The 279,612-nt window shown below is 44.1% G+C and overlaps 8 protein-coding genes and 1 long non-coding RNA gene across 21 annotated transcripts; 6 read left to right on the top strand and 3 right to left on the bottom strand.

Moving 5' to 3' along the window:
* The first annotated feature begins 2,889 nt into the window (after nt 1-2,889).
* LOC135504711 (peregrin-like) lies at nt 2,890-21,854 on the top strand. 9 transcript variants are annotated; one of them, XM_064923510.1, is made up of 16 exons: nt 2,893-3,299; nt 4,518-5,293; nt 13,250-13,439; nt 13,912-14,199; nt 15,132-15,649; nt 15,767-15,965; nt 16,205-16,336; nt 16,464-16,592; nt 16,677-17,076; nt 17,235-17,543; nt 17,743-18,000; nt 18,129-18,276; nt 18,407-18,540; nt 18,757-18,872; nt 19,484-19,638; nt 20,181-21,854. In XM_064923510.1, exons 2-16 carry the CDS (start codon nt 4,563-4,565, stop codon nt 20,362-20,364), a joined length of 3,891 nt encoding a protein of 1,296 aa, XP_064779582.1. In that variant the 5' UTR covers nt 2,893-3,299; nt 4,518-4,562; the 3' UTR covers nt 20,365-21,854. The 9 variants fall into 9 exon arrangements, with proteins under 9 accessions (XP_064779583.1, XP_064779582.1, XP_064779581.1 ...); XM_064923509.1 differs by having other exon boundaries at nt 15,767-16,007; nt 18,760-18,872; XM_064923506.1 differs by having other exon boundaries at nt 15,767-16,007.
* A 12,709-nt stretch (nt 21,855-34,563) lies between these two features.
* Nucleotides 34,564-44,700, top strand: LOC135504710 (uncharacterized). The gene is made up of 17 exons (XM_064923505.1): nt 34,564-35,014; nt 35,256-35,271; nt 35,426-35,542; nt 36,274-36,368; nt 36,726-36,806; nt 36,895-37,006; nt 37,139-37,308; nt 37,408-37,476; nt 37,605-37,671; nt 37,929-38,125; nt 38,203-38,250; nt 38,347-38,392; nt 39,891-40,042; nt 40,127-40,195; nt 40,294-40,345; nt 40,499-40,606; nt 40,899-44,700. The coding sequence occupies exons 1-17, from the start codon at nt 34,901-34,903 to the stop codon at nt 41,768-41,770; spliced, it is 2,385 nt and encodes a 794-aa protein (XP_064779577.1). The 5' UTR covers nt 34,564-34,900; the 3' UTR covers nt 41,771-44,700.
* Nucleotides 44,701-56,755: 12,055 nt separating this feature from the next.
* On the top strand, nt 56,756-69,514 carry LOC135504709 (protein disulfide isomerase Creld1-like). The gene is made up of 11 exons (XM_064923503.1): nt 56,756-56,923; nt 57,634-57,764; nt 57,944-58,026; nt 58,430-58,540; nt 64,988-65,079; nt 65,153-65,332; nt 65,457-65,552; nt 65,654-65,737; nt 65,852-65,947; nt 66,366-66,506; nt 66,615-69,514. The coding sequence occupies exons 2-11, from the start codon at nt 57,648-57,650 to the stop codon at nt 66,833-66,835; spliced, it is 1,221 nt and encodes a 406-aa protein (XP_064779575.1). The 5' UTR covers nt 56,756-56,923; nt 57,634-57,647; the 3' UTR covers nt 66,836-69,514.
* A 1,927-nt stretch (nt 69,515-71,441) lies between these two features.
* LOC135504708 (methyl-CpG-binding domain protein 4-like) lies at nt 71,442-77,116 on the bottom strand. Of its 3 annotated transcripts, XM_064923502.1 has the most exons (10): nt 76,961-77,116; nt 76,266-76,762; nt 75,284-76,128; nt 75,057-75,116; nt 74,808-74,942; nt 74,551-74,700; nt 72,893-72,996; nt 72,673-72,734; nt 71,649-71,785; nt 71,442-71,565 (listed from the first exon to the last, which is right to left on the bottom strand). In XM_064923502.1, exons 2-10 carry the CDS (start codon nt 76,646-76,648, stop codon nt 71,522-71,524), a joined length of 1,920 nt encoding a protein of 639 aa, XP_064779574.1. In that variant the 5' UTR covers nt 76,649-76,762; nt 76,961-77,116; the 3' UTR covers nt 71,442-71,521. The 3 variants fall into 3 exon arrangements, 1 of the variants encoding a protein (XP_064779574.1); XR_010450154.1 differs by lacking the exon at nt 71,442-71,565 and having other exon boundaries at nt 71,695-71,785; nt 71,926-72,734; XR_010450155.1 differs by lacking the exon at nt 71,442-71,565 and having other exon boundaries at nt 71,702-71,785; nt 72,193-72,734.
* Nucleotides 77,117-77,361: 245 nt separating this feature from the next.
* On the top strand, nt 77,362-86,582 carry LOC135559374 (intraflagellar transport protein 122 homolog). The gene is given in 9 exon segments (XM_064993534.1): nt 77,362-77,529; nt 80,630-80,789; nt 81,323-81,460; nt 81,720-81,916; nt 83,768-83,888; nt 84,023-84,530; nt 84,656-84,829; nt 85,171-85,224; nt 86,390-86,582. Coding segments are annotated over 6 exon segments (918 nt in total). The 3' UTR covers nt 84,157-84,530; nt 84,656-84,829; nt 85,171-85,224; nt 86,390-86,582.
* Nucleotides 86,583-86,686: 104 nt separating this feature from the next.
* On the top strand, nt 86,687-114,981 carry LOC135504705 (rhodopsin-like). 3 transcript variants are annotated; one of them, XM_064923500.1, is made up of 9 exons: nt 86,687-87,169; nt 109,030-109,141; nt 109,214-110,341; nt 110,721-110,819; nt 112,938-113,106; nt 113,729-113,897; nt 114,049-114,214; nt 114,319-114,558; nt 114,657-114,981. In XM_064923500.1, the coding sequence occupies exons 3-9, from the start codon at nt 110,321-110,323 to the stop codon at nt 114,780-114,782; spliced, it is 990 nt and encodes a 329-aa protein (XP_064779572.1). In that variant the 5' UTR covers nt 86,687-87,169; nt 109,030-109,141; nt 109,214-110,320; the 3' UTR covers nt 114,783-114,981. The 3 variants fall into 3 exon arrangements, with proteins under 3 accessions (XP_064779572.1, XP_064779573.1, XP_064779571.1); XM_064923501.1 differs by lacking the exon at nt 86,687-87,169 and having other exon boundaries at nt 108,585-109,141; XM_064923499.1 differs by lacking the exons at nt 86,687-87,169; nt 109,030-109,141; nt 109,214-110,341 and having other exon boundaries at nt 110,732-113,106.
* LOC135504704 (plexin-D1-like) lies at nt 114,971-224,652 on the bottom strand. Its single transcript, XM_064923498.1, has 36 exons — nt 223,268-224,652; nt 220,534-220,710; nt 216,021-216,152; nt 215,187-215,287; nt 194,657-194,786; nt 193,759-193,936; nt 193,539-193,647; nt 180,955-181,054; nt 179,634-179,732; nt 177,401-177,493; nt 177,143-177,236; nt 176,282-176,439; nt 153,127-153,272; nt 149,135-149,240; nt 145,482-145,621; nt 144,988-145,167; nt 144,283-144,367; nt 143,862-144,128; nt 142,245-142,394; nt 140,547-140,661; nt 139,880-139,987; nt 137,414-137,526; nt 136,459-136,563; nt 135,525-135,655; nt 129,957-130,155; nt 129,643-129,789; nt 129,301-129,457; nt 128,990-129,093; nt 127,954-128,017; nt 126,303-126,337; nt 125,416-125,520; nt 124,934-125,097; nt 124,684-124,831; nt 121,467-121,607; nt 119,735-119,809; nt 114,971-117,631 (listed from the first exon to the last, which is right to left on the bottom strand). The coding sequence occupies exons 1-36, from the start codon at nt 224,495-224,497 to the stop codon at nt 117,515-117,517; spliced, it is 5,703 nt and encodes a 1,900-aa protein (XP_064779570.1). The 5' UTR covers nt 224,498-224,652; the 3' UTR covers nt 114,971-117,514.
* LOC135504706 (uncharacterized) lies at nt 181,641-187,861 on the top strand. The gene is made up of 3 exons (XR_010450153.1): nt 181,641-181,895; nt 182,375-182,447; nt 186,223-187,861. It is a non-coding gene; the product is annotated as an uncharacterized LOC135504706 (long non-coding RNA).
* Nucleotides 224,653-233,387: 8,735 nt separating the features above from the next.
* On the bottom strand, nt 233,388-248,103 carry LOC135504703 (transmembrane and coiled-coil domains protein 1-like). The gene is made up of 5 exons (XM_064923497.1): nt 247,911-248,103; nt 246,788-247,045; nt 243,625-244,322; nt 241,895-242,030; nt 233,388-235,730 (listed from the first exon to the last, which is right to left on the bottom strand). Exons 1-5 carry the CDS (start codon nt 247,947-247,949, stop codon nt 235,413-235,415), a joined length of 1,449 nt encoding a protein of 482 aa, XP_064779569.1. The 5' UTR covers nt 247,950-248,103; the 3' UTR covers nt 233,388-235,412.
* Between the last annotated feature and the right edge of the window lie 31,509 nt (nt 248,104-279,612).

Raw genomic sequence — 279,612 nt, 5'->3', positions numbered from 1 at the left:
AGGCAGGTTTGCCGAGCAAGACTTCACCTAGTGCAATTTCACCTATCCACCGAGCTTTCGTAGCGGCCTTCCCACAAGCCTTACCCAGGAACCTGCAACAGGAGCTAGTTTCTTTTGTTGCCGTTTAGTTGAACCTAAGTTACAAATCACATTGAAAATGATAACAGCCGTTACAACTGCTAAACATTTTCTGTTGGGGCAAGAACATGGTTCTCCTTTTATTAGGCACATTATGGGATTTCTTTAGTGCAATCACCAGTTATTATTTACTTGTCTAAATTATTGCCATTATTTTATGTTTCTAAGCTTGATTTTGATGCTGCTAGTGTGTCTGAGGTGGATCTACTGTAAGTATGAAAGGGGAGTTGATGTGTGTTTTATCTGCACACATTATACAGTGGAGTCCCTCCAATAATAAAACCTTTGTCAGAGGGTGAGTTGTTTTCTCAATGAGATTATGTTCATGTCAAGCAGTGTTATTATATTGCCTTGTTGAAATGAATAAAGGATGTATCATTTCCTAGGTGGTTATTGATGATAGCCTTGCTTTTCTGTATTGTTTTGAGTGTTTGATTTCTCTGTTCAGAATGAAGCATGTAAACTCCAGATGGATACTTGATTTGCACAACATGCCCAGTGCTCTAACTATAGCCCATAATATCAGTTCCAACACACCTATACATAATGAGGTAAACCTTCCCGCACCTTATCCTCCTGACCACTGAAGAGCATGTCTGTTATTTTCCATACAGCTGTGATTATCATTACTATACAGCCATTTAGAAATGTCACAGCCCCAACCACACCAGTGAAAGTTTGCAGCACCCCAGTCCTGCCAAGCTGTGAATTGTACAGTTTTCCTGTCATTAATATATTTTGTTTAACTGTTTTGGGATTTCACGTCGGTGTATATTATTCCATCAATTCGGTTTGAATTGGACTTTTTATAGGATATAATGCAGAGTTGTCTGCTTTGGTGAAATACTTGCAGTAGTAAGAGATTTCTGTTCTCTGTTACTCGTTGTATCTGACATTACTGCTACACCTCCCTGTCTGTTACACTTAGTGAGCAGATTTGGAAATAACTCTGTTCGAATATTCACTGGGAGGCAAAATTCAGATCCATAGAAACTGATCGTATAGAGCAGACGTGGTCCTCTGAGGAATAGAGAATACTGCCTGTTCTGATCATTGCATTTGTATCAGTTCTGAGTAACATTGCCTCATTGAATATGCCTGTAATTGTGGAAGGCTTGCACTAAAGCTCTGTGTCGGATTGCTTCTGCCTGCTATGTATCACAAGATTACATTTACCAACCCAGTCAGCGCACTCATCACAGACTACATGTTTAAAGAGAAATAAACATTATTTTGTGCTTGATGTTGATGTCTCTCCTTTGTTCCTCAATAATCTAGATCTATTTAATATCTCATGCTATTTTTTTGTAAAGATTAAAGAATTAACCCATATTTCTGGACAGATGTGATCAATTATTGGGTTCCCTTCTTAACCTCCATTAACACTTTATTGGGGAAAGTGCACTATATTATGGACATTGTTTTTTTTCCCCAGGTTTGTCCAACTGACACAACCCTTTCTCTCTGCATCGTGGAAACCGTTCCTGATGTTAAATATTTCAATTCCTAAATATCTTTCCTCCAGAAAAGTCTGATTTTTAAATGGTCCTCCAGTGAAAATTCAGCCCACCTCCACTTTTTGACAGCCTGACTTATTATTATGGTATTAAGCGCCATGATAAAATTACAGTTATTACATTTGGCCTACATTACAACATTACTATTTTATAAGTGTCAAAGTACCGTAATGTATATATGATTGGCCATATTTTTATTTAATTAGGCAAGTCAGTTAAGAACAAAATGTACAATGACAGCCAAACCCAGACAACACTGGGCCAATTGTGCACCACCCTATGGGACTCCCAAACACGGCTGGTTATGATACAGCCTGGAATCAAACCAGGGTCTGTAGTGACACCTCTAGCACTGAGATGCAGTGCCTTAGACTGCTGTGCCACTCGGGAGCCTATAATAAACATATTTTCCAAAAGACATAGCCTATAGTGACCAAATCAAAATCACATTTTATTTGTCACATACACATGGTTAGCAGATGTTAATGTGAGTGTAGCGAAATGTGTGTGCTTCTAGTTCCGACAATGTAGTAATATCCAACGAGTAATCTAACCTAACAATGAAAATGAAAATGTATACTGAACAAAAAGCTGCTGAGTATTTCTGGTTGTGATATAACGCCCTTTTGTTGTGAAAAACTCATTCTGATTTGCTGGGCCTGGCTTCCCAGTGGGTGGACCTGGCTCCTAAGTGGGTGGGCCTATACCCTCCCGCCCCACCCATGGCTGTGCCCCTGCCCAGTCATGTTAAATACATAGATTAGGGCCAAATTCATTTATTTAATTTTTACTAATTTCCTTCAATGAACTGTAACTCAGTAAATTCTTTGAAATTGTTGCATGTTGCATTTATATTTTTGTTCAGTACCTATTTGACTGTAGCACTATTATATTTAATAAATAATGTCCCTTTGCCAGGCTAGACTGATCAAATAATACATTTCAAAACTATCAGGCACGTGTGAACGAACTGATCTATGATTTTTCATATTCAAATTTATGGCGCAAACCCTCCTTTTATGATTCACGTTTCCATATTGGCAGATTCGCAAATGGCACAAATAAATACGAACAAAAAAAAAAACATGATCTTAGACGTGTTAATAAAATGTAAGACAGCCTATTTTATCCCCATGTTTTTCGTCTTTGGACATTCTTTAAAGTGCATATATAATATCCAGATGTATATTAAAAGTTGCGAAACGGATCATTAGATTCGCCACATAGAAAAAGAACAACAAAAGGAAGCGAATTACCTTTTAATGGTGAAAATGTGACGCCACTTGACTAGGCGTCCATCGAGTTTCAAAATTGCATCTTCCTCAAACACAAAAGAATGGTACACATCGAAATTAGGCCCTTATTTCGACAAAAGCACCAAAGAACAAATACTCTATTTGACGAAAGTGCCCACACGCGCCTATGGCGTACAGCAGTGGCTGCCGCTTTTGTTCGTTGGAGTTCCTGAATTAATACCATCACAATGAAATAACTAGGATATTGTGTTGTTTTTAAACCATTTACCCCACATTTCTCATGATCAGATTGGGTTTTATAGGATTAATACATCGATCTGCAATCGTCCCATTTACCGAGCTGGAGTGAGACATTTTGCAGCACCCTAGCTTCCAGGAGCCCTGAGTAGTAAGTGTTTATTAATTCAGAGCTAGATTGGCTATGTATTCGTGGTGTCTATAGATAAATAGGCTTACATCCGTAAGGTATTTTATGAATTTTGTAAATTGTAATTATTTGTGCTTTGATTTTTGTTACAATTTGCTTTTCGAATCGTTTCAGATCCTTTAGCAAGATACCAAGACCCAGGATTCTGAGTGGCCACCTTATCATAATGATTGTCTATTTATCTTTCCCTAGTAGTGAATGTAGAACTGTAAGCTTTTATTTAGTTACATGAATAGGTAGCGATCAGGTGACCACAGAGTGTTATATTGTAGTGGCTGATCAGGGTGATGTCTAAACATTGTGGAGGGAAACATTGTAGCAAGCTGAATGTGTCCCATAACTGGAGCTGTCTGTTACAACGCATCACCTCGAGTTGTTGCAACCTATACGATTGGTTACAATGTTTCTCAGGCTTCTATGGATACAAAAGTATAATTTGGCTGAAAACTCCCAACAATAGTTGCAAGCTAGCTGCTACACATTCCTTGGATCTTTGAGCAAGTGAATGGAACATGTCATGAGATTGCGCTATCCAAATCATGGGCTAAACAAACAAAAAGAGATTACGTTGATTACTTTGCCATAGTTGAATATGGAACCTCAGGTAAATATTTTTATTCCCGTGAGAGTGGAGTCTATGTCCAGGTTTTTAGAAGTTTGCTTTTTGATTGATAGACAGCTTCTGGTTGAATCAACCTTGAAATGCATCTGCTATCTGTAATCCAACATTCCAAACGGCTGTCAAATCGAGCTGTCTAACCACCTTTCTTTTGTCTTCAGTTTAAGATTGGAATCTGTTTGATTTGAAAAGTAAGTTTGCAATATTGCAAGTAAAATGTAATTTGCAATAATTAAAACTAGCAAGAAAAATGGATGCAATTGTGTCATTGTAAAATTGACAGCTCTCCAGCCACGTGCCTGCTGTAGACGGCCTTGTTTCCTTGAAATCTGACATGGCATAGCTTTTAGGATTTCACAGGGCTGAAGGCAATGGACACATTCTGTATTGTTTCCAACATCGACTGATTACTTTATGGACATAATACTACCCACTGGCATGTCTGTGTTTCAATAATGTTGGAGTCAGAGATGGCAAAAAGAAATTGGTGAAAAATTTACAACAGGGTGCATCATCTCCCCTCCTCTCTCCCTCTGTCTATCTGTCTCTGTGTGTCTCAGATGTAAGCTTGAACAGCTCCTGTCCCAGCAGTGGCCATCTGCACAATGGGGCTGGACTTTGATGTGAAGACTTTCTGCCACAACCTCCGGGCCACCAAGCCCCCTTACGAGTGCCCCGTGAAGACCTGTCGCAAAGTCTACAAGAGCTACAGCGGCATCGAGTACCACCTCTACCACTACGACCATGACAACCCAACGCCTGCGCAGGCCATGCCCCAGAAAAAGAGGAAGGGGCGCCCCCCTCGAGTGTCCCTGGTTGGGGACGGAGAGGGAGGGGTGGGAAAGGGAGGTGGGCTGGGGCTGGGCGGTCAGGGAGCGAACACCCCGGGGAGTCCTAACCGGTCTGAGCGCTCCCACTCCCCAGGCAGGGAGACGATGACCTATGCCCAGGCCCAGCGCATGGTGGAGCTGGAGATCCATGGACGCATCCACCGCATCAGCATCTTTGAGAACATTGACGTGGTGTCGGAGGACGACAGCGGGGCCGAAGACCCTCCATCCTCAGGTGGGGGAGGGGCGTGTAATGGGGGAGAAAGCGGGGGAGGAGGGAGTGAGGCAGGTGGCAACAGCAAGGACAGGCATGACACCCCTGCTGCTAACGCAGGGAAGGCCACATCTAAGTCTGGGAAGCACAAGAGTAAAGAGAAGAAGAAGGAGGTATCATCGCACCACCAAAGTGCTTCCTGTGGCCCGGTGGTCAAACTGCCTGAGGTGGTATACAGAGAGCTGGACCAAGAGAGGCCTGATGCACCCACAAGACATTCCTCCTACTACAGGTCAGTCACAGTACCACACGACACTCATCCTTCTACAGGTCAGCCACAGTACCACACGACACTCATCCTTCTACAGGTCAGTCAGTCACAGTACCACACGACACTCATCCTACTACAGGTCAGTCAGTAACAGTACCACACGACACTCATCCTTCTACAGGTCAGTCACAGTACCACACAACACTCACGCTACTACAGGTCAATCAGTCACAGTAAAACATGACACTCATCCTCCTACAGGTCAGTCAGTCACAGTACCACACGACACTCATCCTTCTACAGGTCAGTCAGTCGCAGTACCACACGACACTCATCCTACTACAGGTCAGTCACAGTACCACACAACACTCATCCTACTACATGTCAGTCACAGTACCACACGACACTCATCCTACTACAGGTTTGTCGCAGGAACACACTACACTCATCCTACTACAGGTCAGTCACAGTACCACATGACACTCATTCTACTACAGGTCAGTCGCAGTACCACACGACACTCATCCTACTACAGGTCATTCACAGTACCACATGACACTCATCCTTCCTCAGGTCAGTCACAGTACCATACGACACTTATCCTTCTTCATGTCAGTCACAGTACCACACGACTCTCGTCCTTCTACAGGTCAGTCACAGTACCTCACGACACTCATCCTACGACAGGTCAGTCGCAGTACCGCACGACACTCATCCTGCTACAGGTCAGTCACAGTACTACACGACACTCATCCTACTACAGGTCAGTCACAGTACCACATGACCCTCGTCCTTCTACAGGTCAGTCACAGTACCTCACGACACTCATCCTACGACAGGTCAGTCGCAGTACCGCACAACACTCATCCTGCTACAGGTCAGGTACAGTACTACACGACACTCATCCTACTACAGGTCAGTCAGTCACAGTACCACATGACACTCATCCTATCTCAGGTCAGTCACAGTACCATACGACACTCATCCTACGACAGGTCAGTCGCAGTACCACACGACACTCATCCTGCTACAGGTTAGTCACAGTACCACACCACACTCATCCTACTACAGGTCAGTTACAGTACTACACAACACTCATCCTACTACAGGTCAGTCAGTCACAGTTCCACACGACACTCATCCTTCTACAGGTCAGTCACAGTACCACATGACACTCATCCTACTACAGGTCAGTCAGTCACAGTGCCACACAACACTCATCCTTCTACTGGTCAGTCAGTCACAGTACCACATGACACTCATCCTACTACAAGTCAGTCACAGTACCACACGACACTCATCCTACTACAGGTCAGTCAGGCACAGTGCCACACGACACTCATTCTACTACGGGTCAGTCACAGTACCACACGACACTCATCCTACTACAGGTGAGTCACAGTACCACATGACACTCATCCTACTACAAGTCAGTCACAGTACCACACGACACTCATCCTTCTACAGGTCAGTCACAGTACCTCACGACACTCATCCTACGACAGGTCAGTCGCAGTACCGCACAACACTCATCCTGCTACAGGTCAGGTACAGTACTACACGACACTCATCCTACTACAGGTCAGTCACAGTACCACACGACACTCATCCTACTACAGGTCAGTCACAGTACCACACGACACTCATCCTACTACAGGTCAGTCACAGTACCACATGACACTCATCCTATCTCAGGTCAGTCACAGTACCACACGACACTCATCCTACTACAGGTCATTCACAGTCCAACACGACACTCGTCCTACTTCAGGTCATTCACAGTTTCACACGACACTCATCCTACTACAGGTCAGTCAATCACAATACCACACGACACTCATCCTACTACAGGTCAGTCACAGTACCACATGACACTCATTCTTCTACAGGTCAGTCAGTCACAGTACCACACAACACTCATCCTTCTACTGGTCAGTCACCGTACCACATGACACTCATCCTACTACAGGTCAGTCACAGTACCACACGACACTCATCCTACTACAGGTCAGTCACAGTACCACACGACACTCATCCTACTACAGGTCAGTCACAGTACCACACGACACTCATACTACTACAGGTCAGTCAATCACAGTACCACACGACACTCATCCTACTACAGGTCAGTAACAGTACTACACGGCAATCATCCTACTACAGGCTGTTACAGTACTACACGACACTCATCCTACTACAGGTCAGTCAGTCACAGTGCCACACAACACTCATTCTATTACGGGTCAGTCACAGTACCACACGACACTCATCCTACTACAGGTCAGTCACAGTATCCAAAGAAACTGATCCTACTACAGGTCAGTCACAGTCCCACACGACACTCATTCTATTACGGGTCAGTCACAGTACCACACGACACTCATCCTACTACAGGTCAGTCACAGTATCCAACGAAACTGATCCTACTACAGGTCAGTCACAGTACTACACGACACTCATACTACTACAGGTCAGTCACAGTACCACATGACACTTATTCTTCTACAAGTCAGTCAGTCACAGTACCACACAACACTCATCCTTCAACTGGTCAGTCAGTCACAGTACCACATTTTTTTTTTTTCACCTTTATTTAACCAGGTAGGCAAGTTGAGAACAAGTTCTCATTTACAATTGCGACCTGGCCAGGATAAAGCATAGCAGTTTGACACATACAACGACACAGAGTTACACACGGAGTAAAACAAACATACAGTCAATAATACAGTATAAACAAGTCTATATACGATGTGAGCAAATGAGGTGAGATAAGGGAGGTAAAGGCAAAAAAAGGCCATGGTGGCAAAGTAAATACAATATAGCAAGTAAAACACTGGAATGGTAGATTTGCAGTGGAAGAATGTGCAAAGTATAAATAAAAATAATAGTGCAAAGGAGCAAAATTAATTAATTAAATACAGTAGGGAAAGAGGTAGTTGTTTGGGCTAATATATAGGTGGGCTATGTACAGGTGCAGTAATCTGTGAGCTGCTCTGACAGTTGGTGCTTAAAGCTAGTGCGGGAGATAAGTGTTTCCAGTTTCAGAGATTTTTGTAGTTCGTTCCAGTCATTGGCAGCAGAGAACTGGAAGGAGAGGCGGCCAAAGAAAGAATTGGTTTTGGGGGTGACTAGAGAGATATACATGCTGGAGCGTGTGCTACAGGTGGGAGATGCTATGGTGACCAGCGAGCTGGGCAAAGGGGGGACTTTACCTAGCAGGGTCTTGTAGATGACATGGAGCCAGTGGGTTTGGCGACGAGTATGAAGCGAGGGCCAGCCAACGAGAGCGTACAGGTCGCAATGGTGGGTAGTATATGGGGCTTTGGTGACAAAACGGATTGCACTGTGATAGACTGCATCCAATTTGTTGAGTAGGGTATTGGAGGCTATTTTGTAAATGACAGCGCCAAAGTCGAGGATTGGTAGGATGGTCAGTTTTACAAGGGTATGTTTGGCAGCATGAGTGAAGGATGCTTTGTTGTGAAATAGGAAGCCAATTCTAGATTTAACTTTGGATTGGAGATATTTGATATGGGTCTGGAAGGAGAGTTTACAGTCTAACCAGACACCTAAGTATTTGTAGTTGTCCACGTATTCTAAATCAGAGCCGTCCAGAGTAGTGATGTTGGACAGGCGGGCAGGTGCGGGTAGCGATCGGTTGAAGAGCATGCATTTAGTTTTACTTGTATTTAAGAGCAATTGGAGGCCACGGAAGGAGAGTTGTATGGCATTGAAGCTTGCCTGGAGGGTTGTTAACGTGTTCACGCTACACGTTCCCCAAGGACACCCACCCCCTCAACTCAAAAAGTGGCGCACAGAATGCAAAAATATTCTTAGAAATATTTAACCTCCACACATTAACAAGTCCAATAGCTCAAATGAAAGATAAACACCTTGTTCATCTACCCAGCAAGTCAGATTTCTAAAATGTTTTACCGCGAAAACATAGCACATATGTATGTCAAACCACCACAAAGACACAGACGATATGTAGCCATTTTGTCAAACAAAAGATGCAATCACAAACAATGGATTAAAAGAAAAATAATTCACTAACCTTTTGAAAATCTTCATCAGATGACAGTAATAGGACATGTTACACAGTACATTTATGTTTTCTTTCAATAATATGCAATTTATATCCATAAATCTCTGTTTACATTGACGCCATGTTCAGACAATTCTAAAAAATGTCCGGAGAAATTATAGATAGCTCCGCCAGATAACGCCAGATAACAGCAATACACATCATAAACTTTGACTAAATATACATGTTCCACATATAGTTAGAAAGATACACTGCTTCTTAATGCAATTGCTTTGTCACATTTCTTTTTAACGTTACAGAAATCGTTTACTATTCAATAATCTGAGACGGCGCTCAGACATAAGCAATATTACTCCGCTATGTTGGAGTCAACAGAAACACAAAATTACAACATAAATATTCCCTTAACTTTGATGGTCTTCGATCAGAATGTAGTGGAAGGAGTCATACTTACCCAAAACATCGTTTGGTTTCAAGTCGTGTGTCTTTGTATTAGCATATGCGACAAGTTCCAGCTGAAATGCATCCAAAATGACTTCTGGTCCCGAACAGTTGCGCATCAAAACTTCAAAATTACATATTATATGTCGACTAAACTGGTCAAACTAAGTGCAGAATCAAGCTTTAGGATGTTATTAACGTACAAAACAATTGGCGATTCAACCGGACAAGAGCAATTCCTCTCAGACAATCTGGAACGGAGGAATGACTGTTTACAATTCGCGCCAGAACGCGCATCTATTTTCTCGCGACACCCAGTATTTTGCCTGCCAAAGGGTCAAAGCTCACGGGATTTGCACAATTAAACCGCTCTATTGATAGAAGACATCTCACGAAAGACATAGAAACTGTTCCCAGTTCCATAGCTGGTTGGGAAGGGTGGGGGCGATGACATCAAAGTTGGTCCAACTTTCTGAATGAGAACTAGTTTGGGAGATTGGCTGCCCTGTGAGCTCTGCTATACATACAGACATAATTCAAACGGTTTTAGAAGCTTTAGAGTGTTTTCTATTCATTAATATATGCATATATTAGCAATTTTGGAGAGATTTTTTTTCAGTTTACTATGGGCACGCAATTCATCCAAAGGGGGCAGTAATTGTCCCGAGCCTTAACAGGTCACAGTGTCCAAAGAAGGGCCAGAAGTATACAGAATGGTGTCGTCCGCGTAGAGGTGGATCAGAGACTCACCAGCAGCAAGAGCGACCTCATTGATGTATACAGAGAAGAGAGTCGGTCCAAGAATTGAACCCTGTGGCACCCCCATAGAGACTGCCAGAGGCCCGGACAGCAGACCCTCCGATTTGACACACTGAACTCTATCAGAGAAGTAGTTGGTGAACCAGGCGAGGCAATCATTTGAGAAACCAAGGCTGTCGAGTCTGCCGATGAGGATGTGGTGATTGACAGAGTCGAAAGCCTTGGCCAGATCAATGAACACGGCACATGACACTCATCCTACTACAGGTCAGTCACAGTACCACACGACACTCATCCTACCACAGGTCAGTCAATCACAGTACCACACGATACTCATCCTACTACAGGTCAATCACAGTACCACACGACACTCATCTTACTACAGGTCATTCACAGTTCCACACGACACTCGTCCTACTTCAGGTCAGTTACAGTACTACACGGCACTCATCCTACTACAGGTCAGTCACAGTTCCACACGACACTCATCCTACTACAGGTCGGTTACAGTGCCACACGACACTCATTCTACTACGGGTCAGTCACAGTACCACATGACACTCATCATACCACAGCTCAGTCAGTCACAGTTCCACATGACATTCATTCTACTACAGGTCAGTCGCAGTATCACACGACACTCATCCTACTACAGGTCAGTCAGTCACAGTGCCACACGACACTCATCCTACTATGGGTCAGTCACAGTACCACACGACACTCATCCTACTACAGGTCAGTCACAGTATCCAACGCAACTGATCCTACTACAGGTCAGTCACAGTACCACACGACACTCGTCCTACTACAGGTCATTCACAGTCCCACACGACACTCATCCTACTACAGGTCATTTACAGTACTACACGGCGCTCATCCTACAACAGGTCGGTTACAGTACTACACGACACTCATCCTACTACAGGTCAGTCAGTCACAGTACCACATGACACTCATCCTTCTACCGGTCAGTCAGTCACAGTACCACACAACACTCATCCTTCTACTGGTCAGTCAGTCATAGTATCACACGACACTCATCCAACTACAGGTCAGTCAATCACATTACCACACGACACTCATCCTACTACTTTTCAGTCAGTCACAGTACCACATGACACTCATCCTACTCTACAGGTCAGTCAGTCACAGTACCACACAACGCTCATCCTACTACAGGTCAGTTACAGTACCACATGACACTCATCCTACTACAGGTCAGTCAGTCACAGTACCACACAACACTCATCCTACTACAGGTCAGTTACAGTACCACATGACACTCATCATACTACAGCTCAGTCAGTCACAGCACCACACGACACTCATCCTACTACAGGTCAGTCGCAGTACCACACGACACTCATCCTACTACAGGTCAGTCGCAGTATCACATGACACTCATCCTACTACAGCTCAGTCAGTCACAGTACCACATGACACTCATCATACTACAGCTCAGTCAATCACATTACCACACGACACTCATCCTACTACTTTTCAGTCAGTCACAGTACCACATGACACTCATCCTACTACAGGTCAGTCAGTCACAGTACCACACGACACTCATCCTTCTACAGGTCAGTCACAGTACCACACGACACTCATCCTACTCTACAGATCAGTCAGTCACAGTACCACACAACACTCATCCTACTACAGGTCAGTTACAGTACCACATGACACTCATCATTCTACAGCTCAGTCAGTCACAGCACCACACGACACTCATCCTACTACAGGTCAGTCGCAGTACCACACGACACTCATCCTACTACAGGTCAGTCGCAGTATCACATGACACTCATCCTACTACAGCTCAGTCAGTCACAGTACCACATGACACTCATCATACTACAGCTCAGTCAGTCACAGTTCCACATGACATTCACCCTACTACAGGTCAGTCACAGTACCACACGACACTCATCCTTCTACAGGTCAGTCAGTCACAGTACCACACGACACTCATCCTGCTACAGGTCAGTCACAGTACCACATGACACTCATCATTCTACAGCTCAGTCAGTCACAGTTCCACATGACATTCATTCTACTACAGGTCAGTCGCAGTACCACACGACACTCATCCTACTACAGGTCAGTCGCAGTATCACATGACACTCATCCTACTACAGCTCAGTCAGTCACAGTACCACATGACACTCATCCTACTACAGGTCAGTCACAGTACCACATGACACTCATCCTATTACAGGTCAGTCACAGTACCACATGACACTCATCCTACTACAGGTCAGTCACAGTAACACATGACACTCATCCTTCTACAGGTCAGCCACTGTACCACATGACACTCATCATTCTACAGCTCAGTCAGTCACAGTTCCACATGACATTCATTCTACTACAGGTCAGTCGCAGTACCACACGACACTCATCCTACTACAGGTCAGTCGCAGTATCACATGACACTCATCCTACTACAGCTCAGTCAGTCACAGTACCACATGACACTCATCCTACTACAGCTCAGTCAGTCACAGTACCACATGACACTCATCCTTCTACAGGTCAGTCAGTCAGTCACAATACCACATGACACTCATCCTACTTCAGGTTAGTCAGTCACAGTACCACATGACACTCATCCTACTACAGTTCAGTCACAGTACCCTGCCTCGGCTGGTGGTATTGAAGGTATCCATGTCCAAACTCTATCTCACTCTAAATCCTCTTTCCCCCCACACTTTTCCCTCCCTCAGGTACATAGATAAGTCGGTAGAGGAGCTGGATGAGGAGGTGGAGTATGACATCGATGAAGAGGACTACATCTGGCTGGACATCATGAATGACAAGCGACGTAGTGACGGGGTGACGCCCATCCCCCAGGAGGTGTTTGAGTACCTCATGGACCGGCTGGAGAAGGAGTCCTACTTCGAGAGCCACAACAAGGTGATAAACACTAGGTACACTCTGTCTCTCGCTCTGAGTGACAGCTTTTGTACCACAATATGATAGACTACCAGTGCAGCATGTGCCACTGGCTGCTGTTAAGCTTTCTTGACTTGGATATGCATGGCTAACCTTTGTCTAACCAGCTGCTCTTAGCGAAAATGTTTTTGGAATACCTTTTCAAGTTATTAGGTTATGTTTAGAGTTTACACTTCCTCTTCCAATTCTATTGTGGGGAGGTCAAAATAATGAAAACTATCTACCAAATATATTTATTTAAAAATGATGATTCATTCTCCTTGCCATTATCATTCACTTTATGATAAGACAAGACGTGAACACGTTTTTTTTCCTCAGGTATGACTGGGTCCCTCGGTTGCCGGTTTGCCTGGGCAAGAAAAGGTTGAAGACCTAAATGGTTATCCCCTTACCCTCTCCTCTTTTCTTCTCCCCCTTTTCCATTCTCTCCCAGATGGACCCTAGCGCCCTGATCGACGAAGATGCCGTCTGCTGCATCTGTAACGACGGCGAGTGTCAGAATAGCAACGTGATCCTGTTCTGTGACATGTGTAACCTGGCCGTACACCAGGAGTGTTACGGTGTGCCCTACATCCCTGAGGGCCAGTGGCTGTGTCGGCGCTGCCTCCAGTCCCCTAGCCGGGCCGTCGACTGTGCCCTATGCCCCAACAAGGGTGGAGCTTTCAAACAGACGGATGATGCACGCTGGGCCCATGTGGTGTGTGCCCTCTGGATCCCTGAGGTGAGAGTGTGTGCAAGGGTAATAGTGTTTGTGAGGGTAGGAGTGTGTGCAAGGTTGTTATTTGTTTTTTAAACAACTAATTGACCGACGTCTGTTCAATTATTTGAATTCCATTTCATTCAGTTTTGTGAGCTCAATGCGCAGTTTCTCTAGAGATAAATCAGCTCAAGCCCAAACTGTGCGATGTCATAGGGAGTTGTAGTTTCCAACAGGCCAGTATTCAACATAATTACCACATTTTCTGTACTAAACTAACTACAATGACCATAATCCGTTGCGCTCCGACTTGTCCGGTCTGTGTGGGGAGTACACAGAGACGGAGAGAAGAGACAGAAGAACACACAATCGAGAGGGATAGAGAGCACTTGCTTGGTGAGCTATCCTCACCTGAAAATACATGATCTATGTGACTGATGGTTGGTATTTAGCAGTCATAAAAGTTTGCCTTATTTACTTTGAAGAAAGACTACAAAAAAAAAATCGGACAGCATAAGCAGTGGCTTTATAATAATGAGATGACTTGGAATTAAATAATAAAGTAATCAAATAAAACAAATGTAATATACACAACTGAAATATTTTACTGAAGTACTATGAATGCATTATGGTTAAGTGGTAAGCTGTAATGGGCAGTCATGCCGTTATGGTACTTTTATTAATTGTTTTATTCTGTGTCACAGCATTCAGCCCACATAATGCATACATTTAATGTTTGTTTTTTTGGGGGGGGGGTCTAAATGACCTCAAAAGCACTAATTTCTGAGCACTAGTTCAAGAGTAGGAGTGTATGTGTGAACGCTGTGCTTGAGCTGTGAGCTGTGTATTGACAAACCGTATGATAGTTTTGATGCTGTGCATGTCTGCATCTAGTCTGTCCTGTTGACAATCCTGTTGCAATGACCCCTTTTCACCCCTTTTTCTCTCTCCCCAAGGTGTGTTTTGCCAACACTGTCTTCCTGGAGCCCATCGACAGCATCGAACACATCCCCCCGGCGCGATGGAAGCTCACTTGCTACATCTGCAAGCAGCGCGGCTCAGGTGCCTGCATCCAGTGCCACAAGGCCAACTGCTACACAGCCTTCCACGTCACCTGCGCCCAGCAGGCCGGCCTCTACATGAAGATGGAGCCTGTCAGGGAGACCGGTGCCAACGGCACCTCCTTCAGCGTTCGCAAGACCGCCTATTGCGACATCCACACCCCGCCCGGCTCTGCACGCCCCATCGGAGGGGCGGGAGGGACTAGCATGGGCTCCTCCCACAGCGAGGGCGAGCTGGAGGAGGACGATGACCCCATTATAGGTCACGATGACGACTCCAAGGGCTGGAGCTCAGAGCGGGCCAAGAGGGCCAAGGCCAAGTCCAGACTGAAGATGAAGAGAGCCAGGAAGATACTGGCTGAGAAGAGGAACGCTGCGCCTGTGGTGTCTGTGCCCTGTATACCCCCACACAGGTACACACAGTGTATGCACACACACTCACTGCAGATACAAAGGCATTACAGATTCAGACATAACATACTCTCCCAGTCTCTTCAGTCCTACCATCTCCCCTGTGTGTTCCTCCCCAGGCTCAGTAAGATCACCAGTAACCTGACAGTGCCCAGGAAAAGCCAGTTTATGCAGCGACTGCATAGCTACTGGACCCTGAAGAGGCAGAGCCGGAATGGTGTCCCTCTACTGCGACGGCTCCAGACCCACCTGCAGTCGCAACGCAACACAGAGCAGCTACATCCACAGCCGCAGGCGCCAGAGTTACAGGTTACCACGGTAACCACCACACCGTCTCTGTCTGGGGGTGTTATCTCAGCGGTAGGGAGAACACTACTGGAAGCTCTGCATGTGTTTGGACTGATGTGTGTGTGTGTGTGTGAGAGAGAGTTATGTAAATGAGAGAGTTGTTTGATTCTGCTGTAATGGTGTGAGTGTGCTGCTGTATCCTGATTAACTATGTTACACTGCCAAACAAACCAGTTTGTGTTGTGTGTGTGTGTGTGTTGGTGCCCCAGAGGGACAGTGAGGAGAATAACTTGGCTCTGAAGGAGCAGCTGAAAGCATGGCAGAGACTGAGACATGACCTGGAGAGAGCCAGACTACTGGTGGAGCTCATCCGCAAGAGAGAGAAACTTAAGAGGGAGACGGTGAGACACACAAATACACTCCTCACATCCACACTTCAAGCGCACATTTGTATATTGACGCACAAACTTGACATCTGGCAGTTTGCACAGTGAGCAGTTTTTTTTACAGTGTGTGTGGAATGTGTAGATCAAGGTACAGCAGATGGCACTAGAGATGCAGCTAACTCCCTTCCTGGTCCTACTGAGGAACACCCTGGAGCAACTACAGGAGAGAGACACCAGCAACTTCTTCACTGAGCCTGTCCCTCTGGCTGAGGTAACACACACGCATGCACACACAAACGTTATTTGCACACACAGTGGCTGGAGGGCTTTAACCCTGACCTCTTTTTCTCCTCAGGTGCCAGACTACCTGGACCACATCGAGAGGCCTATGGACTTCCAGACCATGTGGAATCTACTTGAGTCTCAATGCTACCTCAGTTTCGAGGCTTTCGAGGCAGACTTTGGCCTCATTGTCAACAATTGTCTCAAATACAACGCCAAGGACACCGTGTTCTACCGCGCCGCTCTGCGCCTCCGGGAGATGGGCGGGGCCGTGATCAGAACCGCCCGCAGACAGGCTGAGCGAATTGGCTTGGACTATGACACAGGCATGCACCTCCCCCGAGAGCCCAGCCCTGACAGCCAGCGTGACAGAGAGCGAGACCGAGAGAGGGAGCGGGAGAGAGAAAGGGACAGGGAGCGAGAACGAGAGAGGGACCGAGACGGAGACAGGCCGCTCTCTTCCAATGAGGAGGGTGAGTGGCTTGGAGTCCTGTTTTACCACCAGCTTTTCTACTTCCGCCTCTCCCCCTTTCTCCTTTTCCTTCAGTTGCACTCTTCCAATTAAGTTATTATGTTGCTGTATAGCCATTTGGGATTCTGTACTTGCGTTAAATCTCTCTCTGTCTCTTAGACCTGCTCTTATCAGAGAACCGGCGACGGCTGCCATTGGAGGAGCAGCTGTGTTTTTTGCAGGCGCGCTTTGATGAGGTCAGCTCGGGGAAGCACAGCATCGGTCGGTCGCGGCGGGCCAAAGCCCTGAGGAAAGAGATGACGGTCATCAAGAGGAAACTAGCCCACCAGAGAGAGGGGGGTTCGTGCATGGGGGGCAGGGACTCAGGGGGCGGAGGGGACAGGGGACCATCCCTCCCTCATCACCCCTCCTCCACGGGACGCCATGACGAGGGGGAGGAGAGCAGCAGTCAGGAGATCAGTAGCAAGGGTGAGACTGAGGGTATATCTAAACTAACTCACAGTAAATACACTCTATGCATTCATATGAATGCATGAATAACTGTTCATAACTATCTCACACTGGCCTACCCCTACCATACTGGTAATTAATTCCCAACTCTCCTTTTACGAAGGAGGGATATATGATATACTGTACTTCCATTTGCTCTTCCTCGTTCTCTCTGTAGATCTAAGTGCATCATCTTCGGCTCTAGCTCCAGAGGTGGGACGTCGTACCTCTGTCCTCTTCTCCAAGAAGAACCCCAAAACGGCCGGACCCCCAAAGAGGCCGGGCCGCCCCCCTAAGAACAGAGACGCGGGGGTAAGCCCTAGTCCGATTGGTCCCCCCCAACTGCCCCTCCTGTCCCCCCCTCGGCAGAGGAAGAGACCCCGCAGCCCTCACAGCAGCTCCAGCTCTGAGAGTGACAGTGACGACCTCCTTCCGAGTGAGTAACACACACACAATCACACACGCACAATCACACTTCTTACATTGTTATATTGTCATTACTTGTGTTTTTGAAGTTATGACAGTCAGTCTAGTAACTGTAATGGTTATGACTCTGTCTCCTAGGTCTGCCCACTAACGGTTTTGTTGGGGGCAACCAGGCGGTGACAGAGAGTTTTCGGGTGTACAGGAATGAGAGGAGCCTCCCTCGATCCAGCTCTGACTCTGAATCCACCACGAGCAGCAGCAGCAGCGCTGCCTCTGACAGAACCAGGTAATTATAATCCACACACAATGGCATTCATACACAGTCACATAGTCAAACACAACTGAACTTTCAACTTTCACATTTTGGTTTAGGATGAATAAATTACTATTTTATTCTCTTTTTCTCTCTCTCTCAGTACCACTCCGTCTAAGCAGGGCCGGGGGAAGCAGTCGTTCCCTCGTTCCGCCTTCCAGGAGGACAGCAGTGAGGAGACATCAGGGACAGAAAATGACTCCTACTCTGTGGGAGGGTCACGCAGTGTCTCACACTGTGAGTGACACACCACACACGCATATAGGCATGCACTTATCTCCATCTGTCGCTCTACCTCTCCTTTTCCCAAAGTGTGTGTGTGTGTGTGTGTGTTTAGGAGGTGAAAATAGTGTTTTGCGTGTTTCTGTGCTAAATAAATCACCTTTTTGGGCCCTCAAACAGGGATGAAAACTTGTATGTATGTGATTCTGATGTATCTTGTGTTTCTCTCAGTAGGGTGGGGCCGGGGCCGATCAGGTTGTAGGATGCCATCAGATGACTTCTCTTCCCTTGATGCTCTGGACCTGGTGTGGGCCAAGTGTAGAGGCTACCCTTCATACCCTGCTCTGGTAATCCTGCTATGGATGGACACACACACATTAGGATAAACCATGGTTTCAATTTCTGTTCGGCCACAAAGAGGCACAACATCATATTTCTCACACCATATTAATTTAACCCCCTTTTCGTGGTATCCAATTGGTAGTTACAGTCTTGTCTCAACTCTGCAACTCCCGTACGGACACGGGAGAGGCGAATGTCGAGAGCCGTGCTCCGAAACACAACCCAACCAAGCCGCACTGCTTCTTGACACAATGCCCGCTTAACCCGGAAGCCAGCCGCACCAATGTGTCGGAGGAAACACCGTACACCTGGTGACCGTGTCAGCGTGCATGCGCCCGGCCCGCCACAGGAGTCACTAGTGCGCGATGGGACAAGGTCATCCCTGCCTGCCAAACCCTCCCCTAACCCGGACGACACTTGGCCAATTGTGCACCGCCCAATGGGTATCCCGGTCGCGGCCGGCTGCGACAGAGCCTGGACTCGTACCCAGAATCTCAAATGGCACAGCTAGCACTGCGATGCAGTGTCTTAGACCAGTGCGCCATTCGGGAGGCCCCTTCGCACCATATTCATGAAACTATCATATATCTACCTCTAACCCTCTTCCCACCTTTAGATCATAGATCCTAAGATGCCCAGGGAGGGGGTATTCCACCGAGGGGTCCCCATCCCCGTGCCACCCCTGGAAGTCCTGAAGCTGGGGGAACAGATGACCCAGGAGGCCCGGGAACACCTCTTCCTGGTTCTCTTCTTCGACAACAAGAGAACCTGGTCAGTACACTGTTTCTTCTCTTGATACTGTCTCTCTTTCTGTTATCTGTGTTTGTTTTTTCTCTCTCTTTCTCTCTTTGTTCCTACTCATTTTCTGCTTTCTCACTCCACTCAAACCTCTATCCCTCTCACACTCTGGTAGAGAAGTGGTGATTTGGAGGCCTCCCCTTCTACAGCTCAGGTTCTTACTCAGTAGAGGCAGCGGAAAACCCAGAATCAGAGTGTATCAGCAAACCTCTGGCTGTAGTCAACAACGTGCAGCTCAGCAGCTTTTCACTAAAGCATGTCAAATGGCTGTCTTCAAGTAGTACAAGAACAAAGGGAACTTTTCTTGACATATAAATGCAAGAAAGCAAAAAAAGCCATCGCTTGTCAGCTGAAGTGGGTCAGGAGTGGTTGATGAGGATGCTTTGCATGAGAACAAAGAGAGAAAAAAAACATTGTTTTAGGTCACAGCTCACACAGTAGTTACTATTATGTCTGCAGAAGCTACTACCCTGTACTGTATGTACCTGTGTGTGTGTTTCTGACCATGTCTGTAGGCAGTGGCTGCCGCGCTCTAAGCTGGTTCCTCTGGGGGTGGACCAGGAGCTGGACAAGGAGAAGATGCTTGAGGGAAGGAAGTCCAACATCCGCAAGTCAGTGCAGGTGGCCTACCACCGTGCCATGCAGCACCGCAACAAGGTCCAGGGAGACCCCAGCAGTGACACCAGCGACAGCGACTGAGCACACACGTCTTTGCTGGCCACCCGTTGTATTGATAGGTTATTATTTTCAGGTCTGTGTGTTGATTGATATACCCTGTGGCCTTGGAAAGCCATACCCCAGCACACAGTAGAATCAGTGTGCCGGTGTAACCTATTGGAAAGCACATGCAACATTCTCTCGTTCGTACGTACTTTGTTGAGACACAGTGGTATTTAATCTGAGATGTAAAATACAAAAAGGGTATTAAGAGGATGGAAGACAATGCTATGCCCAGAATCATGATGGAAAATTGTCCTTGTATGTGGTTGATATGAGTGTTTACCAGCTCCTGAAAAACAGGATCTGCAAACAGAGGCTTGTATTACACAAATATGCGCATGCACACTTGTATACAGTAAGGTCCAAAGTGATTGCCACCCTTGATAAAGATTAGCAAAAAAGACTGTATAAAATAAATCATACAAATACTCTGCTTTATTGTATGCAAAAATATGCAATACAATTCCTAATACAATTCCTCACAGAAAGAGATTTTGATGGTGGGGGTAAAAAGTATTGGCACCCCTATTTTCAATTCCTGACCTTATGAGGATAATGGCACTGAGCCTTTAGAAGTGTTTTATGAGATTGAAGAACACATTGGGAGAGATCTTATTTTATGTTCAATTGACATTCTTTGTGGCTTTTGATGTGTGCTTGGGGTTATTGTCTTGCTGGAAGATTCACTTGCAGCCAAGTTTCAGCCTCCAGAGGCAACCAGGTTTTTGGCTAAAATGTCCTAGTACTGGGTAAATTTGACCGTAACAAGGGCCCCAGGACCAGTGGAAGCAAAATAGCCCCATACAGTCGAAGATCCACCACCATATTTGACAGTAGGTATGGGGTTCTTTTCTGCTCACGCATCCTTATTTTGATGTCAAACCCACCACTAGTGTGCGTGGTTAAAGACCTCTATTTTACTCATCTATATCAAGGGTGCCAATCATTTTGAACCTGACTACATTCAAACAGGGAAATGCATACACACTCACACAAAGCTCTTCTCATAGGAAAATATACACATCCACACACCCCATTGTGTGCACTTATGGTTTGACAGTACCACTGGTACAGCAACCCCTCTTACCCCATGTCCAATCACGGCCCAATGGAGCACGGGGTTGGATGGCCAATGAACTGGTGCAAAGCATCTTCCTGCTATTTATTCCGTCTCCCAAGGACCTCCAGTCTTCTCTCCACTAGTCTAACTGAGCGTCTTCACAACATTAGATTGTGCAGTCGTTTCCTCTACTCTTCCGTATATGATTTTTTTTGTCGCCTCTGTTTACATCTCTTTTTGTTCTTGTCTGTTGTACAATTCTGGCTGCTGGTGAATAATGAGGACTAATGTGGATATGATAAAACACGCCAGCTTCACTGTCTGTTCTAGTCTCAGGCCAATGGCTTTAGAACTTTTATATATACAGATTACATAAGATAGAAGTTTAATAAAATAATTGAGTTTTGTACACCCTTGTTCTGGTCTGCTCTCTTTTGCCTGTTAATGTGTATGTGTGTACAACATTGCCGCATTTCCCTGTTAAGTTCCAAAGTTCTCTCAATCAAAATATTTTAGCAGAAGGCAGAAATCACATCTAGTCACATTTAATTACACGAGTACATACTTGATATTATACAAACAGTGGTGAACAGCAGGACCAGAGGGGTGTACGACAAAGCAGGATCAATGTGTTAGCCAGCTAACTATGATAAACAACCAGAAATAACTAGATTTTCTGGTTCATTATTAAGAACGATAAAGTTATGTTTTTAGTTTTGAATCAATTAGACCAAGCCCCTTTTAAGCTTGTTATTTCATTATATATAGGCAAGTTAGCGGACTAACTCCTTGATCCTGATTGTAGTATACCCCTCTGGGCTCTTATCTTGCTCCTCAACCTTCCTTTCCCTGTTGTAAGCAGGAAGTTAGAACATGTGGAATACCCCTGTGTGTTCTTCAATAGCCCTGTTCTTCCCTTCAGTGATTCTCAACCAGGATCATTAATGAGTGAGTGTACTTACCGCCATGCTTGACCTCCATCTCTAAATCTGACTGCCTTGTCACTCTCACACACTGACAACAAAACAATCTTCCTGCGGCCACTTGTGGGGGTGTTGAGTGAGATGGTATGAACAGGGTGTGTCAGGTGTTGAAATTGGACACAGTCAATGCTCTGGTGGCTTATTTTTCATCATGACTGCTGTCTGCAGAAGGAGGGTGTAACTGCCAGGACACAAAGACAGCACTCCGGTTCTGCAGGTTCCTAATCATGAAACCTAGATCCATCATAGGCCTACAGGACATACACACTGACAAGGTCTCATTTCACAAACGCACTTAATACTCTTACACATAATTACTGATTTATGTTGTGACACTATCACCTCCTGGTTGAAAACAGTAGATCCTATGAGTTATGTGAGACAATGTGTTTTTTCACTGTGGGGAATGGCAATGTAGAAAAATATATATTGAGTAAACATGCAACAACATGGTGGGCCCTGATGGTGAGAATTTCATGAATAGCAATGCTGGGGTGAATTTGATAAGAGACTGCATCTGTGAAGACAGATGACCCACTCTTCTAAAGATCTTTGTTTTCTGCCATAAATCCCCCACCCCTGTTTACAGTCATAGGGAGGATGAGTGGGAGCTGGAAGAACTGATAGATATCACCCAGTGATTTGGTCAGAGAACAAATGAGATGAAAGAGCTGTGTCGACACTGATGTTTTTTTTTCAGTTGACAGTTCATGAGTTCTTTGATATCTCTCTATGATCTCTCTAAGCAAACCCTGCTACTGTTTCCACAACAGTTCTCTCTGTACTATACCTATTGGACACATTTGTTGAGGTGGATGTTGAGGTAGTTGTGCCTCCAGAAAGTATTCATACCCCTTGACTTATTCCACATTAAATTACTACACAATAATTCCACAACATTTTTGTTGTGCCTGAATTGCAAATGGATTCAATTGTTGTTGTTTTCTCTCACCCATACACATACAATAACCCATAATGACGAAGTGAAAACCTGGCTTTAGAAATGTTAGCAAATTTAGTGAAAAAGAAATACCGATATATCTCATTTACATACTGTAAGTATTCACACCCTTGATTGAGTCAATACATGTTAGAATCACCTTGGGAGCGATTACAGCTGTGAGTCTTTCTGGATAAGTCTAAGAGCTTCATACACCTGGATTGTGCAACATTTGTCCATTATTATTTTCAACATTCTTGAAGCTCTGTCAAATTGGTTGTTGCCATAGATTTTTAAGTAGATTTAAGTCAAAACTGTAACTTGGCCACTCAGGAACCTTCACTGTCTTCTCCAGTGTATATATGGCCTTGTGTTTTAGGTTTTCTTTTTATCCCCCCAGAAAACTCCCTAGTTCTTGCCGACTACAAGCATACCCATAACATGATGCAGCCACCAACATGCTTGAAAATATGAGGAGTGGCCTCCCAAGTGAAGAGTGGCCTCCCAGTCTAAGGCCCAGTCTATTTGCTCATTGCGCTCTAGCGACTCCTTGTGTCGGGCCGGGCCCTTCCGGGCTGCCCTCGGTTGTCAGGTGAACAGTGTTTCCTCCAACACATTAGTGCAGCTGGCTTCCGGGTTAAGCGGGTGGGTGTTAAGAAGCACAGTTTGGCGGGTCATGTTTCAGAGGTCGCATGACTTGACCTTCGCCTCCCAAGCCCCTATAAATATATATATTCTCACAAATATGAAGAGTGGTACTCTGTGATGCTTTGGATTTGCCCCAAACATATCTTTATATCATTTTATATTTATTTGTATTTTTAAAAAGTAGATCAGCTTTAATATTGCAACTTCCATTGATGGCAATGTAATTGTCTGCATCACTGTAACGATGTGCGCTGAGTGTCGGGAAGCAAGTTCAGGGAGTGAGTGATTTAATCAATAAATGAAACATAATACAAAACCAGAAACATGAAAAATGTACAGACATGAAACAGAAACAATAATGTCTGGGGAAGGAACCAAAGGGAGTGACATATATAGGGAAGGTAATCAAGGAGGTGATGGAGTCCAAGTTGACTGTCATGAGGCACTGGTGCGCTTGATGATGGTGACAGGTGTGTGGGATAATCAGCAGCCTGATGACCTAGAGGACTGAGAGGGAGCACACGTGACATTCACTTCCAATCCTCCATATATTTTCTGGCAAATATATATATACACATATAAATACATACATACAAATACATATATTTTAAATATATATATATATACATACATACATACATACACACACATATAAATACATACATATACACATCTTTTTTTATTAGATATTCCTTTTATTACCCTCCAACCCTCCCCCAATTGGAGCAAACTAGTGAACGCTTAGACCTTTATTTCCAGCTTAAACATAATATATGCATTTGATGGACACAGTCTATTTTACAATAGTTTGTTTTTAACCCTCTACCCTCAACCTATCCCATATATTTATGATGTACATCCGGTTTGATTTCTATTTGCCTTATCTTTCAAATTGTGCTCTTTCAAAAAAAGTTAACCTATATACAGGTACGTTTTATGGCATTAGTTATCTTGTTTTTAGTCCCAACCTTCAGCTCCATTAAACCCTTCCCATCTATCACTTAACACCATCCATATTGGATTTCTATTTGCCATATACTTTTCAACTGTGCTGTTTCACAAAAGTTCTGAACCTTTCTATTCTCATTGTTGCGACAGACTGCAAATTGAAATGAACAATTCTTGCTAAAAGTATAGTATTGATTGATTGACTATGACTTTTCAGATCACCCAGTAGTGCTATCTGCAGCGTTAGCTCCAGGTAAATATTGCAATTCTTCAGCCATTCATTGACCTGTGACCAAAAACAAGCTACGTATGGACAAGTATCAAAACAACTGCTCTTGTGAGGACAGATGCTGGGAGACGAGAAGCAAGTACAGGGAGTGAACATTTAATAAATAACAGACAGCGTCTGGACAGGGTGAACAAAACGGCATTAATGCAGACACGGGGAAGAAACTGAGGAAGTGACAGATATAGGGGAGGCAATCAATAAAGTAATAGTCCAGGTGAGTCCCATGAAGTTCTGGTGCGCATAACGATGGTGACAGGTGTGCGTAATGATGGGCCGCCTGGAGCACTCGAGCACCAGAGAGGGGGAGCGGGTGCAGGCGTGACAGATCTAATGATTCTGCCTCTTCGCAGCAAAATCTGCAGAGCTGGGAATGTTGTATTCCTCATATAAATAACATTATGTTGGTTGCAAGAATTCTGAAAAATAATTTAAATTGAACAATTTCAAGTTTTGAATCCGGTGTCGTTTTGCATATCAGTTCATAAACCATGTGCCATGGAATCGGTACGTCAAAAATCTCTATCCAACTATTTTGCATTATACATGGCATAGCTGTCAATATTTTGGTAGTTACATTTTTTGGGTTGTTAATTGGATAGAGCAGACATGTCCATATGTTTTAGTTCGCTGCATGTATGACATATCTCCACCAGTCGTATTTATGATATCATTTACGAATATTATACTTTTCTTATTTTTTTTTACATTTAAAAAAATTATGCTTTTTTAACAATTAGTATATTTGAGTTTAACCACAATATTCATGTATTTATTTTGGGATATGTATACCGAGTATATCAACATCACCATCAGATAATTTAATTGGTAAACCACATGGTAAAATAAAAGTTGTATTTTTTTGTAATCCAATACGTAATATAATACACTATAATTTGGTTGTAATCCAGAGAGGTTAGAATGTTTATCTAGATCCTCTATGAGGCTGTGGAGGGATCCAAGTTGTGGATTTAAAAGAACATGGATCGTCAGCGTACAATGACACCTTTGTTTTTAAGCCCTGTATTTCTAGTCTCTTGATATTATTGTTGGATCTGATTTTAATAGCTAACATTTCAATGGCCATAATAAATAGATATGCCAATAGTGGACAACCTTGTTTTACTCCTCTTGACAGTTTAAAACTTTCTGAGATGTAGCCATTATTTGCTATTTTACACCTAGGGTTACTGTACACGATTTTAATCTATTTTTATAAGAGATTCTCCAAAATTGAAATGTTCAAGGCATTTATATATAAACCCCAGTCGTACTTTATCAAAAGCCTTTTCAAAGTCCGCTATGAATAGCAGGCCTGGTTTACCAATAGTGTTCTATTGTTTCCAGTACTTGTCTTATATTATCTTTAATGTATCATCCATGTAAAAAATCTGTCTGATTAGAATTAACAATACCTTTTTAATTCTATGTGCTATACATTTTGCAAGAATTTTTGCATCACAACACTGAAGTGTAAGGAGCCTCCAATTTTTTAAATGGACTGGATCTTTATATTTCCCACTTGCATCCTGTTTCAGTAATAATGAAATCAGACCTTCTTGTTGAGAGTCTGATAATCTACCATTTACATAGGAGTGGTTAAACATGCTAATGACGGTCCTCTGAGTATATCAAAAAAAGGTTAGGTATACCTCAACTGATATGCCATCCAGCCCTGGAGTTTTCCCAGATTTAAAGGCTTGAATTGGATCAAAAAGTTCCTCCTCTCTAATTTCACCTTCAAATGAGTTTTTCTGTATGGCTGTTCATTTTACATTATTAATATAAAAAAAATCCATACTGTACAATTAGCTTCGGTTAGAGGAGATGGAGGAGACTGAAACAAAAACGTATGCTTAAAGTACTTTGCTTCCTTTTCAAAATATAATTTGGTGACTCATAGGTGACTCCATCATTTGTAACAAGTTTCAGTAAATTATTTTTGGTCGCATTTCGATGTTGAAGATAAAAAAAATATTCGGTGCATTTTTCCCCATATTCCATCCAGTTTGCTTTATTATTATAATATATTACACTGTTTAAAAAGTTCCTCTATTTCTTTTTGATTTCCTCTAACTTACTCTGAGCCTCTATGGTACAGTTTTATTGCTATCTACTGCATCTGTTCTGTTAGACCTTATTTTTCCCTTGTTAGTATGGACTCCTTTGACTTAAATTGCTTTTGTTTTATAGATGAGTACTGAATTGCATGTCCCATACAATAATCAGATTTGCTGTACCTAAGTTGTCATAAAAATGATGTTATAAATTCCTCTGTCCTAGTTAAAAACATGTTATCATCCAATAGGCTTTGATTAAATGTCCAATATCCTTGCCCACGTGGAAATCCAGTAACAGTCATGTATATGCCAATTATCTGATGGTCTGACCGCATTCTATCCCCTATCAGCACTTCTTTCACTTTTGGTGCCAAAGAGAATGACATAAGAAAGTAGTCAAGATGACTAACTTGATTGAGCCTCCACCATGTATATCTCACTAGGTCAGGAAATTAAACCTCCTCCATATATATCTCACTAGGTCAGGATATTAAACCTCCTCCATGTATATGTCACTAGGTCAGGTTATTAAACCTCTGCCATGTATATCTCACTAGGTCAGGATATTTAATCCTCCATATATCCACAACATTCATGATTTCCTGTATTATAATCTCCCACCATAATAATAGTCTTGTGTTGCTTGCAGGGTTGATAATTTATTATATATATTTTCAAAGAAGCGTGGCTCATCATTATTTGGTTCGTAAAGGTTAATGAGCCATATCTGTTTATGGTCCAATAACATATATTAAATCAACCTACCATGTGGATCTGTTTGGACAATCTGCACAATCAGATCAAAATGATTATTAATTAATATCGTCACCCCTTTTGAGTTTCTTTGCCCATGGGAGAAGTATATTTCATCCCCCCCAGTCCATTTTTCACTCACCTTCATCTAACATTGTTGTAAGAGTTTTCTGTAAACAGTACAATGCATGTTTTGGAATATTTGTATTCTGTACAGGCTTCTTTTCACTCTATCATTTAGGTTAGTATTGTGGAGTAACTACAATGTTGTTGATCCATCCTTAGTTTTGTCCTGTCACAGACATTAAACTCTCTAACTCTTTAAAGTCACCATTTGCTTCATGGTGAAATCCCTGAGCAGTTTCCATCCTCTCCGGTGACTGAGTTAGGAAGGACAATTGTATCTTTGTAGTGACTGGGTGTATTGATACACCATCTAAAGTGTAACTAATAACTTCACCATGCTCAAAGGGATATTCAATGTCTACTTTTTAATTTTTACCCATCTACCAATAGGTGGCCTTCTTTGTGAGGCATTGGAAAATCCCCCTGGTCTTTGTAGTTGAATCAGTGTTTGAAATTCACTGCTCGACTGAGGGACGTTGCAGATAATTGTATGTGTGGGGTACAAAGATAGTATAGTTTTTCAAATAATGTTAAACACTATTATTGAACACAGACTCCATGCAACTTATTATGCGACTTGTTAAGCAAATGTTTACTCCAGAACGTATTTCGACTTGCCATAACAAAGGGTTTGAATACTTAGACTCAAGAAATATCACCCTTTCATTTGTTATAAATTTGTAAAAAAATATATATATATACTTTGACATTATGGGTATTGTGTGTAAGCCAGTGACAATTTAATAAATGTTTAATTCAGCTTGTAACACCACGAAATGTGGAAAAAGTCAAGGGGTGTAAATACTTGCTGAAGGCACTGTACGTTTGTTGATCCCTCATAGTGTTAAGGAGATGTAAATGAGTCAGAGAGGGTACAGGACATCCTGTTACTTCTTACAGGCAGAATGTGTGTATGTGTGGACGTGTTTGACTATACTTGTGGGGACCAGAAATCTGTGTGTGTGTGTGTGTGTGTATACACTGACGTAGCGCAGATTGTAAAATTAATTTTCTACGTAACAGCATACTATTCAGTTAACCAATATATATTTTATATATACAGTATTTAACAGGTAGCCTATTTATATTAGGCTACACATTGGAACCCGGACTCACTATCTGGGGTATCCGTCTCATCATTCAGAGACTATTCACAGAAGGAGGAAAGTTACTCTCACTAGAGGAACAGTCACTACACTCTTAGAAAAAAAGGCTTCCAAAGGGATTCTTTGGCTTTTTATATCCAAGTAGAACTCTTTTGCATTCCATATAGAAACCTCTGTGTAAAAGATTCTACTCAAAAGGGCTTGACCTAGAACCAGAAAGTGTTCTTCAAAGATTTCTCCTATGGGAACAGCTGAAGAATCATTTTATGTTCTAAGAATGTATTCCCAAGGCCATTGCCAGGCCCAGGCAGTGCAGCCTTGTCTCATAGACGAGACGTAATATAGTAAATGTAAATCCGGGACACACAAATTAGTATGATATGGTTACATAAAACAAAAGATTTCCTGGTTGTCACAAGACAAGCAAGTATAGTGTAAAGAATTGTACCATCTAAACCGTTGTGAAATATATTTTCGATAACCAAAAATATTGTATTTTCATCTGTTTGAAGCTGGTGTGCAGAACTGAAAGTAAATTATGCAAAAACTAAACTTAAGAATGGGAAGCATAGAAATAGCACACATTGAACAGATCTACCGCTTCTTAGACTTGCGTTCAATGAGAATGAGAGATCTATAATGCACATTTCTATGTGAATTTGGTCAGGTCTCCTGTTGGGGAATAATCAGAATTAGTTGGTAACATAGGTAAGATGTTTTATATTCATTATATGTTTGTGAGTTACTTCTCATCAGAATGTCTATTTTTGTATAATACTGTGGGCAGGTTGCAGTTCTGTTCTCTGTCATGGGGCATGTTATTTGAGCCGCAGAGAGGGGAGGGGTCAAGATTGTCTTCATATGTAAACATATCTTTTAAATCAATTATCTCTTGGCTCCACAATGTCTGTGTGCCAGTCAATGTGTCTCTGTGATCTTGTCAAGGAGGGGGTATTTGATATATGCCTGTTGATAGGTTTTGTTTTATGGTTCTGAGAGTGAGAAAAGAACAAAGCTGAACGATAATTTATGGCCAATGCTGTCTGGCTATGTGTGTCTTTGCTATAAAGGATCTCAGTTGCAATGTGTAAAGGACTCTCAGAGAATTCATTGATAGACACTGAATTGATCTGAGAGTCACAGGGTTGTGATGGAGCTCATATAATTAAAGATGGACTTTATGATAACTCTGACTTGTGCGTGGTTTGCTCTCATGATTTGGTAAATACAGGAAATTTCCACGACACTCCTAAAAAGTAATATATTACAGTGTTAAAGCAAAAACGAAAGTAGGATGGTTGGTCAGGGTGGATGGGTACGTATATAAATGCTAATTAGGTTGCGTCTTCAAATCACATCACCAACAACTTTAGAATTGTAGCTAATTAGCAACGTTGCAACTACTTACTACTTTTTAGCTGCTTTGCAACTACTTAGCATGTTAGCTAACCCTTCCCATTAACAGTTTAACATAACTCCTAACCTTAACCCTTAACCCCTAACCTAGCTAAAGTTAGTGTTAGCCACCTAGCTAGCGTTAGCCACCTAGCTAACGTTAGTGACAACAAATTGAAATTCGTAACATATCATAGCATGGAGCCCCAGGCCGAGGAAGATTTACATTTCTTTTGTGTTTCTTCCATTTGCGAATAATCACACCAACTGTTGTCACCTTCTCACCAAGCTGCTTGGCGATGGTCTTGTAGCCCATTCCAGCCTTGTGTAGGTCTACAATCTTGTCCCTGACTTCCTTGGAGAGCTCTTTGGTCTTGGCCATGGTGGAGAGTTTGGAATCTGATTGATTGATTGCTTCTGTGGACAGGTGTCTTTTATACATGTAACAAACTGAGATAAGGAGCACTCCCTTTAAGAGTGTGCTCCTAATCTCAGTTCGTTACCTGTATAAAAGACACCTGGGAGCCAGAAATCTTTCTGATGGAGAGGGGGTCAAATACTTATTTCCCTCATTAAAATGCAAATCAATTTATAACATTTTTGACATGCGTTTTTCTGGATTTTTTTGTTGTTATTCTGTCTCTCACTGTTCAAATAAACCTACCATTAAAATTATAGACGGATCATTTCTTTGTCAGTAGGCAACGTACAAAATCAGCAGCAGATCAAATACTTTTTTCCCTCACTGTAATGTACGGATTGCAGTTCATAGCATATTGTAGGAATTGCAATTCGTAACATATCATATAAAATGGATGATGGAAACCACAAATGAATACATAACATACAAAACGTAACATATGATACTAATTGTGGTGTCCCAAATTTACATTTACTATGTTACGTGGGTGGCTGCTAGTGCTAGATGCTACATAAGTAGGTCGACTAGCTTTTTGCAGTGTTTTTGTGCATCACTTGGTCTTGCCTTTTGTTTCTCCATCTTGAACAACGCACTCACTCTCCATCCAAATCTGACCTGATTCACCTAACCTTTTTTTTTACTGCTGCCAGCGCCGCTCAGAAATAAAGTAATTAGATGCCACTCAGTGCCCAGTTTATTAGGTACACCACCCTATTCACAAAATGGCTCGCTCCTACACATACGTGGTCATGGCTTGCTATATAAAGCAGGCACACAGGCATCAAGGCATTCAGTTACTGTTCGATTGAATGTCGTATGATCGTTTGTGCTCAGAAATGTCTGGCCTCCAAGGCTTTTCACGCATGACAGTGTCTATGGTTCACAGAGAATGGTGTGACAAACAAAAAACATCCAGTCAGCGGCAGTCCTGTGGGTTTAAACAGCTCCTTGATGAGAAGTCTATGGAGAACGGCAAAATAATTGTGCAAGCTAACAGGCATACCATAAACGGGCAAATAATGGTGCAGTACAACAGTGGTGTGCAGAATGACATCTTGGAATGCACAACTGGTTGGTCTTTGTCACAGATGGGCTATTGCAGCAGATGACCACACCTGTTCCTTTCCTATCGAGCTAAAAACAAGAAGGAAGCGGCTCCAGTGGGCACGCAATCACCAACCGTGGACAATTTAGGAGTGAAAAACATTGCCTGGTTTGACATATCCCGGTTCCAGTTGCGTCATGGCAGAGTCCGTTTTTGGAGTAAACAGTATGGCCCCATCCTGCATTGTGTCAATGGTACAGGCTGGTGCCGGGGGTGTAATGGTGTGGGGAATGTTTTCCTGGTACACATTAAGTCCTTTGATACCAATTGAGCAACGTTTCCATGCCCTGAAGAATAAATACAGTCTGTTCCAGAGGCAAAGGGAGGTCCAACCCTCTACTAGATGGGTGTACCTAATAAACTATTGTCTGACTGACTTGCATACTACCCATGTAGATTGGACAATACAAACACTTTGCTTGCTACATGTGGAAATAATTTTCAAAAATTATTTGACATTTCAATGCTTTCTACAGTTGTGTCAAGTTGTCTGAATGTCCTTTGGGTGGTGAATCATTTTGATTCACACAGGAAACTGTTGAGCCTTAAAACCCCAGCAGCATTGCTGTTCTTGACACAAATCAGTTTGCCTTGCACCTACTTTTTTGTCATTTAGCAGACACTCTTTTCTGGAGCAACTTACAGTAGTGAATGCATTATTTTCCTACTGGTCTCTCATGGGAATTGAACCCACAACCCTGGCATTGCAAGTGCTATGCTCTACCAACTGAACCACACGAGACATGCACTTAAGTCTTTTGATCTTTTGTCTTGCCAACTCACCCTCTGAATTGCACACATACACAATGTCTTAATTGACACAAGGCTTAAAACTGTTTCTTTAACCTGTCCCCTCCCCTTCAACTACATTGATTGCAGTTAATTTAACAAGTGAAATCACTGTACGTGTGTGTGTGTGTGTGTGTGTGTGTGTGTGTGTGTGTGTGTGTGTGTGTGTGTGTGTGTGTGTGTGTGTGTGTGTGTGTGTGTGTGTGTGTGTGTGTGTGTGTGTGTGTGTGTGTGTGTGTGTGTGTGTGTGTGTGTGTGTGTGTGTGTGTGTGTGGTGTCCTCGAGGGCACAGAAGGGATGGAGGTAAAACGCATGAAGTCTCTTTAAGGAGGATGTATCTGTTCAGGGTTTTTACCCTCTGTAAAACACACACACAAAGACACATATTGTGAGAATTAGCACCTTGAACTCATAATGAAACCTTGACCCAGTTAGAGAGCCCACTTACCGTCAACTACATTCAACAATTTCTGAGCATTATAGTGTGTGTGTGTGTGTGTGTGTGTGTGTGTGTTTGAGAGAGATATTGCACAACTGACAAACTTTCCACCACGTCTGACACATGGATACACATATACAGACAGACTTACTGTATAATAACATGAATATTACCCTATCCAAATAACCAAGGCTGTTCAAAGTCCATAACTGAATTTACACATTTCAGAGGTCCTTCCCCTAGCTTTGTAGGATGTGAATAGAGACCGTTTTGAATAGAATCCAACAATAGCAATACAATAATCGTTTTGTGGTGAAGAGGAATAGATGTGACCTGATAATAGCCTATAAACATTACGGAATCAGATATCTCACTAATCTACCGCTGTTAACGCTATCTTTACACCACTGAGAAGTTTTTCAGATTCGTCCTGGGTTCAAATATATGCATACTCAGAGTATTTGAGTATTTTCAAATAATATGGTCCGAATCAACTACTTCTGTTGGAAGTATTTTACCATTTAAAAAAATGTATAGGCCTAGCATAGGCTACTATTTGAATTATTTTCAAATACTTATTTCCAAATACATTATTTCAAATACCAGGCAGACCTGGGTTAATACAATATTTGCATTTGAGTAAGTTCAAATACATGCCAATATTTGCTAAGTGTTATTTTAAAATACATTCTAATATTCAACTACTTGTATTTTCAAGTATTTCCAAATGTCTTCGAAAGTAATTGAAATACTAAAAATAGTAGGCCTCAACACTAACTGTGCAGCGGACTGCAATATTTATGCAGCAAACATTTCCGTCCTTCCCGCAGTTAAATAAACTGTTCTTTCTCAGTATACTCTGACTATTATTTCCTTACTGTTAGTTAAAGCAAACTTCACACTCTCGGCAATCCAAGACGTAGAGCAGCAACAGTACTAGCTTGAACATTTGGCTAGTTCGTTTTGCATGGCCCGATGCCCCGGGAGTGGAGATTTCTCTTAAGGACCAATGGAACGGTCCGCCTAACCGGGGCACCGGGCAATACAAAACGTATTCGCCCAATGGTATACTGTGGGAGGTAACTACTGATGTAACCTGTCTGTCTGGAGTAGGCGACTGGAGAGGTGGAGCTGTATGTTGTAAACTAGCCAGCGATTACGCACTCTCCCAAGACACAATTTAACTCGCAGGGAACTATTCGATCAGTTCTTAGGAACATACAAGAACAACATGGCACTGGAACATAACATGTTGGCCTACCTACTTTTCAGTTGTATTGAATTACATTTATTTGGTTTTGAAATGCACTCTGTAGTGTAAACATGTATGTATGTTTACATGTATGTTTACACTACATCCCACTGGATTTTGCGTTTGTCGGCTGCCTGAGCGTTGTTCTAGCAACGTCGGATACAATGTGACTTTTCCAAGTGTCTCTGGTGTCAGTACTGATCAATGTTCATGATGAGTTGCGGAAATGAACCAGCACGTGCTGTGCTCCTGTTGTGTTTGCTGCTGCTCCTGCACGCCGCGGAGGAGAAACCACGCGCTAAACTAACTGTCACCGAGGTAAAGGAATGAATCATACCATCTTTGATGTTAATCTTCATGGAGATAATGTAACTAATAAGCAATGGAGACATTATACTCAGACTGTAGCCTATCGATAATGGAAATTATGTATTGAAAATGCATTAGGCTATGTGAACCTGCATCAATATTCACTTCACATGTCAATAACAAACTCAACACAGCCATGCTCTGTTTCTTCTCCTTCTTCCTTTCCCTGTCTCCTCCACTTTATCCATAGATTCAACACCATAATGGTAAGTGTTAATTTAGTCCATGGTCCCCTTGGAGAGCTGATCTTATACACAATATGAAGAGGAACAGTTTATTTGGAATTGAGACTTCACGTGGACATTTTACTCCATATGTTGTACAGTTTTGAATGTTCTGTGGCATTTGTTTTTTCTATAGGTTCCACCTGGAACTTGGAGAGTCTTCCCCAGCTGAGTTTGTCCACCTTCCGGTTCTCTCCATCACAAGGCTCCTGTTCTGCTTGTGTCCATGTCCGTGTCAGAATGAAAGCTGCAGGTAAGGCCTTGAACTCTGTCTCCCATCCACAAACAATCACACTCTCCACATCATCCTCTTCCACGTCAGAACCTTCTTCCAGCTTACTTTTATCCAGTCTTCATCTCAGTCTCCCTTTCTCTGACCTTGTGTTTGTTGTCCCCCATGATGAAATTGGGTAGGGGACTATGGATTTGTCTCTGTATGTTAGTACATTAGTCACACACGATATCTCAGACACCAGTGGCCTGATGTTTGATAAAACTTGGGTGAATGATGCATCTTGTTATAGAGATCCAGCATTTACAAAATTACACTGATTGTCCAGATGGTGGCGGTATAACAAGAGATTGAAAATGCTAACTTTGTCAGGTCATGCCCCTCATCCTGTTTTGACCTAAAAGTCATGCAATTTGGTACATAGGTCCCTCTCCTCAGGGACCCCATAAGACTCAACATATGCAAGAACATTCATATCAACCACACAGTGGCTCTATAACGGGCACATGTTTATATCGCTTGATCTGTTTGAAATTTGGCACATATGCTCAGGAATATTAGTCTAGCCAACCCATGCAATATCTCAGACACCACTGGCCCGATTTAGACGAATGAATGATGCGTCTTGCCATTAGAGGTCCAGCATTTACAAAATCACATGTTATTGACCCAAAGGGTGGGCGCTATGACTTTCTCTTGTTCTACCTTTACTGCCACGATTCCTTAATCTGTCCTCTGTTTTTCCTCTCTAGACTTTACTGGGACACTGACTATTACCTACCTGGAGCTGTCAACTAGTACTCACAGAATCATCTCCATAGAAAATGTCAAAAATCGCACTTTACAGGTAACAACAACTCTTCATTCCACTGACCAGTGAATATTCCTTAGCTACCAAAGTTATCAGCTGGATAGGATAGATGGATACAATTAAGTTCACTTTCTTACCCTCTTATCTATTAATTGTCCCCCACGATGAAATCGTGGAGGGGACTGTGGATCTATCTCCATCAGTTAGTGCGTTCGTACGTTAGTCACACACGATATCTGTGACGGTACTGGTCTGAATTTGATTAAACTTGGGTGAATGATGCGTCTTGCCATAGAGATCTGTCATTTACAAAATTACACTGATTTCCCAAGGGGGGCCCTGCATCATTTGTGGGGAATAACATGTTGACTGTTGCCTTGTTTTTATTTTAAGTGGAGAGGCCCGCTTCCATTCAACGGAGGAAAGACCAAAATCAAACGTTTACGTCTCCATAATATTGGCCATCAAATTTTGGTAAGATCTGATATTTTCATGCGCGCACACATTAAAACAGGTGAACGTGTGTTTCTGATAATGGTGCTGTGTCTCTGCTGCCCGCCAGTGGGAGTTGGTGTATGACTGTTTCCCGGCCGATGCAGGGCGACAAGTGTATGTGTCTTTGTCCTCCAAACCAAAGAGAGAAGACAGGTACATCGTACAAGACATCTGTCCAGGTAATGAATCTCAAAACCTAACCTTCCACATCCATCACTTTTCCCCTTACCTCATGTGATCAAAATGACGTAATAATTTATTACATTTCTATAGTCATTTTGCATACTATGACTCTGTCTGTGGTGATTCAGATCCAGTGCCGGAGTTTGACCTGTTTGTTGATGAGCTGGCTCGATCCCTCACTGTAACTGTAGCCACTGGGGACCACATGTACCAGCCGGCTCTCTCACCTGAAGTGTACACCAGGCTGTGCTACAGACAGACAGACTCAGAATGCTCCAACCTTTCTCCTCTTACCACTGTAAGTCCATTGTGTGTGTGTGTAGACGTGTTTCAAAAGGTGAAAGTTGTGTACAAAGATGTATATAATTTGTTTATGGATAACGTATGTTTTCACCAGATTGACACCAATCAGGCATTGTCAGTGACTCTCAGGTTCCCCTACCTGCTTCGCTGTGTCTGTGTACAGGTAAGGTCTCACTCGACTACATATCAGATAATGTGCAATGGACAGTGACATTGCTGCATGGCTCAAACTATGTCCCATGTAAGTGTCCTTTTACTTGTCTTGTCTGTTTGTATGTCTGCCTGCTACAGGTATATTACACACACCTGGATGCAAGGCGAACCACAGTTTGCCCATTTGTGAACAGCTCATTAGGTGGTGAGTATTCGTGTTTTTTTTTAATGTCTCTTAGACTTGTGTGAGATGCAGTAGTTGATGATTAGCTTCAGTTACCTGTAAATTGCCCTGTGAATCTGATCTGGGAAACCAGGGGCTTTCTGCTGGATCTATTATTATTATTGTGAGTCACAGATAAACCAGCAGAGCATGCAGTTCTTAGAGACTGAAGTCATCTTGGTGCATTCACTCCTCACACTACTATCTGTAATAATGCACTGTCTGTGTGTTATTTGAAGAGGGCAGAGATGTGTGGCGCTCCAGTTTTGTGACTCTGTATGGTGAGTTGGGTTCCAACCTGGCATGGAGTTCCCCGTGTCCTGCTGCTTACCTGAAGCTCTCTGCCTCCCTCTGCTGGCAACACCAGAGAAACACATCCCACTGCACTCCCATCTTCAACTCCACACTGGAGGACATAGTGGAGAAGAGAGATCTGGTAAGGGTTGGTGATTACTATGATGATGAAGAGGAGGATAATAATGATGAATATTCCCTTCCCTCTCCCTTTGACAGAAATATAATGTTTCTGCTGTGGATAAACACCCTCAGATGTGTGTGCAGGTAAGACTGTGAGCCGATACATGTATAATATCAACAGTTAACTGTATAGTACATGTGGGTTTCAGTCGCTCATGTTCTCATGTCTCTCCTCTGTAGTTGTCCTTCAGAAGCAGTTTTGATGTCCACTGTCCATTCCTGCCAGGTGAGAGACCACAAGACCGCAGTGATATGAATACTGTGCTTGATATTGTTATTTTTTTAACCTTTTATTTAACTACACAAGTCAGTTAAGAACAAATTCTTATTTACAATGACGGCCTACCCCGGCCAAACCCAGACGACGCTGGGCCAATTATGCGCCACCCTATGGGACTCCCAGTCACGGCCAATTATGATACAGCCTGGATTCAAATCTGTAGTGACACCTCAAGCATTGAGATGCAGTGCCTTTAGACCGCTGCGCCACTCGGGAGCTCATAAACACATCTTCTGTGCCACTAAGAGCGGTAAAACTCCATACCACTTTTAGTCTACCCAAATGCATGCAAGACCCTCCCTTCGGCAAATCCGACCATGAGTCTATAAACCCTTCTTTCTGATTCCAAACAAACGCTCAAACAGGAAGTACCATCCGACCCGAGGCTACAATACTATTTTGCTAATACAGACTGGAATAAGTTCCGGGGATCAACCGATAGCATTGAGGAGTTTACCACATCAGTCACGGGCTTCATCAATAAGTGCATAGACGATGTCGTTCCCAGAGACTTGGCCGTGTGGTGCCAGGACAACAACCTCTACCTCAACGTCAGCAAAACCAAGAAGCTTATCGTGAACTACAGGAGAAGGGTTCCTTAAAATGTTATACAGCTGGGCCCCAGTCTTATGCTAAATAGCCATAAGACTGCTAAATGGTTAATTAAATGGTTCATCACTCCAGAGAACGTGTTTCCACTGCTCCAGAGTCCAATGGCGATGAGCTTTACACCACTCCAGCCAACGCTTGGCATTGCGCATGGTGATTTTAGGCTTGTGTGCTGCTGCTCGGCCATGGAAACCCATTTCATGAAACTCCTGACTAACAGTTCTTGTCCTGACATTGTTTCCAGAGGCAGTTTGGAACTCGATAGTGAGTGTTGCAACTGAAGACAGGCGATTTTTAAGCGCTATGCGCTTCAGCACTCAGCGGTACTGTTCTGTGAGCTTGTGTGTTCTATCACTTTGTGGCTGAGAAGTTGTTGCTCCTAGACGTTTCCACTTCACAATAACAGCATTTACAGTTGACCGGGGCAGCTCTAGCTGGGCAGAAATTTGATGAACTGACTTGTTGGCATCCTATGACAGTGCCATGTTTGAAAGTCACTGAGCTCTTCAGTAAGGCCATTCCACTGCCAATGATTGTCTATGGAGATTGCATGGTTGTGCTCGATTTAAAAATATATGTTTTATACACCTGTCAGCAAAGGGTGTGGCTGAAATAGCCTAATCCACTAATTTGAAGGGATGTCCACATACTTTTGAATATGTAGTTTATCTACCTCAAATTCCTGGTACTGTATATAGTTTAATTCCTCTTGTGTTACTATTTGTATGTATTTATTTATTTATATATATATTTCATTGTAACAGTAAAGTCTACATCCATTTCGCGCATATGACCGATAAAATGTGATTTGAACATCTCTCCTTCCTTCCCTCAGGTATGTCTAAGTGGGAGGCATATGTTGGTCCTGGTTCACAGAGTCTCCGTGTCTATCTCACTTCCACTATCACAGCATCCTTTGCTGCTCAACTCTGTGTATGGCAGGACAAGGGATGTGTGTCCAGAGGAGCTATCTACTTAGTAAACATGGTAAGGTAAGAAGACACTGTTACCGTATTCTAGAGCTGTAGACACTGGTCCATGCTGTTAAGAGTGCAGTTTTCTGTTGTACAGGGTGGGGGGACCAGAGAGACACAGCTGAACCTGCCCTTATCCTTCCTAACTGAGAGACTATGTGTGCAGGTATGACCTAACTATGAATGTTTTTTGTATTATGTGAAAGGATATCTTACCTTACTTTGACTTTCTTTTCATTTCACGCTCTCTTTAACTCTCTGAAGGTGTGGCGGTCAGATCCTCCACAGTATGGGAGGAGAATACTCTGTCCTGACTGTGAGTTCTCTCTCTCTCACACACACACACACATTCACACACACACACACACACACACACACACACACACACACACACACACACACACACACACACACACATTCACACACACCTTCCAGCACTTATAAGTAGTATCCTCATATGACTTCTCAGATTCCCACAGGAGATGGGGTCTCTATGCTGTTGCAGCCTTGACACTTCTGGTTACTGTGGCAATGCTGGGACGCCTCATCCACTATGTGACCAAGAATGGAGTCACAGGTCAGTTTTTTGTAGCCCCTTGTGTCCTCAGTCATATTATATTGCATTAACACTGTTTGCAATATTATGTACTGTTTTTGACCTACTTGTCTGCTCTTTGTATCACCTTATCCTTCAAACCTAATTTAATCCACATTTGATTTGATCCCAAAGGCTTAATGGCCATCAGTACAATAATAGAGAAATCAAGCAATAACTTACAATCATTTCCAATCATTTTTTTTGTCTCATCCCCGTAACCCTCTCCTTTGTGTGTGTGTGTCTGCCTCGCCCCTTCTCTCGCTCCCTGCAGGTTGGCTGTTCATCCAGAGGCCTGTGTTGTTGGTGCGTTCCTCAGAGCTGTCAACCCATGTGTCTCCCGTGTGTGCTTTGGCCTCCATTCTACAGGTAGAGCTGTGTGCTGACGTGCGCATGGCTCTGTGGGTCCAGATCTCCAATGGGGATGGTCCTGGGGCTATGGAGAGGTCTGGGGCTGGTGTGGCTGAGCTGGGCCCTGTGCCCTGGATGTATGGACAGTGGGAGGCAGTCAGAGAGGCAGGAGGCCGGGTGCTGATCATATGGAGCCCAGAGGCTAAGGAGTCCTACAAGAGCTGGAGAGAAGAGCGAGATGGAGGGAATAGGAGAGATGGGAAAAAGATAGGAGGGAGTAAAGGAGAGGAGATGCGACAAGGGGAGAGTGAAGGAGAGGAGCTGAAAGGACTTGAGTTAACAAGAGATAAACAGGAGCAAGCAGGAATGGAGAAAGGAGTGGAATGGAAAGAGGAAGGTTGGAGCGGAGAGGAGGAAAGGGAGCCCTCCTCAGTGACGGGGCCGGTGTTCAGGGCTGCCCTGTCCTGTCTGCAGGGGGCACTACAGGGGACAGGCAAGAGCCACGGCTTTGCCCTTGTCTACTTCCAGGACCTCTGTCACAGCCGAGACATCCCCAAAGACCTCAGAGGTGTCCCGCGCTACTGCCTGCCACGGGATTTTGGGGGACTGATAAGAGAGCTGGGCGGGATGGCTCGAGGAAGGAACAATGTGATTGGCAGCTGGCACTGCTGGCTCAGACTCCTCTCCAAAACATTGTCGCTTTGGTTGGCACGACGACTAACTCACAAGGTGAGTTGCCACGGACGCACCCACAGGAAGAAGAGGGTCCAAAACCGAAATTATCGCAGAAAGTGATGTCAGAGAGGACACTAAGCAGGCATGTGTCGCCACTGTCAACCAATTAAGAGAGGACAGAGCCAAGCACTTTGCAGGATGAGTCACTCAGCGGGCCACCGTGGTGATGAGGCAGGGCATCTCAGGTTTGACCTTTTATACAGGGCCAGTTTTTTTGTTGTCTTGACTGTAATATGAGGCATGGATGGTGTAGTGACCCAAACAGAGACACTGAACATTTATGCCTATCAAGTCAATAGGGGGTAACACTTCACCACTAAGATACCTTACCACTTGATTCGCTAAGCTAAGTAAATATGGTCGTCTGGGTACATCCCACGTAGGGCCACAGTTTGTTCTTTGTGTACTGAGTGCACTGTTTGAACCTGACCATGAAGCCACACACATCAGCCTTACCGTTGTGGGTTTGCCTGAACAAAGGAGACAACTTAATCTAGGGAATATCTCCTACAAAATCAACCACCCTCTGTTAATACAACAAGATTTAAATTCACTACATTACTCTGAACAATCTTGGCTAATTATTTTGTTTTGATTATATAAGTGATTTTTGACATAATATAGTGAAATCAGAACAAGTTGACATGGCAGAGTGCATGGGGGCTGCCACATCAAGCAGCATTAAGGGAAATGTTCAAGAAAAGGAGGCTTGAAGTACAGTTGCTGGGCACAACACACCAAAGGAAACGGTTCACCCTATCTTCATCTTGGAGAGAAAAATCCTTACAAGGGAGGAGGCCAGAGCTAACCCCCTGAAGGAAGAATAGCTCAACCATAGCATACAGGGAATCCACCCAAGCCACTTGAGGTTGGTACAGAGAGTGCACTCTGGCATATCTAAGTAAATAGGAGGCAAGGGCAAGTCCTTATTGGAGGAATATCTGTCTGTGGAAAGCATGTACTGTTCAAGGAAAACAAACCTGTCAGTCTGAAGTCACGCAGGCCAATCAGAACTCAGTTCAAGGTACAATCAAAGAGATGCCTGAATCAGCAGATGATAGAGTTTCTGACCAAAGCAGGCTGCAAGACTGGGGAAAGTTATGAAACGCATGATTCAATGCAAGAACCAACTCACTAACTGTTCCAATGGAGAGCGCTTTGTGTACATTGAAGCAGTGCCTCCCCCAAACCCAGACCGCGCTCTGCAAAGATGGGTCCACACTGGGTCAAAATATTATTCTATGGATCGTGCAATGGACAGCGTCAAGACGAGCCAGAACAAAAGCCTGCACTGAGCCCAAAATGCATTCCAGCCACCGAAGATAACTTTAATTACATAGAGGAGATGTACAGTATAGCTAGTCTGTGCTGGATGACAACGCCTGCCTGAAAGTGGAACAGAGCTATCAGAAACACCCGCAGAATCTGGAGAAATTCAGGCCACTTCTACACCAAAAAATAAGGGGGATGAGACTGGAGAAAACAGTGTGCCAGACCCAACTATACATTCTAATGAGCAGAGAAAGAAGAAATAATTAAGTAGCAAAAGAATGTGAAGAGAAAAAAATGGAAGTGACAAAAGCAGAGTAAAAAAAGAAGAAAGGCAAGACCTAAGATAGTAAGATGAACAGAAGGCAGTGCAACTCACTTGGGAGGGCAAAAGAAGGGAATCCATCCTTTAATTATCTTATTCCCTCTGTGCTCTGTTCCTCTGTTCTCTACAGGCAAGTAAGAGACCTAGGGAGACTCACAAAGTTAAGTCTGGAACAGAAGTCAAAGAAAGAAAATGATGATGAACAGGACCAAATCCCCAGATCACAAGTGAATAACACAAAAAGTCTACCCAGGAAGTATAAGGGTGATAGAACCATCATGGACAATGTGTGATGTAAATATTACCTGAGCTTGATGATCACTAACTCACTGGACACACCACGTAATTTCAACGTGGAAATGTGGGTAATATTTGGGTAAGACATTGATAGATTTCACTGTGCTTCATCTAATACCATAACCAAATTACCTGGATTGCAGTTCAGATTATATTAAAAGTACATAGTGTCAATGATCAATGTTGTTTGAGATTTTACACAGATTATTATAGCAATTGTGAAGATCTCCACAGACCTGTGATGACCTTTGCATGCTATCTTGAACATGCACACTTTCTATAATTACACAAGACATTTATAGTTCCAGTAGGCTAACCTCAGAATGTGGCCATGGATCTGTTACTTATTTTAAGGTAGAATAAGTACTGCTACATTAGCCTTATTGCTATATACTGTATTACAAAAGTAAATGGAACTGTCCAAGGTACATATTCTTCAAATGTTGATATTTGGTTGCCAAATGTATTTCAATATCCAGTTTGTCTACAAATTAATAATTTGTTGGATTCACATATCCATCTCAACCAAAAATCTAAGTTAAAGAATTGTCACTAGAGCCGTGCGCTGAAAATCCTGGACACATTCTGTACAATGTACTGAGCTTTGAACACATCTGATTTTTCAAATGTGAAGCTTGTCTTCAAGTGTCTCTCAATGGTCTTTCCCCTGAAACCCCTGCCCTAACAGATGCCGGAGCTGCAAAGGCCTGGAATGTCCACCAGGGAAAACTGCGGGGTCTTTCTACTGCATTGTTTCCCAACAGGCTGCTACTGCTTCAGCAGTGTAATCATGTATGAACTGCCGTGTGTTATCCAACAGACCCATTAAGACTGTATGTCCAAGTTGTAAATATTACTGCTATGAGATTTGCTTAGGTGCATCTAATTGAAGGCTGGCATTGTCGATATAATTATGATAAATGTACAGATGTGATATTTTTATTGATTACGTATTTCTTTTCATTAAAGTCTATTTTGGGACGGGTGTTGAAAATGAGCTTGAGCTAGACACACTAGTGCAATGCATCGGACGATTGTTTGTTCATTGTGTCGATGTGTTTGTCCCCATTCAAATAAACTGAACTATTATTGTATGAAACTGAATGTCCTTGATATGTACCCTCACCACAGGTGCTCACGTCATCACAGGTTACAGAAACTGTCTTGCTGTACAACATTAAAACCTATTCAGTCTGTCTACAAACAGGCTCTCAAAGTGCTTGATAGGAAGCCCAATAGCCATCATCATTGTCACATCCTTAGAAAGCATGAGCTCTTGAGTTGGGAAAATCTTGTGCAATACACCGACACATGTCTTGTATTCAAGATCCTTAATGGCCTGGCTCCCCCTCCACTCAATATTTTTATTAAACAGAAAACCCAGACATATGGCAGCAGATCCACAAGGTCTGCCATGAGAGGTGACTGTATAGTTCCCCTAAGGAAAAGCACCTTTAGTAAATCTGCATTCTCTGTGAGAGCTTCCCATGTCTGGAATACACTGCCATCAGACACACATAACTGCACCACATATCACACTTTCACAAAATGCTTGAAGACATGGCTAAAGGTCAATCAGATTTGTGAACATGGTCCCTAGCTGTGTGTTGCCGCTTTCCATGTTGTCTGTTGTCTGTAGCTTGTGAGGTGTGGAAACACTTTGTTGCTTTTATGAATTTTGTCTTGCTGCTTTTTGTTCTATGTTGCTCTGTCTGTATGCTAACGTCTTGCTTGTCCTATGTTGCTCTGTCTGTATGCTATGTCTTGCTTGTCCTATGTTGCTATGTCTTGCTTGTTCTATGTTGCTATTGTCTATATTGTAATTGTTTTTAATAACCTGCCCAGGGACTGCGGTTGAAAATTAGCCGGCTGGCTAAAACCGGAACTTTTACTGAAACGTTGATTAATGTGCACTGTCCCTGTAAAAATAAAAATAAACTCAAACTCAAACTCACTTCATCACTCTGATTAAAGTATGTGATATCTTTGGGCACTAACTATACATACAAAGTGTTGTTTTACCCAAGTCTCCACTTGACTGTCAGAACCTTTCTGGAATATGTAGTTCTACTGAAGTGCACAGCATCAACATGCCCCAACTTGAGCCAGCACATGTCCATCTCTAACTGGTTGGCAGTAGAACTGCCTGCTATGCACAATGCCATAGAGATGATATACAATGTCTGGGTATAGAGACTACTCCTACATTGTAATGAGCTCAACTGGACCGGGATAGGTCAGCTCCAATGAGCTTGTATGGACTGTACTGAAACCTAAGGTATATGAGAAATAGACACCTTAGTGACTCATTCTCTGGTCCAATGATGACATGGTCTTAGTTTAATATTGTAATTATTCAAGACTTTGTTTTCAGAATATTTCACTTTGCAGTATGTTGTTATCAACTATCACACCCTGATCTGTTTCACCTGTCTGTGTGCTTGTCTCTACCCCTCCACGTGTCGCCCATCTTGCCCATTATCCCTTGTGTATTTATACCTGTGTTCTCTGTCTGTTGCCAGTTTGTCATCCCGGCTCCCCGGTATTGTCACGGGCAGGAGGTATGGCTATCCACCCAAGATCTGTCCCCCCCCCCCCCCCAGGTGTAATCCCGCAAACTGTCCCCCTCTGGTTTATGGGCCCTTTCTCCATCTCCAAGGTTATTAGCCCCTCTGCTGATCATCTTTTGTTGCTCCGTACCCTTCGTAACTTCTAAAGGATCGGCGTCCCTTCAACAGGACAGTTGTAAATCATGCAGTCATGTCAAGATCGCAGATTTGAGAGAAACAACAAATATCAAGACTTCACTATATCATTAGGGGTGTAGTATATCCTATAGGACCATATTTGGTCAGAGCGATGCCTTCATGGCATGCCGACGACACGGGCAGTCATCTCTTGAACTTTGTCAACTAAGCACCAATCGGGGTCAAACAAAGCTAGCTAGATAGCCAATAAGCTGGGCTTTACAGGAGTATCCAGAAACCATTTATATGTCTTAAAATGTAGTTACTAACTTTGTACGACAGCATGCCTTTTCATTTTGGACAAATTATAAGGATATTCACAGTTATGAAAACTGGTTGTTTTGCAAATGTTGAACTTATATGGCCACTAATACTTGGAAAGCTAAATCAAAGTCCAAGTATACAGATTTGACAATATTCTTACATACAAATATAAAAATATAATATGAATGCAAATGGATGGCTCCTTCACGATTTTCCCAAATGTACCCGGGGACTTCAGGCTTGCAGTTCACTCATACTTCAAGTTATCCATCAAACTTTGCACATACACTGCTGCCATGTTGTGGACACTATCGGAATTACAACCAGAGTGATGGCTAGAACTGTGCCCTTTCTCTTGCATTTCAAAGATGGTGGTAGAAAAATACTTTTTTTTCTTATTTTCTTCTACAAGATCTATTGTGTTATTCTACTACATTCAATTCACATTTCCACAAACTTAAGTGTTCCCTTTCAAATGGTACCAAGAATATTAGATTTGGGTATGTCATTTGGGCAAAAATTGGGGGAAAAAAGGAAGTTATGCCTAAACATCCCACCTTTCATGTGTCCAGAGCCAAACCTATTTCTCACAGCCCTTTGTCTACTGTTTCCAGGCCCACCCCCTCTACACTGTCTCGGTGAGGCGTCTCCTGAAGGTTCGACCTCTGGGCAGGGGGTTCTAGTACCTGGTTGACTGGGAGGGTTATGGCCCGGAGGAGAGGTGCTGGGTCCCCGCCAGGGACATCCTGGACCCAGGCCTCATCAGGGTGTCGACGTTGAAAAACCGCGATCATCCAGGTATATACCCAGGTAGGACACCAGGTGACGCCCCGAGAGTGTGCTTGTCTCCACCCCCCTCCAGGTGTCGCCCATCTTCCCCATTATCCCCTGTGTATTTATACCTGTTCAGTTTGTGAAGTTTCGAATGGGGGGTCGTTTTGCCAAAATCCATTTTATGTTTTTAGTCATGAGTAATTAACTGATCTTTAGGTTGCCTTTGTGTGTGTGTGTGTGTGTGTGTGTGTGTGTGTGTGTGTGTGTGTGTGTGTGTGTGTGTGTGTGTGTGTGTGTGTGTGTGTATAACGTTTATAGATCTGACTTCCATTAGACTAAATTGCAATTGCAATTACCATAAGACAATTGTTCTACCCAGAGAAGTAAGTAATGTTTGCAATTATATGCAGTAAACAGAGGCGCATCTGTTGTCATTGAAGGTTTAAATGCATTCTGTGTTTAATGACTTCACCCTATGCATTGTGTGGACTTGAGTGCATGTTACATACACTTTGAAATGCTATTTTGTACATGAGTAAAAATGTGTGTTTCTAAATGTCCTTGATGTATATTTATCCTTTTTGCTTTCTACAGACACTTTGTGTGTATACTGTATTGGTAACAGAACAGATCTGAGAGCGCACGTGCCCTATGGGTATGACGCCTCTGTAAATCAGAACCACTTTGATTGTCATGGTTTACTAAAAAAGCGAAATTGCATTGATCATGGAAATCTAACTGGCAACTTCATGCAGCACAATTAAGCCACCTTTTCAGGTAAACATACCTCTGTCATCCTCCTGACTGTCACTCTCTATTCACACTTATTTCCAGTAGATTGGATTGAAGTGCCACAGAGCATCCGCGGGAATAGATAAGTAACTTTTGGTTTACCTGAAACAACAGGTGCATGTTGACACAATGTAAAATTGAAGTGAAATTGTAATATTAATTAATTGCAGTGCATCAATAGGCCTATATACACATATATTAGTTAGTCCTGTCCGTGATAAATGTCTTAAGTACAAAAATGTACCATGTTAAATGATTTGGTATCCTACTTCAGCTTGCAGTTTATTAGCTTACCTTTAATTGATGACAAAGAAGAAATCACTGAGAAACACTGTGCCTTCGGAGGACTGCCAGTAAACGTCGCGATGTAACGAATATATGATTTCTTGCTTCTAGATAATGATGTGGGAATCCGTGTGATCAGCGCAACCAGCTCCACTTTTCAAGACAGAAAAGGGCCGACCTGGAGGCAGACGCGCTCAGGGTCCTGTAGAGCCAATGACTTCGCCTGTTCCTTTGGGTTCACTTTGTCCTGGTCCTGCTGCTGCAGCGAAGGTCCCCGTCCGCAGGTACGCTGGAGATGATACACGGTGCACATCGTGCATTGACATTGGGCCTCTTAGGTTTCTTAAATTGTTTATCGAGTGTGTTTCAGATCATTTCAATTCTAAAGAAAACATCGCACGTCTTGTAATTAGGTTGTAAATACTGATAAGGTATGGATAGCTATTGCACACAAGTATGATTGTATAGATATATTATTTGTTTGTGTGCATGCTTTTGTGGCTTTCTTTACCACATGCAAATTCAAGGTGGCTGTGTGTGTGTGTGGGGAGGGCACATGCAAAAACCCAAACACACAGACAAGCTTTAGTTCACTTTATTTACCTAGGCAAGACAGTTAAGAACTCATTCTTATTTACAATGACAGCCTATCCCTGCCAAACCAGGACAGAGCTGGGCCAATTGTGCACCACCCACCCAATCACAGCTGGATGTGATTCAGCCTGGATTTTAACCAGAGACTGTAGTTACACCTCTAGCACTGAAATGCAGTGCCTTCATCCGCTGCACCACTCAGGAGCCCAGTCTGGTCTATGTGCATTAAGTCAACACTGGTAAGATGCTTGATCCGTTTGAGTGAACAGATTAATGTTTTTATTGACATGCTGTAGCTCAGTCTGTACTGTAGAACAGAGTTTAACAAACTCCATCCTGCCTGGTCTGCATGTTGAAGGAAATCAATCTCTCTGTGCTCTCTCCTTAGGGCCTGACAGACTGTAGTGTAAAAGGTGAGACCATTCAAAGAAAGTATAGTGCATTATAAGCCAAATTACACTGAACAAAAATATAAATGCAACATGTAAAGTGTTGGTCCCATGTTTTGTGAGCTGAAATACAAAATCCCAGAAATGTCCACATGTACAAAAAGCTTATTTCTCCAAAATTGGTTTACATCCCTGTAAATTTAGCATTTCTCCTTTGCCAAGATAATCCATCAACCTGACAGGTGCGGCATATCAACAGCATGATCATTACACAGGTGCACCTTGTGCCGGGGACAATAACAGGCCACTTTAAAATGCTGACTGCAGGAATGTCCTATCAGGCGTGGGGGTGCTAGGAGTATTTCTATCCATAATAAAACCCTTTTGTGGGGAATGCATTCTTATTGGCTGGGCCTGGCTCCCCAGTGGTTAGATTAGGTTCTAATAAATGTATTTCAATTGACTGATTTCTTTATATGAACTGTAACTCAGTAAAATATTTTAAATTGTGATAAGATATCTCTCTCAGATGTTGCCCTTCCTGCCATGAAAGGTCCTGTGAATGTTAGGTGGTTGGAGCTTAGAGTGTTTCTGTGTTGACACGACTGCAAACCCTGCCTACAAGTCCAGGTCTTATTCACAATCAAAGGTAACCCATTCAGCTGCAGAAAACTCTCTCTCGTCCTAGACACTTTGATTAGTCCAGGAAACCCTAGCCTTGATATATTGTGGGAGGCAATAAGCCTGCCCAGGGAGACTACACTGTGATGCATTGTACCGCAGTCCTTAACCATAACACTACCACTACATCTAACAGGACTAACGTTAACTCCAACAGGACGTCACTGTGCCTGGGACTTTTGTGTGTCTGCTGTTCTCAGCACATGACATGGTGTTGCTGTTTCTGCAGTCCCAGATCAGCATGAGGACCAGTAAAGTGTCTGCTGACCACAGTGACAAAGATTACAACTCTAAGCAGAAGTAAGTGGGTGAAAGGAGTGCCCTAGGGATGCCACCCAGCCGAACAGGTAAGAAGACATATTGTGCCAAAAGAGAACACACACACATTCATTGGGGGAACCGTATATGGTCAAGTAAAATAAATGATAGTCTCACTGTGTTTGCTAACTTCATATTAACTGAATGTCTTTCAACCTTTTGACTGTGTTTTGCACTTTCTCATGGTGAAATACAATTCTTGCTCTGCTGTCTCCTACTGTATGTGTTCCAGAAGTTTCAGTAATATTGTGTTACAGCTACCCACACATCATTGATTGCTGCAAGAAAGTGACATTTACATTGGAACCATTCTGCTCTGGGGGACCAGAACTCTCCTGAAGTAAATTCTATCTATCACCTGTCATTGAACTGTTGTCTATTAAAAAATATGATGGTTATTTGGGGGAACTTTAGAGTTGTTTAGTGGACAGGACATATAGCCCAATATGTAATAGTTTATGTTTGATTCCTGCAGATGTGGCTAGCCTTATTGCTGGCGCCAGAACCATATGGCAGTCCAGTCAAGGTCTATATATTATCTTCCTCAGGGACCACCACAATCCCCTCCTTTACAAAACGCTAAGAATAATATACATCATACATTTCAATCACAACTGTACTGTAGGCTATGCATTTTATTCATCAGATCATGTAGTTTGATGACCATGCTCTTCCCTCTTTCTGTCTCAAAGCTTGTTCCCCAAACCTAGGTGTTGTGAAAGAATGTGAGGGTGAGTCACTATCATTTGAAATTGCAAAATCATTTTCATTAGTGCACTGTTCTCTACACCCGCACCGAGCCTGCTTTAGTTTTATGCCACCATTTAAACCCCTGATTGACTGACATCTGACTGATTTATGTCTCAGTGCCAAGGCTCCAAGCTGTGATTGATGAGAAGAGAGGTGTGGCTGTGCTCCTATTAAACAGTTCTAACAAAACACTGAGGATGAGTCAGATGCACAACCACTGTAGCTCCCTTCAGTGACCACGAGCACAACCGTTCCTTGATTTTAACCGGCGGCTTTATTCTGTAGTTTTAGTCAGAATTATCACCTTCCGTGAGAACTATAAAGTAAATGAAAAATACAGTTAAGCACACTCTTACAACCTTATCTTACGTGTGACTTATTAGCTTGGTATAACTCTGAAGTACTTACATACATAACAGTTTAACCGGCGCTATAACATTATCATATTAAACACATGAATAAAGGAAAAATACCTCATTGGCTGCTTATTACAGAAGGGAGGAAATCAAACTTCACACTTATTATTCCTGGCATGAATTCACACTTCATCCCAACATACACGCTGCAACCTTTATGAACTACACCCGATGATGACATGAAAACTTAGCTAACGCAGCGCAGGATTGCCTTCCCTCCAAAAGTGTGTTGCTACAATAAGGATCCCCGTTACAACAGTATTAGCTACGTAGTTCAGCTTGTCTTATTATTTCCCCTGCACAGCAGACACGTAAACAATTCAAACAAAAGACAGTCTAACTGTCAGTTACAACCACAAACACACAGGGTGGACGGCCACTCTCCATGGACATTGGGTATTGCCAACCGTGTGAAAAGTTGACTTACCCATTACCTTTAATATTGTGTATAATAATATATGCCATTTAGCAGACTCTTTTTTTTCCAAAGGGAAAGGGGGATACCTGTACAACTGAATGCATATTCAACTAAAATGTGTATTCCGCATTTTAAAAAGCGACTCCCAGTAGTGCATGCGCAGGTTTTCGTATGGGTGGCCCAAGCAGGAATCAAACCCTTGACTTTGGCATTGCTAAACCACAGATGAATATCTGGTGTTTTCTGATCACTGACAGTGTGTTTGTGTTTGGATGTGTCTTTTTTCAGAAAAGAGGAGGGTTCATCAATGTGAACCCCCATCCTGCTTTGTGTGTTCAAGTAAGGTGTTTTCTTTCACTTGTCCAATGACTATTGGGCAGCATGCACTGTATAAAAAAATGTGAGCCTGTATTTTCTCTGAAATGTAAGTGCAAGTGTTTGTGTTTGACACTGTCTTGTTGTCTAGATGAATTTACAGGGGATGGATACAAAGCTGGATCCCTTAATATGTCCTTTTGCAAGTACGGATTTCACCCCTGAGGGTCAATTTATCTATAGTGATTGATTATCTGGTCACCTCCAAAATTACTGGCACCCTTGATAAAGATGTTAAAAAAAAAATATATAAAAAAATAATACAAATATCGAGCTATATTATATGTTCACATTTTATGTGTGCTTGAGGTCATTGTCTTGCTGAAACCACAAGTTCTTCCTGGTAGAGCATTGTCTTGCTGAAACCACAAGTTCTTCCTGGTAGAGCATTGTCTTGCTGAAACCACAAGTTCTTCCTGGTAGAGCATTGTCTTGCTGAAACCACAAGTTCTTCCTGGTAGAGGCAAAATGTTCTGGTACTTGGTAGACTTCATGACGCCGTTGACCTTTTTTATTTTGAAATATTTTTTTCACCTTTATTTAACCAGGTAGGCAAGTTGAGAACAAGTTCTAATTTACAATTGCGACCTGGCCAAGATAAAGCAAAGCAGTTCGACACATACAACGACACAGAGTTACACATGGAGTAAAACAAACATACAGTCAATAATACAGTATAAACAAGTCTATATATGATGTGAGCAAATGAGGTGAGATAAGGGAGGTAAAGGCAAAAAAAGGCCATGGTGGCAAAGTAAATACAATATAGCAAGTACAACACTGGAATGGTAGATTTGCAGTGGAAGAATGTGCAAAGTAGAAATAAAAATAATGGGGTGCAAAATAAATAAATAAAATAAATACAGTAGGGAAAGAGGTAGTTGTTTGCGCTAAATTATAGGTGGGCTATGTACAGGTGCAGTAATCTGTGAGCTGTTCTGACAGTTGGTGCTTAAAGCTAGTGAGGGAGATAAGTGTTTCCAGTTTCAGAGATTTTTGTAGTTCGTTCCAGTCATTGGCAGCAGAGAACTGGAAGGAGAGGCGGCCAAAGAAATCATTGTTTTTGGGGGTGACCAGAGAGAGATACTTGCTGGAGCGCGTGCTACGGGTGGGTGATGCTATGGTGACCAGCGAGCTGGGCAAAGGGGGGACTTTACCTAGCAGGGTCTTGTAGAAGACATGGAGTCAGTGGGTTTGGCGACGAGTATGAAGCAAGGGCCAGCCAACAAGAGCGTACAGGTCGCAATGGTGGGTAGTATATGGGGCTTTGGTGACAAAATGGATTGCACTGTGATAGACTGCATCCAATTTGTTGAGTAGGATATTGGAGGCTATTTTCTAAATGACATCGCCGAAGTCGAGGATTGGTAGGATGGTCAGTTTTACAAGGGTATGTTTGGCAGCATGAGTGAAGGATGCTTTGTTGCGAAATAGGAAGCCAATTCTAGATTTAACATTGGATTGGAGATGTTTGATATGGGTCTGGAAGGAGAGTTTACAGTCTAACCAGACACCTAGATATTTGTAGTTGTCCACGTATTCTAAGTCAGAGCCGTCCAGAGTAGTGATGTTGGACAGGCGGGCAGGTGCAGGCAGCGATCGGTTGAAGAGCATGCATTTAGTTTTACTTGTATTTAAGAGCAATTGGAGGCCACGGAAGGAGAGTTGTATGGCATTGAAGCTTGCCTGGAGGGTTGTTAACACAGTGTCCAAAGAAGGGCCAGAAGTATACCGAATGGTGTCGTCTGTGTAGAGGTGGATCAGAAACTCACCAGCAGCAAGAGCGACATCATTGATGTTTACAGAGAAGAGAGACCTTAACAAAGGCCCCATGACCAGTGGAAGCGAAATAGCCCCATAACATCAAAGATACACCACTATATTTTACTGTAGGCATGAGGTTATTTTTGGCATATGCATCCTTTGTTGACGAAAAACCCAACGCTGGTTTGGAGGTGACTGTATTAATTCAAATGACACATTAACCATATTATATATCACTGTCGATTGTATAGACCAGGTTATCTCATGGGTTAATCTCTGTCTCTCTAACACGCAGCATAGAGATTAGTGCTCTATTAGCTAGAAGGATATTTGGCAGAAATAATGGATACAGTCATGGATTATGAGGCATTGATCCCCAGCTCTAAAAGGTATAATCAGATAGACTTCTCCTGTAGTATCCAGGAACCGATGGAGTCTGACTCTTCTGATCGGGCTACTAATAATCTGTCTGGCAGTACTTGGGGCCTTACGTTGTCCATTGTGCTCAAAGGTTAGTGATGCAAATATATTTATAATAATATTATTAGCTATCTAATCACATCTACTAAAATTAATATAATACTACAAGCCTGGTTTCAAGCCTGAGATTTTTATTTCAAGTGTGTGAGGCAAATTTCTCAGATTGGCACTGAGGCTAGGACAGCACACACATGTCATCGTAATGACTTGCCATACTTACGATGTGTGTCTGTCCACAGGATACCTGTAGAGATGGTTGAAAGACGATGACATAGGAGGTAATGATTTGCCCCTTCTACTCAGTCTTTAATATGAGTCCAATTAAACACTTTCTTCATGTTTTAGAAAAATAAGCTGGATGTCTTCAGCGCTTCACTCACTTGCATTCTGTGAACTATCTGCAGGGCCGTGCCGCGCCGGTGAATACTTCACCCTGGTGCAGTTTGAGTCTCTGCCCCTCCGGTCTCCTGGTGGCGGCCGCCCCCTGCCTGAGCTCTACAGGGGGCTGCCGCTCTTCAGCCTCCCCTCCCAGAGCCTGGGCTTCCTGACTGAACTGGCTTTGGGGCAAAGTAGTGGAGCAGCCTCATGGCCACTGGCAGTGGGGCACAGGGCAGCCTCACGGGTACTTGCTGGGGGGCTGAGAGGGTTTGCGGGGGGTTCAGCAGTGTTACGGCTTGCAGGGCTGCCACAAGACTGTGTTGGTGCAGGGGTGGAAGACCCCTGGGAGTCTGTGCCTCTGGAGCCGTGTCTCAGTACCCCACCATCTAGTCCTGACACCAAGACCAGCAGGATAGTCTGAGAGGACATGAGAGGCTAGGAAGGAACCAGGGGCTTTTGCTACAGGACGGTAACTGTGGCACTTATACAGTATACTATAATCAGATACTGGACATAAGGACTTGCGGAGATGGTGGCTTGTTGAAACTGTATCTCATCATGCACTTGTAGAGCTACTCTATAAAGTTGAGCATGACTTGTAAATATTGTAAGTGATTCACTTTTGTGCTCCTGAAACACTACTGTCAACCCCAGCTTGGTGCTCATCCCTGAACTGTAAATGTGTGACATTGTTGTACTCAAATCTTCATTTCAAAATATATGGTTAAAGTTTTTTTTAGTTTACTAAGTGATTTGTTAAGTTGTTTAACGCCAGTGTTGGGGAGTAGTGAACTACATGTAGTTCAACTACTAATTAAACAACATCTTGTCATAGCTTGGTGGTAGTTTAACTAAATCTAAATCTCGGTAGTGTTTTCAGTAGTTTATTACTTTTTTTATTAGCTAATTTCTTGCTCAAAATATATAGTAGGCAAGAATTTCCTCACTTGAAATGTGTTTAATAGGCTAAATGACACTTTCTGTTAACATCTGACTCCAGAGCGATTTGTTCTTCCAATTTTTAGTCTGACATTTCAGATTTAGATAGGATCATTTTTCACGAAGTAGCTTGGCTGTAGTGAACTACTATTTCAAAATTACCTATCTAAAGCTAATTATTTATTTTATTAAAGGTAGCTATAGTGTAGCTTAACTTCTTCCAGTGTGAAGTAATTGGTAGTTTGGTAAACTATGATTTCAGAGTAGCTTCCCCAACACTGTTAAATTCTATTTTCTACATTTGTGTATTATGTTGTGGTGCATTGCTGTGACTGGGTGATTCATAATCAGTCATAGGTCTACAGTGGTTGTGACTAAATGCAGAACAACTACGGACGGGAGTAACAATTCGTAGCAGGTTAGCAGAGCATTTTTAGCTAAACCTAAATATTTTCTTAAACTTAACCGAATTATCCTAAACTGCTACATTAATTATCCTAACCTGCTGCATATGTTTTCCTAACCTTTAACGAACAAGTTACTTCCGGCCGTAGTTGTATACCACGTAGTCAACACCGTCTACAGGGGTTTGATTCATGTTCGTGTATTGGTCAAAATAAATGTTGAAATTGAAATTGGTCTGCTAAATCGTCTCAGGACAAACGATCATGTCGTTCAGGATCAAGGCACGCCCTTCTTGGTACTCGGCGAGTAATGATTGGTTTAAAACTGAGGTCCCAGTGGGATTGGGCGGTATCCTGCCAGCTGCGTCTCAACCAAAAATAGGCAGGAAAAAGCTACTAGAACCCCTGCATCAGCACCGGTCAGGAAACTACCGTAGATAATAAGGTGGCTGGTCAGTGAATGGCATGGTTGAACAACTGAACCGGTGAACCACGGTGTAATTGGATTACTACTGTGCTAACGACGCTCCCAGTCTATTGCGTGCAAACTGCAGGTAGGATTCAGCTCAGCATCATTCTTTAGAAGCAGAACATCTTTGTTGAAGCTAGGTGGCTAACATTAGCTATCCAGCTAGCTAAAAAAAGTGCATTAGTTATAGCAGCTAGCTAGTTAGCATAGTACATGTTCTGTCCTGCAGTGTACAGTAGGCAGCATCTCATATTACTTGCGCTGATCTGACGGGATTGAGGGTTATCGGATGTGACTGCGAACGGGACCTTGGCTAACGTTAACTAGACCTTGGAACCTTGGCTAACGTTAATGATGATGATCCTCTGGACCACAGCCTAGATGGCTCAGTCAGGACAACAACGTTAGTGAATTTAACTTGCTATGTTTTTGCTAAGCAGCAGAAGCGATGTAAAATAATCATCATTAATTAGTATTATCCTTAACAGGATCCAACTGGATTTGGCAATACATAGCTATGATTAGAGATAGAGTAAGTAAGTGGCACTGCATTGTTTACTAAAAAAGTATATAACTCATCCTCCTTTCTTTTCACACACTTTATTTAATCCTGCTGCCCGTCATTGTACACAGCAGTTTTCAAAGTATGATAAATGACTAGATTAGATTGATTGAAAGACACAGTAACAAATCGTGACATAACCACTGTGATGAAGAAATATCGGACTGTGTATCAGTAGTTAGGGTCAACTACTTTGTACTGAATCTCCTCTGTCCTCCGTGGCTGAGTGGTAGGTATAGTCCAAGCCATGTCGTGGATGTGGCCCCTGCTCCCTGCCCTGGTACTCTTTTCTGTGTTGTCTGTGGTTCGAGTACAGACTGCACCATGCCAGACCTGCCGCAAGCTCACTGACAGCTTCATCAAGGTAGAAGTTGTCTCTCATCCTGTACTCCCTCTTTGTTAGTTTGTCGGTCATATTGTACGTTTTTGTATCTGTTGGTATCTCTGTTTTGCTTATTACTCATGTCTCTTGTCGGTAGCTGCTATTTTACTCTCCTTGCTGTTCTGTTTTTGTATTCACCTGATGGTCTTTGTTTTTCCCAGGGACTGGATAAAACATCCAATAAGAATTTTGGGGGTGGCAACACTGCTTGGGAGGAGGAAAATCTGTCTAAATATGCTCGCAGGTACTATTGGCCCCACTATGCCTATGTCTCTAGAATCTCTACGAATAAGCAGTCTTTAGGACCTACAGTCTAATATCTGTGTTTATGCAGAGGCAAGTCCACAAGGCCTACTAATCTCTGACAAGCCTTAGCTTGAAGGGACAATGCACCATTGTCACTATAAAGGCTTGAATTTGATTCCTCTGACCTGATTCTGTTGTCCTTCTGATTAAGCCAAGGCAGACAAGACAAGAGCTTAGTACCCCTATGTTCTTACACAGTACAGCCTCTCATAATTGTGTGTGTGATACTTCTTGAGTGCATAATGTAGGATATAAGGATGTAGTATTTGTTTTATCTGTGCTATGTTCACTAGTGAAGTGTACTATATTACTCACTCTTCCCCTCCCATCCTCATTCTCAGTGAAACCAGGTTGCTGGAGATAGTGGAGGCAGCGTGTGAGAAATCAGACATAGACTGTAACAAACTGCTGGAGCAGATAGAGGACCAAGTGGAGACATGGTGGTTCCACCGGTATGATGCCACAGTGTGTCTGTTTGTATCTGACTGTAAATGCGTTAAATGCGGTACCAGTCAAAAGTCTGGACACACTTAATCATTCAAGGGTTTTTCTTTATTTTTACTATTCTACATTGTAGAATAATATTAAAGACATCAACTATGGAATAACACATATGGAATCATGTAGTAACCAAAAGAGTGTTAAACAAATCCAAATATATTTTAGATTCTTCAAAGTAGCCACCCTTTACCGCTTTGCACACTCTTGGCATTCTCTCAACCAGCTTCACCTGGAATGCTTTTCCAACATTCTTGAAGGAGTTCCAACATGCAGTGTAGCCTAGTGGTTAGAGCGTTGGACTAGTAACCGGAAGGTTGCGAGTTCAAACCCCCTAGCTGACAAGGTACAAATCTGTCGTTCTGCACCTGAACAGGCAGTTAACCCACTGTTCCCAGGCCGTCATTGAAAATAAGAATTTGTTCTTAACTGACTTGCCTGGTTAAATAAAATAGAAATAAATAAAATAAATGTGCTGAGCACTTATTGGCTGCTTTTCCTTCACTCTGCAGTCCAACTCCTCCTAAACAATCTCAATTGGGTTGAGGTTAGGTGATTGCAGAGGCCAGGTCATCTGATGCAGTATTATATCACTCTCCTTCTTGGTCAAATAGCCCTTACACAGCCTGGAGGTGTGTTGGGTCATTGTCCTGTTGAAAAACAAATGATAGTCCCACTAAATGCAAACCAGATGTGTTACGGTTTTCTAGGTGTGAAGGAGAGTCGGACCAAAATGCGGCGTGTAGATTACGATCCATGTTTAATAAACAAACGTGAACACGAATCAATTACAAAACAACAAACACAATGAACGTAACGAAAACCGAAACAGCCTATACTGGTGTAAATAAACACAGAACAGGGACATCAGGACAATCACCCACGAAACACTCAAAGAATATGGCTGCCTAAATATGGTTCCCAATCAGAGACAACGATAAACACCTGCCTCTGATTGAGAACCACTTCAGACAGCCATAGACTTATCTAGAACACCCCACTAAGCTACAATACCAATACAAAACACACCACATACAAAAACCCATGCCACACCCTGTCCTGACCAAATAAATGAAGAAAAACACAAAATACTTTGACGAGGGCGTGACAGAACCCCCCCCCCAAGGTGCGGACTCCCGGACGCACACCAAAAGCCATAGGGGAGGGTCCGGGTGGGCGTCTGTCCATGGTGGCGGTGCGGGACGTGGACCCCATTCTATCAAAGTCTTAGTCCCTCCTCCTCACGTCCTTAGAAAGTCCACCCTCTCTGCCGACCATGGCCTAGTTGTCCTCACCCAGAACCCCACTGGACTGAGGGGCAGCTCGGGACTGAGAGGAAGCTTAGGCAGGTAGTTGGATCTGGAAGAGTCTGGCTGACTGGCGGATCTGGAAGAGTCTGGCGGATCTGGAAGAGTCTGGCAGATCCTGGAAGTGTCTGGCTGACTGGCAGATCCTGGAAGAGTTTGGCTGACTGGCAGATCCTGGAAGAGACTGACAGATCTGGTTGCTCCATGCTGACTGGCGGCTCTGGCTGCTCCATGCAGACTGGCGGCTCTGGCGGCTTCTTGCAGACTGGCAGCTCTGGCAGCTCCATGCAGACTGGCAGCTCCTTTTTTTTAAACCTTTATTTAACCAGGCAAGTCAGTTAAGAACAAATTCTTATTTTCAATGACGGCCTAGGAACAGTGTTTCAATGACGGCCTAGGAACAATGACGGCCTGTTCAGAGGCAGAACGACAGATTTGTACCTTGTCTGCTCGGGGGTTTGAACTTGCAACCTTCCGGTTACTAGTCCAACACTCTAACCACTAGGCTACCCTGCCGCCTCCTTGCAGACTGGCAGCTCCTTGTATACTGGCAGCTCTGGCTGCTCCATGCAGACCGACAGATCTGGATGCTCCATGCAGACTGGCTGCTCCATGCAGACTGGCAGCTCTGGCTGCTTCATGCAGACTGGCAGCTCTGGCTGCTTCATGCAGACTGGCAGCTCTGGCTGCTTCATGCAGACTGGCAGCTCTGGCTGCTTTATGCAGACTGGCGGCTCTGGCTGCTCCATGCAGACTGGCTGCTCCATGCAGACTGGCAGCTCTGGCTGCTTCATGCAGACTGGCAGCTCTGGCTGCTTTATGCAGACTGGCGGCTCTGGCTGCTCCATGCAGACTGGCTGCTCCATGCAGACTGGCAGCTCTGGCTGCTCCATGCAGACTGGCGGCTCTGGCTGCTCCATGCAGACTGGCGGCTCTGGCTGCTCCATGCTGACTGGCGGCTCTGGCTGCTCCATGCTGACTGGCGGCTCTGGCTGCTCCATGCTGACTGGAGGCTCTGGCTGCTCCATGCTGGACTGGCTGCTCCATGCTGACTGGCTGCTCCATGCTGACTGGCGGCTCTGGCTGCTCCATGCTGACTGGCGGCTCTGGCGGCTTCTTGCAGACTGGCGGCTCTGGCGGCTCCATGCCGACTGGCAGCTCTGGCAGCTCCTTGCAGACTGGCAGCTCCTTGCAGACTGGCAGCTCTAGCTGCTCCATGTATACTGGCAGCTCTGGCTGCTCCATGCAGACCGACAGCTCTGGCTGCTCCATGCAGACTGGCTGCTCCATGCAGACTGGCAGCTCTGGCTGCTTCATGCAGACTGGCAGCTCTGGCTGCTTCATGCAGACTGGCAGCTCTGGCTGCTTCATGCAGACTAGCAGCTCTGGCTGCTCCATGCAGACTGGCAGCTCTGGCTGCTCCATGCAGACTGGCAGCTCTGGCTGCTCCATGCAGACTGGCAGCTCTGGCTGCTCCATGCAGACTGGCAGCTCTGGCTGCTTCATGCAGACTGGCAGCTCTGGCTACTTCATGCAGACTGGCAGCTCTGGCTGCTCCATGCAGACTGGCAGCTCTGGCTGCTCCATGCAGACTGGCAGCTCTGGCTGAGCTGAACAGGCAGGAGACTCCAGCAGCGCTGTAGAGGAGGAAGGCTCTGGCAGCGCTAAACAGGCGGGAGACTCCGGCAGCGCAGGAGAGGAGGAAGGCTCTGACAGCGCTGAACAGGCGAAGCGCACTGAAGGCCTGATGCGTGGCGCTGGCACTGGTGGTACTGGGCCGAGGACACGCACAGGAAGCCTGGTGCGGGGAGCTGCCACCGGAGGGCTCGGTGTGTGGAGGTGGCACAGGATGGGCTAGACTGTGAAGGCGTACTGGAGATCTTGAGAGCAGGGCTGGCACAGGACGTGCAAGGCTAGGGAGGTGCACAGGAGGCCTGGTGCGTGAGGCTGGCACCATCTTCACCAGCCGACTAACACGCACCTCAGGACGAGTATGGAGCGCTGACCCAGGTGCCATCAAATCCCCGACACGCTCCGTCGGGTGAATTCCATGCTTAAAGCACCAATACAGCAACTCCCTCATTTCTCTCTCCTCCAATTTCCCCATTAACTCCTTCAGTCTCTGCTTCGCTCACCTCCAACACCGGCTCTGGTTCTGGTCTCCTCCTTGACTCCTCACGAGAAACAGGGAGAGTTGGCTCAGGTCTGACTCCTGACTCTGCCACCCCCAAGACATTTTTGGGGCTGACTCTCGGGCTTCCTTCCGCGCCGCCGTGCTTGTCTCTCCAACTCCATTCTCCTATAACTCTTTTCGCACTGCTCCAGCTAATCCCAGGCGGGCTCCGGCACTCTCCCTGGGTCGACCGCCCACCTGTCTATTTCCTCCCAAGTCGTATACTCCAAACTTTGTTGCTCCTGCTGCCGCTGTTACTTCTCCTGCTGCTCCTGCCTGTTGACACGCCGCTTGGTCCTGTTGTGGTGGGTGATTCTGTTACGGTTTTCTAGGTGTGAAGGAGAGTCGGACCAAAATGTGGCGTGTAGATTACGATCCATGTTTAATAAACAAACGTGAACACAAATCAATTACAAAACAACAAACACAATGAGCGTAACGAAAACCGAAACAGCCTATACTGGTGTAAATAAACACAGAACAGGGACATCAGGACAATCACCCACGAAACACTCAAAGAATATGGCTGCCTAAATATGGTTCCCAATCAGAGACAACGATGAACACCTGCCTCTGATTGAGAACCACTTCAGACAGCCATAGACCTATCTAGAACACCCCACTAAGCTACAATCCCAATACAAAACCCGCCACATACAAAAACCCATGCCACACCCTGGCCTGACCAAATAAATGAAGAAAAACACAAAATACTTCGACCAGGGCATGACAAGATGGGATGGCGTATCGCTGTAGAATGATTCACAGTCTCTGAACAGTTGATGTTGAGATGTGTCTGTTACTTGAACTCTGAAGCATTTATTTGGGCTGCAATCGGAGATGCAGTTAACTCTTATGAACTTATCCTCTGCTGCAGAGGATAACTCTGGGTCTTCCTTTCCTGTGGCGGTCCTCATGAGAGACAGTTTCATCATAGCGATTGATGGTTTTTGTGACTTCACTTGAAGAAACCTTTCAAAGTTCTTGAAATTTTCCGTATTGACTGACCTTCATGTCTTGCAGTAATGATGGACTGTCGTTTCTCTTTGCTTATTTGAGCTGTTCTTGCCATAATATGGACTTGGTCTTTAACCAAATAGGGCTGTCTTCTGTATACCACCCCTACTTTGTCACAACACAACTGATTGTCTCTAACTCATTAAGAAGCAAAGAAATTCCACAAATTCACTTTTAACAGGGCAAACCTGTTATTTGAAATGCATGAAGCTGGTTGAGAGAATGCCAAGAGTGTGCAAAGCGGTAAAGGGTGGCTACTTTGAAGAATCTCATTTTTGATTTGTTGAACTTTTTTTTTGGTTACTTCATAGTTTTTAATGTCTTCACTATTATTCTACAATATAGTAAAACAATATTAAAAACCTTTGAGTGAGTGTCCAAACTTTTGACTGGTACTGTGTATACACTCCCCTCCGTATGCATTTGGACAGTGAAGGAACATTTTTATTTGGCTCTATACTCCAGTTTTGTTTGTTTTTTTAGATCAAATGTGCCATATGAGGCACATCATTTCACCTTTTATTTGAGGGCATTTTCATATCTGTTTTTAGAAATCAAAGCACTTTTAGTCTAGTCTAGTATCTAGTCCCCACATTTGGACAAATTCACTTACGGCGTATTAAAGTAGTTAAACGTTTAGGATTTGGTTCCATATTCCTTGCACTCGATGACTATATGAAGCTTGTTGGATGGAGTTTGTTTGTTTTGGTTGTTTCGGATTATATTTAGCCGAATAGGAACTGAATGGTGAACAATACATCTGGTGTGTCATTTTGGAGTCACTTTTATTGTAAATAAGAATGTGTTTTTAAATTATATATTTTTTAAACTTCTACATTCATGTGGATGCTCTCATGATTATGGATAATTATAATTTAATTGTGAAAATGATGAGTGAGAAAGTTAGATGCTCAAAGACCATACCCCTTCAAAATGCTAACTTGTTATTGGTAACAGTGAGAAGTTAGATGTTTCTCACTCATCATTATTCAGGATTTTCTTAGTCTTGGCATTATCAGAATTAGTTTAGAAGTCTTCACAAACATCTTATTTACTCACGTAGAAAGAAATTACTCCAGTTATCATTTACCATTCAGTTCCTATTGGGCAAAACAACCCATAACACAACCAAATCAAACTTCAAATATCACAAACTTGATGTAGTCATTGCGTGCTAGGACCAAATACTAAACTTTTGACTACTTTAATACAATATAAGGAAATTTGTTCAAATACGTATGACTAAATACACAAAGTGCTATCATTTCTAAATGATAAAACAGATATGTATTAAAATACCCTCAAGTAAAGGGTGACATCTGTAATGTCGTCTCATGAAACATTTGATCTCAAATCAAAAATGCTGGAGTATAGTCAAATTTCAGTGTCTAGATTGTAGCTTCACTGTCCAAATATCTATGGAGGAGAGTGTATACAGTGCAGTGAAAAAGTATTGCAAAGACCCAAACGGCGTTCCATACTTTCTACTTTTGAATGCAAGAGTGGGCCAAAATTCCTCCACAGCGATCTGAGAGACTGATCGACAGCTACAGGAAGCATTTGGTTGCAGTCATTGCAGCTAAAGGTGGCACAACCACTTATTGCGTGTAAGTGGGCAATTACTTTTCACACAGGAAAATTGGGTGTTGCATAACTTTTTGTTAATTAAATAAACAAGTATCACTTTTTTTGTTATTTGTGAACTCCGGTTCCATTTATCTAATATTAGGTTTTGGTTGAAGATTTGATAACATAGAGAATCAAACGGGGCAAATAATTTTTCACAGCACTGTAACTGTTCTGTGTCAATGTACATGCACACCTAAGCAGTATGTTATTTGTTTGTGTGTGCTTGTCCTTCCTCTCATCACTGATCTTGTCACTGTCTGTCTCTGTGTGCGTAGGCAGCAAGAGGCTCCAGACCTATTTGAGTGGTTGTGTATAGAAGAGCTCACGCTCTGCTGTCCCCCGGGACATTTTGGACCAGACTGCAAAGGTACTGCCCACACACACACACACACACACACACACAGTCACTGTATTAACCGAGTGTTGTTGTTGTGCTGCAGAGTGTCTGTCTGGTCCTGGAGGGGTGTGTGGTGGTCTGGGCCGCTGTGAAGGAGAGGGCACGCGTCTGGGAGATGGAGAGTGTGTGTGTGACCCGGGGTACTTCGGTCAGCTGTGTCAGAGCTGTGCAGACGGCTATTACAGAGAGAAGAGTTCCAATCACAGCACACCAGCCTGCGCAGGTAGCCAGTCAGAAACAGTTTGCCTATCTGATCATCAACGAGACAGCCTGGCTCATATATTATCAAGCAATCTCATGTAGAATGCTCACAAACCAATAATTTCTCCTCTGTGTAATGTCTTTAGCATGCTACCGCTCTTGTAAAAAGTGCTCAGGGCCAGAGAACTACAAATGTCTGGAATGCAAACCTGGGTGGCTCTTCCATGACAACAAGTGTGTTGGTGAGTATTTGGCTTTTGTGTGTGTTTGTTCAAGCGTAATGTCGTCCGTTGGTTTTCGTACTGTGCCTGTGTTTAACTCCTGCTGTGTGTGTTGTTTCTAGACACTGATGAGTGTGGCACAGAGCTGGCTCGATGTTCCTCCAACACCTATTGCCACAACACAGATGGATCGTACGAGTGCAGAGGTACTGTAGGCTCTCCCTCTACTATCTGCTAGTAACAGAGTAATGACTAATCCTGTTTGTTGTTGGTAGACCTGTGTGCTGACCCAGTTCTCTGTCCTCTCTTGTCTGTGCCAGGCTGTGACCAGGCATGTGTGGGCTGTATGGGCAGTGGTCCGGCCCGCTGTAAGAAATGTGCTCGGGGATACAAGCTCAGAGGAGCCAAATGTCTCGGTGAGGGAACCTGGCTGTGTCTCCATTTACTGTCTGTCTGTGTGGCTCCCTTTACTATATGATTCTGCTCAGGGGTGCAACGTTCATTGGGGACGGGGTGGACATGCCCCCCCCCCACGTTCTGAAATGACATTTTTGCCCACCCAAGTTTTATCATTGGAATGTGATACAAAACAAGGCAACGGAGTGCTTTGGGACCATACGGACGCCTCTGAGTGGTCGGGTAGGCTGTTTGGAGTGTTAATCTGACTGAATTAAACAATTATGTCCGCCCCACTTCTAAAACCAAACTTGCGTCCCTGATTCAGCCAATCAGATGAACCTTTTTATTAAAGCAGTCGGGCTTTCTCAACTACTTGTATTATACACTCTTGTCATGCGGGTCACTCTGTCCAGCTTTTCTTTCTCTCCCACCCAGATGTGGATGAGTGTAGTGAGAGGGCGATAGCATGTCCAGGGCTGAATGAGGCGTGTTTCAATGACGAGGGGTCCTTCCGCTGTGAATGTGCTGACGGCTTCATTCATAGAGACAGCATCTGTGTGGAGAACCATCCACTGAGTAAGTGACACACACATACACAAACACGTGATAGTTATGTCTGCATGACCTCCACCCCACAGCATCACAAACATGATATTTCTCTCTTCCTCGCGATCGCTCCATCAGGTGGTCCAGAGAAGGGTCTGTTTGATGACATGACTGATGACGAGGTCCTGGTCCTGCAGCAGATGTTCTTTGGCGTGGTCATCTGTGCCCTAGCAACGCTCGCCGCCAAGGGCGACATGGTCTTTACCGCGATCTTCATCGGGGGCGTGGCCGCCATGGCTGGATACTGGCTGTCAGAGAAGGGCGACCGCATGCTGGACGGCTTCCTAAAGGGACGCTAGTCTACCAGGAGCTCGGGATACAGGACAGAGGAAGGAACTCTTGAATGCAAACCAATGAGGGTGACAAAGACTGAGGGGTGACGGCTACAGGAATGCTAGACAATCAGGGATGTACTATACTACTTTGGGGGTGTTGGCTTGGGATGATTGTGGGTCTTCTGGATTGTGAACCTTTGCGATAAGAGACCTTGGAGCTTAGTGAAATTAGAGAGCTCAATGGAGGAATGAAAATAGAAGACCGGGTACTACTTGATCCAAGAATACTGAAAAGACGCTGGATTGTCTTTCTGCACTGATATGGGAGACCAAAACCCAAGCCTCTTGCCTCAACTCATGGAATCCCCCCCCAAAAATTCCACTGAATTTCAGCCATGACCCAAAAGGACCAGCTGACATGATTCTCTCGTTGTGTTGACGAGGACAAGGCTGGAGATCACTCTGTCATGATGAAAAGGCAGGGCGTGCAGGTCGGATAAGACCACTACTGATTGTTACCAAGTTATTATGCATTTGTATCTTCTACTGAGCAAAATATTGCTCCAAAATGATGTCTGTTCATTTCCACACATCCCAACCCAAACTTAGCTATCCCTCTTACCTCATCAGTATTCTACTGTTCATCATTTCACCTTATACTGAGGAACAGCGGTGTTTCCCTGGTAATGGAAGGTGATATGGGATGGTCAGTGGGGTGTTGAAGCACTAAAGACTGCTGCTATAGTGGACATGGGAAATGTGTAGGAAAGGACAGATGCTTCCTGTTGCACCAGTGAAATTATGTCCAATGTTATAACACTATTTATAATCGCGTCCCTATTATGACTGTGTTTTTGCACAAACGTATTCTTACTGTATGAATGCATGAGAAAGGCGATACTGTATGTATTTATTATCCTGATTGGCATGAAAGACTGAACTTTATAGAGCTGCTTGTTTCCCCCTTAAACTGTTCAAACAGGATGGATACAAGGATCATCACTTCTGTGTCACCACCCCAAACCCTAGTGCCTGAGCAGTGTGCATGAGAAAGCAAGAGAGTAAAAGGCAGCAGTCCTAGTGAAGATGTCACCCATTGTATCGTTTTGCAATAATTCATTTCTGAACATAATTTTTTTTGCAAAAACCTTAAAAGATTTTTATTCTGTATCTGATATGTGTGTGATCAGCACCAGGCAAAATGGGGTACTGTACAGTCGTGGCCAAAGTTTTAGAATGACACACATATTAATTTTCAAAGTCTGCGGCCTCAGTTTGTATGATGGCACTTTGCATATACTCCAGAATGTTATGAAGAGTGATCAGATGAATTGTAATTAATTGCAAAGTCCCTCTTTGCCATGCAAATTAACTGAATCCCCCCAAAAAAATTTCCACTGAATTTCAGCCGTGACCCAAAAGGACCAGCTGACATGATTCTCTCGTTAACACAGGTGTGAGTGTTGACGAGGACAAGGCTGGAGATCACTCTGTCATGATGGAGTTCGAATAACAGACTGGAAGCTTCAAAAGGAGGGTGGTGCTTGGAATCATTGTTCTTCCTCTGTCAACCATGGTTACCTGCAAGGAAACACATTCCGTCATCATTGCTTTGCACAAAACGGGATTCACGGGCAAGGATATTGCTGCCAGTAATTTTGCACCTAAATCAACCATTTATCAGATCATCAAGAACTTCCAAGGAGAGCAGTTCAGTTGTTGTGAAGAAGGCTTCAGGGCGCCCAAGAAAGTCCAGCAAGCACCAGGACAGTCTCCTAAAGTAGATTCAGCTGCGGGATCGGAGCACCACCAGTACAGAGCGTGCTCAGGAATGGCAGCAGGCAGGTGTGAGTGCATCTGCACGCACAGTGAGGTGAAGACTTTTGGAGGATGGCCTGGTGTCAAGGGCAGCAAAGAAGCCACTTCTCTCCAGGAAAAACATCAGGGACAGACTGATATTTTGCAAAAGATACAGGGATTGGACTGCTGAGGACTGGGGTAAAGTAATTTTCTCTGATGAATCCCCTTTCCGATTGTTTGGGGCATCCGGAAAAAAGCTTGTCCGAAGAAGACAAGGTGAGCGCTACCATCAGTCCTGTGTCATGCCAACAGGAAAGCATCCTGAGACCATTCATGTGTGGGGTTGCTTCTCAGCCAAGGGAGTGGGCTCACTCACAATTTTGCCTAAGAACACAGCTATGAATAAAGAATGGTACCAACACAGCCCCCGAGAGCAACTTCTCCGAACCATCCAGGAACAGTTTGGTGACGAACAACAACAAACTCCAAGCATTGATTATGCAAGAATGGGCTGCCAACAGTCAGGATGTGGCCCAGAAGTTAATTGACAGCATGCCAGGGTGGATTGCAGAGGTCTTGAAAAGAAGGGTCAACACTTTAAATATTGACTCTGCATCAACTTCATGTAATTGTCAATAAAAGCCTTTGACACTTGTGAAATGCTTGTAATTGTACTTCAGTATTCCCTAGTAACATCTGACAAAAATATCTAGACACTGAACCAGCAATGTTTGGAAATTAATTTGTCTCATTCTCCAAACTTTTTGCCATGACTGTGCACAAGTGTATTTTATCAGAACTGTGTCAACATGTGCATCCACTCAATCCCAACACGTTGTTCCACCCTCATCCTGAGTATCTACTAAAGCTAGTGCGCTTAGAATAAAACATTTATTCAAATTATATTTTTTTCATTTTCAATAATTTTTTATTTTATTTTATTGTTAATCATGTCCTTAGGTTCCAGAACCAGTATGTGTGTATGTTAGGCCTAAGATTCCCAGCTGCACTTACTTGCATTATGACCATTATTTAAAAAAAAAAAATTCCCCCAGAGTGCTATTTTCTTTACAATATCCTTTCACCATTTTTATTTGACATGTTGAAATGAACTAAAAGCAATTTAATTTGAACTACTGCTGCTCATTGCTGAAGACCTTACTAAAACACTGCTGTTGCATGTAGGCGATAGATGAAAGCCATTCAAGGAAACAGACCGCTGCGCCACTCAGGAGCTACTATCTAAGACACTGCATCTAGAAGTGTCACTACAGACCCTGGTTCGATTCCAGCCAGTATCACAACTGGCCGTGATTGGGAGTCCCATAGGGCGGCACACAATTGGCCCAGCGTCGTTAGGGTTTGGCTGGAGTAGGCCGTCATTGTAAATAAGAATTTGTTTGAAACTGACTTGCCTAATTAAATAACCCTAACCCTAAATATAGTAAAGTCCCCTATAAAGCTAGCTATGGAAAAAGAGAAAATGTGTGAACAGAGGTGTGTGCTTCTATTTCAGTGTGCCGCTCCAATTAATGGGGTTGTGGCGTAGCAGTTCTCTCTCCATCAGGGCCTCCTGAGAGCGAATCAGTGCCCTGTCCATCCAGCTCTGCTCCATCAGCTACACCACACACACAAAAGAGAAGAGTATGAGTAAAAAAAATATCACATTAGGACGAAGTCAGTGGAGACTGCTGAGGGGAGGACAGCACGTAATAATGGCCGGAACAGAGCAAATGAAATGCCATCAAACACATGGAAACCATGGGTTCGATACCATTCTGCTCCAGCCATTAGTACGTAGTGTGTGTGTTAGTGTTCCCCAACTGGCGGCCCGTGGGTTGTTTTATTTGGCCCCCCAAGTTGTCTGGAAAAAAAATATATATATTGATAAACTTTTTAAAAACGTTTTATTGTTGGACAGAGACTGTAAAAACACCAGGAAATCAGCTCCAAGTGATTTTAATTTAAGAAATCTGTTCCAATTATTCCACACCTAAGAGACATGTGGAGCGTATACAAAGATAAGCAAGGTTTAAAATAATTGTTTTAGTCAAACATCTGTTTAGGCTTCTTGCAGTCAATATGCAGTCTACAAATTATTTGTAATTATGTTATTTTTAACATTTTAGTTGACACTTATCCAGAGCGACTTACATGAGCAATTAGGATTAAGTGCCTTGCTCAAGGGCACATTTACAGATTTTTCACCTCGTCGGCTCTGGGATTCAAACCAGTGACCTTTGAATAACTGGCCCAACACTCTTAACCGCTAGGCTACCTGCTGACCCTGCCTGTTCCGGCCCCCCGACCATCCGCTAGTTGATGATCCCTGGTGTATTACCTTCTTGTTCTCATCTCTGTAGTGGCTCATCGCTCTGCTGTGCTGGATCCTCTGCTGTTTCTCACGGGACAGAGCCAAGCGATCCACTTCCTGTAAAAACTCAGCCTCCTCTGCCTTACTGGTCAACTTCAGCATCAGCCCCGCCCTCTTCTCCTCCATCTGCCTCTTCAGCTGCTGACGTACCTCCGACCTGGAAAATCGAGAGATTTATAAACAATATGACGGAAGCCAGAATCCCACCTAGATATGGGAGGGAAATTAATCATTCAGACGAGGATGCTTTTACCTGTACTCCTCTCTTTCAGTGCAGGATCCGTAGAATGGCTTCCGCCACACCTGGTGATACCTAACAAAGCCCCAGAGAAAAAAGATTCATTGGCAGAAATGTGACATTCATATTATCGGTAATTTGTAGTTTTCTCCAAAGTGTCAGAAAATGCAGAAACAGACTGGCATCAGGGTTTATGTTTTACTACTGGAGTCACCTATAGTGCTCCTTTCTCTGCATAACCAGTGCCCTCTGGTGGTTGTGGTGATGCACAGCAGGGGTCTCCAGGCTGACAGTCCGTCTATGGGCCAGAGGAGGATGGAGGGGGTCCAGTCTGGGGACAGACTGCCGACCAGATAGGAAGTTCACACGGCAGGCCAAAATATTTATAACACTTGAATTTGCTTTATCTTAGAGTCAATGCACACCTGGCTGACTGGCAGTGCTGCTGAGGCAGGTGAGATGATGATGGGCAATGTCAGGGGAGTGACCATAAGGTAGCGACTTTGGCGGACAGGTGTGGATCGAGGAATAGCCAGAGATGTGGAATTCAAGCAAACAGCAGCTGTGGTAATGAAAAGAAGAATAATGCACAGTATAAACACTGAACGGTTTAAATAATCAAACATGCACAGTTCAAACTGATAGAAAACCATTCATTAAAAACAATTTAAAACGTCAAAGCTGTTTTCAAAGTTTTCTTACGAAGTTTCATTCCGTAGACAGGGCTGTGCCTTGTGTTTCCCCAGCAGTGGAGTCCGGTCCTTGTGCATTGAAAAACTTCTAAAGGCTCTGTCTTAACTTTTACACTAAGCTTTCTTCTTACTACTGACACTGTCAAAACAGTAAAGCTATTTTTCATAACAGTTAAGTTGAATTAATTACATGCAAACTACTTCCTTGTCAAATATTTACTTTAATGACTATGAAGACTTGGATTCAAATAGAAATAGTACAAACAAATGCAATCACTTGGGTGTTTTGCGGTGGCAACGGTTGCCCTGGGAATCAGGTTACTCGTGTGCAGACAGAGAATAAAGCTGGAGCCTAGCGGCGTAGCTAAATGCACTGGTGCTCTCCTAAAGAAATGAATTAGCATGTGAAATAGGGCTGGGCGAGCTATTGTCAGAGCATGGCTACACAGCTAGACAGATGGAGACGATTCAATACACGCAAAAAGGAACACCAATCTCCACTAGACAAAAGGGACACAGTTTATCTGTTGCTTTTCCAGAGGCACAACATCAAAGTCCAATTCAATGTAAATGAGTCATTAGGCTTTTAAAACATGATAAACCAATTTCTTTAATAGAATCGTGTTGAGTAAGAATTGTTAACCAAGAGAGATACCGATATGTCAGGTTATAAGCCTAATGATTTAAGAACTAGAACATTCTTCCACTGATAAAACAGGTTGTGACATCGCAGTTCCTCATGGTTCAGATTCCCAACCTCTCATGGTTCTCCCACAGCCAAGCATGGTACTTGTTCAGCATGTGGTCCTGGGGTTCAACCTATGTAAATACACACACACAAGGGCAATATATCTAGTTGACTATATCTGGATCTATTATTTAAATGTTGGTATAACAACAGTTGTCATCTTTGCTAAAGGGAAAATACACTATAAACTGTATGTAACAACCTACTATGGGGTCTGTGACTCACTCACCTGTCTCCACTCCTCTACACAGAAGATCCTGTAGGAGTCATTGCCATACTTCCCAATCCCATGCAGCTCTATAGGGTAGCGCCACTGCTTGGTCAGGTATTCATCTGCATAAGAGATTAGAGGTCGACCGATTATGATTTTTCAATGCCGATACCGATTATTGGAGGACCAAAAAAGCCAATATCGATTAATCGGCCGATTAAAAAAAATGTATTTGTAACAATGACAATTACAGCAGTACTGAATTAACACTTATTTGAACTTAATATAATAAATCAATAAAATCAATTTTGCCTCAAGTAGATAATGAAACATGTTCAATTTGGTTTAAATAATGCAAAAACAAAGTGTTGGAGAAAAACGTAAAAGTGCAATATGTGCTGTAAGAAAGCTAACGTTTCAGTTCCTTGCTCAAAACATGAGAAGATATGAAAGCTGGTGGTTCCTTTTAACATGAGTCTTCAATATCCCCAGGTAAGAAGTTTTAGGTTGTAGTTATTATAGGACTATTTCTCTCTATACCATTTGTATTTCATTAACCTTTGACTATTGGATGTTCTTATAGGCACTTTAGTATTGCCAGTGTAACAGTATAGCTTCCGTCCCTCTCCTCGCTCCTCCCTGGGCTCGAACCAGCAACACAACGACAACAGCCACCACATCGAAGCAGCATTACCCATGCAGAGCAAGGGAAACAACCACCCCAAGGCTCAGAGCGAGTGAAGTTTGAAACACTATTAGCGCGCGCTAACTAGCCAGCCCTTTCACTTCGGTCACACCAGCCTCATCTCGGGAGTTGATAGGTTTGAAGTCATAAACAGCGCAATGCTTGACGCACAAGAAGAGCTGCTGGCAAAACGCACAAACGTGCTGTTTGAATTAATGTTTACGCGCCTGCTTCTGCCTACCATCGCTCAGTCAGATGCTTGGATTTAGATTTTTAGATTTAGACTTGTATGCTCAGTCAGATTATATGCAACACAGGACACGCTAGATAATATCTAGTAATATCATCAACCATGTGTAGTTAACTAGTGATTATGATTGATTGTTTTTTATAAGATAAGTTTAATGCTAGCTAGCAACTTACCTTGGCTTACTGCATTTGCTTAACAGGCAGTCTCCTTGTGGAGTGCAACGAGAGAGAGGCAGGTCGTTATTGCGTTGGACTAGTTAACTGTAAGTTTGCAAGATTGAATCCCCTGAGCTGACAAGGTGAAAATCTGTCTTTCTGCCCCTGAACAGGGCAGTTAACCCACTGTTCCTAGGCCGTCATTGAAAATAAGACTGTGTTCTTAACTGACTTGCCTAGTTAAATAAAGGTGTAAAAAAATATATATATAGATATTTTTTATTATTATTATTTTTTTAATAGGCCAAAAGGACCGATTTCCGATTGTTATGAAAACTTGAAATGGGCCCTAATTAATCGGCCCTTCCAATTAATCGGTCGACCTCTATAAGAGATGCATAACATCTGCATAACATCCCCATTATTTCTCAGGTGCTGGCAAAAACAAACACACCTCTAACACTTGGAGGATAGGACAACCCAGTCGTCCTCCTCGATTCAGCTAAAACTAAAATCTCACTTTCTAGGAGGGAAATCAGTGGATCATCTCTTGGATCCACGGATGGAGATGGGAACAGTGACTCACCAGAGAACCTGATGATGATTTTGGCTCGCAGTTCATACAGGCCCAAAGATCTCAGCAGCACAGACAGGGGCTTCCACTCTGCCCCCCTGGTCTCCTCCGCTGATGGGTAAAGCTTAAAGAACTGCCACAACACCGGGATGGCCATTTTACCTGAAAAGGAACACAGAACAGAGACTGTGTGAGATAATTCTAATGTTGTTATTGTAGATGTTTGTGTTTGAGCCTTGCATGTGTGTGTGTGTGTTTGTGTGTCTCACCGCTGGTTTTGTTGAGGAACACGGTGGCTACCAGGAGTTTCCAAGGGTCGTGGAAAAGGGTCTCCTGCACCAGGTGGAAGGGGGAGCGAGGAGGGGTCCACTTCCTTAAGGCTTTCCTCCTGGGGGGGCTTAGACCTGTGTGTGGACATAAGGGGTTTCGGACATAAATAAACCATTTTTTTATTTGACTTACATTTTTCTCCAAGAATGGCAAGTTCTGTTAAGTTCTACCATTTATGAAATGATTACCATCTCTCATTGACTTCCGGCTGAAATAAGGACTGGTCTTCCGTTTCTCTCCTAACAGTTCTGGGCAGAACAGGAACAACAGGCACCACTACACACATTAAACATGTTATTCTCCTGGGTCAGTACACTGAAACCATGGAGGTTCTCTATCTAGGCATCACAGTCAATGCACATTATGCATCATAACTCAGATAGCACAATGCACAGTAGAGAAAATTGATACATACTGCTCTGGGAATCTTTCAGTGGTGTACAGCGCTCTCCAGTGGTCTGGGGAGATGGCAGCTCTTCGTCATGCACCTCTGCCTCTATATTCTCCACTCCCTCAGTCTCCCCCACTCCCACTCCCACACCCTCAGACTCAGCCTCCCCCTCGCTCTCAGAAGCAGACTGCACCCTAAGGACTGGGACAAGTAACAGTGACACAGGAAGCTGTTCCTCTCGACCAATGAGAGCATCTTGTAGATCAGTGGGCGGGGCCAGCCTGAGCAGCTTTTCTCTCAGCAGCCCCGGCCTCCTCTGGGGGCTCTTCTCCAGTATGACATCGTCAACTACCGCCACAACCTTCAGACGCCTCTCAGTCTCATCATCCTCACCCCTTCTCACAGAGGCTTGTATGTTTGTCTCTTTGATGTCTTCATTTGTGTCTGATGGTTGGCCCGTTTCTGTGCCTCTCCCAGCTGCCGTTCTGTGATTGCCCCTTGCCAGGTGAGGCATGTCAGGCTTCAGATGAGTTATTATCGTTCTCTTGTCTCTGGGTCTGGTCCTCTGCTTGCAGGATTTTGCGGAATTGGCTATTTTTGTGTTATTTGGAGGCAGGCTTAATATTCTACCCTTTTCCATATACTCCTCTGTGTTCTGCCGGTCTTCTTTGATATTGGCCTCTGAGGTATGACGTGTGTGTTTCTGATTAACTTTCCTCTGTCTCTCCTGGCTTGGCAGCGGAGTCACAGCTACACTGCCACTCTTGGCTTTGGTGAAGTCAAAGTCATCTATCTGTAGATCCCCTCCTGTATCTCTGAGAAGGAAAGCTTGAAGAGACGCCCTGGACCGGAACCTCTGTCCCTGGGGACTAGAATCATTGATCATAGGATATCTGCAATGCACTTAGCCCCTGGCACTGACAGTAAGATACACACACTTCAGGGATATTTTACATGCAATGAGAGAATGGAGAGTAACTAGTGAAGAAGCAAAAATCAGAATCACCTTGTTATATAGATGTCCATTTTGCCTGCAGTCTTCCCACTTTTCCTCCGTCTCACTACTCTCACCCAGCCCGGCGGCATACTAGAAGGCGGGCACGACTCCTCATCTTCCTGTCTGGTCCGCTGTCTTTTGACTGCATTGGGATCAGCCTCTTTGGTAACTCTCATATCTGAACCTGGAACAGCCATAGTGTCTGTGTCAGAGTTAGGATTCAAATGTGTGTCAGTGATGGGGTTCTCTGTGTTGAGGTCATTGTTTTTGAGCCTGGTTGTGACTGTGTTATTGTCCGTAGGGGAAGCACAGGTTGTATCAACAGTAGGCTCAGTTTTAGTCTGATACATATGGTAATCCAGTGATAGTATATTGTCCACACTCGGGAGCATAGAGGATGTCTGTCTCAGACAGGTGTCACAAGCTGGGTTTCATGAGGCTGAGATCTTGCTCTGGTCCTCTTATCTGCTAACATCTTCTTAAGACATCTGGAGCTCTATACCTTGCTGCCACAAACAAAAAGATGGAACAGAATAGTCAACTCACACTGTCTATCAAACTGTCTATATACTTTAATTATATTTTATTTTATATGGAAGAGCATGGTTTGGACAAATAGGTGACTATTAGCTAGCTAAGTAGCTCAACAGTTGCAGATTGGTTGACCTTCTTGATAGTCGATTCAACTGTGCTTCTTTACATACCTCGTGATCACGTGCTGTTCTGGATGAATGGTTCATCTCTATTGGTATATTATTTGAAGATCGAGTTGAATAAAATTGTCGGAGACATAACATCTTGTATCGTGCGCTGGGCTGTGAAGTGTGTGAACGAGCTTGTGAGCGATTCCGCTTGACTCACACATGACATGCGCAGAACGCAGCACAAGAGACAGGACAGGAAACAGAGAACGGAGTCTGCGCACAAGCGATCCTGTAAACAGCCCTCCACGACAGCAACCTGTTGGACAGCAACCTGTAGAACATCAACTGCGCGAACGGAGAGGAAATCGGAGAAAATAGACATACTTGTGAGTGCGGTTGAGAGTTTTTTTTGGGGACATCAGAAGTCCAATGCATTTCCTGTAGACAGCCAGTAGGTGTCAATGTTTGACCAAGCGAGCTCTGACAGGGACTGGTGGAAGTGGGTGCCGTTCTGTGAGGAAGAGGATGATGAGGCAGTGGAAGTGGATGTGGACAGCAGCATGCCAGAGCCCCTGTGCCTGCTCACCGACGCCCCCTACATTCAGAGTAGGCAGAGCTGCAGCAGCAGGGTAGAGCACCTGGTGCTGAGCAAGGCAGCTGGAGAAAGAGAGGCAGGCAGGGAGATGAGGGACTGTTCTCTGATCAAGACCACTGCATGCATGAAGGAAGGGAGGTAACATTAAAACTCAGGGAAAGACTCATTGTGGCGTGTCTCTCTCAGGGATGAGCACAATGACCCGCTGAAAGAAATTAGGTAAAAATTATAACGGATCTATATATTTTCAAATGACTGTGCTTTTTCTGATCCACATTGATTTTGACAAACAAAACAACCCCCAAAAACCTGTGACCCTTCATTGAATTTCAAAATACCGATGTGGCCCTTAAACCAAAAGGTTTACCCACCCCTGGTCTAAAATGTAGTAAATGTGTTTGCCTCCTACTGGCCATCTGGATATTGGTTACATATGAGATAAACATTTAGAGTTTGTTTCCACAGCAAAATAATAGATATGCTATGTTAGACAAGTAGCCTATCTAGTAGAAAATGCAGTCGTGATTTTTCAAAACATTTGCTTCATAGAAAGTATCATAGAAAATACTCTGATGATTGACAATCCAAAGTATATCAGTGTGTAGCACAGCAATACACCGAATGGTCGTTATGGAGAGATCAAAAGGCCTATGGTTACGACCACAGGGTTTGAGGCTCTGCTCCCAGGGTGGGCAGCGGTGATTGGTCAATGGCCTGGTTGTTATCACACTTTCCCATTGCTGTGGCAACGAGCGATAACACATAAACCACAGGCCACCATAATGTATTGATAACACTTCATTAGGCCTTTAAGGCCTGTATGCAATCAGCCTGTCAGGCACTATTGAAATCATAACACTGGACTGGAGCTGATCCTGTATAGCATTTAATAATGATCCCCTCACTACTCCTCCCCCATATCCCCCTGGGTAATACTGTAAGTACAGACAAATATGCACTGTTTCATTACCCTGCCATGGAACCTTAGTCTCATGTGTTGTCACTGGGCTGTTCATCGGTTTCAGTGAACATGCTGGTTTGATTACCATGCTGGGAATAATCTGTAATAAAAAAAAGGGAGGTTGTCCAAAATTATTTTATTTCAGGGCAAAAGAATGGACTGTCAGGCGGTTATTTTTCAGAGTGAGGAGAACCAGATGCACAGTCGGGAACTGATATGACGTTGCGCAAATGGACTTCAAGTGCCAGAACAATAGAGCCCATTTAGAAACAAGAGAGTGTATATGTGTTTTTCCATCTGTTTGGTCAGGCGCTTAACGGGATTGCTAAGGACTGTAAGCTTTGATGTGTCTACTAGGTCGTGGTCTGGAGAAAGCCTTGGCTCAGACATTGTGGACCATAAATATGAGAGAAATTTCCCTGTTTTAATGGGTGAGACCACATTTCAAATGATGCCATATTCCTGACACAAAGATATGACCCAGGATGACAGCCTCACGCCCAAACCACCCCACCCCCCTGACCAGCGAGTTCAATACAACCTTCAGTACTCGCCACTTGGCAAATAGTTGGACCATATCATGAAAAAACGCTGGCTCATCCATAACTGGAAAATACATTTAAAGAACCCCCGCAGGTCGTCTTCAGACACGCCTCCAACATCAGTCAAATGAGGATGGATCTTCCACCAGCACCACGTAGCACCTTCCTAGTCAATGTGCCGGACGGTAATTACAGACGTACCCACTGAAACTTTACGAAGAAATGTTCAATCACCCTATCATGGGCAAGGCATCATTAGGTGTTCTACAAACAACGTGGTATGCCTAGTCAAGTGTATTTGTGGTCTATGCTGTGTAGGAAAAAACTAAATGAGCTCTGAAAACAAGGATAGCAGAACACAGGGTTCATATAGGAACTCTTGACCAGAGACACCCTGTGCTGCTGCACATGTCATGGAGGCTCGTCACAAAATCAGCTCTCTGAGATGAAGAATATTGGTATCGAACATGTTAAGACTCCTAGGAGTAATAATAATAATTGAATCCATTTTAGAATAAGGCTGTGACGTGACAAAATGTGGAAAAAGGGAAGGGGTCTGAATACTTTCCCAATGCACTGTATATGTTTTATTTTCTGTAATAAATACATGTGCCCATCTCATTAATATCAAATTATTAGAATTACTCAAGTTGTTTTTAAAATATACTACATGACTAAAAAGTATGTGGACACCTGCTCGTCGAACATCTCATTCCAAAGTCATGGGCATTAAGATGGAGTTGATCCCCCCCCCCCCTTTGCTGCTATAACAGCTTCCACTCTTCTGGGAAGGCTTTCCATTAGATGTTGGAACATTGCTGCAGGGACTTGCTTCAATTCAGCCACAAGACTATTATTGAGGTTGGGCACTGATGTTGGGCGGTTAGACCTGGCTCACAGTCGGCATTCCAATTCATCCCAAAGGTGTTTGATGGGGTTGAGATCAGGGCTCTGTGCATTCCAGTCAAGTTCTTCCACACCGATCTCGACAAACCATTTCTGTATGGACCTCGCTTTGTGCACGGGGGCATTGCCATGCTGAAACAGTAACGGACCTTCCCCAAACTGTTGCCACAAAGTTGGAAGCACAGAATCATCTAGAATGTCATTGTATGCTGTAGCATTAAGGTTTCCCTTCACTGGAACTAAAGGGCCTAGCCCGAACTATGAAAAACAGCCCCAGACCATTATTCCTCCTCCACCAAACTTTACAGTTGGCACCATGCATTGGGGCAGGTAGCGTTCTCCTGGCATCCGCCAAACACAGATTCGTCCGACGGACTGCCGGATGGTGACGGCGTGATTCATCACTCCAGAGAACGTGTTTCCACTGCTCCAGAGTCCAATGGCGGCAAGCTTTACACACTACAGCCGATGCTTGGAATTTGCACATGGTGATCTTAGGCTTGTGTGCGGCTGTTCGGCCATGGAATCCCATTTCATGAAGCCCCCGACGAACAGTTGTTGTGTGAGTGTTGCAACCGAGGACAGATGATTTTTAGGACATTCATTTGAGACTTGCTCCCAGTCAGGGGAAGTATTGGCCTAGACAAGCATAGCTCAGTTAATGGTCAATAAATATGAAGTAGAATTCCTTGTTATTTCAATGTCTGTTCCTCTGTCTCTCTCAGATTGGGAAGGACAGAACTCTCTATGACTCCTGCTGCGTCAGCTACTTTCCCAAGTGGGAGTACATTGTGATGGGCGGCTCGGACAGGCAGGCCTCCCTCTACACCAAATACTGGGTGCGGCTCGACACCATCGGGAAACAGAGCTCCTGGGTGTGGACCTGTAGAGTCTATGTGGTGGGTCTCTTTTAGTGTGTGTGTGTACATTTGAGTAACTGTGTAAGAGTGTATGGGAGAGAGAGTGTGTGTGTCTGAAGGGTACTGTATTGGAACGCTGTAATTTAAAACAGAGCTGACATGGTGCCGAGACATGCTGTGAAGAACGCGGAACGGAAATGATAAGATGCGACTGACGTAAACGCTATAGATGTCATGCTGTCAGATCAAGTGTTGATGCGACATATCACGTTGGGATAAATTCACAGATCAGTTATTTTTAACTTGTGGAAAAAGTATCTGTGATCACCCATAGAGTACATGAAAGTAATATCAATGTAGTTTATTTTATATCTTTAATATTTTATATTATAGTAATACTAGCGACTCACACGAGAAAGCATTAGGTTCTACCTGGCTGACATCTCCACATTGTCTTAGACGGGGATCTAACAACAGGAACACTTTGTCTCTCTGTATTTTCATGGAAGTGTTAATGGGAACCACTGTTACATTGTTCTCTCTTTGTCTTCTGTGTAGGTGTTGGGCTTCCAGGACAGACCATAGCCTTCTTTCAGCTCATCTTCAGCACGATGCATGGCCTGTACAAAGACCGTTACGCCTACAGAGACGGCATGACCGATGTCATCCTCCAGCACCTCATCACTGAACAGAAAGGTGGATTGACTTAAACAGTACATTGTACTTCCCTTAACTCCCTTACGTTGTCAGTGTTAGCAGATCTGATGGAAATGGATGGCAGAAGCTCCCTGAAGAAGTCTATTGGAAGGCTATGTAGTCCAGCCCATATGCTCAGATCTATCCAGTCCCTTCAGATCTGTAAAAACTAAGGGTGTAGGAGTTAAGTGAAGCTAGGGCTAGTGGTTATTTTTTGACTGGACTTCCTGTGCTTACTATACCTGTTCTCCATGCCCAGTGAGGATGAAGTGCAGAGAGCTGGATAAGAAGATAGCTATCAACAGGAACCGCCGTGCCATCCAGCTGCCTGAGAAGATCCTCATCTACGATTTCTGACGACTCTTCCACATGTACAACCGCATCAAGGAGAAGATCTGCAGGAAGTTTGAGTGCAACCTGCTCGTGGTCTGCTCAGAGCACATCATCCTGTGTCAGGTGAAACTTATACCCAGTCCAAAATCCTACCCTATCCCCTACTACCCCCAAACACATTTACACTGTGTTAGTAGATGGTCGTAGTATTTGTACAGTTATTTAAAGCTGTTTTTAGACTAAATACATTGATTAATAACTGTTTTCTACGGATTTGCTTTTGACTTCAGGCTTTTCTCAAACACTTGGTGATAAACAAATCAGTAAAGTGCCATAACAAAACACAACACAGGGGGCTGCTGAGGGGAGGAGACCATGTGTTTGATGAGTTCGATACTATTTAATTTAATCTGTTCCAGTCATTACTATGAGCCCGTCCTCCCCAATAAAGGTGCTACCAACCTCCTGTGCAACACAAACTATTTGGCCTGAGTCAATAGCGTCTTTGGCTTATTTAAATTATACTAATGCATTGGTGACAGATTGTGAAAGACCCCCCCCGAAAGACATTATCATGCTATTAAGATGATGGAAAGCCAGTGAATTAGTGTTTAGTGCTGCATCGCTGCTCTAAAACACCTCAGAGAGAGGCCAGAGAGGTCAGAGAGAGGCCAGAAAGGCCAGAGAGGGACGGCCAGAGAGAGAGAGGCCAGAGAGGGACGGCCAGAGAGGGACGGCCAGAGAGGGACGGCCAGAGAGGGACGGCCAGAGAGGGACGGCCAGAGAGAGTCCAGAGAGGGATGGCCAGAGAGAGTCCAGAGAGGGACGGCCAGAGAGGGACAGTCAGAGAGGGACAGCCAGAGAGGGACGGCCAGAGAGAGGCCAGAGAGAGTCCAGAGAGGGACGGCCAGAGAGAGGCCAGAGAGAGTCCAGAGAGGGACGGCCAGAGAGAGGCCAGAGAGGGACGGTTCAACCCAGTGGTCCTCGAGATCTTTCTGCCTATCCTTCTTCAACTGTATCTGTGTTCCTTTACGGGTTCTCTCTCTGAGTCTCTCCCCCGCCTCCTCAGCCATTAGACAGCCTAAGTGAGACAGGGAAGAGTGAGTGGTTACCACCACAGCATTGTGGAGCCTGGCTGGATGTATCTGGTGGTTTCCTCCCTGGTTTGTGTCTCTGGGGTTTGACAGAGAAGGGGAGGGGAGCAGTCTAGAGTTAACTGTGACAGAGATGCTTTAGATCAGTCTCAAAAAGCCATGTTACAGCTTCACCACTGAGGCTGATGGTTTCTCTGGTATGACTGTCAAACCTCTGAATGGGCTGTGTCAAATACAATCAGACTTATCTTCACATAGCATTGAACGAGAATGAAACATATGGATAGTTAGATTAGAAGGATATATTAAGGGACAGCCATACAAAAATGCCCCCCCCAACTTAAACAATATTTTCACATGACCCTTCCCCATCATTGAAATAACTCTAAATAATGTTTACTTCCAAAAATAACAATAACTGTAGCGACCCAGTGTTTATAAATGTGGATATCAACTTCGCCACTTCAGTATGCTTTTGTGGGACAGTCAATGCCACACAGGGCTACGGGCCAGAAGGTTGAGGGTTTGCCGACCACCAACAGGTTTCTTTGCCAATGCTCCTGATTAGCGCAGCAGTCTAAGGCACTGCATCTCAGTGCAAGATGCATCACTGCAGTTTAGCCTAGCGTAGAAGTTTGTACTCACTTAAAAACAATAATGCAATTATTCATTGTTGTAGGCTAGTCTAGGTAGGATCATTGTATTGTCCCTAATCAAGATCAATAGGGGAGCCTTTTGAGCTGCATGTCTCATTGTCTTCAACCTGGCCTCTCTGCTGCTTATCAGCTATTCCTCGTAGTTCTTGTGGATTTACACTATATTGAACATTGGTTCAGCTTTAAATTATTTTATATGTGGTGTCTTTCCTTCACCAATGCAGTGTCTGTCCTTCACCGATGCAGTGTCTGTCCTTCACCAGTACCAAGGAATAGTGGCTCATGGAGTCTCTGATTCTCTACATCAAAGTCATTGGTGGCCGACCGGACAGCAAGGGCCTAATGGTGGGGCTAAAGAAGAGAGTAGATACAAACACTTCTGTCTTAGCTAACTTATATTTATCTAGGTTAGTCTTATTGAGATCTCCTGCGGCTCAAGCCAATCCAACTTGCACCAATGGTATTCATTTTCTCTTCAGATCCTGAAGGTCTTTGTGGACAACCCGTTTGCCATCAATCTGCTGAAGCAGTCTACACCTGTGCGTTGTCTGGACATGAGTACGTCCCGCAGCACGCTGGCAGTGGTGGACGAACACAGAACCTGCCGGTTTAATGACATCCACACCAAGGAACAGCTCTTTAACGTCAGAGGGCAGGCGTCAAGAGTTATTAAGGCCAAGGTTGAGGTGGCTTCACTTTCAAATTGTCGTTCAAAGGTTGTCCCTTTTTCCCTCACCTACTTTTCCCCCTGACTTGCCCTCGTTCTATGAGCATCCTTCCCTACTCCCCAGGAGCCCAATGCTAACAACGTAGCATGGAACACTTAATGTGAGGACATGCTGTGTTTGTCAGGCAGCTGCTACCTCAACGTCAAGGCCAGTAACTTCCCAGTGCACCAACAGAAGCTGCAGGGCTTTGTGGTGGGCTACAATGGCTCCAAGATCTTCTGCCTGCATGTCTACTCCATATCCACCGTGGAGGTTACCGGTGGGTGGGAAGAATAATACTTAAAGAACTGAGCTTTATTATCCACTATTTAGTTCTGTTTCTACATTTTCTTATTGTATGTTGAATTGACTGGTTTCCCCTTCTTTACCATCTCTTCTCCACAGTTGGCTCCTATGTACCAGTGTCTATGTACCAGTGTCTATGTACCAGTGTCTATGTACCAGAGAGAAGGATGTTCAAGCAGGTCTATCAGATCTCCTGTCTGTGTGTGACTGCCAGTGACTGTAGGGATCTGGCCACGGATGCTCTGGAAGGGCTCGACTGTCACCTTTAAGAAGGTCATACAAGCACATACTCCCACGGAAGCACACACACACCTGTTCACTGCAATGCTAGTGTTCATCACTAGATGGTGCAGCCTGATGCTATTTGTATGAAGAACCTCTCTCATGCTTGTTTGACCAATGTGATAGAATAGCTTAAGTATGTGGTGTGAGTGGATTCTCTGGCTTCCCCATAATTTGTTGTGGCCCTGGACAAGCACTCCTCATTCTACTTGTCAACTAATCATCAAGCCCTTGACAAGTTGAATCAGGTGTTTTTGTCCAGGACTACAACAAAAATGTGTGCTGTTGGGGATACTCGAGGACTGGAGTTCCCTTTTGTTTCTCTCTCTCAGGCCTTCATCCGAGTACGAGACCTGCGCTGCCTGGAGCTCATCAACAGCATTGAGGTACAATATGGCACAGACACACTCCCCTAAAATGCATAATGGATTAGTCCAAATGGTATTATTCCAAGATCAAAGAATTTGTCACGGTAGAAAACAGACCACATAGCTTTAATCAGGGTGGATTTACTGGTTGACCAGAGAACTCCACATGACATCATCAAAGCGAGACAGAGGAGGGGAAACTTGGGATCGCATGGGTTGCCCTCATTAAGCATTTTCTTACTGCCCCAACATATGACTGTACACACACACACACACACACACACACACATGCACTCAGGCACTCAGTCACACACAAAGGGCTAGTAAAGGGAGGAAAGCGTTATTTTATGTGAATTTAGCTGATCTCCTGGGAATATTTGGGACTATAAATACATTCATGTGTTTTCATGGACATTCTTTGTGATAAGATTAGACCTGCCTCGGGGGCTACAGTTTGAAAAGGGAAAAGTCAATCATTTTTTTGTTGTTGCATGGTGACGGTAGATGTGGAAACAATGCATCATTGAATTCCACAAAACAGTCTTGGTGTCTGTGTGTGTGCATACTGTATGGAATATGTGCAACTATGGGCATGTACATGTTCAAGACAACAGACATTCACACACATGGATGTTTCACACACATGGATGTTTGAATATGCCTGTACACCCACACACGCATGTGAGACCTGTGCCTGTTTGAGTTAGCCAAGATACTGTACACACACACACACAGGGGCTGTGGCTTTAAGTGACACACATACCCAGAAATAATTGATGGTGGGGTGTCAGTTGTTGGATCTAAATTATTTTATGAGGGGGTCAGTTGAAGTTGAGGCGATCTCCTGTTAAGTGTGTTTATGTGTGGAGTGGTCTTTGATCACAAACTGTGTATGTATGTTCATGGTACTGAAGCAGATGACACAGGCGTGACTCCTTTCCCCTCCCTTGTGTGTGTGTGTTTTGTGGCTGCTGTATATTTATGTGGCTGTGAGGCCATCTGGTCCTCGAGGCTGTTTGTTTTTACCACTGGAGGACACCAGAGGGGGAATCCTGGTCCTGTTTGTGTGACTCCATGTCCCCCCTCTCCAGGCCCTGACCCAGTTGGGGCTGTCTGTCTCATTCTCGTTCTCTCTCTGGCCTTTTCTCTCACTCATCCTCCCACTTTTTCTGTCCCTCTGTAGGAGGCAGACAGACCCTAAAAACACTTGCATGCTGATGTCCAAGCAGGCAGACTGGGCTAAGAACAGCAATGAGCCACAGGCCGCTGCTCAGATGTACCTATCTGTAGGAGAACACCTCAAAGCCATCGACATCATAGGAGAACAAGGCTGAGTCGACATGTGGATCACACACACACACACACACACACACACACACACACACACACACACACACACACACACACACACACACACACACACACACACACACACACACACACACACACACACACACACACACACACACACACACACACACACACACACACACATATACTCAGCTCTTGGTTTTCATGTGAGTCATGGGAAAGCGCTATGGGTGTGTGGTTGGGAGGCAGGCAGATGGCTAATGCTGGGTCCTGCGGCTCTATCAGAGCTCCTCATGGGCCCCTCTCTCTGTGTCTTCTGCTTGTCAATCACACACCCACTCTGGCCCAGACCACCTAGGCTAAGGCGGCCTCAGCATAACAAACACAGGGAAAGACTGGTTGGCCTCGTCAAGCTTTATCAGGCATGACAGCTGACATTCGGGTGTGAGTGAGTTCGGCCTCATTCCTAAGTGTAGTGTGATGCGCTTATAAGAGCTATGTGATTTGTAAAGCCACCCCCACTAGGCTGATTGACATTGCCCGTAACCTGGATAATGCGGAGCACCATGGCTACTCCTCTGAGACCTACTCCAAGATGGGAGACCTGCAGGCCCTGGTGCAGCTGCACGTGGAGGCACGATACTGGGACCAGGTCAGTCAAAACCTTTCACATTTCACTTATGGTCCTTCCACCTGTTGGACACAGCTACAGTATTCTATCTTACTTGGCTCATCAGAAAGTTGACCTCATAGGTCCCACCCAGAACACAGAAAATTCAACTGCATATTTACTGGAACAAGACAAACTGAAACGATGTTCTATTAAAACCAGAGCAACGTTTCCAGCCAAACCAGAGATTTCCTCTGAATCTCTGCCTACATTATGACGAGAATGTGAGAAGCACCCAACAGTCCAAAGCAATAAAGAGCCTTAGCTCAACCACCCCCATCAGAGCAGCTCATACTACAGAGACATGAAGAAAACACTACATTTCCTAAATCCATCACTAGCGTTTCATCAATTACAGGCGGTCCTGAGAGCAAACTGCCGATGTCCACGGTGAAATAGAGAATGCCAAAAAAATAGAACCTTTTATCAGATTCATATTGTATGAAACTGGCATGGCGTTAGCAGCCATGTTTTTATATCCCTTTCTGGGGGAGGTGGACATTGAGAGAGAACAGAACACAGCCTACAGTACAGTATGAATGGGCCATATGGACGCTATTCACTGCACTCACTCTTATCCTGGGCCTTGCCTGGGTTTAGTCTGCTTAGACTCAGAGGCTGATTGGGCTGTGCAGAAGAGGGCTTTGACATTACTGTGACACACAGTTATACATATTAAGAGGAGTGTACTTAACAACATTCTTGCTATGGGACGTTTAGGTTAATCAATCAACATGACAGGCAGGTATGCCTCCATAGGGTACTGTCACACTACTCTATTACAGACAAACACCAGCTACTCTACCACAGACAACACCAGCTACTCTACCACAGACAACACCAGCGACCTACTACAGACAACACCAGCTACTCTACCACAGACAACACCAGCGACCTACTACAGACAACACCAGCTACTCTACTACAGACAACACCAGCTACTCTACTACAGACAACACCAGCTACTCTACCACAGACACCACCAGCTACTATACTACAGACAACACCAGCTACTCTACTACAGACAACACCAGCGACCTACTACAGACAACACCAGCTACTCTACCACAGACAACACCAGCGACCCTACTACAGACAACACCAGCTACTCTAATACAGACAACACCAGCTACTCTACTACAGACAACACCAGCTACTCTACTACAGACAACACCAGCTACTCTACTACAGACAACACCAGCTACTCTACTACAGACAAACACCAGCTACTCTACTACAGACAAACACCAGCTACTCTACTACAGACAAACACCAGCTACTCTACTACAGACAACACCGGCTACTCTACTAAAGACAACACCAGCTACTCTACTACAGACAACACCAGCTACTCTACTAAAGACAACACCAGCTACTCTACTAAAGACAACACCCGCTACTCTACTACAGACGACACCAGCTACTCTACTACAGACGACACCAGCTACTCTACTACAGACGACACCAGCTACTCTACTACAGACGACACCAGCTACTCTACTACAGACGACACCAGCTACTCTACTACAGACGACACCAGCTACTCTACTACAGACGACACCAGTTACTCTACTACAGACGACACCAGTTACTCTACTACAGACGACACCAGTTACTCTACTACAGACGACACCAGCTACTCTACTACAGACAACACCAGCTACTCTACTACAGAAAACACCAGCTACTCTACTACAGACAACACCAAGCTACTCTACTACAGACAATACCAGCTACTCTACTACAGACAATACCAGCTACTCTACTACAGACAACACCAGCTACTCTACTACAGACAAACACCAGCTACTCTACCACAGACACCACCAGCTACTCTACTACAGACAACACCAGCAACCTACTACAGACAACACCAGCTACTCTACCACAGACAACACCAGCTACTCTACTACAGACAACACACCAGCTACTCTACAGACAATACCAGCTACTCTAATACAGACAACACCAGCTACTCTAATACAGACAACACCAGCTACTCTACTATAGACAACACCAGCTACTACAGACAACACCAGCCTACTACCACAGACAACACCAGCTACTCTACTACAGACAAACACCAGCTACTCTACTACAGAAAACACCAGCTACTCTACTACAGACAACACCAAGCTATACTACAGACAATACCAGCTACTCTACTACAGACAATACCAGCTACTCTACTACAGACAACACCAGCTACTCTAATACAGACAACACCAGCTACTCTACCACAGACACCACCAGCTACTCTACTACAGACAACACCAGCGACCTACTACAGACAACACCAGCTACTCTACCACAGACAACACCAGCTACTCTACCACAGACAACACCAGCTACTCTACTACAGACAAACACCAGCTACTCTACTACAGACAAACACCAGCTACTCTACTACAGACAAACACCAGCTACTCTACTACAGAGAAACACCAGCTACTCTACTACAGACAAACACCAGCTACTCTACTAAAGACGACACCCGCCACTCTACTAAAGACGACACCAGCTACTCTACTACAGACAACACCAGCTACTCTACTACAGACGACACCAGCTACTCTACTACAGACGACACCAGCTACTCTACTACAGACGACACCAGCTACTCTACTACAGACGACACCAGTTACTCTACTACAGACAAACACCAGCTACTCTACTACAGACAACACCAGCTACTCTACTACAGACAACACCAGCTACTCTACTACAGACAACACCAAGCTACTCTACTACAGACAACACCAGCTACTCTACTACAGACAACACTAGCTGCACACTAATTGACCATGACATAAAATCAGTCTAATATACTGTAGTAGGGTGGCTACTTTGAAGATATATACAATACAAATGTACAATATATTTTGATTTGTTTAACACGTTTTGGTTACTTTGTTTAACACTTTTTTGGGTACTACATGATTCCATATGTGTTATTTCATAGTTTTGATGTCTTCACTATTATTCTACAATGTAGAATATAGAAAAATGTAAGAAAAACCCTTGAATGATTAAGTGTGTCCAGACTTTTGACTGGTACTGTATGTTAACCCTAATATATCACATTAGTAATGAGATGTATTAATGTTTTGGCTAGATGAAGTAGTGTGTCTGTGTTTTAAAGCCTGTGTTACTAATTACTTACAATTGTAGGCCAATTTTCCCGGGAATATTGCCTCATAAAGACACGATATTTCAACGTTTTTAATCTGGTTGTATGTCAGATATGTGATCGAAGTGCATGAATGTAAATATTCAATGCATTGCATCTACTATGTTTCTTAATGGTGATAGCTCCTTGAATCTCTCAATCAATCACAGATGATTACTACTGGCAGGCAGTCCGGTCTCAAAGAAGATGTTGGGTCTTAGATGACAGTCATCCCACTCTCTCCCAATCCGCCAGTGGATACAGTTACTATTAGAAGTTTTAACTTTAGAGTTGTCGAAACCGAGAATGAATAGTGCTAGTTACAGAACAATTGATGCCTGGAACATTACACTCTGTAAGAATAATCTCAACTAAAGCCCAACATATACAAATAAACAATCTATACTGAACAAAAATATAAACGCAACATGCAACAATTTAAAAGATGTTACCAAGTTACAGTTCATAGAAGGAAATCAGTCAATAGTAATAAAAGTATTAGGCCTTAAATCGATGGATTTCACATGACTGGGAATACAGATATGCATCTGTTGGTCACAGATACCTTAAAAAGGTAGGAGCGTGGATCAGAAAACCTTTCAGTATCTGGTGTGACCACCATTTGCCTCACGCAGCGCAACACATCTCCTTCGCATAGAGTTGATCAGGCTGTTAATTGTGACCTGTGGAAGGTTGTCCCACTCCTCTTCAATGGCAGTGTGAAGTTGCTGGATATTGGAACTGGAACACGCTGTCGTACACTTCTATCCAGAGCATCCCAAACACATGCTCAATGGGTGACATGTCTACTGTGTATGCAGGCCATCGAAGAACTGGAACATGTTCAGCTTCTAGGAATTGTGTACAGGTCCTTGTGACATGGGGCCATGCATTATCATGCTGAAACATGAATGGATGTGGGCGGATGAATAGCATGGCAATGGAGCTCAGGATTTCATCATGGTATCTCTGTGCATTCAAATTGCCATCGATAAAATGCAATGCTGTTCGTTGACCGTAGCTTATGCCCATACCATAACCCCACTTCCACCATGGGGCACTCTGTTCACAATGTTGACATCGGCAAACCGCTCGCCCACACAACACCATACACGTGGTCTACGGTTGTGAGGCCGATTTGGACGTTCTGCCAAATTCTCGAAAACAACATTGGAAGGTGGCTTATGGTAAAGAAATGACCATTCAATTATCTGGCAACAACTCTGTTGGACATTCCTACAATCTGCATGTCAGATTGTAAGATCTGTTGCATTGTGTTGTGTGAAAAAACTGCACATTTTAGAGTGGCCTTTTATTGGCCCCAGCACAAGGTGCATCTGTGTAATGATCATGCTGTTTAATCAGCTTCTTGATATGACACCTGTCAGGTGGACGGATTATCTTTGCAGAGGAAAAATGCTCACTAACAGGAATATAAACAAATTTGTGCACAAAATGTGAGAGAAAAACCCTTTACATGTTACGTTTTATATTTTTGTACACTGTATTAAGCCCAACACATACATACGTACATACGTACGTACATACATACATACATACAGTGGGGCAAAAAAATATTTAGTCAGCCACCAATTGTGCAAGTTCTCCCACTTAAAAAGATTAGAGAGGCCTGTAATTGTCATCATAGGTACACTTCACATATGACAGACAAAATGAGAAAAAAAATCCAGAAAATCACATTTGTAGGATTTTTAATGAATTTATTTGCAAATTATGGTGGGAAATAAGTATTTGGTCACCTACAAACAAGCAAGATTTCTGGCTCTCAAAGACCTGTATTTTCTTCTTTAAGAAGCTCCTCTGTCCTCCACTCGTTACCTGTATTAATGGCACCTGTTTGAACTTGTTATCAGTATAAAAGACACCTGTCCACAACCTCAAACAGTCACACTCCAAACTCCACTATGGCCAAGACCAAAGAGCTGTCGAAGGACACCAGAAACAAAATTGTAGACCTGCACCAGGCTGGGAAGACTGAATCTGCAATAGGTAAGCAGCTTGGTTTGAAGAAATCAACTGTGGGAGCAATTATTAGGAAATGGAAGACATACAAGACCACTGATAATCTCCCTCGATCTGGGGCTCCACGCAAGATCTCACCCCGTGGGGTCAAAATGATCACAAGAACGGTGAGCAAAAATCCCAGAACCACACGGGGGGACCTAGTGAATGACCTGCAGAGAGCTGGGACTAAAAGTAACAAAGCCTACCATCAGTAACACACTACGCCGCCAGAGGACAAAGAATGCTGAGTTGCATCCAAAGAACACCATACCTACTGTGAAGCATGGGGGTGGATACATCATGCTTTGGGGCTGTTTTTCTGCAAAGGGACCAGGACGACTGATCCATGTAAAGGAAAGAATGAATGGGGCCATGTATTGTGAGATTTTGAGTGAAAACCTCCTTCCATCAGCAAGGGCATTGAAGATGAAACGTGGCTGGGTCTTTCAGCATGACAATGATCCCAAACACACCACCCGGGCAACGAAGGAGTGGCTTCGTAAGAAGCATTTCAAGGTCCTGGAGTAGCATAGCCAGTCTCCAGATCTCAACCCCATAGAAAATCTTTGGAGGGAGTTGAAAGTCCGTGTTGCCCAGCAACAGCCCCAAAACATCACTGCTCTAGAGGAGATCTGCATGGAGGAATGGGCCAAAATACCAGCAACAGTGTGTGAAAACCTTGTGAAGACTTACAGAAGACGTTTGACCTCTGTCAATACCAACAAAGGGTATATAACAAAGTATTGAGATAAACTTTTGTTATTGACCAAATACTTATTTCCCACCATAATTTGCATATAAAATAATCAAAAATCCTACAAATGTGATTTTCTGATTTTTTTTCCCTCATTTTGTCTGTCATAGTTGAAGTGTACATATGATGAAAATTACAGGCCTCTCTCATCTTTTTAAGTGGGAGAACTTTCACAATTGGTGGCTGACTAAATACTTTTTTGCCCCACTGTACATACACATACATACACACATACATACACACACACACACACACACACACACACACATACATACATACATACATACATACATACATACATACATACATACATACATACATACATACATACATACATACATACATACATACATACATACATACATACATACATACATACATACATACATACATACATACATTCATACATACATACATATATAGCTCACAGAACAGCCTCAATTCATTGAGGTATGGACTCTACAAGGTGTCGAAGCGTTCCACAGGGATGGTGGCCTATGTTGACTCCAATGCTTCCCACAGTTGTGTCAAGTTGGGTGTCAAACTGTTGAGTGTGAAAAACCTGGCAGCGCTGCACTTCTTGACCCAAACCAGTGTGCCTGGCACCTACCACCATACCCCGTTCTAAGCCACTTAAATATTTTGTCTTTTGTCAATTCATGTCTCAAGGCTTAAAAATCCTTCTTTAAACTGTCTCCTCCCCTTCATCTATACTGATTGAAGTGGTTTTAATAGGTGACCTCAATAAGGGATCATAGCTTTCACCTGGATTCACCTGGTCAGTCTGTTGGAACGAGTAGGTGTTCATAATGTTTTGTATACTCAGTGCTTATATATTATATATTCTTATATAATATATCTATATACTTATAGTACCGGTCAAAAGTTTTAGAACACCTACTCATTCAAGGGTTTTTCTTTATTTTACTTCAACTATGAAATAACAACTATGAAATAACACACATGGAATCATGTAGTAACCAAAAACATGTTAAACAAATCTAAATGTATTTTATATTTGAGATTCTTCAAATAGCCACCCTTTTGCCTTGATGACAGCTTTGCACACTCTTGGCATTCTCTCAACCAGCTTCATGAGGTAGTCACCTGGAATGCGTTTAAATTTGTGAAATTTCTTTCCTTATTAATGAATTTAAACCAATCAGTTGTGTTGTGACAAGGAAGGGGGGTATACAGAAGATAGCCCTATTTGGTAGAAGACAGAGTCCATGTTATGGCAAGAACACATCAAATAAGCAAAGACAAACGACAGTCCATCATTACTTTAAGACATGAAGGTCAGTGAAGAAGGAAAATATCTGCAAAGAAACATTACTGAAGGACACCAATAAGAAGAAGAGACTTGCCTGGGCCAAGAAACACAAGCAATGGACATTAGACCGGTGGAAATCTGTCCTTTTGTCTGGAGTCCAAATTGGAGATTTTTGATTCCAACCAACTTGTTTTTGTGAGATGCAGTGTGGGTGAATGGATGATCTCCACATGTGTATTTCCCACTGTAAAGCATGGAGGAAGAGGTGTTATGGTGTGGAGGTGCTTTGCTGGTGACACTGTCAGTGATTTATTTGGAATACAAGGCACACTTAACCAGCATGGCTACCACAGCATTCTGCAGTGATACGCCTTCCCATCTGGTTAGTGGGACTATCATTTGTTTTTCAACAGGAAAATGACTCAACATACCTCCAGACTGTGTAAGGGCTATTTGACCAAGAAAGAGAGTGATGGAGTGCTGCATCAGATGACCTGGCCTCCACAATCCCCAGACCTCAACCAAATTGAGATGATTTGGGATGAGTCGGACCGCAGAGTGAAGGAAAGCCAGCCAACAAGTGCTCAGCATATGTGGGAACTCCTTCAACACTACTGGAAAGGCATTCCAGGTGAATCTGGTTGAGAGAATGCCACGAGTGTGCAATGCTGTCATCAAGGCAGAGGGTGGCTATTTGAAGAATGTCAAATACAAAATACATTTTGATTTGTTTTAACACTTTTTTGGTTACTACATGATTCCATATGTGTTATTTTATAGTTTCATGTCTTCACTATTATTCTACAATGTAGAAAATAGTAAAAATTAAGAAAAACCCTTTAATGAGTAAGCGTTCCAAAACCTTTGACCGATAGTGTACCTATTTTCATATTTTTGACTTTCTTTGCTTCCAGACCCACGGGGAAGGGGTGGAATATGGAGGGTTGCTCTCTGTTCTCCGGGAGCAGGGTGGGAGGGTGGATCTATGTACCTTTTCAAGATCATCTGTGATATGAACACTTCTTCCCCTCTCTCTCCCAGGCTTTCTCTCTGGTATAGAAACATGCCCAGTTTAAAGATGACTTCTATGTGCCCTACGCTCAGTGGCTGGCTGAGAACAACCTTTTTGAGGATGGAAGAGAGAATATACTCATCCCTATATGTTACAGGAGCTCAATGTTTGATGTTCCCAAATGGTATAGTAACTTTGCCAAGGCCATGTCTGTTGAAACTTCTTAGCACTAGTTTTTTTTTATCTCATTTTGTGCACCTTACATTGACCAGACATATCTCAGATCCTTCTGGAATCAGAACCAGATCAACGTATCACAGAATACCACCGATGGCTAGAAGGCAACGTTAGTTCCTAACATGGGGTACATATGGAAACCATATAAAGGTTGGCCCGTTTAGTTTTTTACTACTTCCTCTTCTCTACTCTCTCTGTTCATTGTAAAACATGATCCACAGCTAGACAGACTGCTAACACGATTACATGCCATGCATGGTTCCAATCAGCACTACAACAAGAATTCCTAATTATGACTTGAAGAACTATAATCACCACATGGATTTACAATTAGGATCCCTGCATGCATATTTATCTACTGTACTGTATCCAATTGATCTTGCACAATATTCTTCTCTGTGTCTTGCTGTAGAGTATATAGTTGAACAGCCCTGGTTGTGTTTCAGTCTAGAAGTGATCTGTTGTTGTGCTGTCTGTATTGTGTTTTCGTAATGGTGTATTGTGTTACCACCACAGTGATTGGTATTGCCTTTAGGTCCTTGTAGTCTAGTAGCCTGGTAGTTCCTCACCTGGCTAAGGCTGACTGGCGACTGTAACTCCTCACAAACTTAAACGTGTGGTGTAACCGAGCTACATCACAGAGCTTTGTGGGCCCAGACCACAGCCCATGTTAATCATTGTTAGTGTAGTGTGTTTGGGGAGGGTATGTGGTTTGTGTGTGTGCCTGTATAGTGTTCGTGTCCTTACACTAAGCAGCAGCAGCTGACTGTGGTTTTATCCGCCTGGCTGCACTGATAAATATTAGCCACTAATATGTCCTGACCTCCTGTACATCTAGCAGGACAGACAGGGTCACCCGAGGGGCTGTCTCCCTGAAGCTGGCTTTAATTAGCCACAGATAGCAGCATGAAGAATAGGACATATGTTTACTGGTGCTCTGCTTGCTAAGTGCCATGCTGTTTGACATTTGGGAGTGGGTTCGTTTAAGAAGACGTCTGTTTGTAGTTAGTGAAAATATTGTCTCGTATACGTTAAGTACAAATTGCCCTTGGCGTGTAGTAGCGAGAGAGAGAGAGAGAGTGTGTGATGCTGTTCAACTCTGGCAGCCTGAGAATGAGACAGAGTAATGGGAAAGGTGTTGGCTCCTATAAGGTTTAATCTCAAGGAGATTTCTTAGACTTGTCAAAGCATATCTCTGTTGTTGCAATAGAAGCAGCGTTAAGGGCTGTCCAGACGGGAAGAGATGGGGTGGAGTGTAGTTCTCCAAAACAGAGCAGATTCCTATTTTTGCCACCTCTGCTTTTACGTGCACGATCACCACCAATCACTCCGCCTGGATAGAATTCTGCCCCCTGACTGGCTCCGTTGGACATGTATGGGCAGCTCTGCCCCGCTTCATGTCCGGAAAGCCCTTTTAAAGGTAGACTCAGCGAAATGATGTTGCCATGAGCAGTAACGGATATTTTGAGAGGAGCGAGATGCAACATTTCACACAGTATCTGTGCAAGTACACAGGTCTGCTTCACGCTGTGGACAGCGTGGTAACCAGGGGACCAAAACAGCAGAGAAGTTGAGCCTCACGCTTCAACGCTCTTAGTTGTTGTGGAAATTATCCCACTATGCCGTTTACTTTCTGCATCTACGTCATATTGCGTGATAAGTTTACCTTTAAGCGCCACTCAAGCTCGCTTTTCCTCCTCCATCGCTACACTTAAGTCTCTTCACTTCCTTCTCTCCTCCCCCCACAGCATTCCACAAGGCTGGCGGACAGAGTGATGCTGTGAAGGTGTTGAAGCAGCTTACCCACAATGCCGTGGTGAAGAGAAGGTTTAATGAGGCTGTGTATTATTACTGGATACGGTCTATGCAGTGTTTGGACATCACTAGGGGTAAGGGAGTCTACCTAGTGAAAGTCTTCACATTTTCCTGCCTCAAAATTACCTTTAAAAAGGGGGTAAGAACAGAAAATTAGGAGAGGAAGGACGCTGAAGAAGTTCAGGCATTTCCAGCAGCTGGCTGAGCTCTACCATGTTTACCGCTCTATACAGCGTTACACTGTAAGATGCTCACCATGCCTAAAGGTAGAGTAGAGCCCAGTAAGTACAGTTAAGAGTGGGTTAAGGTTGAGTTAAGAAAAGCTAAGAAGTTAAGAAAAACTGGTTTGAGAAAGTTGAGAATGGTAGCTTGCAGTACGGCCAGACAAAAACTGTGAAGGCTAAATTCCCTTCTTTTCCTTAGTTGAAATACAAAATGCTTTTGGAATCCATTCCAATTCAGCAATATACTGCTGCAAAGCATAAGTTGGTTAGATATACAGAGCAAAGCCATCAATGAGAGAACATTCCTGGAGATTCTGTCGACAACAGCCCCGATGTGTGATAAAGTGCGTCTCGGTGAGAGGTGTAGGAGTCAGGCGCAGGAGAGCAGGGATTTTCTTTGAGAAGCGTGTTTAATGTAGAGATCTGTACACATAGTCCACCAATACAAAATTGGCCCAGATGAACGTCCAAACAACGCGCTCGAAGGAAAACAAACTCGTGTCAGTACACGGAGGAACAACCACAGTCCCGTCACTACATACACATACGTCAAATGCGAAAACAATAAACCGCATAGAATACTGAACGCTAATACTCACAAGCTTAATCCTGCACGAATTACGGCAGGTAACAGGTGCCCTATATACCCACAGAAATCAAAGCAATTGAAACCAGGTGTGAAAAGGAACACAGACAAAACAATCAGAAAAAGAAAAAGGGATCGGTAGAGGCTAGTAAACCGGCGACGCCGAGCGCCGCCCGAACAGGGAGAGGAGTTACCTTCGGTAGAAATGACAGTACCCCCCCCCCCCCCTGATGTGCGGCTCCCGCAGCGCGACGACGCCGGCCTCGAGGACGACCCGGAGGACGAGGCGCAGGGCGATCCGGATGGAGGCGGTGAAACTCCCTTAGCATAGGTGGATCCAGTACGTCCTCCACCGGCACCCAGCATCTCTCCTCCGGACCGTACCCCTCCCAGTCCACGAGGTACTGAAGACCCCCCACCCGACACCTCGAGTGCAGTATGGACCGAACTGCATACGCCGGCGCCCCCCCCGATGTCCAGGGGGGCGGAAGGACCTCCCGCACCTCATCTTCTTGAAGCGGACCAGCCACCACCGGCCTGAGGAGAGACACATGAAACGAGGGGTTAATACGGTAATACGGGGGGAGCTGTAACCTATAACACACCTCGTTTATTCTCCTCAGGACTTTGAATGGCCCCACAAACCGCGAACCCAGCTTCCGGCAGGGCAGGTGGAGGGGCAGGTTTCGGGTCGAGAGCCAGACCCGGTCCCCCAGTGTGTACACCGGGGCCTCGCTGCGGTGACGGTCGGCACTGGCCTTCTGCCGCCCTTCGGCCCGTTTAAGGTACCCGTGGGCGGCCTCCCAGGTTTCCCTTGAGCGTCTCACCCAATCGTCCACCGCAGGAGCTTCAGTCTGGCTCTGATGCCATGGTACCAGGACCGGCTGATAGCCCAAAACACATTGGAAGGGCGACAGGTTCGTAGAGGAGTGGGGGAGTGAGTTCTGGGCCATCTCTGCCCAGGGGATGTACTTCGCCCACTCCCCTGGTCGGTCCTGGCAATACGACCGCAGAAACCTACCCACATCCTGGTTCACTCTCTCCACCTGCCCATTACTCTCGGGGTGAAACCCAGAGGTTAGGCTGACTGAGACCCCCAAATGTTCCATGAACGCCTTCCACACCCTGGATGTGAACTGGGGACCCCGATCAGAAACAATATCCTCAGGCACCCCGTAGTGCCGTAATACGTGAGTAAACAGGGCCTCCGCCGTCTGTAGGGCCGTAGGGAGACCGGGCAAAGGGAGGAGACGACAGGACTTAGAAAACCGATCCACAACGACCAGGATTGTGGTGTTGCCCTGTGACGGTGGCAGATCGGTCAAGAAGTCAACCGACAGGTGTGACCAAGGCCGCTGTGGAACGGGAAGGGGTTGTAACTTCCCTCTGGGCAGGTGCCTAGGAGCCTTGCACTGAGCGCACACTGAGCAGGAGGACTTGGTTAAAGTGGGCTAAAGGGGGCCACCAGTACTTCCCACTAAGACATCGCACCGTCCTCCCGATCCCCGGGTGACCAGAGGAAGGGGACGTGTGAGCCCACCAAATTAACCTGTCACTAACCTCCAGCGGAACATACACCCGTCCCGCTGGACCATGTGGTGGAGTAGGCTAAACACGTGATGCTCGCTCAATTTGTACGTCCACCTCCCACCTTACAGGTGCCACTAGACAAGAAGCCGGGAGGATGGGCGCAGGATCAATGGCCCGCTCCTCCGTATCATATAGTCTGGACAGTGCGTCTGCCTTAGTGTTCTGAGAGCCTGGTCTATAGGAGATGGTAAACCTAAATCGGGTGAAAAACATGGCCCACCTTGCCTGACGAGGGTTCAGTCTCCTCGCTGCCCGAATGTACTCTAGATTACGGTGGTCAGTCCAGATGAGAAAAGGGTGTTGGGCCCCCTCAAGCCAATGTCTCCACACCTTCAGGGCTCTGACAACAGCTAGCAGCTCCAGATCCCCCACGTCATAGTTTCGCTCCGCTGGGCTGAGCTTCCGAGAAAAGAACGCACAGGGGCGGAGCTTCGGTGGCGCACCCGAGCGCTGGGAGAGCACGGCTCCAACCCCAGCCTCGGATGCGTCCACCTCCACTATGATTGCCAAAGAGGGGTCCGGAAGCACCAGCACGGGAGCCGAGGTAAAAAGATCCTTCAGGCGACCAAAAGCCCTGTCCGCCTCAGCCGACCATCCCAGACGCATCGGCCCCCCCTTCAGCAGTGAAGTAATGGGCGCAGCCACCTGCCCAAAACCCTGGATAAACCTCCGGTAGTAGTTCGCAAACCCTAAGAACCTTTGCACCTCCTTTACCGTGGTTGGAGTCGGCCAATTATGCACGGCTGCAATGCGGTCATCCTCAATCACCAACCCCGATGTGGAATTGCGATATCCAAGGAAGGAGACGGCCTGTTGGAAGAACGAGCATTTCTCAGCCTTGACGTACAGGTCATGCTCCAACAGTCGCCCAAGTACCCTGCGCACCAGAGACACATGCGCGGCCCGTGTAGCGGAATAGACCAGAATATCATCGATGTAAACCACCACACCCTGACCGTGCAGGTCCCTGAGAATCTCATCCACAAAAGATTGGAAGACTGCTGGAGCATTCTTCAACCCGTACGGCATGTCGAGTTACTCATAATAGCCGGATGTGGTACTAAATGCCGTCTTCCACTCATCTCCCTTCCGGATACGCACCAAGTTATATGCACTCCTGAGATCCAGTTTTGTGAAAAACCGTACTCCGTGAAATGACTCAATCGCCGTGGCAATGAGAGGTAGCGGGTAACTATACCCCACCGTGATGGAATTTAGACCTCTATAGTCAATGCACGGACGCAGACCACCCTCCTTCCTCACAAAAAAGAAACTCGAGGAGGCAGGTGAGATGGAGGGCCGAATGAACCCCTGCCCCAGAGATTCCGATATGTATGTCTCCATAGCCACCGTCTCCTCCTGTGACAGGGGATACACGTGACTCCTGGGAAGTGCAGCGCCTAACAGGAGATTTATCGCACAATCCCCTCGTCAATGAGGTAGTAATTGGGTCGCCTTCTTTTTACAGGAGGCGATAGCCAAATCGGCATATTCTGAGGGAATGTGCACGGTGGAGACTTGGTCTGGACTCTCCACCATTGTAGCACCGATGGAAACTCCTACACACCTGCCTGAGCACTCTTCCGACCACCCCGGTAGAGCCCTCTGTTGCCATGAAATCCTGGGGTTGTGACGGGTCAACCAGGGGATCCCCAACACCACCGGAAACGCAGGAGAATCAATGAGGAAGAAACTAATGCTCTCCACATGACCCTCCTGCGTAACCATACCACCTCTCTCCCATCTCTCCATCGTCGCCATCACCTGATCCATGGCGGTTCCCAGCCGGTGTAACACTGCCGTGTGGTGTTGAACTCGCTCCTCCACGGACCCTGGGAGCGCGTCCGCTCCTGCTGACTCCATAGTTATTGGTGCAGGATTCTATACCCCACAGCAATCAAAGCAATTGAAACCAGGTGTGAAAAGGAACACAGACAAAACAACCAGAAAAAGAAAAAGGGATCGGTAGCGGCTAGTAAACCGGCGATGCTGAGCGCCGCCCGAACAGGGAGAGGAGTTACCTTCGGTAGAAGTCGTGACACGATGACCATTGCTACAACCCAACTCATGTCAACAATGACGTCAACTCTCTGAACCCACTATGACCCCTGTTTCTATAGTAACCAGTTAATTAAATTATAATTTATTATGATAACCCCTCCCACCAGCACCCCTTCTTGAGGGGTACACTATATATACAAAAGTATGTGGGACACCCCTTTAAATTATTGGTTTCGACTATTCAACCACACCCGTTGCTGACAGGTGTATAAAATCGAGCATAATCTCCATAGACAAACATTGGCAGTAGAATGGCCTTACTGAAAAGCTCATTGACTTTCAATGTGGCACCGTCATAGAATACCACCTTTCCAACAAGTCAGATTGTCAAAGCTGCCCCGGTCAACTTTTTAAGTGCTGGTATTGTGAAGTGGAAACGTCTAGGAGCAACAATGGCTCAGCTGCGAAGTGGTAGGCCACACAAGCTCACAGAATAGGACAGACAAGTGCCGAAGCGCTTAAAAATCGCCTGTCCTCAGTTGCAACACTCACCACCGAGTTCCAAACTGCCGCTTGAAGCAGCATCAGCATAAGAACTGTTCATCTGGAGCTTCATCGAATGGGTTTCCATGGCCCACGCACACACACAAGCCTATCACCCTGCGCAATGCCAAGCGTCAGCTAGAGTTGTGTAAAGCTCACCGCCATTGGACTCTGGAGCAGTGGAAACACGTTCTCTGAAGTGATTAATCACGTTTCACCATCTGGCAGTCTGACGAACGAATCTGGGTTTGGCGGATGACTTCAACCCCATCGAACACCTTTGGGCTGAATTGGAAAGCCGACTGCAAGCCAGGCCTAATCGCCGAACATCAGTGCCAGACCTCACTACGGCAAGTCGCCGCAGCAATGTTCCAACGTCTAGTGGAAATCTTTCCCAGAAGAGTAGAGGCTGTTATAGCAGCAAAGGGGGGACCAACTCCATATCAATGCCCGTGATTTTGGAGATGTTCGACGAGCAGGTGTCCACATACTTTTGGTCATGTAGTGTATGTCTGATTATAAGCACCCTGTCCCTTTTAGGCTGGTATGCAGTGGCTTAACTATCCCTGGCCTGTGTCAGTGTGCTCTCTCTCTCTCTGTTTGTTTTTACAGTACTCTACCCTGGTCACACCCCTGAAATAAGGAACCCCTGTGATTGAATCCAGAGCAGGAACCGTATAGATCTCACTTTAACTCTCCCGGCCAAAGGAATTTGATGAGCCATCAAACACTACGGGAGCTAGCTGGCGCTACACACTAATAAACACACCCTGCCTCTTAACCGAGCCCATGTGAGCAAAGTGCTCTGTGCTGTGAAGGGAGGATGTGGCGCAGCTCAGGCTATTCTTTATCTTCAGACTAGTGTTTAAGGCAGGAGTGCGAGTAAGAGAAAAGAAGTGGAGGGCAAGGGAGGAAGAGAGGAGCAAAAGGGGCAGAGACGGAGTCTCAAAGATGTGTGTATCTGATGGATGTTGTGTGCCTTCTGTCTCTCTCTGCCCCCTTTCCCTGCCGCCCATCCTTACATTTGAGTCATCTAGCAGATGCTCTTATCCCGAGCAACTTACAGTTATTGCATTCATCTTAAGAAAGCTAGGTGGGACAACCACATAGTAAGTCCACCTTTCCTCAATAAAGTAGCTATCAGTCAGAGCTAGAAGGGGGGGTCAAGTGCAAATGTGAAGAGGGGAATTATTTAAAATACTCTTTGAAGAGGTAGGGTTTCAGGTGCTTTCGTGAGATGGAAGCTTCAGATGGAAGCTGGCTCTACCATTGGGGTGCCAGAGAAGAGATTGCACTGGGCTGAGCAGGAGCTGCCCTCCCTTAGGGGTGGGAGGGCCAAGAGACCAGAGGTGGCAGAACGGAGTGCTCGGTTTGGGTTGTAAGGTTTGTGCATAGCCTGAAGGTAGGGAGGGGCAGTTCCTCTTGCTGCTCTGTAGGTAAGCATCATGGTCTTGTAGTGGAAGTGCTCTTCAACTGGAAGCCAGTGGAGGAGCGGGATGACATGGGAGAACTTGAAAAGGTTGAAAACCAAGCGGGCTGCAGCACTCTGGATAAGTTGCAGGGGTTTGATGGGGCGGGTTGCAGTACTCCAGACGGGACATGACAAGTGCCTGGATTAGGAACTGTGCCGCTTCCTGTGTGAGGTAGGGTCGTACTCTACGGATGTTGTAGAGCATGACCTGCAGGAGTGAGTCACTGCTTTGATGTTTGCAGAGAACGATAGGGTGTTGTCCAGGGTCACGCCAAGGTTCTTTGCACTCTAGGAGGGAAACACTGTGGACTTTTCAATCATGATGGAGATGTCTTTGAGCAGGCAGGCCTTCCCCTGGAGGAAGAGTAGCTCCGTCTTGTTGAGCTTCCTGCTTCCTTTCCCGCCCTCTATTTCCCTCCTCTCTCCCTTCTCCTCTCTCCAGGATGAACCCTTCAGCTCTCATATACCTGAGACGCTCTTTAACATCTCCAGGTACTTCCTGCACAACCTCACCAAGGATGTACCACTGGGCATTACTAAAGTGTATCCTTCCAATGTGGGGCCTACTTCTGCGACTTGTGTTGCAACGGTCTAAAGCAGGAGGCCAAATCCATGTGTCAAATGTCACATGTTTTGTTTTAGTTGATGCACAGAGAGGGAGAAGGTAAAGTAGAAAAAGAGAGAGAGTGTTGGTGCCAGTGAACAAACAGATTAGAGGAAACAGCCTAGCGCAGCCAAGAGATGGGCAGGAAGAGAAGATGCCAGGAAGAGGCACATCCTCACTAACCAAAACAAACCCACTGATTACCACACACACACACACACACACACACACACACACACACACACACACACACACACACACACACACACACACACACACACACACACACACACACACACACACACACACACACACACACACACACACACACACACACACACACACGCCAGGAAGAGGATGAGCCTCTTCCTGGCCATCTCCCTTTTTACTTCACTTGGTTTCCCCTAATCTGTTTGTTCACTGGCACCAACACTCTCTCTTTTTTCTACTCTTTTCTACTTTTACCATCCTCTCTGATGCCGCTTGGAAAACCTTGAACTGGGATTTGTGAGTTTAGCGGACTCTAACACGGCACAATGTCATGGAAAACACTGCTAAACAACACACAACAGGAGGAGATAAATTGATTAACAATTCCAATACTGACGCTGGGACAGAGGAGAGGAGAGCTGTTGGAGCTAGTAGATGAATATCAGGCTTCTGCAGCTGCAAGTCATTGACCTAGTGTTGCCTTTCTTAGAGGTACCTCAGTGCACAACAATCTTCATCTATACAAACAGGCAGCAATTTCCTCTGCTCAAACACACACGTGCAAGGATGAATACACAAACACTTACAAGTATAAATTCCTCTACTCACAGCACTTTTAAACAAAACGCCAAGGTAGATATTTTAGAGAGGATCAGTACACCCATCACAGAGCAAAACAGAGTATTGACTGGGGCTTGTGGTTGCTGGCAACAATGGCTATGCTTAGCATACATACACAGCTCTGATGAGTGTACAGTATGTACTATCAATTGCGTGCCCAGTTCTGTCTTGATCTACACTTCCTGTTCTGGAGTTCTGAAGAAGTTTCCAGTAGGCACTGATCTAAGTTCAGTTTTCCATTTCCTAGCCTAATATTTAGGGTATAATTTGAAGAGAGTATGCTGACCTCAGATCTGTTGCTAAGGGCAATTTCTACCTGTAGCAGCTTGTTGTCCTTGGTGGTGGGTCTCAGTAACACTCTGTATGCGTTGGCTAAGCAGAGCAGAACCCCGGGAGAGTTTGAGCTGGCCAGACCCTCTCGCTTCCAGGAGACCATGGACCTGGGTAGCCTTACCGTCTACTCCAAACCACTTCAAGCAGGTGTGTGTGTTTTGCATGCGTGCACACCAGGGTTTCTGTTAGGAAAATGTGGCGCCAGACAACGTGACCGGTAAGATTTTAATTTATTGGCCATTTGAGAAATTTACCGGACCCATATGCTTTGGGGTGCTTAACAGAACATGTAACTCATGTATTGAAGCAGCCAATAATGCGATTTGGGGGAAACACAAACATTCTGCGCAAATATAGCAATTACAAATGTGACAAAGATTAAAACTTAGAAAGAGGGGGGAACTAAAGATGCAACATCTAGGTTGGGTTGTATATATGACTAGAATTGTGCCTTTGGCTTCTGGACAACAAAATAAAGTTGACATGAAAACCAATAGAACAGGAGAGAAATGGCATAGTGGTGGGTCCAATAGGGAAGTATACTGAAGGAAAATATAAATGCAACATGTCCAACATTTTACTGAGTTACAGTTCATTTAAGGAAATCAGCCTAATCGATGAATTGCACATGACTGGGAATGCATTAAGGTCACAGATACCTGTGTGTGTGACCACCATTTGCCTCATGCAGCGCTACACATCTCCTTTGCATAGAGTTGATCAGGCTGTTGATTATGGCCTGTGTAATGTTGCCCCACTCCTCTTCAATGGCTGTTCGAAGTAGGTATATATTGGCGGAAACTGAAACACGCTGTTGTACATGTCGATCTAGAGCATCCCAAACATGCTCAATGGGTGACATGTCTGGTGAGTATGCAGGCCATGGAAAAACTGGGACATTTTCAGCTTTCAGGAATTGTGTACAGATCCTTGCGATATGGGGCTGTGCATTATCAGACTGAAACATCAGGTGATGGCGACGGACAAATGGCATGACAATGGGCCTCAGGTTCTCGTCACAGTATCTCTGAGCAATCAAATTGCCATAGATAAAATGCAAATGTGTTTGTGGTCCATAGCTTATGCCTGCCTATACCATAACCCCACCGCCACCATGGAGCACTCTGTTTACAATGTTGACATCAGCAAACAGCTCACCCAACAAAGCCATAAGGCGTTGCGGTTGTGTACAACGATGTTGGAGGCGGCTTATGGTAGAGAAATTAACACAAAATTCTCTGGCAACAGCTCTGGTGGACATTCCTGCAGTCAGCATGCCAATTGCAGACATCTGTGGCATTGTGTTGTGTGACAAAACTGCACATTTTAGAGTGGCATTTTATTGTCCCCAGCACAAGGTGTGCCTGTGTAATGATGCTGTCTAATCAACTTCTTGAAATGCCACACCCATCAGGATTATCTTGGCAAAGGAGAAATGCTCACTCATAGGGATTTAAACACATTTGTGCACAACATTTGAGAAAAATAACCTTTTTGTGCATATGGAACATTTCTGGGATCTTGATTTTCAGCTCATGAAATATAGGACCAACACTTTGCATAATATAATCACTCCTATACTGAAATACTTCACCAGAAAGCATGACTTATCCACAGTGGAATCGAAGATAAATAGCCTCTTTAAAAAAAAAAAATAATAATCATTTAGCACACACTTTTATCCAGAGCGACTTACAGGAACAATTAGTGTTGACTGCCTTGCTCAAGGGCACATCAACAGATTTTTCACCTAGTCTGCTCAGGGATTCAAACCAGCAGCCTTACAGTTATGGCTCAACGCTCTTAACCGCTAGGAGACCTGCCACCCTATGAGCATGTCTAATTTCTCTGTCCTGATAATGTTGAGAGGGGCGTGCGGACCTGAGTATGCATAAGAAGTACCTGGCCTGCTGCACAGAAATGTAGGAAAGTGATTCCATTTTTTTTACATGCAAATTCGACTAATAATATATTAAAACTATAGTTCCTCACAGTAAGCTATTTATAAATCTTTCTTACAATCTCCCCCTCGATAATCACCAATCCTTAGTGTAAAAGATGGAAGTTATACTGCTACATTGGCCAATAGGCTATGAGTTCCATGTGCTCATTTCTTTAGCCGCCAATGGATCCCGGTGTATCAGTGTGCCAATATGGCAGAGGCTGGTGATCTCGCTTTAGTTGACTTTGAACTTTTTATGATGAACCGCGTGACAATGATTTTGAGAAACTAAAATGTTATTATTGAAATTAATCTGTTCCAAGAAAAAGCACATATGAAAATCATAACTGGCACGCAGAATTGTAGATATGGTTGAATGATTTGTATGCTTCCCCAAGCTTGAAACTCACGCGCCGCCTATGAAGTCTTAATAAAATAATTGCCTTCATGGTCAGATTTTGCCCATAGACATGCCATTTATGAAATAAAACATTCAGATTTCAAACAATTAAGTATGTTTTTAAAATGGATACTGCCTTCAGCTCACATTGTAAAGTTGTGGGTGAAGCGCTTATAGCCTGTTGCCTATGCTTGAATGGTGAATGGGAGACCGCTTAAATTACCAGTTGAGAAATAAAAATAGTAGCTCTTTTTAATCGTGCACCCAAACAGTTTTAACACGCAATTGCAGTTAGAATTGTTGCGTAATGAATGTACTTATAAAAGCACATGTTTTACTCCAGCAGCAACCAAATGAGGAGTTGCAGGAGAAATCCCTCACAAAATAACCGCTGTATGTTTTGCACGTGATAGTTTTGTTGGATAAATAAAATACACACAGGCCAATTTAATTCCACTAAATTATGCAATTTATAGACCTTACAGATATGAATCCTAATGTTAATATATTATAACATGAATGAAAATGACATATATATGGATGTTGCCCCCAAAAAATTATTGGTAAATGTTGAATTAAAATGGAAATTACTAAAAGTAACTCCACAACATATAACTGATATTCTTATATGTGTGGGGTACAGAGATGAGGTAGTCATTTAAAAATCATGTTAAACACACAGAGTGAATCCATACAACTTACTATGTGACTTGTTAAGCAAATTTTTACTCCTGTACTTAGGCTTGCCATAACAAAATGGTTACTTATTTACTCAAAACATTTTAGCTTTAAATGTGTTATTAATTTGTAAACATTTCGAAAAACATAATTCCACTTTGACATTATGGGGTAAGCCAGTAAGAAAAAAAATCTCAATTGAACCCATTTTAAATTCAAGCTGAAAAACGACAAAATGTGGAAAAGGTAAAGGTGTGTGAATACTTTCTGAAGGCACTTTCTTTCTTTTTTTTGTAGAGTGTGTATCTTATACGTTTGTGTATATTCACAAAGGTGTGTATGTGTGTAACCCAGGACCTGATCTCCATGTGTTACCGCTGCTCCACCAACAACCCCCTGCTGGACAGCCAGGGCAGTGTGTGTATCAACTGCAAACAGCCCTTGATCTACACGGCATCGTCATACGGTAGGTTGACACCAGTCTCTTTGTGTGTTATTAATGTGTCACTGTACTGTAAACGTCCTACCTCTGTTGCAGTTCTACCTGGACGAGGGTATTGGTGATGAGGAGGCTGTGTCTGTCATTGCCCTGGAGGTCCCTCGCATCGACTGGAATGCCGCAGTAGGGGTATCCATTACCTTATGCAGTGTACACCACTAAAATCAACACATTTCTCATGACCACTTTTAGCTAATGGGAATAATCTGTATGTTAAGGTTGTGTGCTCGTACACGTTTCCATACATACACACATTACATACAGTATGTGTACGTGTCAGTGCTGAGGTGTGTGTTCTGAGAAGGTAGTAATCCAAGTATTTCTTGGCACTGATTTAATTTCTGCCGAGCAGCATAAGCTGTCAGGCCTAAGTCATCTTAGCGGTGAGAGTTAATAGGGTTAGAGGGAATCTTCTCTCTCAGTTTAATGACACTAACACCTCAGAGACCTCTCTGTCTGGGATTAACCTGCATTAGCCTGCCTGCCACAAGGGCACGGTGGCCACGGCTTTTCTTAGAAACCACATGCTGACTAACTCACTGACTGACCTTTAGTAGTCTCCTCTCTCCGTCACTCTTACTGGCTGAGCTCTGAGGGTGAAATGTTGAGCATTTCAGTGTTTTTGTTTTTCTTTGGTGTTAAAATGCTCAAGGTGGTGGCATGGGTCTGTTAATGGTGTATGGCTTAAATGTGTGTAAGAAAGCAGGAAGAAGAAGTATTGTGCACGTCTACGAGTGAGTCCTTAACGGTGTCAGAATCCCAGTCCCTGAAGCTGGATGATGGCACGGAAGACACAAAGGAGGACATCTTCATGGCCAAACTCAGCTTTGAGTTGAGGAGGGAGGGACAGAAAGAGGGAAGGATATGGGAAGTAAGGAGAATGTAGGAGAGAGAGACAGATGGAAGGGGTAAAGAGTGAGAGGGTGGTTAGAAAGGTGGAAGAGAGGGAGGAGGGAAACTAACAGGAGAGTATGAATGGAAAGACTCAGATTCCCTTTACAGCAGGGTGGGTCTGACTATGTCCCAGTGGTGGTTAGTTGCTCTGTGCTGAGGTCTATGAGCAGCAGGGATGTCCTGCTCAAGCCCTGGCCTAAACCCCTTCAGTGAGAGTACTACCGCGCCTTACTGCCTGCTGTCAGCATCAATATGTGCCGCTCCTGGTTCCAGGTACTAAATAGCTGGAACACACAGACACACACACACACAGAATTGCACTTTATGTCCCCTCACCCCTTTCACACACACACCCAGGTGCAGAATAGGGAGGTACATTTTTTTAGAATCATAAAAATATTACACAGTACATGCTCGCACACACCGTGGCACTCCATAGCCCTCTGGCAGAATCTCAGAATTAACTCTCCTTTGCTTTTATGTTTCACTTATTTTTGTGTTTCGTGTTTTTTACCAGAAGTGTTTTTTACCAAATGTTGCTAGCGGAGGTGCTAGATTTTGTGTTGCTATCTATGGGAATCCCTCCTCTGCCTGGTGCTGTGTTCTCTGACCCATTCATCCTGTCTTCTCTGCTGTGTTTCCTCTAATCTAGATGTTCCACAGTGAAGACTATGAGCTGCCAGAGCTTCAGCTTAACTGCTCTCTCTATGCTGACTGCCGATCGATGAACCCAACTGACCTCCGCAAACTGGTTTAGAATCACTTAATCCATCTCCCAGTTAATTAATATATTTTATCAACATTTCTACTTGGTTATAATCCAGCCAATAAATATTTATGTTCGATTGTATGCTGATCTGGAATCAGTTACATGGCTTTCATCAAAAGTCCAGTCTGATTGAAAAAGGAGTTGGAGTCAGTTTCTCTCTTGCTCTTCTGAGGAATATTCCGCCCATATGCTCACACCTGATCAGAAATACAGTGTAGACATTGTTAATGTTGTAAATGACTATTGTAGCTGGAAACGGCAGATTTTTTAATGGAATATCTACATAGGCGTACAGAGGCCCATTATCAGCAACCATCACTCCTGTGTTCCAATGGCACGTTGTGTTAGCTAATTCAAGTTTATCATATTAAAAGGCTAATTGATCATTAGAAAACAACTCTTTTGCAATTGTGTTAGCACAGCTGAAAACTATTGTGCTGATAAAAAGTAGCAATAAAACTGGCCTTTAGACGAGTTGAGTATCTGGAGCGTTAGCTTTTGTGGGTTTGATTATAGGCACAAAATGGCCAGAAACAAAGACATTTCTTCTGAAACTTGTTCTGAGAAATGAAGGCTATTCCATGCGAGAAATTGCCAAGAAACTGAAGATCTGGTACAATGCTGTGTACTACTCCCTTCACCGAACAGCGCAAACTGGCTCTAACCAGAATAGAAAGAAGAGTGGGAGGCCCCGGTGCACAACTGAGCAAGAGGACAAGTACATTAGAGTGTCTAGTTTGAGAAACAGATGCCTCACAAGTCCTCAACTGGCAGCTTCATTAAATAGTACCCGCAAAACACCAGTCTCAACGTCAACAGTGAAGAGGCGACTCCGCGATCCCGGCCTTGTTAAATGTTGAGGGGCGGTAGGTAGCATAGTAGTTAGAGCGTTGGGCCAGTAACTGAAAGGTTGCTAGCTCGAATCCCCGAGCTGACAAGGTAAAAATCCCTAAACAAGGCAGTTAACCTAGGCCGTCATTGTAAATAAGAATATATTCTTAACGGACTTGCCGAGTTAAAAAAAAAATGTCTACATTATTTCTGATCAATTTTATGTTATTTTAATGGACATAAAATGTGCTTTTCTTTCAAAAACAAGGAGATTTCTAAGTGACCCTAAACTTTTGAATGGTAGTGTACGTTATTTGAGTGACGAGGTTATGACGATCATCATAGTCCGTAACAAAAGTGCGTCTTTAGCCGATCAACCCAATAGGATTAACAGGATCAGATTACACAGAGCCTATCACACAGATTTACACCAACAGGGAATGTAGACAGTCAATGAAATAACTGTCTGGAACATGATATATAGAAAAAGGTTTGACATGTCGGTCTGCACTAGCAGACTGGTACAGTAGCTTCTTGACATCTAGGATAATGTAAATCTCTGATGACACCATGTTTCCTAGAGCACTACTTTTTGCCAGAGTCATATGTGCTATTTGAGAAGAAGTCTATAAATTGCATTGGTCTTCGTCAGCCTCCTGTAGTAACACTCTCTCCTTAGCAAATTTGTGATGATGAAATCATCAGAGAATAACCCTCGAGTATACAGTATATGTCCTAGATGTTTTTCTCATGAATTACTGTGTGTGTGTGTCCTAAATCTGCCTATGCTGACACCATGCTGAGTTCCATGCACGTCCCTAATCCTAAGAGAGAAGCTCTTAAAAGGGTCTGTGCCCGCCTCGGGGGGGCAGAGCACACCACTTCTCATCACCAGGATCTATTTCCTCCATCTATCTATCCAACCTTCCAGCTAGAAATAGCTCCTCTCGTAGAAGGCATAGTGCTTTCTCTTTCCTCTCTCCAAATACCAGAGAGGATAGAGAAAGACACAAACTCCTGTAGAGACACATAGACAAACAGAAACACACACACACACACACCCCAACAGCCGTCGCCATGAACGGCACAGAGGGCCCAAACTTCTACGTGCCCATGTCTAACAAGACAGGGGTGGTGAGGAGCCCCTTTGAGCACCCTCAGTACTACCTAGCTCCACCCTGGAAGTACTCGCTCCTCGCTGCCTACATGATCTTTCTCATCATCACAGCCTTCCCCGTCAACTTCCTTACGCTCTATGTCACGGTGCAGCACAAGAAGCTACGGACCCCCTTGAACTACATCCTGTTGAATCTGGCTGTGGCTGACCTCTTCATGGTGGTGGGAGGCTTCACTGTGACTCTGGCAACAGCCCTACAGGGATACTTCTTCCTGGGGGTCACCGGCTGTAACGTTGAAGGATTCTTTGCCACTATGGGAGGTAAGTCCCGGTGGAGCCTTAGCTTCGGTAGAAGTTGTCGCAAGCTACAGGATAAGATATGTCTGTTCCCATAATGGTTATGGTTAGGCTATGGGGAATTTGATTTTAGATCTGTGGTTAAGAGGATCTTTTACCTGAAGGGGTGCCCAACTTTTTTCAGGTGTCACCTCAATGTACCTTGAACTCAATGAGTTTAATGTAAGGAGATACAGAACACTAGGGTTAAGTGCCTTGCTCCACTAGGCTACCTGCTGCCCTATAATATGTATATTTGCACCTCTTTTACACACCTGTGTTCTGTGACTGGGGGGGTGGGGGAAAGGTATTTAATAACTGCAGATGTATAGACCTTATATAATGAATACATTATGCTCTGTGTTGAAGTAGGACCTATGGTAGTTATCATATCAATATAAATGAGATCATATAACTGTATGAAAATGTATATTTGCCAATATTCTTGGAACTCACTCACTATACCCTGTGTACTTTTAGATACAGTAGCCTGTGTTCACTGTTAAGTTTTCTGCCTGTGTCCAATATTCCTTAACTGTCTGAATAGTTTCTGCACATGAGTATTTATACTGTGTATGTCTCTCTTAACATGCTGTGTCTCTCTCAGGGGAGATTGCCCTTTGGTCTCTGGTGGTATTGGCCATCGAGCGCTATATCGTGGTGTGTAAACCAATGACCAACTTCCGCTTCAATGAGAGGCACGCCATTGTGGGCGTGGCCTTCACCTGGATCATGTCTCTCACCTGTGCTCTACCTCCATTGTGTGGCTGGTCCAGGTAGGTAACCCTCTAAATACCCTCCAAATAGCATCTCCTACTAGTCTTACCTTAAATGTCACCTTAAGAACAGGGAATGGCTGGTAGACCTCAGGGGCAATACTTCTGTATATTACATTTCCAAACAAAAATATGAGGTGAATGTTTGTAGGTACATCCCAGAGGGAATGCAGTGTTCCTGTGGGATTGACTACTACACCCCGACGCCTGAGCTGGGAAACACCTCCTTTGTCATCTACATGTTCACCCTCCACTTCTCCATCCCTCTGGTCATCATCGGCTTCTGCTACGGCCGTCTGCTCTGCACCGTCCGCGCGGTACGACCACACACACGGTCACTGAGTACCGGTAAACACACAGGACTAATATATCTCCAGTTAGGGCTCATATCAAAGCACTCTGTGTGTGTCTGTCCATTCAGGCGGCAGCCCTGCAGCAGGAGTCAGAGACCACTCAGAGGGCAGAGAAGGAAGTGACCCGTATGGTGATCGTCATGGTCATCTCGTATCTGGTGTGCTGGATGCCCTATGCCACTGTGGCCTGGTACATCTTTGCCAATCAGGGCACCAACTTTGGCCCTGTCATGATGACCATCCCAGCCTTCTTTGCCAAGAGTGCTGCCCTCTACAACCCAATAATCTACATTCTACTCAACAGACAGGTAACCCCAAGCAGAGTGTGTGTGTGTGTGTGTGTCTACATAAAGCGGACATAGATAGACGTGTGTGTGAAAAACCTTCCCTCTCCTCCCTTCTCCAGTTCAGAAACTGCATGTTGACCATAGTGTGTTGTGGGAAGAACCCATTCGGTGAGGAGGAGACCTCCACCGCCTCCTCCAAAACACAGGCCTCCTCCATCTCCGCCAGCCAGGTGGCTCCTGCCTGACCTACGACCCATAAAGCCTGACTCCTTACCTGTCCCAGCCCATCTGTGGACCCACCGCCAAGCAGCAGCCTCCGATAGGCCAATTTTCTCGATTTACCTCTGTCTGCACTGCATGGGTGTGCCTGTTGTACCTGTACATATATCCCTCAATGTGACCAAAGCATAACAAACCAAGAAACAGTGCTTAGTTGGCTTCATCAATCGTTTACTGGAGTTGGTAGAAGTTGCCTCAAACCACTGATAAAGAGTCAGATTATTTTACTCCCCTTTTAAAGGTTATGGTTAGGAATAGGGGTTGCATTGTCTGATACCAGGTCTGTGGTTAGTGCATCTTGACTTCTACCTCAAGCACTTTTAAGCAGCACCTCTGGGTGTCATTTTGGTGGCTGTCCAACTAAACACGTTCCATGGGCTCCCCTCCCATTTAAACACATACAATCATTTAGTGTTGAAGTGAAACCTTCAAATGCCACAATATAAAAAAAGAACTATGGCAACTCTTGTTTACGTAATTGTTCAGCTTATGCCCCTTAAATACACTTTAAAGTATCCATTTTTAAATGAATACTTAGGGTAAAATAAGTTTTAAATTGGTTTAGATTGTGCCTACCATAAAGCATTGAGGAGAGCTCTCCCCTGGTGTCTTTCCCATGATGAGGCTGATGAGGCTGAGTGCTTAACACTTGGCTCGGAAAAGGTCCTGAATGTAAACAAATGGACCTGCATAGAACCTCTGCAGAAAGAAGACACCTCCTGAGAGTGTGTGTGTTAGTGTGCGTGTGTGTATGCGTGTATGTTTAAAAGCTCTGGAGACCAGGACTAGTGTTAATAATGTAAAGATTAGGATGTTGTACGTGACGTGGAAATAAAGTTGTTAAATGTCCTGGAATAAAAATGACGATAAAAATGAGACCTTTCTTTTTCATAGCTGTTTCTTTCATATGGGAGCATTTACAGTACTAGCCTTTCAGAAAAAGTCCATATGCCCATTGGGTTGTTGGGTGGTATGCACAACCATTCAAGACAGCACAAACAAAACACTACAGTACATTGCTGCCCTGTGGTTTAAAAATGTCACTTTGCTGAACTTTTCTCAGTTTACATAGGACCAGGGCCTAGATTCAGTCAGATCAAGCATTAACTGGCGATAGCAGACACCCGCATAGCAGATGTTTTGGCAATGTCAGAGGTGAAACTGCTAGAGCTGTCAAATCGGTGAGCAGCTGCTCTTGCGATCGTTGCCATGAAAGCCAAAGCGCTAGAAGTTCAGAATGAGAAAATGTAGGCTATATAGAAATAATTATGCTCAAATTTATAAGTCATCCAATGAAATCATGAGCATTTCTATCATCCTAATCCAGGTGTAGATTATATCTCACATTCCAGTGTTCAAATTTGTAAATAAAGCTGCATGGGATTTTCGTTAATGCAACTACGTGCAGCCAATGGCAATGGCCGCTTTAGGTATAATGCCAGGAGCCACTTGTGGATATGATAGCTCGAACTCAGTTCCCATACCGCCAAAACAACCGCTATGCGGATGTTGGCTAAAGCGGATTTGATTGAATCGAGCCCTTGTTATTGATGAAAACAGGAATTGAAATATGATTACGAAACTGACATTTCATAACATTTTATACTATATTAAAGCTTTGTAATAGCATTTACTTTCACAAACTGACAATAGACACAATTCATTTTGGCATCACAAGTACAGTCATGTCAAACAGTTCTTCCTCTTTGATTAACTGAAGGTCATAGTTCTACTCTAAATTTCCCGCTTGGTCATAATCAATCTTCGTTCTCAGTCATTTCCAAAACAGATCAACCTGTCTTCACAAGAACACATCCAATGTAATTATATAGAGTCCAGTCTCTTTGCAAGCAGGTCTGGCACATGAAACGTCACCTAAATAAATCACCTAATTATACTCTCTACTCCTCCATAACCCATCACCAATTTGCAAAGCCCATTGGGACTTGTAGTTCAAAGCACCGGTGGAGTTCTTTGCCCATTCCACCAATCAAACCTGAGAACAGTGCAGGTTATAAGAAGATGGGAGGAGTTTCTCATTCACATATCATTGAACAGGCCACTCAGAAAGCATTATAACTCAGCTATAAATATTGCTATGGACATTTATCATACAGTACAGTGCATCATTGGCTCATCCCCCAAGAAAAAGGGGGTCAGTGCGTAAGATGGTTGCCGGGGATCCAGGTCCCAGAGGCGGTGACGTCATCCAGAATGAGGTCCATCTCCAAGTGCCTCCTCTAACTCCACTATGCTTCAGGTCAAAGCAGTGTGAAACCAGAGTGAGATTTAAACCAGGTGTGAATAAGCAGGAAACCAGCTTGGGGTTATATCCATGTGTGAATAGAAGAGTCAACACAGATTCTATATTTGATATAAGGGACGTGGGTATCAATTCCTCGGTATCTAAAGCAATTGCTCAATACAAGGTAAGTTTCTTAATCCATGGTACAGTGCTCCCAATCAGGTTTCTGAGGCAGTCTTGGGTTAGGGGTGGTACAGTAAAGCTCAAGCTGACATCTCTTCCAGTCTTAAAGCAAAATCTTTCTTAAAGAAAAGAGTTCCTTTCTGTCTTTGGGCTCTATAAACAGAAGGGATATGTGGAGGGTAGACGGACTGGGGGTTTCCTAGGTCCTTGGACCCCGAGTAGGGAGGAGGCAGCCAGGGGGAATAGGCTGGCATCTGGGTGGAGGGAGACTCAGGCCTCACTGCTGCACTCATAGATGTTGTCCTCCACCAGAGCAATGACCTGCTCAAACTTGTGGTGCAGCTGAGTACGCTTCGCTGTGGGGTTGGACTCAAGAGCACTCACCACCTAACAGAGAGAGAGGGAGAAGGAGAGCGAGAAAGAAACAATTCAGACAATGGCCAAGTGAGCAACCTTACAACACGTATCTACCCACAGTTAGAGAATGAGAGAGAGAGAGAAACAGAGAGACTCATTTCAGTAACCCTCAAGTGTTCATGCATTCTGCAGCACAAGACAGAAACTCAACCACCTGCCCAGACAGAGAAAGAGTACTTCAGCAGTTCTTCAGCCTTCATGCTCTCTCGCCACAAGAGCCTTTACTGTTCACATACAGTGGCGCAAAAAAGTATTTAGTCAGCCACCAATTGTGCAAGTTCTCCCACTTAAAAAGATGAGAGGCCTGTAATTTTCATCATAGGTACACTTCAACTATGACAAAATTAGAAAAAAAATCCAGAAAAATCACATTGTAGGATTTTTATGAATTTATTTGCAAATTATGGTGGAAAATAAAAATTTGGTCAATAACAAAAGTTTATCTCAATACTTTGTTATATACCCTTTGTTGGCAATGACAGAGGTCAAACGTTTTCTGTAAGTCTTCACCAGGTTTTCACACACTGTTGCTGGTATTTTGGCCCATTCCTCCATGCAGATCTCCTCTAGAGCAGTGGTGTTTTGGGGCTGTTGCAGGGGAACACAGACTTTCAACTCCCTCCAAAGATTTTCTATGGGGTTGAGATCTGGAGACTGGCTATGCCACTCCAGGACCTTGAAATGCTTCTTACGAAGCCACTCCTTCGTTGCCCAGGCGGTGTGTTTGGGATCATTGTCATGTTTAAAGACCCAGCCACGTTTCATCTTCAATGCCCTTGCTGATGGAAGGAGGTTTTCACTCAAAATCTCACGATACTTGGCCCCATTCATTCTTTCCTTTACACGGATCAGTCGTCCTGGTCCCTTTGCAGAAAAACAGCCCCAAAGCATGATGTTTCCAACCCCATGCTTCACAGTAGGTATGGTGTTCTTTGGATGCAACTCAGCATTCTTTGCCCTCCAAACACGACGAGTTGAGTTTTTACCAAAAAGTTCTATTTTGGTTTCATCTGACCATATGACATTCTCCCAATCTTCTTCTGGATCATCCAAATGCTCTCTAGCAAACTTCAGACGGGCCTGGACATGTACTGGCTTAAGCAGGGGGACACGTCTGGCACTGCAGGATTTGAGTCCCTGGCGGCTTAGTGTGTTACTGATGGTAGGCTTTGTTACTTTGGTCTCAGCTCTCTGCAGGTCATTCACTAGGTCCCACCGTGTGGTTCTGGGATTTTTGCTCACCGTTCTTGTGATCATTTTGACCCCACGGGGTGAGATCTTGCATGGAGCCCCAGATCGGGAGAGATTACCAGTGATCTTGTATGTCTTCCATATCCTAATAATTGCTCCCACAGTTGATTTCTTCAAACCAAGCTGCTTACCTATTGCAGATTCAGTCTTCCCAGCCAGGTGCAGGTCTAAAATTTTGTTTCTGGTGTCCTTTGACAGCTCTTTGGTCTTGGCCATAGTGGAGTTTGGAGTGTGACTGTTTGAGGTTGTGGACAGGTGTCTTGAGTGTTAGAGGGCACTTTGGTCACTCCACTGCAGGAAAGTGTTTATAAGGGGGAAATGTGCCTTAAAATGTTTTGTGCAACTGGCTTAAAGTTAAGGAAACTTTAAGGGAAAAGATGAGGGGAAAATTAATTTAAGCTGTTTTATGCAACTGGGCCCCGGTGTCTGCTGGTACAGGAGAATGGCAGGTATAACAGCAGTTAAACACATGAGGGTCCTCAGACATTGTGATGAGGGCCCTCAGACATTATGATGAGGGCCCTGAGACATCATCACTGTCTGAATCATTCCACGGAACAGTAGGTGTGTGTGTGTGCGGGTCTTTTTCGGGTCTGGGTGAAAGAGGGTGTGTGGGGTTGTGAAGAGGCCGTTAGATCTTTAAAGAAGCATGTGATCACCTGTACTGATGCTTCATGCCCTGATACTCATCTTTCTCTTTCTCTCTGAAACTCTAAACTCCATGTGGAATATAGACTGTGATAAGGCTGGAGATAGGGACAGTTTAAACGTGTCAAACAGCTCATCCAGGGCAGAGGTAGTGGGAGAGATAGCGGATCTTACCTGGTTTCTGTATTTCTTGGCGTATTTGTAGATCTCCGTCAAGGCCAGGTTGGTATTGAACTCGTTTCTGTATTTCTGTAACAGAGTGAGTGTATCGTTCCGATATACAGTGAAAACTTTGTATACACCTACTCATTCAATGGTTTTTCTTTAATTTTACTATTTTCTACATTGTAGAATAGTAGTGAAGACATCAAAACTATGAAATCACACACATGGAATCATGTAGTAACCAAAAAAAAGTGTTAAACAAATCAAAATATATTTTATATTTGAGATATTACAAATAGCCACCCTTTGCACTCTTAGCATTCTCTCAACCAGCTTCAAGAGGGAGGTACCTGGAATGAGTTTCAATTAACAGGTGTTTGACAAAGTTGATTTGTCAAATTTCTTTCCTTCTTAATGCATTTGAGCCAATCAGCTGTGTTGTGACTCGGTAGGGTGGTATACCAAGTCCATATTATGGCAAGAACAGCTAAAATAAGCAAAGACAAATAATAGTCCATCATTATTTTAAGACATGAAGGTCAGTCAATAGGGAACATTTCAAGAATTTTGAAAGTTCCTTCAACTGCAGTCGTAAAAACCATCAAGCGCTATGATGAAACTGTCTCTCATGAGGACCGTCACAGGAAAGACCCAGAGTTACCTGTGCAGCAGAGGATAAGTTCATTAGAGTTAACTGCACTTCAGATTGCAGCCCAAATAATGCTTCACAGAGTTCAAGTAACAGACACATCTCAACATCAACTGTTCAGAGGAGACTGTGTGAATCAGGCCTTCATGGTCAAATTGCTGCAAAGAAACCACTACTAAAGGACACCAATAAGAAGAGATTTGCTTGGGCCAAGAAACACGAGCAATGGACATTAGACCGGTGGAAAGCTGTCCTTTGGTCTGATGAGTCCAAATGTGAGATTTTTGGTTCCAACCGCTGTGTCTTTGTGAACAGATGGAGGAGGAGGTGTGATGGTGTGCGGGTGCTTTGCTGGTGACACTGTCAGTGATTTCTTTAGAATTCAAGGCACACTTAACCAGTATGGCGACCACAGCATTCTGCAGCGATATGCCATGCCATCTGGTTTGCGCTTAGTGGGACTATCACTTGTTTTTCAACAGGACAATGACCCAAAACACACCTCTAGACTGTGTAAGGGCTATTTGAGCAAGAAGGAGAGTGATGGAGTGCTGCATCAGATGACCTCGCCACCACAATCACCTGACCTCAACCCAATTAAGATGGTTTTGGATGAGTTGGTCCGCAGAGAAAGAAAAGCAGCCAACAAGTGCTCAGCATATGTGTAGAACTCCTTCAAGACTGTTGGAAAAGCATTCCTCATGAAGCTGGTTGAGAGAATGCCAAGAGTGTACAAAGCTATTGAGGCAAAGGGGGGCTACTTTGAAGAATCTCACATAAAAAATATATTTTGATTTGTTGAACACTGTTTTGGTAACTACATGATTGTTATTTCATAGTTTTGATGTCTTCACCATTATTCTACAATGTAGAACATAGTAAAAATAAAGAAAAACCCTTGAATGAGTAGGTGTGTCCAAACTGTCGAATGATAGTGTAAACAAAAAACAAACAAAAAGTAATACATTAATTAACAGTGTAGCACCGTTGAATGCAGTGACAGTCTGCCACCAAGGATAACCCATTACAATCAATCAATCAATCAATCAATCAATCAATCATATATTGATCTGTCACCCCTCGCTCTCTCACCCGTGACTCCTCGGCCAAGTGGGCGTTCATCTCCTGCTCGCTCAGTGGCGCCATCTCCTGGATCTGCTTGTAGTAGCACTGCACCCTCTTCTTGTACTCTGGGATCTCCTTGGCATACAGCAGCTTGTTGGTGGGAGAGTCCTGAAACGAGACACAGTCCTATTTAGTCAAAGTAACCTCTATGGAGCTTTTAGTAATTAACCAAACTAGTTCTGTCCTTTACCACTCTCCTGACCACGACCAGTGTGTAATAAACCACTGCCTGTGTTTGGTTGTCAGATTGTTTTCAGTATGACAGTGCTCAGTCCAGTGTATGGTGAGTCAAATCAAATCAAATTGTATTTGTCACATACACATGGTTAGCAGATGTTAATGCGAGTGTAGCGAAATGCTTGTGCTTCTAGTTCCGACAATGCAGTAATAACCAACGAGTAATCTAACTAACAATTCCAAAACTACTACCTTATACACACAAGTGTAAAGGGATAAAGAATATGTACATAAAGATACATGAATAAGTGATGGTACAGAGCGGCATAGGCAAAATGCAGTAGATGGTATCGAGTACAGTATATACATATGAGATGAGTATGTAAACAAAGTGGCATAGTTTAAAGTGGCTAGTGATACATGTATTACATAAAGATGCAGTAGATGATATAGATATACAGTATATACGTATACATATGAGATAAGAGATAATATAATGTTTACATGATACTACTTAAATAATGTAGGGTAAGTAAGAGTGTGGTCTATGGTCAGTGAGTTGTTAATGAGACTTTGGGCAGCATGGTCTGTGGTCATAATGTAGTTGGTCTATGGTTGGTCTACAGTCCATGGTCATAGTGAGTGGTTGGTGTTATCAGTGTGTGAGTAGGTCAGCACCACCTTGTGCTGAGACAAAGAAGGGAGGGCCCAGGGTTTCCTCTCCTCACAATAGGAAAGTTAAACAAGCCATATCCACAGCCACAGAGAACCAGGCCAGACATAACAACCCTTCATTCTACTTACATCTGCTACTTCTCCAAGTTACTGACAGCATTTACAATGGTACTGAAAGCATTATTCAATCACTAAGGTACACATACAAGGTATTGGGTTGAGCTGAGCATACAGATATGTAGGCTATGCATTTGCGTGTGTGTGTGTGGTATCGGAGCTAGGAAGACTCCAGCCACTGCCCCTCCTCCTGATAGGGATCCCTCTCTTCCTGTCCACAAGGTCATTTCATTTCCTGTGGTTCCTCCATCTGCCTGACGACCCCCCTTGACCCCTAATAACCGCCCACACCCCCTCCATCCCTACTGTATGTCTGCAGGCCACCAGATAAGGTTTTCGTGGAAGCAGCTTCGTTTCCAAGCCCTCTCTCACCCCTGCAGAGCGATGTCCTGTCCTCTGACCGCTACACACGCACACTTGTGTATTATACTTGTGAGGACTTTTTGGGGATTCCCATTCAGAGTCCTATTTACTCTAAACCTGAACCTAACCCAGAGTTTGTCAAACTCGGTCCTTTTGGTTTTTGCCCTAGCTCTAGACAACTGATTCAAATAATCAACTAATTATCAAGCTTTGGTCAACTGAATCAGCATTAGTTAGTGTTAGGGAAAAAAAACTAAAAGTGCACACCTTGGGTCCCGTGGACCGAGTTTGGGAAACGCTGCCCTAACCCTAGTTCTAAACCTAACCCTTAAGCCTAAAATAGTCTTTTTTCTTTTTAGGCCTGGCCAAATGTCCGATGAGCATCGAGATGTGAGCATCTAGATGTTTTTACGGTGCTACAGTGTGTTTCTTTGTTTGTGTGTGTTTCACATGCTTGAGGTGCTTGCATTGGCTCTTTGGCAATGAACAAGTGGAATAGATCAGCATTGTTTGACAAATATCTCCAGGGAGGAAGTCAGTCAGAGAGACAGGAAGCAGTGTGTATGCTAGGGGTCACAACGTCCGAGGGATGAGACTGATTTGTGGGGAGTGAGGGCACTGAAAGACAGACAGACAGACACACACACACACAGACACAGACACAGACACACACACACACACACACACACACACACACACACACACACACACACACACACACACACACACACACACACACACACACACACACACACACACACACACACACACACAATTCCTGGTGCTCATGACCTTGGTTGAGCAGACTGGGCTGAAATAACATGAGGAGAGGTAGACAGAGCTGACGGACTGACTGGAGAAAGGAGGGGAGGGAGGTTGGCAGGGACTGGGGAGGAAACTGGGGATTTCTGCACTCGTCTTTTCCTACTAGCACTGACTTTGCTGATAACTATTTTGTTGAGGGAAAATGTACTTGTTAAGACAGTGATATGTGGTTGTCTCGCCTAGCTATCTGAAGATTAATTCAATAATTGTAAGTTACCCTGGATAAGAGCGTCTGCTGTCAAAAATGTATTTTTTGTCTGTGTGTAAGACTATATGCTGTAGGGGCTGGCTCTAGCCTTTTGGGTACCCTAAGTGAGATTTGGGTAACCAAAATTGTCTGCCTCTTGACAGTGGAGAGAAAAATGTACCCTTTCAAAATGAAATATCCAGCAATTCTACACATTATGCCAAGGAGGCATAGAGAAAATATTGCAGTTTTAAAGGAAGTTTTCTGCAGTTTTACACATTTTGCCATGGAGTGAAGAATATTTTGCAATTTTATAAGAAATATCATGCAATTCTACTTATTTCACCATAAGGCAGAGATATATTTTTGCAGTTTTAAAGCACATTTCCTGCAATTCTACACATTTTGTCATGACGTGTGCCCGGTCGGTATTCGGCCATGATTACTACAAGTTTAGATAACTGGCTAGACTAACTTACAATCTAAAAGTTGTTAGCTGACATGGCTAATTGAGTGACTGTCAAAAAAAGAGAAAATCTGCTGATTCCAAATTTCCAATTTACACCTTATATATTTTACTATTATAACGCTCAACAATAAGTTGAGACCCCGACTGAGTTCGAAAGAAACAAAAAAAACATTGGGGGGGGGGGCTAGCAGCTGGGGGCCCTAAGCGACTGCTGATGAGTAACCATGTCTATGAGTATGTGTTTACCTAGCAGTGAATATGTGTATGTGTGTATGCATGTTTATGTGTACTGTATTACATGTGTAGTGTACTGTATCACATGTACCATAAAAGTGTGTGTAATGCATGTGTGAAGTGTTTTTGTGTCTCACCTTGCCCAGCTGCAGGTCTGAAATGGAGCAGGCGTCTATGAAGGCCTGGGCGATGACAGACAGACATGCATCCATGTGATCCGTCTTATCAATGTCAAACACAAACTGAGGGTTCTTCAGGATGTTCACCCAGAAACGCAAAGGTAAACTAAGGAGATGGGAAAACATTCTGTGAGCTTCAGAAAACATTTAGCATTAGAGGTACTATAGTATTGATGAGTAGATGATCCGATGTATCTAGTTCCCCTACCTGTTGGTCTTCCAGATGTGCAGGGTGTCGGGGTCGGTGATGCCCCTCTTGTCCGCCTGCTCCTCCAGGAAGTCAAAGAAGTATTTGATGGCCAGTGGGGGACGCTCTGCGGGAATACTGAGGATGGCCTGGAAAAGGTCGTCCAGGAACTTCTGCAATGTTCCCTACGGAATCACAACACAGATGGGATCAGACACAGAACCAGAACTGGGATCAAGATGGATTGTTTGGAATTCCAGGATGATGTCACTGTAAATAGAACTGGTAATGGGATGATTCATAATGATTAAGGAGTGATGCCTCTGGTTTAGCCAGCTACTCTGATTGTCATGCCAAACTGTTTAGGCTCACGATTGGACATGATAAGGAGTTGGCGAGCTGAAGCAGTAACAGACCCAAACTAGGCTGGCACGGCTTTCTGTCACAGCATTGTAGACTGCAAATCGTTCAAGATAGCTGCCATGTATTTTTTATTTTCTGACCTTGGTGGAGAGGAGGCGTGTCAGGTAGATCTCAGGGAGGACCTTCTTACGGTGACTCTGTCTGTGGGACTTCTTATTCTCAAACAGCTCATCATGAGGCAGGACCTAGATGGGCAGGGGGCAGCGATTAGAGGTCAGGGTACAAAAACATCCATTCAGCACCATGGGAAATTACCTCATTCTAAACGGGAATCTACTGTACTGTAGGTGTGACTAACGTTTGACAGGGAGATAAAAAATAATAATTTTGTGTTATGATTGGAAAAGTTCAGTTAATACGTCTTCCATTTCAAAAGGTTTCTCTTATTCTTGCCTCATGAATACGACCCAGGAATCACAGTGGGGATTTATGAGGTATGACTAACATGATGTCACTTTATGAAATACTGCAAGTTGGAAAAGTCTGGAATTTTCTCTTACGCAGTACCAGTATCATGTGACATGCTCCTACAGGTCTTAGCTAGGACAGGGCTATGGAGCTGGGGCAGAAAGACACTGGCGTTTGTCCTCTACTGAGCCTGTCATCAAGCTCCAGTCCAGGCCAGCACACCATAATAGGAAGTCCTACAACAAACAACTGCACACTAAAAATGACTGAAGCAAGAACTCATGTCAAACCCAAAGTCATATCGGTGGTTTTTTTTCAATGGCTAATGTGCTATTAGCACTGTCATGTCCTTGCTCCAGCTTTCCTACAAGCACACGCACACTCAAACTCTTACGAAAGTATGTAGTCAGATGTATTGCTCAGGCCTTCACTGTGTCTGAGTTAAATTGAGCTCTCTCTGAGACCAATGGGGCCGATGACAGAAGGAACGGGGTCAATAGGGGTGAATGAGAAAGCTCTCTGTCCATGTGTGTGTGTGAGTGAGTGTGTCTGTACTTACCAAATGGACATATTTCTCTGTGTCCAAGTCTTTGGCTGCAGAGAGAGAGAAAAAACAGAACAAAACAATCAGAAATCAGAGGAGTGAGAGAGAAATCAGAGGAGAGAGAGAGCGAGAAAGAGGCAGTTTGAAAAAAAGAAGATTGGAGGAGGGAAGGCGAGTGAAAGACAGTAAAAAGGAAAAGGGAGAGTATGTAAGAGCCAACGATTCAGGTGGATTGGGAGCTGAGTGAAAAAAGGAAAGATTATGAGTGAAAGAATGAGGGAGAAAAGCTGAAGAGAAACAGACAGAGTTTGTGATTGGTGCTGGAGCCAGTCTAATGAGTTTACAAAGCTCAGGCACACACACACACACACACACACACCCCCCCCCCCCCCCCCCACGGTGACTGTGCTCTCATTACTCCAGGCCTAGCTTTGGTTTAGGCCCTGGTCCCAGTCCAGACCCTCTGAGGTGATCACAGAAAGGGGTAAATGTGTTTTACATTAGCCAGGGTTTACTTTACATCCATTTAGCCTGTTTCTGGTTCAATATGACTGAGAGGAGAGGCCCTAATCATTAGGGTGGACAGAGCGGGTCTGTCAGAACTAAGATCTGTTCTGGGTGAGGTTAGCAGACCCTCCCAAATGTTGACGTCACAGTAGAGAATCATCTGGTACAGGGAACACTCCCCCTCCTGTTTCATCTGGGGCTAGATATCTGTTCATGCTTATGGCTACTGGACATCAACCATGCTGTAGAAAGGTCTAAATGTCTGGTTGGCCCTGTCCGGGGGTATAGTCGGACGGGGCCACAGCGTCTCCCGACCTCTCCTGTCTCAGCCTCCAGTAATTATGCTGCAATAGTTCATGTGTTGGGGGGCTAGGGTCAGTCTGTTATATCTGGAGTATTTATCCGGTCTTATCCGGTGTCCTGTGTGAATTTAAGTATGCTCCCTTTAATTCTCTCTCTCTCTGATGACCTGAGCCCTAGGACCATGCCTCAGGACTACCTGGCCTGATGACTCCTTGCTGTCTCCAGTCCACCTGGTCGTGCTGCTGCTCCAGTTTCAACTGTTCTGCCTGCGGCTATGGAACCCTGACCTGTTCACCGGATGTGCTACCTGTCCCAGACCTGCTGTTTTCGACTCGCTCGCTCTATGGCACCTGCTGTCTCTAACTCGGAATGATCGACTATGAAAAGCCAACTGACATTTACTCCTGAGGTGCTGACCTGTTGCACCCTCTACAATCACTGTGATTATTATTATTATTTCCTGCTGGTCATCTATGAACATCTTGGCCATGTTCTGTTCCCTTTCTAGGGAGTTTCTCCTAGCCACCGTGCTTCTACATCTGCATTGCTTGCTGTTTGGGGTTTTAGGCTGGGTTTCTGTACTGCACTTTGAGATATCAGCTGATGTAAAAAGGGCTTCATAAATACATCTGATTGATTTATTGATGATGTACTGTGTGTGTGCGTGCATCCGTGTGTGATTGATTAAGCGAGACTGCACGGGAAATGTATGCATGTCGGTGGTTTGATGTGTGAGTGTGTGTAATATGCTCAGGATGAAGTGAGTGTGTGTGGTTTTATCATAATAAAGTTTATATTTTTCTAAGCATGTAGGAGTGTGTGACAAGGTGACAGAGAGTGTGTGTGTGTGACCTACCTCTCCCCAGGGTGTTGTCTCTCTTGTCTTTCATGCTCATGGCGAACGACGCCCCCTCTGGGATCTGTGGGAGGGTTCAGAGGTCACAGGGACAGGGGTGAGAGGGGGAGCACGAGAACTGGATCATTATCTGCTGCCTCAGGGTATGTGTGTGTGTTCGGGTGTGTGTGTGAGTCTGAAGTGGCAGGGTGGCTCCAGGGGGGCTCGCTGGGCTCATTAAAGTCAACACAGGGAAATGGATTGAACAGCCTTGCCAGTGAACTGAGACTGTTAGTACACACTGTGCCTCACTGCCTTCACAACTCAGCACTAACTTAACAGAGCACGTAACAGCACTGGTAACAGGGTAAAGGTTATAGGTCATCCCCCGACTGTTTACACACACAAATACACACAGAATTACTCTGACACATTACAAACATGACACTAAAAAATGCCAAGACCCCCCAAAATGATCTTTTACACCAAGACAAACACACAAATACCCACCACAGACAATGACAGATACAAATAAAAACAGAAATCACACAAAAACATACAACATGTGTATGATGACATAAACAAACACACAGTCGGGGCGGCAGGGTAGCCTAGTGGTTAGAGCGTTGGACTTGTAACCGGAAGGTTGCAAGTTCAAAACCCCCTAGCTGACAAGGTACAAATCTGTCGTTCTGCCCCTGAACAGGCAGTTAACCCACTGTTCCCAGGCCGTCATTGAAAATAAGAATGTGTTCTTAACTGACTTGCCTGGTTAAATAAAGGTAAAATAAATAAAAAGTCACAGAGGGGCACCACACACACATACTGTATCGACACCCATCTGTATGCAAACACAGATAAACAGAATGTGGCACTCCTTGGGCAGTCAACATTTACAGTGACTTCTCACCCTCACCTCTGTAACTTCCACCCTTGCTGTGAGTGTGTTAATGTCAGGGAAAACACAGGGGACACACACCACGCACAACCTCACTTATGCATCCACTCACGCAGGCACAGGTGAGTTGGTGTGTGTGTTGTGGGAGCAGAGCCTTGCCTGGTAATGCGTGACTGTGTTGAGTTTCTTCCTGCCATCCTCCATCACTGAAGTGTTATCCAGGTCCTGGAGGATCCTGCTGTTACTACCAGACGCAAACCATTCTACAGCACAGCAGAGAGGGGGTGAAAAGGGAGAGGGACGAGGAAAGGGACAATAATGTTATAAATGTTCAAATGCATTTGGCCATCTATTGTATAAGCTTCATGTCAGTTGTGCTACAAAGCAAGAGTTGATCAGGGGTCCCTTTCAAAAAATGTCTTTCTCAATCAATCTAAATAAGGAAGGAGAATAAAATACAGTTCTCTCACCCAGGTCTACGTCCTCTGCCTGGGGCCACTGCGAGAAGGGCAGGTTCTTATAGAAGGCATCTAGAATCTTATCCTTCACCTGGCAGATGGTGTCTGTGTTCATCACCCTCACGGCCAGAGAGTCCATCCCACAGCCCTGGAATGAGACGTTGATGTTCTGGACACAAAGAGAGGGAGGACATTAGAGTAGGCAGGGTAGGTCACTATTTAATTAGGACATTATAAACAGGATTATATAGAGGTGAATGATTGACACATGATACATGCATACAGCAAGACTTTTTGATTTTTTATTAATCAGTGGTCAGTATATGAAATCAGCACTGCGGTGTTGTGACTGACCTGTGGCTTGGCCTCGATGTTCTCTCTGAGCAGCCACTCCTCATTGAGGGTGTACCGGGCCTTCCCTGTGATGGCGTCTATAGAACCCTTGTTGATCTGCTGCTTGATGGCACACAGTAGCAGGAAGAAGGGCTCGCCCACTGTCTCCTGAAGAAAACATCACAGTAAACATGTTAAAAACGTAAAAGATAGCTTTGAGAACCGAGGGATGATGTTTCTCAGTAAGGGGTTCAACTACATTGACAGTGGATCCTCATGATTTGATTAAAAGGTCAAGGTGATTCTCGTTTTTTATCCCGCCATCCTTCCCACACCTTGAGGTAGCTGTACATGCAGATAGACATCCAGTTGGTGAGCATCTTCTCCACCACAGACTCTGTGCGTCGCAGCATCAGCTTGGGGTTCTTGGCGGCCGAGGCGTCGATCAGGTCCACCAGCAGATCCTTCATAATGCTGGTGTAGTACTCCAGTTTACCATGGAGGGCGATAGTGAGCAAGGACGCCAGGCTACACCTGAGGAAAGAGAGACAAAAGAAAAACACCAAAATGTGTGTGAGGACAGAGTACAGAGACATGCAAGAGGATTTACTCCCCGCACCTGAAAAGATATCCATGTATAGTATTGGCATTAGCAAGAGACACCAGCGCATGTGTGTGTGTGACATCTGGCATTGAGGAAGCATGTGTAGAACTGGTCAACTTCAATAGACCGCATGTAAGTAGAGTGTCAATACATTTGGTGTAATATCAGCTGATGCCACCACACTGGGTTTTCCCTTCTGAACTGGCTCCGCTTTATTTATGAGTGGTCCAAATGGATAGAGGGTGTGGACGGGGTGATTTCCATAACAAAGAGCCTTTCATCCAGGAGGAGACCAGGTTGGGGAAATATTATAGCTGCTGTGTTGCTTAGCCTGGAGAGGGAGGGAAGTGGTTTGGTCTCAGATAACCTAATGTAGCAGGAGTAAAATAAATGCCTGATTTCCTAAATCCAGTTTTCAGCAGAAAAGGAAGCTAGGTTGAAGATATCCCTGAAAATTGGATGCATACGGTTGTTGGCAACTACGCTAAGGGTGGGACTTGGGAATATCCCAGTTCTTTGAAGAGCCTTCAGAACAACATTGTTTTTACACATATGCTGAGGTGTTGTGTGGAGCTGTCATATTCTACACATAAACACGTTGAACTGGGAAGAGGTGGATACATAGGATCATTAGTTAGTGTAACGACGTTCTTCGTTTGTCGCAAGAAAGTCGGACCGAAATGCAGCGTGTTGGTTACTCATGTTTTTTAATGAAACAAATAACGATTACAAGAAAATACAAAACAACAAAACGGAACGTGAAACCTATTACAGCCTATCTGGTGAATACTACACAGAGATAGGAACAATCACCCACGAAATACAAAGTGAAACCCAGGCTACCTAAATACGGTTCCCAATCAGAGACAACAAGAATCACCTGACTCTGATTGAGAACCGCCTCAGGCAGCCGCCTATGCAACACCCCTACTCAGCCGCAATCCCAATAACTAAAAAACCCCACTATGAAATACAACAACATAAACCCATGTCACACCCTGGCCTGACCAACTAATTAACGAAAACACAAAATACTAAGACCAAGGAGTGACAGAACACCCCCCCTAGGGTGCGGACTCCCGGACGCACCTCAAAACCATAGGGAGGGTCCGGGTGGGCGTCTGTCCATGGTGGCGGTTCCGGCTCGGGACGTGGACCCCACTCCATAAATGTCATAGTTCCTCCCCTTCCGTCCTGGGATGATCCACCCTCGCCGCCGACCATGGCCGAATAGTCCTCACCCAGAACCCCACTGAACTGAGGAGCAGCTCGTGACTGAGGGGCAGCTCGTGACTGAGGAGAAGCTCGGGACTGAGGGGCAGCTCGGGACTGAGGGGCAGCTCGGGACTGAGGGGCAGCTCGGGACTGAGGGGCAGCTCGGGACTGAGGGGCAGCCCAGTACTGAGAGGAAGCCCAGTACTGAGAGGAAGCCCAGTACTGAGATGAAGCCCAGCCAGGCAGTTGAATCCGGCAGATCCTGGCTGACTGGTGGATCTGGAAGAGTCTGGTTGACTAGCAGATCTGGAAGTGTCTGGTTGACTGGCAGATCTGGAAGAGTCTGGCTGAATAGCAGATCTGGAAGAGTCTGGCTGACTGGCAGATCTGGAAGAGTCTGGCTGACTGGCAGATCTGGAAGAGTCTCGCTGACTGGCATATCTGGAAGAGTCTGGCTGACTGGCAGATCTGGAAGAGTCTGGCAGATCTGGAAGAGTCTGGCTGACTGGCAGATCTGGACAGACTGGCGGCGCTGGGCAAACTGGCGGCGCTGGGCAGACTGGCGACGCTGGGCAGACTGGCGATGCTGGGCAGACTGGCGACGCTGGGCAGACTGGCAGCTCCTTGCAGACTGGCAGCTCCATGCAGACTGGCAACTCCATGCAGACTGGCAGCTCTGGCTGCTCCATGCAGACTTGCAGCTCCATGCAGACTGGCAGCTCCATGCAGACTGGCAGCTCTATGCAGACTGGCAGCTGTAGCTGCTCCATGCAGACTAACAGCTCAGGCTGCTCCGAACAGGCAGGAGGCTCCGACAGCGCTGGAGAGGAAAAAGGCTCCGACAGGGCAGGAGAGGCGAGGCGCACTGTAGGCCTGATGCGTGGTGCTGGCACTGGTGGTATTTGGCCGAAGACACGCACAGGAAGCCTGGTGCAGGGAGCTGCTACCGGAGGGCTGGGGTGTGGAGGTGGTACTGGATAGACCGGACCGTGCAGGCGCACTGGAGCTCTTGAGCACCGAGCCTGCCCAACCTTACCCGGTTGAATACTCTCGGTTGCCCTGCCAGTGCTGCGAGGTGGAATAGCCCGCACTGGGCTATGTAGGCGAACCGGAGACAGCGAGCGCAAGGCTGGTGCCATGTAAACCGGCCCAAGAAGACGCACTGGGGACCAGATGCGTAGAGCCGGCTTCATGGCATTTGGCTCAACGCTCAATCTAGCCCGGCCGATACGCGGAGCTGAAATATACCGCACCGGGCTATGCACCCGCACTGGGGACACCGTGCGCACCACTGCATAACACGGTGCCTGCCCGGTCTCTCTAGCCCCCCGGTAAGCACAGGGAGTTTGCGCAGGTCTCCTACCTGGCGTAGCCATACTCCCTGATAGCCCCCCCCCCCCCCCCAAGAAATTTTTGGGGCTGATTCCCGGGCTTTCATCCACGTCGCCGTGCTGCCTCCTCATACCAGCGCCTCTCCGCTTTAGCCGCTTCTAGTTCCTCCTTGGGGCGGCGATATTCACCAGGCTGAGCCCAGGGTCCTTTTCCGTCCAGTTCTTCCTCCCATGTCCAATTCTCCAAGTGGTGTAGCCTCTCCCACTGAAGCTGCTTCTGTTGCCTCTCGTGTGGCTCCTGCCTGTTAACACGCTGCTCGGTCCGTGTGTGGTGGGTGATTCTGTAACGACGTTCTTCATTTGTCGCAAGAAAGTCGGACCGAAATGCAGCGTGTTGGTTACTCATGTTTTTTAATGAAACAAATAACGATTACAAGAAAATACAAAACAACAAAACGGAACGTGAAACCTATTACAGCCTATCTGGTGAACACTACACAGAGACAGGAACAATCACCCACGAAATACAAAGTGAAACCCAGGCTACCTAAATACGGTTCCCAATCAGAGACAACGAGAATCACCTGACTCGGATTGAGAACCGCCTCAGGCAGCCAAACCTATGCAATACCCCTACTCAGCCGCAATCCCAATAACTAAAAAACCCCACTATGAAATACAACAACATAAACCCATGTCACACCCTGGCCTGACCAACTAATTAACGAAAACACAAAATACTAAGACCAAGGCGTGACAGTTAGGGTCCGATTCCGACTTAGGAAATTACGCCTTTCTTATGCACGCCTTTCTTACGCAAAGTGTTTGACAATGGTCCAGTCATTGTAAAGCGTGCACCAGGCTCCAGGTTTACCTGCTATGTGTGGTCTCCTTGTTATGGCGAACGTGACAGAATAACCCACCATAAAAGGACCAAGCAGCGTGTTAAGGAGGAATGGACCTGGGAGGAAATTTTGGACGGAGCAGGACCTTGGACACAGGCTGAGGAGTTGCCTAGGAGCAAGAGAGGACAGCAACAACGTTGGGAAGGTAGGCCACAGAAACCCCAAGATTGTTTTTGGGCGGGAGCACATGGAGCAGTCGGCGAAGTTGAGAGGTGAGTCAGAGATTGTTGAGGAGTTATTGGACAGATTGGAGGAGAGTGAACGGAGGGGGATTATGAGACCTTCGAGGAGTGGCCTTCGAGAGTTGATGCAATTGGAGGAGAGTGAAGAGAGGGCTGTTGGTTTGGCATAGTATGCACGGCATTGGCCATAAGAGCGTGTTAGCTGTCCGATGCCACCTGTGTCAGTTCCTCGTACTCATTCTGAAATGTGTTAAAGTTTCGGAACAATTGATGCCGGCTATACACACCAGGTCTCCAGTGTACTTTCACAACCCGGTGTGTCCTGTTCTTACTGCTTGCACTCTTCTCAAGTGTGCCTCCAGAGACCAGGACGTCCTGTGTCTCCTTCCCGCACTCACCCTGAGGTGTGTGTCCTCAGCCCGGTACCACCAGTTCCGGCACCACGCACCAGGCCTACAGTGCGCCTCGGCAGTCCAGAGCGTCCGTCAATAGTACCCAGTCTAGAGCGTCCGGTACCCAGACCGGAACCCCCTGTCCGGAGCCTCCGGCGACGGTCGCCAGTCCGGGGTCTCCGGCGACGGTCCCCAGCCCGGGGTCTCCGGCGACGGTCCCCAGCCCAGGACGTCCGGCGATGGTCCACGCAGCGAGGGTCCCCAGCCCGGGGCCTACGGAAAGGATCCGCAGTCCAGAGCCTCCGGAGATGATCCACGGGTCAGTGCTACAAGAGCGGACTCAGTGCAAAGAAGGGGGGCGGCATCCAGAACCAGAGCCGCCACCTAGGGTAGATGCCCACCCGGACCCTCCCCTATAAGTTCAGGTTTGCGGTCGGGAGTCCACACCTTTGGGGGTGGGTGGGGGGGTACTGTCACACCCTGACATTAGTTATCTATGTTTTATGTATTATTTTGGTCAGGTCAGGGTGTGACGAGGGTGGGTATGTGTGTTTTTGTCCTGTTTAAGGTTTTTGTATATCCATGGGGTTTTTGTATGTCTAGGTAATGTAGGTCTATGGTGGCCTGAATTGGTTCCCAGTCAGAGGCAGCTGTTTATCGTTGTCTCTGATTGGGGATCCTATTTAGGTTGCCATTTTCAATTTTGGTTTTGTGGGTTATTGTCTATGTGTAGTTGCCTGGCAGCACTCCTGTTACATAGCTTCACGTTCGTTTTTGTTGTTTTGTTAGTTTGTTTAGTGTTCTTCGTGGAATAAAAGAAGAATGTATTCTTGGTCTCGCTGCACCATGGTCTCCTCGTTATGACGAACAATGACATACAGTGCATGGAGACTGCTGTTGTTTCTATGGAAAAAAGAAAGTAGATGCCTTTTCCACTTGAAACCGGCAGGTTCGCTCCACCTTATTCATGGTTTCCTGGCATGTAAAACTGGTGGAATTATGAGGGAATTAAGTCAAGGTCAGTATACCGCTTATCTGTAGACACACCTCTGCCACACATTCATTTCTTAGATCTGTACCCCGAACAAATAGCGGGTGAATAGCGTGCTATTCTCATGCTTAAGTTCAAGGTCAGAATACGCATAGAGAGAAATGCATAAAAAGGGAATGACGTTCCAATTGTGCATGTTTAACTTGGGTTGGAATCGGGGCCTTATGCAGTAACAGTGTTTTGGGTTTGAAGTGTGCATGGTTGTCATGATTTTCATGGTTACCTGTCGCGTACGGCAAAGTCCTTCTGTTGCTCCAGCGCGTGGACGAAGGTAACCAGGAAGTGCTTGTTGTTGAGAAGAGTGGAGAAGAGAGTTATGCCCTCTTCCATGTTAGGCTTGGCTGTGTTAGAGGGCTGGAGAGACAAAGAGAATGAGGAGAGAGAAAAGAGGGAGTTACAGTATGTGTATTGAACCAACCTGTTCAGTCATTCTCCTCCCTAACCCAAATCTACCTCATAACTTCATTTGATCAGGGTATGATCACTAAAAGTCATTATGCAGTTTCTACCTCGGAGCTTTCACCTGCTCTCTCTCACACTCTCAGCCTAGTTAATGAGATGATATCCTATCTAAAGGTGCATCTAAGCAGTGCTCTGATAAAGTCTTCCCCCTGGACTGCAGCAATATGCTCCTGTTTTCACATTTACAGGAGAGCGGTGATAAATGGCCAATGTGAGCTTTGGACGCTGTGGCCTGGAAAACACGGGAAGGATCTGAACACTTTATCACTCTTAGACAGGCTCCCCAGGCTGTTGACCCAAAACCATGCAGTGATGCAATAGTAGATCTCTCGCTTTCTCACACACACACAACCAGAGATGGCTGTCTACATGGTTACAGTAGAATGTGTGTGGTGCCATTGTCAGGGAGATGGTGGGAAGTGTGTCAACAACCTGCCAGTGTCTGGGTGGGCTGGGGTAGTGTTTGACAACATGAGAACTGCCAGAATCATAAGGACTGGCAGCTGCTGAATGGGAATTAAAATGCAATACACACACACACACACACACTTGTGGTTTCCTTCTATAGTTACTCCTAATCAACAGCCTCACCATGGAGACGTAATAATCAGTGTGACCCAGTTGTGAAGCAGAAGCGCTGGAGGTAGAGGAGAGCAGAATGGATAGTGGAACACTTCAGGGGGTTAACTCTTTACCTGCCAGTCCTGCAGAAGGGGGTGTGTCTCGGGGAGGGCTCGTGGACCGAGGGCGTTGTTCTCATAGACGGGCTGGACCAGACTCCTCTCATAGTCTGAACACATCTGAGATAAACACACAGAGAGACAGAATCAGAGTGTGCGGACAGTGTGTGCTTGGAGTAAGTACATAATAATAACAATAGAGTGGGTGCTTATATTTCTCCTATTTCACACATGTACATGTACAACACTCTAACCCAGGGGTGTCAAATTAATTCCATAGAGGGCCCAGTGTTTGACGGTTTTTGGATTGTCCTTTCAATTAAGCCCTAGACCACCAGGTGAGGGGAGTTCCTTATTAATTAGTGACCTTAACTCATCAATTCAATTAAGCCCTAGACCACCAGGTGAGGGGAGTTCCTTATTAATTAGTGACCTTAATTCATCAATCAAGTACAAGGGACAAGCGGAAACCCACAGACACTCGGCCCTCCATGGAATGAGTTTGACACGTGCTCTATTAGCTAAGCTCCTTGCCATTGTTAGGTTGTACTAAAGCGTGTATGTGCATACAAAAGTGTAAGTATGGGTGTATGGTGTGTATGGGTGAGTAGAAGAATGTGTGCAGCAGTGTGTTTACATAAGTGGGGAAAGTTCTCTTGTGTGAGTGCCCAGCAATGTTCTGTCTCCTTGAAACATCATGTTTAAACATGAAACACACTGTTCTGTCTGTGGAAAATCAGATGGATAGCACACCAGAAAGGAGAAAACACTTACCTGTAACAAATATATGTTCTCCGCTAGTGACTAAAACCACACCACGCTTTAAAAGTTTTGGGACGGAAGAACTATTCAATGTAAATGGTTTCTGATCGAAAATCTCCCTCTAATGGTTGTGGTAAGGTGATACCCACCTTGGGGGAAGAAGGTCGGTGTGTATGTGTGTGTGTGTGTGTGTGTGTGACTGACTCACCTTGGGGAAGAAAGTGCGTGTGACAAACTGTTTGTACTCCAGGAAGGGGATTCCCTGGCTACTGTTCAGCTCCTTAGTCAGGTCTGTCATATCTGTCTGTAGCTCTGCAAAGCCTGGAGGGACACCACACACCACAGGGTTAGAGGACAACATCTCACCACCATTCACAGGTCATTTAGTCGAGAACACCTCAGACAACAATGCCTTTTATTCCAGAGCACAGGCCCAGAACCATGCATATGTCTCTACCTAGTTCTAGAACTTTCTTTTACATTCTAGAATATCCCAGAACCCAGGTTTAACTACATTAGCATATTCTGGTGTCACATGACCGTGCCAGCATTTGCAGACCAGCACAGCATGCAGGGAAATATTTACAAAACACAATCAGAGCTGCCAGATTCAATCTGAGAGTCTCCTATCAGAACCATGTGTGCTAGCAGTAAAACCCACAAGAACCGTATCAACATATCTAAACACATTGGTCTCATAGGTTCTGCTATGAGTGGATTATGTTCTGTCATTACAAGCTGTTATGAGACATGGAGGGGCTGTGTTGTCTCGTTATTGGACATGGGAGATCTCTTTATGGACAAGCTCTTCCTTCCCCAGGATGAGAAGTTTGTTTACGTTTTATACAATAATCACCATGGAGACATTCTGTGTGTGTATCTGTGTGTGTGTGTCAGGCCAAAACTCCCTCTTAGCATTTCCCTTCGGGATAATACATCCTCTGACAAATAGTCCTTTGGTCAGCCTTGACCATCAATGACTGACTCTACAGCCAAATTCCAATGCTCTTCAGTCACACACCTTATCACTCCCACACATACCAAAGTATTATCATTCATCTAGATAGGGGTGTCAAACTCATTCCATGGAGTGGTGTTCAACCTTCCCAAGTTCTCTCACGTCACCCCGCTCCTCCGCTCTCTCCACTGGCTTCCAGTTGAAGCTCGCATCCGCTACAAGACCATGGTGCTTGCCTACGGAGCTGTGAGGGGAACGGCACCGCAGTACCTCCAGGCTCTGATCAGGCCCTACACCCAAACAAAGGCACTGCGTTCATCCACCTCTGGCCTGCTCGCCTCCCTACCACTGAGGAAGTACAGTTCCCGCTCAGCCCAGTCAAAACTGTTCGCTGCTCTGGCCCCCCAATGGTGGAACAAACTCCCTCACGACGCCAGGACAGCGGAGTCAATCACCACCTTCCGGAGACACCTGAAACCCCACCTCTTTAAGGAATACCTAGGATAGGATAAAGTAATCCTTCTCACCCCCCCCACTTTAAATGATTTAGATGCACTATTGTAAAGTGGCTGTTCCACTGGATGTCATAAGGTGAATTCACCAATTTGTAAGTCGCTCTGGATAAGAGCGTCTGCCAAATGACTTAAATGTAATGATGTAAATGAGTGTCTAGTATCTGCAGGTTTTTTGGTTTTTCCTTTTAATTAAGCCCTAGACAACCAGGTGTGGGGAGTTCATTAATAATTAGTGACCTTAATTCATTAATCAAGTACAGGAAAGACACTCGGCCCTCCGTGGAATGAGTTTGACACGTGTGATCTGATTTTAGGGTGGCAGGTAGCCTAGTGGTTAGAGCATTGGGCCAGTAGCCGAAAGGTTGCTGGATCAAATCCCTGAGCTGACGAGGTAAATATCTATTGTTCTGCCCCTGAACAAGGCAGTTAACCCACTGTTCCCCAGTAGGCCATCATTGTAAATAAGAATTTGTTTTTAACTGACTTGCCTAATTAAATTGTCCCTGCAATATGCCAATCTCTTTACTCCCTTCCCAAACCTGTCCCCCGCCCCTGACACTCTCACCCACACATCTGTGTCCTTCCTAACAAACCTACCCTCCTCTTCTTTCCCTCATCCTCCTCCCACACCTCTCCTCACAGAAACATGTCCCTGACTCCTGCCCCTTTTTCTTCCTCTCCCACTCTCCATTTCTCTTTCTTTCTTATTCCATCTTTATCTATCTGTCCTATAAATCTGGTCGCTCAGACATTCTGTGGCCTTCAAACTGGCCCACAGTGACCCCCCTCTTGACTCCCCTCTCACACTCCTACCACTTTGCCCCTTCAGAGTAGACACATCTGAAGCAGTGTGTGACCACCATGTTTGTATGTGAGTGATCACTACTCAGTCTGTGTGTTTTATGAGTCACGCTAACTAGGCACACATCTTTCAACTGCTGCCACCACATACAACCACAGACACACACATACGTAAGAGCACACACATAAAAGCCCTATCCCTAAGTGAAGGTCCATGTTTTCTGTTTTCCCACATGTAGCCTTGGCCCAGGGACATCAGAGAACATGAGTGAGACTTCAATGGAGCTTAAATAACATCTGAGTGTAGGGAGACCTGCTGGTAGCATTACGAATCACACAGAAACTCCAGCCTTTCTGCCAGTACAAGAGAGTGCAAGTGTGTGTGTGTGTGGTTCTGAACCTTTGCGGATCTCCTCTCTGATCTGGGACTCCATCTCCTCCATCTGCAGCAGAGTCTTCTGCCAGTAGCGCTCCGCCCTCCGACTCTTAGTACAGTATACCACCAGAGCTGTGTGTGTGTGTGTGTGTGTGTGTGTGTGTGTGTGTGTGTGTGTGTGCAAGAGAGGGCAAGGGAGATGGAGTGAGAGAGGAAAAGGGCGAGAGAAAAGGAGGGACAAAAGGGAATGAGGGAAAGTATGTGGGAGAGAAACACACAGAAAGAGACATAAGAGTCAATAAATAGATGTCTTTGAAGCCATATCCTGTTATCACAGGTTGACATGTTGTAATTAATCAGGACATACTCCATTTGTAAAAGCTCCATACATAAACAGCTTCTGGAGAGAAATAAAAACACACTTGTCGAAGACACACACACACACACATTAAAAAAGACACACAGACATACAACTACATGAGAACAAACATTCGCACCCACATACACAAACGTCATATGCACACACACACACTGGGAGCAGTGGTAACAGTGGTGTCTTTGTGTTGTGTAGACTGGGGGAGAGAGACCCTAACCCCAGAGATCCTTTTATCTCCCTCACATCTGGAGCATCCGTCGCCAGGCAGCCCAGACATCCATCATTCACGGCAACGTCACCAGCCCAGACACTTACCCACAGTGCACAGCAGCAACAGGACGCAGCACACCACAATGGACACCACAATGGCCAGCTCACTACCACCCAGCTGCACCTTGGCTATGATCCTCTGGAAGTTACCCACCTGCACCTAGGGAGGGAGAGAGGGGGAGAAAGAGTAAAGAAAGGAGAGAGGTTGAAAGAAAGGGTGAGATAGGAGGAAAGAGGATTCAGGGGAGAGAACGGTGTTTAGCAGGCCTGTTTCAACATACAAATGCAAACATATGTTCTGAGGTATAGAAATGCACACAATCTCACATTGACACACACAATCAAACAAATACACATTCAGGCTAACATGACACACACACACTGGAATGTGTGTGATGGTATTAGTCAACCAGTTCAGGGTAAACAGATGTGACTGGAGAGATGAATTTCACTTCTGCTTTCTGGTTGTCCAACCCAATTCCCTATCGCAACCTTGTTGACAAAATTCCGTATGTCTGCTTCAAGGTCCTATTCCCCATATCCTTCTGTTCCTGGACTGAGGAGGGGTACGAGTGGTCTCTCTCTCTGCGGGGTCTCGCTCTGGTATGACCAATTCTTTCTCCAAACCATGAAAACAAAGCAAGAAAGAGTGTTGGAAAGAAATGCCTTTGTTCTGTGTTCATATTTGGTTTGGGGTACAGCAGCCCACACAACCCCTCACACACAGCTGCCCTATACAGAGGCTCAGCTTCACTTCTGAGCCAAGGGAAAAAAGGGAGGTAAAAGTAGGTACTAGTATATCACTGAAAAGTCTCTGAATAAATCATAAAGTTTGTTTTAAATGCCCAGAAGCTAAGCATTTGCATACCTTTTAAACTGGGGGGAGCTAGCGTACACACACACCGGTACACACACAAATATCTAAACACACACACACACACACACACACACACACACGAGGTATGAGGGCAGCCCAACCGTTAGTGTTTTGACATCTTGTTGGACCCCTGCCCTCTGTGTTTGTCTGCTAATTGCATGTGTTTATTTATGGACATCCTGAGAGAGTTTTTCCCCTCCAACACTCCATTCCTCCCTCTCTCTCTTTCTGTGACTCACGCCTCACTGACTGTCTGTGAGGGACATAGACTGACAGACAAACATGGCCATTCTAATCCACTGCTCTCAACGGCCTTATTTTCCCTAATAAGCCCTCTCAAAACTGAAATGTGCAACAGACAAGACAGTGGGGGGAGAGAGTAAAACGAGAGAGAGATAGAGTCTTTAACAGAGCAAGGCAGGGTTTAGTTGGTTGAGCCCTATTATAAAGAGAGACTTCTTAGACAAAACAAAAACCATATGGGCAAGTCCTACTGTCCTTTCCGAGAAAGTGTAATTTCAGCTGAAGCCCAGAGTGTGTGTGTGTGTTGACTCTTGCATGCAGGCTTACGCACATGCTTGCGTGCCTGTGTCCCCCTACACGTGTGATTGGGATGGACAGACAGACAAAAGATGAGCAGATAACAGATGAACAGATATCAGATTGGTTTACTCTTTGATTCATTTACTGTTACACCCTGTCCCCTGACCAAGAGTGGCCTGTCATCCTGCTCGTCCCTCTGCTCTCAGCCAGATCATCGAGGCATAGTTAAGTTGGTAGTTATACCAAACTGGACACTGTTTCAAAACATTGATAATAATGTGGTCCAAAGTAGTAGCCTTAAAATATAATGCAGTTGTACTTACGGTAACAGGCAGTTCTCCTTCACTGGAGCCCAGCGAGCCGTTGATGCTGCAGTGGAACAGCTGGTCGTTATGGAAGCTGATGTCACAGGGATAGGAGCCAATCATTACTGAGTATTCCTCCGGCGCCAGTTCCAGATTGCTCGGTCCTTTCTGTGCCAGACCCAAACAAAAACAGACGTCTGTCAGTCAGAGCTCTAGGGACACCATGGTCTGTCTTGGATAGGCACAGCTGACACACAAGCACAGGCACTCACATAAACACACACACACACACACACACACACACACATAAACACACCCACTGAGCAGTCCAGAACCAAACTCATTCAGTCTCACAAGATTCCTCATACACAGGGCGAGAGTTCATCTTAAAGAATCACACAGTAGACATGGAGAGAACACCTTCTCCAAACTGACTAACCCACTGACTGTCATGATGGACACTGTCTATCTAAACCCCAGCCACTCCTTCATCAATGCACTGTAGGAGCACTGGTCCCCTCCATGCGCGCTCACATGCGGACATTCACCCACCCACCAGTGGAGACTGCTGTGTGAGGAGAGGTTGTATGTTTATCCCCAGTGTGTTTCCTCTCTGTGATTACACCCTCAGGACCATGTACTGTCCTGTCCCCTCTGCAGGATGCCACCCCCTGGGTCTCTGTCAACAAACACTTCCTCAAACACACGCACACACACACACATGCACACACACGCACACACACGCACACACACGCACACACACGCACACTCAGACAAAACACATACATGAAACAATGAATTCCAAGGACCAAAACAGGATGAAAGCAAACAAAACCCACCCACATTCCAACAGATGTCCTTAATATAGGATCTAACCAAACAACAATCCCCATCAAACAAACACGTTCTACTCCATCCAACATTATCTGAACCTGGATAAGCCCACAAACATCCAGCCTGGTCCACCCAAAGTGGAATCCACCTTCGTAATGAAAACAAGAAGCAACATCGAGTACACCCTTGCCCCTACATCACACAAGTAGACAGGGCTGAGGCAGAAATTCCTGTAAGGGCCCCAGCTTTACACACACATACGCACAGAGGAGAGAAAGAGAGCGAGAGGGGCAGAAAGAGACTTCCCGGTAACTTCCCTGTCTGTGTCTCATCCTGTCTGTACCAGCACCAGTGGAGATCCAGCAGTTTTTAATGACTGTTAGCATTAAGACCCTCACTCCTCTCTCATATATGGGGCAGTTGCTTAGGTCAGCTAGAATACAGACAGGACCTTTTGCAAAGATGTCTGACTGAGTTATCTGCTAAGAGGTGGTGGTACTGTAATCCCATTCTTTCTGAACAGCCCAGCCACAACTTAACACACCCTAGGTTTCAGAACTACACAGTCTGTTATCTTTTTAAAGTATGAATACAAAGACAGTGAGCCATAATTGCTATTTTCAGAATGAAGTCAGATTGACAGGACTGGACAGTTCCTAGAACAAGTGCACGAATCTCCCTGGTCAATGGGCCTTTCAGTTCTCATCCTGCTCCATCCTCTCCCATTTGGTAGACTAAACTGTCACTTACAAAACTCCCCACCCCCACCCTCTCCCATTAGTGCGCTGGGCTGTCACATACGTTGATGATGAGTGTGAGTGGCTCCCCAGGGTGGTGCTTGATCAGCTTCTCCTTGTTGGCGGTGAAGAATTGAGGGTCCTCCACGTACTCCAACAGGAAGTGACCTCCGTGAGGATCCTCCTCTTCCTCCTGGCCTGGGCCGTAAAAGACCGGGCTATCTCCCGTGTAGAGGACTCCATTCAGGAAGAACTCTACCGTGGTCTGCTGAGATTGGCTAGAGGTTGGGGAGGAGCATGTAATCATGGAGGGAGGCTGCACCTTACAGGCCTAGAGAGGGACCAGGAGGATGAGAGAAAAAATCTTCATCACCTCGAAGTGTACACACTGTGCAGGAGTCCATTCTTCAAGTTTTTCATCTAAGATGTTAGCTACTTCAGGAGTTTATCTATTCACACTCGAGATGTTCCTTGTTGTTACTTACCGCCTGTCCGATGTCTAGCACCTCCATAGTGACGCTCTGAACCAGGTCAAAACCCTGCCCCGTCACTGTGATGGTCCGACCGCCACTGGAACACAACCACACACGGTTTAAAACATAGAACATAGAACACAGAGACACACCCAAACAACCACTCTGGCCAGAGACGGAGAGCACAAACTCACATGCACATGCCCACAGGATCAGAGACAGTCCAAACCAACACACTACACACAGTCAGAGTCGGCACACAAGCCAATCCGACCCACCATGCCCTCCCTCATAGGTCTGTCTCACACATGGGGTGTCATTTCAAACCAACACACATACACCCATGTACGCACGCATGCACATGCAAACCCTGTGGAGAAGCTACAGAGCATAGATCAGGAAGACATTAACTCAGTATGTCATCTCTGTGGCTGGGTGGGATACCAGGCAAACCCTCCAAGAGAGTGACTGTGGTAGAACAGAACTACAAGAGCATTAGAATGACTGAAATCATATTTTCTATATGCTGTCATACTCTGTTGTCAACAGAACACTGGATAAATAGAATCTATGGAATGCTAGATTGATCAATGGAACAATGCAGGACACTGACTGTTCAGTTTTCTACTGTATGTATGAGATGGAACAGTGTGTTTGATAAATGTATCGCCAAACCACTGCCCCGCACATACACAGTGCGTCGTAATGTCTTTGTACCTGAGGTAGCTCTGTCTGGGTTTGATGTAGCTGATGCTGGGGTTCTTCTCATAAATGTACTGGGTGAGGAGCTCAGAGCGCTGACAGGGTATGTATTCAAACTCCACACACACCGACACCGCCTCAGTGTGTGTGTGCAGGGCCGCAGGCATGGTGCACTCAATGGTGTCTTCAGTTAGCCTGAAACACACACACATGCACAAGGACGAAGACACACAGGGACGCACAAGGACAGACAAATACCACACAATCACGCATGATAAAACGACACACTAAGAGCTTCCATAACAAATATATCCAAGAACAAAAACAGCCTCTGAAAATACAACAAATGCATCAGCTGAAAAAATAACAATACCTCACAGACGATATAATTAAACAACTCAACTGTCTCCTTTATAACACTCAGCATCACAAAGCCATCAGATTCTGCACAGCAACATATGCAAGTTCAACAGTGATGACAATGTACTGAATCCCACAGCAAGACTCACGTGAGGATGGTGCATTCCTGGGTACCATTGACCTTGACTCTGATCTGGGAGCCAGTGTCCAGGTGCTCCCCCTTGATGGTAACCCTGGTTCCCCCAGAACGAGAGCCCTTTCTAGGCTCCATGGATAGAAGCTTGGGGACCTGGGGAGGGAGATGGGACATATGTGTGGGTATTCATGTGCCATAAGGCCACATTGTTGTTATGCTGTCATGTGCTGTCCACACATCCGAGGCAGCAGTCTGCTGGCGTTGCATCATTGTGGCACTGTAATTGAATGATTCAAATAATATTCTATACAGTAGATGTCTACAGTATATGTACCATATGCTTGGTTTCCTCAGCTAAATAAGTTGCTGAGTATAACATATTTTAAGTTTGACAACTTGTGGACACTGCAGCCCTGGGAAACTAAAGTTGAGTAGCCCACCCCTGCAGTTCAGTATTGTTCTGCACTGAGGCCTTACGACTTTGCGTTCATCTCAGCCACATATGACAGATCCCTGGGGCTAGGATATATTTTGCTATCCAGCGATATAGCAGTACAGCCATACACACACAGGACAGGTCCCTGGGGCTAAGACGAATATCCCTATACAGCTATACAGTTCTACAGCATCAGCATTCTGGAGACTCCCGAAGCCTCTCTCCCCTCTATTAACCTTGCCTCCAGGGTGGACCACTCATTCTCATTGACATGATCCACTTCCTGTGTATGTGTGTGAATGGGGCAGGGGTGTCTATTGTGTGTGCGTAAGGAAAAGGCAGATGTTTCCGGCCCAATATTTGAGGAAGGAGGTCCAAAGGAAGCACACATCCGGTCTCCGTTTGGATTTAAACAACTTTCCCTTTTCCTCAGAAATCACCTTCTCCCCCTCTACCTTTCTTTCCGGCACACCCTAGGGCAGCATCCCAGAAAGTGGCAGAAAGGACTTCTCAGAACCCCTAAAAGTGTTTGTTGCTTTGTATTTCAATACTTTCACATCTCCAAGACTGTTACTTCTTACTGGGATCATGACTCATACTGAAGGCAGAATCCCCTTTATAAAAGTGTCTGAAATTATGCAGAACCCGTCGACTTTATCCACACTTTGTTAGGTTACATACTCATTCTCGCTGCACAGCTATTTTCAGGTCTCTCCAGAGATGTTCCATCGGGTTCAACTCCAGGCTCTGGCTGGGCCACAAGGACATTGAGACTTGTCCCGAAGCCACTCCTGTGTTGTCTTGGTTGTGTGCTTAGGGTCAAAGGTGAACCTTCGCCTCAGTCTGAGGTCCTGAGCGGTCTGGAGCAGGTTTTCATCAAGGATCTCTCTGTACTTTGCTTCATTCATCTTTGCTTCGGTCCTGACTAGTCTCCTAGTCCCTGCCGCTGATAAATGCTGCCACCACCATGCTTCACCGTAGGGACAGTGGCAGATTCCCTCCAGATATGACACTTGAAATTCAGGCCAAAAGAGTTCAACATTGGTTTCATTAGAGCAGAGAATCTAGTTTATCATGGTCTGAGAGTCTTTAGGTGCCTTTTCGCAAACGCCAAGCAGGCTCTCATGTGCCTTTTACTGAGGGGTGGGTTCCGTTCTGCCACTCAACCATAAAGGCCTAATTGGTGGAGTGCTGCAGAGATGGTTGTCCATCTGGAAGGTTCTCCCATCTCCACAGAGGAACTCTAGAGCTCTGTCAGAGTGACCATCGGGTTCTTGGTCACCTCCCTGACAAAGGCCTTCTCCCCCAATGTCTCTGTTTGGCTGGGCAGTCAGCTCTAGGAAAAGTCTTGGTGGTTCCAAACTTCTTCCATTTAAGAATGAGGGCACTGTGTTCTTGGGGACCTTCAATGCTGATGAAATGTTTTGGTACCTTTCCTCAGATCTGTGCCTTGACACAATCCTGTCTTGGAGGCTACAGACAATTCCTTTGACCTTAAGGCTTGGTTTTTGCTCTGACATGCACTGTCAACTGTGGGACCTTATATAGACAGGTGTGAGCTTTTCCAAATCATGTCCAATCAATTGAATTTGCAACAGGTGGACTTCAATCAAGTTGTAGAAACAGCTTAAGGATGATCAAACAGGATGAACCTGAGCTCAATTTCAATTATCATAGCAAAGGGTCTGAATACTTATGTAAATAAGGTATTTCTATTTTTACTTTTAATACATTTACTGAAATTTTTAAAAGCCTATTTTCACTTTGTCATTATGAGGTAATGTGTGTAGATTGCTGAGGGTAATTTAAACAAATCAATTTTATAATAAGGCTGTAAAGTAACACAATGTGGAAAAATGTAAGATGCCTGAATACTTTCCGACGGCACTGTATTATAAACAAAAATATAAACGCAACATTAAACAATTTCAAAGATTTTACTGAGTTACAGTTCATATAAGGAAATCAGTCAATTGAAATAAATTAATTAGGCCCTAATCTATTGATTTCACATGACTAGGCAAGGGTGCAGCCATGGGTGGGCCTTGGAGGGCATAGGTCCACCACCTGGCAGCAGAGGCCCACCCACTGGGAAGCCAATCAGAATGAGTTTTCCCACACAAAAGCAGAATTTCTCCTCAGCATAATAAGCCGGATGTGGAGGTCCTTGGCTGGCATGATTACACGTGGTGTCAGCAGTTGTGAGGCCAGTTGGACGTACTACCAAATTCTCTAAAACAACGTTGAAGACAGCTTATGAAATTAACATTCAGTCATCTGGCAACAGCTCTGGTGGACATTCCTGCAGTCAGCATGCCAATTGCATGCTCTTTCCAAACTTGAGACATCTGTGGCATTGTGTTGCGTGACAAAACAGCACATTTGAAAGTGCTCTTTTATTGTCCCCGGCACAAGGTGCACCTGTGTAATGATCAATGCTGTTTAAATCAGCTTCTTGATATGCCACACCTGTCAGGTGGATGGATTATCATGACAAAGGAGAAATACTCACTAACAGGGACACATTGTGCACAACATTTGAGAGAAACACATTTTTGTGTGAATGGAACATTTCTAGGATTTCTTATGAAACATGAAACATGAAACATGGGTCCAAAAGAAAGAAACAGAGGGCTTAGATGAGAATTTCCACAGGCTGTGTAGTCTTAATCCAAAGGGAGACAGTGTTGGTCAGGGTCAATTAGCAGAAGAAGCAGCCAGCCTCGGCTGGTCATGAATTCAAAGAGAGGGACATTTGAACAAGCGGCATATTTGTTTTTGCTGGCACCGAGTTCTGGATGACAATAGTGCTTAGTTGCTGTTCTAATGAACGTTTGAAGATTCCCACACACTTGCATTCCTGAATATCAAGACGCATCTGTTAACATTCAACTGACACATTGGGAACACTTTTCCCAGTATGAACAAGGACTGGGGAGTGGGGAGAGGGAGAGGGAGAGAGAGAGAGAGAGGATGTATGAGAAAGAATGGAGAGATTGTGGATTTAACCAGCAAGAGAAAGACTATAGCAAAGAAATACTGTAAATGAATAGGAAGAAGAAAATGGAAAGGCAAGTCAGGGAGAAGGAGAGGAAAAATGAGGAAGGAAGACAGAGAGGAAGGAGAGAGAGAGACAATGAGAGAGAAAGATAAGAGAGACAGAGAGAGGAAGGAGAGAGAGAGAGGGGAAGGAGAGCAGGAGAGAGAGAGTGAGGATAGAACACACTCACCAAGTATGAGAAGGCCTCTTTGGACACCGCCATTGCTTTTTGGTTCACAGTAATTCTGACTAAATTCTTTGTGGGATCAACGGCCTGCCCAGTAACACACACCAGCCTGTAGATAGAACGCAAAACTGTAAGGTCAGCAGACACCCTTAATTTGAACCAACACTGACCAAAATCATCGCTACAAGAACAGCACAGTATTTTGGCAACTGCCTTTTAGGATGTTTTTGTGTCAACTGTGGATTACATATTTTTTTTTGATTTTTCATGAGTTTCACAACTTTTAGAATAAAGCTAAACACAGACATTATGATAGAGATCCTTAGAGGTTCCGTAATAATATCTATGGTAAGTACTATACAGTGTTGGCTAAACCCAGAGGAAGGGGACTTCAAAGCCCCCCCGGCCAGATGCTGCGAAACACAGAGGGGCTTAACGAGCTGACTGGATGTTTGTTTTATAACCTCATGGCTCTAATTAAGCCTCATATTGTCACACAGTACTGGGACCAGAGGGACGCAGTAGGATTATCCATACAGTGATGAAGTAACAGAAAACATTCTGCAAGGCCAGATCCCAGATCTGTATGTGCTTTGGCCCTGCTGTATTTCAGTCAGAGGAACTGGCTAAAACATATACGGTACAGATCATGGACCAGGGTATGATACAATGACACCCCACAGAAATAAACACAGGGGAAACCATGAAGCCACACCCCAACCCTGCGTGGCTCGAAGCCCACCCCGTCACCCTCCTCTAGTTCAGCACGTGCGGGCAGTATATTTAGTCAGGTGGTTGGTTCTATAACGTCCAATCAGGGGTCTAGTCGCTAACTGACAGTAGGCTTGATCGTCTGAGGGTCACATGAGATAGGTACCCCAGAAACAGGGCAAGACCAGAAACAGGGCTGGGCTGAAGGATGGGTCTGAAGGGGATCAAGGAGCTCATAGAGCTGGATCAAGTCCCAGTAGTTGTTTGTTGTTTTGAAACAAGTAACTGATTGCAGCCAAATTCTCAGTGCTGATGTGTCAATGCCTAGCCCCTCTAGGGAAAATTATTCATAATTTTGTTAAATTAATGTGAAACCTAGCTCAGTAAAACTATGTCCACATGCTGTAGACACCTTGGGGAATACGTAGAAAGCGTAAGCTCGTTGATGGCACATTCACAGCTCAATAGGGACTCAAAACACTTCCGGATTGGATTTTTCTCAGGCTTTCGCCTGCAACATCAGTTCTGTTATACTCACAGACAATATATTTACAGTTTTGGAAACGTTAGAGTGTTTTCTATCCATAGCCGTCAATTATATGCATATTCTAGCATCTTGTCTTGACAAAATATCCCGTTTAAAATGGGAACGTTTTTTTTCCAAAAATGAAAATACTGCCCCTAGAGTCGCAACAGGTTTTAACTATAAATGGCCAACTGATTGAAAGTGTAGTATAGAAAACTTCAGTATAGAATAGAATAGAATTCAGTAGTAAACTGTAGTATATTGTAGAAAACTATACTAAACAATGTAGTATCCCTCGATCATGTGTAGTACTCAGCATAGAATTTTGGGGTATATTGTAGAATACTATAGTAAACCTTACAGTATTATCCACATAAGAAAACACTAAACCATGCCCATTCCCCTCCCTAATATCCCAATTTGTGCCACCCATACGTGAGAAACCTACATGTCAAGTAGGGTTCATATAATTTGTTCCCTACAGGTTATAGAAAAGAGCAGAAGCTCTGAACTCTATGTTCAGAATCCAGTCCTAGTTTTGGAAAATATGTTATTTTAGTATTTCTCCAGTAAGGTTCCTCAAGATGAAAGCCCTCCACTTCCATGTCAGGTGTGAATGGGGAGCAGGTGTGTTACATTTGGTGTCATCACTTTCACACACCCTCATACTGACTTGGTCACCGAAAGTTCAACATGGCATCTCATGGCAAAGAACTCTCTGAGGATCTGAAAAAATAATTGTTGCTCTACATAAAGATGGCCTGGGCTATAAGAAGATTGCCAAGACCCTGAAACTGAGCTGCAGCCCGGTCGCCAAGACCATACAGCGGTTTAACTGGACAGGTTCCACTCAGAACAGGCCTCGCCATGGTCGACCAAAGAAGTTGAGTGCACGTGCTCAGCGTAATATCCAGAGGTTGTCTTTGGGAAATAGACGTATGAGTGCTGCCAGCATTGCTTCAGAGGTTGAAGGGGTGTGGGGTCAGCCTGTCAGTGCTCAGACCATACGCCGTACACTGCATCAAATTGGTCTGCATGGCTGTCGTCCCAGAAGGAAGCCTCTTCTAAAGATGATGCACAAGAAAGCCCGCAAACAGTTTGCTGAAGACAAGCAGACTATTGACATGGATTACTGGAACCATGTCCTGTGGTCTGATGAGACCAAGAAACTTATTTGGTTCAAATGGTGTCAAGTGTGTGTGGCGGCAACCAGGTGAGGAGTAAAAGACAAGTGTGTCTTGCCTACAGTCAAGCATGGTGGTGAGAGTGTCATGGTCTGGGGCTGCATGAGTGCTGCCGGCACTGGGGAGCTGCAGTTCATTGAGAGAACCATGAATGCGAACATGTACTGTGACATACTGAAGCAGAGCATGATCCCTTCCCTTCGGAGACTGGGCCGCAGGGCAGTATTCCAACATGATAACAACCCCAAACACACCTCCAAGACGACCACTGCCTTGCTAAAGAAGCTGAGGATAAAGGTGATGGACTGGCCAAACATGTCTCCAGACCTAAACCCTATTTTGCATCTGTGGGGCATCCTCAAACGGAAGGTGGAGGAGTGCAAGATCTCTAACATCCACCAGCTCCGTGATGTCGTCATGGAGGAGTGGAAGAGGACTCCAGTGGCAACCTGTGATGCTCTGGTGAACTCCATGCCCAAGAGGGTAAAGGCAGTGCTGGAAAATGATGGTGGCCACACAAAATATTGATACTTTGGGCCCAATTTGGACATTTTCACTTAGGGGTGTACTCCCTTTTGTTGCCAGCGGTTTAGACATTAATGGCTGTGTGTTGAGTTATTTTGAGGGGACAGTAAATTTACACTGTTATACAAGCTGTACACTCACTACTTTACATTGTAGCAAAGTGTAATTTCTTCAGTGTTGTCACATGAAAAGATATACTCAAATATTTACAAAAATGTGAGGGGTGTACTCACTTTTGTGATATATTTTTTACTACTACTACCTTGAAACTATTGACACTTTCTGACTTCATCTCTCTCCAGAGCAGTACACTTCCCTCTGGCACTCAGATGTGACCTCTGACCTCTCAGCACACGAACAGACACCTGTCTCAGCCATGGTCGTGGTGAGGTCACGCAGGTGTGTGTGTGTGCATCTATTCAGTGTGTGCGCCTGCTGTAAGACAAACTGACATGTTTTGGTTTGTCAGCACCACTACCTCCAAAGAGGAAATATTTTGCTGTCATAACAACCAGCTCAGGGAACCAATGAGGGACGAGCAAGCAGGGTGAGGTCATCCCTGATGTGAAATCTAATTCGCGGGATCTGGAGTGACCTGGAATGTGTGTGTGTGTGTGTGTGTGTGTGTTTGGGAGTGTGTAGTGACAGGTTAGACCTATGGGTCAACCCAGCACTGGTCTGCATTCTACTACTGCGTGATTGGCTCCAGTGGAGCAGGACCAGAAACATTTCCATCCGAGGAATATTCTGGAAGTCGGTATGGAGGTTTTGCTGTGGTCCTATAGTTAGTGTTTCCATGGAATACTATGTGCAGGTGTCAACTCAGAGATCTGCTGTCTCCTTGGTGATAGTGTTGTGGGCCATGAAGTGTCTCCTTCCTTTTAACGGAATGGTTTAAAATGAGAAGTGCTCTTCTATATTATGCTTTTATAAATTACCCCAACAGCATCATTACAAAAATTCTGACACCTGTGCTAGAAGACACTGAACGAATGAATGCATCAACTAATTAAATAAATGAATGAATCAATCATAAGACATTTACTTACTCCACAGAGACAGTGTATTGGTCAGGGATGATTGTACATGGGAACATCCCGATGGAGACCTCCACTACCTCAGCCCTGCGCCCCATGTTCCTACCCTGCACCGTGAGCAGGGTACCTCCCTCCAACGGCCCACTCTGGGGGGAGATCTAGGAGGGAGAGAGGAGGAAAAGAGAGGGGTAAGTGCTCGCTTATATCCCAGCTAGCATATTTGGTTCCTTGGAAGCTGTGGTAACGTATATATTTGGTTTTACATTGGTTGTCGAAACTAACCCATACGTTCCCTGACCGGTAAAACTGAATGTTTTTGCTAGCAGCTACCCATAGATTCCCATAACACTACCTCTACCTTCCTTCATACTGGACACAGAGACAATTCAAATGGTATCCACAAGTTTATTTGACTCTTGGGAATCAGATAAAGGGCCTCATTGCCAAAGTGTCCATTTTAAAATGTTCAATAAGAACACTTTTTGGCAATTATTTCTCAATGCCAGAAACACACAGTGGGGAGAACAAGTATTTGATACACTGCCGATTTTGCAGGTTTTCCTGCTTACAAAGCATGTAGAGGTCTGTAATTTTTTATCATAGGTACACTTCAACTGTGAGAGACGGAATCTAAAACAAAAATCCAGAAAATCACATTGTATGAATTTTAAGTAATTAATTTGCATTTGACCCAAGTTAAACAATGTAAAGGCAATGCTACCAAATACTAAGTGTACGTAAACGTCTGACCCACTGGGAATGTGATGAAAGAAATAAAAGCTGAAATAAATAATTTTCTCTACTATTATTTTGACATTTCACACTCTTAAAATAAAGTGGTGATCCTAACTGACTTAAGACAGGGAATTCTTACTAGGATTAAATGTTAGGAATTGTAAAACAACTGATTTTAAATGTATTTGGCTAACACGGAACCCAAACCGGCTGCGCGCGTGTGCCATCGTGCGCTTTCGTGCATAAATTTATTTTACACCAAACGCAATCGGGACACGCAAGTTAAAATATCAAAACAAACTCTGAACCAATGAAATTTATTTGGGGACAGGTCAAAAAGCATTAAACATTTATAATCAATGAGGAGATGGGAGAGGCAGGACTTGCAGCGCGATCTGCGTCAGAAATAGGAATGACTTCTATTTTACATGCTGACCAGACCAGACACGCCGCGTGCGCGAGCGTTGCAAAATACATTTAGAAATCTATGCTATTCAATTATTGCGCCAACAAGCATCTGCGATGCCAAGGGCTAAAATAGAAGTCATACCTATTTGTGACGCAGATCGTGCTGTAAGTCCTACCTCTCCCATCTCCTCATTGGTTTATAGAAGCAGGTACCCACGTGGGTGATTGAAAGACGAAATGTTTTGTCAGTCGTCGTGGTAATAATATGAAAGTTTAGATGCCAATCACCATATAAGTTAAGAGGAAAAAGCTTGGAAGGAGGAGAGATGACTAGAAACGATTCAGTTGACCATTTTATGTGCAGATTGTCGAAGTAGAGGACCTTGTGCATTTCAGGTAAAATAACAACTCAATGTTTATATCCCAGGACAAATTAGCTAGCAACAGCAAGCTAGCTAAATAGGACAAATTAGCTAACATATGCAAGCTAGCTAGCTAAATTGCCATACATGTTTAATGATTTTCGACATGTCCCCAAATTAATGTATTTGGAGTTTGTTTTGATATTTTACCCTGCGTGTCGTGATCGCGTTTGGTGTGGGTGGACAAAATAAATGAATGCACGATGGTGCACGCGCGCAGCCGGTTTGGGTTCCGTGTTAGCCCTTGAAAACGCAAAAATGTGGGTGCAATAATTGAATAACATGGATTTCTACATTTATTTATCACTTGCGCACGTAACGTGTCCGGTCTGGTCAGCATGTGAGGTTTATGTAAACTTTCGACTTGAACTGTAAATAGCACAACACTAAACTAACCAATAATCATTCAAGTTAGAACCCATGTATATTAATATATAGCACCAACTACATAAATATCTGATAGGGTCCATTGTCTGCTACCTGGATTAATCAGAGGTGGTCGGTGACTTTTAAGATGAGGGAGGATGATAAAAAAATGCATGAGCATGGCCTTATTTCTATTTCATCATATTGGATGACTGTTATTCATATTCCATTCACCCAGCTCAATGAAACATCGATAGGTTTAGGCTACTACATGACACTCACATTTTCCCTATAACCATAATGAGGTTACTACATCCTATCCTATGAATGAAAGTTTATAAAGAAGGTGCACAGGTCGAGTGAATTTTGACTAATCAAGGTGACAGACAGTAACACATTCAATACCGTCTTGCACATACTTGCCTGCATCTAGCTGATCTAGGGTGTAATCATTAGTCCAACAGCTGGAAATTAGAGTTTCTATTGGACAAATTCAGGTATGTTTATCCCCATTTCGTTACGTTTGCTTATGTTTAAGAAACATTTTATCAGAATGAGCAGAATGAATACACCCCTGAGCACACGCAAACACAGTTCACTTTCATAGCAACCACATTAAAACAGCATGTATATATTTTCTCATTGTGTGTATATATAAGTCCTTGTCACGACTTCCACGAAGTCGGTTCCTTTTCTTGTTCGGGCGGCGTTCGGTGGTTGACGTCGCCGGTCTTCTAGCCATCGCCGATCCACCTTTCATTTTCCATTTGTTTTGACTTGTTTTCCCACACACCTAGTTTACATTCCCTCATTATTTAACCCTCTGTTCCCCCCATGTCTGTGTTAAATTGTTTGTTGTAAAGTGTTCACTCTGACTGGTTCGCGACAGGCTATTTTGTATCCATATTTTGATGTTCTGGGTGCCGTTGGTTTTGCATATTAAACTGCTCCGGTTATTACCCAGTTCTGCTCTCCTGTGCCTGACTTCCCTGCAGCCAGTCACACACCTCTTACATTCCTTCTCCTAACTATCTACGCGCTCTCCTCCTCTCACCTATCCCCTTCGCTTGTGGACTTCAGTGCACAATCTTGGTATTTGGTATTTTATTAGGATCCCCACTAGCTGTTGCGAAAGCAGCAGCTACTCTTCCTGAACAATTAATACAATCGTAACCGGACAATTTACATTGACCCCCCCCCATCCCTTTTTGTACACTGCTGCCACTGCTGCTTCTCGCTGTTTTATTATCTATGTATAGTCACTTCATCCCCACATACAAGTATAAATTACATAACTCACCTGTACCGGGCGGCAAGGAAAGGTTGTTAGATCGAATCCCCAAGCTGACCGGTGCCCCCTATATATAGCCTTGTTATTGTGTTAATATTTACCAAGTAGACTAAAATAAAAAAATTCATGTGACCAATAAAGTTGGATTTGATTTGACTACAATCATGCAGTACAGTCAGAAATCAGTTTCGCAGTTACACCGGCAGGCCTCGGTGGCAATAAATGAATACAACCAAAAGCTTACCTTGACTTGGAAGAGTTCCAGTCTTGGATGGCCATAGCCAGCTTGCTAACATAGCATCACTCTCTGTTTGAGACGGGTGTTTTGAGTAGGCTAAACTAGCTAGCTGTATTCACAAGTGAAAGTGAAAAATATATAACCAAATTCCCCCAACCCTCTCAATCTCCCACTCTCAATTCTTCTTAATTTTGGAAGATTTTTTTTTCTTCAAACTGTCCTTCTCTCTCTTTGCATCCTCTACTCAGCACATTGTATGCAATGCAGTGCTAGCTAGCTGTAGCTTATCCTTTCAGTACTAGATTAATTCTATGATCCTTTGATTGGGTGGACAACATGTCAGCTCATGCTGCAAGAGCTCTGATAGGTTGGAGGACGTCCTCCAGAAGTTGTCATAATTACTGTGTAAGTCTATGGAAGGTGTTGAAAACCATGAGCCTCCTAGGTTTTGTATTGAAGTCAATGTACTAGCTGTCCTCCAGCTACACCATGGTGCTACTCTACAGAGTGCTGCTGAGGCTACTGTAGAGCTTCATTGCAAAACAGTGTGTCAACCAGTTGGAGAACATTCCTAGAACATTACCAACATTATTATAACCAAGTTGTAACTTTTAGGAAACGTTCTGTTAAAGTAATGAAAATAACATTTTTTTTGTCAAGTTCCACAAAACTATCCTGCACCATTCCCAGGAATAATCATAGGACAACTACACTCTCACCAATCTCTAAGAAACATATGGTTTTCAGAACATTATGTGCTCGTTGGGATTGCTCTTCAGCTCAAGATTCAGATATAATTGAGACAGACAGTCCCTCCACTCAGCTTGGGGTCAGGTTTCATATAGAGGGCTCGTCAGTCTGTACCTCTCTGAGCTACATACAGCCCTGTATCTGTGCTAGTTGAGTGGAACCTTAATAGTTCTTCCAGGACTCAAGTGAGACAGAGGGCTATATAGAGTCAGTTTGTGAGAGCAATAAGGAGGAAAGACAGAGGTAGATGGAAAGGAGTGGGGCAGATATTGAGCTAAGAGAGTTAGAGTGAATATGGGGGAGAGGTGATAGGGTAGTGTGTGAAGGTGAGAGAGACAGCAATCTACTCCCAATCCTCCAGTAGCCTATTTTCCCTACATACCTCCGTCCCATTTACTCCTGTGACGCTCCGAAGCATGCTCTCTTTCACAGATCATTTCAACCCTGGCCTTTCTTCTCCCAGTGCTCCTCTCAGAAGCCATGGAGAGGACAGCAAGAGTATTTACCATTTCAAGTTTATTTACCACTTCTAAGGGAAAACATCCACAGAGATTGCTTTTGCCTGGGAGCCAGAGATGGCTTACTACCATCAACTCATAGTGTAGCGTAGCTAGCTTAGCGTGGTCTAGAGTGGAAACAATGATGATGGATGACGTTGTTCCTAGAGGCTGATCTGAGGTCAGCTTTGTTTTTTTCCCCGTTCATGTTTAGGGAATTGGGGGTGGGAAAGTTGGTCCTAGATCTGTGTTTAAGGGAACGTCTATCCAGCAGGTCCAGAGGTTCCTGTCACCTTGGCATCATGCTTTATAGAGTGACCCTTTGCCTTGATGTCCCCAGGTCGCTGTGACCATGCCGTGTGTTATGTCTGGCTCCAGCTTGCTGCAGCTCTATCCCCCATTTGGTCTGGGTGAGAGGGGAGGCGGAGGGTCTACCTTAAGAAAGGAATTCACGTGGACATGTGATTGACAGCTGAGACACACAAACACTGTGCTTCCGAGGTAAAGTGAGAAAGGAGGACAGTGTGTAAGTTACACATACTTACAGTATATTACCATATAAAAGCAAACAGTTATAAATCCACCAAGAACCTAAATCTGTATAAGACCAAGCCTGTGATGTACAGTAAGTGTTTGGTTATACAAAGCTTTTGGCATTCAAGTAGTTTATCCCAAAATGAGTTACAGTTTTAAGCTTTTAGATTAAATGGTGACAAACATGCAAACACACACACACACACACACACACACACACACACACACACACACACACACACACACACACACACACACACACACACACACACACACACACACACACACACACACACACACACACACACACACACACACACACACACACAAGCTCAACTTGGTAAGTACAGCAATTATCACTATGTATCTCTGAGCATCTCACTCTCTGGTGTTAGCATGTCTGGGGTTAGTGATAGCGTTAGCTGCCATGTTGCTCATTTGCACCTCTCACTCCTCTGTGAATGAGTCTCAAGCTGAGCGGAGGACAGTACAGTACAGTAACATCAGGAAACTTCCTGATCCAAAACACCTTCAACAATAAAGGATCTCTAAAAAGCTCATCCTGACAGGAAATTATGAATTGTATGATCTTCTGAACATACTAAATCATTTAGATAAAGAGGATCGTCCCTCCAGATTATATACCCAGATTATGTACCCACCATCTCTGATCTCTGGTTGTTCTGAAATTGTTTCTGTAGTTACGATTAGCATTCTTGAAACATTATTTGGTTGAAATATAATTTGATTGGAGAAATTAAGCTAATTGATTACACCCAAATTAGCCATTTTAATTTATATGATTCAGATAATTATTAATAAATTAACCACTGGATGCCCGATTAACCCCTGGATGCCTAGTCCCTATTGTACTACTTGGAACCGGGCTGATCACGGAACGTAAAGTATGTTAGTGGATCCTCCCTGGGGTCAGGTTCTCAGTCTGGGCTTTTCAGACCGTGGTCTCAATACTCTATATCACAGGGGCCACAATGCTTGAGCTGGGGATGATGGGCTCTTGGTCCCTTTCCTTGTTAGAGACATCATGTTGTCTGGACAGGGCATCTGCCTTCTAATTCTTGGATCCCGGGCATAGGCTAGTGTGAAGTCAAACATGTTAAAAAACAGCGCCCACCTAGCCTGGAAAGTGTTTAACCTCTTTTGCTTCATGAATGGAGACCAAGTTCTTATGGTCCGTCCAGATTCCGAAAGGATGAATTGCCCCCTCCAGCCAGTGTGTCCACCCCTCAAGGGCCCACTTAACTGCTAAGAGCTCCCGGTTGCCTACATTGTAGTTGCGTTGCGCTGGCGAGAACCGCTTGGAGACAAAGGTGCATGGGTGCAGTTTCTTGTCCTCCTCATTCCATTGTGAAAGGATCGCTCCTGCTCCGGTGTCCGAGGCATCCACCTCCACCACAAAGGAACGAGTCGGATCAGGATGAAAGAGGATAGGTCTAGAGGTGAAACGTCCCTTGAGTTCCATGAATGCCCTGTCAGCCTCGGGGGTCCAGCAAAAACGGGTCTGGGACTTACATGTTAGGACTGTGAGAGGCACTGCCACAGCACCAAAGTTGCAAATAAACCACCTTTCAAAATTGGCAAACCTGAGGAACCGCTGGACCTGCTTGAGTGAGGTGGGATGGAGCCAGTCGGTGACCGCCTCAATCTTTACGGGGTCGATTTGGATGCCTGTTTTAGAGATAATGTGACCCAGGAAGGAAACCTGGGATATGTGGAACTCCCAGTTCTCTATCTTGACATATAGTTGACTCTGCAGGAGAAACCTCAGGACTTGGTAGACGTGCAGTATGTGTTCTGGAAGGGTCTTGGAGAAGATCAAGATGTCGTTGAGGTAAACAAAGACGAACCAATTCAACCTATTCCCCAGGGTGTCATTAACAAATGCTTGAAAGACTGCCGGTGACTCCGATAATCCGAATGGCATGGCTAAATACGCATAGTGGCCACTAGGGGTGTTAAAGACAGTCGTCCACTTATCTCCCTCCCCGATTCTCACCAAATTGTAAGTGCTACGGAGGTCCAGTTTGATGGAGAATTGGGCCCCTTGGACCAACTCCAATGCGGAGGACATCAGGGGTAGGGGGTAACGATTCTGGATCGTAATCTGGTTCAGCCCTCTGTAGTTGATGCATGGATGCAGGCCTCCATCCTTCTTACCCACAAAGAAGAAGCCTGCACAAGCAGAGGATGTAGAGGGGCGAATGAAACCTGCGTCCAGTAACTCCAGGATGTAATTGTCCATGACTGCTGCTTCGGGGGTCGAGAGGGAGTACAGATGACCCGGAGGAGGTGTGGCGCCAGGTAGGAGTTCTATGGCACAGTCGTAAGGACGATGAGGGGAAGAGGTGGCCATCGAGGGCTTGAATCTGCAGAGGGATGGGACATTTCACGCAGGGGATCTGTAACTCTCTGTCAAAGTCTTGATCAATGAAATCATCCGCGGCTCTGGAGTCCACGAAGGCTTGAATCTGGTGCTGATGGTTATCCCAGTGGAGTGTTGTGGGTAGTAACAAACGGTGAATGGGTAGCTGGGCGGTATCTGCACAGCTCGTCAGGGTCTCCCCCTGTCCTGGCGAGCCCTGGCGTTTCCCATCAGCTCTGGGCAGGTAGCACGGAGATGGCCAAGACCTCCGCCGTAGAGGCAGCAGCCTTCGCATTCGACTGTCATGCTCCTGTCAGCTCAGATGTGCGACCCAGCTGCTCGGTGGGCTTGGGGTGCTCAGGAAACCCGGAATGCTGGAGGGTGCGGAACTCACTCACGAAGCAAATGCACACGGTAAACAATCCAAGCTTCTGCAAAGGACTACAAAAAACACACTTCTTTTAACAGGGACACAATCATGAAATAATAAGACACACCTGAGTCCAATAAAAGTCTCTAGGGCGGTCTCTGCCGGCCTCTGGTGCCAGGAAGAATAACTTTATTGTACTTTATGATAAATCATTTATCTGAATTGGGAGAACCCCCCCCCACAGATTTACAGGGAATACATTGCATAGTATGGAGAAGCAATACTGAATATGATCTGAATCCTTTCAATTAAAATGGCACATTTTGGTGCAATCAGTTAGCTTAATTTCAATTATGTTTCAGGAATGCCAATCTTATCTGTTTCCAACTACAGAATTGTTTTTCGAACAATCTGAGATGGTGGGTGACATGTCTCGCTGAAATTACATGAAACAACTCACTGAATTTTACCAGCTTACCATCTACATAGGTAACATCCCAGCTAATACATTTGGTTCCTTGGAAATTGTGGGAACATACTGACTGATAAAACTGAATGTTTTTTTAAATGTTTTAATGTCATTAAATAACGTTCTGAGAGCATTTTTCAATAAGACTTTTAATAACACTGCTAGCTTAGTTTGTGTTAACTGTTTTGAACTCCAACCAAAGAGAGGACAAATGGAAATTAATTTGCTTAAGTATTAATAATAAAAACATATTTTTTATTTTATTTTTGCATGGTATCAGTGAGATTCAAACCTATGATCTTCTGTTCTCTATCCATGGAATTAATCCACTGCAAAACAAGATGACGGGATGGTTCACTCGTCAACGAGGAAACTTCTGGAAGTGAATGATGGTAGACGACAAACCCCCTTCAACATGCGTACTGCAAACAGACCTGACTCATCTTGTAACATCTAATCTTTGGTTGACGCGAAAAACAAACATTGCGACATGCACAAACTACCCATCGTCAAATTACCTTAGGTTTTTTTTACTCAATGATTTCGATCACGGGTGATGTCAACTGTGATGTGATGAACTGTAAATAGCAATTGCTATTGGCTTATTCATATTATGGATTCTTTCAGCTACTTTTTAGCTACATAAATATGACCTCTTGCATTAGGTCACTCTTTCCTCAGTTAGCGCTCACCTGTAGGCAACGCTATGGTAAAGTACTGAAATTCCTACCTAAGGAACATATGGTTCTCAGGACATACAACATATGGTTCTCAGAACATACTTGTGTATGTGAATACCCTTTCAAATTAGTGGATTTGGCTATTTCAGCAACAACCATTGCTGACAGGTGTATAAAATAGAGCACACAGCCATGCAATCTCCATAGACAAACATTGGCAGTTGGTTGACCTTACTAAAGAGCTCAGTGACCTTCAACATGGCACCGTCATAGTCAGTCAGTTCGTCAAATTTCTTCTCTGCTAGAGCTGCCCGGTGTGTTGTTATTGTAAAGTGTAAACATCCAGGAGCAACAACGGCTCAGCCACGAAGTGGTAGGCCACTCAAGCTCACAGAACGGGACCGCCGAGTGCTGAAGTGAGCAAAAATCACTACTGCGTTCCAAACTACCTCTGGAAGCAACTTCAGCACAATAACTGTTCGTTGGGAGATTTCCATGGCCTAGCAGCTGCACACAAGCCTAAGATCACCATGTGCAATGCCAAGCGTCAGCTGGAGTGGTGTAAAGCTCTGACGGACGAATCTGGTTTTGCCGGATGCCGGTGAATGCTACCTGCCTGAATGCATAGTGCCAACTGAACATTTTGGTGGAAGAGGAATAATGTTCTGGGGCTGTTTTTCATGTTTCGGGCTAGGCCCCTTAGTTCCAGGGAAGGGAAATCTTAACGCTACAACATACAATGACATTCTGTGCTTCCAACTTTGTGGCAACAGTTTGGGAAGGCCCTTTCCTGTTTTAGCATGACAATGCCCATGTGCACAAAGCAAGGTCCATACAGAAACTGGCCTGCACAGAGCCCTGACTTCAACCTCATCGAACACATTTGGGATTAATTGGATAATACTCGCCAGTCTAGCAGTATCGAACTGTCTCCCCACAACAACGCCGGATTCCTGCCGTAATCCCTGGACCACTACTTCTGATCTTCACAGCTAGCTTGCACCCAGTACCGAAGCTATCCCTGAGGCCCACCTCCCGGCCTACTCAACTGTTCACCCGAACCCCACTCATACACGGCTAGAGCCCAATACTCCACCGGATCCTTGTTGTAAACTCTGGACCTTGGCTAACGCCCCTGCCACAAAGCTAGCACCAGTTAGCCGTGAGCCAGGTACATCTTCCTGCTAGCAGGCATATCTCCCTGCCAACCCTGAGCAGACCCCTCCTACCACCCCCGGGCTACTAACTTTAAACGCTGTGTCGCTAGCTTAGTGGAAGCTTCCCTGTCCCATCTACTGCTGCCCCCTGGACACTGTGATCACTTGGCTACATAGCTGATGCCTGCTGGACTGTTCATTAATCACGGTACTCACCATCTCTGAATTGATCGCCCCCCCCCATCTAGCTTCAGAGTTTGTTCTGTTAGATGACCTAAACTGGGATATGCTTAACACCCTGGCAGTCCTACAATCTAAGCTAGATGTCCTCAATCTCACACAAATCATCAAGGATCCCACCAGGTACAACCCTAATTCCGTAAACAGGGGTACTCTAATAGATATATATTATCCTGACCAACTTGCCCTCCAAATACACCTCTGCTGTCTTCAATCAGGATCTCAGCGATCACTGCCTCATTGCCTGTATCCGCTACGGTCAAACGACCACCCCTCATCACTGTCAAACGCTCCATAAAACACTTCTGCGAGCAGGCCTTTCTAATCGACCTGGCCCGGGTATCCTGGAAGGATATTGACCTCATCCCGTCAGTTGAGGATGCCTGGTCATTCTTTAAAAGTAACTTCCTCACCATCTTAGACAAGCATGCTCCGTACAAAAAAATGCAGAACTAAGAACAGATATAGCCCTTGGTTCACTCCAGAACTGACTGCCCTTGACCAGCACAAAAACATCCTGTGGTGGACTGCAATAGCATCGAATAGTCCCCGCGATATGCAACTGTTCAGGGAAGTCAAGAACCATTACACGTCAGGAAAGCAAAGGCCAGCTGTTTCAAGCAGAAATTTGCATCCTGTAGCTCTATCTCCAAAAAGTTCTGGGACATTGTAAAGTCCATGGAGAACAAGAGCACCTCCTCCCAGCTGCCCACTGCACTGAGGGTAGGTAACATGGTCACCACCGATTTAAATCCGTGATAATCGAAACTTCAACAAGCATTTCTCAACGGCTGGCCATGTCTTCCTCCTGGCTACAACAACCTCGGCCAACAGCTCCGCCCACCCCGCAGCTACTCGCCCAAGCCTCTCCAGGTTCTCCTTTACCCAAATCCAGATGGCAGATGTTCTGAAAGAGCTGCAAAACCTGGACCCATACAAATCAGCTGGGCTTGACAATCTGGACCCTCTACTTCTGAAACTGTCCGCCGCCATTGTCGCAACCCCTATTACCAGCCTGTTCAACCTCTCCTTCGTATCATCTGAGATTCAAAGGGGGAGACACTCTGGACCCAAACTGTTACAGACCTATATCCATCATGCCCTGCCTATCTAAGGTCTTCGAAAGCCACGTCAACAAACAGATCACTGGCCATCTCGAATCCCACCGTACCTTCTCGGCTGTGCAATCCGGTTTCCGAGCCGGTCACGGGTGCACCTCAGCCACGCTCAAGGTACTAAACAATATCATAACCACCATCGATAAAAGACAGTACTGTGCAGCCGTCTTCATCGACCTGGCCAAGGCTTTCGCCTCTGTCAATCACCATATTCTTATCGGCAGACTCAGTAGCCTCGGTTTTTCTAATGACTGCCTTGCCTGGTTCACCAACTACTTTGCAGACAGAGTTCAGTGTGTCAAATCGGAGGGCATGTTGTCCGGTCCTCTGGCAGTCTCTTTGGGGGTACCACAGGGTTCAATTCTCGGGCCGACTCTCTTCTCTGTATACATCAATGATGTCACTCTTGCTGCTGGTGATTCTCTGATCCACCTCTACGCAGACGACACCATTCTGTATACTTCTGGCCCTTCCTTGGACACTGTGCTATCTAACATCCAAACGAGCTTCAATGCCATACAACACTCCTTCCGTGGCCTCCAACTGCTCTTAACGCTAGAAAAACCAAATGCATGCTTTTCAACCGTTCGCTGCCTGCACCCGCACGTCCGACTAGCATCACCACCCTGGATGGTTCCGACCTAGAATATGTGGACATCTATAAGTACCTAGGTGTCTGGCTAAACGGCAAATTCTCCTTCGACTCATATCAAACATCTCCAATCTAAAATCAAATCTAGAGTCAGCTTTCTATTTCGCAACTCAGCCTCTTTCATTCACGCCGCCAAACTTACCCTAGTAAAACTGACTATCCTAACGATCCTCGACTTCGGCGACGTCATCTACAAAATAGCTTCCAATACAGTGCCATCCGTTTTGTTACTAAAGCACCTTATACCACCCACTTCTGCGACCTGTATGCTCGATTCGGCTGGTCCTCGCTACATATTCGCCGCCAGACCCACTGTCTCCAGGTCATCTACAAGTCTATGCTAGGTAAAAGCTCCGCCTTATCTCAGTTCACTGGTCACGATGGCAACACCCACCCGTAGCACGCGCTCCAGCAGGTGTATCTCAATGATCATCACTAAAGCCAAACCTCATTTGGCCTCCTTTCCTTCCAGTTCTCTGCTGCCTGCGACTGGAACGAATTGCAAAAATCTCTGAAGTTGGAGACTTTTATCTCCCTCACCAACTTTAAACATCTGCTATCTGAGCAGCTAACCGATCGCTGCAGTTGTACATAGTCCATCGGTATATAGCCCACCCAATTTACCTACCTCATCCCCATACTGTTTTTATTTATTTACTTTTCTGCTCTTTTGCACACCAGTATCTCTACCTGCACATGTTCATCTGATCATTTATCACTCCAGTGTTAATCTGCTAAATTGAAATTATTCACTCCTATGGCCCATTTATTGCCTACCTCCTCATGCCTTTTGCACACAATGTATATAGATTTTTTTTTCTACTGTTATTGACTTGTTTATTGTTTACTCCATGTGTAACTCTGTTGTCTGTTCACACTGCTATGCTTTATCTTGGCCAGGTCGCAGTTGCAAATGAGAACTTGTTCTCAACTAGCCTACCTGGTTAAATAAAGGTGAAATAAATGTAAAAAATAAAAATGCTCTTGTAGTGTATGTGCTAGCTGGGTTTCCTGTACCATTCCCAGAATGTTGTGGGAAAGTTGTATGCAAAATAAATAATAGGACAACCACGTTCTCACCAAGCTCTAAGAAACATATGGTTCTCAGAATGTTATGTGCTAGCTGGCATGTACTTAATATTATTTGTCATTTGATAAGACTTCTACTCAAAGAATATGCTACAATTACTGATTTTCCAACCATTTGAAAGCTGACTAAGAAAACAACATGTGGCCTAGTAAGGAAAACCTTAGCAACAGCTCATACAACCTTTATACACAGTCACTGTAGCATACGGGGTAACAGTAAACCACGGGTGATACTGTGGGAGAACAGATACTCCCCCGTAAAGCTGAGAACTCTGACTGACTGTTACTTTAACTAACTCCTGGTGATTCTATGTCTGGGAAAACATGGCTGCCAAGGCATTGCATCACACTCCCACAACCACAGCCCTAGTTTCCTGCCTTACAATCACCTCTCCTGAGGCAGCTATGTGTGTGTGTGTGTGTGTGTGTGTGTGTGTGTGTGTGTGTGTGTGTGTGTGTGTGTGTGTGTGTGTGTGTGTGTGTGTGTGTGTTTATGAGCATGTGTGTTTGTGCCTTTGAGCTGCCCTCGCATTGAGAATTTCAACACATCTAACCCCAGTCATCTCAGTGGGATACACAAACAGATGGACACTCAACAGTCCATGAGTCATGACACAATGGCTGATACAGAGAGTCAGCACTGAGTGTGCTGACAGTGGTAACAGCTACTAGTCTGTGAGTTGTGCCTCTAAATCCTTGCTGGCGTTTGAAAAAAGGTGTATCCATGTGTGTAAGATATTATAGATTGTTTGTGTGTGTGTCAGTCAGACTCCTTTGTTTCCCTGCTGGGCCAGGCAAGGCAGGTTTAATCTTCAGGAAGTGTTTAGGCCGACTGGGCCTCATGCGAACCGTACTTCCCGTCTGCAACTGCAGCACAGATAAAGGCAGCATTCAGTAGCGTTCAAAGTGGGTTTTAACGCAGCTCTTAACACAGCGACATAACCACAGAGGTTCAAAGTATCGGTACAAAAGAGCACGGTCACCCAGATGAATCCAAACCAACTGTTGAAACCAAGTGTTCCCAATAATGAAGTTTAATGACCACAAAGAGGAGCTCTGCAACCAAATAAACTTGACCCATGTGGTTGAAGTGTGGTCACATCTTGTAATGTAGTTGTGTATTGCTCAATTCTATTCCCGTGGGTGACCGCGTAGAGAGCTCAAACATTAGTACAAATATTATGCACAGAATATCCTCTCTCTCTCTCGACAGACAGACAGACAGACGATAGAGAGTAAGTGTTCCCATGCCCTCTGTCATCCCTCCAGATCAATTGTGTTGTTCCTCCATTAGGGCCAGTGTCTAAGTGGTGTGACTGTGCTGTGGAGTCAGTTGGTCAGTGAGTAGTACAGTATATAGTGTGTTATTTCAGATTGACTTGGTTTAATGAGGCTCTGTAAAAACACTTCCCCTTCCAAAATAAACCCTCGTCACGAGACAAATCAAATGTATTTATATAGCCCTTCTTATATCAGCTGATATCTCAAAGTGCTGTACAGAACCCAGCCTAAAACCCCAAACAGCAAGCAATGCAGGTGTATAAGCACCTGCAGAGGAAAGGCAGGGCACAGTGCCCACCCGCAGCACACCATGTGACAGGTCAAGTGACACTTCCTGTTCTAAATGTGGGCCTAAGTCAATAATGAGCGGATGGAGAATTGTGTGTACAGTGGTTCTTCCATGACTGTTTGTGGTAGATGGTGGCATTCTGTCATTGCACCATACTATCACAAGCGGGGGTTAGAACGCTGATCTATCGGTAGTTTTAGATTAGTTTATTAATTCGACCATTTTAAAAAACAAGCACACATAAAACTTGAAAAAGCCATAGATGCACATGAGTAAAATCATGGAGGATAACACACAATAAAGTCTGGGACCTATTTCCATTGTGGTCCTCTTGAGATAAGATGGCTAGGCAAGATCGAATGAAGTTAAACACAGTATTGCAGTGAAATAATAAAACATAAAACAAAAAGAAGAACATCTATCTCATCATTGCAGTTACATCATAGAGGTTATTCATATGGGCACATCAAACATATTTGTACTTTATTTTTAAAGCTGCCCAAGAGAGTACGTCGTTTTTATGGGCAGAGGCAACTCGTTCCATTCTGAGGCTCCAGTATACAAGAAAGTACCTTTCCCAGCATTAGAGGTCGACTGATTAATTGGCACGGCCGATTGCAAGTTTTCAGAATAATCGGTAATAGGCATTTTTAGATGCCGATGTCATTGCATTCCACGAGGAAACTGCGCGGCAGGCTGACCACCTGTTACGCAAGTGCAGCAAGGAGACAAGGTGAGTTGCTAGCTAGCATTAAACTTATCTTATAAAAAACAATCAATCTTCACATAATCACCAGTTAACTACACCTGGTTGATGATATTACTAGGTTAACTAGCTTGTCCTGCGTTGCATATAATCAATGCAGTGCCTGTTAATTTCTCATCGAATCACAGCCTACTTCGGCAAATGGTTGATGATTTAACAAAAGCTCATTCGCGAAAAAAGCACAATTGTTGCACGAATGTACCTAACCATAAACCACTGCCTTTCTTAAAATCGATACACAGAAAGATATTTTTTTAAACCTGCATATTTTGTTAAAAGAAATTCACGTTAGCAGGCAATATTAACCAGGTGAAATTGTGTCACTTCTCTTGCGTTCATTCAACGCAGAGTCAGGGTATATGCAACAGTTTGGGCCGCCTGGCTCGTTGCGAACTAATTTGCCAGAATTTTACATATTATAACATAACATTGAAGGTTGTGCAATGTAACAGCAATATTTAGACTGAGGGTTGCCACCCATTCGATAAAATACATAACGGTCCGTATTTCACTGAAAGAATAAACGTTTTGTTTTCAAAATGATAGTTTCTGGATTTGACCATATTAATGATCAAAGGCTCGTTTATTATATTATAATTAAGTCTATGATTTGATATTTGATAGAGCAGTCTGACTGAGCAGTGGTAGGCAGCAGCAGGCTCGTAAGCATTCATTCAAACTTTACAGCGTTTGCCAGCAGCTCTTAGCAATACTTGATTCAGAGAGCTGTTTATGATTTACAAGCCTATCAACTCCTGAGATTAGGCTGGCAATACTAGTGCCTATTAGAACATCCAACAGTCAAAGGTATATGAAATACAAATGGTATAGAGAGAAATAGTCGACGCGTCATAATTCCTATAATAACTTCAACCTAAAACTTCTTAACTGGGAATATTGAAGAATTGGGAATATTGAACCACCAGCTTTCATATGTTCTGAGCAAGGAACTTAAATGTTAGCTTTTTTAGATGGCACATATTGCACTTTTACTTTCTTCTCCAACACTGTGTTTTTGTATTATTTAAACCAAATTGATCATGTTTCATTATTTATTTGAGATGAAATAGATTGTATTATATTAAGTTAAAGTGTTCATTGTTCATTCAGTATTGTTGTAATTGTCATTATTACAAATATATATATGAATTTTCAACACTGATGCCGATTATTGGAGAACCAAAAAAAGCCGATAACTATTAATCGGACAGTTTTTAAAATATATATATATATAAAAAAATCTACCCAGCACTACTCCTGAACCTGTATAAACACACATTAGCAACACCTAATCTGGTGCTGTGATTTTGTGCATCCCTAACACAGGGAAAGTAATCAGTTAGATATCTGGGCTCAGAACCATAAAAAGTCCTGTAAACCAAACCTAGTCTAATCTGGGACACCCTAGCCTCAACAGGCAGCAAGTTTCTGAAAGCAGCTCCTGCCTATAAACTTAGATAAGCCCCCAAACCAGGAAGTACTAGCGTAGTCAAAATGGCATTGAATGAGGGCAGTGGCTTAGCACTTTCATGGAGTCCTTATCAAACAGCTTGTACTTTCTAGCCAAAAAACTTAGTCCTGGCATTAACCTTCCCTAGCACTTTATTTGCCATGCACACACCTCCCAAGCTGCCATCAATAATACATCCCAGGTAGCTAACAGAGGTTTTAGTAGTCAGCACCTCACCTAACTCCCCTCGGATTTCAGAGTCCCTACCTAACCTAACTCCACTCTGATTTGATTTGACCTACTCAATTTAGGTCAATTTAGGTCTGGATGCAAAAATAATTGCCTCGGTTTTAAGTGCAGAAATAGCATATCTCCAAGCCATTTGCTAATGTTAGTAAGCTCTGTGCTAAGTATGCTCTCCAACATAGTTTTACTTTGTGAGACACCAGAAGTGTAGAGTCATCCTCATAAAGGAAAATATGGCAAGAACAAGCATCTTTCATATCATTAATATACAGTAAAAACAGTAGAGGCCCAAGCACGCTCCCCTGTGGAACACCACAACTCATTGGTTTTGCCTGAGACCGTGAACCATTAACCTCTACTACTTGCTCCCTACCTGATAAATAGGACTTTACCCAGCCTAGAGGGTTACTGCTTAACCCCAGTACCTCCATTAGGAGACAGTGGTTGAATGTATCAAAGGCCTTTTGTAGGTCAAGCAGTACATTCCACAGAGATTTCCCTCATCAATCTCTTTCCTGATGAAGTCAGTCAAGTAAAGTAGACATGAATCAGTGGAGTATGTTTTTCTAAAACCCAACTGAAAATCATACATTAGACTTTGTTTGTTGACATACTGTATGACTACATTTGCTCATGTACAACGCTCTCAAGGATCTTTGATGTTATACTATGAATAGATACAGGTTTATAATGCCCAAGGTCAGACTTTATCCCATTCCTATACAGAGGTATAACTTAAGCCTGTTTCATGTCCCTGGGAAAGATGCTTTGTTCAAGAGACAGATTGACGATATGTGAAATACAAGGGCCAATTTTCTCAGCAGAATCTATAAGAAACCTTGCATGAATATAATCCAGGCTTGTGGCTTTGTAGCATTCAAGCTCTGCTAGCATATACTGACTATTTTGGCTGTTGCTGCCTTTGCAAAAGAAAAAGAGTTTGGCTGAACCCCTAACTCGGCATAATACTTCTTGACTTGGTTGTTTCCATACAAACCAGAACTGGTGGGCAGCTTGCTAACCAGTTTGCTGGCAACAGAAGTAAAAAAAACAGTTGAATTCATTGGCAAACTCTGCTTATTCATATACCATCTCCCCCTGATGTTCAGTCCAATAATAAAATCAGGCTGCTCTTGACAGTTCTTACATTTCTTAAAGGCCTTATTCCTTGCTTGGATAGATTCTAGAATATCATGATTAAACCAAGGGCTAGAGCACTGCTTTTCCTGACCCGTCTAATGGGAGCCATCACATTCACCACAACAAGGAATCTGCATTTAAAGGCTTCCCAGGCACTGTCTACCCTACATTATCCACAGGTGTCCAGTCAATTTTACCCACTTGCTCCCTAAACATTTCAACACAGTATTTTTTGAGTCCTCTGATTTTAACAGTTTTGTGACACTTAAATATATCTTTAAAACCCTCCTTATGCAAAATGTAATAAAATGATTAATTAATTAAATTATTACTCCACTCTGCAATATTTGAAATTTATCAGACACCAATATTAAGTCAATCATACTTTGCACTGTTTCACATACCCTGGTGGGATCTTTTATCATTTGGGTCAGAGCAAGTGATTTAAAGAAGTGCATAAATACATTGTGGGTTGGGCTATCTTTTTTGCAGACATCAGTATTGAAATCCCCTAACAGAATGATGGCGCCGGAAGAAATGGCAGCAGATCTACAGGCGCCCAACCAATTGTGCTATTATGCGTTTTCTTTTGCGTTGTTTGTAACTCATTTTGTACATAATGTTTCTGCAACCATATCTTACGGCAAAAAAAGAGCTTCTGGATATTAGGACAGTGATCAATCACCTCGGATTAGACAAAGATTTTTTCTTCAACAAGCAGGATGCACAGGACATTCTCCGAACACTCGACAAGGCCATCATCCCAGTTATTTGCAAGAGGAAGAGACGCGGGTACAGAGGACACAGAGCTGGATGCCTCGTAAGGATCCGCAGAAGGCGAGTGGGAAAGCTGCCGTTACTGTCAATATTACTCGCCAACGAGTGGAACATGTTCTGGGTTTCTTCCGATGGCATTGAGGAGCACACCACATCAGTCAGTGGCTTTATCCATAAATGCATCAATGACATCGTCCCCAAGTGATTGCACGTACATATCCCAACAAGAAGCCATCGATTATAGGCAACATTCGCACTGAGCCAAAGGGTATAGCTGCCGTTTTCTAGGTGCAGGACTCGGAAGCTTATGAGAAATCCTGCTAAACCCTCCGACGAACCATCAAACAGGATAAGCGTCAATACAGGGCTAAGATTGAATCGTACTACACCGGCTACGACGCTCGTCTTATGTGGCAGGGATTGCAAACTATTACAGACTCCAAAGGAAGCACAGCCGCGAGCTGCCCAGTAACACGTGCCTACCAGAGGAGCTAAATCACTTCTACGCTCGCATCGAAGCAAGCAACACTGAGGCATGCATGAGAGAATCTGCTGTTCCCGATGACTGTGTGATCACCCTTTCTGTAGCCGATGAAAGTAAGATCTATAAAACTGGTCAACATTCACAGGGCTGCGGGCCCAGACAGATTACCAGGATGTGTGCTCCGGGCATGTGCTGACCAACTGGCAGGTGTCTTCACTGACATTTTCAACATGTCCCTGATTGAGTCTGTATTACCAACATGTTTCGAACCAACCACCATAGTCCCTGTGCGCAAGAACATGAAGGCAACCTGCCTAAATAACTACAGACCTGTAGCAGTCACGTCCGTAGACATGAAGTGCTTTGAAAGGCTGGTAATGGCTCAAATCAACATCATTATCCCAGAAACCCTAAACCCACTCCAATTTGCATACCTCCCAAACAGATCCACAGTTGATGCAATCTCTATTGCACTCCACACTGCCTTTTCCCACTTAGACAAAAGGAACACCTACGTGAGAATGCTAATCATTGACTACAGCTCAGCGTTCAACACCATAGTACCCTCAAAGCTCATCACTAAGCTAAGAATCATGGGACTAAACAGCTCCCTCTGCAACTGGATCCTGGACTTCCTGACGGGCCGCCTCCAGGTGGTGATGGTAGGTAGCAACACATCTGCCACGCTGATCCTCAACACTGGGGCCCTCAGGGGTGCGTGCTCAGTCCCCTCCTGTACTCCCTGTTCACTCACAACTGCATGGCCAGGCACAACACCATCATTAAGTTTGCAGACGACACAACAGTGATAGGCCTGGTGCCAGAATAACAACCTATCCCTCAACATAACCAAGCCTAAGGAGATGATTGTGGACTACAGGAAAAGGATGACCGAGCACACCCCCATTCTCATCAATGGGGCTGTAGTGGAGCAGGTTGAGAGCTTCAAGTTCCTTGGTGTCCACATCAGCAACAAACTAGAATGGTCAAAACACACCAAGACAGCCGTGAAGAGGGCACGACAAAGCCTATTCCCCCTCAGGAAACTAAAAAGATTTGGCATGGGTTGTGAGATCCTCAAAAGGTTCTACAGCTGCAACATCGAGAGCATCCTGACCGGTTGCATCACTGCCTGGTACGGCATTTGCTTGGACTCCAACCGCAAGGTTGAGGGTAATGCGTACGGCCCAGTACATCACTGTGGCTAAGCTGCCTGGGATCCAGGACCTCTACACCAGGCAATGTCAGAGCAAGGCACTAAAAAATTGTCAAAGACCCCAGCCTATCCAGTCATAGACTGTTCTCCCTGCTACCGCATGGCAAGCGCTACCGGAGTGCCAAGTCTAGGACAAAAAGGCTTCTTAACAGTTTTTACCCCCAACCCATAAGACTCCTGAACAGGTAATCGAATGGCTACCCGGACTATTTGCATTGTGGGCCCCCCCAAACCCCTCTTTTACGCTGCTGCTACTCTCTGTTTATCATATATGCATAGTCACTTTAACTATACATACATGCACATACTACCTCAATTAGCCCGACCAACCAGTGCCCCTGCACATTGGCTAACCGGGCTATCTGCATTGTGTCCCGCCACCCACCACTCGACAACCCTCTTTTACGCTACTGCTACTCTCTGTTGATCATGCCTGTATATAGCCTCGCTGCTGTTATAGCCTCACTACTGTATATAGCCTCGCTACTGTTACGTTTCACTGTCTTTTTACTGTTGTTTTTATTTATTTTACTTACCTATTGTTCACCTAATACTTAAAACGTTTTTTTTAAATTGCACTGGTTAGAGCCTGTAAGTAAGCATTTCACTGTAAGGCACATGTGACAAATACACTTTCATTTGATTTGATTTCCCATCAGGGAATCATTACAGTAGCCTAAACTGTGGCAATTAATGGAGTTGTTTTCTGAGAGTCTCTCCTCTGGCACTAGAGTCCTGCATCCGGCAACAACAACAAAAACTGTCAGTGGTTCTAGAGTTAAGTGAGAACTTGGGGAAATACAATGCGGGAATTTCACTTGACGTGTGAACTGATGATTTTCGAAAAATAGGCATGGTGAGCTTTTGGTTTCTCTCCCTCTAAAAACCGCAATAAATAATTCTATAGAACAAACTGTCTTTATTTACAAATTAGTAAGAATGTCTCACCCCATGTTCAAGAATGGCCTTTTCCCGTTTATTCAGATTACAATCGCTCACTTTCGATCATTTGAAATTAAATCTTCTCCAAACTATCATATTTTTTTACCAAGTTAATCTGCTCATATTGTGTGTGTTCAATTATTTGTGACATTGTGACATTTGAATCATATTGAAGATGGAACTCATTAAGAGGAGGCTTCTGAGAGCCGATCTGTTATCCAACGATTAGTTTAATAGCCTGGCTACTGTAGGTGTGAAAATCCCTCCCACTTGCAATTTATTTGATGTTTAAGTACTCTAAAGTTTTACAACTGCTCATCAACATCTTTATGCTTTCGTTCATAAAATAACAATTAAAAAACTTTCAAAATGCAGATGTTTATTACACCCCAGCTCCATGACCACGGGTAAAACCTTGCTGAGATGATAAGATCAATGTATTTGTTGCAATGTTGTATCATCAGTTTCTCAAGCCAAAACGTCTTGATGGCCTTCACCAGTTCATCTTTGTTTGTAGGTTTGGCAGAGATACGGTTTAATTTTTCAGAATAAAGTATGCTAATGAAGGCAATAAATTGTTGCTTACTGGAACACCCAAAGTCATCCAATTATTATAATAGGATTTGAAGCAACAGCCTAACCCCGTGTGGGGAAGCATGGGACTAGTCTTGATAAATCAATGCAGATTTTATTTTCACAAAATCTCAATTTGGGTATTGGTTAGCCTACAATTAGGGGGTGGAAATGTTAGGATAATTTTGCTCTTGGTCAGCCTACTCCCGACCGGTCACGTTGAACAGCGCCATATTGTCCTAACGGAAACCCTCAGGGTTTTGTTTTTAGTTTTTCTTGGAATAGAAACACCATAATCTTAATACAATTAATTAAAATACATTTCTTAAAATCAATCCCATATACTATGTTCTCACAAAAAAAGGTACAGCCAATATTAAAAACTGTCAAAAGCTTCTCCAAGATGCCCTCTGGTGGTCAAACTAGCACTAACTAGCATTAATGGCAACAATAGCTGACACTTAAATAAAGTACCATAGAATTCTGCGGCAGCCCGCAAGGTGTGCACAACTTTAGATGTTGAACCACTGTACACTAGAGTATAGGTTCAGTCTTATGGATCTCGCGGATGGGACATGGTGTGTGTGTGTGTGTGTATTCCTACCTTGGTGATCTCGGGGTCAGGACACTGGCTATTCATATACTGGCAGTCATTCCTGGGTCTACAGCTGTTGTCACACCAGCCACACAGATGTCCCAGGTTCTCACGGCCCCAACACTGAGAACAGTCCCCATTGCCCACCCCACAGTTATACACCTCCACTAAGAGTGAAAGAGGGGGAGGGAGAGGGAGAGAGCTTTATTATTACAATACAGCATGCTAGCAACATCATGTAACCGTATGGGCTGAATATATTATACTGAGCCTATGTCAGATGCTTTGGATAAAAAATATTCAACATAATAGAAATAAACACAGAAAAACTGAGAGGAAAGACATATGAACAGAAAGAAAGAGAAACAGATGAGCATGCCTATGTTCCAGCACCTCCCATGGAGAAATCATGTGTGCTTGTGTGTGTGTTTTGATGACTGAGCACGGTATGAAGCATCAATCTTGTAATAAAGTATGCCGTTTTTCTGGCTGTGGGCCAGGGCTGTTCTTCTGCTCTAAGGGCTCACATGGTAAACACATGGCCTGTTAACTTTGAGAATATACTGGCATCTGGGAGTGGGTGTGTGTGTGTGTGTGGTTTTACTATCCTTGAGGGTAACAGAAGTCCTCGCAAAGATAGCAAAACATGGATAATTCGGGTCCCCACAAGGAAAGAGGCTATTTTAGGGGTTTTGTTTAGGGTTAGGTTTAGAATAAGTGTTAGGTTTAGGAGATAGGGTTAGGTTCAGGGTTAGGGCTTTGGTGTTCGGGTTAAGTTTAGGGAAAATAAGATTTTGAATGGGAATAAATGTTTTGGTCCGCACAAGGATATTAAGACAAATGTGTGTGTGTGCATGCATGCGCTCATACCTGTCACGGGTTTAGGGCTGTCAATGTATTTGTCCAGGTATCCCTTTCTACGCAGACTGAGCTGAAACACCTGACTCTTCTCCACAGTGGTTAGCTATATGGTAAGAGAGACACGCCTGCTGATCGGCCATTTCACCATACACTACCAGTAAGCATGGCTTCAATTAGCCATACACTAAACAGCTTATTTCTTATTGGCCCTTTACAAAGATTGTGTTGCGTGACAGCTACTCTTGGAACATGATTGGTTGTACTCACCGTCACTCCACTGCACTTGACCCCTGAGCTGTCCTCCAGCCATCGGGAATCATACCGCTGCTCGTTCCCAAAGTCACACTCTAGCTCCTCCCCCTAAGGAACAAAACAATACAGCCATGTCGTCATGGCAATGACATTTCATTTATAAACCAATCAGAGGGGAGGCACAGTCTGACATCACCCAGGGAAACAGGGTTTATGGGGACACATTTTGGGATACTGTATATTACCTTTACACATCTTGTTATGTCTTTACTTTCCTCATCCTAGCTAGTCCTGTAGCTTAGATGCTAATCTGTTTCTGCTTCAGCCAACTGCTTTGGAAATGTCATGCCAAACATTGGCAAGAGAACATTGGCAAGAAAGCGGCAAGTTAGCTAAAGTAACAGCCTGGCATCCAGAAAACTCCATATTTTCACAATAGTTTGTTTTGGAGCTACACATAGTGTCTCTTTATTCAGAGTGTGCACTTCTTCTAGTTCCATTATCAGCATGGTGGCTGTTTAGTTTAGTTGAGCTAACATACCTATTAGTCGATCAGGGCTAATGTTAATTGGTTCATGAATGTACATGCACTATGTAGGGAATAGAGTGTCATATGAGAAACAATAACAAGGACCTGGCTGGGAGAGAACTCTGTCCACCTGAATAGTTGGTAGCCATTGACAACCCTGGGAGGGGAGGAGTGCAAAACATCTAAATAGCCCAGGATAATTGTCCCTGCCAAGCAGAATTTAGAATCCATTAATAATTAATCATATTCATCAACATCTGGACGGTAAAGTCCCCTACCTCAGCAACTCATCTGGGATGCAGAGGGGTTTACTATGAATTCACATTTCAGCCAAAACATCAGGAGATACGACCACACATTTTGTGTGTAATAGTGTACACGTCAGGAAGAGAAGTGCAGTCAATCTACTCAAAGTGCTTGTAGTCAGTCATAAGGTATGTATGAACAGTTACATATGGATTGATTTAACATGTTAAAATAGGCCAGAATAAGTCACTCGGTCTCCCGAGTGGCACAGCAGTGTAAGGCACTGCATCTCAGTGCAAGAGGCTTCACTACAGTGCCTGGTTCAAATCCAGGATGTATCACATCTGGCCATAGGGCCAGTCCATCGGGCGACTCCCACAGGGCGGCGCACAATTGGCCCAGCGTCATCTGTGTTTGGCTGGGGTAGGCAGTCATTGTAAATAAGAATTTGTTCTTAACTGACTTGCTAAATAAAGGCAAAAATATATATATTTCAAAAAAGTATATGACTGTGATGCTTTGAACTGTAAAACATTTACCCTTTCACATTACATTGTTTATGTTCCTTCTGCTTTCGACTACGTTTCCCTGATTCATAAAGATCTTCTCTGAATAGTCATTGTGTTCTTTGCCCCAGATCGACTATATGCCAATTTGAGGCATAGAGCCATGTTTAAACAAGCTAAATAATAGCAAGGATTGCCAGGTCAAGCTAGTTTGGTCTTCCCACTGTAGTATGAGACCTCCTTTTCTATACTTTACAACACATATACATCTGACTCACAGCAAAGCTGATTACATTGTTCAAACAACTGAAATGAAATAACAACAGCTGTCAAAGGTTGATTAAATCTATGCCAATAAACTGTGTGTGTGTGTGCATATGTGTGTTTTTGTGGGTATGTGTGACTAACTGTCTGTCGCCATAGAAACCCAGTCAGAGAGTGTGTGAAAGGGCACAGGGTTATGGTTATGACTGACCAGATTTGGCAACTAGTCAGAGATGGAATGTCACAAGCTAACAGAGTCAGAACCTCATCACTTTTTTCCTCCAATAAACTGAGGTTAGGATTTGGGATATACAGACTGATCTGAGATCAGTGTCTGAAGGTAAAAAGTGTCTAAAAGTGAAAAGATAGGGCAAATAGTACTAAAGATTGCTATGTGTTCTTTGAATGTCTCCATGTGTCTGTGAATGTCTGTATATCTACTGAGAGATAAGATATCAGAGAACCTGGTGGGAACAGACAGCTAAAAGGTGTTTCAAATAAGTGAGGAGATAAAGCCATTCATCATTCTGATTCTAACCTGTTCATTGCAGTCACTGCAGATGTCTCAGCTCATTCCCAAAGAGCAACCACTGAGGGGTTCACTATCATTCCCACGAATCTCCCTCTAAGAGCCTGAATCACTTCACTCCTATCTTGTACCACATTTAGTATAGTATCTAACAGGGGCTACTGTATATTGTACCTGTACCACGTTGTCTAGGAACAGGGTGAAGTTCTGGGTCATCCCCGAGGGCGAAGGTGCAACATTCTCTGCCACAAGACTTGGACAGAAAGTAGCATTCTGGGGGACAGGAAGTGACACACACACTCAGGGGTTAAAGAAAACAATGGTTCCCCTGCAGACATCCGCTTCCAAAAATACCTGTCCTGTTTATGTTGCTGAGAGGAAGGAGGAGGAAACGAGAGGGTGAAGCTCTGCTCTGCTCAGAGTGAATCAACAGCCTAAAATGGACGGGTGGTGAGGGATTAGAAAAACAGGCCCACCGGAAGGCAAAGATGGCGGAATAATGGCAGGATGGGGCTCAACACAGAAAACCAGACTTAAAAAATGTTATGTCCAGCTAACAGACTAACAGAGCCAAGCTCACTCTGACTCACCTAACCACACGCCTTCAGAGTACACCAGTTTCTATGGACTCAATCAGACTGTGTGTGGGGATCCAAACAGTGGCAGGGCAACTTTTCTTCTCTAACACCAACGGCAGTATGAGAGAGGGGTGGCTGGCTGTACCACAGCAGTGATGCTGTCAGAACCTAGGTATGCTCAGAGGAGGTGAATAGTGTGTCTAAGGGGTTGTGATAGCTTCAATGAACATAACAAGCATTTCCTGCCGTAACATAACAATACTTAAAGGGATAGCTGTTCTCACAACAATTAAAGTTTGACTAAGATTTTTATATCTCAAAAGAGGTTTTATATTGAGATCAGTCCTCCATGCCAGATTTGGACCATTTTAAAAACATCATTACTAACAAACAATTTCAGATGAAAGCAGCTCCCACTCTGGCACCAGACACACTAACTATACACCAGGGCACCATTATACAGCACTGTACAGTAGACAGGAAAAACGGTGAAACAGTGAGCCTATTCTTCACTCTGGTTACAGAGGGCCTATCAAAAGCCACCACCATGAAGAACTGGGAGAGAGAGCCCTGAGAAGGTCAGAGGGGCTTTAACATGGCCCATTATCTCGTTAGGAGTCTGTTAACCATGTCTCCCTGTGTTTTATGGGCTGTTTCAAAAATGGCTGACAACAGTAAGACAGCTTTAACCTGGTATGACTGGCCGGAATGTTACATGAGGCCAAATCAGAATGGACTGAGATCATCATAGGAGCTTCTGATTGGTTGCCATTGATCTAGGGTTTAATTTGACATTTTCCCCGCTAATGTTTAAGGTTACGACTAGTGGAGAATGGATCCTCGATCTGTAACTAATAGAGCTACTTTAAACTAGCCAGTGATTCTGACTGGAGTGGTTTAACAGAGGGCCAACTCACCTCGAGCAGGCTATGTTTGGAGTCGTCTTTAGAGGAGAGGCAAGAGTGGCTGTCATGGTCCCAGTAACACCTCCACCTGGTGCTCAGACAGCTGATACATCTGACACACAGGAGAACACACATAAATAAAGGTTAGACCAGCGTTTCCCAAACTCAGTCCTCCGAGCAACATGCAAGGTCAAACAGGGTTACACTGGTTACGAGAGAAGATACTAAACATCGAGTTCCACTATTCACGAGGAGCTCTGTAAAGGCAGGAATCCCTGACAGAGCTGTGTGCATGCATGTGTGTGTTTTCCCAGATAGCAGCTCAAATAAGAACACCTCCACTGTGTGTCACACTATTGCCTGTGGGTGGAAGACAGATGTCCCCACACCAGGAGTGATAGCGCCTTCAGTGATACCATGTCTGTCTCGTAACAACCATGGGAGAAGGGGTGCCAGCTTGCCATTTAAGAGAGGGGAGATGAAGGGGTTTGCAGGAACGTGATTTGCTGGGTGTGTGTGGGGGAGGGTGATTAGAAGCAGACGACCCACTCCAGGGACTCTTATCAGGCAGATTTTTTGTTTTAGCTAAATTACTCTCACTCACAAACACATACACAGAAACACCCCCCCCCCCGCTCTCCCTCTCTCACACTGCTCATATAGAGTCATCCTGAAAACCCACCCCTGACCCTCACACACTGAACACACAGATGAGCTCTTACGCTCAGGTCTCTCAGTGAGCACTGTGGTTCAACACACACTCTTAGTCTATGTCAAGGAGAAAGCTGTTAGGGAGAATCAGGGGCTCAACTTTCACAGGGGACGGGGACATTTTTATTTTTGTTTCCCCCCAGTTTTATCATTGCACTGTGATAAAAAAAAAGTGGCAATGGTGTGCTTTAGGACCATGCGGACGCCACAGATCATGCGGACGCCACAGATCATGCGGACAAGTGAGTGACCAGCACAGTGCTACTGTCTGCAGCGGCTCTCTTTGTGTGTTGCCCCCTTTTTTCAGAGTTGTAAAGGCAAGCAGAGCAGAAACGGGTTACTCTTTATTTGACTGATGTAGCTGTCGAGGTAACTGTTGATTAGACTAAAAGGAAAAAATGATTTATTACCAGTGCTGAGCTAGTAGTGTAACTAACATGTAACGTTAGCTAATGTTCAATCCCCTCTCGACTGAAGTTCTGTCTGAAGAGAATGAACTAGCAAGTAGCTACCACAGCCGGTTCAGCTCTAGCCTCTAGCTATCTGTCAGATAGCAATAGCAAACAGCTGTTGTGTGTATGGAAATGTTTTTGTCCCGTTTCAACAGAAGTAAATTAACTTGGCTAGTTTTCGGGCAGTACCATAAGAGCTAGCCAAAAGTTGGCTAACATTAGCTAGCTTGCTGACTAACTTTGTATTATTTTTGCCTCAATCACACTAGACCTGAGCCAAACAATGAAACCAGTGGCCAAAGAATTGAAGACGAATATCCTGACGTTTTTTGACAGCGCAATGTGAGTTTTTATTAGAGTCCGTATAGCAATGTAACATTATTGATTTGTCAGTTTCCTTAGCTCTACAGGCTACTCTGTCATGGTGCACAGTCAGTACACAGCACAATATTGATGAAGATGAATGGATACAGACATGTTTGAATGCCCAGTCATGTTCATATCATCTCAGACATAAATTACTGCACTTTAAGATCATCCATAGAGCATCCTATATGCCAGCGAAACTGAATATCATGCCCTCAGAAATGTAATTAGTCTGCTGGAAGTGTAAAACACAAAAGGGGACATATTTGCATATGTTATGATCTGGCTGAATTCTGGCTGAAAACCTCAGCAGGTCTACAGATTCTTCTCCCTGTTTTTGTTTGTTGGAAATGTTGATACTGGAGACTGTTATAAGAAGAAACTATGTAACCTAGCATTTATAGTGGCTAAGAAATGCATTGCCATTAATTGGAAGGTTGGTTATCCTACCACAACTTCAGAATGAATGGCAGAAATGTCAAATTGTGTATCAATATATTTGATTTATTACAAGATTAAGGGTATACTGTGCAACTTTCATAAGGTCTGGGTGCCTGTTTGACAGAAGGGGTCTGTATTGAAAACATTAAATTATTTTTGTTGTACAGTCGCAAATAAAACAATTATTTTCATGGCACACGAGACACCTGTGTGATTTGGCCTGTCTCAGTGGACTAATCCATTGAAGAGGCCCAGTGGTGTAAAGTACTTTAAAGTAAAACATGTTTTAAAGTAGCCTACTACTTAAGTATTTTTTTGGGGGTGTATCTGTACTTTACTTTGCTATTTATAGTTTTGACAACTTTTACTTTTACTCTGCTAAATTCCTAAAGAAAATAATGTACTTTTTACACCATATATATTTTCCCTGACACCCAAAAGTACTTGTTACATTTTAAATGCCTGAGGGCACAGTGTGTTGTGAAATCTGTGAATGTATTATAATGTGTTTTAAATGGTATAAACTGCCTTAATTTTGCAGGACCCCAGGAACGGGGATTCATAATAAATACAAATAGAAATGCTTAGCAAGACAGGAAAATGGTCCAATTCACGCATTTATCAAGAGAACATCCTTGGTCATCCCTGAACATCCCTGCCTCTGATCTGGCAGACTCACTAAACATAAATGCTTTGTTGGTAAATTATTGACGGAGTGTGCTGCCAGAAATCCGTTAAAAAAACGTTTAAAAAAATTATAAGCAATTTCAATTATTTATACTTTTACTATTGATAATTAAGTGTATTTAAAACAAAATGCTTTTAGACTTTTACTCAAATAGTATTTTACTGGGTGACCTTCACTTTTACTTCAGTTATTTTCTATTAAGGTATCTTTACTTTTACTCAAGTATGACAATTGGGTACTTTTTCCACCACTGAGGAGGCCGTGGGGATGCCATGGTCCAAGAATATGGGGATTGTGGCTCAGATGCACAAGGCACGTCACCAGAATGTGCTCTCTCCCGCCATTTTTTATTCATTGTTTCATAATTTTTTTTATTTCATTTTTTTATTTCACCTTTATTTAACCAGGTAGGCAAGTTGAGAACATGTTCTCATTTGCAACTGCGACCTGGTCAAGATAAAGCAAAGCAGTTCAGGGCGGCAGTGTAGCCTAGTGGTTAGAGCATTGGACTAGTAACCGAAAGGTTGCAAGTTCAAATCCCCGAGCTGACAAGGTACAAAATCTGTCGTTCTGCCCCTGAACAGGCAGTTAACCCACTGTTCCTAGGCCGTCATTGAAAATAAGAATTTGTTTTTAACTGACTTGCCTAGTAAAATAAAGGTACAAATAAAATAAATAAACATACAACACAGAGTTACACATGGAGTAAACAAACATACAGTCAATAATACAGTTGGGAAAAAAGTCTATATACAGTATGTGCAAATGAGTTAGGATAAGGGAGGTAAAGGCAATAAATAGGCCATGGTAGTGAAGTAATTACAATATAGCAATTAAACACTACAATGGTAGATGTGCAGAAGATTAAAGTGCAAGTAGAGATACTGGAGTGCAAAGAAGCAAGATAATTAAATAAAAACAGTTTGGGGATGAGGTAGATGGATGGACTATGCACAGGTGCAGTGATCTGTGAGCTGATCTGACAGCTGGTGCTTAAAGCTAGTGAGGGAGATATGAGTCTCCAGCTTCAGTGATTTTGCAGTTCTTTCCAATTTGTTGAGTAGAGTGTTGGAGGCTATTTTGTAAATGACATCGTCGAAGTCTAAGATCGGTAGGATGGTCAGTTTTACGAGTTTTACAAACATACGTTTGGCAGCATGAGTGAAGGATGCTGAGTTGCGAAATAGGAAGCTAATTCTATATTTCATTTTGGATTTGAGATGCTTAATGTGAGTCTGGAAGGAGAGTTTACAGTCTAACAAGACACCTAGGTATTTGTAGTTGTCCACATATCCTAAGTCAGAACCGTCCAGAGTAGTGATGCTGGCTGGGTGGGCAGGTGCGGGCATCGATCGGTTGAAGAGCATGCATTTAGTTTTACTTGCATTTAAGAGTAGTTGGAGGCCATGGAAGGAGAGTTGTATGGCATTGAAGCTTGTCTGGGGGTTAGTTAACACAGTGTCCAAAGAAGGGCCAGAGGTATACATAATGGTGTCGTCTGCGTAGAGGTGGATCAGAGAATCACCAGCAGCAAGAGCGACATCATTGATGTATACAGAGAAGAGAGACGGCCCGAGAATTGAACCCTGTGGCACCCCCATAGAGACTGCCAGAAATCCGGACAACAGGCCCTCCGATTTGACACACTGAACTCTATCAGAGAAGTAGTTGGTGAACCAGGCGAGGCAATAATTTGAGAAACCAAGGATATTAAGTCTGTCGATATTAATATGGTGATTGACAGAGTCGAATGCCTTGGCCAGGTCAATGAATACTGCTGCACAGTAATGTCGATGGCGGTTATGATATCGTTTAGGATCTTGAGCGTGGCTGAGGTGCACCCATGACCAGCTCTGAAACCAGATTGCATAGCGGAGTACGGGGAGATAAGGTACGGGGAGATTCGAAATATTCGGTAATCTTTGTTAACTTGGCTTTCAAAGACCTTAGAAAGGCAGGGTAGGATAGATATAGGTCTGTTGCAGTTTGGGTCTAGAGTGTCTCCCCCTTTGAAGAGGGAGATGACCGCGGCATCTTTCCAATCTTTGGGAATCTCAGACGATATGAAAGAGAGGTTGAACTGGCTAGTAATAGGGGTTGCAACAATTTCAGCAGATCATTTTAGAAAGAGAGGATCCAGATTGTCTAGCCCAGTTTATTTGCAGGGGTCCAGATTTTGCAGCTCTTTCTGAACATCAGCTATCTGGATTTGGGTGAAGAAGAAATGGGGAGGCTTGGGTGAGGTGCTGTGGGGGGTGGAGGGCTGTTGATCGGGGTAGCGGTAGCCAGGTGGAAAGCATGGCCAGCCGTAAAAAAAAAAGTTTATTGAAATTCTCAATCATAGTGGATTTATCGGTGGTGACAGTGTTTCCTATCCTCAGTGCAGTGGGCAGCTGGGAGGAGGTGCTCTTATTCTCCATGGACTACAGTGTCCCAGAACTTTTTTGAGTTTGTGCTACAGGATGCAAATTTCTGCTTGAAATTGTTCTTCATTGTTTGCTGTGTCTATCAATTCCCTGTTACATACATCACCAGCAATAGTTTACATTTACTGTTAATTCCCATAATGTCTAATCTGCGATGTGTGTTTGGTTATGGTAATTTTGGACATGTGTTTTGCAGAACTCACAATCTATGCTACAAGGGTCTTCCAAATGGACAATGACCCCAAGAATAGTTCCAAAGTTGTGGCAAAATGGCTTAAGGACAACAAAGTCAAGGTACTGGAGTGGCCATCACAAAGCCCTGACCTCAATCCCATAGAAAATTTGTGGGCAGAACTGAAAAAGCATGTGCGAACAAGGAGACCTACAAACTCAGATACACCAGCTCTGTCAGGAGGAATGGGCCACAATTCACCCAACTTATTGTGTGAAGCTTGTGGAAGGTTACCTGAAAAGTTTGACCCAAGTTAAACAATTTAAAGGTAATGGTACCAAATACTAATTGAGTGTATGTAAACTTCTGACCCACTGGGAATGTGATGAAAGAAATAAAAGCTGAAATAAATCATTCCCTCTGCTTTTTTTCGGACATTTTACGTTCTTAAGATAAAGTGGTGATCCTAACTGACCTAAAACAGGGAATATCTACTAGGATTAAATGTCAGGAACTGTGAAAAACTGAGTTTAAATGTATTTGGCTAAGGTGTATGTAAACTTCCAACTTCAACTGTACATTTTTAAAGGGGGAGAAAGGGACGTTCAGAGGGAGGAATGAGAGACAGAGGCATAGTGAAAGAAACAAGAGTGACAGTGAAAGAGGGAGACAAAAAGAGAGAAAAAGGGGGAAGTGTGTGAAAGAAAGTGAAAAGAGCTTCACCTAGAAACCTCATCAGAAACAACTCCCACCAAACCGACTTTTTTTCAACACACTTTTAATCAAAATCGAATGTCACAGTGAATTGTTTTGTTGAGGTCATATTGAATTGTCGTTAATTGAAAACTCAGCCAAATGTAAATCACAAATAGACGTTGAACTGATGTTTGTGCCAAGTGGGCTGTGAGAGAGCACTCTCAACACACAAACACACTCTTCTGGATACAAACACAGACGCAAGGCCCACAGAAACAAGAAACCAGGATTTAGCTAGGACTGTGTGGGAGTGGTCTGAGTAGGGAGGGGAAAACTGAAAATGTGCTGTTATTGGCAGAGAGGTTGAAAACTATCTTTCTTATTGGTCTATTAACAAATTTACTACATGGTGATGTCACCGTGGAAGGCCAAAACTCCATCCCACCAAAACAAACTGAATCTTCATGCGTTCTTTTCAATCAGCTCTTACACTAAAATGGCATTATCATCATTTTCACAATTTCACAGTATTATTCCAACCTCATAGAGTGGAAATGTACACATCTCAAAAAAATAAAGGGAACACTAAAATAACACATCCTAGATCTGAATGAGTGAAATATTCTTCTTAAATACTTTTGTCTTTAAGTTGAATGTGCTGACAACAAAATCACACAAAAAGTATCAATGGAAATCAAATGTATCAACCCATGGAGGTCTGGATTTAGTCTGGAGGTCTGGAGTCACACTCAAAATTAAAGTGGAAAACCACACTACAGGCTGATCCAAATTTGATGTAATGTCCTTAAAACAAGTCAAAATGAGGCTCAGTAGTGTGTGTGGCCTCCGCGTGCCTGTATGACCTCCCTACAATGCCTGGGCATGCTCCTGATGAGGTGGCGGATGGTCTCCTGAGGGATCTCCTCCCAGACCTGGACTAAAGCATCCGCCAACTCCTGGACAGTCTGTGGTGCAATGTGGCGTTGGTGGATGGAGCGAGACATGATGTCCCAGATGTGCTCAATTGGATTCCGGTCTGGGGACCGGGCGGGCCAGTCCATAGCATCAATGCCTTCCTCTTGCAGGAACTGCTGACACACTCCAGCCACATGAGGTCTAGTATTTGTCTTGCATTAGGAGGAACCCAGGGCCAACCGCACCAGCATATGGTCTCACAAGGGGTCTGAGGATCTCATCTCGGTACCTAATGGCAGTCAGGCTGCCTCTGGCGAGCACATGGAGGGCTGTGCGGCCCCCCCAAAGAAATGTCACCCCACACCATGACTGACCCACCACCAAACCGTTCATGCTGGAGGATGTTGCAGCCAGCAGAACATTCTCCACGGCGTCTCCAGACTGTCACGTCTGTCACATGTGCTCAGTGTGAACCTGCTTTCATCTGTGAAGAGCACAGGGCGCCAGTGGCGAATTTGCCAATCTTGGTGTTCTCTGACAAATGTCAAACGTCCTGCACGGTGTTGGGCTGCAAGCACAGCCCCCACCTGTGGATGTCGGGACCTCATACCACCCTCATGGAGTCTGTGTCTGACCGTTTGAGCAGACACATGCACATTTGTGGCCTGCTGGAGGTCATTTTGCAGGGCTCTGGCAGTGCTCCTCCTGCTCCTCCTTGCACAAAGGCGGAGGTAGCGGTCCTGCTGCTGGGTTGTTGCCCTCCTACGGCCTCCTCCACGTCTCCTGATGTACTGGCCTGTCTCCTGGTAGCGCCTCCATACTCTGGGCACTACGCTGACAGACACAGCAAACCTTCTTGCCACAGCTCGCATTGATGTATCATCCTGGATGAGCTGCACTTCCTGAGCCACTTGTGTGGGTTGTAGACTCAGTCTCATGCTACCACTAGAGTGAGAGCACCGCCAGCATTCAAAAGTGACCAAAACATCAGCCAAGAAGCATAGGAACTGAGAAGTGGTCTGTGGTCCCCACCTGCAGAACCACTCCTTTACTGGGGGTGTCTTGCTAATTGCCTATAATTTCCACCTGTTGTCTATTCCATTTGCACAACAGCATGTGAAATTCATTGTCAATCAGTGTTGCTTCCTAAGTGGACAGTTTGATTTCACAGAAGTGTGATTGACTTGGAGTTACATTGTGTTGTTTAAGTGTTCCCTTTATTTTTTGAGCAGTGTATATAAAACACAGGAACACACGTTTTGGACAGCACTTTGCCTTGAAGGAAGCAACTTGAAGTGGTTAAAAGTGGAAAGAGTATCAGGTCTTCAGTTTGCGGCACTGTACTCTTCCTGTGAGAATGGCACTTAGCTCATTATCACCTTCGACAATACATTTCACACCTTCAGACCTCACTGAGGACACAGGGGCATGCAGACACACACACACATACAACTTCGTACATATCTTTGAGATTTAACGTGTAATGAAAAGTGCTATATAAATTACATCTATTATTATTATACACCTGCATACACACAGACAACTTCATTTTCACACCTCTAAACCAATCTGACAAGTGGACCGAATGAACACGTTCCAACAGTTTGCTGCTCTGAATGCACAAACATACACATTGTCATTTATACGTATGCACACATACATTATACACATTACACTATACACATTACACATACTGTACTTTAGCCACAGCTCTCCACAGGAAAAGCATGAACAAGACCAGCCACAGCGCTAACTTAGCCAATTAGCTTACTTCTACTGCCACACTACATACATTTGACATTTAATACCTTGTCAAGACTTCAACCAGGCTGAATTTAAACTATTCAAGTAGATATAGAAAAATATTTAACCATCATTCCCCTCACTGAGTACAGAGGGAAAGCTATTAAATTCAATAAACTATATTTACCCCAAATAAATAATGGTTGCTAGTCAAAACATAGCATTGTAGACCACATAAAACAACATGAGACACACTGTATATAGCCAACCAACAACATTCAGCATATACAAGACAAATATAGCACCCCTCACTGACACCAACACTGATTTCAATAGCTCTGCCGCCAAAAACGTCATAACCCACTGGAATTGTTATAAGTGAAATAATCTGTTTGTAAACAATTGTTGGAAAAATTATTTGTGTCATGCACCTAACCAACTTGCCAAAACTATAGTTTGTCAACAAGACATTTGTGGAGTGTTTGAAAAATGTGTGTATGTAAACTTCCGACTTCAACTGTATATGTACATATAGTTATATATTTGCCAAAATATATGGGGGATTGGAAGTGATGCAGAAAATTACATTGATGGAAGCTACAATCTATCTGCAATATTAAAACTGTTCTACCCCCACCCCCCAAAAAAAGTATTCAGACCCCTTGACTTTTTCCACATTTTGTTACATTACAGCCTTGTTCTAAAATGTATTAAATTGTTTCTATCCTTCATCAATCTACACACAATATCCCATACTGACATTTTTGGAAATGCAAATAAATAAATAAAATAAACATTTACCTAAGTATTCAGACTCTTCAGTACTCAGTACTTTGTTCAAGCACCTTTGGCAGAGATTAGAGCTTCAAGTTTTCTAGGGTATGACACTACAAGCTTGGTACACCTGTATTTGGGGAGTTTCTCCCATTCTTCTCTGCAGATCCTCTCAAGCTCTGTCAGGTTAGATGGGGAGCGTCGCTGCACAGCTATTTTAAGTTCTCTCCAGACATGTTCGATCGAGTTCAAGTCTGGGCTTTGGCTGCGATACTCAAGGACATTCAGAGATTTGTCCCTAAACCACTCCCACGTTGTCTAGGCTGTGTGCTTAGGGTCATTGACCTGTTGGAAGGTGAACCTTTGCCCCAGTCTGAGGTCCTGAGCGCTCTGGAGCAGGTTTTCATCAAGGATCTTTGCTCCGTTGATCTTTCCCTCAATCCTTAATAGTTTCTCAGTCCCTGCAGCTGAAACACATCCCCACAGCATGATGCTGCCACCACTGTGCTTCACCGTAGGGATGGTGCCAGGTTTACTCCAGATGTGATGCTTGGCATTCAGACCAAAGAGTTCAAGCTTGGTTTCATCAGACCAGAGAATCTTGTTTTTCATGGTCTGAGAGTCTTTAGGTGCGTTTTGGCAAACTCCAAGCGGGCTGTCATGTGCTTTTACTGAGGAGTGGCTTCTGTCTGGCCATTCTATCATAAAGGCCTGATTGGTGGAGTTCTGCATAGATGGTTGTCCTTCTGGAAGTTTCTCTCATCTCCACAGAGGAAATCTGGAGCTCTGTCAGAGTGACCATTGGGTTCTTGGTCACCTCCCTGACTAAGGCCCTTCTCCCCCGATTGCTCAGTTTGGCTGGGCGGCCAGCTCTAGGAAGAGTCTTGGTGGTTATTAACTTCTTCCATTTAAGAATGAAGAGGCCACTGTGTTCTTGAGGACCTTCACTGCTGCAGACATTTTTGGTACCCTTCCCCAAATCTGTGCCTGGACACAATCTTGTCTCGGGACTCTACGGACAATTCCTTCGACCTCATGGCTTGGTTTTTGCTCTGACTTGCACTGTCAAATGTGGTACCTTATAGAGACAGGTGTGTACCTTTCCAAATCATATCCAATCAATTGAATTAAGTTGTGGAAACATGTCAAGGATGATCAATGGAAACAGGATGCACCTGAGCTCAACTTCGAGTCTCATAGAAAAGGGTCTGAATACTTACTGCCTGCAGGGAGAAACTTTGTAGTGGGGCAGGGGGAAAAAGGGAGAAACATCAGGGAGAGTCGCATTAGAAGGGGTGGGAGATGAGGAAATGTTGGATGGGCAAGGAGGCATGGCTGAGTCAAATACCCGTCACAAGACCCACTGATTGATGCTTATTTATAAAACCCTCTTAGGCCTCACTCCCCCCTATCTGAGATATCTACTGCAGCCCTCATCCTCCACATACAACACCCGTTCTGCCAGTCACATTCTGTTAAAGGTCCCCAAAGAACACATATCCCTGGGTCGCTCCTCTTTTCAGTTCGCTGCAGCTAGCGACTGGAACGAGCTGCAACAAACACTCAAACTGGACAGTTTTATCTATATTTATGTCTTCAAAGACTCAATCATGGCCACTCTTACTGACAGTTGTGGCTGCTTGGTGCGAGTATTGTTGTCTCCACCTTCTTGACCTTTGTGTTGTTGACTGTGCCCAATAATGTTTGTATCTTCTTTAGTACTGCTACCATGTTGTATTGCTACTATATTGTTGTTATGTTGTGTTGCTACCATGCTGCGTTGTCATGTGTTGCTGATTTGCTATGTTGTTGTCTTAGGTCTCTCCTTATGTAGTGTTGTGTTGTCTCTCTTGTTGTGATGTGTGTTTTGTCCTATATTTATATTGCATTTATTTATTTATTTATACATTTTGTTTACCTTTTTAATTTAAATTTTATTAATATATATATTTTTTAATTTAATTTTTATCCCAGGCCCCCTCCCCGCAGGAGGCCTTTTGCCATTTGGTAGGCTGTCATTGTAAATAAGAATTTGTTCTTAACTGACTTGCCTAGTTAAATAAAGGTTAAATAAATACAAAATAAGAAAAATTAAGCTGGTTAAGAGAATTCCAAGTGTGCAAAGCTGTCATAAAGGCCAAAGGTGGCTACTTTGAAGAATCTCAAATGTAAAATATATTTAGATTTGTTTAACACTTTTTTTGGTTACTAAATGATTCCATGTGTGTTATTCCATAGTTTTGATGTCTTCACTATTATTCTACAATGTAGAAAATAGTAAAAATAAAGAAAACCTCTGGAATGTGTAGGTGTGTCCAAACCTTTGACTGGTACTGTATATATAATATTTTGTGTTGTTGTTTCTCTTTAATACTACTAGCCACCTAGACATATTATGAAGTTGGTTTGAGCTAGCCCAGATAGGTTCCCAATCTCCCAACCTCATTACTAGCTACCAATAAGCCATTTCAGGCTATCAATCAAGTTAGTGTAGCTAGCTTGTCTAACTATCTTAGCAGGCAAGCAATAACTACATATAGTGAATAAGACTCCCATTCTTTGAAATCTTTTATCCAGATTTTAATAGACATGCAGAGAAGCATACTTAGTTTCAAAGAAAACCCCACAAGTCAGGAGGATACGGGCAGCTCAAGAGGTATGCTTAGATATGCAGAACAATAGACACAATTTCTACATATGATTAATCATAATGATTAGGGCTCTACATTGCAGGAAAAGTATTTGAAAAATGCAAAATTCTCCAATTTACGGACAGTCATAGGACCACCCTCCACCCATCATTACAGACTTTGTGCCCCCTCAGATTTTTGGGGTGTATACACCCCTGTTTGCCACCCTTCCAGCCTTGAGCTGCATGTGTGGTGAGAGAATTCCAGTGAGACTATAGATGACATTTGGCCGACATTTGAGTGATGCAAGTGACTTGGCAAAGAACTCTGCTCAGGGACGGGGCTGATTGCGTCTCAAATTTCACAGTTATGAACCTGCTATTTAGGCTACATTTGAGGTAGATTTGTGGATCCGGGGTTCACAGAGACAGTGCAGATTGGAAGTGTGTGTGTCAGCGTGTGTGTGTCTTGTAACTGGGTTTAACTTAGGAAGATCTGGAAATAGTGTTAGTGGTTAAAACTATAAGATGGATAAACGAGTGTAAAAGAAACCCTAGATGACTCAGACTTGAAAACACTCACGCAGTCTTCGTGTGTATCGCTCCTGTCCTCTCGCAATCATAGATGACGAAGCTCCCGGAAACCACGGATGTGCCGTTCACCTTTATCGCCACGGGAACAGTCAAGTGATCTGGCACAACAACATATAACATGGAAATGTCTCAGCATATGTCAAGATCAGCAGTGATGAAACAGGATGAAATCAAACTAGTGTTCTACCAGTAGTATAAGTAACCCTTACCTCTGCCAGGGGGGATGTTGGGGTACCTCTCCCGAGGTAGTAGGGGGCAGGTCTGAATCTGGGCTGGGCCGTAGTCCAGGTGCACCGTGGCTGCCGTGGCAACACCCAATCCATAGTCACATTCCACCCGCGAACCAACCAGATCAGGGACACTGCCGTTTATCAGAATCCCCACATCCTGGTGGAGAGAAAGAAGGGTTAGGGGATGCAGGAAAGTAGAGAGAGGGAAAGAGAAATCTTCATGTCTCCAAAAGACAGATGGCATAGCAAACTTGCATCCAAACATACTGTTGTGTGACGAGAGACATGAGTGATCTACACTGGGATCACAACACTGAGGAACATCACACTTCGTTTTCTGTCAATCTCACTGATCTCATTTCAATATGTGGGAGAAAAACAGAGGGGGAGGAAGAGGGGGAGACAAGGGGGGGTGAAGAGTGAGAGCGACAGACGGAGAGGAAGATGACATAGCTGTAGACATAGTAGTTGGAGAGGCCAGTGACATATGGTAACATGTTACACTTTACACTCTATTGTCTGGAATTGATAATTTCCTGGCTGTGGCGCTGACTTCCTCTTTCCTGCTTGCTGCTTCCTGTTTGGGGAGACGGCAGTGGGCCCAGCTTCCTGTGGTCCTGAGTGATGACTTGGAATTGGACAGCTGCTGGAGCTATCACAGCCAACCTGACCTACATACCCCACACAATGCTGTGTCTGACACTCATAATGTACCTACTGTACACACAGTACCAGTCAAAAGTTTGGACACACCTACTTATTCAAGGGTTGTCTTTATTTTTACTATTTTCTACATTGTAGAATATTCACTTAACAATGTTTGAACTTACATACACCTGATGACACATAAAAACAGTTATGATGTAATGTATGGTACCTTGATGTCAGTGGACAGGCTGATCTCTGGGGGGGTGAGGGTCATGGAGGGGCACTGCTGGGGACCTTCGCCCATCCCGATCCAGGAGCGCGCCAGAGGCCCCCAGGCACACTCCCTCTGGATGGAACACCTGCACACGGGGCACATATAAAGACATGTGTACATGATTAAATACGTTTAAATTGGAGCCAATTATTCTAGTAATTTATGTTTATAATCTTATAATATATCTCATAGTGAGCTCCAACGTTGAAATTACGTGGAAACAGCATTGATTCAACCAGTGTGTGCCCAGTGGGATAACACATCATGAAAGTTGTGCAGCCGTCTTCATCGACCTTGCCAAGGCTTTCGACTCTGTCAATCACCATATTCTTATTGGCAGACTCAGTAGCCTCGGTTTTTCGGATGACTGCCTTGCCTGGTTCACCAATTACTTTGCAGACAGAGTTCAGTGTGTCAAATCGGAGGGCATGCTGTCCGGTCCTCTGGCAGTCTCTATGGGGGTGCCACAGGGTTCAATTCTTGGGCCGACTCTTTTCTCTGTATATATCAATGATGTTGCTCTTGCTGCGGGCGATTCCCTGATCCACCTCTACGCAGACGACACCATTCTATATACTTCCGGCCCGTCCTTGGACACTGTGCTATCTAACCTCCAATTGAGCTTCAATGCCAACACTCCTTCCGTGGCCTCCAACTGCTCTTAAACGCTAGTAAAACCAAATGCATGCTTTTCAACCGATCGCTGCCTGCACCCGCATGCCCGACTAGCATCACCACCCTGGATGGTTCCGACCTTGAATATGTGGACATCTATAAGTACCTAGGTGTCTGGCTAGACTGTAAACTCTCCTTCCAGACTCATATCAAACATCTCCAATCGAAAATCAAATCAAGAGTCGGCTTTCTATTCCGCAACAAAGCCTCCTTCACTCACGCCGCCAAACTTACCCTAGTAAAACTGACTATCCTACCGATCCTCGACTTCGGCGATGTCATCTACAAAATTGCTTCCAACACTCTACTCAGCAAACTGGATGCAGTTTATCACAGTGCCATCCGTTTTGTCACTAAAGCACCTTATACCACCCACCACTGCGACTTGTATGCTCTAGTCGGCTGGCCCTCGCTACATATTCGTCGCCAGACCCACTGGCTCCAGGTCATCTACAAGTCCATGCTAGGTAAAGCTCCGCCTTAGAATTTGTTCTTAACTGACTTGCCTGGTTAAATAAAGGTAAAAAAAAAAAAAAATCTCAGTTCACACAATCTCAGTTCACGCTACAAATTCAGTTCAAGCTACATATTCTACATAAATCTCAGCCCTCACTACATATTCGTCGCCAGACCCACTGGCTCCAGGTCATCTACAAGTCCATGCTAGGTAAAGCTCCGCCTAAGAATTTGTTCTTAACTGACTTGCCTGGTTAAATAAAGGTAAAATAAATAAATAAATAAAAAAATAAAAAAAATTCTCAGTTCACTGGTCACGATGGCAACACCCATCCGTAGCACACGCTCCAGCAGGTGTATCTCACTGATCATCCCTAAAGCCAACACCTCATTTGGCCGCCTTTCGTTCCAATACTCTTGCCTGTGACTGGAACGAATTGCAAAAATCCCTGAAGTTGGAGACTTTTATCTCCCTCACCAACTTCAAACATCTGCTATCTGAGCAGCTAACCGATCGCTGCAGCTGTACATAGTCTATTGGTAAATAGCCCACCCATTTTCACCTACCTCATCTCCATACTGTTTTTATTTATTTACTTTCCTGCTCTTTTGCACACCAATATCTCTACCTGTACATGACCATCTGATCATTTATGTGTTAATCTGCAAAATTGTAATTATTCGCCTACCTCCTCATGCCTTTTGCACACAATGTATATAGACTCCCCTTTTTTTCTACTGTGTTATTGACTTGTTAATTGTTTACTCCATGTGTAACTCTGTGTTGTCTGTTCACACTGCTATGCTTTATCTTGGCCAGGTCGCAGTTGCAAATGAGAACTTGTTAACCTCCTAGCGTTTTAAACAAGATATTTTGTACAAAAAGATGCTGGTTAAATAAAGGTGAAATAAAAAATAAAAAATAAAATAAAAAGTTATTCATAGCCAAACTACTGTCTAGCAGAGCTTCTTAAATGAGCTCCCAGCTTCCTCTATGGACCTAGTAGCAACAAAGCTCCACATTTCTCCTACACACAGACGCTTTCAGGAAACACTGCGCATCTGGTATGTGGCTGGGAGTCTCCTCATTGAAAACATCAAAGGTAAATGATTTTATTTATTTGGTTAAGCTCATGCTACACAAGCTTTGCAAACTCTGTTTACTCTGTGTTTCCAATACATCTGCTCTCCTCTCATTGCAGAGAGCGGACATATTTTGATTTCTGCCCTCATTAAATCTCAATGCAGCGTTTAGTGGGATGGTTGGTTTCCCATAGAGTTGCGTATCAGACACATCTCATTGTGTCACATGAGAGGTCTGGGCTGTCAGTCAGTCAGGTCAACACACACAACACACTGTTTGACTTGGTGTCAAACATGTTCCCATCACAACCTAAACCCTCCGGCATCATGATCAGAGGCCATTTAATTCAATTAAGGAGCTACCAGGCCATGTCATTCATGTGTGTGTGTGTGTGTGTGTGTGTGTGTGTGTGTGTGTGTGTGTGTGTGTGTGTGTGTGTGTGTGTGTGTGTGTGTGTGTGTGTGTGTGTGTGTGTGTGTGTGTGTGTGTGTGTGTGTGTGTGTGTGTGTGACTGTGTGTGACTGTGTGTGTGTGTGTGTGTGTGTGTGTGACTGTGTGTGTGTGTGTGTGTGTGTGTGTGTGTGTGTGTGTGTGTGTGTGTGTGTGTGTGTGTGTGTGTGTGTGTGTGTGTGTGTGTGCGTGTGCGTGTGTGTGTGTGACTGTGAGAAAGTGGGAGCTTATCAAGCAGGGTGGGCTCATATTATGACTACTGTTTGACTAATAAACTTCACCAGTCCCTAAGCACAGAGCACAGCTAGTACTCCTGCAGCGCAATATAAAACAAGGACACAATGACCTTAAACTATAGATTAACTAGACTGGAGCAGCCACAAGCAGTAGAACAGCAGTTAGAAGTTAGAATCACCATGTAATGACTTTGGCACCCATACTTTCCTTTGACACTTTAACAAGTCTGTTCTAAAATTGGTTTGTGAGCGAATGAGTGGATGTGTGTATGCATTTAAATGTGCATCTGTGTGTATGTGTGTATCGCTGCGTGGGTGCGTGAATGTCCAGATTTTAGTCCTACTGGCGCTAAGGGACCAGGAAGGACCATGAGGTCAGCTACTCTTCTAAGAATAGAATAGAATGGCTCTGCAATCCCACAAAAATTCCCTATACACACACACACACACAAACACACACGCAACAACCTCAAACACATAAAAACACAAGCAGTCTTGACAAACTTAATAGCCTCTCTGGAACACACAAACACCTAAAACAAAAGCACAGCACACATTGAAGCCTAAAGAAACTAACAAACACACATAAACAATATTTAAACAAACACACACAGAGAGACAAGTTATGATGCTGAGCAGGAAAGTCAGACAGTAACTCAGTGACCAGTGAGTCATTCACCTCTGTCTAACCCAGTATGGCAACAGAATGGACTTTTCTTACTTCCCTTTCTAAAGAGTAAGGGCTCTATTTGAACAAACCTTACCTGCAATGGTAAGTCTATGTGCAGGTTCAGGGGTGTGTCAGAAATATTTTTGCTATTTTCACTTTCAAAATGATCGACGTACTTGCTTGCATTGGTGGGAAAGGGCTGGGTTTTGATGAATAAACAAGTTGTGGGTGTGTCAAGCCTTGGCCCCTCACTGGCCAATCAGAACGTGCTCCATGGAAAAATATGTGGCTGCTTCAAGTTCTGTATTTATGTTTTTTATGTACTGCCTTGGAATCAACTCCAATCCAATGTTAGTCCGTTATAGCTTGTTAAATGGTTTACAGAAAAGAAATAACAAAATATAGACCTATATTTGATAAATACGTCAATTTGAACCCATTTGCAGTCCAGTAAATTTGTGGCTTCAAAAGCAATCACACAGATTTAGGGGCTAGGCTTACTGTAAATTGCATTATGGCTGAGCATGGACATGCCAAATATTGTCAGTAAGATTGATAAGGCCTAAAAAGAGAATGAATAATTCCAATCAAATTCTAAACAAAACAGAAACTTGTTTTCAATAGGCTATGTCAAATTTACAGGCATCATATTTCACCCCCATGGGCATATGATATTAAACAATGGAGACTACGGAGGGTTTTACACATACAGATCCAATATAAATAGAAAGGGAGGATGTCCACTCCCTGTTATACTGGTCCCAAATAGGCCCATGTTTTATGAACATATTCGGAACCATTTTACAGATCAGATCGCAATTCACAAACCTCCAGAAGTTGCATTGCAAGCGCGCCACGGATGTTGTCACCATAAAACCAGGAAGGTGAATCATTATAATACATTTGGTTGTAATAAAATTCAATGAAGAACAACTTGTGTTTTTTAATGACAACAACAATAAATACATATAAATGTACTGATATCATAAAACCACCAGGATAAATGACAGGCGTTTCTGTTGAACCAGCCTTCGTTATAGTAGGCCTGAGGGAGGGATTGGATTTTGAACGTATGAAACAGAAAACAAGCTCTTTTTACAGGTTACAGATCACTTCTAAATACGAGGTTCACCAGTATTCACATAGGTTCTCATCTCTCGTTAAAATAATGTAGGCTTGTCTACAATACATAGATAAAAAAGGAATGTCAGCTCACTATTTTACTCCTCTCTAACTTGATATTTTAATAAAGCTTTGGTGAATAAAATGTATTTCCAAGCAGTCTCAAGAGCCAAACCCTTTACGCAGACAAAAAAAAAAGCCTTAATTGAGAGGAGGGGAGGCTATGCTTGGTTTCTGATCAAATAAATCGAAATGGGACAAAATATATATATATTTTTTTATGTTTCTTGCCTACTCTTGTTCCATGCGCATATGGGCAGTGTGCATCACGGCTGGATAGGCTGCGTTTTCGCTGTCAAGATTAATGCCATAACCAACTGCATTACCGTTAAAACCATCTTTTGGTTGGTCTTAAATATTCCTATCAGCACTGCCTGAAATTAGCACTTTGCATCATATTTTTAAGGACACACCTCACATATTTCCACCCTGCCCATCTGAGTGCAAATAAGCTGATAAAAGACAGGTGAAAGGCCAAACCAAATGCCAGGGCGTCAGTTTTACATGAAACTTGCAAACTAATGTGCGTTTGATACTAACGCAGTGTCACGTCCTGACTGTCACGCCCTGGTCTTAGTATTTTGTGTTTTCTTTATTATTTTGGTCAGGCCAGGGTGTGACATGGGTTTATTATGTGGTGTGTTTTGTCTTGCCTGAAGTGGTTCTCAATCAGAGGCAGGTGTTTATCGTTGTCTCTGATTGGGAACCATATTTAGGCAGCCATATTCTTTGAGTGTTTCGTGGGTGATTGTTCCTGTCTCTGTGTTAATTTGCAACAGTATAGGCTGTTTCGGTTTTTGTGTTACGTTTCTTGGTTTTGTATTGTTCGTGTTTATTCGTTATTAAACATGTATGAAAATTACCACGCTGCATTTTGGTCCGATCCTTGCTACACCTCGTTGTCAGAGGAGGAGATAGAAGAAAACCGTGACACTGACCTTAGTTCCTTTTTTATATGTCTCTGTTTTAGTTTGGCCAGGGCGTGAGTTGGGGTGGGCATTCTATGTTGTGTATTCTAGGTTTTGTATTTCTGTGTTTGGCCTGGTATGGTTTCCAATCAGAGGCAGCTGTCAATCGTTGTCTCTGATTGAGAACCATACTTAGGCAGCCTGTTTTCCCACTATGATTTGTGGGTAGTTGTTTTCTGTTTTGTGTTGCTGTACCTTACAGGACTGTTTCATTTTCATTTCACTCTCTTTGTTATTTTGTTTTGTGTTTCTGTTCTAATAAATATAACATATAACACTTACCACCCTGCGCATTGGTCCGATCCATCTTATTCCTCATCGGAAGAGGAAGACAATCGTTACACGCTGCCTTAACGCCAGACGAAAATAGAGCCTAAATGTTTACTCCAGGGGCTGCTCAGGAAAAGTTCTCACTGTTTTGAAATTGTTTCTAAAAATCCATTCACGCCTTCTCTGTCAACTCTACCACACTCACAGTGATCATGGTGTACATAAGTAGATACAAAAACAACTCTCTCTCAAATACACCCACACCCACAACAGCAGCCTGTCATCACCTGTCAACTACTTTGCTAAAGCAGGCATGTTTTAAATAGTAACATGCTACTCCTTACAGTTTTTGTATAGTTTCAGTGCAATTTCACAAGTATGTGGTCAAATTTCACAATTCATAGTACAACATTCAAAACAGATCATCAAAAAGGTAGTTGTTTCAAACCTCTAATCACATGTTCAATAGAATAAGTACAACACATAAAAATCATACAGTCACTTTTTCACCAAACTTAATCAATGTTTCATCTAGAAATACACCTTCCTAATATTGAGTTGCACCCCCTTTTGCCCTCAGAACAGCCTCATTTCGACAGAGCATGGACGACAAGGTGTTGAAAGCATTCCACAGGGATGCTGGCCCATGTTGACTCTAATGCTTCCCACAATTGTGTCAAGTTGGCTGGATGTCCTTTGGGTGCTGGACCATTCTTTTACAAACGGGATACTGTTGAGTGTCAAAAACCCAGCAGTTTTGCAGTTCTTGACACTCAAACTGCTGCGCCTGGCACCTACTACCATACTCTGTTCAAAGGCACTTAACCTGTCTCCTCCCCTTCATCTACACTGATTGAAATGTATGTAATGGGTGACATCAATAAGGGAACTTCCACCCTTGGATTCACCTGGTCATGTCATGGAAAGACAAGGTGTTCCTAATAATTTGTAGTTATCAGTTTTGAGCAGATTAAGTGATAGTTCATTGTCTTGACAAATGACAAGAAAATCATATCAAAAGTAAAGTGAATAGTGCATTTTTAAAAGCATATACTTAGATTGAATATGTATCCAAATTGAAAGAGCGATTTGGTGCAGTGAACAAGTGACTGTGAATTTGTTTGTTGTACTCAGTCAATTGAGAATGTGCTTTGAGTATTGAAAAATGAGCCATTTTGATGATCTGTTTAGATTTCTTTGCTTACAAGAGTTGTGAAAATGTACCAAATATAGTGCCTTCAGAAAGGATTCATACCCCTTGACTTGTTGTTACAGCCTGAATTTAAAATGGATAATACTTTTTCCACTGGCCTACACACAATACCCCATAAGGTCAAATGGAATTATATATTTTTCAAAAATGTTACAAATTAATAAAACGGGCACCTATTGGTAGATGGGTAAAAAAAAAAGATCTGACATTAATATCCCTTTCAGCATGGTGAAGTTATTAATTACACTTTGGATGGTGTATCAATACACCCAGTCACTACAAAGATACAGGCGTCCTTCCTAACTCAGATGCCGGAGAGGAAGGAAACAGCTCAGTGATTTCACCATGAAGATAATGGTGACTTTAACACAGTTACAGAGTTTAATGTCTGTGATAGGAGAAAACTGAGGATGGATCAACAACATTGTAGTTACTCCACAATACTAACCTAATGACAGAGTGACAAGAAGGAAGCATACAATTATTCCAAAACATGGATCCTGTTTGAAACAAGGCACTAAGGTAATACTGTCCTGAATACAAAGTGTTATGTTTGGGGCAAATCCTATTCAAGAATAGTGGTGGCTGCATCATGTTATGGGTATGCCTGTAATTGTTAAGGAATGGGAGTTTTTCAGGATAAAAAATATATGGGATGGAGCTAAGCACAGGCCTAGACGAAGCTGTTTCAGTCTGCTTTCCACCAGACACTGGATGAGGAATTCCCCTTTCAGCAGGGCAATAACATAAAAATAAGAACAAATCTACACTGGAGTTGCTTACCAAGAAGACAGTGAATGTTCCTGAGTGGCCGAGTTACAGTTTTGACTTGAATTAGCTTGAAAATATATGGCAAGACTTGAAAATGTCTGTCTAGCAATGATAAACAGTGAACTTGACAGAGCTTGAAAACAAATGCTTCAGAGTCCAATGGCGGCGAGATTTACACCACTCCAGCCGACTCTTGGCATTGTGCATAGTGATCTTAGGCTTGTGTGCGGTTGCTAGGCCATGGAAACCAATTTCATGAATCTCCTGACGAACAGTTATTATGCTGACGTTGCTTCCAGAGGCAGTTTGGAACTCGGTAGTGAGTGTTGCAACCAAGGACAGACTATTTTTACACACTTCGCGCTTCAGCACCTCGGTAGTCCCGTTCTGTGAGCTTGTGTGGACTACCACTTCGTGGGTGAGCTGATTTTTCTCCTACAGTAGCACTTACAGTTGACCGGGGCAGCTCTAGTAGGGCAGAAATTTGACAAATTCACTTGTTGGAAAGGTGGCATCCTATGACAGTGCCACATTCAGTTTTTGTGTATGGAGATTGCATTGCTGTGTGCTCGATTTGATATACCTATCAGCAACGGGTGTGGCTGAAATAGCCGCATCCACTCATTTGAAGGGGTGCCCGCATACTTCTGTTTATATAGTGTCTGTAAATGAGATATTTCTGTATTTCATTTTTAATAAATTCTTAAAACATGTTGTCACTTTGTCATTATGGGGGTATTGTGTGTAGATGGGTGAGAGGATAAAATCCATTGAATCCATTTTGAATTCAGGCTGTAAAACCAAAAATGTGGAATAAGTCAAGTGGTATGAATACTTTCTGAAGGTACAGTGTAAAAAGAGAATTATGAAAATCTTGAAAAACATAAGTTCTGATAAGAAGAATGATAAACATCTTAAAACATATATCTCTCTCACACTCACACATAGACAAATACAGTATACAGACCCTCCCCCCCCACACACACACAGACAGATATACACAGACAGACAGACAGACAGACAGACAGACAGACAGACAGACAGACAGACAGACAGACAGACAGACAGACAGACAGACAGACAGACAGACAGACAGACAGACAATCACAGACAGCAAAAACCCAACACCGAGAAATATACTGTAATATACACAGATACAGACACTAAGACACATGCATGCACACATACTTTACATTTGAACACACACACACACTCACAGAGACATACAGTAGACAAAAAATGCATAATGACAGGCAGAATAACACACATGCCTACTGTAAAACACAGACACTTACAGAGAGAAAGCCACATGATACAAAGGCATATAGACACAGTGCTGACACACACACACAGACAGGAGAAGATTATTTAGTGATGAGAATCCTCCAGCACCCAGTATGTTTGAGTGTGTGTGTGTCAGAGAGGTGACGGAGAGGACCCTCCACCCCCAGACACCGACCCCTGATGCCCTGAGAACAGCCCCCCTTCCTGGATCCATCTGCCCTCCAGCCCTGGAACATATCACCAGCAGCAGTCCAGATTGAGCGCCAGAACACACCACTACACACACGCTCATGAGTTTCAGTACCCAGGACTCTCACAGGCACACACACACACACACACACACACACACACACACACACACACACACACACACACACACACACACACACACACACACACACACACACACACACACACACACACACACACACACACGCACACGCACACGCACAGACAAAGACACGCACACATACATAGAGCTACAGAAGAGCGCACACACACACACACGAACACAGACAAAGACACGCACACATACAAAAAGCCTCATAGAAAAGCGCAAACACACACACACACACAGATTCACTCATTCACTCACGCAAAGACACGCACACATACAAAGAGCCACATAGAAAAGCACACACACACACACACACACACACACACACACACACACACACACACACACACACACACACACACACACACACACACACACACACACACACACACACACACACACACACACACAGATTCACACAGACATATACACAAACACAGACGAAGACAAGCACACATACAAAGAGCCACATGGAAAAGTGCACACACACACACACACACACACACACACACACACACACACACACACACACACACACACACACACACACACACACACACACACACACACACACACACACACACACACACACAAACACAAACACAAACACAAACACACACAGATTCACTCATTCACTCACACAGACATATATACGAACACAGACAAAGACACGCACACATGCAAAGAGCCACATAGAAAAGCGCAAACACACACACACACAAACACACACAGATTCACTCATACAGACATATACACGAACACAGACAAAGACACGCACACATACAAAGAGCCACATAGAAAAGCGCACACACACACACACACACACACAGATTCACTCATTAGCTCATACAGACATATACACAAACACAGACAAAGACAAGCACACATACAAAGAGCCACATAGAAAAGTGCACACACACACACACACACACACAGATTCACTCATTGACTCACGTGGAAATATATACGAACTTTACTTCCGGCGCCGACAGAGATGGCCGCCTCGCTTCGCGTTCCTAGGAAACTATGCAGTTTTTTTTTTTTTTTTTACGTGTTATTTCTTACATTAGTAACCCAGGTCATCTTAGGTTTCATCACATACAGTCGAGAAGAACTACTGTATATAAGATCAGCGTCAACTCACCATCAGTACGACCAAGAATATGTTTTTCGCGACGCGGATCCTGTGTTCTGCCTTACAAACAGGCCTTCTGCCTTCTGTTCACCTGATTTAGAATTCCTCACAATCAAATGTAGACCGCATTATCTACCAAGAGAATTCTCTTCGATTATAATCACAGCCGTATATATCCCCCCCAAGCAGACACATCGATGGCTCTGAACGAACTTTATTTAACTCTTTGCAAACTGGAAACCATTTATCCGGAGGCTGCATTCATTGTTACTGTTGATTTTAACAAGGCTAATCTGAAAACAAGACTCCCTAAATTTTATCAGCATATCGATTGCGCAACCAGGGGTGGAAAAACCTTGGATCACTGTTAATCTAACTTCCGCGACGCATATAAGGCCCTGCCCCGCCCCCCTTTCGGAAAAGCTGACCACGACTCCATTTTGCTGATACCTGCCTACAGACAAAAATTAAAAAAAGAAGCTCCCACGCTGAGGTCTGTCCAACGCTGGTCCGACCAAGCTGACTCCACACTCCAAGACTGCTTCCATCACGTGGACTGGGACATGTTTCGTATTGCGTCAGATAACAACATTGACGAATACGCTGATTCGGTGTGCGAGTTCATTAGAACGTGCGTTGAAGATGTCGTTCCCATAGCAATGATTAAAACATTCCCTAACCAGAAACCGTGTATTGATGGCAGCATTCGCGTGAAACTGAAAGCGCGAACCACTGCTTTCAATCAGGGCAAGGTGTCTGGTAACATGACTGAATACAAACAGTGCAGCTATTCCCTCCGTAAGGCTATCAAACAAGCTAAGCATCAGTACAGAGACAAAGTAGAATCTCAATTCAATGGCTCAGACACAAGAGGCATGTGGCAGGGTCTACAGTCAATCACGGACTACAGGAAGAAATCCAGCCCAGTCACGGACCAGGATGTCTTGCTCCCAGGCAGACTAAATAACTTTTTTGCCCGCTTTGAGGACAATACAGTGCCACTGACACTGCCTTCAACGGAAACATGCGGTCTCTCCTTCACTGCAGCCGAGGTGAGTAAAACATTTAAACGTGTTAACCCTCGCAAGGCTGCAGGCCCAGACGGCATCCCCAGCCGCGCCCTCAGAGCAAGCGCAGACCAGCTGGCTGGTGTGTTTACGGACATATTCAATCAATCCCTATACCAGTCTGCTGTTCCCACATGCTTCAAGAGGGCCACCATTGTTCCTGTTCCCAAGAAAGCTAAGGTAACTGAGCTAAATGACGTCCGCCCCGTAGCACTCACTTCCGTCATCATGAAGTGCTTTGAGAGACTGATCAAGGACCATATCACCTCCACCCTACCTGACACCCTAGACCCACTCCAATTTGCTTACCGCCCAAATAGGTCCACAGACAATGCAATCTCAACCACACTGCACACTGCCCTAACCCATCTGGACAAGAGGAATTCCTATGTGAGAATGCTGTTCATCGACTACAGCTCGGCATTCAACACCATAGTACCCTCCAAGCTCGTCATCAAGCTCGAGACACTGGGTCTCGACCCCGCCCTGTGCAACTGGGTACTGGACTTCCTGACGGGCCACCCCCAGGTGGTGAGGGTAGGTAACAACATCTCCTCCCCGCTGATCCTCAACACTGGGGCCCCACAAGGGTGCGTTCTGAGCCCTCTCCTGTACTCCCTGTTCACCCACGACTGCGTGGACCCGCACGCCTCCAACTCAATCATCAAGTTTGCGGACGACAAAACAGTGGTAGGCTTGATTACCAACAACGACGAGACGGCCTACAGGGAGGAGGTGAGGGCCCTCGGAGTGTGGTGTCAGGAAAATAAGCTCACACTCAACGTCAACAAAACTAAGGAGATGATTGTGGACTTCAGGAAACAGCAGAGGGAACACCCTCCTATCCACATCGATGGAACAGTAGTGGAGAGGGTAGTAAGTTTTAAGTTCCTCGGCATACACATCACAGACAAACTGAATTGGTCCACCCACACAGACAGCATCGTGAAGAAGGCGCAGCAGCGCCTCTTCAACCTCAGGAGGCTGAAGAAATTCGGCTTGTCACCAAAAGCACTCACAAACTTCTACAGATGCACAATCGAGAGCATCCTGGCGGGCTGTATCACCGCCTGGTACGGCAACTGCTCCGCCCTCAACCAGAAGGCTCTCCAGAGGGTAGTGAGGTCTGCACAACGCATCACCGGGGGCAAACTACCTGCCCTCCAGGACACCTACACCACCCGATGTTACAGGAAGGCCATAAAGATCATCAAGGACATCAACCACCCGAGCCACTGCCTGTTCACCCCGCTATCATCCAAAAGGCGAGGTCAGTACAGGTGCATCAAAGCTGGGACCGAGAGACTGAAAAACAGCTTCTATCTCAAGGCTATCAGACTGTTAAACAGCCACCACTAACATTGAGTGGCTGCTGCCCACACACTGACACTGACTCAACTCCAGCCACTTTAATAATGGGAATTGATGGGAAATTATGTAAATATATCACTAGCCACTTTAAACAATGCTACCTTATATAATGTTACAAACCCTACATTATTATTCTCATATGCATACGTATATACTGTACTCTATATCATCGACTGCATCCTTATGTAATACATGTATCACTAGCCACTTTAACTATGCCACTTTGTTTACATACTCATCTCATATGTATATACTGTACTCGATACCATCTACTGTATCTTGCCTATGCTGCTCTGTACCATCACTCATTCATATATCCTTATGTACATATTCTTTATCCCCTTACACTGTGTATAAGACAGTAGTTTAGGAATTGTTAGTTAGATTACTTGTTGGTTATTACTGCATTGTCGGAACTAGAAGCACAAGCATTTCGCTACACTCGCATTAACATCTGCTAACCATGTGTATGTGACAAATAAATTTGATTTGATTTGATTTGAACACAGACAAAGACACGCACACATACAAAGAGCCACATAGAAAAGCGCAACACACACACACACACACACACACACACACACACACACACACACACACACACACACACACACACACACACACACACACACACACACACACAGACAAAGACACGCACACATACAAAGAGCCTCATAGAAAAGCGCAAACACACACACAGGTTCACTCATTCACTCACACAGACAAAGACACGCACACATACAAGGAGCCACATAGAAAAGCGCAAACACACACACACACACACAAACACACACAGATTCACTCATACAGACATATACACACACACAGACAGACACGCACACAGACAAAGACACGCACACATACAAGGAGCCACATAGAAAAGCGCAAACACACACACGCACAAACACACACAGATTCACTCATACAGACATATACACGAACACAGACAGACACGCACACATACAAAGAGCCACATAGGAAACACACACACACACACACACACACACACACACACACACACACACACACACACACACACACACACACACACACACACACACACACACACACACACACACACACACACACACACACACACACACACACAGATTCACTCACACAGACATATACGAACACAGACAAAGACACGCACACATACAAAGAGACACATAGAACAGCGCAAACACACACACACACACACACAGATTCACTCATTCACTCATACAGACATATACACAAACACAGACAACTCACAGGACAAGCACACATACAAAGAGCCACATAGAAAAGCGCAAACACACACACACACACACACACACACACACACACACACACACACTCTCTCTATCACACACACACACACACACACACACACACACACACACACACACACACACACACAGATTCACTCATTCACTCACACAGACATATACACAAACACAGACAAAGACACACAAACACAGACACACACACAAAGAGCCACATAGAAAAGCGCACACACACACACACACACACACACACACACACACATTTACATTCACTCACACTAGACACATATCACACGAACACACACAAAGACACACACACATACAAAGACACACATAGAAAACACACACACACACACACACACACACACACACACACACACACACACACACACAGACAAACACACACACACATACACACACACAGAAAACACACACACACACACACACACACACACACACACACACACACACACACACACACAGACAAACACACACACACACACACACATACACGACTTACACACAGACAAAGACACGCACACACAAAGAGCCTCAGAGCCACAGAAAAGCAAACACACACACACACTCATTCAACACAGACAAAGACACGCACACATACAAAAAGCCACATAGAAAAGCGCAAACACACACACACACAAACACACACAGATTCACTCATTCACTTACACAGACATATACATGACACGCACACACAAAGACACATAGAAAAGCACACACACACACAACACACACACACACACACACACACACACACACACACACACACACACACAGATTCACTCACACACATATACGAACACAGACAAAGACACGCACACACACACACACACACACACACACACACACACAGATTCACTCACACAGACATATACGAACACAGACAAAGACACGCACACATACAAAGAGACACATAGAACAGCGCAAACACACACACACACACACACAGATTCACTCATTCACTCATACAGACATATACACAAACACAGACAAAGTCAAGCACACATACAAAGAGCCACATAGAAAAGTGCAACACACACACACACACACACACACACACACACACACACACACACACACACACACACACACACACACACACACACACACACACACACACACACACACACACACACACACACACACACACAGACATATACACAAACACAGACATTCACTCATACAGACATATACACAAACACAGACAAAGACAAGCACACATACAAAGAGCCACATAGAAAAGCGCACACACACACACACACACACACACACACACACACACACACACACACACACACACACACACACACACACACACACACACACACACACACACACACACACACACACACACACACACACACACACACACACACACACACACACACACACACACACACACACACAGATTCACTCATTCACTCATACAGACATATACACAAACACAGACATAGACAAGCACACATACAGAGAGCCACATAGAAAAGCGCAAACAAACACACACACACACACACAAAGACACACACACACACACACACACACACACACACACACACACACACAGATTCACTCATTCACTCATACAGACATATACACAAACACAGACATAGACAAGCACACATACAAAGAGCCACATAGACAAGCGCAAACACACACACACACACACACACACACACACACACACACACACACACACACACACACACACACACACACACACACAGATTCACTCATTCACTCACACAGACACAAATACGAACACAGACAAAGACACGCACACATACAAAAAGCCTCATAGAAAAGCGCAAACACACACACACACACACAGATTCTCTCATTCACTTACACAGACATATACACAAACACAGACAAAGAAACGCACACATACAAAGAGCCTCATAGAAAAGCGCAAACACACACACACACACACACACACACACACACACACACACACACACACACACACACACACACACACACACACACACACACACACACACACACACACACACACACACACACACAGATTCACTCATTCACTCACACAGACATATACACAAACACAGAAAGACAAGCACACATACAAAGAGCCACATAGAAAAGCACACACACACACACACACACACACACACATAGAAAAGCAAACACACACACACACACACACACACACACACACACACACACACACACACACACAGACAAACAGCACACACAAACACACACACAGAACACACACACACACACACACACACACACACACACACAGATTCACTCATTCACTCACACAGACATATATATACGAACACAGACAAAGACACGCACACATACAAAGAGCCTCATAGAAAAGCGCAAACACACACACACACACACACACACACACACACACACACACACACACACACACACACACACACACACACACACACAGATTCACTCATTCACTCACACAGACAAAGACATACACACATACAAAGCCACATAGAAAAGCGCAAACACACACACACAAACACACACACAAAGACAAGCACACATACAAAGCGCCTCATAGAAAACACAAACACACACACACACACACACAAAGATTCACTCATTCACTCACACAGACAAACACACACACACAAAGACACATCACACAGACACACACAGAGACACATACAAAAAGCCTCAGAAAAGAAACACACACACACACAAACACACACACACACACACACACACACACACACACACACACACACACACACACACACACACACACACACACACACACACACACACACACACACACACACACACACACACACACACACACAGATTCACTCATTCACTCACACAGACACATATACGAACACAGACAAAGACACGCACACATACAAAGAGCCACATAGAAAAGCGCACACACACACACACACACACAGATTCACTCACACTCACACACACACACACACACACACAGACAAAGACACGCACACACACACACATACACGAACACAGACAAAGACACGCACACATACATAGAGCCACAGAAAAGCACACACACACACGAACACAGGCAAAGACACGCACACATACAAAAAGCATCATAGAAAAGCGCAAACACACACACACACAAACACACACAGATTCTCTCATTCACTTACACAGACATATACATGAACACAGACAAAGACACGCACACATACAAAGAGCCACATAGAAAAGCGTACACACACACACACACACACAGATTCACTCATTCACTCACACACACATATACACAAACACAGACAAAGACAAGCACACATACAAAGAGCCACATAGAAAAGCGGAAACACACACACACACACAAACACACACAGATTCACTCATACAGACATATACACGAACACAGACAGACACGCACACATACAAAGAGCCACATAGAAAAGCGCACACACACACACACACACACACACACACACACAGACACACACACACACACACACGCACACACACACACACACACAGACACACACACACACACACACACACAAAGACACACACACACACACACACACACACATTCACACACACACAGACACACACACACACACAGATTCACTCACACAGCACACTCATTCACACACAGACAAAAGACACATACACACATACAAAGAGCCACATAGAAAAGCACAAACACACACACACACACACACAAACACACACAGATTCACTCATACAGACATATACACGAACACAGACAGACAGACAGACACGCTAACATACAAAGAGCCACATAGAAAAGTGCACACACACACACACACACACACACACAGATTCACTCATTCACTCACGTGGACATATATACGAACACAGACAATTCACTCATTCACTCACACATATACAAAGAGCTCACAGAAAAGCGCAAACACACACACACACACACACACACAGATTCACTCATTCACTCACACAGACAAAGACACGCACACATACAAAGAGCCACATAGAAAAGCGTACACACACACACACAGATTCACTCATTCACTCACACAGACAAAGACACGCTCACATACAAAGAGCCACATAGAAAAGCGTACACACACACACACACAGGTTCACTCATTCACTCACGTGGACATTTATACGAACACAGACAAAGACACGCACATATACAAAGAGCCTCATAGAAAAGCGCAAACACACACACACACACACAGATTCACTCATTCACTCACACAGACAAACACAAGCACACATACAAAGAGCCACATAGAAAAGCACACACACACACACACACACACACACACACACACACACACACACACACACACACACACACACACACACACACACACACACACACACACACACACACACACACACACACACACACACACACACACACACACAGATTCACTCATTCACTCATAGAAAAGTGCAACACACACAGACATATATATACGAACACAGACAAAGACACGCACACATACAAAGAGCCACATAGAAAAGCGCAAACACACACACACAAACACACAGACAAAGACACGCACACATACAAAGCGCCTCATAGAAAAGTGCAAACACAAACACACACACACACACACAAAGATTCACTCATTCACTCACACAGACAAAGACACGCACACATACAAAGAGACACATAGAAAAGCGCACACACACACACACACACACACACACGATTCACTCACGCACGCACGCACATACAAAGAGCCACATACACGCACACACACACACACACACACACACACACACACACACACACACACACACACACACACACACACACACACACACACACACACACACACACACACACACACACACACACACACAGAAATTCACTCATTCACTCACACAGACATATACACGAACACAGATGAAGACACGCACACATACAAAGAGCAACATAGAAAAGCGCACACACGCACACTCAGACATACTCAGAGACACAGAGACACATATGCATACACACACAAACACAGGCACAAAGTCACACAGACATGTGCACAGATACACACTTTGACATTTTCTTGTCAAAGGAGCCAGTGTGCACTCTCCCTCCCACCACAATTATCATCACAATCAACAGGCTTTTGTAGAGGTAGAGAGAGAGAGACAGGGGGAGAACAGCAAGTGAAGAAGACAGAGCCCAAAGAGACAATGAGAGGAGAAGGGAACCCAAGGAGAGAAGGATGACTAGAGCCAGATAGAGAATGAGAGCAAATGAGACAAAAAGAAAATAGTAACTAACAGTTACTAAATAAAAAAGGAATGTTAGACAGGGAGCGAGAGAGATAAATAGGATATATATAAATAAAGAGAGGTGTGAGAGAGATTAAAGATGGACAGACAGTGTTAGTCTGTTACATTAATCAAACACCAGTCTCTCTCTTTCCCTCCCTTCCTCACTCCCTCCCTCGGTGCCCCCTGGCCATGTTAGCCGTGCCAGATCCCCAGTCAACCAGCGCAGCCCAGCACACATCTCTAACCCCCATCTCATCTGTTGATCTGCTTTTATCACCCAGCCATAACCAACACAGCCCTCAGACACAGAGATATAGAGAGAGATAGAGAGAGAGAGAAAGACCAACATCCCAGACAGACCCACATTCATAATGCTATACTCTAAGTCCTTTCACAGCAATTACCATAAAACTCTACTCCAACACCTCTTCTTACAGTAATCGTACAGGAAACTACACAGTCCCTCCTCCCTAAACTCCTCACCCCTCTTAACATCAATCATCAGCTCTCTCACAGTCCCTCCTCACTAAACTCCTCACCCCTCTAACATCAATAATCAGCTCTCTCACAGTCCCTCCTCACTAAACTCCTCACCCCTCTAACATCAATAGTCAGCTCTCTCACAGTCCCTCCTCACTAAACTCCTCCCCCCTCTAGCATCAATTGTCAGCTCTCTCACAGTCCCTCTTCTCTCAATCTCCTAAAACTCCTTATATCACTAATATAACATGTTATACTATTAGACGACTGCACCTTACTAAACTGAGGATTGATTGATTGGTTTACATGGGTTGCCGTGGTTCTTACCTGCTCTCCAGTGTGCACCAGCCACAGTGTGCATCGCCGGCCCCCAGACAGTCACTGCATGTTCTGTACTGGCTACATGCTGCTACCTTTACCCTCAGGAGCTATTGACAGAAGCACACATACAGACACTCAAAACACTGTACATAATACAGTATATTATTCACACCTCATCTCTTTTAGCATGTTTTGTGCATTTAAACACTCATACATGGTTGACTCTTATCATGTTTATTAAGCATAGCACGTCGTCTGGCTTTCACACACATGCAAGGTGCCTTTCTCACTCTTCGTCTAATATATTACCATGTTGAATAGGTACGTATTTCTCTGTTTACAGGAAGCACATTCATTCTCTCACACCAATTTTTCCGGTTGCAGCCCCACTTCTACATACAGTTTGCACGGTTGACTCATAACCTTCGTGCATTATTTAACATACAACACTTTTAGACAAGGGGCCATTACATTCTCCTAAAACGTCTGACAAGGCAATGCATATTCGCTCATCTAGCATTATTTGGTTTGTCAAATCAAAAGGGAAAGCAGACTGCTCATATCACCTCTTGAAAATTGTTATCTCTGAATGTATTTATCTGATGTGAAGTGAATGGATATAATATCACTTATTCACTTATTCAGAAACTTGTAATAACTGCTAAATAACATCTGTTTTTCCTAAAAAAATATGACTACTCACTAGGAAAAACCAGGAAAATGCATAAATGAAAGGCATGTCAAAGAAACAAACTAAACCAATGCCATTGTCAGTGAGAACATGAATCAGTCTAACTGAGTCTAGCTGATGGATGAAAGTATTGATCCCCACAGCCTTACATGGTGAGAAGTCATAAGGTAGAGGTAGTTCCTGTCTATGGGGTCAAAGGTCATAATGTGGTGCACTGATTCGCCGGCTGGTAGCTTCAGAGACCACTGATTGGCCACGGTCAGGTTCTTCAGGAGGGTCAGCTGTGGGAGACAGGCAGAGTGCTCAGTACACAAAAAAGACACGTAACAAGTTAGGTAACAATTTAGGTCATGATTACCATTGATTTTAGTTTTTTATTTGACGGATTCCATTCTTTCAGACCTGTTTATACATGTACTATTTACACAAAGGCACACTACTTGGCGGTGCTGATGTGAAGTGGGCTACTTCTTTGAGTTAAGCAGATTCATTACTTTGGCCATCTCACAGTTTGACTGGGCTGTGTGATTTAAGGGTTATGCAACCATGCACTTCAGTCCACTCCAACACAACTCACCCTCGATACTTTGAAAATACTCAAATGATATTTTTAACAAAGCACTTTGTTTAAAAAAAAGGCACAGTCGAAAAAAATGACTGTAAGATGTACACAAGAGTACACACAATTCTTTACAAAAAGTATTAAGTCAAAAAGTATCAAGTACACACTCACATACACACAGTAATCCATAGACCACAGAAAAATACATGCTAAGGATGTGACTTGATGTTACACAGACAGTGAGAAAGCTTCTTGCTGAGAATTGTTGTGGTTTCTGTCTCAGCTCTATTGACATCCTGCCATCCTGAGTAAACCAGACAGAGATTGTTCTGGTGACAGTCCCGGACTCGACTGCTGCTCTAGTGACCAAACACAACTCAACCCACGAACACATGCATGAGCACTAGCACAAACTTTCACACACAAACACATGTGAAAACAGGCATATGCACACACACTCACACAAATAAACATAACCCCCCCCACACACACACACACACACACACACACACACACACACACACACACACACGCACGCACGCACGCACGCACACACACACACACACACACACACACACACACACACACACACACACACACACACACACACACACACACACACATGCATGCCAATAAAGATCAAACATACAGGGTCACAATAGAGCCACCCAATAGCCCACACCTGGGCAGATAGCAGGGAGCTGTGAAGAGGTGGAGATGAGTTGGGCACAGCCAGGTCAAACAACAAAACACCTGCTGGATACTGGCAGGTCACTCACTGCCTCTCTCTCTCCCCTGTCTGTTTGCCACAACATGAAAGACTCTATTCAACTCAGGAGTACTCAGCTGCTCCAAGAGCTCTCTCTATGCGCGTGTGTGTGTGTGTGTGTGTGTGTGTGTGTGTGTGTGTGTGTGTGTGTGTGTGTGTGTGTGTGTGTGTGTGTGTGTGTGTGTGTGTGTGTGTGTGTGTGTGTGTGTGTGTGTGTGTGTGTGTGTGTGTGTGTGTGTGTGTGTGTGGGAGGGAGGGAGGGAGGATAGAGTGTGTGTTTGTTGACAATATAATCAAAGGACCCTTTTTATGGTTGAGATAGTGGACTGAGAGACAGAGAGGGAGAAGGACAATGAAAGACAAACTGAGATGGGAGGAGGTGGCGAGAGAGGGAAATAAACGAAAGACAGAGAAAGAGAGAGGGAGTGAAAGAGAGACATAGAGAGACAGAGTTAAATAGAGAAACAGTGCTGCTGTAGTGAGAGACTTTGTTAAAACATGTCTGTAATTACTTCATTGAGGGTCTCCCACCCCCAGTAGCAGAGGCCTAACTCAATCTCTACCACTGTTCCCATGTACTCTGTACTACTCCGCCTGAGCCAAACTCACAGACAGAATCACATTACACACACTACACACAACAGCACCATTACCCTCTGTTACAGTGCTGCCCCCAGGACAAACACACACACACAAATGTGTACACACACAGCATAAAACACACAGACCTCCTGTTTTGAACATGCAACACATACAACACGCTCCATATTAACACACACACCAGGGTTTCCTTTAGGAAAATGTGGCTCTGGCAGAATTTGAGAAAAGTACCGGACACATGTACATTGGGTGTGTACCCTGATTAGGGCGTCCACCCACGGTGCTCAGAATGACAGAAATTCTGATGCACACTTTGAAGACGTTAGAATACCTGTCCACATTTGCTGTTCCTCAGCCAACAAGACGAGTAACGAACAGCAACATCACTAGCCTATATCAATCTACTATCCCACATAGTAGAAAAGTTGACCTATTCTATTGGTCAGCTTATTGAGAAAGAAATAGCCTATTCCAAACATACTCTGGGACAGTTGTGGCAGATAGATCCCAAATTCATATAACTAATAAGCCTAGGCTACATAAAATAAAAAAAAAGTTAAAAAGCTTTGAGGCTGATGCAACAGATCAGAACATTTAGTTTAAAATGTTGATAAACTATTATTTCTTCACATTATAAGCGCAGCAATTCGCACAAGGCAGTAGACTACGCATGAATGTTCGTTGTCACGACTCCTACCGAGGGTGGCTCCCCTTCCTGTTCGGGTGGCACTCGGCGGTCATCGTCACCGGCCTACTAGCTGCCACTGATCCCTTTTCCCTCTTTTCTGTTTATTAGTTGCACCTGTGTATAGTTTAGGATAATTGGTTGGGCTTTATTTACCAGCCGGCCCGCCTGCTGGTTGTGCGGGAATGTTTTCAGTGTACATGTTGTCCGTGACGGTTGTCCATGTAATATGTATTTTGCTGGACTGTTTAAGTTCCTTGTGTTGGGGGCATTTGTTTGGGTTGGCGTCATTTCACCGTTGTGGTGCAAATAAAGTAGCGCTACCCTGAACTCTCTGCTTCCTGCGCCTGACTTCTTCCCCCACTACACCCCGGGCGTTACATTCGTTCCATAATGCAATTAGAGGGAAAACACCACTGTCAAAAGCAAACCGCACATGCGAGCGGTTTCATGTGACAGAGATGAAAATATCTGTTTGAATTTAGAGAGAGAGGAGATCTAATATGAAAGATCTAGCATGGGTTGCTATAACTAGGATTGTGCCTTTGGCTACTAAACATTGAAAGAAAATGTATATAAAATAATTGCCTACAAGGATATGGTCTGATATTGGCTAGGCTACTTTGAAGCAAGGTATGACATGCCTCACAATATATAGTGAAATGTTCAGGTTTCAAACAATTAAGTAAAAGTTTTCAAAATGCATACTGCCTCCAGCACATTGCAAAGTGATGTGTGAAGTGCTGATGAACCCTGCTGATGAAGCCTGCCTGCCTTCCTTTGTCTGCCATTTGCTGAGGTGCAGTAACAGCCGCAGGCTCTGTATCTGTATGCTGTACGGCATGATAAAGAAGATACATAACGAATATAGCCTAGCCTACTGTACACACCCGCCAATTTAATTCCACAAAATTATGCAAATGAATCTATAGACCGATAAGCATGACCAGTCAAAAGTATTTCCATCAACTGGTGTTTCCATCAACGAATAAGCTAAAAAGCATTATTTCGCAATTGGATTTGTTCTTCTTCTCCCGGATAATTGGCAGGGTCAATTTTTATCAGCTTTTCAAAATGTTTATCTGTAAAAAGAGAAGAAGAAGCTATTACCGGTTAACGAAACCCTGGTGGGTGAAGCTTCAGGTTAAAGAGAAAGCCATTGTGAATGAAAAAGTCTGCTTTTATTTGAAGTTCATTTTTTATGTGTACAGATGTGGTCATGGGGGGGGGGGGGGGGGCATGAGGTATTGCCCTCTCATATGTATTTTTTGTGTGCATTAGACTGGTACCTTTTACAACGTTAGAAATATGTTGCTGGAGGGTGTCTTGTTTTAGGCCTCCTAAAAGAGCATTCTGTTAGCTTTTTTTTGTTTATGCCAGAGGTATGGTGGTGGTTAAGGTTGTGTGTGTGTGTGTGTGTGTGTGTGTGTGTGTGTGTGTGTGTGTGTGTGTGTGTGTGTGTGTGTGTGTGTGTGTGTGTGTGTGTGTGTGTGTGTGTGTGTGTGTGTGTGTGTGTGTGTGTGTGTGTGTGTGTGTGTGTGTGTGTGTGTCTCCAAATTGTCTGGCCTGATTGTATATTTAGGTTTTTGGTTGTCTGCCTATGTCCTTACGCCATTGAGTAAAAGTGGTTTGGTGTTTACCCAATGTGCATACTCCATACCCCATGATTATGTGCTCTGTGTGTTCTCACAGCATGTGTGTTTATGTTTGTCTGTGTGTGTGCGCGCGTCTGCGCCTGTGTGCGTGTGAGCGCGACACCCACATAAAGCAAATGTTCTCTCAACTGTAAACGTTTCCTCACCCTGCTCAGATGTGATCTTTCATTAATACACTTCCTGGCATTTTAAAGCACCCTTTTAGACCTACAGTAAATCTATGTTATTTTCTCATGTTAACAATGTCTCATCTTTATTCATTACCTTCAGTTCAATCTATTGTAATTTACACCTTACACTTCTCTGATAACATCTAAAACTGCTCTCTCTTCTTTGGAAATGTGAATATTCCTGAAAGAGAAATGGATGTCAGTAAAGCAGTTCCTCTAACCTTGCGCAGTCGTCCGGTGCTGGTGCCCAGAAACACCACAGTGTGGTGATGTACGTCGTCCACGGCAACAGAGCTGAGGCCCAGAGACTCAAACAGGGGTGTGGCCCTCAAGGGCCTTTGTAGGGCCAGTGGGTGCTGCAGGTGGGCCGCTCCACAGTCCAGCTGCTCCGGTTGCAGCTGACAGATGGATAAAGAGAGACAAATAGCCAATGATCAAACTTTGAGTCAGTTTAAAATATCTCAATAAACAGGAAGAGAGACAGGCAGGCAATTATGAAAAATAATAATAATAATAATATATATATATATATATATATATATATATATATATATATTGGTTAAAATAATATCAATTACGGATCAACATATTGCTCCCAGCGTTGTTCAAAATTCTTATATTCTTGAGCATATATGTGTATATATAAATCATTGGTTCTAAATCACACCTGCGTTTTGCGAACAAGTAGAATCATAAACAGTGGTTTGTTTGTTATGTTGGCCTGTGTCCCCTGGATTTTCCTCACGGATTTGCCTCTTGATCATTACATTCACCACTCTCTCAAACGTCTAACTCCGCCCTCTCGTGGCACAGGCCAAGGGTCTGAGACGTGAAACGAATTGCCCCAGCTGAGAGTCGGCTCAAGTAGGGAACTAGAGACACTGTTGATAGTGTGTTTGCAAGGTGCCGAACTAAAGGCAATTTTAAAACCATCCCTTTCCCAGACATCCCACAAACAAACATACACTGACTCTGGTAAATAGTCACTTAGATATGTTAGTCAGGTGGCTAGCTGACAGCAGAGACTTCTATTGCAGTAACGTTGAAGGGCTCTGGCTAGTAGGCCTATTACTTAGCCAGCTAGAAGGATGAAGTAAGAAGCTAACGTTAAGTGGCGATGCCTCAACAGGAGCAAAAAGAGGCTACTAAGTTCTCATAATAACGTTGCTTTACAGACTAGGCTACTGAGAAAGACAGTGATGTGGCGCTCAGTGTTGAGGCTGAGGCAGGCTTCAATGCATGGTGAAGGAAGAGACAGAAAGAGAGAGGAAGCAAGCAGAGAGAGAGATTAGTACATTGGGTTCATATTAGTTTGTAGCCCAAATAGTTTGGACGCTACAGACAGAAGTTGGCACATCTGCAGTACCGACTTCAGACGGGCAAAACGGAGACCACCATCGTGCTCCTGAGAGTCTCATCTTTCCATAGAGTGATCATATTAGTTAGTAGGCCATTTGTACACTACAAAGGTTTTGTGGGAAGACTTTTGTATTATGCTAATTAGATTTACAAACAGGTGAGTCATTTAAGCAATAATACATGAGAGGCCATGTGTCATGACATTTTTATCATGGCTGTGATGTGGTCATAGCCATAAAGCCACAAAGTGTTATTTAAATTGGAATCCAGCCAGTTAGGATAGCTAACAATTGGAACGTTTATTAATCACACACAACTGCAGTTAGAATGACTACCAAGGTGGGAAGATTGATAAATGAGACTACCTAAACCATCTAAACTGGAACAACCATCTCAATAATGGGCGAAATAAGTCCAACCACTTACATATTGGATTAGTTTAGAATAATGTATGTTATTTAACTTTTTGTGGTTGGCTATAAAACAAATGAAACAATCAATGTGCATGCAGAAACATATATTAAAACAAACAATTCTAAAAAGCAACCTGCAACAAAGAATACTAGGAAATGTGATAATAAACCCCCTCTCTTGTATTTTTAACTCAGAGAGCTCATGGAAATTAACTCAACACAGCCAAGTAACAACAAAACCACAATTCAACTGTGATTCAGTGATTGAACTATGATTCAAATGATTTATTCACTGCAGGTGGTGTACATTTCAATTCCTCCAGAATCAACACTCAGATAGATATACCTCAACACCGAGATTTGCTGTGTAGCATCTTTAAGACCTGACTGTCAACATAATGGGAGGATTGAATTTCACAGCATTTCTCAGAAGCTGCAAGTGGAAATAAAGACCTTTTATAAGACACGTTGTTTGAGTACTATGGGTCCTTTAAATAATGAGAGGGGATTTATAGTGTGAAAGTAATAGCCTTTAAAGATATGATCTAATAAGAATACACTTTTCTTCCTAAATTTTGTACGTAAAATATTTTTATAAGCCTAATCTAAGAGCATGTATTATGTTATTTGAATACAGATTAACCTCAATAATGATTATGGCCTATGATACTACATTTTCCAAGAGAACGAATCAGCTTGCCCAGTGGAAAACTATAATGTTACCCTACATTTAATTAAAAAAATAGTCGAGTATCGATGGTAAACGAATGTTTACTTTAAAAAACATGTCCATTCTACGTCTCCAGTAGAGGCCGAAAGCTTGCGCGGATGAGAGATTAACAAAAGAAGCCTACCCCACACGGTTCCCATAACCAGATCCTGCACACAATCACCGACCTGAGCGCGCTCGTGACAGGAAACTTTTCCCATAGAAATGATACGGTGTGATTCATTATTAAAATTGTCTGTTGCCAAAAGCAACACATTTTGCCAATGTATTTATGCAGGCCTATAGTAGCAAGTCCAATAAACCCACACCTTTCTGTTTTTTTTGTAGCACGTAGGGCTCCTAACTTCATCAACATAAAATGAAATAACATTAGTTCCCACTAAGTCTCACAAATATGAATAGGCCTACAAATCTCACTGAAGTTTAAAACAAAATTATAGTTTTCATGCTTACCACCAGATTCCCTTTGTGTACGCACGCTGCGCCCGAGCCCTGGATGACGCTATCCAGCACCTGCACCTCGCTGCTGGGGGAGTTGGAGCAGTTCCTCCGACCCTGACGTATCTCTTCCTCGATGTCTGAGAACCGAAACGCACACAGGGCAGACTTTCTGTCTGATTTGGTGAACACCCCGAACAGGTACGACTCCAGCCCCTCTCCGGTCCCCGAGTGGATCTCCGCGGGGTGAACGGAGACGAGACGGTTGTAGATGTTCCCGTTATATCCACACTGGAGCGGCATCTGGATGAAGGACTCAGTGAGTTTACGGCTCTCTGAGGTGGATTTTCTGGGGTTCTCGGTGTCAAGGCATATCCTGGCTAGGATGCTGTTCGGCTGGCTCTCCTTGTGGCCCATATTCGCGTCGTTGTTGATAGCAATATAAGAATAGGTCTTCTGAATGAAGGCATGGACAAAGTTTAGTTTATTCTTCTGCTTCACCTCCTGTTTGATCTTGAAGACGTTATCCTCGGACGGGTTGATGTCATAGGTGAACAGCCTAGATAAATCATTGATGTTCAGGGACCGAATAGCGATTTCGGGTGTGTTCTCGAAGCGCAGGTCCTCCTTGCTGTGGTTCTTGGGGAAAAACGTGGTCCCGACGCCGGTGTAAGTGGCCCCGACGAGGAGTCGGGTGTTCCCCCCATGGCTCCTGAAGATGAGCCCCACGGTGGAAGCGTTGGGGTGGTTCGCGGCGATATTCAGCATGCTGGGGAACACGGTCTTCTCGCCCTGAGGGGGAAACTCCACCGCTATCTGAGATATATTTTCCATCTTCCTGAGCTCACAGAAGCCCTGGTACACCGAGCCGCATACCACCAGCACCCCCTGCTCCCGGTCCAGCTCGAGCAGCTTGTTGAAGTTGTCAGTGAGGGATTTGGGGTGCTCGCAGGGCGCTTGGGGAAGCTGCGGCGCATGGCACAGCAGGTTGTCCTCCACCGGCCCTGTTCTCTTCTCCACCTCCACGCTCAGGGTCCTGTTAAGCTGGTAGACCATGTTTACCGTAGCCAGGTAGACTTTTCTACTCACCTCATCCACCACAAAGTTATTGGTCTGGTTTGGAGAGGCGAACGCCTGTTGGATCTGTAGCGCGCTGGCAAGCCATGGGCTGTGTTGTGCATTCCAGGACGATTCCAGCACCAGAACGCCGAAAATCAGAACAACTATCTTCTCCGAAGGAGGCATTTTTCCTTCTGGCCGGTTTCCGCGTCTTCTGTGCCGAGGGGTGCATTGAGTAAGGAAAAAATATCGTGTTTTGTCCTACTGCGACAATCCAAGAGGAAAGGCTGTTTCCTGCTCAACTCCTTAACACAGAGTGACGTGATAAGAGAGTCGTGCTTCCTATTCTCAGCGCAGCGCACATCAGAGCACAGCAGAGGAGGGCTGAGAACGCAGAGCTGTCTTATGTCGCTGCCCCCTTTCTCTGCCCACTCCACTCCACCACACAGCCCCGCACCCAGCAGCTGCAGTCCTCAATCCTCCCATTCATTCTTCTCAATATTATAGGCCTTGGAATTTCATCATGTGAGATTTGTTTCAGTCAAAGTTTATTGGAGTGGTTAGGGTAGGCTAATTTTAGGCTAGTTGCGTAATGGACATCCACAAACCAAGGCAGAACAATAATGGTGTAATGACTGTTAATTAGTTATCTATCTATAGAACTATAACAAAAATAATCCCCAAATGATCAAACTAGAATAATACTTTGAGAGGGATTTGAGGGGGATTAATAATGTGAGAAGAAAATATAGCATGGGCCTATTTTCTAAAATAGAAACCTACAACAGACATTTAGATAGCCCAGTTGATGTTGCCTGTCATCTTAAATCAGTGCTCTGTTCCTCTTAGAGTTGATGCCGGGAGCTGCTCTCACATCCTGCGACCAGTGGCCCCTTCCCACTGGGCATAAACCGATTGAATCAACTTTGTTTCCACGTCACTTCAACCCAAAAATTAACGCGATGACGTTGAATCAGCGTGAAAAACTGATTGGATTTGCAAAAAAATCTCAATATAAGGGGATTTCATATTTTTGACCTAATTCCATTGGCATGGTGAAATGTGTTGTTGATTTCACGTTGAATTCACGTCAGTTGACAACTCAACCAAATGTAAATCAAAACTAGATGTTAAAGTGACGTGTGTGCCCAGTGGTTCTCAGATTAGTTATGCAGATTTGCAAAGGGCTCCGTCTGCACTCTGTGCACATATGGTGGGGTAAGCACCGTGAAAGTGCTACCAGATGGGCACCTCAGCGCACCTTTCCATTTTTTGACATTCACATCTATTTAGCTTTTGGATCCCTGCCTCATAAATATTCAAACGCAACCCATGTGCACCTCTCAAAAATGTATGACGCTTAAAGTTTCATTTTTTTAACAGAAATGAAGTCCTTCTTGTTCACAACTCTGCAATGAGAGAACATGCGACATCTCAGTGGGATATCAATACAAAAAGTGACAGCGCAGACTGGGAGTGCATCTTTTTCGATTACCCACATTCTCTCAAGGGCCCACATAATGTAAATACAATTACCCAAAGACAGATCAGAAAGGTGGAAGGGAGAATAATCTCTGGAGTGAGTGAGAAATACGGCAATTTGTGCGTTATGCCAGTTCGTGCACTAAATCCCTGTTGGATCTCTCGCGGCCGGCTGTCACAGGGGACCTGTTCTGTTCCACTTAGTTCCGTGCACGCCTCCTATCACCACTTCGTGCTGTTATTTGCGCTGATAAGCACCGTCGGGGCCTATGCGTGTTTACGTTTGCCCACAAACACGCTCATCTAATTGGACAGTGTGGAGGGGCAGGAAAGAGGTATGATAAGGAACCAGCTCACTGATCGCCCGGAGGAAGACTACCACACACACATATCGCCTACACACATCCTCCAACACACCCAACTAAAACCCATCATCTCTACTAAGAGTGAGAGGGAAGGGACTGAGGAGAGAGACTGGGGAGAGACGCGGTATCACGGGTCACGGCTGTCAAGGATCAGATATTACTGAAGAGGTGTGACGGAGTGCTGCACTTTGGTTACCCTCGATTTTTCGTGACACATAGGCCACAGAGTGTGTTAGGGGGTAGACCTATCGAATCAAATCAAATTAAAATATAATCAAAGTTTATTCGTCACTTACACAGTTTACCGCAGGTATAAAGGTCAGGGGTGGAAAAGTGAAAGTCACACTATAAAATACTACTGAGTAAAAGTATCTGGTTTTAAATGAACTTAAGTAGCCTCCAGTGGTGGAAAAACTACTTAATTGTCATACTTGAGTAAAAGTAAAAAGTAGGCTAAAAGCAAATGCTATACATCAACTTCCTTATATTAAGCAAACCAGATGGCATGATTTTCATGTTTTCATTTATTTACAGAAAGTCATGTGCCACACTACAACACTCAGACATCAATTACAAAGACAGCATTTGTGTTTAGTGAGTCCTCCAGATCAGAGGAAGTAGGGCTAACAATTCATTATAGTGATATGTGCGTGAATTGGACCATAATGCTGTCCTGCCTGAAAATCTATGGGAGAAAAAAGTACATATTTTTTAAGGAATCTAGTCGAGTAAAAGTGGTTAAAAATATAAATAAGTAAAGTACAGATACTGAAAAAAACGACTTAGAAGTATTTTTACTTAAGTAGGCTACACCACTGTAAAAGGTGCAGTGAAAAAAAACTTACATGCAAGCTCCCTCAACAATGCAGTTGAAGTTGAAGAAAGTCTTATACTAAGTCATAAAACTGATATGTACACGATATGATATACAGTATACACTTTGAATGTGCAGTCAAGTATGGCTGTATTTACAATATAAAGTGGATTGTCTTGGTCACGCAGTTTAAATAGTAGGTTCTAAATGGAACAGCAGCGTAGACGGAACGTATGTGTGTACAGTGCCTTCAAAAGGTATTCATTCCTTTGATTTATTCCACATTTTGTTGTGTTACAGCCTGAATTCAAAATGGATTAAATTGATTTATTTTCTCACCCATGTACACACAATACTCATAATGACAAAGTGAAAACTTGTTAAAAATTTTAGCAAATTTATTGAAAATGAAATACGGAAATATCTCATTTACATAAGTATTCACACTCCTGAGTCAAAACATCGTAGAAGCACCTTTGGCAGTGATTACAGGTGTGAGTCTTTCTGGGTAAGTAACTAAGAGCTTTCCACACCTGGATTGTGCAACATTTGCCCCTTATTCTTTTCAAAATTCTTCAAGCGCTGTTAAATTGGTTGTTGATCATTGTTAGACAACCATTTTCAGGTCTTGCCATAGAATTTCAAGTAGATTTAAGTCAAAACTATAACTTCTTTAAACATTATTCTTGGTAAGCAAATTCAGTGTAGATTTGGCCTTGTGTTTTAGGTTATTGTCCTGCTGAAAGGTGAAATCATTTCCCAATGTCTGGTGGAAAGCAGACAACCAGGTATTCTTCTAGGAATTTGCTACTTAGCTCAATTCTGTTTCTTTTTTATCCTGAAAAACTCCCCAGTCTTTAACGATTACCAGCATACCCATTACACGATGCAGCCAACACTATGCTTGAAACTATGGAGAGTGGTACTCAGTAATTGTTGTATTGGATTTTTCCCCAAATATAACACTTTGTATTCAGGACAAAAAGTTCCACATTTTAGCAGAATTACTTTAGTGTTTTGTTGCAAACAGGATGCATGTTTTGGAATATTTGTATTCTGTACAGGATTTGTTATTTTCACTGTCAATTTGGTTAGTATTGTGGAGTTATTACAATGTTGTTGATCCATCCACAGTTTATTCCTATCACAGCCATTAAACTCTGTAACTATTTTAAAGTCACCATTAGCCTCCTTTGTCTCCAGCAACTGAGTTAGGAAGGACGCCTGTATCTTTATAGTATCTGGGTGTATTGATACACCATCCAAAGTTTAATCAATAGCTTCCCCATTCTTAAAGGGATATTCAATGTTTGCTTTTAAAAAATGTTTTACTCACCAATTGCAAGGCATTGGAACACCTCCGTGGTCTTTGTGATTGAAACTGTTTTTCAAATTCACTGCTCGACTAATGGACCTTACAGATAATTGTATATGTGGAGTACAGAGAATACAATTTATGTGACTTGTTAAGCACAATTTGACTTTGGCTTGCCATAACAAAGGGGTTGAATACTTATTGACTCAAGACATTTCAACTTGTCATTTTTAATTAATTTGTAAAACATTTGAAAAACATTATTCCACTTTCACATTATGAGGTTTTATGTATATGACAGTGACAAAAAAAAATCGATATTTACTAAATTTTTAAATCAGGCTGTATAGGAGACAGAATGTGTCTCCTTCCTGAGGGTATGACTGCTGCATCGTCCCATGGTGTTTGTACTTGCGTACTATTGTTTAAACAGATGAACGTGGTACCTTCAGGCGTTTGGAAATTGCTTCCAAGGATGAACCAGACTTGTGGAGGTCTACAATTTGATTTGGCTGAGGTATTTGATTTCTGAGGTATTCTTTTGATTTCCCCATGATGTCAAGCAAAGAGGCGCTGAGTTTGAAGGTAGGCCTTGAAATACATCTGCAGGTATACCTCCAATTGACTCAAATGATGTCAATTAGCTATCAGAAGCTTCTAAAGCCATGACATCATTTGCTGGAATATTCCAAGCTGTTTAAAGGCATAGTCAACTTAGTGTTTGTAAACTTCTGACCCACTGGAATTGTGATACAGTGAATTATAAGTGAAATAATGTCTGTAAACAAATGTTGGAAAAATGACTTGTGTCATGCACAAAGTAGATGTCCTAACCGACGTGCCAAAACTATAGTTTGTTAGCATGAAATTTGTGGAATGGGGCCTCCCGGGTGGCGCAGTGGTTAAGGGCACTGTACTGCAGCGCCAGCTGTGCCATCAGAGTCCCTGGGTTCGCGCCCAGGCTCTGTCGTAACCGGCCGCGACCGGGAGGTCCGTGGGGCGACAAACAATTGGCCTAGTGTCGTCCAGGTTAGGGAGGGATTGGTCGGTAGGGATGTCCTTGTCTCATCGCACACCAGCAACTCCTGTGGTGGGCCGGGCACAGTGCGCGCCAACCAAGGTTGCCAGGTGCACAGTGTTTCCTCTGACACATAGGTGCGGCTGGCTTCCAGATGGTTGGATGCGCACTGTGTTAAGAAGCAGTGCGGCTTGGTTGGGTTGTGTATCAGAGGACGCATGACTTTCAACCTTCGTCTCTCCCGAAATTGGGGAGAAAAAGGGGGAAAATTCACGCAAAAAAAAAAAACATTTGTGGAGTGGTTAAAAAATGAGTTTTAATGACTCTGCGCCACCCGGGAGGCCCCATTCCACATCATACAGTATGTAAACTTCCGACATCAACTCTATATATACAGTGCATATATATATATATATATATATATCACACACAGTGCCTTTGGAACATATTCAGACCCCTTGACTTTACCCACATCTTGTCCTATTACAGGCTTATTTTAAAACGTATTAAATGAATAAACATTCTCAGCAATCTACACACAATACCCCATAATGACAAAGTGAATACATGTTTAGATTTTTTTTGCAAATGGATTAAAAATAAAGAACTGAAATAACTTATTTACATTAGTATTCAGACCTTTTTCTATGAGGCTTAAAATTGAGCTCAGGTGCATCCTGTTTCCATTGATCATCCTTGAGATGTTTCTACAACTTGATTAGAGTCCCCCTGTGGTAAATTCAATTGATTGGACATGATTTGAAAAGGCACCTGTCTATATAAAGTCCCACATTTGTCGGTGCATGTCAGAGCAAAAACCAAGCCATGAGGTTGAAGGAATTGTCCGTAGAGCTCCGAGACAGGATTGTGTCGAGCACAGATCTGGAGGAGGGTACCACATCATTTCTGCAGCAGTGAAGGTCCCCAAGAACACAATGGCCTCCATTATTCTTAAATGGAAGAAGTCTGGAACCACCAAGACCCTTCCTAAAGCTGGTCACCTGGCCAAACTGAGCAATCGGGGGAGAAGGGCCTTAGTCAGGGAGATGACCAAAAACCTGATGGTCACTCTGACCGAGCTCTAGAGTTCCTCTGTGGAGACGGCAGAACCTTCCAGAAGGACAACCATCTTTGCAGCACTCCACCAATTAGGTCTTTATGGTAGTGGCCAGACGGAAGCCACTCCTAAGTAAAAAAAACATGACAGGCCGTTGGAGTTTGCCAAAAGGCATCTAAAGACTCTCAGATCATGACAAATAGGATTCTCTAGTCTGATGAAACCAAGATTGAACTCTTTGGCCTGAATGCTAAGTGCCACATCTGGAGGAAACATGGCTCATCTTTATCAAGGGTGCCAATAGTTATGGACCTGACTGTCTGTATGTACAATGTGTACACTTGGAACTCGGTAGAGAGTGTATGTGGACACCGCTTCAAATTAGTGAATTCAGCTATTTCAGCCATTCCCATTGCTGACAGGTGTATAAAATAGAGCACACAGCCATGTAAACTCCATAGGCCACTCTCCTGCCAATAATTGTCTATCTAAAGAGCTCAATGTGAAGTGAAAATGTCTAGGAGCAACAACGGTTCAGCTGTGACTTGGTAGGCCACACAAGCTCACAGAATGGGACCGCCGAGTGCTGAAGCACTTAGCATGTAAAAATTGTCTGTCCTCAGTTGTAACACTCTCTACCGAGTTTCAAACTGCCTTCGGAAGCAACTTCAGCATGAGAACTGTTCGTCGGGGACTTCATGAAATGGGTTTCCATAGCCGAGTAGCCGCACACAAGCCTAAGATCACCATGCACAATGCCAAGCGTCTGGGTTTGGCGAATTCCAGGACAACTTTACCTGCCCCAATGCATAGTGCCAGCGGTAAAGTTTGGTGGAGGAGGAAAAATGGTTTTGGGCTGTTTTTCATGGTTCGGGCTAGGCCCCTTAGTTCCAGTGAAGGGAAATCATAACACTACAGCATTCGATGACATTCTAGACAATTCTGTGCTTCCAACTTTGTGGCAACAGTTTGGGGAAAGCTCTTTCCTGTTTCAGCATGACAATTCCCCCATGCACAAAGCGAGGTCCATACAGAAATGGTTTGTTGAGATCATTGTGGAAGAACTTGACTGGCCTGCACAGAGCCCTGACCTCAATCCCATCGAATACCTTTGGGATGAATTGAAATGCCGACTGGCCTAATCGCCCAACATCAGTGCCCGACCTCACTAATGCTCTTGTGGCTGAATGGATGCAAGTCCCCGCAGATATGCTCCAACACCTAGAGGAAAAAAGAGTAGAGGCTGTTATAACTGTATAGGGGGACCAACTCTATATTCATGCCCATGGTTTTCGAATGACATGTTCAACGAACATGTATCCACATACTTTTGGTCATGTAGTGCATGTGTGTGTTTCTGTGTGAGTGAATGTGTATGTACTTGTGTAAGTGTTGGATGTGTGGAGTGTCTCTAAGGTGCAGGTCTGAGCAGGTAGGCAGGAGCCTGTTAGTCCGAGACCCGATACCTTTTGAAAGATGGTAACGGAGTGAACAGTCCATGGCTTGGGTGATTGGAGTTCTTGACAATCTTCCAGGCCTTCCTCAGACACTGTCTGGTGTAAATGTCCTGGAGTGCAGGGAGCTCGACCCCAGTAATGTATTGGGCCGTCCGCTCCATACCAGGTGGTGGTGCAGCCCGACAAGATGCTCTCAATAGTACAGCTATAGACGTTCTTGAATATCTGAGGGGCCATGCCAAATTTCTTCATTCGCCTGAGGTTGAAGATGCGCTGATGAGCCTTCTTCACCATGCTGTCGATATGAAGGGTCCACGTCAGGCCCTAGCTGTTCATGGGGGCATGCTCCCTCTCCCCCCTGCTTTCCTGTAGTTCATGATAAGCTTCTTGGTTTTGCTGATGTTAAGGGAGAGGTTTCTGTCCTGGGACCACTTTGCCAGGGCTCTAACCTCCCTGAGGCTGTCTCATCACTGTCGTGCCGTCTGCAAATTTAATGATGGTGCTGGAGTCATGCATAGACACAGTCGTAGGTGAACAGGGAATGCAGGAGGAGGATGAACACATACCCCTGACAGCCCCCTGTGTTGAGGGTCAGCGTGGGAGAGGTGTTGTTGCCTACCCTCACCACCTGGGGGCAGCCCGTCAGGAAGTCCAGGATCCAGTTGCAGAGCGAGGTGTTTAGTCCCAGGGCCATGAGCTTAATGATGATGTTTTTTGAAGCTGAGCTGTAGTATGCAAATTGTAGTGGGTCCAGTGTGGTAAGGGACTGGGACTGCGATCTGCCCATCAACCTGTTTCCTGCCAGATAAGAAACAACCCCTGCACAGGGACAGCGTCAGCACTCCACTGCCTCTCCACTCCATATGGACTGACAATGAGACATGAACAGCTAGGGAATATGAATGGTAAAATATATATATTTTGAACACACACTGCATAAAGGACACGGACGTACACACACATTGAAAAGTTAAATATGTATCACACATTTCTAAACCCACTGTAATGAAGGTGTTTCAAGGCTCAATTTGAGTGCACAGATCATCTGTGGGTCATCTCAGGCACTAACGAGTTTTAAACAGGATAGGACCGCCATCTAGTGGCTTCGTACATGAACTTCAACAGGACTGATTCCTTCTATAATCAATCCACATTAAACACTAATCAGTGCTTAAGCCTACTTTGTTCCTTAGTTAAAAATGTAAAATGTATCTCATCTAGACAAAGTTTAGTCCAAGCAGTTTAAGAATCTCACTTAATTAATTAATCTGTTTAACAACATGACTTTAAATAATTGCCCATCCTCAACCTGAAACAGGATTTGGCCAGCAGGGAGGAGATGATCGCTTGCCAATCCTACAAGAGAGCCTGAGACAGACACACACAAGACTATGAGTGCGTGTCTAGGTACACACACACACACACACACACACACACACACACACACACACACACACACACACACACACACACACACACACACACACACACACACACACACACACACACACACACACACACACACACACACACACACACACACACACACAAAGTCAGAGTGCCAGGAGTTAATCAGGAATTCACTTTTATTGTCCCACACTTAGAAAAGGACATCAGAAGGCACTCGAGTGGTTTAGCACACAAACCTACCCCACCAAACACCAGAGAGGACACGGCAAGGTCACACCAAAGTCAGAAGTAAACTCAGGAGCCATTCACCTGTGGCAAGTTCAAGATCAAGACACAAGATCAAGACACAAATTCAGTGCAGTTTCTTGTTTAAATATGTTCAATGATCCTGAACATAGGCCTAAGCCGCCAGAGAGGGCTATGTATAGGAAGAAATGTAGTGTTCCTCCATCCTTGTCCCAGAACGCAATTCCCAATATCGGTTATTATCTTCAAACAAGCTCCTAATGGAGCTGCAGAGTGGACTTCAGATGGACTCATTCATGTCAGCTAGGTCGACTGAAGGACCTTGAACAGATGAATGGGAGGATAAAATGGATTGAGAGCCAGCATTATTCAACAGTAATCAAGGACCCAGATTAGGAAACACACATCAGATCATTAGCAGAAGTGGCCTTGTTAAGAAGGTATATTCTAGCCTGGTCCCATATCAGTGTATGCTTTGTTTAGTCAATTCTTCTGCAATGTCATGACCATGAATCAGAGGAGTTGGCTAATAAAGCACAAACAGATCTGGGAACCAGGCTAATATTATTTGTCATACACCTCAAATCCAAGGTGAGACATACAAGTAGGCCGTATGTACAATTGGCTGATCATCGAAGAGAACTGTATGTTTTGTATCACAAATGGCACATTATTCTCTATTATACACAGTGAAAGTGTTCCCACTATAAAGGGAATAGGGTGTAATTGACATTTTGCCTCTATTCCCCACAAGGCTATATGACCTGCGCTGGGTCTTTTCTCTTTACATACCAAAGAAAGAAAGAACATAAAAACCTCCCTATTTATTAACCAGGTGCAACGGGAGAGTTTTGGCACATAGGACAGAATGAATATTGGTGGAAACATGGGGATAAAAAGAGAGTGAAAGGGAGAGAGAGAACTGTAAGTGATGGAGAGAGTCACATTCGTGATACAGGCAGCGCATCGAACAACAGTAGCATGGCAGTGGATACAGTTGTCTTTGTCTGGCAAAAGCAGCATTCCTTTTCAACATGGACTTCAGCTGACACAATGGGTGGGCACCAGTAAAAAGCAGTATCATGGCAACTCCACATTTCCTGCAAAGTGGCCTTATTTGTACCTTTGGTCTCTGGTGGCTCTGTGGCGAATGGCACTAACTGTTAAACCCTCCCTCTTGTCTAAGCTGTTGCCACACTCTAGAAGTCATTATCATTCATGATATCACCTATCTTAATTGAAAAGGATGTACGGAAGCACGAGGAGTCTCTAGGCGTGACACTCAAAGTATTGTCCGGGAAACAAAAAGTCCTCGGTAGAAAGGTTCCTTCTGATCTCAGAATCAAGCCATCGCGTGGGGAAAAGTGCGAGGGCATTCATTCATCTTTTTATATTCTACCCATAACAGCCAGGTAGAGCACTTTCTTCCTGAAAGGCAGACAATCAGAATAGCATTTCTCTGCAGAGGGCCTGAGCCTGAGGTGAACTTCCAATCAGTTTCCTGACAGCTCCTCTTTGTGCAGAGTGGGAGGAGCTTAACGCTACATGGTACTGAATAAGAAAAATTAAAATAAAAAGAATAATATTAGAAATAATAATAACGACAATAATATACTTGATTTATTCCTAGGAAATAAAACAGTATCAGGATGCATCCTGTGAAAGAAAAAAAAATATTTCTGATCTCCAAAAATGTAAACAAAGTCTCATTCTTCCTAAATGAATGTCAGAATTGAGTGGTATTCTCATCTTCCCTCCTTCCCTGACTTTCTCCTCAGTCCCACCTCACTGAGCTCAACAGATAGGCTCATTCCTCGGTGTCCGTCAACACAAACACCACATCCCATTGGCAGTTAGGCCGATCCTGCTTCTTGTGTGTGTGTGTGGACAGAGCTCCACCCCCATGCATAGTCATAGAACCACACCTCTCCATGTGGTCATCTGGGTGGCTGCAGGGCGCGGTGCGTGCAGCAGCCCGACAGCGCGTCCCAGTTCCTCCAGATGAAGGCGAAGAGCAGTATGAGGAGGAGGGTGGAGAAGGACCGGGAGCGGGTCTTCATCAGGGGGATCACACAGTTGGCTATGGTGGAGACAAACACCAGGAGCACGGCCATGAGGGCCAGGAGGACGTTGATGAGCTTCCCCAACAGTGTCCGGGCCGTGGCATTTTCTAAGCCCTCTAGCTGGACCACCTGCTGCTGTTGCTGCTGCAACTCCATCTTAGAGATACGTGTCTGACACGCCTCCAGGGCTTCCTACAGGACAGGTCAAGAGAAAAGTGTTACACGTAGTATTACTCAGTACTACTACATGCAGTAAAGACAGTAGTGTCTGACAGACAAATAACAAAGATCATTCAATGTAAAACTCTAGCATTTGATTTAAAACATCAAAGAGAGGGATGTGTAGGTTAAAGACAAGGCAACGTTGTGCACCCACAACCTCATGCAGGACAAAAGGACATGTGGTTTACAGACACGGAAATGCTCTGTTTACAGACAAACAACACACTGAGGTTATGGTACACAGACATGGTTTTCAGTTCATTTTTACAGTCCTGTTTAAGCTGGTAATGCCCTATTATTTAATAAGAAATTACATTGAAACAATGGTTACTTTTCTGGGACGAACCTGTGAAAGAACTCAACAAAATAGCTAACTATCTGGTACATTATGATGCTAGTTCTTATGGATTCCAATGAAACAAATATACAGTTGAAGTCAGAAGTTTACATACACTTGGTTGGAGTTGTTAAAACTCGTTTTTCAACCACTCCACAAATTTCTTGTTAACAAACTATAGTTTTGGCATGTCGGTTAGGAGATCTACATTGTGCATGACACAATTAATTTATCCAACATTTGTTTACAGAACCATTATTTCACTTATAACTCACTGTATCACAATTCCAGTGGGTCAGAAGTTTACATACAATAAGTAGACTGTGCCTTTAAACAGCTTGGAAAATTCCAGAAAATGATGTCATGGCTTTAGAAGCTTGTGATGGGCTAATTGACATCATTTGAATCAATTGGAGGTGTTCCTGTGGATTTATTCCAAGGCATACCTTCAAAATTAGTAGGAAATGCTGCTAGCTAGCTAGCCAACAGCTAGCCAACCTCTACCGAATTGAACTCCAACTACCCGGTCAACATTCCGCGTCGTTCCACAGGTAGTATCACATTTTCATTTCACTTCATTACAGTACAACGGTTTGATTTGTTTGATCGTAGCTAGCCAGCTACATAGCCGTCTTTGTATCTAAGACAATTGTGTAGTCTAGAGCGATTTTCTAGGTTAGCTGGCCAGCTATTGTCGTTCTTCTAACGTAGCTAGCCAGCTAGCCCCCGAATAGCAGCACTGTAGTAACTATTACAGTACAACGGTTTGTTTTGTTTGATCGTAGCTAGCTAGCTACATAGCCGTCTTTGTATCTAAGACAATTGTGTAGCCTAGAGCGATTTTCTAGGTTAGCCAGCCAGCTATTGTCGTTCTTTTAAGTAACGGAACGCAATCAACCTTGCTAGCTAGCCAGCTAGCCCCCGAATAGCAGCACTGTAGAAACTATTACACTCGACGGAACGACTTGATTAGTGTAGTGTCAACATCGCAGCCACTACCAGCTAGCCTACTCCAGCAGTACTGTTTCATTTCAATCATTTTAGTCAATAAGATTCTTGCTACGTAAGCTTAACTTTCTGAACATTCGAGACGTGTAGTCCACTTGTCATTCCAATCTCCTTTGCATTAGCGTAGCCTCTTCTGTACCCTGTTAACTATGTGTCTATCTATCCCTGTTCTCTCCTCTCTGCACAGACCATACAAACGCTCCACACCGCGTGGCCGCGGCCACCCTAATCTGGTGGTCCCAGCGCGCACGACCCACGTGGAGTTCCTGGTCTCCGGTAGCCTCTGGAACTGCCGATCTGCGGCCAACAAGGCAGAGTTCATCTCAGCCTATGCCTCCCTCCAGTCCCTCGACTTCCTGGCACTGACGGAAACATGGATCACCACAGATAACACTGCTACTCCTACTGCTCTCTCTTCGTCCGCCCACGTGTTCTCGCACACCCCGAGAGCTTCTGGTCAGCGGGGTGGTGGCACCGGGATCCTCATCTCTCCCAAGTGGTCATTCTCTCTCTCTCCCCTTACCCATCTATCTATCGCCTCCTTTGAATTCCATGCTGTCACAGTTACCAGCCCTTTCAAGCTTAACATTCTTATCATTTATCGCCCTCCAGGTTCCCTCGGAGAGTTCATCAATGAGCTTGATGCCTTGATAAGCTCCTTTCCTGAGGACGGCTCACCTCTCACAGTCCTGGGCGACTTTAACCTCCCCACGTCTACCTTTGACTCATTCCTCTCTGCCTCCTTCTTTCCACTCCTCTCCTCTTTTGACCTCACCCTCTCACCTTCCCCCCTACTCACAAGGCAGGCAATACGCTCGACCTCATCTTTACTAGATGCTGTTCTTCCACTAACCTCACTGCAACTCCCCTCCAAGTCTCCGACCACTACCTTGTATCCTTTTCCCTCTTGCTCTCATCCAACACTTCCCACACTGCCCCTACTCGGATGGTATCGCGCCGTCCCAACCTTCGCTCTCTCTCCCCCGCTACTCTTTCCTCTTCCATCCTTTCATCTCTTCCCTCTGCTCATACCTTCTCCAACCTTTCTCCTGACTCTGCCTCCTCAACCCTCCTCTCTTCCCTTTCTGCATCCTTTGACTCTCTATGTCCCCTATCCTCCAGGCCGGCTCGGTCCTCCCCTCCCGCTCCGTGGCTCGATGACTCATTGCGAGCTCACAGAACAGAGCTCCGGGCAGCCGAGCGGAAATGGAGGAAAACTCGCCTCCCTGCGGACCTGGCATCCTTTCACTCCCTCCTCTCTACATTTTCCTCCTCTGTCTCTGCTGCTAAAGCCACTTTCTACCACTCTAAATTCCAAGCATCTGCCTCTAACCCTAGGAAGCTCTTTGCCACCTTCTCCTCCCTCCTGAATCCTCCTCCCCCTCCCCCCTCCTCCCTCTCTGCAGATGACTTCGTCAACCATTTTGAAAAGAAGGTCGACGACATCCGATCCTCGTTTGCTAAGTCAAACGACACCGCTGGTTCTGCTCACACTGCCCTACCCTGTGCTCTGACCTCTTTCTCCCCTCTCTCTCCAGATGAAATCTCGCTTCTTGTGACGGCCGGCCGCCCAACAACCTGCCCGCTCGACCCTATCCCCTCCTCTCTCCTCCAGACCATTTCCGGGGACCTTCTCCCTTACCTCACCTCGCTCATCAACTCATCCCTGACCGCTGGCTACGTCCCTTCCGTCTTCAAGAGAGCGAGAGTTGCACCCCTTCTGAAGAAACCTACACTCGATCCCTCCGATGTCAACAACTACAGACCAGTATCCCTTCTTTCTTTTCTCTCCAAAACTCTTGAACGTGCCGTCCTTGGCCAGCTCTCCCTCTATCTCTCTCAGAATGACCTTCTCGATCCAAATCAGTCAGGTTTCAAGACTAGTCATTCAACTGAGACTGCTCTTCTCTGCATCACGGAGGCGCTCCGCACTGCTAAAGCTAACTCTCTCTCCTCTGCTCTCATCCTTCTAGACCTATCGGCTGCCTTCGATACTGTGAACCATCAGATCCTCCTCTCCACCCTCTCCGAGTTGGGCATCTCCGGCGCGGCCCACGCTTGGATTGCGTCCTACCTGACAGGTCGCTCCTACCAGGTGGCGTGGCGAGAATCTGTCTCCTCGCCACGAGCTCTCACCACTGGTGTCCCCCAGGGCTCTGTTCTAGGCCCTCTCCTATTCTCGCTATACACCAAGTCACTTGGCTCTGTCATAACCTCACATGGTCTCTCCTATCATTGCTATGCTGACGACACACAATTAATCTTCTCCTTTCCCCCTTCTGATGACCAGGTGGCGAATCGCATCTCTGCATGTCTGGCAGACATATCAGTGTGGATGACGGATCACCACCTCAAGCTGAACCTCGGCAAGACGGAGCTGCTCTTCCTCCCGGGGAAGGACTGCCCGTTCCATGATCTCGCCATCACGGTTGACAACTCCATTGTGTCCTCCTCCCAGAGCGCTAAGAACCTTGGCGTGATCCTGGACAACACCCTGTCGTTCTCAACCAACATCATGGCGGTGGCCCGTTCCTGTAGGTTCATGCTCTACAACATCCCAGAGTACGACCCTGCCTCACACAGGAAGCGGCGCAGGTCCTAATCCAGGCACTTGTCATCTCCCGTCTGGATTACTGCAACTCGCTGTTGGCTGGGCTCCCTGCCTGTGCCATTAAACCCCTACAACTCATCCAGAACGCCGCAGCCCGTCTGGTGTTCAACCTTCCCAAGTTCTCTCACGTCACCCCGCTCCTCCGCTCTCTCCACTGGCTTCCAGTTGAAGCTCGCATCCGCTACAAGACCATGGTGCTTGCCTACGGAGCTGTGAGGGGAACGGCACCGCAGTACCTCCAGGCTCTGATCAGGCCCTACACCCAAGCAAGGGCACTGCGTTCATCCACCTCTGGCCTGCTCGCCTCCCTACCATTGAGGAAGTACAGTTCCCGCTCAGCCCAGTCAAAACTGTTCGCTGCTCTGGCCCCCCAATGGTGGAACAAACTCCCTCACGACGCCAGGACAGCGGAGTCAATCACCACCTTCCGGAGACACCTGAAACCCCACCTCTTCAAGGAATACCTAGGATAGGATAAGTAATCCTTCTCACCACCCCCCCCCCCTTAATGACTTAGATGCACTATTGTAAAGTGGCTGTTCCACTGGATGTCAGAAGGTGAATTCACCAATTTGTAAGTCGCTCTGGATAAGAGCGTCTGCTAAATGACTTAAATGTAAATGTAAATGTAGTGCCTCTTCGCTTGACATCATGGAAAAATCAAAAGAAATCAGCCAAAACCTCAGAAGACAAATTGTAGACCTCCACAAGTCTGGTTCATCCTTGGGAGCAATTTCCAAACGCCTAAAGGTACCATGTTCATCTGTACAAAAAATAGTGCGCAAGTATAAACACCACGGGACTACGCAGCAGTCTTACCATTTAGGAAGGAGACGCGTTCGGTCTCCTGGAGATGAACGTACTTTAATGAGAAAAGTGCAAATCAATCCCAGAACAACAGAAAAGGACCTTGTAAAGATGCTGGAGGAAACAGGTACAAAAGTATCTATATCCACAGTAAAACAAGTCCTATATTGACATAACCTGAAAGGCCGCTCAGCAAGGAAGAAGCCACTGCTCCAAAACCACCATAAAAAAAGCCAGACTACGGTTTGCAATTGCACATGGGGACAAAGATCATACTTTTTGGAGAAATGTCCTCTGGTCTGATTAAACAAAAATAGAACTGTTTGGCCCTAATGACCATCGTTATGTTTGGAGGATAAAGGGGGACGTTCGCAAGCCGAAGAACACCATCCCAGCCGTGAAGCACGGGGGTGGCAGGATCATGTTGTGGGGGTGCTTTGCTGCAGGAGGGACGGGTGCACTTCACAAAATAGATGGCGTCATGAGGGAGGAAAATTATGTGGATATATTGAACCAACATCTCAAGACATCAGTCGGGAAGTTAAAGCTTGGTCGCAAATGGGTCTTCCAAATGGACAATGACCCCAAGCATACTTCCAACGTCGTGGCAAAATGGCTTAAGGACAACAAAGTCAAGGTATTGGAGTGGCCATCACAAAGCCATTGACCTCAATCCTATAGAACATTTGTGGGCAGAACTGAAAAAGCGTGTGTGAGCAAGGAGGCCAACAAACCTGACTCAGTTACACCAGCTCTGTCAGGAGGAATGGTCCAAAATTCACCCAATTTATTGTGGGAAGCTTGTGGAAGGTTACCTGAAACTGTTGATCCAAGTTAAACAATTTAAAGGCAATGCTACCAAATACTAATTGAGTGTATGTAAACGTCTGACCCACTGGGAATGTGATGAAAGAAATAAAAGCTGAAATAAATCGTTCTCTCCACTATTATTCTGACATTTCACATTCTTAAAATAAAGTGGTGATCCTAACTGACCTAAGACAGGGATTTTTTACTAGGATTAAATGTCAGGAATTGTGTAAAACTGAGTTTAAATCTATTTGGCTAAGGTGTATGTAAACTTCCAACTTCAACTGTAAATATGAATTCATTATTATGTATTGTCATCCAAGTTAAATACCAGGTAAATGGTGAGCTGTAAAATAACCTGGTACGCCCACACACAGAAGAAAGATTATTGTGCCTCATCCTCATTCCTTATAACTGAATGCCTTTCTGTTTGACTTCAGATGAAATTGTGTTTGTGAAATTAATCACAATCATACAATTGTCTGGCTATCTAGTTTGTATGTGTACAGTGTGTGTGTGTGTGTGTGTGTGTGTGTGTGTGTGGTTGTGCGTGTGACTGACCTGTGAGTCTCTGGCTCTCTCGTAGGACTGGTAGGCTATCTTCTCCTCCATGCTGGCCAGCTCCTGCTTCAGGTTTAGGATCTCATTCTGATGAAGCTCTGTCAGATCATTCAGCTGCTCCTCCAGACGCTCACACCTAGACATACCCAAATATAGACACAAACGTTAGTCTAATAGCTCACGCAAACATAGACACAGACAGAGATACAGAGAGGCGGACAGTCACACACGCACGTGCGCACACACAGACAAACACACGTTCTCTCGAGTGCCACTTTAGAGAAACAGAGGTTCCAGTTTTTCCAGGAAAAGAGCCTGAAGAGCTTTTAGGTCAAATAACAACTGACTGGACTGACGGCTATCTGTGAGCTGATTAGCACATGCTTACTCGTCTGTCGATAAGACTGACCAATGGCAGATAATCAGCAGGATGACACTGACCAATCACATACTCTCAGCAGGAGTGAGGAGACCAGGAAGATTGATGTTATTAGTAGTGGAAAGCAACTGAACAGGCAAAAAAGAGCTGTATATGAATGTGAGTATTTTTGAATACAGTCGTACAAAATGTGTCAGGAAAAATGTGAATAAAAGCATAATGTGCTTGTCTGTGCATGCATGTGTGTGTGATTAGGTGAATCACCTCACCAGTCTGATCTCATTATTGCTCACCTGACCTGTTTAGATTCACATTTTAATATGATCTACAACTCTTCCCTCTGGTACCACACCGGCACGCACACACACAACAGATCAAGCAGAATAGAAGCATAACAGGTGAGTCAGAGAGAAGGGGAGGAGGAGGAGCTTCCGCAGAACCCAAGTTGTCTGAGCATAAACTCATTGTTGGACATAAAGAACAAAAAAAACACCAGGAAATCAGCTCCAAGTTATTTTAAATTAAGAAGTCTGTTCCAAAGTATTCCCATGCATAATAGAGAGATATATGTGATCATATACAAATGTAAGCAATGTTTTACATTTTTCTGTTCTAGTCCGTTTGGGCTTCTTGCGGTCAATTTGTATGTTCCGGCAACCGACCATCCGCTCAAGAAAACAAATCGGTCTGCGGCTGAATCTAGTTGATGATCTCTTTGGTAAAGTTTCCTCTAAGAGTTATACAGGTAGCAGTCTCAACACAGAAACAGTGTGAAATAACCAGTGGACTTAGTTCATTACAAGTCATGAAAAGATCAATACAAAGTCTTCAGTCCAGGCTGTATTCTCATTCATTCATCCACCCATTTCTTCATTTGTTATGCTTCAGACTCTTATCAAAGGTTTAAACACAATGGTTTAACCATAGCTGTGTGGTTAATTGCGAGAACATAGTCATCAGCAGACACGCTCAAAGCTCATTAGGGTCCCTCAGTTTTGATGGTTTGTATTTTTTGCCTAAACATATCTCTCTCTCTTTTTCTCTCCTGTTAATTTGCCTAAATATATTTAAATGGAGACCTCTGTTCCTTTAGTGTCTTTACTAAATTGTCTATACAAACACCTCAACAGTTTAGTAGTCTACAGCGTTCTCTCTGCCTGAATGATGCATAACGGTGTTTCTGTAATTTCTGTGTATCTTCATGTTTACTGTCACTACCTTTACAACAAACATACATGCTTCCATAACACTTAAAGATGACCTCTCAAATGTTAACCTTATCCATCTTTGAATGGAGTTTTTCATACAGGTCTCTCTCTCTCTCGTTATTTAATGATTCTTGTTTCCGTACCTGAATCGTTCCTCCTGTAGAGTCTGCATGATGACAGTGTAGTTCTTCTGATAGTGGCTCTTAAGTACCTCCAGACTCTCCTCTTGTCTCCCCTGGCCTTCCCTCAGCTCCTGCACTTCCTGCAGCAGCATGTCCAGGCTGGAGCTCTGGCTCCTCTCCAGGGTGTTCCCCATGGAGCTGGGGGGCCCTCCGGGGGCCCCAGTCGTGCTGTTGGCCCCTGCCGACCCTGAGGTAGCGCTGGAGCAGTCATCCTCGCTACCGTACTTGGGACTGGACTGCAGGTGGTGGTGGCCTGCGAGGCCCAGAGACCTCCCCCCAGCCCCCATCAAACCCTCCTCAACACATGACGGGTCATCCAAGGAGTCCTTCAGCCCGGGGATGTTGTCGGCGCTGCCAAACTTGTTGCGGAACAGCGAGGCGATCTCTCGGGGCTTGGAGACGACTCCGGCGGCAGCAGAGTGCGTGGCCTGGGAGAAGCTGGTGAGGCCTCCCTTGACACTGTCCACCACACCTTCGCTGAAGCCTGTGACCTTTGCCCCCACACCCTTTAGTCCTTGCTGCATGTCCCTGAGGACGTCCTTGGACTGGTGAGGGATGCCGTTGTGCTCCACCTCCCTCAGCTTGCGGTGGTAGTGTTCCAGCTTCCTCTGCAGCTGCTGGATGGTCTGGGCTGACTTCTGATTCTTCTTCTCAAACACCTGCAGTTATATAGGACATTTAGATTGCTGTGTTTAATATGACATTTACACTGAGTATACCAAACATTAGGAACATCTTCCTAATATTGAGTTGCCCCCCCTTCCTTTTGCCTTCAGAAAAACCTCATTTTGTCTGGGCATGGACTCTACAAGGTGTTGAAAGCGTTCCACAGGGATGCTGCCCCATGTTGACTCCAATGCTTCCCACAGTTGTGTCTAGCTGGATATCCTTTGGGTGGTAGACCATTCGTGATACACAATGGGAAACTGTTGCTCATGAAAAACCTAGCAGTGTTGCAGTTCTTGACACAAACCGGTGCGCCTGGAACCTACTACCATACCCCATGTAAAGGCACTCCCATTCACGCCCTAAATGTCACACATACACAATCCATGTCTCAATTGTCTCAAGGCTTTAAATCCTTATTTAACCTGTCTCCTCCCCTTCATCTACACGTGGGTCAATACCATTTTTTAAATGCAGGTACAAAGTCAGGGTCTCAACTTACTTGTCTCAATTGTCTCAAGGCTTTAAAATCCTTATTTAACCTGTCTCCTCCCCTTCATCTACACATGGGTCAATACCATTTTTTAAATGCAGGTACAAAGTCAGGATCTCAACTTACTGTTGTGAGTTAGAATAATATAATACACAAGGTGCAAATTGGAAATGCGGCTGTGCATCAGCAGTCACTCAATTAGCCCATGTCAGCAAAGATGTTTTAGATTGGTAAATTAGTCTAGCGGCCAGCGAAACGTAGAAAGCATGGTCAAATTACCGACCGGGATAACCCATTAATCATCAATTATCATATTAAAAACTGCAAACATTTGCCTCCACCCTATTGCAAAATGTGTAGAATTGAGGTAGAATTATATGAAATTAGTTATAAAATGCCAAAATATTCTCTCCGCTCATGGCAAAATGAGTAGATTTGCAGCAAACGTGCTTTAAAACTGCAACATTTTCTCTAAGCCACATGGTAAAATGTACAGAACTGCAGGAAATTAATTTAGTGGGCCAAAACAAATAACTTATTTTCTCTGTCACGAGGGGGGGGGGGGGGACGACGACGACAACGACTCCCCAAAAGTAGGTATGCCAAGCTTGTAGCGTCATACCCAAGAAAGCTCTGAAAAACCCCATATGGAATCATGTAGTAACCAAAAAAGTGTTTAACAAATTCTTCAAAGTAGCCAACCTTGCCTTGATGACAGCTTTGTACACTCTTGGCATTCTCTCAACCAGCTTCACCTGGAATGCTTTTCCATCAGTCTTGAATGAGTTCCCACATATGCTGAGCACTTGTTGGCTGCTTTTCCTTCACTCTGCGGTCCAACTCATCCCAAACCATCTCAATTGGGTTGAGGTTGTGTGATTGTGGAGGCCAGGTCATCTGATGCAGTACTCAATCACTCTCCTTCTTGGTCAAATAGCCCTTACACAGCCTGGAGGTGTGTTGGGGCATTGTCCTGTTGAAAAACAAACAATAGTCCTACTAAGTGCAAACCAGATGGGATGGCGTATCGCTGCAGAATGCTGTGGTAGCTCTTCCTTTCCTGTGGCGGTAACTTGGTGGTTTTGGAATGCACTTGAAGAAACATTCAAACGTTCAAAGATCTTGTAATTTTCCGGATTGACTGACCTTCATGTCTTAAAGTAATGGACGGTCATTTCTCTTTGCTCATTTGAGCTGTTCTTGCCATAACATGGAATTGGTCTATCTTCTGTATACCAACCCTACCTTGTCACAACACATCTGATTGGCTCAAACACATTAAGAAGGAAAGAAATTCCATAAATGTACTTTTAACAAAGGCACAGCTGTTAATTGTAACACATTCCAGGTGACTACCTCATGAAGCTGGTTGAGAGAATGCCAAGAGTGTGCAAAGCTGTCATCAAGGCAAAGGGTGGCTACTTTGAAGATTCTCAAATATAAAATATATATATATATAAATAATATATAAAATATAAATATATTTGTTTAACACTTTTTTGGTTACTACATGATTCCATATGTGCTATTTCATAGTTTTGATATCTTCACTATTATTCTACAATGTAGAAAATAATAAAAATAGAGAAAAACCCTGGGATGAGTGCTGTAGGGGTGTCCACTCCAAACTTTTGACTGGTACTGTATGTAATGTGATATTTCCTTTTTTATTTTAATACATTTGCAAAAAAACTGTTTTTGCTTCGTCATTATGGGATATTGTGTGTAGATTGATGAGATATATATATTTTTTTATCCATTTCAGAATACGGTTGTAACGTAACAAAATGTGGAAAAAGTGAGGGGGTCTGAATACTTTCCAAATGCACTGTATTGTAGTCATATATTCTATCATTTAGCAGTGCTGTTATCCAGTAAAAGTAGATCTGTCTGGTGTATTGTCATTCAACTGTTTTGTGTTTCATATCAAAACGACAAAAACTCTGATTATAAAACAATGCTGACCTGTTTGATGCGGGCACTCTGCTGCTTGTCAGCGTTGTTGGCCAGTTTGAGGTACTCGGCCACGTTGTTGTCTCTGGCCGTCTGCTCAATCTTGATCTGCTCGGTGAGCTTCAGGATTTTCTGCTGCAGCTGAGCGATGGCCTGCTTGGTGCGCTGGGGGTCCGGGGTGCCATCGTCACCCCCAGAGAAAGACCCATCCTCCCCACACGACACTGCCTGGGGGGTCTGAGCTAAGCCACTCACCTCCAACCGCTCAATCTGGTGGACGAGAGGGGAATTCATGATCACAATATTGGCTCCACAAAGAAAACAGAAAAAAGGAAGCGGCTGAAAAATAACCAATTTCCTTCCATATGCCCAGACAACACTGACTGTGTAGCATGGCATGCAGACTGAACCATAGAGGAAATCAAACATTTGTCATCAGTAACAAATTGTTAATCATGAGTGGAGGTGGATAATATCATTGAACCTCATCACTAGTGTGCCCAGTACAATGTAGGACATCATGTATGACAGGATGTCGGATTTGCGATTACAGTGTTGACATTGATTCACAGATTAGGTCTACCTACAGACAACCGTTGCTTTTTCAGGCATTGATCTGATTTCTGCCAACAAGCACCAGTGTAAAAAATCTACATCTAAATGGGAAATGTGGTATTCGATTAGCACTCCATGATAGTTAGGAGTTAGAATAGACTGGGAACCATGAATCCCCTGAGCCCTACAACTCCAGTAGCTACAAAGTCAAGGGCCATGCTCACTACTTACTAACCTAACTGTCAACATTCCCTGGGGCCATTCTCCGTATCAGAGACTGACACTGGCATATATTACAGTGCACCGAACAGACAGGAGCAAGAGGGATGGGGAGAGCCAGTATTTGCACGCCAAAGTTGGGAAATTCCTCACCTGTTGGCACAATATGACTAACTGATGACATATACCACCCTGTAATGACATGATTAAAAAGAAAACCACAGCATCCGGTAATTGAGACAGCTGTAAGAAAACTAAAATCCAGTCTATTGAAACCATTATGCTCCAAAATACAGAGACACCTGATACTTTCAAAAAGAGAAGGGACAGCGAAACTGCAAGGCAGCGAAAACTCTCTCACCTTGCCATTCTCCAATCGGAGTACTTGTTCCCAATCCATGTTCCCTTATTCCCTCAGTCGGTCTGGCACCTTCATTCATGTATCCCGCTCTGGAGCTTTGCCCCTTGCTCACGCCAACTCCCCTAATTTATGTATACAGATTTAGTGTACCTAAACCCTGACTATCCTCCTCTCCCCGACGCTCCTCACCCCCTCCCCACGGCGTGAATGTGGTGACATCATCCTCCTGCAATCCCGCCTAGAGCCAAGTGCAAGAAGTGCTCAAACGTCAATCATTATCTGCTCATGTTCCGATTGTGGTAAAAAAAAAAAGACTTGTCAGAGACATTTCAAACCACCCGCGATCTGTATTGTTCATGTTGATTTATTTCAAACAACTTGGTGGAAATAAGAGGAACATTTATTCCTTCTTTGAACACAGTAGCCTAACCCTATAGTTTCACTATGTATTTTCACCTCAAGGTTCTCGTTTCACCTGTCACACAAGAATATGAATCATATGTATTGCATATGTATTAATCAAAATGTATTGCTCAATGCAAATCGTTTCTCAGAAAAAACTGGAGGAAACAGGATGTTCTCCACAAAAGGGCAAAACGAAAAAATCTGAACAATTTTCCGTAAACAACTTTTTGACCTTGACATGGATTTATAGAAACAAAACCCTTGGACATATAACTATTTATATAAAACTCCCTCCTTTATCTGGGTTTAATCTTTCCATTCTGAAAACAGACATTCATTCAGGGAGGAAAAACTGACTAACAGAGTACAGAAATCAGGGTGGTTGGGAGTGTAAATTAGATAACATCAAAACTTTGCCTCTCTCTGTGCCAAACAGCGGCTGAAGAAAGGTGGCTGCGGGACAAGCTCAACCAGTCTGACAGTTTCAGGAATGCCACACAGACACACACACACACACACACACACACACACACACACACACACACACACACACACACACACACGCTCCAATTATTTTGAATATGGCATTGTTGGGTTTCCAAGTGGTGCACCAGTCAAAGGCACTGCATCTCTGCATGAGGTTTCACTTCATTACCTGGTTCGAATCCAGGCTGCATCCTATCTGGCAGTGATTCGGAGTCCCATAGGGCGGCACACAATTGGCCCAGCATCGTCCGGGTTTGGCCGGAGTTGGCCTTCATTGTAAATAAGAATGAATTCTTAACTGACCTGCCTAGTTAAATCAAAAATATATACAGTTGAAGTCGAAAGTTTACATACACCTTAGCAAGTACAGTTAAACTCAGTTTTTCACAATTCCTGACATTTAATCCTAGTTGAAAATCCCTGTTTAGGTCAGTTAGGATCGCCACTTTGTTTTATGAATGTGAAATGTCAGAATAATATTGGAGAGAATGATTTATTTCAGCTTGTATTTCTTTCATCACATTCCCAGTGGGTCAGAAATGTACATACACTCAATTAGTATTTGGTAGCATTGCCTTTAAATTGTTTAACTTGGGTCATACGTTTCAGGTAGCCTTCAACAAGCTTCCCACAATAAGTTGAGTCAGGTTTGAAGGCCTCCTTGCTCGCACATGCTTTTTCAGTTCTTCCCACAAATTTTCTAGGGGATTGAGGTAAGGTTTTTTTTGATGGCCACTCCAATACCTTGACTTTGTTGTCCTTAAGCCATTTTGCCACAACTTTAGAAGTATGCTTGGGGTCATTGTCCATTTGGAAGACCCATTTGCGACCAAGCTTTAACTTCCCGACTGATGTCTTGAGATGTTGGTTCAATATATCCCATAATTTCCCTCCCTCATGATGCCATCTATTTTGTGAAATGCACCAGTCCCTCCTGCAGCAAAGCACCCCCACAACATGATGCTGCCACCCTCATGCTTCACAGTTGGGATGGTGTTCTTCGGTTTGCAAACCTCCCCCTTTTTTATGGCCAAACACTTCTATTTTTGTTTCATCAGACCAGAAGACATTTCTCCAAAAAGTACCATCTTTGTCCCCATGTGCAGTTGCAAACTGTAGTCTGGCTTTTTTATGACAGTTTTGGAGCAGTGGCTTCTTCCTTGCTGAGCGGCCTTTCAGGTTATGTCGATATAGGACTTGTTTTTCTGTGGATATAGATACTTTTGTACCTGTTTCCTTCAGCATCTTCACAGGGTCCTTTGCTGTTGTTCTGGGATCGATTTGCACTTTTCGCACTAAAGTACGTTCATCTCTAGGAGACAGAACGCGTCTCCTTCCTGAGCGGTATGACTGCTGCGTGGTCCCATGGTGTTTATGCTTGCGCATGATTTTTTTGTACAGATAAACGTGGTACCTTTAGGCGTTTGGAAATTGCTCCCATGGATGAACCAGACTTGTGGAGGTCTACAATTTGTTTACTGAGGTTTTGGCTGATTTCTTTTGACTTTTCCATGATGTCAAGCAAAGAGGCACTGAGTTTGAAGGTAGACCTTGAAATGCATCCACAGGTACACAGCCGATCAGAAGCATCTAAAGCCATGACATAATTTTCTGCTATTTTCCAAGCTGTTTAAAAAAAGCACTTAGTGTATGTGAACTTCTGACCCACTGGAATTGTGGTACAGTTAATTATAAGTGAAATAATGGGTCTGTAAACAATTGTTGGAAAAATGACTTGTCGTACACAAAGTAGATGTCCTAACCGACTTGCTAAAACTATAGTTTGTTTTAACAAGACATGTGTGGAGTGGTTGAAAAACAAGTTTTAATGACTCCAACCTTAGTGTATGTAAACCTCCGACTTCAACTGTATATAAATTGTGAAATCCTAACCATACAATGATGACTTTGAAACCTCCTGCTTTGGACTGGATGTGTCAATGTGTAGTTCATAGTCTACATGAATAATCTAGGAGCAGAATTACTGTTTTACCTCAATTAGCCACGAAATCCCTAGTTTGAAAGCCACTCTTTTCTTGATGCTCTGCTGAGACATTTTCCCTACATTTTCTCCCACATAGGCCGGCACCCTAGCAATTTTAGCTAACCAATGAGCTTCAGCCCCTCACATTCGAGTGACAGCTAGAAAAAGGCCTGCCCAGCATTATCCAATGAGGTTGCACGGTGGGCAGAAAGGCTCAGTGGACACAGCAAAGAGTTGCCTCATTCAAAACAACTAGGAACTCATAAAAATATCAAATCATGAGTGATCTTCAGGTTGGAAAGTCAGAGCTCTAGAAAGAGGCCCGAGTTCCCGAGTTGGATGACCATTCAAACCGATTTTTGATCTTGTTTTTTCCTGAGTTGCCAGTTGTTTTGAACACACTGAAGTCAGAAGTCAGAAATGTCCTAGTTGCCCGTTGTTTTGAACGCGGCAAGAGAGACACAGAGAGATCAATGACGTGGTGCACATATCTGCACATATGTGACGTAGTACGTCATTTTCGGGGACCACTTTTGGCTCGTGAGTGCTACTTTCAGAAATACTGGCTAAAAAGTACACAAAATTACCAGATAATCTCTTTCATGGCCCAAAAAGTGAACAATACTATTATTATGATGACAGCTAAAATGAAAAGTCCCAATTAACAAGATGTGCTGCCAACTGACAAGGAAATTAATCAAAGAATGAGAAAAGTTCGCATTTCAACCATATGCCTAAAGTGAGAATCCATAGGCCTATATATCCAGATCCAAAAATGTGTCAAATTAAAGTGCATTTGTAAAGTTTTCAGACCCCTTCACTTTTTCCACATTTTGTTACATGATAAAAAGGATTACATTTTTAAATAAGCATCATCATTGGTAAGACTAAGCTACATGGCTTTAACTGCAGAAGTGAGATCAAAGACATGATGACACGGATTAACTGTGGCCTCAAAAACGGCCCACTAAAATAGCTGTCTGGCCACTGACTGAGATAGATAAAGGAGGGAGGCCAAGGAATGGCTGAGTCAGCTGACCACAGTGAACTTGAGTGCCCTGCGAAGCAGCGCTGAGACACAAGCTTGCCCGTGATAACGAACAGATCAGAGACACTCACAGACTGGCACAGGAGTAATCCATCCATCCCCATAAACCGGGCCTAAAACGCACGATAAGCAAGAGCATGCGTCCAGGTACAGATGCAAGAACACACACACACACACACACACACACACACACACACACACACACACACACACACACACACACACACACACACACACACACACACACACACACACACACACACACACACACACACACACACACACACACACACACACACCAGAAAGAGGAGAATGGTAATCCCTCATTTTCCCAATGCCCCTCTCATTTATCTGAGAGTATGACCTAACTTCCATCTTGATAAAGGATTTCTGAGCTATAAGGGAGGGCAGACACTGATAAGGGCTTTATGAAAGCAGACTCCTCTAATGCCCTAGAGATCCTCACCCACTCGGAACACGTTACCATGGTCACAGTGTTCCGTCTGATCCACAGAAGCTAGGGGTCAAGGGTAGTAAAGCTAATCTGGAGTGTAAAGTTCAGATCTCAAAGAAAGGAAGGAAAAGGGAGAGCGAGAGAGAGAGAAAGAGAGAGGGACCAACAGAGGTGTACTTAGCCACGGAGAAAAGATACCCTAAACTCAATACACCTGTGACGAGCACAACTTATTGTTTACGCCTAGACGGAGCATAACTATGTCTGTATACAGTAGACAATCACAAAGCACATTCACATGACAGTGCAAAATTTATCCCTGACTGTTTCATAGGTTGAAAATGTGATACATATATGGTACAATATATAGTATGTGTGTCATTCATTGGACATATACCTGCACCCCTCATCCAACTAACTCTTGTCAGCCATAAATGGCTCAAGTTGAGTGCATGCATCATACTTATCAGGAGTTGACAGGTATCACCACTTCACGTACATGGTGGAGACACTGTAATGGACTAAGGCCCTAGAATTTCCCTCTCTAGGGTCAAAACTGATTAACTGATTAACACAAGTTCCCAATGCTTTTCCTTTCCTGATCTCCTCTCCCCCAGTCTTAATGACTCCCCTCTTCTCCTCTCTTCATCCATCTCCTGCTCTTCCTCCCCATTTAACCTCCATTTCCTCTCAGTTCCTCTCCTCTCTTCTCTACCCCTCTCCTTTCCTGATGGTCTCACTTCCCACCCATCCTTGCCAAGTTAAGCAGCTCTGATAGTTTTTAAAGGAAATCAGCTTTATTTGTGTCTTTAATGGGTTCCAATCAGACAACAATGAGGTCCATTCAATAGCTACGGACAATTACATAACTCTGTGTGACGCTGGGCAAAGCAGCCATTTACTAAACATACAAACACACAGTTCAAGCTCGCCAGCAGCTAACTTTTGTTATGTGGAGGAATTCAGAGGGGTCTGGGAGAAAAGCCTGTTGTGTCCGCTTCCAACCGGAAAAAACCCCACACCGACTAAACTAAACTAAACTGGGAGCCTGTTGAAATGCTGTGGCTTTCCCTAGCCCAGCCATCACAACACAGGCTTTCAGTCCTCATGACGTCAAAACAAAGTCCTCTCAAAGCTTCTCAGTACAGGCCTTTCGTCTCTTACCGCAACTCACAGTTTCTCAAATGCTCTGTTAGGTTTCAACATGGGTGTGTATTGGTTCATGTAACGCAAGGACATTTTTACACATTGTAGACAGATTAACATTCATAGATGCTATATATGGATGGATACAAACATGGATGTCTGTACACACGTATATACAATGAAAAACCACATTTTGAGAAGTACGTGCACATGGCTGTGAGGTCCAACATAGATGAACACACACATACAGGCACACATTGTATACAGGTGGAGACTCACGGTGGTGGGGGAGGGAGATGGAGAGGTCTCAGCAGTTATCAGGTTGAGGATGACCTCCATGATGAGGGGGTGCGTGCATGGAGCCTCACACAGCCTCATGTGGGGAGGGGGTTATTGGGGGGGGTCATTGACATCTCAAAGGAGAGTGGGGTCTGTCCCACAGCAGGGAGGAGGACTGAGCCAAGGGTCCACTCATCACACTGGACTCACTTACTGCCTGGTCCTCTTGGAACAAGATCCACTACCACTAGACAAAGACTGTGAATAACCTCTGTAGGAGCCAATGGAATACTATCAAGACTGAGTATAGTATCTGGCCCCAGCATAAGATCCACTGAGGCAGAGTCCACTGTCCATAGTCCAGTCTGTCCATCAAACAGCTAGCCTCTGCCAAGTCCCCAACAACCAGATGTTATGGTTTCAGGGGAAATGAAAGAGTCTGTGACGCGACATTAAGAAGGTGACACTTCATATTAACTCCTCCTCCACATTTACTGTATTGGTTGAACAGTGCAGAAGAGAACCTCTCCCAACAGTTTTCGTTTTTCTCGTCAAGACCAGTATGAAAGGGATCTAGTTTCAGGCTTTTGTTTTACACCTGCTACGTTAATCCAAGCGCAGACCCAGCTAAACCGCTACTTCGTCCAGTCAACTCAGTCACAACTGAGTCCACAGACCTAGGAGACCCTGATACCAGCCTGTCCTGCTATCAGCCTGAGAGACATAGAGCAGCAGCTCCGCTGGGTCGAGGCTTCACTGATCACACACTCTACAGAGTGGAGGGAGAGTCCAGCCAATGTGAAGCCTATGGAGCACACACACACACACTTCAGCGAGCACAAATCCCACAGACGCAGTGCTCCTGGAACAACAAGGAGTCCTCGCATCGTAGGGTCGTCTTGATGCAGCCTCAGGATGACAAGAAGTGACAGTTAACTGACTAGAGTTGACTGCAGTTTGAATGCAGGGTGAAAAACTTCAGGGTTAACGAAAGGAAGAGCTGACCAAAGATTGAATGCGGAGTTAACTGAAGGAAGAGTTGACTGCAGTTTGAACGCAGGGTTAAGTTTTCACAGAGTCTATAGGGCGTAAATCCACTGAGGGAGAAAGAGAGAAAGTGAGACCCTGAGGACGAATGTGCGGGGAACGAGGGAGTAGAGAGGAGAAAAGAGACCACCGGGAGCTGTCAGTGTGTGTGTGTGAGTGAGAGAATGAGAAGGAGGGAGAGAGGGAGGTGAGAGGGGGAGCAAGCGCACAGGGAAGGGGGCAAGGGAGAAAGTATTTTCATCCGTTACAGTTTCTGGGCCAGTGAAACTCCACAGTTGGCTAGCTGATGCAGAAAACATCTCATAAGTAGAAAAATAACTGTCAAGCCTGAGCTAATTATCTTCCACAGCTTGATTGTCACAGCCAATCAGCACTGATGGTCAACACACAGAAACCAAACAGAAATGAACCTAGCCTACATAGCCTGACCAATGAGCTTCACAGCCAGAATCTCTTAGCCAATCACCTGGCTGAAATCAAAATAGCCTTGCATCAGAATCCTATGATCTCATCTCTGTCCCTACTGTACTGGCTACTGCCAGTGGGCCTGATGTCACTCACCACACATCCACATTCCACATACTGTAGGATACATCATGTCACAGTCCTAAACAAAACCAGTGTTGTCATGTCCTTAAAGATGACTAGGTTTTCTATGAGAAAACAGAATCAGTTTTAGCTAAAAAAACAGCTCCACCATAAACCCCTTCTCAGATTATACGGTCATATGACCAACAAGACCACAATGCAATGTGTGTGTGTGTGTTTTTGTATACCAACTGCTCACAACCAATCAGGAAGAGAAGTGAAGCGGGGCACATAGGGGGGTAAAGCAGGATGAGGGCTGACAAATCATTTCTGTACAGAAATGAACTGAGAGGAGGGAGGGGGAGGAGGATGAAGGAGGGAGAGAGAAGGAGAGGGGATGAATAAGGCTTTAATGAGGACTGGGGAGGGAGGAATAGAGGGGATGAGGGACCAAGACCCAGAGAGAGGCTAGAGTTTATGAGAAAGGTGGCTTACATAAGAGTAGGCCTCAGTCATTCTGAGGTTTCTGGGAGTGTGTGTGTCCACTCGACTCAACTCTAATTCCTGTAATGAATGAAAGGGGGCATATGACTATTTAATATGTATCAATCAATCATTCAGGGAAAGACCCGTGCCATAGTCTGACTGACCTAACTGGTTTGCAGGTGCTTTTAGAGTTAGCATCACATACATGTTGCAGACCCAGATCTGTCTCTACCTCTTAAGGATTGGACCCTTTTTTTTCAATTTTCGCCTAAAATTTCATACCCAAATCTAACTGCCTGTAGCTCAGGACCTGAAGCAAAGATATGCATATCCTTGATACAATTTGAAAGGAAACACTTTGAGGTTTGTGCATTTGAAATTAATGTGGGAGAATATAACACATTAGATCTGGTAAAAGATAATAATAATTTTTAAAAATCATTATCTTTGAAATGCAAGAGAAAGACCATAATGTATTATTGCAGTGTAGGTGCAAATTAGATTGTGTGTGCAAAGTTGTGTGTGTGTGCAAAGTTTCAGATTGATCCAGTGAAGCATTTCAATACTGGACAATATTTTGTATCAAGTCTGCCCAAATGTGCCGAATTGGTCAATTGATACATTTTCAAGTACATAACTATATAGAACATACAAAAATCATATGGTAATAGAATATTTAAGTTCACACATCCCCAGGAATGTCATACATGACAGATCATTAGCTTATACAGTGGGGCAAAAAAGTATTTAGTCAGCCACCAATTGTGCAAGTTCTCCCAGTTAAGAAGATGAGAGAGGCCTGTAATTTTCATCATAGGTACACTAAAACTATGACAGACAAAATGAGAAAAAAATTGTAGGATTTTTGATGAATTTATTTGCAAATTATGGTGGAAAATAACTATTTGGTCAACAACAAAAGTTTATCTCAATACTGTTATATACCCTTTGTTGGCAATGACAGAGGTCAAACATTTTCTGTAAGTCTTCACAAGGTTTTCACACACTGTTGCTGGTATTTTGGCCCATTCCTCCATGCAGATCTCCTCTAGAGCAGTGATGTTTTGGGGCTGTTGTTGGGCAACACGGACTTTCAACTCCCTCCAAAGATTTTCTATGGGGTTGAGATCTGGAGACTGGCAAGGCCACTCCAGGACCTTGAAATGCTTCTTTTACGAAGCCACTCCTTCGTTGCCCGGGCGGTGTGTTTGCTATCATTGTCATGCTGAAAGACCCAGCCACGTTTCATCTTCAATGCCCTTGCTGATGGAAGGAGGTTTTCACTCAAAATCTCACGATACATGGCCCCATTCATTCTTTCCTTTACACGATCAGTCGTCCTGGTCACTTTGCAGAAAAACAGCCCCAAAGCATGATGTTTCCACCCCCAAGCTTCACAGTAGGTATGGTGTTCTTTGAATGCAACTCAGCATTCTTTGTCCTCCAAACACGACGAGTTGAGTTTTTACCAAAAAGTTATATTTTGGTTTCATCTGACCATATGATATTCTCCCATTCTTCTTCTGGATCATCCAAATGCTCTGTAGCAAACTTCAGACGGGCCTGGACATGTACTGGCTTAAGCAGGGGGACACGTCTGGCACTGCAGGATTTGAGTCCCTGGCGGCGTAGTGTGTTACTGATGGTAGGCTTTGTTACTTTGGTCCCAGCTCTCTGCAGGTCATTCACTAGGCCCCCCCATGTGGTTCTGGGATTTTGCTCCCCGTTCTTGTGATCATTTTGACACCACGGGGTAAGATCTTGCGTGGAGCCCCAGATCGAGAGAGATTATCAGTGGTCTTGTATGTCTTCCATGTACTAATAATTGCTCCCACAGTTGATTTATTCAAACAAAGCTGCTTACCTATTGCAGATTCAGTCTTCCCAGCCTGGTGCAGGTCTACAATTTTGTTTCTGGTGTCCTTTGACAGCTCTTTGGTCTTGGCCATAGTGGAGTTTGGAGTGTGACTGTTTGAGGTTGTGGACATGTGTCTTTTATACTGATAACAAGATCAAACATGTGCCATTAATACAGGTAACGAGTAGAGGACAGAGGGGTCTCTTAAAGAAGAAGTTACAGGTCTGTGAGAGACTACTTATTTTCCACCATAATTTGCAAATAAATTCATTAAAAATCATACAATGTGATTTTCTAGATTTTTTTTTCTCATTTTGTCTGCCATAGTTGAAGTGCAACGGACAAATCTTATTTATTTGCCCTCAAGTGGTTTTTAGACTGTTATTTGGCATATCAGCTTGACAAGAACAAGTGATATTTGGTATTTTATTAGGATCCCCATTAGCTGTTGCAAAAGCAGCAGCTACTCTTCCTGGGGTCCATACAAAACATGAAACATAATACAGAATGACATACTACAGAACATCATTAGACAAGAACAGCTCAAGGACAGAACTACATACATCTTTAAAAAGGCACACGTAGCCTACATATCAATACATACACACAAACTATCTAGGTCAAATAGGGGAGAGGCGTTGTGCCACAAGGTGTTTTTATAAACCAGGTTTGCTGTTTACAGTGGCTTGCGAAAGTATTCACCCCCTTTGTAAGGGATTTCTTCCATTGACGGAGAGGCGGACCAAAGCGCAGCGTGGTTATTTTGATTCATGCTTTAATAAATCACTTCGCATGAACAAACTTACAAAAACAAGAAATGTGAAAACCCTAACAGTCCTATCTGGTGCAAACACAGAGACAGGAACAATCACCCACAAACACACAGTGAAACCCAGGCTACCTAAGTATGATTCTCAATCAGAGACAACTAATGACACCTGCCTCTGATTGAGAACCATACTAGGCCGAACATAGAAATACCCAAAATATAGAACAAACAAACATAGACTGCCCAACCAACTCACGCCCTGACCATACTAAATAAAGACAAAACAAAGGAAATAAAGGACGTGACAGAACGTGACATCCTTGGCATTTTTCCTATTTTATTGCCTTACAACATGGAATTAAAATTGATTTTTTTGGGGGTTTTGTACAATTTGATTTACACAACATGCCTACCACTTTGAAGATGCAAAATATTTTTTATTGCGAAACAAACAAGAAATAAGACAAAAAAACGGAAAACTTGAGCATGCGTAACTATTCACCCCCCAGATTCAATACTTTGTAGAGCCACCTTTTGCAGAAATTACAGCTGCAAGTCTCTTGGGGTTTGTCTCTATAAGCTTGGCACATCAAGCCCTGGGATTTTTTTCTCATTCTTCAAGGCAAAACTTCTCCAGCTCCTTCAAGTTGGATGGGTTCCACTGGTGTATAGCAATCTTTAACCACTATTATTGAACATGGAATGAGTCCATGCAACTTATTATGTGATTTGTTAAGAACATTTTTATATTTTGCCGTAACAAATGGGTTGAATACTTATTTACTCAAGAGATTTCAGCTTTTAATTATTTTTTTATTTCTAAAATGTTCTTTGGGGTATTGTGTGTAGATCAGTGACAAAAAATCTTAAATTAATACGTTTTAAATTCAGGCTGTAACTCAACAAATGATCGAAAAAGTAAAGAGGTGTGAATACTTTCTGAAGGCACTGTAGCTAGCCAAGCATGATCAGGAATTTATACTGTACTGTCTTTGGTTACATTACGCCAATGTCTCTCTATAAAATGGGCCATAACATTAAGACTAGCAGAGATCCAACTGTTGAACTTCGATATTATGTTCAACAATATATTGAAAAACATTATTTTCCAATATTCATAAGTTATTGTAAGAAAATTGTTATTGATTGTCAAAATACAACTCTTGTTACAGAGCTTTGTAGCACCTACAGATGAAACATTATGGAGTCTTAGATGAGGGCTGGGTAAAGCCACAATGTCATAATATGCCATCTTTAATCAATTATTTCTAAATTATCCTTTTATATACAAATGCCAAATATATTGTAGGTCAACCATTTTTTTATTGAATCCATTTTGAATTCAGGCTGTAACACAACAAAATGTGGAATACGTCAAGGGGTATGAGTACTTGCTGAAGGCCCTGTAAGCTCATGCACAAAAACATGTCATCGGGTCTAAAGGTTGTCTCGCGCCGAATTGCATATGTGCAGGCCTTCAAATCAAAGGTACTCCTTCGACATAAAGCTGTTTTTGAATCAAATTAAAACGTGTTAGTTTGTTACTTTCACAAAATTGGAGTAATGACAAGTTCAACTACATGGTTGTGCCTTTAGATTTGAACAAATCCCAAACCCCTGCCTGGTCTTCTTGGTCTGCCTTGCAAGCATTCCCAGAAGTCTTGCGAAGTTGCGCCTCAGTTTAGAAACTCTATGAAATAACCAATCACAGCCCTCCTTTTACTTGCATCATTCCACATCCTGCAAATCAGCAGCAGAAGGGGACGATTTGTTGGTAACCCTTACAAATTGGATCATAACTCTAAGAGTAGCAGAGATCCGACTCTGCCACTACGCCGGTAGAGTATATGTTCAACAATATATTGAAGAATTCACCAAATCCAAAATTTGGATTTGCCAATATTCATGTTTATATTTTTCAATATTCATACATTCATGCAAGAAAATGTTATCAGCAGGGTCGTGTTTCTGAGGAAGCATGGCTCTCGACCGTCGCCTCTCCCGTGTTCGTACAGGAGTTGCAGAGATAGAGAGACTAACTACCACGTATACCACGAAATTGGGGAAAAAAGTGGGTAAAAAGTTTTTTTTTTAAAATGTTTTTGTGAGGAATCACTCAGATACTGCTGACCAATAGGGAATGGTATGTCACAGCTAGGCCTAATTAATAATTAGTTATTGTATATTTAACCCTCTCTTCCCCCCATGTCTTTGTGTGAGATTGTTTATTGTAGTGCTTGTGCACAATCCCCGTGAGCGCACGACAGGTTATTTTTGTGCCTATTTATCTTGTTGTTCTGGATGCCGTTAGTTTTGTATAATAAATATGCGGTTATCACCCAATTCTGCTCTCCTGTGCCTGACTTCTCTGCCACCAATTACGCACCCGCTACAACCCAGAGAGAAAATACACCCCTTTACCTACAACCCATTTGGGGACACTCACTCACACACACACACATTGAATAAGAATGCATGGGTTAAGAGAGCTGACATTTTAATAAATCAAAGACCAAAACATTGAATCATCTGACGGATTTAGGTCTGATATCCAATAATATGCCAAACATCTTTCTCACATAAGATCACCACACTGTCATGACTATTTAGCAGAGGCTAAATAGAATGATCTGGATTCCAGAGGAGGTTTTTGGATTCCAGAATAGAAGGCTCTGGGGCCTGTGAATTCCAGGGTATTGCCCTCAGCCAGGAACAAACCACAGACAGAACAGATACAGGACTGGTGAGGGAACAAGAGAGAAAGGAGAGGGAAAGAAAGAAGGGCAGAAAGAACACAAAGGGGGAAAAAAAGGTTGAAGAAGATGAACAAATAAATAGAGATAGGGAGGGAGTGGATAGAGGACAGTTAGGAAAGAGGATAGTGAGAAAGTCAGGGAGAGTGAGGGAAAGGGAGAACAATCAGAAAAAAAGAGAGAGGGGTACACTGAGATTCTGACACTGCCCACCATGTGCATATGGGTTATGAGTTGTCGGGATTGGGGTGTGCATGTTGGAGGTTACTTGACGAGCGAAGGCTTTGCTTGGTCCTTAAGCCACTAGGAAAGGAGAGTCCATCTCAGGGCCCCATAAACAATACCGCCCCAATTGAGAACAGGCTCATTTCAGCCCCTTTGTCCCAGCCCTGCACCCCCAGCCCCTCATCTCCCATCAATAGGCTGATTAGGGGTTGCATAAACCACTGGACAGATTTAACACAGGCTTTATGATTGACGGACAAGGGGTGGCCACGATCCTAATGACCAACCCAAACAACAAGACCGAACAACAACAAAACACAGGGTTACGTCCGTCTCATGCTCTGGTGCTTGATATATAATTGAATAGGTGCAACCTAGGGAAGAGAACAATGAAGTTTTCAATTCCCATGAAGGAAAGCTGAATCCATAAAGGGTGCTCTGAACAGTTGGTCCGAGCATGTAAACATGGTAGAGTACAGAGTGTGTCTAACAATGGTTTTGGCCCTAGCCACTGTGCATCTGTGTAGTTGGGTGTTGTAGATTTGATTAGAACACAGCGACCCTGACTGGTCTCACCAATATGGAGTTTAGCCACAGTGTGCTAGAGACACATCCTGTCACAGATTACAGTGATGGTCGCAAGGGGTACATTTTGTGTGTTTTCCATGTATGTCAGTGGGCCTTTCAGTATGCAGGAACTCTGAAAGGAAACAGATACACAGTCATGAAAGTGTATTTAACACAACTGCTCAGTGAGAGTAAGGTGCCCTTTTGAGTGTGTGAACTTGCATGCTCATACATATGTGTGTGTGTATCTCTGTGTGTGTGTGCGTGTCTGCTGGTTCTGGTCAGGATTTACCAGACCCAGTCTTGTTACGTCCGTCTCACCCTGATTATGCAACACAGAGACTGAGGCCGCTATCCCACAATGCCCTGCTGGCCCTGTACAATACAGCGTGTTGGCCCCACCCTGCCAGCCTATTTATTCATGGATAGGAAGACACAGAGACTAACACAATCAGTACAGGCCTTTCTCCCCTACACTGTTAGACAACCCCCCACACCCCACAAAACACCCCTCCACTGGCCCTTCCTGGCCCACTTGGTGCTCTAATCTTGACCCAGCTGGCCCCTGGCAGTTGGGGTGTTGGGAGGGACAATCCAGTCCAGTTCTGACCAGTTCAAACCAGTACATTTGAGAAAGTGTGCAGAATGAGTCAAGAGTGTTCTCTAGGTCCTACTGTACAATACTGCAGCCTACCACTGGGAGAGGTAATGTGAGTGTAGAAATCTAGCATAGGGTTTCCCAAAAGGTAGGTCAGGAGGACCTACTGGTGTGTACAGTAGCAGCTGGTTCATTTTGGGTCCGCGCATAAAACGGGGGCCTAGAAGATAGAATATGTTTGTTTTTATTATATGTCCAATGAAATAAACCAATGTGTGTGTGAGTCAGACGGAGAGAGAAACAAAGAGTGAAAGAGAGAGAGGGAGAAACGATAACGGGGTAGGGGAGAGAGCGAGAGAGTGAGCGAGAGTTGAGTGATGCACTGGCATCCAGACTGTATCACATCCGGGCAGTGATTGGGAGTCGCATAGGGCGGCGCACAATTGGCCCAGGTTTGGCCGGGGTAGGCCGTCATTGTAAATAATTATTTGTTCTCAACTGACTTGCCTAGTTAAATAAAGGTTGAATGCAAATTGGCATTGGTGACCACTAGGTGGTACTATCCCAACAGCAACGAGTCCCATCTCTTCTTACACACCCACATACATACGACTCTCTTTCTTACACACCCACATACGCCGCAGCCCGTCTGGTGTTCAACCTTCCCAAGTTCTCTCACGTCACCCCGCTCCTCCGCTCTCTCCACTGGCTTCCAGTTGAAGCTCGCATCCGCTACAAGACCATGGTGCTTGCCTACGGAGCTGTGAGGGGAACGGCACCGCAGTACCTCCAGGCTCTGATCAGGCCCTACACCCAAGCAAGGGCACTGCGTTCATCCACCTCTGGCCTGCTCGCCTCCCTACCATTGAGGAAGTACAGTTCCCGCTCAGCCCAGTCAAAACTGTTCGCTGCTCTGGCCCCCCAATGGTGGAACAAACTCCCTCACGACGCCAGGACAGCGGAGTCAATCACCACCTTCCGGAGACACCTGAAACCCCACCTCTTCAAGGAATACCTAGGATAAGATAAGTAATCCTTCTCACCACCCCCCCTTAATGATTTAGATGCACTATTGTAAAGTGGCTGTTCCACTGGATGTCAGAAGGTGAATTCACCAATTTGTAAGTCGCTCTGGATAAGAGCGTCTGCTAAATGACTTAAATGTATATACATGCAGACTCTCTTTCTGAGACACCCACATACATACAGACTCTCTGGGACTATCTGCCCATTCTAGAATGCCTTTGGTCTGAGTAGCCAGGTCTGTGTCTCTGACCGTAGCCATTTCCTATGCTATTTCCTGTCAACATTCCTTTTCCTTGTTCCACCTGTGACCGATGTAACACATATCTAAACTTTAAATCCCCGTACATAACTTTATTGAGAGTCTGCTGTATGGACATTACATAAAAACACGTGAGTTGGTGAGGCGGATGCTCACTGGGAGAGGGTAGAGGGAAAGACTGAAGAGAGGAAAGGATACAAATGGTAAGATGAGTATAGATGACTGAGCGCAATAGTCATTTGAACCAGGGCTATCATGCTGGATGGGGCTAAGTGCATATACTGTATTTGCAAGAAAGAGGAAATTGATCACCAATATGGTAGAAACCCATTATTACTACTTAAACCTATTCCGTCTGTTCATACAGTATCTGCACACACCGAAGAGTAAGGGGGCTAGGATAAGGAGCCTTAGAGAGTAAATGAAGCTCTCTGATATGAGGAGACAGTATGAGAACATTGTTGGCTGCATTCAGATTGGTGGATCCACTTGCGAACAAGGCATGGGCATGACAGGTCAGACGATGGTTACTGGAGGTGTGTGTGTGTGTGTGTTTGAATGTTTGAGTGCTCTCCTGTGTGTTATCTGGGTTAATGGCACAAAGCCTCAGAGCTGAGCTCAGAGATATATATTGGAATATTGTAACGGTTCTCTAACGACAGATGCTGGGAGACGAGAAGCAAGTAGAGGGTGTGGATTTAATAATAAATAGACATGAAACAAAACAAGAACAGCATCTGGACAGGAGAAACATAACATCAAAGCTGACTCGGGAATGAAAATGAGGAAGTGACAGATATAGGGGAGGTAAATGATGTAATAGAGTCAAATCAAATCAAATTTTATTTATCACATACACATGGGCAGCAGATGTTGATGTGAGTATAGCAAAATGCTTGTGCTTATAGTTCCGACAATGCAGTAATAACCAACGAGTAACCTAACCGAATAGTTCCAAAACTACTACCTTATACACAGTATAAAGAGATAAAGAATATGTACATAAAGCTATATGAATGAGTGATGGTACAGAACGGCATAGGCAAGATGCAGTAGATGGTATAGAGTACAGTATATACATATGAGATGAGAAATGTAGGGTATATAAACATAACGTGGCATAGTTTAAAGTGGCTAGTGATACATGTATTACATGAAGATGGCAAGATGCACTAGATGATATTGAGTATAGTATATACATATACATATGAGATAAGTAATGTAGGGTATGTAAACATTATATTAAGTGGCATTGTTTAAAGTGGCTAGTGATACATTTTTACATACATTCCTATCAATTTCCATTATTAAAGTGGCTGGAGTTGAGTCAGTGTGTTGGCAGCAGCCACTCAATGTTAGTTGTGGCTGTTTAACAGTCTGATGGCCTTGAGATAGAAGCTGTTATTCAGTCTCTCGGTCCCTGCTTTGATGCACTTGTACTGACCTCGCCTTCTGGATGATAGCAGGGTGAACAGGCAGTGGCTCAGGTGGTTGTTGTCCTTGATGATCTTTATGGCCTTCCTGTGACATTGGGTGGTGTAGGTGTCCTGGAGGGCAGGTAGTTTGCCCCGGTGATGTGTTGTACAGACCTCACTACCCTCTGGAGAGCCTTACGGTTGTGGGCGGAGCAGTTGCCATACCAGGGGGTGATTCAGCCTGACAGGATGCTCTCGATCGTGCATCTGTAGAAGTTTGTGAGTGCTTTTGGTGACAAGCCAAATTTCTTCAGCATCCTGAGGTTGAAGAGGCGCTGCTGCGCCTTCTTCACAACGCTGTCTGTGTGGGTGGACCAATTAATTTTGTCTGTGATGTGTACACCGAGGAACTTAAAACTTTACTACCCTCTCCACTACTGTCCTGTCGATGTGGATAGGGGGGTGCTCCCTCTGCTGTTTCCTGAAGTCCACAATCATCTCCTTTGTTTTGTTGACGTTGAGTGAGAGATTATTTTCCTGACACCACACTCCGAGGGCCCTCACCTCCTCCCTGTAGGCCTTCTCGTTGTTGTTGGTAATCAAGCCTACCACTGTAGTGTCGTCCGCAAACTTGATGATTGAGTTGGAGGCGTGCATGGCCAAGAGAGGGCTCAGAACACACCCTTGTGGGGCCCCAGTGTTGAAGATCAGCGGGGTGGAGATGTTGTTACCTACCCTCACCACCTGGGGGCGGCCCATCAGGAAGTGCAGTACCCAGTTGCACAGGGCGTGGTCGAGACTAGTTTGGAGGGTTTAATGCTGAGCTGTAGTCGATGAACAGCATTCTCACATAGGTATTCCTCTTGTCCAGATGGGTTAGGGCAGTGTGCAGTGTGGTTGCGATTGCGTCGTCTGTGGACCTATTGGGGCGGTAAGCAGATTGGAGTGGGTCTACTGTGTCAGGTAGGGTGGAGGTGATATGGTTCTTGACTAGTCTCTCAAAGCACTACATGATGACGGAAGTGAGTGCTACAGGGCGGTAGTTGTTTAGCTCAGATACCTTAGCTGTCTTGGGAACAGGAACAATGGTGGCCCTCTTGAAGCATGTGGGAACAGCAGACTGGCATAAGGATTGATTGAATATGTCTGCAAACACACCAGCCAGCTGGTCTGCGCATGCTCTGAGGGCGCGGCTGGGGATGCCGTCTGGTTCTGCAGTCTTGCGAGGGTTAACCAGTTTAAATGTTTTACTCACGTCGGCTACAGTGAAGGAGAGTCTGCAGGTGTTGGTAGCGGGCCGTGTCAGTGGCACTGTATTGTCCTCAAAGCGGGCAAAAAAGTTATTTAGTCTGTCTGGGAGCAAGACATTCTGGTCCGCGACAGGGCTGTTTTTTTTTTTGTAATCCGTGATTGACTGTAGACCCTGCCACATACCTCTTGTGTCTGAGCCGTTGAATTGCGACTCTACTTTGTCTCTATACTGACGCTTAGCTTGTTTGATTGCCTTGCGGAGGGAATAGCTACACTTTTTGTATGCGGTCATGTTTCCGGTCACCTTGCCCTGGTTAAAAGCAGTGGTTCGCACATCAATCCACGGTTTCTGGTTTGGGAATGTTTTAATCGTTCCTGTGGGTATAACGTTGTCAATGCACGTTCTAATGAAGTCCAAGTGAGTCCCATTATTAAGCGCAGGTGTGTGTAACGATGGTGGCAGGTGTGCCTAATGTGAACTGGTGACCTCAAGCACCGGAGAGGGGGAGTGGGAGCAGACGTGACAGGACCCCCACCCCAGGCGAGCCTGAAGGGCCGGCTGAGGCGTGGGAGCCTGACGTGCCGGTCGAAGCATCCCCGATTTCTTCGACAGTGGCACCCCGAACTGCTGTCACCAACAAAAACAAAACAAGCAAAAAAACTCCCTGACATGAAACAAAACAAGAATAGCGTCTCGACATGAGAAACATAACATCAATGCTGACTGAATGAAAATGCGAAATTGACAGATATAGGGAAGGTAAATGACGTGATGAAGTCCAGGTGAGTCCCATTATTAAGCGCAGGTGCGCGTAACGATGGTGGCAGGTGTGCGTAATGATGAGTGAACTGGTGACTTCGAGCACCGGGTGCAGATGTGACAAATCTATTATTCATTAACTTTTTCGATATAGGGGGTGCTCTTTTAATTTTTGGATAAAAAAACGTTCCCGTTTTAAACAAGATATTTTGTCACAAAAAGATGCTCGACTATGCATATAATTGACAGCTTTGGAAAGAAAACACTCTGACGTTTCCAAAACTGCAAAGATATTGTCTGTGAGTGCCCAAGAACTAATGCTACAGGCGAAACCAAGATGAAATTTCATACAGGAAATGCCCCAGATTTTTGAATGCGCTGTGTTCCAATGTCTCCTTATATGGCTCTGAATGCGCCAGGAATGAGCCTACACTTTCTGTCGTTTCCCCAAGGTGTCTGCAGCATTGTGGCGTATTTGTAGGCATATCATTGGAAGATTGACCATAAGAGACTACATTTACCAGGTGTCCACTTGGTGTCCTCCGTCGAAATTATTGCGCAATCTCCAGCTGCGTCCACTTTTCCATTTGGTTCAGAGGAGAAAGGCAACTGCCATGAATGATTTATCATCGAATAGATATGTGAAAAACACCTTGAGGATTGATTCTAAACAACGTTTGCCATGTTTCTGTCGATATTATGGAGTTAATTTGGAACAAAGTTCGGCGTTGTAATGACTGAATTTTCTGGGGTTTTTCTTAGCCAAACGTGATGAACAAAACGGAGCGATTTCTCCTACACAAATAATATTTTTGGAAAAATTGAACATTTGCTATCTAACTGAGTCTCCTCATTGAAAACATCCGAAGTTCTTCAAAGGTAAATAATTTTATTTGAATGCTTTTCTTGTTTTTGTGAAAATGTTGCCTGCTGAATGCTAGGCTTAATGCTATGCTAGCTATCAATACTCTTACACAAATGCTTGTGTAGCTATGGTAAAAAGCATATTTTGAAAATCTGAGTTGAGCGTTAACAAAAGGCTAAGCTTGTGAGCCAATATATTTATTTCATTTCATTTGCGATTTTCATGAATAGTTAACGTTGCGTTATGCTAATGAGCTTGAGGCTATGATTACGCTCCCGGATAGGGGATTGCTCGACGCTAGAGGTTAAACACACACACTCAATTATATACAGTGAAAGGCAAAGAGAGAGACAGAACACTTTCTCTCCATCTAAGAATGTTCTCATAGTCTGCAGTAGACTCTCTGAGGGAAGGAGGACCAATCACAGTAAAATGCTCACAAACATACAGGATGATTTAAGTAATCATGGTCAAATTAACTTTAACATGGAGTAAGGGAGGACTTTCCATTGTCTAGCCAACCTTGACACAGAGACATAGTGAAGTGGAACAACAACAGTCAAATTCTCTTGAACACAAAGACCTGATGGACCAATGGCAGTGAGGTTCTCTTTGACACAGAGAAAGCATAGACCAATGACAGTCCGTTGTATTTGTCACAGAGACAGAGTGGACCAATAACAGCTGAGTGCTATTATATGCCAGTGTTATTTGCCAGATGTGGGTGAAGGTTGACCAGCATATCCTCACATCCTCCCCAGAGAGTAGAGATGTGGCAATGCTCAATGACCAAAGAGGAAGCACAGCTGTGGACCCCCCCAAAAAACACACAAAGAATGACCCACAGTGACTCCCTGAGATTCCACACACCCACAAGTACGTACGTACGTACGCACGCACACATACACACACACGCACACACACAAACACTCACAAGAAAAGGCTAACACAAACACTGGAGTGTCCTTGAGAGATGTAATTCAATTACACTACACCAGGAACTGGAAAGCTGATACTATATATAGGTGAGCAATGAGAAAGAGTGCAGCCACAGAGTGCAGCCACAGCCAACCTACCCAGATTAGAAAGCCTTATAAACCAGGGAATAAAGGGTCAAACAGGCTCTCAAGTTTCCACATGTCCTTTATGTGTGTTTTTAAGGGTCTACAGACAATCATAAATAGACATAGGACTACAAAGGGAAAACCAGCCACGTCGCAGACCCCGACATCTTGCAACCCGGACAAGCTAAACACCTTCTTCACCCGCATTGAGGATAATACATTGCCACCGATGCAGCCTGCTACCAAGGACTTTGGGCTCTCCTTCTCCGTGGCGGATGTTAGTAAGACAGCCCAGACTGCATCCCTAGCCGCGTCCTCAGAGCATGTGCAGACCAGCTGGCTGGAGTGTTTACAGACATAATTCAATCTCCCTATACCCGTCTGCTGTCACCACTTGCTTCAAGATGTCCACCATTGTTCCTGTACCCCAGAAAGCAAAGGTAACTGAACTAAATGACTATTGCCCCGTAGCACTCACTTCTGTCATCATGAAGTGCTTTGAGAGGCTAGTTAAGGATCATATCGCCTCTAAATTACCTGACACCCTAGACCCACCTCAATTTGCCCCAATAGATCCACAGACGATGCAATCGCCATCGTACTGCACACTGCCCTATCCCATCTGGACAAGAGGAATACCTATGTAAGAATGCTGTTAATTGACTATAGCTCAGCATAAACACCATAGAGCCCAAGCTCATCGTTAAGCTCGTGGCCCTGGGTCTGAACACCGCCCTGTGCAACTGGGTCCTGGACTTCCTGACGGGCCGCCCCCCAGGTAGTGAAGGTAGGAAACAACATCTCCACTTCACTGATCCTCAACACAGGGGCCCCACAAGTGTGCATGCTCAGACCCCTCCTGTACTCCCTGTTCACCCACGACTGCGTGGCCATGCACGCCACCAACTTAATCTTGAAACTCTGGGGGCGCTATATCATTTTTGGATAAAAAGACGTGCCCGTTTTAAGCGCAATATTTTGTCACAAAAAGATGCTCGACTATGCATATAATTGATAGCTTTGGAAAGAAAACACTCTGACGTTTCCAGAACTGCAAAGATATCCTCTGTGCGTGCCCTAGAACGTGAGCTACAGGCAAAACCAAGATGAAACGGCATCCAGGAAATCAGCAGGATTTTTGAGGCTCCGTTTTCCATTGTCTCCTTATATGGCTGTGAATGCGAGAGGAATGAGCCTGCCTTTTCTGTCGTTTCCCCAAGGTGTCTGCAGCATTGTGACGTATTTGTAGGCATATCATTGGAAGATTGACCATAAGAGACCACATTTACCAGGTGACCGCCCGGTGTCCTGCGCCGAAATTGGTGCGCAAACCTCAGCTGCAAGTATTTTTCCATGGAATTCAGAGAAGAAAGCAGGCTTCCACGAACGATATATCAATGAAGAGATATGTGAAAAAACACCTTGAGGATTGATTCCAAACAACGTTTGCCATGTTTCGGTCGATATTATGGAGTTAATTTGGAAAAAGTTTGACGTTGTTGGTGACTGAATTTTCGGTTCGTTTCGGGTAGCCAAATGTGATGTACAAAACGGAGCGATTTCTCCTACACAAAGATTCTTTCAGGAAAAACTGAACATTTGCTATGTAACTGAGAGTCTCCTCATTGAAAACATCCGAAGCTCTTCAAAGGTAAATGATTTTATTTATTTGGTTATCTGGTTTTTGTGAAAATGTTGCGTGCTAAATGCTACTCAAAATGCTATGCTAGCTTTGCATACTCTTACACAAATTAGTCAATTTCTATGGTTCAAAAGCATATTTTGAAAATCTGAGATGACAGTGTTGTTAAGAAAAGGCTAAGCTTGAGAGCAGACGCATTATTTTCATTTTATTTGCGATTTTCAGAAATCGTTAATGTTGCGTTATGCTAATGAGCCTGAGGCTTTAGTCACAAACCGGATCCGGGATGGGGAGTTTCAAGAAGTTAATTTGTCAGCTCAAGGATTCAATCCAGTAACCTTTTGGTTACTGGCCCAAAGCTCCTACCTGCCAGGCTACCTGCTGCCCCATTAAGTACGGGTTCATGTGTGTGTGTTAGTCCATCAAATCAGCATGTTTTGTGGTAGTGTGTTTTTTCACAAATATGCTTCAGGGAAAAAGAGCTGTGGTACTGGCTCACAGACTGGGCTATGCTAAGTTAATTGATTACCCATCCCATGCTCTAGGGAAAAAGCGCACAGTGGCCGGGTAGCAAACTCTATGCTGCACGGTACTAGTCCAGGGCCTGGTGGTTGGGAAACCCTGTACTACAATGTTTCCTCTGCTCCGTCATACACTGCTCAGTGTTGTGCTATGTGGAGATATGATAGGACTGTAACAATGACTGTGGAATGTGCACATCTACACCTCCACCACAGGAAAGAGGAAACAGCTGAGTGTCATTCTCACACAGAGATCAGAGAGCGGATGACACACACACGCAATGGTTGGGCGGTAACCAGATTTCAATACCTTCAAACTGTGTCTGTGCCATTCCGGGATATACGGAATTACTGGCAGTGTACACAAGGGGCACTATTTTTTTTCAAGCTACACAAAAAGCCCCAAAAACATCAGTTACCAGAATGCTAACAAAATGACAGCCAACCCAGCTCATAAAGTTATGCAAGTGTCAAAAAACGCAGTTTGAAGCGCGCACAAAACAGATATTAGACATCAGGGACCTTAATCCACGAGGGGATTCTCTGCTGCTGTTCCCAAGCTAACATTAGCTACTTAGCTAACATTAGCAAGTTAGAAAAACTCAGATAGAAAAAATTTATTTGGCACATCATAAATAGTTCACCTCATAGTAATAAGATATATAGCTTGCAAACATTAGTAGTGGCGTCATACCCTGTGTTGTTCTGAACACAATCAACCAATGCTTGTCTATTCTGAAGAAAATTTGCAGCGGAACACGCACCTGCATTCGAAAATAACTCCTTTCTATGCGCACAAAAATGAAGTGTTTATCTGAAGTGCCTTGAAAGCCTAACACAGTAAGATCATATTTTATAATCATATTGGCAATAGAACAAGCTTTCTAATGATGCCCACCTGACCGAGATTGAGATTTATAATGGGCCGTTTTTGGAATGCGTAAACAACAGCAGTAATTGTGTGATAGTAGGGATGTGTTCAAAACAACTATATGTGTGCTTGCTCTAGTTCCTCAATGGCACAGCTAGGAGAGCTCAAAAAAGCACATAGTTGAAGACTTCTTTGAGTCATAAAAGTGCATTGAAATGACTTAGGAAACTGTGCACACGTTGGAGAGGTGTGTGACCATTTAGTCCTCTCAGCCTTGTCCTTTTTTGTTGTCTTATGTTGCACTTACCCCACTTTTTTCAGGAATATGCCTATAATGTTACTCAAGGTATACAGAGTATTTTCAGATTTTGTTTTTAACAAATGCGGTAAAAAGTATAGTTAAATGTAAAATACACATAAAATGAACAGTGTAATGTTTGGATTCAGTCTTGTGTCAGGTGAACTGTTGTGTCCTCAATTTTGGTCTAATAATTTCCCATAATCCCATAATGTTCCCTTTCAACTGCTAACATGATTATTGCATTTCATATTTCTTCTGTAAGAAACATTTCAATTTAGCCCTATTCATATGGGCCAATTCCAACGAGTGTAAAGGGTTAACACTCTTAATCCATCATCATTACCAAATATTTGCTTTCTAATCAATAACACCTAAATTAATACACTCACACAAATGGAACAAAGCGCTATCATAAAACTAACATGGATACAATATACAATGATATCAAAATCAAACACACAATCTCAATGGTCAATCTAAGCTCAGGCAGAACACACATTCACTGCCAACTCAGTGGAGCAGCAGCCCATGGGCAAAAAGCAGGCAAGGAAATATTTACACTTATAGCAGAATATTTGTACAGCGCTCTGGGAGAGAGAGAGAAGTCTGTTTGAGAATGAAAGAGAGAAACAGGGAAGGTGATGAGAGGGCAGAAGAGTGAAGAGAGAAGAGAGGACAAGTAAAGAAAATGTCTATGAAAAAGGGGAGAGGAAGATAGTGAAAGGGAAAGAGTTCGGAAGGAGAGCAGGCATGAACACAGATAAGGATGAAGTGTATCTTACTTTTTCTCTGATGAGAAGAATCTAGGCTCAGCAAAAACAACAAACCAGAAAACCACGTGGCTTAGTGTACTGCCAGCCCGCACCACAGAACTCTGCCTAAACATATCCCTTCAACTGTAAACACTGTGGGTTGGAGAGGTTGGTGTTACATAAACTAACAACAGCTTTCAACCACTAATGCAGAGTGGGGCGATGACATTGGCCACATCACACACATGCACAGCACAAGCACACTTGTTTTTATCTATTCAACCTTCACCTAACCTTTATTTATCAAGATCTGCAAAAACAGCAATAACACACACACAGTTTCATTGAAATGACACAACAATGGATTACATCATGTCCTGGTCACAGGTCACACGGACTGCAAAACCCACACCTCATGCTTGTGTATGTCTGCTGAAACTCAATCAAAACTCTGCTGTTTGATGAGTGTGTGTGTGTGTGTTTGCCTGTCATAAACACAAATTAAGGTCAACAATGCCAGTAATATTGGTCCTTCAAATCAAATCAAATTGTATTAGTCACATGCGCCGAATACAACAGGTGTAGAACTTACAGTGAAATGCTTACTTACAAACCACTAATCGACAGTGCAGTTGAAAAAACAAGAATAAGAGATAAAAGTAACAAGTAATTAAAGAGGAGCAGTAAAAAATAACAATATATACAGTAGGGTGCCGGTACAGAGTCAATATGTGGGGTCACTGGTTAGTTGAGGTAGGATGTACATGTAGGTAGAGTTAATTAAAGTGACTACGCATAGATGACAACAGAGAGTGGTAGTGGTGTGGAGAGGGGATGGGGGGGGCAATATGAATAATCTGACTAGACCACTGCACCACCCGGGAGGCCCCATCGATGCACTTATTGATGAAGCCAATGACAGATGTGGTGTACAGTCGTGGCCAAATGTTTGAGAATGACACAAATATTAATTTCCACAAAGTTTGCTGCTTCAGTGTCTTTAGATATTTTTGTCAGATTTTACTTTGGAATGCTGAAGTATAATTACAAGCATTTCATATGTGTCAAAGGATTTTATTGACAATTACATGAAGTTAATGCAAAGAGTCAATATTTGCCGTGTTGACCCTTCTTTTTCAAGACCTCTGCAATCCACCCAGGCATGCTGTCAATTAACTTCTGGGCCTGACTGATGGCAGCCCATTCTTGCACAATCAATGCCTGGAGTTTGTCAGAATTTGTGGGTTTTTGTTTGTCCACCCACTTCCTGAGGATTGACCACAGGTTCTCAATGGGATTAAGGTCTGGGGAGTTTCCTGGCCTTTGACCGCAAATATGTTTTGTTCCCCGAGCCACTTAGTCACTTTTGCCATATGTCAAGGTGCTCCATCATGCTGGAAAAGGCATTGAGCATCACCAAACTGTTCCTGGATGGTTGGGAGAAGTTGCTCTCGAAGGATGTGTTGGTACCATTCTTTATTCATGGCTGTGTTCTTAGGCAAAATAGTGAGTGAGCCCACTCCCTTGGCTGAGAAGCAACCCCACACATGAATGGTCTCAGGATGCTTTACTGTTGGCATGACACAGGACTGATGGTAGCGCTCACCTTGTCTTCTTCGGACAAGCTTTTTTCCAGATGCTCCAAACAATTGGAAAGGGGATTCATCAGAGACAATGACTTTACCCCAGTCCTCAGCAGTCCAATCCCTGTATCTTTTGCAGAATATCAGTCTGTCCCTGATGTTTTTCCTGGAGAGAAGTGGCTTCTTTGCTGCCCTTGACACCAGGCCATCCTCCAAAAGTCTTTGCCTCACTGTGCGTGCAGATGCACTCACACCTGCCTGCTGCCATTCCTGAGCAAGCTGTGTATTGATGGTGCCCGATCCCACAGCTGAATCAACTTTAGGAGAGGGTCCTGGCGCTTGATGGACTTTCTTGTGCGCCCTGAAGGCTTCTTCACAACAATTGAACCGCACTCCTTAAAGTTCTTCATGCTCTGATAAATGGTTGATTTAGGTGCAATCTTACTGGCAGCAATATTCTTGCCCATGAAGCCCTTTTTGTGCAAAGCAATGATGACAGCACGTGTTTCCTTGCAGGTAACCATGGTTGAGGAAGGAAAAACAATGATTCCAAGCACCACCCTCCTTTTGAAGCTTCCAGTCTGTTTTTCAAACTCAATCAGCTTGACAGCGTGATCTCTAGCCTTGTCCTTGTCAACACTCACACCTGTGTTAACGAGAGAATCACTGACATGGTGTCAGCTGGTCCATTTGTGGCAGTGCTGAAATGCAGTGGAAATGTTTTTTTCGGGATTCAGTTAATTTGCATGGCAAAGAGGGATTTTGTAAATAATTGCAATTCATCTGGTCACTCATAATAACATTCTATGATATGCAAATTGCCATCATAAAAACTGAGGCAGCAGACTTTGTGAATATACATTTTTGTGTCATTCTCAAAACTTGGCCACAACTGTACTCCTCAATGCCATTGGAGGAATCCCGGAACATATTCCAGTCTGTGCTAGCAAAACAGTCCTGTAGCTTAGCATCTGCTTCATCTGACCACTTTTTTATTGATCTAGTCACTGGTGCTTCCTGCTTTAATTTTTGTTTGTAAGCAGGAATGAGGAGGATAGAAGTATGGTCAGATTTGCCAAATGGAGGGTGAGGGAGAGCTTTGTATCAAATCAAGTTTTATTTGTCACATACACATGGTTAGCAGATGTTAATGCGAGTGTAGCGAAATGCTTGTGCTTCTAGTTCCGACAATGCAGTAATAACAAACGAGTAATCTAACCTAACAATTTCACAACAACTACCTTATACACACACAAGTGTAAAGGGATGAAGAATATGTACATAAAGATACATGACTGAGTGATGGTACAGAACGGCATAGGCAAGATGCAGTAGATGGTATTGAGTACAGTATATACATATGAGATGAGTAACGTAGGGTATGTAAACATACTAAGTGGCATTGTTTAAAGTGGCTAGTGATACATTTTTTACATACATTTTTCCAATATTAAATTGGCTGGAGTTGAGTCAGTACGTTGGCAGCAGCCACTCTATGTTAGTGGTGGCTGTTAAACAGTCTGATGGCCTTGAGATTGAATAACAGCTTCTGTCGGATGTCATAAGGTGAATTCACCAATTTGTAAGTCGCTCTGGATAAGAGCGTCTGCCAAATGACTTAAATGTAAATGTAAATGTAATGTCTCTCGGTCCCTGCTTTGATGCACCTGTACTGACCTTGCCTTCTGGATGATAGCAGGGTGAACAGGCAGTGGCTCGGGTGGTTGTTGTCCTTGATGATCTTTATGGCCTCCCTGTGACCTCGGGTGGTATAGGTGTCCTGGAGGGCAGGTAGTTTGCCCCCGGTGAAGTGTTGTGCAGACCTCACTCCCCTCTGGAGAGCCTTCCGGTTGTGGGTGGAGCAGTTGCCGTACCAGGCGGTGATACAGCCCGACAGGATGCTCTCGATTGTGCATCTGTAAAGGTTTGTGAGTGCTTTTGGTGACAAGCCGAATTTCTTCAGCCTCCTGAGGTTGAAGAGGCGCTGCTGCGCCTTCTTCACAACGCTGTCTGTGTGGGTGGACCAATTCAGTTTGTCCGTGATGTGTACGCCGAGAAACTTAAAACTTACTACCCTCTCCACTACTGTCCCGTCGATGTTGTTTTCTGAAGTCCATGATCATCTCCTTTGTTTTGTTGATGTTGAGTGTGAGGTTATTTTCCCTCACCTCCTCCCTGTAGGCCGTCTCGTTTGTTTTGGTAAGCAAGACTAGTGTCGTCTGCAAACTTGATGATTGAGTTGGAGGCGTTCATGGCCATGCAGATGTGGGTGAACAGGGAGTACAGTAGAAGGCTCAGAACGCACCCTTGTGGGGCGCCAGTATTGAGGATCAGCGGGGTGGAGATGTTGTTACTTACCCTCACCACCTGGGGGCAGCCCGTCAGGAAGTCCAGTAGCCAGTTGCACAGGGCGGCGTCGAGACCCAGGGTCTCGAGCTTGATGATGAGTTTGGAGGGTCCTCTTGTCCAGATGGGTTAGGACAGTGTGCAGTGTGGTTGCATCTCTGTGCATCTCTGTGTGTGGAGTACAGGGGGTCCAGAGTTATTTTCCCTCTGGTTGCACGTTTAACATGTTGATAGAAATAAGGTAAAATTGATTTAAGTTTCCCTGCATTAAAGTTCCTGGCTACTAGGATCACCGCCTCTGGGTGAGCGTTTTCTTGTTTGCTTATGGCGGAATACAGCTCATTCAAAGCTGTCTTGTTGCCAGCCTCTGACTGTGTTGGTATATACACAGCTACAAAGAATATAGATGAAAACTCTCTCCGTAGGTAATGTGGTGTGCAGCTTATATTGAGAAACTCTACCTCAGGCTAGCAGTAACTCGAGACTTCCTTAGATATCGTGCACCAGCTGTTGTTCACAAAAATACATAGACCGCCACCCCTTGTCTTACCAAAAGCCACTGTTCTATCCAAGCTGTATGTTTATATTGTCGTCATTCAGCCATGACTCCGTGATGCATAGGATGTTACAGTTTTTAATGTCCCGTTGGTAGTTTAATCTTCCCAATAACGTCCATTTAATTTTCCAAAGATTGCATGTTTGCATGCAGAATAGAGGGGAGTGGGGGTTTATTCGATTGCCTCCTACTCCTCAGAAGGCAGCCGGCCTCCGGCCTCTCTTTCTTCGCCTCTTCTTCACGCAGATCACGGGGGTCGGGGCCTGTTCCCAAGGGAGCTGTATATCCTCCACCTCGGGCTCGTCAGAGGCGTGAAAGAAGAAAAAGGATTCTGTTAGTCCCTGGTGGGTAATCGCAGTCCTGATGTCTAGAAGTTATTTTCGGTCATAAGAGACGGTAGCGGCAACAGTATGCACAAAAATAGTCCAAAAATAAGTTACAAACAACGCAGATAAACAAACAAAAAAACTCAATCAGTTCGGGGCATGTAAAACGTCTGCCTTTTCTGCTCTAGCGCCATTTTGAAATAATGGCGCCGGAGCTGCAGAACAGGGTGTGGTGAGTCTTTTGTTCCAGCCCTGCACTAATACAGCCGCTCTAGCTTATCAAGCATGTGGTTATACAGTACATTGCTTAGCTGAATCAGGTGTGTTGTATCTTGGCAAGAACAAAATCCTGTGCACACTGTGGCCCTCAACGACCAGTTCCAATCAACCCTTTCTACCAGCATGACAAAGACCATGCATCCATCCAAAACAATACTGTAGTTATGGACATCATCTTCTGTCTTTCTCATAATATTGTAGGTAAACAGAAGTAACCAGCTTAAGTAACCAGCATCTACAGGCTTTTAGAAAGAGGGCATGTGCCAGTGTGTGTGTGTGTTTACGGGTAAAATGATCTGAAGTAGACAATAGCTGTACCTTATTAACTCTGAATATTAAGTGCTAATTACTCCTGGAAATGATTGCATACTACCAAAACTGCAGACATTTATGTATGTGTTATTGTAATATATGTTCTCACAGATACATGAAGGAATAACAGAGTAGAATAAAAAGTGTGGTTGAGGAGAGAGCAGCAGGTGGGTAGGTGGAGAAGAGGTCTAAGAGGAGCAGGAGGAAGGAAGGAGGAGGATAATCCCATAATCCTGCTCTCTGAAGGGGCGGGATGAGCAGACATCTTCAGAAAAGCCCTGAGGAGGCTTTACCCCCCCCAAGTATGACTGCCTTTTCATCTCCACTCAATAATACAGAGACCCACTCCCAGACCCATTCAAAAGCAACCCCTTTTTCCTTACAAACCTCCCAAAAATGCTCTGCCCCAACCCTCCTTCCCTCCTCCCCTTCCCTCCATCTCTCTACCCCTACCCATCCCTCTCTCCCCAAGCAGCTCAAGTGAGAGATCAGACCAGACCCTCCACTCAATCAACGTGGAATCCTCAGTCCTGCTAGACAATGTGTGTGTGTGTGTTCTGGTGAATAATAAGAATGCATACATCAACTTTTGGTGCAGTCGAGAGAAATGGAATACTACCGAACATTGGAAAGAGACTTCACTTTATCTGAATACTTAACCTTTGTAAAACAGCCCAAACAAGGAAAAACCTTAACCAATTACAGAATCAGTAATAATATCCTGGAAAGGACAGACTATGTCATCACTGTGGGTTAGGCGAGATAGAAAGTGAAGAACACTTTCTAATCACCTGCCCAAAACATAGATTCATTAGAGATTCCTTATTTTTAAAATGAAAGGTTCTACATTCACAGAACAATTAAACAAAGAGAAACTTTCTATACCTTTGGGGGAGAGGTCTGATGTTATAGAGTTGGCAGCAAAGTATGTCACAGTTTG

Source organism: Oncorhynchus masou, chromosome 18 (genome assembly GCF_036934945.1).
Source record: "Oncorhynchus masou masou isolate Uvic2021 chromosome 18, UVic_Omas_1.1, whole genome shotgun sequence".
NCBI classification, from domain to species: domain Eukaryota; kingdom Metazoa; phylum Chordata; class Actinopteri; order Salmoniformes; family Salmonidae; genus Oncorhynchus; species Oncorhynchus masou.
The sequence above is the reverse complement of the archived record's forward strand: the minus strand, read 5'-3'. Positions and strand labels throughout refer to the sequence as shown.

What these genes read in the sequence shown, in the direction of transcription:
- LOC135504711 (XM_064923506.1), top strand. Translation starts at nt 4,563, where the DNA reads ATGGGGCTGGACTTTGATGTGAAGACTTTCTGCCACAACCTCCGGGCC. An exon ending in ACTTCGAGAGCCACAACAAG is followed by an intron (nt 13,440 to 13,911) that starts GTGATAAACACT and finishes ATTCTCTCCCAG; the next exon opens with ATGGACCCTAGCGCCCTGAT. An exon ending in TCAGGAGATCAGTAGCAAGG is followed by an intron (nt 17,544 to 17,742) that starts GTGAGACTGAGG and finishes TTCTCTCTGTAG; the next exon opens with ATCTAAGTGCATCATCTTCG.
- LOC135504710 (XM_064923505.1), top strand. Translation starts at nt 34,901, where the DNA reads ATGTTCATGATGAGTTGCGGAAATGAACCAGCACGTGCTGTGCTCCTG. An exon ending in CGTACAAGACATCTGTCCAG is followed by an intron (nt 37,007 to 37,138) that starts GTAATGAATCTC and finishes GTGGTGATTCAG; the next exon opens with ATCCAGTGCCGGAGTTTGAC. An exon ending in TTCGCTGTGTCTGTGTACAG is followed by an intron (nt 37,477 to 37,604) that starts GTAAGGTCTCAC and finishes TGCCTGCTACAG; the next exon opens with GTATATTACACACACCTGGA.
- LOC135504709 (XM_064923503.1), top strand. Translation starts at nt 57,648, where the DNA reads ATGTCGTGGATGTGGCCCCTGCTCCCTGCCCTGGTACTCTTTTCTGTG. An exon ending in TCACTGACAGCTTCATCAAG is followed by an intron (nt 57,765 to 57,943) that starts GTAGAAGTTGTC and finishes TGTTTTTCCCAG; the next exon opens with GGACTGGATAAAACATCCAA. An exon ending in CAGCACACCAGCCTGCGCAG is followed by an intron (nt 65,333 to 65,456) that starts GTAGCCAGTCAG and finishes TAATGTCTTTAG; the next exon opens with CATGCTACCGCTCTTGTAAA.
- LOC135504708 (XM_064923502.1), bottom strand. Translation starts at nt 76,648, where the DNA reads ATGCTCCCGAGTGTGGACAATATACTATCACTGGATTACCATATGTAT. An exon ending in ATGGACATCTATATAACAAG is followed by an intron (nt 76,129 to 76,265) that starts GTGATTCTGATT and finishes CAATGATTCTAG; the next exon opens with TCCCCAGGGACAGAGGTTCC. An exon ending in CAGCACTGCCAGTCAGCCAG is followed by an intron (nt 71,566 to 71,648) that starts GTGTGCATTGAC and finishes TCTGGTCGGCAG; the next exon opens with TCTGTCCCCAGACTGGACCC.
- LOC135504705 (XM_064923499.1), top strand. Translation starts at nt 112,746, where the DNA reads ATGAACGGCACAGAGGGCCCAAACTTCTACGTGCCCATGTCTAACAAG. An exon ending in CCATTGTGTGGCTGGTCCAG is followed by an intron (nt 113,898 to 114,048) that starts GTAGGTAACCCT and finishes GAATGTTTGTAG; the next exon opens with GTACATCCCAGAGGGAATGC. An exon ending in TGCTCTGCACCGTCCGCGCG is followed by an intron (nt 114,215 to 114,318) that starts GTACGACCACAC and finishes CTGTCCATTCAG; the next exon opens with GCGGCAGCCCTGCAGCAGGA.
- LOC135504704 (XM_064923498.1), bottom strand. Translation starts at nt 224,497, where the DNA reads ATGCCTCCTTCGGAGAAGATAGTTGTTCTGATTTTCGGCGTTCTGGTG. An exon ending in AAGAGGCCTTCTCATACTTG is followed by an intron (nt 145,622 to 149,134) that starts GTGAGTGTGTTC and finishes CTCCCTCCCCAG; the next exon opens with GTCCCCAAGCTTCTATCCAT. An exon ending in CAGACCTGCAGCTGGGCAAG is followed by an intron (nt 121,608 to 124,683) that starts GTGAGACACAAA and finishes GTCTCGTTTCAG; the next exon opens with GACTCTCCCACCAACAAGCT.
- LOC135504703 (XM_064923497.1), bottom strand. Translation starts at nt 247,949, where the DNA reads ATGGATTGGGAACAAGTACTCCGATTGGAGAATGGCAAG. An exon ending in TCCGATTGGAGAATGGCAAG is followed by an intron (nt 247,046 to 247,910) that starts GTGAGAGAGTTT and finishes CTCGTCCACCAG; the next exon opens with ATTGAGCGGTTGGAGGTGAG. An exon ending in AGAGTGCCCGCATCAAACAG is followed by an intron (nt 244,323 to 246,787) that starts GTCAGCATTGTT and finishes ATATAACTGCAG; the next exon opens with GTGTTTGAGAAGAAGAATCA.